The sequence below is a fragment of the Chelonia mydas genome, chromosome 10 (assembly GCF_015237465.2).
Source record: "Chelonia mydas isolate rCheMyd1 chromosome 10, rCheMyd1.pri.v2, whole genome shotgun sequence".
In the NCBI taxonomy this organism is placed as follows: Eukaryota; Metazoa; Chordata; order Testudines; family Cheloniidae; genus Chelonia; species Chelonia mydas.
In genome coordinates this window covers 66,826,259-67,114,616 of record NC_051250.2, presented here as the reverse complement: position 1 = coordinate 67,114,616, position 288,358 = coordinate 66,826,259, and the positions used below count along the sequence as shown (strand labels likewise).

Here is a 288,358-nt window from a genome sequence, read left to right as displayed (position 1 = left end):
CAAGATTGAGGGGAAGAGGAGTGAAAAGCTAAGGGCAACAGCAGATATACCAGAGAGAATGTGTGAATTAAGAATCAGACAAACTAAGCTCCAGAGATGAAATTATTTCAATCTAGATTCCTAAAACACAGAGTAGAATGAATTACAGGTAGAACAACAGTGGTTCTTAACGGTATTGTGGACAGGAAAGAGGTACCAAGGAGGAGGGAAGCAAACATAGCTCTAATTACTGAGAAAAAGAATCTAGGAAATTGCAGACTAGTAAATCTGACCTTGGTGATAGGCAAGGTCATAGACATATTAATAAGGGATGAGCTCACAAACCATCTGGAGAAATATGAGCTGATAAAATTAGCTTCAAGCTGTTTAAGAAAAAAAATCTTCCCACAAATGTGATGGAATTTTTAACGAGATAACTCAGAAGAGGCATGAGTAAAGCAGTGAGAACATAATCTTCTTGGATTACAAAACGGCATTTGAAACATTACTGTAAAGAGATTAATACAGTTCAGAATGCTAGGAAGACATGGAAGATGCCATCCTTGAATGGCTAACGCTCAAGCTGGAAGACAGAAAGCAGTTTGCAATTAGGGAGGAAAATGAAACATAAGAATACATCAGTGAGAGGAGAATCTTCAGGACACCAGGCTTCATGCCATCCTACAAGCACCACAACGGACACCACACAGAGCAAGAGTCCCCCTTTTGGGGGATAAAGCCAGCACACAGGCTTCCCCCCACACTTAAGACACCAGCAGGAAAGCTACTGAGGGCACCAGGCTCCAGACCTCCCCCACCCCCAACTCCCTAGATATCACATGGAGAAAGAGTTCACCTCTCCACGGGCAGAGCCAGACCCAGGAAGAGAAAGACTGGACATGTGGCTATTGGAGTAGCAGGCAACCCTGAGAGTGTTTCTGGGGTCAGGAATGACACGGGTGAGCTTGCTTGTTGAAGGAAGAGTAACTGGTCTGGGCAGGGAGGTGTTTAGCGGAAGAGAGGTTTAGGGTGGCAAATGGCATGGAGATGAATCAGTTTGACTAAGATTTGTGGGTTAAAACTTGAGAGAAAAATGTACACATAGATAGTTAAAACGTGTGTGTACATTTAATAGATGTGTGGTGTAAAATACCATACATATATTGCTAAAACATCAAGACAGGCACATAAAGCTGAGTAACTACATTACCTTATTATTGTAACCTATGTCCTCCCTTCCAGCCTTTCCCTCTCATTGCTTGTTGCTCCCCATTATTTATATAACAGTAGTACCTATGGGTGCCAACTGAGATTGAAGGAATCATTGGGTATGTCTACACAGTAAATAAAAACCCACAGCTGGCCCATGCCAGCCAGCTCAGGCTGCGGTGTGGTTTCATTGCTCCGTAGACTTCCAGGTGGAGTGGGAGGGTCCCAGAGCTCTGCTCCAGCCTGAGCCTGGAAGTCTACAGAGCAATGAAACAGTCCCACAACCAGAGCCCCACGAGCCTCAGTCAGCTGGCGTGGATCAGCTACAGGCTCTTCTTTGCTGTGTAGACATACCCATTCTGTTCTTACAAATACATAGTAAGGCCCTGCCCCAAACCGCTAAATAGACCAGACATTCAAAAGATAGGAAGGAAAACAGACACAAAGAAGAAAAGTTACTACCCAAGGGCACACAACAGGTCAGTGGTAGAGCTAGGAACAGAAGTCAGGTCACCGAAATCTCAATCCAGTGCCCTATCTATTAGATAGCGCTGCCTCTCCTCTACCTTCCCATACATCATGTCACAATTAGATTAGAAGCTCTTCAAGGCAAGGACATATCTATGTTATGTTTCTGTGACCTGCCTAGCTAAGTTAGGATACTGAATAAATACTGCTACTCTTCAGCGTGTACATAATTAAACACTGGTTTCAGAGTAACAGCCGTGTTAGTCTGTATTCGCAAAAAGAAAAGGAGTACTTGTGGCACCTTAGAGACTAACCAATTTATTTGAGCATAAGCTTTCGTGAGTTACAGCTCACTTCATCATTAAACACTGGTATGCAAGTTTGTAGAGGGTGCTAAACTGGGTGGAACACCAAATTATGTGGAGAAAAAAAGGATCAATTTCAAATGTACCTGTCGGGTTAAGACTGGAAGATAGATTCATGTATTTGAACAGACATGAGTGTAAACAGTTTTTGTAAAACGTAATGGGCCCAACTCACTTGTGTGATGCATCTTCTTTGCACTGCTCCAGTAGAGCAAAGCGATCTCAAAATCAGCTTTACTGTTCCGAGAATTCCCCATGTGCAGGGGAATCAGAGTGGCATGTGGCTGCATTAGAGCTCCTACACTAGCCTCCACCTGGCTACTGGCACAGGGAACATGACTGGGTGAAGAGAGGTGTGGCAGGGCACTCCAGTCCCCAGCTGATCCCCAGGTGCTGGAAGCAACCCAAGTAGCAGACATATGCTGGAGCAACTTTTAGGCTTCTCTATCTTATACTGCAGACTGGACTGGCCCTGGGTTTGAAGGAGCATAAAACTGGTTTAAAGTCAGTTTTTCGCTCTGCCCTCATTTGAGAAGAGAATCTGGACTATGGAGAGAGAAAGTATACTAAACAGGCAGAGTATGGTACAGAGCTTCATAAAACCGTCTGGTTGCCATCAAGAACTGCAAATAGAATGTTGGCAAGTGCTTCAACTTATGGACACACAACACAAATGAGGCAATAATACTTTATTACTCTCCAAGGGATTTATCATCATAGGTCAACTTCAGACTAATACACCCAGTTACACAGAGGAGAAAAGATGCAGCAAGGATAACAATAATAATGAAAGGGCAAAGAATATTAACTCTTGTGGAAAGAGGAGTTTTACTGCACGTGGAAAAGAAGTTTAGCCATCTCCCAGGTGTTAATTCAAAACTTCTGGAGACAAAGAAAATGATCTGAACCAATGACAAGTTCCAGGACTTGTAATTGTGGAGTAAAAATAAGGAAATATTTTCTACAGAGGTGAAACATCCTCAAGATTACTAAAAAAGGCTCCAGAGGTGATCCTATCAATTACAGGCCAGTAAGTCTAACTTCAGTACCAGGCAAATGGGTTGAAACTATAATAAAGAAGAGAATTATCAGACACCTAGATGAACATGATTTATTGGGGAAGAGTCAACATGATTTTTGTAAAGGAAAATCATGCCTCACCAATCTACTAGAATTCCTCCCACCGCAAAAGAAAAGAATTGTTCACACTGCTTGTGTCTTGTACCCCTCTCTCCCACCCTGTGGGTGTCTTGTCTATTTAACTAGAAGGCTCTTCAGAGCAGGGACTGCCTGCTTTCTGTACGGCGCCTACCACAGTGGGGCCCCATTCTTGGTTGGTCTTTAGGCACCTCATAATAAATAGTAATAATACTGGGACAGTAATTCTAACCCAGATTAAACCAGCTAATACCTGGTGACAGCCTGATCTGGCAAGATTTTAGCTTACATACCATACTAGATAACTATAGATAAGCTTCTGAACAGAGACTCCGGAGATTTTGCTCATCACTAATGAAGAGTGCTTACCTTTTCCTTGTTGCAGATTGAAGAGTACCATATAGGATTTGAATTTTATGAAACTCTGGTTCCCTGTGGTGAGTATTTAGTTTTACCAAAGATTAATTTGGCATCTAGAATTTAACAATATGGATTTAATCACCTGGAAAAGAGCCAGAGGCTTTTTTGAGGTCCCCAAACTCCCTCGTTTCCAATAAACAGAGATTGGATTTAATAGCTCCCCTTTCAGTCAGGCAACATGTTTAGCACTTAGGGATACTCTGATTGTGCTTAGCACAGCAAAAGATGGAGTACATCTTCACAACGTGTACCGCATTTAGGAAAAGACTTATCCACAGTAGCAACATCAAGGGAGAGAAAACTCCATGACTGCAGTGAGTTTCCAGCTTGTATGAAGCAGGATATTTCATAAAGAGAAAGAAATTCTGCAAAGTAAAAAACAACAAAACCAGACAAGGAAATGGCCCACCTTGATTATCACTACAAAAGGTTCCTCCCCCCTCCGCCCCGCTCTCCTGCTGGTAATAGCTCACCTTACCTGATCACTGTCGTTATAGTGTGTATGGTAACACCCATTGTTTCATGTTCTCTGTGTATATAGATCTCCCCATTGTATTTTCCACTGAATGCATCCGATGAAGTGAGCTGTAGCTCACGAAAGCTTATGCTCAAATAAATTTGTTAGTCTCTAAGGTGCCCCAAGTCCTCCTTTTCTTAAAACCAGACTAGCTGCACCAGGAGTAAAGATGCAGTCATTTGCGTACTATAATAAGCTTAACAGCAGCCGTCCAGGCATCCTTTTAGAATATGGAGGAACAGCCTTTGATATTTGCTATATCACACATCTCAATTGAAGCAGGAATAAAATAAGTGATCCCATTTTAGGGCTATATGGCAATAAAATGTGATAAACATTTTCATAGTGCCCTCCCACCCCAACACACCTTTTTTTAAGCAGAACCAAGAAAAACATCAACAGGAGTTGAAATTAAAAATCAAATTATTTTGGATCAAGAATTCTGATGTTATGGAATTAAATTAAATTCTGTTTCCTTGCACTGCTTGCATGCACAGACTGTACTTCTAATGCTGACATGTCCACCAATCTCTGTTTAATCGTTGACATTACAAGCACTTCTGCTTTTTTAATTACAAGGCATTTGAAAACTGGTGGCAGGGACCCTGACACTTTCATTTACCCATGAATTTGTCTACAATGCAAAGTAATTTATTTCCAGATCATTCCTGGAAATAAAAAAAGAGAGAAGACAAAACAGAAGTCCTGATTACTGAGCTGGTGAACTAGCACCACACTTTAATTACAGTTTGAAACTAAGTCTGTAAAAGACCTTAACTACAGACAAGCTTCTGTCAGGCATTAGGAGTTTTAAAAAAATGTTCAAGATGTAAGTTAAATTATCTGTGATAAGCTATAAAAAGCCTGTCAGAAGAAACCTTGTGGTAGAAAAGAAAAAAAATTGGGTACAATAGGAGAAATTACTTTGTCAGTCTTGGCTGAACCTCCCTTCATTTTCTGCATTACCTAAGATTAAAACAATTTATTCTAATTTTTGCATTAATACATTCACACCAGTCTTCTGAACATTAGTTTCCCGGGCTACAAAGCACAGATACATAAAAGATTTCTTATCAGTATCCGTGGTTTCTTATTTTGAGAGAGAGAGAGACAGAGACAGAGACAGAGAGAGACACTTTCACACTGTATAAAATATTCAAATGTGTCTTAACTTGAACAATAACAAGTAGATATTTCCTGGTATTGATCAGAGCAAGGAGTTATATTCAACGTATACAACACCTTTTAACAGAGGATCTCAAAGCAGGTAAAAAATCTCAAACCTTTCCACCCCTTTCTGGGGCAGGGAAGCACTACCCCTATTTCATAAATTGGGAACTAGGTCAAAGTGGAATTGATTTGCCTCATATTACACGGTTAATCAGTGACAGGACTGGGAATAAATCTCAGAATTGCTGGGCCCATGCTGTTATCAACAGATGACACTGCCTCCTTGAGTTCAGTGCCAAATTAACTCACTTAAGAATCAAATGTTCAAAGATTGCCACTGATTTCTGGATGCCTTAATTATGAAGGTGTTCAACTTGAGATACACAGTCCTGATATTTTTTTCAGAGTAGCAGCCGTGTTAGCCTGTATTCGCAAAAAGAAAAGGAGTACTTGTGGCACCTTAGAGACTAACCAATTTATTTGAGCATAAGCTTTCGTCAGCTACAGCTCACTTCAGAGGTGCTGAGCACCCACAGCTCCTTCGACCCTCAAGTGAAGTTCTGGGCATTCAGGACCTCAGAAAAACCAGGTTCCATGTATCTCGAGTTGAGCACCCAAAATCAGTAGCCACTTCTGAAAATTTTGGTTCAAAGCCATATTGACACAAGGATTTAATTCACTGTCGTAGCTGAATCAGTGCAAGCCCCTAGCACAGAAATTATTTGTATCAGTGCAGTTTACTAGAGTTTTGAATCTCAAAATGAAGGCATCCAAAAACAGCAGCAGTGCTTGAAAGTTGTGGGACATCTGCTGGGTTTGAAAACAGTGTAAATGGCACTGGTATGAAATGTTCTGCATTAGCATAAACTGTGTCGACAGTAGCGGTTTGCATGGGTGTAGCTACACTGGAGGCTGAAACCCCAATGGAAACAAAGCTCACAGGACATGAAAGGGCCCACTTGATTATTTTTTCTTGATAAACTGAAAATATAAAAACAAAGGCAAAACTACCATTTCGCTAATTACATGTTATGGAGTTAAAAATTAACTCCATGTTGCCTCAGATATAGTGCTATGATCACATTTAAAGATCATTATAGCAGATCTGGACAGAGCACGGTTTTCCCATCCCATAGAAATTTGAGATTTTGAAATATTTTCCCATCCCTAATCAGGGCAAAAAGCCAAAAATCTTAAAAATTTCTGACAACCAAAAATCTGAAAAAAATTGCTTGAGTCAATGGAAACTTTTGTTTGAAGCCTTTTGTTTTGATTTTGACAATTTTTTTTAAATAAAATATAATTAGCTTAGATATTTGAACAAAAAGTTGTTTTGAGGTGGAAATCTGAAAATATGAAACTTTTTTTCCAATTTTTAGTTGAATAATTTGTTGAAAAAACAGACCCTGAACTGCAAAAAGTTTTGGTTTAAGTGAATCAGCATTTTCTGGCACAAAATATTTTGTCAAAAACTTTCTGACTAGTTCTACATTACAGTGATCAGCTCTATATTACAGGAAAGCAAGACAACTTTCTTTGCAAATTTGTGTGTTTAGAACCTGCTGGAATTAGTGGCAAAGAATTAAAAGATCAATACTCAGGAATACATGGTAGCCTTGTTCTGCATGTAGGATTTAGAGATTAATCTAATCCACATCTGGGGTTGTCCAGGTCCTGTTGTTTGTGATTTGTTGTTGTATTGGGCTTGCTTTGTTTTTGGCAGACTAGAGAAATACAGTCAACATTTGAAATGGAATCCAGACTGTTCCAGAATTTGGGGGCAGGACTCAGGTCTAGGGTTTGGTTCCCATCTATATCGAGTAGCTCCCTTGTTTAAATAAAAGTGCAACATTAATTAAAATAAAAAAAAAAAGATAATTTACCAATATGCAGTGTAACAATGTCAATCACTCCTGTTACTTTGCTACCACTGGCTAAACTATGTTGGACTGTACATCTCAGGTTTGTTTTTGTTTGTTTGTTTAGTGTTGGTTTTTTTTAAATACAGGTTTCTCTTTAAAATGTAATCTGACTAGGACAGTTCAAGAGTGCTAGAAAGGTACAGTAAAAGATAGAACAAACTGTTAATCATGCAGCGTTACAGTAGTTTAATCACATTGCAAGATGCAGACAACGAATGTCATAACAATCCTCGAAGTCAGTTTATCAAAATACCATTCCATTTCGCATACATTAAACATCAGCCACGGAGCATAAGTTCATGCTAATTTCAGTTTAATTGGAATCACAAAGCAAATGCCAGCTCCTCTAGCTTGCTATAGCCTTTTAAGCTCTGGAATGAAAACTGCAGATAAGTATTTGTTTGATTAAATAAATGTGAAAAAATACTATAGGAGATGAACAAATATGTATAGGGCACAATCTGCCCAGAGCGATGCATGGGTCTGCTGAGGACAAAAAAAGAGCGTAATCACCTGGCAGATGACAGATTTTGGCTAAAATGATTTGTATTCTAGGATTTCATATATATATATATTATATATATATGAATAGACATCTTTTCCTAAACACATAGCCAGAGAATTGGGGTTGATACAAACTGGGACATCCTGATTTGAGACAAAGTGTCCCATTTACTTAGTTTTGATATGCATATGCAGAAATAGGCTGTTTCTCATTCAAAAGCCTTAAGCATCATCTCTGTAGTTATTAAATTCAATGTGTGTGCAAGCAAGACGTCTGAAGTCAAAGGGAAGCACAGAAATCTATGACGGAAATATAGAAACAGTGAACGTGCAAGTAAAGAAAGATGCATGCCCCTGTGAGGAATCAATGTTAAATTTTCTTAATACCGGAATTTCTCACCAATGATTAGATCTGAACCAATACATCCTGAAGAGGATGTGCTCATCAAGAGGCTTGATTCAAATATGCACAGGGTATTACTGCAGGCTATGCAGTCTCAGTGTATTTAGGAGGCACGGTGAACTGGATTAGTAGCCAGACATAGCCATGCTGTATTTATCACATACAGGGAACTTCTTGTTTAATTAAATAAATTCCCTTGCTTCACCCTGACACTTTTTTCATGACTGGCACATGATTTCTTTTAGCCATCTCCCCATTTTGGCTGACCTTTGGTTGCCCACTATGGCTGTTTCACTGGAGAAAGACAGCCCTGTGTCTACGTACAGTTGCAAAAAACACAGCCCAGGCTGACCCCCTAAACCAGTTTTCAACAAAAATTGGCCACCAGTATGGACAATGTTCCAAACTGTTTTTGAAAACCGTGGTCAGGCTGGTAAAATGACGACACTGACATCAAGAGAAAAGAAATATAGTGAAATACTTGTTCAATATATATCATGGGTTTATAAAGAGAAGTTGTGTCATTCATATCCCTTTGATCCAATTACAGCATTAACGAATGGAGTAGCCACAATAGGTATATCTAGGTTTTAATAATACATTTGCTGGAGTCTCTAAAAATCTCCCTCCAAGAAACAATTGAGAATATTTTAGATAAAGGCATGAACAAATGGATTAAAAAGTGACTGAAGGACTGTAGTAAACAAATGTTATTGAAGTATCAGATATAGTGGTATACAGAAGGGGTAAACAATACATTAAATCACCATATATTATGACGTTGGGATACATCGTACACACCAGCAAGGACAAAAAAAATCATCCAAAAAGACCTATAGAGATCAAAAATATGTACAGGAAGTAAATTGAGATTCACCCTGGAAAAATGTCACCCAGGGAAAAGTAATCCAAAACAGCCTATCATTAATACCTCAGGTCATAGCAACTTATGAATTCTCTGAGCAGTTTCATATACAAAGTGAACCACAACAATGATAGAACTGACCTCGTGCAAGAATTTCTGACAGGGCCCTGTTCTGATGAATAATTACCCAGCATGGCTGCCTAGTACCTACCCAAAAAGAATAAACAAACATTCCAAAGTATTTCCATCCACTTTAGTTAGCTTATGAAGTCACACATGCTTAGACTTTTGTTTTTTTAATGACAGACACCAATTTAAATTGTGAATTTTGCAAATTAGCAAAAAATGGACCTGATCAATTCCCATTAGAGTCCATTGACTTCCATGGGACCTGGTTCAGCTCCTAAGCGAAGAGCAAGAATGTGAAGAGAATGCATCATAAAATGTACTTTTTGTGTTTTAATAATGGTAGCTCAGTCTTCATTATTTATAATACTGTAAATCATATACTTGTAATCACATTGTTGTATATTTTGCAACAGAAATGGAGCCTTAATAATCGGAGATCTCACTACAGCGTCTGTCATTCAATTATTCCTGGGAAGCAGGGAGAAGCCTCATTTTTTTAATTATTGAAATGCCAAGTAGTGAGGTTCTACTCGGCTTAGCTTACATACATTTAAATCCTATTTTATTCAGTCTTAATTAAATGCATATTAGGAGCCTCAGTCTGAAGAAGTACCATGTTCTCCTAATCCCTTCATTCATTTTCTTCTTATGATTTTTTTTCTGACCCCTCATTTCCCATTGTCTCTTTTCTTTGCATTTTAAAACCCTGGTTTCTTTTCTATTTCTACTTAGCCCATGTATAGGGTTTTTCCCCTGTAAATTCTTTCAAAACATGAATTTATCCTCACAACCTCCCTGCTAGATAAGTATTATTTTCAAATATAGGGAAACTAAGGTTAAATGACTCAGGTCACTAGCCAATGAATAAACCAATGCTCAGAACAGAAGAAAAATCATATAACCTTCTACTGCAACGTGATCTCTTCTTCACAGCTTAGTCTGGAAGGTCATATGGTCTAATGTTTTTTATATAGTATACTTTTTCACAAGACTGGTTTTGAAGCAGGACAAACTATAGCAGTAACTTATTTGATAAATGCAGCTCTTCTTTCTGTTCCTAAGTTATCCACAAACAGACTAATTTTTACAATGCATGTATTATTCAGAATTGTTTGCAAAATGCTTTATTCAAACATATTTCATCCTATTGCCTGTTTGCTTTCTATTTACTTGAATTATGTCAACTATTTGTGCAATGTGTAAGTCACCTGGTATTGTCTGTGCTCCCTGGATGGATGAATGAAACTTTTATGAAAAAGGAAAATTAGAGTTTCCAAGAACACAACGTGAACACTTCCCAGCATAAATCTTCAGGCTAATAAATATTCACTCAAGACCTCACAAGACTTTTGCTTTCTATGAACAGTCTTGGAATTATAAATATCACTCATGAATGTTCTTGCAAAAGGACTAACAGTCATGAGTTCCATCAAAGTGATTTGGGGGTTTATGAGTACTTCTGAAATATTCACCTACCTCTATTTTGTTCCTTTCTACCAGGGAACACATTTACTGTAGAAAGGAGATTAAAACTTTATTCCCAGGATCTGGAATTTAAATCCCTTATAAGCAAAAACAAAACAAAGGAGACAGAAATGGCAAAACTGCAATCTGCTCCTGGTTTGCAGAAGCCTCTGTTCAATTCATTTACTGAACGGTACATCTTCTCCATTACAGTATTAATGAGAATGGATGAAAAGCTTTTAAACATAAACAAAGAAGAGGCTGCTACTTTAGGGTATTTTCAAGCATTTTCCAGAGATTAATATATTAATGAAGCAGAGGCTGGGAATGAGAATGCAAGCACATAGTACTTAAACCTGGTTCAGCATCTCTGCAGGCTGTAGCTTCTCTGTTATAGCTGGTTCCCAAATTACTGCAGAATAATTATTTCAGAGAAGTTTTAGATTGAAATCCAGAAAATAAACTGTTAGATTTCACACAACCCAGTGTTTTGTAAGAACCGTACAGCAGATTTGGGCTTTACTTTCATTTATAAACAAATGTTGTTAATTATTATACAACAATACTATTTTTAAAGGATACCTTTGAAAGGATTAGAAAGCAATTCAATTAACTATAAAATGGGGACACATACTTAGGGAAGAATATCAGTAATTCCATTGTTAAGATTGTTTACTCAGTGTGAAGTAATTAATTTCGGCAGTTAAAATAATTAATAATAAATTCAGAACCATTAAATAATCAAGAAAAACTCTCTCCACTTCAAAAACAGACTTGCCAGCAAGGAGAGGGGGGAGCGGGTATTGAGAAAATTATAAAACTAGAATATGTATAAATATTAAATAATTTGTGGACAATGGATATTTTATATAAGGTAGGTAGAATAAGACATGCTTGAGCAACAATTTGCCCAGATCCACAAGGTTTACTCTGATTCCAAACTTTACAGAAATTGGAGGCTGGCTGGATTCAGAGTCTGTTTCAGCCCATCTCATTCTGGACAGAAAAAGATCCACAGTTAGTTTTATATGGGCATGGGTTCTAGACATTGTGCATTTACACAGCCAAAGGGGGGATGTTCGCAGACAGTGAATGAAAAATAAAACTTAGTGCTGCATTATTAAATACTGCGTTTAACATGGGGAGCATCACCCTGTGATGCCATTAATACTAATGCAGCATATATTTGTAACAAACCTAACCTGCACTTATATGGGTCAAACCCAGGACCTTCAATTCAAAGCCACAAGCACACCTTACTTCAGCTAAAGAAGTAACACTATTAGCTTTAAGTAGCAGGTTCTTCGTCTCACTGGGGCCAGCCATTAGAACAAGACATGATCCCTTGCATTCGGCTTGTGTACTACATACTATTTAATATTTCACCTTTTGAGTGGACTTGGCTGTCAATTAGACCTGGTCTGAACATTTTCAATGGAAAGTGAAGCTGAAAAGTTTCATGGAGTCATTAACTTCAGGAATTTTTTGGTCAAAAATGTCGCTGAGGTCCCAGGTGGACTATTTGGTCAATTTGAGAGAGAAAGAGACTTTTACTCCAAAAAACAGATGTTTCAACGAAAGTCCATTTAGCAAAAACTTTCAAAAGGGTTGTTTTTCATTCCGCATCAGACTGAAAACAAATTTTGAAACCTTGAAAGACGCTGCAAAACGGAATTTCAGTCTCCAACCAGCACTACTGTCAGTGCTGTTGCCTGGAGTTCACTTGTTCACCTTAAACAACTCCCTGAGCTAAATCAGATAAACAGAACTGGGGACCTCAGAGTACCTAATTACTTCTAACCATAGATATTCTACCCAATATGTAAGAAATTAACATTTGTAACTCATTGGACAATTGACCTTTTGGCAACCTGATGGAGTGGTCTGGATTCCACTATGGGATTTTTCTGTACCTACAATCCATAGTAAACAAACATAGGTTTTAGCTCACATGAGAACATGGAAATGAGTTCTCTCTACGCTGTAATGGAAAAGGACTATAATCTTGTATTTATTCTGCTTGTCCCCTCCCCTCTCAGAACTGCCATAAGACATGGATCCCCTCTCCTCTCTCTGTGTTGGCTCTTCTCCCTAAATACCCAGTCTGTTCTCACTCAGAATCAAATGGTAAACCTCTTCTTCCTCCTCTGAGATTCTCTCCAAAATGCCCATGCATATCTTTCTTCCTACTCTGGCTGTTATCTTGGATCCAATCTTCAGTAAGAACAGCAGGAAAGTCATCTCACTCTTTAAATAAATAAAACTGGAACTGAGTTGATTCATCACCTCCCTCTGACTGGATAAAATTAAGAATGGACTATTGCTCTTGGCCATTTTTGAGCATTTTGCTAGCTTCTGCAGTCTCAGCTCCTCTTCATTGAACTCTGCTATTCATATTTCTTTGCTGTGCTGTGGTTCTCGTCTCTCCCCAGGTTATTTTCATATTTCCCATATAAAGTACTAAATCTTTTCTGGTTGCCTTTGTCAGGTCTTGCAGTCATTCCTCTTTGCTCTCTCTCATCCCCTCCAAAGCCACATTCATTGGTTATTTTGAGTTGTTATAGTCTCTCTTCTATTCTTAATATCTGGTCTATAACCATACCACCTTGAGCTGTGATCTAGTCAGATCTCACAAGCAAAGTAGTACTTCATTGTACTCAGATGGGGTATCTCTAGAGAAAGTCAGGTGATGCAGGAACTGATGTTAGTTGCCTACTGAATCAATCACTTCCTTTTAATTCATTGAAGAACCAATGTCCCAGCAAGATGTTAGAAGACACCATACTGCCAGGACAGTCATTTAGATTAGATTTAAAATGGAGATCCTGGCTTCTCGTGGTTATTTTAAAATCCAGAGGTCCTCTGTTTGTTAATAAGTTTCTTGGCCTTTCACCCTGCTGCAGAATTGCCACAGAATTCAGCCCCAGTGTGCTGCACAAAATTCTGAGGTGCTGTTTCATAGTGCAGACAAGGTCTAAAAGTCCCCAGCTAAACTAGGACTGGACACAAACGACAAATGGTTCTGCAGGAGCCATGATGCACCCCAATGGTCCGTTGTGTTGATGATAAAACAGTTTAAAGAATTTCCGAAATAACTGTAAAAAGAAAAGGAGGACTTGTGGCACCTTAGAGACTAACCAATTTATTTGAGCATAAGCTGAAGTGAGCTGTAGCTCACGAAAGCTTATGCTCAAATAAATTGGCTAGTCTCTAAGGTTCCACAAGTCTTCCTTTTCTTTTTGCGAATACAGACTAACACGGCTGTTACTCTGAAACCTGAAATAACTGTAGAATTCATGTTTAAACAACAGAATGGCAGCTCCCGAAGTGTCATCAAGGCCTTTTACAACATTGAGGACTCCGGTGCTGCTCCATTGAGCGCGTGTGTGACGGGTTCCCCTTGGGGTGCCACCTGGAACTGGGGTACTGCTGAGCCCTCTGACTCACCAGCCTGGGCTCCCTCTCACACTGTGCTTCTGCAACAAGCTGCAGACCCGCTTCCGGTCCTACACTTCCACTGGCATTCACATAAGTACAGACACACCCAGCTGCAGTTACATGCAGGCTCTCTGACCAGCCACTGCATGAGCCAAGCATAGAGTGGCTCCAGCCAAGATAACCACTAGCTCCCCAGGCACTCACTCCCCGTCCCCCTCCCCACTGGAGTATAAACCCAAAATTATACCACCTTGAGCTGCACAGGGAAATGTACAACGTAAGCTCATAGAGTTCGCCCCCTCCCGCAATGTGGAGAGGAAATGCAACAGCCCGTTGAGCTAAGATTCCAAAGCTCTTCACTCCAAATTTACTGGTTTAGATTAAAACATAAAATAAGTTTTTTAACTACAAAAGATCAATTTTAAGTGATAAGTGATAGCAAGCAGATCAAAGCAGATTACCTAGTAAATAAACAAAAACACAAATTAAGCCTAAGATACTAGAAAGATAGGATATGAATTAGCAAATTCTCACTTTGGCTGATGATACAGACAGGCTGGCAGATTCTCAAGGGACGAGCTGCACTTGCTTTGCAGCTTGGAATCCCCAGGTTTTTCATACACAGACTAGAAATCCCTTTAGCCTGGGTCCAGCACTTCCCCCAGTTCAGTCTTTATTCCTTAATCCCTCAGGTGTTTTCAGGAGTCCTCTTGTGTGGGGAGTGAAGAACAACCAATGATGTTACTCCCTGCCTTATATAGCTTCCTCAAATGGAGGGAAACCTTTGTTTACAAACTTGGTTCCCAGACCAATGTGTGGAAAAATACAAGAGTCCCAAGATGGAGTCCAGAGTCATGTGGCCTGGTCACATGCTCTTGCCAAGTCATAGCAGCCATAACTTACAGGCTGTCTGGAGTGTTCTCAGGAAGGCTCACCCAGTGTGCAATAAACTTCTCCTAAGGCCTATTGTTCTTCCTAATGGCCCGTTACCTTGAATATGCCCTTCACAACTAGCTACTCAGACTGGAAGCATTTTGCCTAGTGGGTGTTACCCAGGTGTAACTACACTTGAAATACAGATGTATAGTCAATATTTATAACTTTAGATACAAAAATGATAAATGCATACAGATAGGATAATCATATTCAACAAATCATAACTTTTCTAATGACACCTTACATGACCCATCTGGTACAAAATGCATCATAATTATGCCATAATCATATCATATAATGTCACTATGAAGAATATAGGGTGCAGTGTCACAGTGTGTATGGCTCCAAATTCTCTTTTAGATTAAAGCCCTGATATCGCAATACTATTGACTAAGGCAACCCCCCCACCCCCCAATGAAATCAATGGTGATCTGCCTGAGCAGAGGGCTCTGTACTGGCAGATCCCAATGCAAGTTTGGAGCCTAAGCTTGTACTGATCTCCTTGCAGAAACTTAGACTCACACTCCACCCACAAAACATGAACATGATTAGCTCAGCTCCTTAGTTTAGGGTCTGTACTAAAGACGACCAAAAAAAATAAAAATAAAACCCAAACCTAAATACAACACCTTATGGATTGGAAATGGAGGTGAGGAGACTTACAACAGCATATAGAATTTGGTCCCTATTTACTTCAGCAAGCAGAGAGCTACAGCATAGAATCATAGAATCACAGAATATCAGGGTTGGAAGGGACCTCAGGAAGTCATCTAGTCCAACCCCCTGCTCAAAGCAGGACCAATCCCCAACTAAAGCATCCAGCCAGCTGGGACTTCTGCCACCACAGGGGAATCCCTGGGTGGTTTGGAGAAGATGTAGCCACCCTTATACCCTCCCCCTCCATTCCCAGCCAATAAGGTAGGGGGCATGGCTGGAATGCTGTTGTGCTCCAGCAATCCCCAACAGATAGAATATATCCAGGGGGGCTTTTGCAGCCATGTGCAGTTTAAAGCAGTCCTGAGATTGCTCTAAGTTTTTCTGGAGCCTGAACTGGACCAGTGACACCGAGAGGGGAGTCATGGAGTGTGGAAAAGTGGCTATGTGCTCTCCCCCAAACTGGGCCAAAGCGTTACAGAGGTTCTACACTTACCATCTCCGTCAGTGTGGATGAGCTATTGCCAGCAGGAGAGTGAGTTTGTGTGTGTGGTTTTTGGAGGGGGGGTGTGGGGGGGGGGTGAGAAAACCTGGATTAGTGCTGGAAATGACCCACCTTGATTATCATGCACATTATAAAGAGAGGTTTCAAAGAGGGATGGGCTATTACCAGCAGGAGAGTGAGTTTGTATGTGTGTGTGTGTGGGGGGGGGGGGGGGAAGGGTGAGAAAACCTGGATTTGTGCTGGAAATGGCCCTACTTGATGATCACTTTAGATAAGCTGTTACCAGCAGGAGAGTGGGGTGGGAGGAAGTTTTGTTTCATGGTCTCTGTGTGTATATAATGTCTTCTGCAGTTTCCACGATATGCTATGCATCCGATGAAGTGAGCTGTAGCTCACGAAAGCTCATGCTCAAATAAACTGGTTAGTCTCTAAGGTGCCACAAGTACTCCTTTTCTTTTTACGAATACAGACTAACACGGCTGTTACTCTGAAACCTGTTTAATTCAGAGACTTTCTTTGCTTTGGAGGCTTAGCCAAGCCCTTTAATATTTCTTTGATTTGGGGTTTTAAGTCAATCCCTTAACATTTCTTTCCATCTCTACCAGATTTGGGGGATTCACATCATTTATCTTTCCCATGAGATCACCCAGGTGAAAATACATGGCAGTGTATTGTGCTTTATCAAAGACTCAGAGGTATCCCTACTTGTGTTCAACACTATTTTAGGAAGTAAACTGAAATGAGAGTCTATGCAAGTACTTTGGCAATCAGCCATCACTCTCTTCCCCCTTTTTAAAAAAAAATACAATACAGGAATCCTTTTGCAGCTCTGTATGAGGAAAAGTGATATAGAACAGCTTTGGTCCATTTTATATATTTTTCTGTTAAGTGAGTTAGTGCTATGGAAAAAAATGGTCAGTAGGATTGAATGTTTATGCAGGACGTCATGCAGCTTCAGCGTGCCAACTCTCCATGAGTCTACAAGGAAGCGAGCCAGACGAGTTCTGAAGCCTGCACCCTGACCCCAGTGACCTTTCAATTTTTCAAAGTTTATCTAGCACCATCCTAGCCGCATTTGCATGGAAATTGATCTCCCTGCTCCTGGATTTTGGCAGAAGGGGACTTCCTTCATATGGAAAAGTGTTTAGTACCAATTTAATGGCCTGTCTAGCCACTGTATGCTCCCAAACCCCCCCCCAAGTCACCCACTTGCAAGAAGCACTGAAACAATACTCTTGAAATAGCCCTAATTCTTCTCAGTGATAGTTACTTTTGTAATAAGGGCTTGTTTTGTTTTAAACAAAAAAAAATCCTGTAATAAAAAACGTAGTAATTATAAACAGAAATGATGTCTTTAATCAGTCAGCATTTTCTCTTCCAATCTTATGTCCTCATCACACCAAGTATGCATTTGTGGTGGTTGTGGATACGCACTAGAGGAACCCAAAATGGTTCCATTTGAAGTCTTCACGCTCGACACCCAAAGAACAATTCACAATTGGGTGGAAAGAGCCAGACTAAAGCATGAGCTAATCCTTGGTTGTTGGGAGACAGGGCATCTTGGCATGATACCCACAAAAGTCACTGGTGCAAAGGCGCTAACAAGGAGGAAATTGACAGCTGCCACCACAGCTCACTCAGAGCAGTAGTTTTGCATGCTGGCATAGGAATGGTCCAGGTTCAAGGCTAGCTGCAGCTCTCTTCTGAGACTAGCAGAAGGTGTGCATAGTGCACCAGGAAGGCTCTCAGTCGCTTGAGGCACAGAGCAGCAGTCTCATGCATCCCTTAGTAGCAGGATGTGCAGAATTACAGCAGCTCCAAAGGAACGGAACATGATGAAGAAATAAAATGATATGTCAGAATAAAGCAATAGGTGAAATCCAAACAAGCTGGCTCAGCACACTGGAAGTCATTGACTGAGCGAGGGCAAGAGCTGGCAGATACCTGTGATCAAGACTTAGGGAGACTACCTTCATATGCTCTGCGGCTGCAGTTACAAAAAATAATTATCTTTAGTTATAAATAATGTTTGGTTTGCTTTTCATTTTTAACAGTCCCTGTAGCCAAATTCTATACCTCTCTCCAAATGGGAAAGCTGTACATTTCTCGGGATCTAAGCCAAATCTTCCAGAGAGGATACAATATACATTATAGTCTGGAGCTATTTAAATGAATACCTATCCCCATCTGGGCCCAACCCAGTTAATTTTCTAGGGAGAGAGATGCATATTTAGATAGGACCATTGAACCAAAAACTGTAGCTTAATGACAACAAGATGCACTATGTTGTGATCAAATGCCACAAGATAAAATTTTGCACAGAGCCAAAAGAGGCTCAGTCTCTTTCACAACTTTGATATGCAGTCTTCTCTTACTCCACAGCATTATACAGTGTGAAGAAGGGAATAGAAGAGGAGCGAGAATGTTCATATGCCCTCTGTTGAAAGCACTCTAAGATCTTAATAGACATTTAAGTAATTGAAAATATTTTCTGAGCAAATTAGAAAAATAATAACAGCAAAGTCTAATCCAGAGGGTCATTATTGATTTTTTTCTTAGTGTTTTGAATACATTCTTACTAATCTAGAAAGTAAGAGAGATTGGTACTGCCAAACAAACAGTAGTGAGTGAAGCAAGCATGCACCCAAGTTACGGTAGCACATTTGGGGCTTTAAGGAATTTAGGAAACTTGTAGCAAAAAACAAACATTGTACTATTGCTACTCACGCCTGACCTCTCTTTCACACTCAACTCCTATCCTCTTCCTTTTACCATTTTTCTCTTTACCTAATTTAACCATTTATATTTTTAAAAAGAGCCTTTTAACTGGAATAAATGTTGTTCCACTGTAACACTTTTTACCCTTTAAAAAGTGCAAAGTTCATATAGTGCCAGTATATCAATAAGTATAGGTTTCAGGAAGGAACCCAAAATTACTTTGACAATGAACAGTAAGTTTCCCCCCATTTCCTCTGCAACATACCACATGGTGGCATGTTCCCTTGTATTATGTTGGTCTGTCACACCAACTACTAGGCCATTATACAGGATATGGGTTGGGTGACACAATCTATTGTTGCAAAGGATCTAAAAGCATAAAAGAAATGGAGGTTTTCTGAAAAATGTGTTGAAATTACTCCAAATGCTTTGGCAGAGGGTGGGCTGTATCTTTTAATGAGGGGATTATGTAGGGCAGTGAAAATTCACCTTAATAACCAAGCTTGGTAGTGTAACTGATTTTTTTTTTTAAGCTCTCCAAATTCATCACACTTAAGGTAACTAATGAAAGTGGAGAGGAGAAATACGACTGACAAGTGCTCCTTTGGAGGCTTATAAAACAAAGTGTGGTAAGTCAATAGTAAAAATAATTTATATTTGCACAACACTTGGAAAATGTATGTTCCTAGGTAACCATAACCACTACGTTTGAAAGAGTTGGTTATTTGGGATTATAAGATTTAGCAGTTGTTCTCCCCACCTTGCACTCTCATGATAAGTGCTCTTTCCCCACCCCTCCAGATCAAAGGGATTTTTTCAGTGGTTTGATGTTCAGTGCATGTTCCTTCCCCCCACCCACCCTTCCTCAGTCTCCCCTCAGTGAAGCATGTCATCCAGCCAGCCCCAGGCTTGAATCACACACACACAAAACCCAAAGTTATGTTTAGGATGAGATCATGAAGCTAGGCTCCTGTTTTGAACACTACCTTTCATTCCAGCAGCTCCCTGGCTCTCACGCTGGGTGCACTTTAAATTTACTACTAACGTGGCAGTGTGTGCTTTTGGGGTGTTTTCATATTATTTAATTTTAACGCTTACTTTTAACTCTGAGCCAAACAAGCACATCCAAGTATTGGATAAAGAATGAGCCTAGCAGGCAAATGGCAATCAGTATACAGAAACATAGAATTCCCCACTCTTTTTGCTTACTGGACTCTGTAGGCACCTCAGTTCCATGTTGCCTGTTCTGATTTAGAGCAGAGACTTGAAACCAAGTCTTCCATATCCCAAGTGAGTGCCTTAACCCTCAGGGCAGATCTCTCTCTCTCTCTCAACCCCCACCTCCCAAATCCTGGACATGAGGAAAGTTTAGTTAAAACTGGACTCAGACTTTCCCAACAAAAAAATGTTTCATTGAAAAATTCATGACCAGCTCTAATCCTAAGTGAGTCAGGACTGCAGCAATCATGGACTGGAGCGGGGGAGAAGAGAAGAGTGGGTTTATGTGTCACCAGTTCCATTTTCCAAAACAGGGAATTCTGGGACAGCTTAGTCCAAAACATAAGGGAACAGCAGGCCAGAGTCTTCCTTTTAGCAGATATGAGTCAACAGGAGAAATGCAAGTAGTTTTCCAGAAAATATATTCTTTGCCCTACGGTAAATTGGAAGGAGTTATATACTTTGTTATGAACGCAATGAGATCTGGGGCTTTTGCCTGTCCTTTTACCAGATAAGATCAGAATGTCCCCAAAGTTGGAGCTGTGTGTTTGAGTCCAGGTTGTTGGTTCAAGACTACATATAGCAGTTTGTGACAGTTCCCAACTTCCATCTCATCATATAAAATTCCATACAAGATTCCTTCCACCTCACCATACAAAATATGCCCATGAATTTTGAGGCATCTGTTCACAAGTGTTTGTAACCATTTCCAGTAACTAGCTCACGTAGACCTCTCCCGTTATCTGCAAGTGCAGAGCTTCTATGCGTATTGTGAAAGCTAAACAAAAGTTACACATATTTCTACGGTGAAACGAAAATGTGATGAGTTTTCCTCTCTCTGTTCAGAGAATTTGCTAAGAGGTTGGATTGGTTCTCAAAATGTAGTACTCAAAATTAGTTGCTGAACCATTCCGCAAATAAGTCTTGATCTGCATCTTTGCAGATAGTTCACTGCAAGTATTCAATATTCAAAACTGAGCTGCTCTGATTGGACTCAAAGGTCACATGGTGCGTTTCTGGTCCATGCATGGATGAGTATAACTTTAGTTTTCCACTATGAATACTCACCATTACACATCTGAAATTCACTTTCAATGAATATTCTCCAGTGTGTATTTTAAACTTGCCGTTTCTGTGAACATTCCTATCAATATATTCTTTCGCTAAAATATTCATGGAAAATAAACTCCAAAAGGAGTGGGAACAGGAACAAAGGAACAGAGTTTGAAAATTCAAACAAATATTCAATTTTTTAAAACCCCTTTTCTCCAGATCTACTGTAAACACATCTTTAGGGCAAATGCTGCAAAATTATATCCTACATGAAGATTAGGAACAAAATGACTGTGACTCGTATGGACTGAGATGATAAATGTTGCCAGTTGAGCACTCAAATACAGAAATTCCCATCCTAGGTACACAATCTCATGTACATACCTGATGTGTAGAGGTAGACTGGAAACATATCAATATTCTCAAGGGAAATTCTCTAAAATTCCCCAATTGGTAGCCCATATTTTTTCATTCTACAACATATGTAGATGGCCCAATCACACGCTTTAACCTCTTTGCAACTGTTTGCAGTACTTCATTATTATATTGCTGACAAAGTACATAGAGCAAGAGCGCTGCCAAAACAATATTTTTGGTGGAGAGTAACAGGCCTGGGCTGCAAACACGTGAGCGAAAAATTCTTGGATAAGGAAAAGCAAAAACATTGTCAAGAAACGGGTCATTTTGGATAGCTGGGGGCAAGTTTTTTCTTGCCTGTTTTCTCAAACGCACATCTGTTAATGCACCTTATGAAAATAAATATGTTAAATTATACTCCCAATATAGAATCTGCCTTCCACCACTGCTCAATAAGTATCTACTGTCCCTAGAAAACCACTTTAAAATCGCCAGCAACCCATAGGCTTGAATGGAATAATTTCCTCTGCACACAGTGCAGCTTTTTACAACTCCAGCCATTTGGCACTGAGCGAGCAAAGCCACAAAAGGAAGGGAATTAGCCATGTCAGCATCTTCCCTGGCTGCACAGTGTAACACAGTCCCTCAACCTGCCAGAAATCAGTTGTAAAAGCCTACATGACAGCCTGAAGGAAGGTAATCCTCGCCAGCTGTTTCCGTCTGAAGCCAGCCACATCAGTATCTCAGCAAGCAATAACATGTAGCAACTGAGAAGCTACCTGAGAAGCTGTAAAGATGAATTCTGATTCTAAGGTTAGCAAAGCACCTACAGGATACTGAGAATATTTAGTTAATTGTGGCGAGTGGATTCAAAAGCAATTTTGCAACGTGCTGCTCACAGACAACAGGATAGTGATTTATTGCGGGCTTAAATATCTGGAATAGTCAGTCACACAGAGAATGACGTTCATTTTAGTGTCTGAATTCTAATCAATGAAATACCTTTTTGTGATTAAATAAAAATCTGGATTTTTCTGATAAAACACTGTCACTTATACGGCAGTGTAGTTCAAAAATATTTAAAAACTTAATCAATAGCCAGATTTGGTTGCTAACTAAAGCAAGGAAGATACGTTTTCTACCTCCTAATCGTACCTCAGATGATTCCTTCCCCCCCGACCCACGCAGTTAGTTCCGCTTTAGAGAAATGAATGCTGACTGAGGTGCAGTGAAGTTCTAATTCACATTTCATAGTTAAATTTAAAAGAAAAAAAAAGTGTCCTGTATTTCAAGAGCTTTTGCTGATAGAAACTTTAAAAGATTTCAGATCTGTTCTTACTTGTTCATCTTAACTTTTTCCTTCATACATACTGAAACAACAAAAGAATTCTGTAACATATTATGCATAGAAATGATGAATGCTTACAGCTGTCATCTAAATATTTTTATTGAACCTATAATTAACTATTTCTAAGAGCTTGGCTTTACTACAAAGATAGTGAGCCAAAAACTGGGAATATTAAATTTCCTCTGTTATCAATCAGCAATTTTTGTTCAAACTATACAAAATGTACTTCTGAGACACTCTCTCTTTTTGTTGCTGTTTTGCTCGGGGGAGGAGAGAGGGGTTCTTTATGCTATACTCCTTTGCACAGCATAGGCCAAATGACACATTTATGCTGGGCTAACTACACCATTTTGCTAATCCACTGAGTTTAATTACATTAAGTGTTGTGGTTTAGTATGGTGCCAAGATTTACCTCTTAGTTTGCTAGAAAAACAATTTAATTCATAGCAGTGAAGACAATTTTAAAATGAGAGATATTGTCTAAACAAACATTTCAGATTTTTTGATTTCTGTACCACCTAAACAAATTGTGCTACGCTACTTTTGCTGCACCTGTGAGAAACACACAATATGGATTATTGAGACAGGAAGCCCAAAGTCTCTGAAAACATCCCCATTGCAATGACTGCTGCCAGCTACAGCAATATCTAATCTCAATAACTATCTACAGTCAAGACCGTTGGGAGAGATTTTATTTTACTTGCTTTGAACTGGCTCTGTACGCTTGTTCGAATTTCTTGTTAATCTTTCTTCTAGATATGTACCCAATCCAGAACCTTCTATCTAACAACTCCCACCTCAGACTTTGTGACTGGAATACAATACAATTTACATCTGGGCCATCTCTACATTTTATTTTCCACATAAATGAAGCCTTGTCTCCTCTGGGCTAAACGACATTTTCCTTGTAATTTAGAAACAGATTACAACACGTGTAACCAGCACAGTTTCATCTGAGGTAGCCCCAATCCAAGCGTTTTGGGAAGATAACCTCCATCCATTCACTTATGTTTATTTTCTTTAGTTGGATTTCATAAAATGACATCTCCCAGCCAGAAAATGAACTGAAATTTCCTTATGCTTGTCTTAAAGGGACACCAACAAAGTAGTTTTTGCCCAAGATTTGAACTGGTTGTAACCTGGAGGAAAATGTCCTCCAGATTAAAAATCTCTTCAAAATATCTATCACCTCTACACTACTTACATGCCACTTTAAATATTTTGTGCGTTGCTGCTACTGCATCAGTAAAAGGATCCCTCTGTCAGTTAATGAACTCTGTTTCCCAGAGGAGAGCTCAGAACAATATCCATGGATCAAAGACATGAGAGTAAACAAAAATGAGCCATGTTTGTTGATACCACAGTATTTATGAAATGTGTGCTTGTGTAGTGAGTGCAATAAATGTTTACTAAATGGAAGAGGCAAAATTGGTATGGAAAGAGTTGTGTTTTCTGTGTTCAAGTGTGTTTAAACATACAAATGCTAGGAAAAAACAACAACCCTACTTTGAAACCCTGCTTTTTTACTGTTACCTGATGTTTAAATTATAGATACCTGAATCATATCACTAATGTCTTCCCTGTATATGTGCTTGTTTTATTCCTGGGTAAGTTCTTACTGTTTCTTAAACTCAGACTTAATAAAGAAATATGATGAAGCATGAAAAGTGTTTTTTGCAAGCAGAATATTTGCTAAGTCTAACAACTCTAAGATCATATTAGCGAATATTACTCCAAGTGGCCTTTTATTCTTCAGTAAAAATTTAAAAAGAAACAAAACACCACACACACAGTCACGTGGCATATAGCCTTCTACCAAAGCCAAAAGGAACATGTTCTCCAAATTAATATTTTGCTCCACATTGTCTGTAAGTGAAACTTACTTTCTGGGGTTATTTTAAATGCACAGAAACCAGTTACATTGCGATGGGGTACGGCAGCTATTACTCTTTTACATCATGTCCGACTAGTGCCAGCCTAACAAAACAATCTGGAGAGTTTAATAAAACACAATTAAAATGATATGCAACATCTGGAAGACTGCAAGCTGGCAGAGAGTTGACCTAATTTACATGTAAACATTAAGACCTGCAATTTTATGTACTCTCTTGTGACCATTACCTAATTACTAAATACAGACCGAGAAAACATGCCTTCACCCAGCATGTCTCTTCAAATGCGATTACAAGGAAAACTCGTTAAGATTTTTACAACCAAGATCATAATTTACTTGGCGAATAATTACAAGAAAAAATGCCTCAGCATATTCACATTTTAATTGAATATGTTCTGTGTAATTGAACATATATGTTATATGCAATGGCCAGTACTTTCAAACATGACAAGTACTTTCGGGTGCCTTGCCAAACTCAAAAGGAGCTCGATTTACAGAAGATGAATGCTCAATATTTTCTGAAATCAGGCTCCTTTCAGGCATCTCAATCTGTGCACCCACAGCCACCAGGTGCTTTCAAAAAATCTCTCTCCAATATTATAATCTCATTGCTGTTCTGCACAGTAAATCATGTCCAACAATTTGTAAACAAAATATGTTCCCTATTAAGTGCCTAAAAATCCCTTCTGTTTAGGCCAAAATAGGCCAAATTCATCTCTGGTGATGAATTTGTCGCTGTTTCACACACAATTGTGGCATTGCAATTGGTGGCCAACCTGAATAAACCTGGGGCAGTTTATAATTTTGCATCAAATCATGTAAAATTTTATGATTTTGAACAAAGCCAGGTGAAATTTGGCAGGTCTGACCAACTTTCCATTTTGGATGTTGGAATTTCTTTGAATCTGATGCTCAAAGTAAAACTTGAAGGAATGAGAGTCCACAAAGATCACAACCACAAGAAAAGATCCACACAAGCCTTTGAAAAGCAAAATGGCTGAGTTTAACGTAGGGCAATGTAGTTTAGATTCATGCATTTTTCAGTTTAGTATAATGAATCACTTCCCCACTGAAGGCAGGGCAAGAGGTATTGGACGAATCATTAAATTTAACTTCAACATAAATTCAGTAAACATTGTCCACTGCTGACAATGTTGTTGAAAAGGAAGGCAGGCAGTCTGATGAGGATATTCATCATCATACAATATCTCATGGGCTTACTCTGGGATGCAGGCTCTGAGCGGATCATGCTTGCCACAGAATGAACAGTATCTAAGGGTACCCAGCACATATCTGGCAGGTTTCCAACCTGTGTGTACAAGCCATGACAACTGATGAGCTCTAACCAAACTCTGATTTGAACACCATCAAGTCTTGTGGGATACAGAAAATTCAAACCAAGCGGTGTATTTGATTCTCACAATGGCTTCTCTCTTTCTGGTGAACTGAATCAAAACCCATATTTGAACATTCCTTAATCCAGGTCCAAATTTTCCACCTCTCTCTAGCCTCAATTCTATTTGCCTATGAACTGAACAATACATAGATTTCTCCCAGGTTCTTATATCAGTGAACAGCTTTAACCTCTTAAATACCATGGGACAACATACTAAATTCAGTAATGGTTAAGCAGATGCAACTCATTTCACTGAATGGGAGTTTCATCTGCTTATGCTAAATTTGGTCATTTAAGTGAGTTAAGGTGCTACCATCACTCAGAAAGGTGTATTGTTTGTGTAGATTTTCAGGTTAGGCAGATCCTACAAGTGCCTATTTAAATAACAGGCCTGCATTATTTCTGCCTTATCTAGATTGAAAGTAAAGCAACAAAAAAGTTAACTAGTGAGTATCATCATCTACTGTAACCCTGATCTGTTGATTTTAGCAGATGCTAGGATTTTCTGTTATCTATATAACACTAACTTGCAGCAAATACTGTACATACAGGTAACACATACCAGACAGTATCCAAGCATTATTACGGGACAGAAAATTGATATTCATATGTTTCTCAAGGCAGAATAAAGATTTTTCAACTGCATGCTGTTTAATTAGAAGTGGCTCTCCCAAGAGAGAGCACAATCACTGGCATTTCACCTGAAGGCAAATTCCAGGATTCTGTACAGCAAAGCTTATCAAGGGGAAATGAGGCACATCCTGTTGACTTTTCTGCTCACTTAGATCATTAACAGCCACACACAGTCACATCACTATGTTTTGTGTGTGTGTGTGTGTCTTTACAAAAGATTTTTGTGATCATATTAATTAAAATCAAAAATTTGCAATTTGACTGCCTGTGTCTTTCAAATAAGCCATCTTGTGAGTTTCCTGTCAAGTGGATTTTTTTTTTTGTTGTTAAAAAAGTTTAAAGACAAAAGATGAAATCAAGAGCTTAAAGGAGTAATCTTGATGTGGTTATGACAGTCCTCCTTCTACTGACCTTCCTAGATACTTAAGGACAATGAATGCCTTTTTTGTAGCAAGGATTCAAGCTTTGTTTTTTAAAAGGACCATTCATATCTTTGACAACATTTTTGTAACTGAACCTAGCAAAGCTCAAACTAGATTGCAACACCCAGTCCTCCTTTCCCTAATTTTGCAGCTCTGTTGATTCAGGTCCAAGGTCGCGTCACTTCGCCAAGGTCTTACACAGAACCCACCAGGACAGTTGCTTCTTATCCCTTTGTTCCGAACAACAGAGGATGCAGTCTTATTTTTCAGGGCATGACCTTCCCAGTCCACACACATTCTCTTTCTGAGCCTAATGTTGGATTATTTAACCCAGGCCTGTTGCCCCATTAAAGGGAAATCAGAACATCTTTAACAAGAGGAAATCTATCTAGAGATGCCAAATTCAGATCCAGATTATAGTACCACAAATTCTGAGGGGGCTCATTCGTAGACTTTGATTCAGGCCCATCTCTATTTCTAACTAACTTCACAGAGCCCTTCCTATCATCTTCTCGCAGCCCTAAAGCTCTGGTGAAACATATACAATTACAGCAACAAGTGTGTTCACTGGTTTTGTCTGACAAATATGAAATATGATACTGGAATCAGTGCTCCTACTTCATCAGTACACGTGATATATGCCATTGCATTAAAACCAGATAAGGTATTAGGGCACTGGGGTATGTGCTGTCGGCATACAGGTCAAAGGAGACTACAGACAATGATGTGCAATGCAGTGTTATTCCTGGGGGAATTCTGCACCACTGCGTGCACGCAGAATTCACATCCCCTGCAGATTTCTTTGCTGCCCCACAGAAAAATGACTTCTGACAGGGAAGCAAAGGGAAGCCGCAAGAGCAGTCATGGCCTCCCCCCCCCGCCCAGAAGCGTCAGTGTGTTGTGTCGGGTGCCCAGAGCAACTGGCAGAGAGGTAAATCACCCAGGGGCTGAAACCCCATGCTGAGTTAGGGCGGACAGTGGCTCCTACCCTGCTCCAGGCTCAGCTGCTAGCCCCATCTGAGCTGTGGAGGAACAGACTGTCTTCCCCTGCAAGGAGTGGCCAGGGCCAGATCAGACGCACCCCCAGAAACTTCCCCTGGCTGCGAACCCCTCACCTGGCTTCCTGGGCCACAGAGGGAGAGGTCACTGTGTGGAAAGCTGCTCCCCAGCCACCCAACCCCCCTGCATCTGGAGCCCCCATTACCCAGATTTCCCTGCTGAGCCTCACCCCCCTGCACCCAGAAACTCCCCCTCCCTGCACCAAATGTCCCACACTCAAATCCCCACCCTGCCAAGCCTCATCCCCTGTGTCCGAAACCCCTTCCACACCCAGACCCTCCTACCGAGGCCCAACACCCCCATGCCTGCACTCAGACTACCCTCCACTGAGCCCCCTGCACTTGAACCCTCACAATGATGAGCCCCACCCATCTGCACCTGGACTTCCACCCCACTGAGCACCAATCAGCTACACCCGGACCCCGCATTGAGCCCTCCTTCCACACCCAGATCCTCCCTGCCGGGGCCCATCCACCCGCACCCAGATCCCCTCTGCAGTGTCCCATTTCTCCCCCCCCCACACACACACACTTGGAACCCCCCCATACAACGAGCCCCTATACATCCAGATCCTCTCCCCCCCCCCTCCCCAGTTGGGTTGCCAATTTTGGTTGTATGTATTCCTGGAGATTGAATCACATGACAATCTTTAATTAAAGATTAATCTTTAATTCTTGGAGACTCTAGGCCAATCCTGGAGGGTTGGCAACCCTATGCCCAAGACCCTGTGCATCCAGATCCTTCTGCACCCAGAACCCCCCCAAATAAGCCTCAGTGCATCCAGAATCCACACATACACAGACACACCCCTGAGCTGCCTACACCCAGATTGCCCCATGCAGAACCCTCTCACCCCACACCTGGATCCCCCCACAATAAGCCCCTCCACACTTGGATCCTGCCAGGCTGGAGCCTGCCTGCCACTACCTGGATTGGAGGCCAGGGCAGGGTGTGCATGCGAGATTCTGTCCCTCTTGCTCACTATCTTGGTGCACCTGGCGCTGAGGGGCAGGGCCCCGGGGTGTTTCTGGGGCAGACCTGGCCCTTGCGCTGTGTCAGGATCAGATGCAGCCTCACCACTGAGTCCATGTCTGGGGGGAGGGGCCTGCAGAGTGAGCTCCCACCTCCATGCAGCCAGTGGCCTGTGCTCCCCAATGCCATGCTGGAGCCTCCACATTTATTTATTGACAAATAAAATATGCAGAATTTTAAAATATTGTGCGCAGAAATTTTTTTTTGGCGCAGAATTCCAAAGAAACATGTTATGAACAGGAGGCTTTATAAAATCATAAATAAATCCATTCCTTATCTGTGACAATGTACATGTCTCTCAGTGTTGAATTAAGGGATGTTTTACTTTCTTTTCCATCAGGTTTTGTTTTCCTGAGTCCCACACCATGGTCACTGGAATTGCACGACCATATGTTTTTCTTTTAAGGTTGCACCATTGCCTTAAGTACTGAGTTTTTGTTGTTACTATGTCAAACAGATGTGGTAAAGTTACGATAGTTGAAAAACTGGTCCACCTAGCAAAAGCTGATTTCAGGTAGGCTTTTCCTCAGTCACAGAAATGTACATTGTATTTATATCCATCCTGGATCATTCAAGGAGAGTTGTCAGACAAACCACTTTCATTTTAATTTGAGTTTTTCTGATAACTGGGAACTCCCAGCAAGTAGCTCATAGTGAGACTGAAACAAGCAGTTCCACTTCTAACCTTCAGAACACTATTTGAAAAGCTATCAGCAATATCTAGACTACGCTACAGTAGCACGAGCAAAGAATAACTGCTAAAAATTAAACTCATTCCCATTTTGTTTAGAAACTTCTCAACTGGGAATTCATGAAGCTCAACTGGTGAGAAAGTCAGGACGCAACCATGGGACCAGATGCATTACACAGCTTGTTCTCATTTGCAGACAACCAGTTAAGAAAACATCTAGGATTTGAAGCCTGGTGGGCAAGTTGGATCAGGAATGCAGGCTGAGCACCATGTTAGTGAGTATTTCTGATCTTCTCTCCGCAGACACAAGTGGCATTTGACACAAATTTTTGGGGTCTGGAAGTCTTGACCAACAGCATTCTTAAAACAAAGTATTTTTATTTGGCAGCTGAATAAAACACTAGAGAAAAAGAATTTTAAAATGACAAAGAGCCTACACGCATAGTCAGGGCCGGCTCCAGGCACCATCGTTCCAAGCAGGTGCTTGGGGCGGCAGTAAGAAAGGGGTGGCAGCGGCAATTCGGCGGGAGCTCCTTTGTCCCGCTGGCCGTGGTGGCAATTTGGTGGCACCCTCTCTGTTCTGCGGCAAATCGTCGGCAGCTTCTCCCTTTTGCCGTCCACGGCGGCAGTTTTTTTCACTGCTTGGGGCAGCAAAAACTGTAGAGCCAGCCCTGCGCATAGGTAGTCTCCCCTAATCTTAGGACTTGTCCACACAGACTTAGTGCAGAGCAAGCTAGGGTGTGAATCGAGAGCACACTAGTCTTCTACTCAGTAAATGGCCATGTGGACCCTGCTACTGCGCACTAGAAGTTCCATAGTGCACTTGGATGTGGTTCTGTAGATCAAAGTGCACTATGGAACTTTTAGTGCGCAGTAGCAGAGTCCATGGAACAAGCTAGTGCACTGTAAATTGACCCCCTGACATGCTGTGAACTAATTGAGTGAAATGTAATGGCTCCTCTGCACAATAACAGCTAAATTAGACAAGTTTTCCTCTTCGGTTACAGGAACAGAACTGAACAAAGGGAAAGCAGAGATCCTTCTGTGACCCACTGTTCTTTTAGCCCACCTGCCTTCCTTCTGTGAGTTTATGTCTGAGTTTCTGTAAGTAGAAGAGAAGCCCTGCTGTTCCAGAATACATCCATTACCATACTGCTCAGCAGTTCATTTTGTATCAGGGTCCAGGTCCTGGTGTGTGATTTTCCTGGGATTTACTAGAGAATCCACAGGGCCTATTCCAAAAGGAAGCCCCCAGGATGGATACAACACATTGTGAACACTGGTCAAAATATGCAGTTAATACAGGCATACTTATGGTCATATGTTATGACAGCATCCTTGGAAATACACAGGTAGATGAGATCAAATGGTACACAAGGATTTGCAACAGTTGAGGAAGAACCAAATGAGCTATAGCACGTGCGCCCCAGTACACGGTGGTCATCGCTAGATATCAATTTTAGAGCTAAGTAATTATGAAGTAATTATGGTTAAAATGTCCTAATTTCTCTGAAATAAGCTACTACAGTAAGAAGTCCCAAGTACGATAAAGACCAATTCCTCTGACATTAAAATCCTAGTCAAATTAGTGCAGACAGACTTCCTCGATTAACACATTTGGATCAAGCTAGTTTTTTCAAGAGTAAACACTTTGAAAGTGGATCACACGTTATCTGTCTCTAGAGTATGATAGGGGATACCTCATTATTGAGAGATGTGCCATGGTAGGTCTCTTTCCATGCCAAGAAAGCACTGGAATGTAGTTTTTATATACACAGTACTGGGGGGAAAAAGCAGATTTTCAGAGACATTCCTTATCTTGCTCATGATTCATATTCCCGCCCTGGTTCTCCAGTCACTTTACCTGGATACTGAATATCGTTCTATTATGAAGAATGATATGGGATGTGTTACTAATATTTACCCTGAAATAGTGAAACATACAAAGCAATTTTTAAAATACTGCCATGAATAATAAAGGAAATAAAGCATATAAAGCAAAACAGTTATTATAACCACGTTCATACATTCCAAAACAATTACCATAATAAATGTTTCAGAAGAAACATTGAAAATATCCAGCAATCTATTTTGGACATTGCAAGGCTGAGTTTGCCCCTGAAATAAATTACAATACGCCAGAGGTTCTCAAACTGTGGTTCGTGGACCACCAGTGGTCTGCGAGCTCTATTCAGGTGATCCACAGATAGTTTCCTCTAAGGTTCATGCGTGGGCGGCTGCACACAAAAGAATGAAGGGCCACCCACCTAATTAGTGGAGCCACGCAGGTGTGGCTCCACTAATTAGGTGCCTGGATCCTGGAGAAGATGCACATGTAAGGTGAGGTGATGGCCTTGGGGGGAATACGGGGTAGCTGAGAGGGGGCAGTATCAACATCCAGTATAACAAGTGAATCTAGCTGGTATAGTAATCAGTGCAGTCGTCCTTAATAGCTGTAAGTTTCTCCATTTCTAACATATTTTATATCTGTGCAGACCACTTCTATAGAGATCAAGCACAATATTTTCTCCACTAAGCAGATAAATTGATTCTCAGTGCCAGAAAAAAAAATATCCTGCCAGTTTCTCTCCTCCTCTCCCTCCCAGAAAGCAAGCTACAACAGACACATCCACAGGGACAACTTCCTTAGCCATTTTATAAATTATTTCCTTAACACAGTTTAATGTTTGGCCAGTTTCACTAGCTGTGAGTCGAATCTGTTACTCCTCTGGAGGTTTAAGATCGACAACTATTACATGTGCAACTTGTTTCAAACAGTGCAGAATAAGACTTACACCAAGTTTTTATATAGCGCCTCCATATGTTAGGTCGTGGATTCAATTCTCAGGGGCCTGCCAATTAGAAGTTGAGATTAAAACAAGTTTGGAGTTCATTTTCAGGGCGGCTACAGAAATCCTTATGTCAGCATTTGTAGGGAGCCCGATGCAGACTTTAAGATGGTCCTGCCCAACCTTCCCTTTTCTACTGATGATGCTAATTCATCCCTGACATCGCACCAGTAACTTGAATGTCAACAATGTTATATTGGGCTAAATGAATCCCTAGTGTAACTAAACCAGAAGATTCACAATTATATCAATTTAGTTTTTTAAATAAGAAGTGAAAGTTAAAATCAAAGGCCCCAGATCCTCCAATGAGCTCCATGCACTCAGACCTTCATGCCTGAATTGAGACCCTTTCACTTTAATGAGGCTCAGCATCGCTCCTGGAGTGAGCCTGTACAGAGCTGATTGTAGGATTGGGGGCCTAAGACAAGCTGTTGGAACCAGCAGTTTGCTCAGGCTTGCAGTGGTTTCCGCTTTCACTTTTTTTAAATTGCGAAAATCAAAAGCAATTGTTAAAAATCTTTTTGCTTTTAAATTTTGTGGATGAATTTAATCTTCATGAATATGAGAGTCTAAGAGGAGTGACGGGAGCCAGCCATAGCATGGGAAGATGCTGAGCAAACTTCCACTACATACAGTTCTGCCAATGTATCTGGCCTGAGGTACCCTTGCTATTACAGTCCTGGCTATCTCTTGAGCAGAGACTGCCAAATGCACTATACTATGCCAATTTTTGTGCTGGTTTGGTGGTGTGAACAAATGAGTTCTTGAATGGGTCCCAACTCATTGTCACTTGGGACTTTAGCCTGGCTTTAAATTCTGGGGTCTGAAGGTGAAAGGGTTGAGCATATGTAACTCTGCCAGCTGGCCCCGAGTGTGGATTCATTCCCTGGTTTTTAAAATAAAAGGTAAAATTTAAAGTGATAGAGCAGTGGCTGATATTGCTGATATTAATTGCTGTTGAAGGTCATAACAGTGCTTTGGAGAGGGACTTGGGGGCAGGCAGAGAGTTCATTAATAGTCATCTAGACACACAGGGCACATTGAAAAGTACACTGAATTGCATCATAATCATTTTCGTAACATCTTTAATGCCAACGTCCTAGTAGCCGTGGGTCTTACCAAGGACTGATAAAAACAGAGCTGGAACAAAGCTGAAAAATTCAGATCTGGGTCCCAAACACCCTAAGTTTATAACTGCACAGCCCCAGGGTCCTGGTTCAGTAAAATGGTCCTACCTCTAGATAATAATCAATACCTTACACTTATGTGTTGGACTCTTACCTCCTAAATCATCTCTTAAAACCTTTTTCTTCTGTTTGTCTATTAATGACTGGTTACAAATCTGCCTATTTTCACTCTTTGGCTGCAGCTAGCTTCCACTTTCTGTATTTCCTTTCATTCAATTTTTTATTCATCTAAATTAGATTATAAAACTCCTCAATGCGGGGATTATGTCGGAGTATGTATTTGCAAAGATCCATGCACCCCTGTGGCACTTCTTACAAAATCCACACACAACCATTCATCTCAGACCTCACATCCATCCTTAAACATTAACTAACTCCCAACTTCTCTATCAGGCGGATGATATAACAATTTGAGAGAGACTGGTAATAGAGGGTGTAAAGCGCCAGCCAGCCAGATTGTCACCTTCCACTCCCAGGAGCTTTGACATGTACAATGCATGTGAGAATGAGTATCAGCTGTCTGAATATCATTTTGCAAGTGTAATTGGTTTAAAATTGGAAGTGCTGACTTTCAAATGTATCTGAAGAATCTAAAGAATAAAGAAATCTGTTCCTAAAGAATCTGTTCCTCCAGAACTTGCTGCATGATATAAAAAGATGGTCACATACGTACATGCATCCTTTTGTGCTTATTTAAACAAAGACTCAAAACTCAGTTGAAAGGGAAACAATCTGATCATAGGACTTGGAGCCAGAAATTCCAGATATCTGCCTCTGATATCAAAACATCCTGTAAATTGGAGCGGATCATAACCATAGCCTACACTTTGAGCTGGGGGTGTATCTCCCAGCTTAACACTAGGGCCTCAGATGGGATTGCACTCAGGGCAGCTAGCCCCTCCCATCATTCATGCCGCCACAGACCAAGCTAGTGCGGGTATGTCTCTGTGGGCTGGGAATTATACTCCCAGCTGGAAGAAAGAACATAAGAACCTCCATACCAGGTCAGACCAATGGTCCATGTAGTCCAGTATCCTGTCTTCTGACAGTGGCCAGTGCCAAATGTTTCAGAGGGAATGAACAAAACAGGGCAATTATCGAGTGATCCGTCCCTTCCCCCAATCCAAGCTTCTGGCAGTCAGAAGGTTAGAGACACCCAGAGCAAGTGCAGACATACTTTTAGTTTCTGTATCTGTAACTAGATAATTATACATTTTTACCAACCTTACGGGTTATCTCTTAGTTATCTCTGTAAAGTGATTTGGATTTAAGAGCTAAGGATTACAGTAAAAATCTTTAAACTCAAAGACAAAATAAACAGCATTACTCAGCAGATCTCTCTCTGCATTCTTGTTTATCCATCTTCAGAAGTACAGGTGCTTAACTCCAATATTAACTCTCAAGATAGTGGGAAGAAGAAGCAGTCCTCCTTCACTACAGCTCTTAATTCCCCTTCTGGTCTTCCTTCCCCTGTTTGGGGTGGGTGGGTTCAAGAGGAGAGGTGCTGCACTTCTTCTATTCATAGAAGCCACTAGGTAATTAATAACTTCCCCCAAAACAAATACCAGTGCTTCTTTGGGAATTGTCCAGGATCATTATATGACTAAGAAGATCGGCACCCACCTGAATTAGGCCATGTCTACACTAGAGAACTTACAGCAGCACAGCTGTACCAATGCAGCTGCACCACTGTAAGGTCTCTCGTGTAGCCACTCTATGCCGACAGGAGAGAGCTCTCCCATCGACATAATTAAACCACCCCCAATGAGTGGCAGTAGTGATGACAGTGAGGGTGAGTAGTGATCTCCTGTGCACGCTACCACTTATGCCAGTGTAACTTATGTCACTTATGTTTTTTCACACTCCTGAGCAACATAAGTTTTGCAGACATAAGTGGTAGTGTAGAAATGGCCTTACTTCTCCTGAACCCTAACTATCCGAGTATTATGCACTGTCCAGTGCTACCTACCAATCCAGGCTGATTTAAAGAATAACAACACAAGTCAGTAGAAGTAGAAATATCATTATCAAAGTGCAACAGTGTCAAAACAGTTATCGAGAAATCCTATCAGTTTCCACAGAACCTCCGAAGTCATCACAGATTTCCAGACGACAATCTCATACAGTTTAACTGATAGTACAATAATTGATTAGGGATAAAATTTTCAAAGCCTAAGTGACTTAAGAGCCGCATGTTCAAAAATGACTTAGGAGACATGGAACTTAGGCAATTGTAAATCTATGAATCTCTGAATTTCAATTGTATCATTAACTGTTTTGTTAAGCATTTTAGCAGAAACATCCAGCTAATATGCCCCAAACTTTCCCTAACCAGCTGCCCAAATGTCCTGCTTACTCCCCAACATCTTGTACAATGCAGTTATATGCTGTATTTCTGTACACTTTTCAAAACATCAAAGTCCACATCACAGCAATCTCACAGCCTAAATGCACTATAACAGATACAGTATAGTATTCAAGCACAGTAGAAGTAGAGGACAGTGGAGTTGCATGTGGTTTTAGCACATACAGGCCTGAAAGAACAAGCAGGCTTTAGGAGTGGTTTGGAGGAAGAATGGGAAAGATCTTCCATTGGAGACAGAATGGGAAAGATTCTACTATTACTATATTTAGATTGTTGTCCTTTGTCTTAAGTGGCAATGGTAGCTTGCTTGTGTTTTCAGAGAAGAGGTCTTGGTTACTGCATGTGTGAGCAGTTTAGTATTCATGAATACAGCCATAGATTTGTTTCGTTGTGAAAAAAAAAAAGATTGCAAAAGCTATGCTATTAAATATAGAATGGGAGGGAGCACTTAATTCATTCAAAATGTTAACATGATCTTACTTACATAATCCCTCTCACAAGACATTTGGAAGGCTGTCTGCACAGCATCTATGTGTCTATGATCAAGGCGTTAGAAAGCTGTTGTCAGAGATATATATATATATATATATATCTCACACGCGCGTGCACATACACACACACACAGAGCACACTATTAAAATTTCACTGAAAAATAAACCTGATAAATCTAACTGGTCATTTAAATATGAGTATAGAAAGTTAGCAAAGATTTTCCTTCATTACACATATCCACTGGTAAAGTTATAAGAGCAAGTTCTCCTGGATCTAGCAGAAATGTGTAACAAATAGATTTTAAGAGGGTTTTGCAGCCAGAGAACTCTCACGTGCTCACCGTGTCAGAATGCAGTTACAGATCATTCAAATGTTAACATGTTGGAGGACTGACACTTCTGTACATGTACTGACTATTAAGAACCACTTAATTTTGTCAGCATTAGAACTGAACATGTCACAAAGGTAGCAAGATAAGAAAAGGCTATGAATTGGTCAGTATTATTTCCACTTCGGCACCAATAAATATGGTGATCTTCAAGGACATTTACTCTGAAATACTCATTGCATACACCTTCCTGATGTTCCATTGTAACATTCTCTGCTAAAAGCATTGAAAAGCTAAATATAATTCAGTCTTTGTAAAATATTATTCATAGAGTATGCAGCAGACTTGCAGCTAGGTTAGCTTGTCTGTAAACACAAGAAACTTATCAGGTTAAAAAGAAGTCCTTGCTATTCTATCTCCTATAGATGTGGGAGAGGAGTGGGGGAATTAGGGGCAGAATGACAATGAGTCTGGTAGAATATTGACCATAAGGAAACTGAAATTAGAATACACAAGGCAGGCAGAAATGGGAGATCTAGGCCAAGGAGAAGAGATGGGACCTAAAGAGCGCGTAGGAGATAAGCAGGATGAGAAACAGTTCAAGATATTGATAGGAAAGATATTTTTACATAAGGTAGAGTTCTTGGTCCAAATTGTCCTCAGTGCAGTTAAGCCTAGGCCTGGTGCAAACAGCCACACTTCAAAGCCATACTCAAGTTAGTGTCCTCACTGATGCTGCACTCACCCATGTGTGTCATTAGGACTTCTAGGAGTTTATCACAGGGTTCTTTGCTACTGCAGTAAGTTGAGCTGCTGTATGATTCTTTCCAGTGAACTGTGGGAGAACTTGTCTGTCCTTCTTTAGGGGGAACATTGGAGGACTGCCTATACCCAAGTGATTTTGCAGTGAGCACACAGGTTAAGTGGGTAGGTTACCAGCCCAAGATAAGCAAAACCCAGGCTCAGTCCACACCCCCTGAAAGGCCAGCTAGCATGGGTTGAAAAGTGCCATTAAAGTTGGATGAGAATTTTGTATGTGTGCCTGTGGGGGGAGAGGGGTTTGGGGCAATGCCTAAGTAACAGACCAGGCTAGCTCCACAATGAAGACCCAGTCAGTGCAGACTAGCTTGGCTGGTGCTCATGCACAGAAATTCTAGCCATAAGTTGGCTGTATATTTTAATGATTTACAGTTACATATATTATATTTGACTAAGGCCTGAATTTTCTCAGTATGCCAGCACAAAAACTCCGACTTAGCTTATTACCTTTCACTCCATAAATACAAGCCTGGACTTGCTGAATTAGAGGAGTACCTTCACTAGTTCAATCAAGAAAAGGAACAGACACTATCCAGAGTTGGCCAGAGCTATCAGCAAATTAGTGCTGTCCAGAATATATCCTAAGAGACGGTGGTATTTCTCAACCACTTTGCTGAAATATACTCCCACCTCTATTGCACATGTGTCAGCAAACACCATTCTCCCCAATTTCCTTTTTGTGAAACATTACCCTTCATTCTTTGCTACTATAAATGATCATGACGACAAAAATAATTCAGTCTGATATGGTCGAATCTCAGCTAAGCGCAGTGCCCTCACTTTAGAAGAGCACACAATAAAATTCTGATGTAATGAATACAAGAATTGCAGAAGAGATGTCGCAAAAAGAAAAGGAGTACTTGTGGCATCTTAGAGACTAAAACTTATTTGAGCATAAGCTTTCATGAGCATCCGATGAAGTGAGCTGTAGCTCACGAAAGCTTATGCTCAAATAAATTTGTTAGTCTCTAAGGTGCCACAAGTACTCCTTTTCTTTTTGCGAATACAGACTAACACGGCTGCTACTCTGAAACCTGTCATTAGCAAAGATGTCAAATATCCTAGGACTAAAATATGTATATCCTTGAAAATCTAATTGCTTTTCTTGTGGCTCTGCGACCTAGACAAGTCAGGACCTGCTTTGTAGCCCTGATCAGTGAGTTGACAGCAGGAAGAGTGATGAATCAGAAAGTCTCCCACTTGCTCTGGCTGAGCAGGTTCTACTGTCCCATCCATCCACCAATGTGACAGCTCCAGAAATTCTGTACACATTTATCTACAGGGCACTAAACAGGCAGAAGGCAAAGCATATATCCCACAAGCTGAAGGGGAAGATAACCATAGAAGAACATTAGGCCATTTACTTTTCCAGAGGTAAATCAGTAAATCCCATTTGGCTCAACTGGCTATGCAAGTGAGCAAATATATTCAAAATAAAAAGCAATAGAATTACAACTGGGAAAATGACAGCAATTTAATAATGTTCCCAGAACAATTCTTTCTTTATTTTATTTTTGGGGAGGAACCATAAGGCAAGGAATAAGGAAAGAATGTTTTGTTTGTTTAAAAAGTGTCTAGGCATTGTGTGAATATAAAGAGGAAAAGGATAAAAAGTCTTAATACAAGTTGGCTCCAGAATACTGAAGGCTGAAGCTTTTAAATTAGCTTGATTAACAATAAGATTTAACTGTCTCCTCCAATTTTTCAACCCCATAAATAAAAAGATACGCTTCATTTATCATACATAGAATCATAGACGTGTAGGACTGGAAGGGACCTCAATAGATCATCTAGTCCAGTCTCCTGCACTCAAGGAGGACTAAGTAATAACTAGACCATCCCTGATAGGTGTTTGTCTAACCTGTTCTTAAAACCCTCCAATGACGGAGATTGCACAGTGTTCCCTAGGCAATTTGTTCCAGTGCTTAACTACCTTTATAGTTATGAAGTTTTTCCTTATGTCCAATCTAAACCTCCCTTGCTGCAATTTAATCCCATTGCTTCTTGTCCTATCATTAGAGGTTAACGAGAACAATTTTTCACCCTCCTCCTTGTAACAAACTTTTATGGAATTGAAAACTGTTACCCCCCCCCCAATCTTCTAAAATAAACAAACCATTTTTTAAAATCTTTCCTCATAGGACATGTCTTTATGGACCTTTAATACACTCAGCGTACATCTACACAACCACGCAGCTGTGGGCCTGAGAGGCCAGTCAACAGACTTGGGCTGGTGGTGCTTGGACTACCGTGCTGATAACAGCCATGTAGTTGTTGCGGCTGGGGCTGGAGCTCAGGCTCTGAAAGCCACCTGTTCCCTAGTCTTCAGAGCATGTACTCCTATTCTAAATGAAACCCTCCCTCTACATATCATACATTTTAAGCACAGACAGGATCATTTCAACTGAACACCTTAGGGTGAACAAACAGGAGTCAACTTTATGTTTTGTTTTCTCCCATACTTTCAAGAGTTTTCTTACTCTAGAGAGATCAAGAATGCAACTGCTGAAATTGCTTTATTAACTTTGCTTTATAACTGAACATCTTGCTTTCCTTAAAATCAACATCCTTTAATTAATAGAATTTTAATCTAAGCAAAATCTCTCATATCATTTTAATAACTCACCTGTAGGGTTTGGTAGCATATTCACATGCTTTGTTATGGAAACACCATAAAAATATCACCAGAAATGTCAGATCAACATTGACTTCCTGAATTAGCCTCTCTGGAAATAAATATTACAATTAATTTTTAAGTGTCTTGCTTCCAATTTAACTCTTCACAAAAAATCTTCTGTTGCTCTATTTTCTTGTTTCTCTCTGGTTTTGCTTCACAGAGACACCAGGCATCTGAACACAGATTTTCCTTCACTCTTTTGTCCAACCAAGGATGCAGACCAAGATATCCTTCATCTCCCTTAGACAATGAATCATGCCTCTAGCTGCAAAACTCCCATTGACTTCAATGGTAGCAGTACCAGGCCCTGAGACACTGGTCATTCCATCATTTTCCATCAGTACAATAAGTGTAATGACTTTATGAACACTTAAAAATCAAGTGACCAGTGTCATGTGGTTGGCCTGGATAGGGAGGAGAACCATGAATAGCCCAGGAACTTTAGGGGCGGGGCGGGGGGGGGGAATCAGTGACAAATTTGAATCCTAGTGGTTGGTTTACATTTCCCTGGATATCTTTGTAAAGAAAATTTTTAAAAAATAAGTGAGGGCATAGTTTCACCTACACAGATGAGGAAGTAGAGCTGTAGAGAATATAAGAATATAATATTGCCTTCTTCAGAAAGGCTATTATTGCCCTCCATGCCCGAATCCCTCTAAAATACCCAAACGTTGCTGACCTCATTTACCTTCGTAAATTGCTCTGAAAAAGGGAAGTTGTAAATCAGAATGTTGTGAAGGTAACCCATTAAAATGTCCTAAGCTTTTCTGGGTCAAACTTCGGTGAATTAAACTGACTAATTTCCATCCCCAGCATTACTACTGAAAATAAGGGTTACTATGCATTAGGAATTGATAATAAAATATTTATTAAGGCGAAGAACTAATGCCATGTAAAAACATTCGGGTTAAGGAAAGGGTTTGACCAGGAAGAAGGGTAATCAAAAAGTGCAATGGCATTTGATAGACAATGTAAAGAATAGACATCTCTTTAATACTGCTTAAACTGTCTATTCCAGGGCACAATGCTGGCGTTGTTCTTGCTTGGCTGACCATATGGAAATTAAGCTTTCCCCTGCTCTTCGCGGCTGTTTTCCTAATGTTGCCTTCTGAGCCATTTAATTACATTCTGTCATAAACCTTGGGGCTCAGCCTGACAGGAACAATGATCACCTAACTGCTATTGTGATCACCACTGCACTTGTATAGGCAATGGAGGTGAAAACCTTTAGACTTCAGAAAGAGAAGAAGAAATGCATTTCATCTGTCACATTACAGTGCCTCTTCTAAGCCCAAACAATTACAAATTTACAGGCCCTCTGATGCTGCCATATTCACAATAAGGCCCATTCATGCAAACTTTGCTGAGGCAAGTAAGGGCAAAAGGGTTAGAGGGCTATGAACTTTGATCTATGGTTTCAAATTTGGCAGGCCTTAAAAAACCTCCTGCTTCAGTAAGTTTCTTGATTAACCTAATAAGAATTACACAAGAAGTGCTGTGATCTTAGCACTGCATCGGATTAGCTGCCTAGACGGCGTTCTGTGAAGCCTAAAAATCTCATCAAGTAGTATAATGAGAAATAGACAATGGAAGTGTTGAAGAAAAAGGTCTCAAGTCTGTGTTTTAATTATGCAGGGAAGGATTTGAAATTAAAGTTACCTGGGAAGCTGCCTCTTTTACACAATCAGACCATTGTCTGTGGAAACATTTATAACTTTGAGGAAAGGAAAGTAAAAACTCAAAAGTGTTTTTATTATTAATCCACAGTAATCCAGAAAGAATTCCCCCTTCTGCCATCTCTCAGCCAAAGCAGATACTAATACTGTGACGCTGCACCCCATAGTCTTCATGGAAATATGGTTATGCTATGGATATGACATAACTGAAATGTCCTTTATGCAAGATGGCTCATGAAAGGTATCCTTGGAAAGGTTATAACTTACTGAATGTGTTTATCCAAATTGTATGCATGTATCATTTTTGTATCTGAAGCTGGGAATATTGACCATGTCTCTGTATTTCAAATGTGCTATGCTGGATGAGGCCAAACAGTGTTAGTGGCTTGTTGAAGAAATGCACAAAAGCATAAGTATTACCCCAGGAACTGTGCGCAATAGAAACCTCTCATAGATAGCTCTATACAATGGGAACTGTTTGACCCAGATCACAGCAAAAAAAGCTTTCCAACGAGTGTGGGGGAAGATATAAAAGAGGGACAATGACAGCATGAGGGATCCTCACTATCCCTACAACAACACACCTGAAAACACAGGAGAAACAAAGACTGAACTGTGAGACGTGATGGTCCCAGGCTAAGATCTTTAGCATGCGTAAGAAAACCTGGGAAAACCAAGGCAACTTGTGCTGTCAGAATCTGCCAGCCTGTTTATCACTCAGGGTGAGAATTTGTTAATTTGTATCCTACCCATCTAGTCTGTTAAGCTCAGTCTGCGGCTTTTGTTTATTTACTAAGGTAATCTGCTTTGTTCCGTTTGCTACTCCTTTTACCATTTAAAATCTGCCTTTTATTGTTAATACATAGAATCATAGAATATCAGTGTTGGAAGGGACCTCAGGAGGTCATCTAGTCCAACCCCCTGCTCAAAGCAGGACCAATCCCCAATTAAATCATCCCAGCCAGGGCTTTGTCAAGCCTGACCTTAAAAACTTCTAAGGAAGGAGATTCTACCACCTCCCTAGGTAACGCATTCCAGTGTTTCACCACCCTCCTAGTGAAAAAGTTTTTCCTAATATCCAACCTAAACCTCCCCCACTGCAACTTGAGACCATTACTCCTTGTTCTGTCATCTTCTACCACTGAGAACAGTCTAGAACCATCCTCTTTGGAACAACCTCTCAGGTAGTTGAAATCAGCTATCAAATCCCTCCTCATTCTTCTCTTCTGCAGACTAAACAATCCCAGTTCCCTCAGCCTCTCCTCATAAGTCATGTGTTCCAGACCCCTAATCATTTTTGTTGCCCTTCGCTGGACTCTCTCCAATTTTTCCACATCCTTCTTGTAGTGTGGGGCCCAAAACTGGACACAGTACTCCAGATGAGGCCTCACCAATGTCGAATAGAGGGGAACAATCACGTCCCTCGATCCGCTGGCTATGCCCCTACTTATACATCCCAAAATGCCATTGGCCTTCGTGGCAACAACGGCACACTGTTGACTCATATCCAGCTTCTCGTCTACTGTAACCCCTAGGTCCTTTTCCGCAGAACTGCTGCCTAGCCATTCGGTCCCTAGTCTGTAGCGGTGCATAGGATTCTTCCGTCCTAAGTGCAGGACCCTGCACTTATCCTTGTTGAACCTCATCAGATTTCTTTTGGCCCAATCCTCCAATTTGTCTAGGTCCCTCTGTATCCTATCCCTACCTGCCACCCTATCTACCACTCCTCCTAGTTTAGTATCATCCGCAAATTTGCTGAGAGTGCAATCCGCACCATCCTCCAGATCATTTATGAAGATATTGAACAAAACCGGCCCCAGGACCGACCCTTGGGGCACTCCACTTGATACCGGCTGCCATCTAGACATGGAGCCATTGATCACTACCCGTTGAGCCCGACAATCTAGCCAACTTTCTACCCACCTTATAGTGCATTCATCCAGCCCATACTTCTTTAACTTGCTGACAAGAATACTGTGGGAGACCGTGTCAAAAGCTTTGCTAAAGTCAAGAAACAATACATCCACTGCTTTCCCTTCATCCACAGAACCAGTAATCTCATCATAGAAGGCGATTAGATTAGTCAGGCATGACCTTCCCTTGGTGAATCCATGCTGACTGTTCCTGATCACTTTCCTCTCGTGTAAGTGCTTCAGGATTGATTCCTTGAGGACCTGCTCCATGATTTTTCCGGGGACTGAGGTGAGGCTGACTGGCCTGTAGTTCCCAGGATCTTCCTTCTTCCCTTTCTTAAAGATGGGCAGTACATTAGCCCTTTTCCAGTCGTCCGGGACTTCCCCGGATCGCCATGAGTTTTCAAAGATAATGGCCAATGGCTCTGCAATCACAGCCACCAACTCCTTTAGCACTCTCGGATGCAACGCATCCAGCCCCATGGACTTGTGCACGTCCAGCTTTTCTAAATAGTCCCTAACCACTTCTTTCTCCACAGAGGGCTGGCCACCTACCTCCCATGCTGTGGGTTTAATAATAAACAAAACAATACAATTTGTGGGGTGAGGGGCGGGGGGAAGAGAAGTTGTGCATATTTTCCTCCACATTGAGGGAGGAGGCAGATTTCATAATATATCTTTGGGTCTGCACTCCAAGGAAAGTGGACACCTCTGTGCTGGACCAAGTCCCTTAAGCTGTGTCTTCCCAGAGCTGAACTGCAGCTGTGTGCGGCCCTGCCTGTGCGTGTGCTGGAGAAGGCTTTAATAGCCCGGCTCAGCAAGACAGATTAAAGGGGACCCATGCTGGCAGAACAGGTAGACTCAGTGGTATCTCAGCACATCAGGTGGCATCCCAAGGGGTCCAACCCGTCACAAATACTGATATTCATATTCATCACAAATGACATGAAGTTTTTGCTCAACATGAAATGCACCATAAAATTGACTAGACATGAAAAAAATATCTGAAACTATGTTGTTAAAAATGGGTAACGGGGGGTAGGGTGGGAATTATCTGAAATGTTTTAAATGCAAAGACTTACTGTATTAATTACCATTTGGGGCCATTAGCTTATCAAGAACACTTGCCATTTTATTAAAAGGTTAGTGTGTTACAGTATTAGTGTATCACATCACAAGATAGGGTTCATTTACAAGACTAATCAAAGATAGTTCTTCGGATTATCAGGATTATTCTTTTAACAGGGATGTGTTTTGAAGGGCTTCACTATTTATATAACCAGAGAACTGAGGAGCCATAGCAAATCCATTCTTTGAAAAGGTTTATTACAGCAGGTATTCATTTCAATAAACTAGACTTTTCTATAATGAAATGATTCATACAAACACGAAGTGTTGTTGTTTTCCTCTTCTGTAGCAGATTTTCAGACTAAGAATGGGACAAGTGATCAGTTTGGGTCTCTTGCATAGCAATCTACACTATTCACCCAACAAGCCATGCTGATGAAAGGCAAAAGAGTCTCATACAACTCATCACCTGCAACGTGGATCTTGGAATGAGGGGGCACTAAATGGAAGTCCACTGAAAACAGCGTGAATTCTCCTGCCTACTTAGGCCCCAGTAAAGCACTAATGAAGTTGAAAGGTACAATGCCAAAAAAGGCAATGGGAACAGAAGCAGGCCTCACTACATGCACCGGGTATGTCTACACTTAAAACACTACAGCTGAGCAGATGTGCTGCTGAAGCACTTCAGTGTAGACACCACCTATGCCAATGGAAGAGTTTCTCCATTGGCATAAGTAATCCACCTCCTCGAGGGGTGGTAGCTAAGTAAACAGGAGCATTCCTCTGTTGACCGAGTACTGTCTGCACTGGAGGTTAGGTCATTGTAACTATGTCCCTGAGGGGTGTGGACTTGTCAAACCCCTGAGAGACTTAGTAATTCCAATATAAATTCCTAGGGTAGACCAGGCCTTAGTGGGGAAAAACCCCACATATGAATGTAAACCTTTACAATAGTCAAGTCTACGGCCCCAAATCTGCAAGGTGCTGTGCTTCTTCAGTGGGAGGCAAGGATACGCAGCACCTTCCAGGAGACACTCTGCAGCTTATAGGATCAGGCCCAATGACTGCATACAAGCTAGTGCTAGTAAAATCTCTGAGCACTGCACAGGTGCAGTCATAGACAGAGGGTGTTTGTGTAAAGTCTGCATGATACACGCATTGCAAAATCACGGCACAGCCAGGACCACGGCAGCCATGTTAATCATTATGCTAACCCCTAGCTACAAGTGATGATAGACCTTTAATATATTGCATTTAATTTTATAGCATCAATGGCAAAATACTTCCCAGGATATAGTCCAAATTTTTTTGTTTGAAAAGCAAAGGTCATTCATAGGTGAACGGCATAGCTATGGCTCGTGCTACTCCCACCGGACAGAGAGCTTCGCTCCAGCAACACTGAGCATTACACATTTTAACTCCACTCCTTCCTATGAACCTGTAGCTATCAAATCTTCCTGTGCTACATGAAAAAAGGGCTTGGCCTTTTTTTATATTAACAGAAATTCAGTATTATTTATTAGGATTCATGCTGAAAGGTATAAATATCCCCCGTAAGAAAAGTGGAATTTTAAGGTTCCAGCACTGTAGCTCTCACTATCTTTATTATTTGTATTGCCATAGCACAGAGAAGCCCTAGTCATGGACCAAAACCCCGTTGTGCTAGGTGTGGTACAAACAGAACAAAAAGACAATCCCTGGCTGAAAGAGTTTACAGTCTAGACATAAGACAACAAATGGATACAGACCGACAGGATTATGATGTTTTGGGGTATCTGATGAATTCTGGTTAATACTACAAAGATGCTGTATTATGAATACCCCTTTGTGTACATGGATTTCACTTTTGCAGGCAAGGCTGTGTCACATCTTACTCAGACAGAGAATAATGGGGAGTACTTAATGACGGTGTCTTGACCGTACTGTAGTTATACTAAGGAGGGTTGGGAAACCAGTTTGCCCGAGCTGGTTTGCAGGGAGTGCATATGAAAAGTGGGGAAATCCCCAAAATGCAGAACAAAGACACCACAGTGTCAATACTAATCTTTCGAAAACACAAAGGCTGGAGGGGTCAGGGAATAGTCCCAGAGAAACATACAGGAAGTTCTGGGCAGGAGAGAGGAAGGAAATGGACAGGCCAGGATCAGAAGCCGCAACCTGACCTAGGGATTTGGAAGAGGAGTCATGCAGCAGTAGGGGCAGGATCCTGGATTTCACAGAGGAACCTGACTCCCAGCCCAAAGAATGTTCTGGAGTGGTGAGGAAACAGGGAAGGAAGTGTGTAGTGGTTTATTAGTTTTGTACAGATCTGTGTATTCATGATGAATGATGAAGTAAAGGGTAATGATGTGTTAGAATTCTGTGTGAAGTGTCTGTGTGTTATTTGCTACCCTTACTGCATGGCCCCTTAAAGGGGTAAACCAGAAGGCTCACACCTTTGGGTGCACTTCTGGGAGAGGGTGTGTTAAGCTACCAGGGTATCTTGGGGGTCAGCACTGGCTCCAGGGGCCCAAGGCAATTGGGCTGCGGGGCTCCATTTCCATGAAGGGGCAACAGACTGAGGGTCAGTACCTAGGTCTCTCAGTACCTAGTTTTTTAGGTACTGTGCCAGGGAAGTCAAGGGACGAAACAGTGTTGCAGCCTGTTGAGACCCAAGAGAAACTTAAAATACACCAGGGATTCAGCTCTGGATCCCCCTTGTGGCAACCTGGTGAGCTGCCATTAGGGGGAGCCCTAACAGATCGGTGACAGAGGAGTCCCAGGAGTCAATATTTAGCAGCATGGTAGGTAGTGGTCCTAACACAATAGCAGCCTAGCGATTGCCAGGTTTTTTGTAGACATCATGAAAAAGGAGTGTTTTGAAGGAGGATAATGAGATCACGTTGCAGATGTTTACAGGGAGCTCCTCCCAAGCACGAGGTGCAGCATGGGAGAAACCACAAAAGTGCTTGTTCAAAAATGTAATAAGTGAGTAATAGAGGCTGGCACCACTGGCCAATCAGAAGTGGGAAATGACCTCTCAGTAGTGTATGAAAGATGATAGATAGGGTGGGGATAGGCTGGGAAGGTGAAGACAAGTAGGTTATGTTTAATGCGATCCAGAAAGGGAGTTAGTGAAGGGAAGCAGAGTGGGGTGACATGGCCAAAGCGGCAGGCTAGGAAAAATGATCTTTTCAGCAGCATTCGGAATGGATATGAGCGGAGCAAGGTGACCTTTGTCAAGGCCAGAGGGAAGGATGTTGTCGTAATTGAGATGTGAGATTATGGGAGCCTGGATGCGAGTTTTAGCTGTGTGGAGGGATAGGAAAGGCTTTATCTTATGCAAAAGGGATCTGCAAGACTTAGACATCTGCAAGATTTAGGCTGATATTCTGTGGTGTATTAACAGGAGTGTCATATGTAAGACACAGCAGGTAATTTCCCCCCACTTGGCAGTGGTGAGGCTTCGGCTGGAGTAGTGTGTCCAGTTCTGGATCCCACACTCTACGAAAGATGTATGCAAATTGGAGAGATTTCTGAGGAGAGCTATAAAAGTGATTAAAGGTTTAGAAAACTTGAGCTCTGAGGAAAGGCTAAAAAACTGGACATGTTTACTCTGGAGAAAAGACGACTGAGTGGGGACCCGATAACAGCCTTCAAATATGTTAATGGCTGTTATAAAGAAGATAGTGATCAATTGTTCTCCATGTCCACTGGTGATGAGACAAATAGTAATAAGATTTAGGTTAGATATCAGAAAACATCTCTTACTACAAAGATAGTTAAGTCCTGGAATAGGCTTCCAAGGGAGGCTGTGGAATCCCTGTCACTGGATTTTTAAAGAACAGGTAACACAAACACCTTTCAGGGATGTTCTAGGTATAATTAGTCCCACCATAGCACAGGGGGCTCAACTAGATGACCCCTCAAGGTCCATTCCAGCCCTACATTTCTATGATTCTACGACACAGGCTGCATGTGAGGAGCTAGAGAGAAATCAGATTTGAAGAGGACAACCAGATTTAGGCAGACTGATGGCATTATCCGAAGTGATTGATGAAAGTAGGCAGCAGGGAGGGCCTGGGTGGGGAAGGAGGGGAGAAAGACCATGAGCTCTGGTTTAGCTATGTTGAGCTGATGGCTAGACATCCATGAGGAGATATCAGACAGACAGGCTAAGATTTCAATTTGGACAGAAGGAGACAGGTCTGGAGCAGAGAGGTAGGTGACTCCCTCAAAACAGGAGTCACCCCCAATGTTCCCTCTAGTTTTTTACATCCATGTACGGAATGAATTTTGTTATGTGCATCAATATGGAGGTGATGTGTGGTGGGGGTGGGGCTCAGGGTTGGGGAGCAGAGGGTGAGGGCTCTGGCTGGGTGGGCAGGCTCTGGGGTGGGGCCGGGAATGAGGGGTTTGGGGTGCAGGCTGCCCCGGGGCTGCAGCAGGGAGAGAAAACTCCCCCCAGCCCTCTCTCGCAGCAGCAGTCCGGGGCTGGGGGAGAGGTGCCTCTCCCCACTGCGTGCCTGCGCGGCCGTGCAGCTTAGAGGGAACTTAAGTCACCCCTCAGTTCTCCTCTTTGAAACCAGATCATGAGTTAACCAGTTCCCATCTATCCTTATGGCAGAAACCCCAGCCCTCCTCCTGGAGCTGGGTATACATCAATGAAACAGACACTCTGTCTCTTTATGGCAGGCGCTCCCAGCTGTCTTCCCTGGGACTGGGCTATAATTTAGCCAGTTGTAAATCCTTAGCCACTTCTCCCTCAGGTGGCCCCTTTGCCCTCAATTAATCCTCAGGCTAGGAGGATCCAACAGGCAACCTTTTACTGGTGGTGTTTGCCCTGTATGAGGGAGGGAGCAGCATTTATGTTAATCTTCTCTCAGGTCAGTTGGCTGGGGGAGAGGGGAGCCTTGCCCTGCCCTCTCTGAAATGCTCCCAGCCCAGGGCTCTTAAAGATACATGGTCAGGCTTTTCCCTCAAGCACCACTTATTCCAAGGACCACATTGTCCCTATCAATAACCCGTAGTGTACACGCACGCACACATACACACACACACACACACACACAGAACTTCTTTCAAACCTTAAAGGGCCAAGCCCCATGATGGGGTGGGCTGACCACAAGGCGCCACTGCCCTTCAGAGGGCAGACTACCCTGTCACATCACAAACCTCCAGAGAAAGTTGGAAGAAGGATGGAGAGGCATACTAAGGAGTGATTAGAGGATTAAGGAGACACAGGAGATGAGAGTCATGGGAGCCATGGGAGGAAAAGTTTTCAAAAAGAGGAGAAAGATCAGTGGTGTTGAAGGTGACCAACAGGTCAAGAAGGATGAGGATGGAGTACTGGTTCTGAGGTTTGGCTAAGAAGAGATCATTAGAGATTCTGGCAAGAGTGGTTTCATGGAGGCCAAGGAGTGGAAGCTGGATTGGAAAGGGTCTTGGATGGAACTGGAGGAAAACAACTTCAGAACATTATTTTAACGGTGTTCAACAAGCTAAGCCATGAAAGGAAGAAGAGATATGGTGGTTGGATAGGCAAGTGAGGCAAGGGTGGGGTTTTTTTCAGGTGGGAGAGACTGAAATATGCTTGTAGTGTGAGGGGAAGAGCCAGATGATATTGAAAGTTTGGGAAGAGTAATGGAGGTGGAGAGAGTTGGCTCATGGGAAATCTGGAGGTAGGATGGGATGGGGTCACTGGGGCAAGTAGAAGGGGGAGAGAAGAGCAGAGCAGATGACCTACTTCTGCATCTGCAACCAGGAACAAGGAAGACAGAGTTGTAGGAGGGGAAAGGGGAGCCAAGAGAGATGGAGAAGGTCACATCAAATTTTATCAGTTTCTCTAGGAAGAAACTGTTGATACGATATATGTAGACAAAGATTTTCCAACTTCAGTGTTTGAAGTTAGGCTGCTAAGGTAAATAAGTGGCCTAATTTTCAGAGGCGTAGAGTCAGTTGGAACTGCAGGTACTCAGCACCTTTCAAAATCAGGTCATATATTAAGATGCTTCATTATAGATTTAGATACACTTTTAGGTACCAATATCTGAAAATTCTGCTGTGACCTTTATCTGATTACAATATGACCATTGTTGCAACCACTGTTATATATATGCAGCAAATATTGTACAAAGGGTTGTCAAGTGAGGTGTCTATGAAAATGTTACGATTTGCTGGTTATGATTATGCTATCTGTATGCATATATCATTTTTGTATTTGAAGTATTGGCTCTATACTTGGATTTCAAAGGTTGGCATCTGGGGTACCACCCACAAGGTAGCTAGCCAGCACATCTTGGAGGGACTATTCAAATTAAGTGGCTCATCAAAAAACACTTGGTTGACAATGGACCATGGGAGATGCCCATCTATACTGAGTGGACTGTCATGTAAACATGCTGTCTGGAGTGTAGGTAATGGCTTCCTGCAATGACTGAGTGAAATTGGACATGAACTTGTGACTTGCCCATGTGACTCCAAACACCATCTTGTTGCGGTAATTTTCCACAGTAAGAACAATGGGATGCCCTCCATATGGCAAAAGCTATAAAGGGCCCTGGAAATACCTCCATTTTGTCTTCAATCCTGCTTCTTACCTCTGGAGGAACTTTGCTACGAACTGAAGCTCTGATCAAATGACTGAATGACCCATCCAAGCAATAGATGTACTCCAGAGACTTGACTTAAGCCAGCAGTTTATTCCATCACTGCTACAAGCCTGAACAAAGAACTTTGCCATTACTATATGTAATTGATTCCTTTAACCAATTTTAACTCTCACCTTTTTTTCTTTTTTATGAATAAGCCTTTAGCTTTTAGATAAGGGATTGGCATCAGTGTGATTTTTCAGTAAGATCTAAGTTATATATTGACCTGGGTGTGTGGCTCGTCTTTTGGGATCAGAAGAACCTTTTATTTGATGAGACTGGTTGTAAAGAACCACGCATCTCTGAATCCAATGTTTTTGGTGGGAATATAAAAACTGGAATGCCTGAGGAAACTGCCTTTATGTCTTCTTGTTATCTAGTGTGGTGAAACAGGAGCTTACTTTTGTTGCTGGTTTGGTATATCCTATGGGGGATTAGCCACCAGTCTTGGGGTGTATCTGCCCTATTTCTCAGCAGTTCATCCTGAATTTGGCATCCTCAGTTGCGACCCACTGAGGCATAGTTACATCTGCCCATATGTTTTTCTCCATTATTCTGTCATATCCCCTAATGGTTTAAAGCAGGGGGAGAAAAGCACCGTCAAGAGATATTTAAAGTAGAGTAAATTGAAACATATCAAGGGAAGCAGATTGACTCAACTTGATGAACTTGCTAGGAATCTATTTAAATATACAAGTTGCACTAATTGCAAGATAATAAATTTGTTTATCTTCAGTTAACCAAATATGGAATAAGCTTACCCGTCATTAGTGCTCTTTATCTTACACGTTTTTATTACTGTTACAAGAACATTTTCCAATCAAACATGTTAACTGCAAAATTAAAATGTAACATGAGCAAACTATACTTTGGAGTCACTAGAGGAGAAAGCCCTAGGAGAAAGTGAGTGCTAATGAAACCAAAAAGGCACTTGGAAAGGAAATGAGATATCTGGGCAATGTAATAGATGCAGTTGTGATTCCAGCCCTCCCCTTGCTGTGTATGGTAATAGAAAGCAGAGGGTTGAGCTAACAGAGTTACAAACAAGATAGTCTGAGTCAGGGCCTGGATGACAGTAATAGAATATATGTCTAGTCATTTGTGACAAGGAACAAGACCTAAGCCATTTAAAGGAGGAGCGCAGGCGGACTCAGATGTTCAGCTGCCAATGCTAGGATCACAAAAGCTTTAAAAAATTCTAAAAATGTTGCCATTGCCGTGAAAGAAATGAAAAGTAGCTCTTTAAAAAGCTTCCCCCTCTCTTTGCCTTTTTGGAACGCTAGTGCTTCTATTCCCCTCAGAGAAGTAAACTGTGATTACTTCTCTCTGGCCATGGAAGGCTTAGACACAGCGAGGGCTATGCAACTCCACTACTCGGACTTGGGGAACTGACAGGACTTGGAAGTCATGCAGGTAGTGTACACAGCTGCATGTTGCAGAGAATTGCTGCCTACTAGCATATAAGAGCCAAGCAGAGGTAAAGAAAAAGGGATTTTGCTTTTAGTGCTAAAGGTCCAGAGTTAAATTCTTGCGGATGGCCATGATCCTACAATGAGAATTGCACGGGTGCAGCCTGCGAGAGTAGGTAGGCATGTTTCATGACAAAATGTCACCTTAGATGGGATCTGAACTTGTGCCGACCTCATACACATGGGACACACTCGTCTAATGGGGTAGTATGTAATAAAACTGACTGACTGTGTTTGATCATGACTCCCTCTAGTGGTTGGTGCTACACAGCCTATTTTCTCTGCGCTAAGGGACTAGGTAGGGACATGTACTTCTGGAGCCAAATGGTCCATAGTTTGAGCCTCACTGATTATCATGATGTCAGTATGCTCTGTAGCTAGTGTGTGTTACTTTTGTGCAGCCAGTTTGAGGAATTCAAGCATTTGCTAAGAGTTTGGCAGCCTAGAGGTGCTACCCACTACTTGAGTATTCTCCCTACTCAAGCTGCACATACATAAGCTGCTGCTTTCCCTTATAGCAAAGGAAGGTCAGGGGCTCTAGCTCTCAGATTGTTTTTGGGACAATTAACATGAGGGAAATTGTTTCAATATGATATTTACACACCCAGCAGAATCATCTTTCCCCAAACCCCCAGTGTAGACTTAACACTAGAGAGAACAGGAAAATTATGAGTGCAGTAAAACTGCACTGAGTCAGCTCTTTACTGCAGTTTTGCCAAATCCTACAATAATCTGCAAATGTTATGATCTCAACCTTTTAAAAGAATTAAAGTTCTTTTTCCAACGCAAAGATACAGTCACAGTGTAAACTGACTGACCACTATCTCCACCCAAACAGGAACAGAACAAAATGTGTAAACTTAACCCATAGCCTAACTGGGAACATTTAAATGCTAGCAATAAAGCACAGGATTTTTTAAAAAATCTTTTGTTTTTACATAAACAAGGACATTAAATATAAAAAACTAAGGCCCCAATTCCCACATGGCTCTTATTGAAGGATCGGGTCCTATGACAACTTGATTTTAAAGTAGCATAGAGCTGTGCAAAACTTTTAATGAAACTGGAAAGACAGACAAGAAGGTGAGGGAGCCCTGCCACAACCGGGAATGGTCTAAAACAGTGGTTCCTAAACTTGTTCCACCACTTGTGCAGGGAAAGCCCCTGGCGGGCCAGGCCGGTTTGTTTACCTGCCGCGTCCACAGGTTCGGCCGATCACGGCTCCCAGTGGCCGCGGTTCGCTGCTCCAGGCCAATGGGAGCTGCTGGAAGAGGCGCGGGCCAAAGGACGTACTGGCCGCCACTTCCAGCAGCTCCCATTGGTCTGCTTTCCCTGTACAAGCAGCGGAACAAGTTTGGGAACCACTCGTCTAAAAGTTGGCAACAGTTGGGGATGAGAGAGACAGAGAGGCACTTTGACGTCACAAAAACCTAGTCTCCAGGCTTTGCTAGCTTCTTTTGGCAATGATTAAATAATCATCTGGTGGGTGATGATTGTTTTGCATGATGACTACATGATACACTAAATTTTGCATGGGCTCAAGAAATTTTTCTAAGAGAAGGCTATGCTCAGACACCTTTATCATGCAATATTCAACTTCCAGGAAGGAGCATATATATCTATCAAGCACTCAGTTTCATTAGAACATATTCCCCTTCAGGAAAAGAATATTTCTCTGTCATTTGCTCACACAACCTATTTTTGACCACATCAAGATTTTACTCTGTCCATTATTATTTATTTGAATTCCTGTAGTACCTAAGAGCCTTAATCATGGACCAGGCCTCCATTGTGCTATACACCATACACAGTATGAAGACATGGTTACTGTCCCAAAGAGATGACAATTAAAGTATAAGAAAAGAAACAGATGTATGGACAGACAGATGGGGGCATCCAAGGAAACAATATCGGTTAGCATGACAGACAGTGGTCTCAGCACAGCAATAGCCTAGCCATTGTCAGGTTTTTTGTAGGCAACACGGAAAAGAAGAAGTCTTTCAAGTAGAGCTGGGCAAAAAAAATTGGACAAATAAACTATTTGCCAAAAATGCATTTGGGGATAGATTCGCAAGGGGACTTAAGCACCATTCACAAAAATGGAGGTGGTGGCGGCGCCCTTCTGCCTGCTTTACATCCAATAACCCAGTGGTTGGGGCACTCACCTGGACTGGGGGAGACTGAAGAGCACATCCTCACTCTGGAACAGGGACTTGAACCCAGGACTTCTCCCTCTTATTTGAAGATTTACTATTGGACTGCTTTGTTTGATTTTGCTAAAGGTTGGGAGATGTAACTCAAAGATTTTAACTGCTCCACTATGGAGGAAGATCAACATACAAGGAATCAGTGCATATGTTTTAAGATAAATGTGCCAACAACTTACTTGGATTTATAATTATAAAACAACTATTACTGAGCTCAGTAAACTATTAGCTTCCAAGGCAACTATTGAAATACAGAGCAAGCTGTTAAAAAAAAAAAGACAAGAATCTGAAAGAGACAAAGGAAAAAACAATTTATTCACTGGAGAATATGTGCATTCTCTGCCTTGTCATGCTGTGATACACCACTTTGAGAAGACCCTTAGGGAAGAGCTGTAATGGGCCTGGACCTGAGCAGTTAGCCAATTTTCGGGGTCTCGTGGGTTGTTTCCATTAGGAGAAATTGATGATAGCATAGAGATATTTCTTTGATGCAATTCTGTTTACAAAGAATGTACAAAATCCAGTATCCCTGAACACTGGAGGAATCAAAACAACAGGAAGTAATTTCTTTGCTCACAGTTCCTAGCCTCGTTCAGCCAGCACTTTACCCAAAAACTCTCTCTCAGCCTTTTTTTAAAATCAGGGTCACACTACTTCTCTGGATGTGTCTTTCTTTGCTCCTTCTGTGCGTTTCTGTTGCTTCCCTCAAACAAACAGCTCCACCAATCAATGCCTCAGCCCCTGTGTTTGCTATACAAGTCTCCAGGGAAACCCCTTTGGGACACATGGTTCAGCTTCTACTCAAGCCTTGCCACATACCTGTGTTTTGGATGGCTCCTATTGTTTCAGCTATCTGATTCCATTATTTCTTACATTTATCCTAAATGAACGGCATTGTTTATGCCCCTCAGCTTCAGTGAGGTTTCTCCCAAACACCCAACATAATGGGCCACTGCTTTATTACTCCCATGATATTTGCAGACACAACCATATGCATATGGAAAATTACACAGCTTGTATGAACAGGGTCACACTGGAAGGAAGGATGAAACAAAGTAGGGGCAAGAGATAACAGTGGAGCAGAAGGGAACCTATGGAGATTACTGGATGAATATAGGAACAGCACAGTGAGGCAGGCCTCTTGAACCAAATCCCTTAATAAAAGGTTAGGCTTAGGTTCAGTTCAAAGGAAGAGGTTGAGGTTCAAGTTAGTTATCTTAAGACAAGTAGTTCCTCCATCAAAATAGTAACATTTTGTAACATGAATCCAGGATTCTCTCTCTGCGTGTCATTCTAAAACACAGGCAGTCTGTTGAGTCAATATGAAGTGACAAAAGCCGCTACAAACTTTGTTGAGAGCTCTTTTTGTTTAGAATATCAGCAGGTTCAATCACCACTGGGATTCGCGTGGTCTGTTACCATCCAGGTTTTTAGTTCTCAGCCATTTTGACTTTACAAATTACATCCATGCAGTGTACAGCTGCAATTAGGCAAGTATCTATGCCATGCCAAGAGTCCTAGATCATTGTGATAATCAGAGGTAACCCAGTCAATCACTACTCTTACTCTACAGTTATTTATAATGCAGCAATTTAATTGGCTGTTTGAGGGAGGCTGTACAGATGGTGGATTTCTTGGCCCAACTGCCACACCTGTGCAACAGCATGGGTTGTCAGCTACTAGTTATAACATAAAAGGGCTGTTACCAGAGATTCCTGAAAGCAGCTACAGCATAGACTAGCCTCAATCCCAGCTCCATGACTGGTAGAAAGTTACATGTTGTAACATATTTAGGCATAAATACCACACTGAGAAATACAGTGGCAGACCCCTACACCCATTCAGTGAGCCTCTGATTTCAGTGGGGTCCCACAGAATCCAAATGCAAGACTGGGACCATAGTTAGCAATGGCTAGTGATGTGCCTGGACCTGAATGCTCATGGGTTGCAAAATGTGGGGCCAGTCACAACATGCCTCAACAGCACGGAGAACAATTCCTCTCTGAACACAACCCCTCACTGCCCCCCAACACTCTCCACTATTCCAGGATATAAACAAGTCCAAATAAAAAGTCCTTCTATACAGGCCCTCTCAGAGGTCCAGAGAGGCCCGGGCCACTTCCAGCTTTTGAGCCCTTAGCCGTAATAAAAATTTTAAATGATGACAGGTGAAAACAAAATAAGGCACCAAAAAAAAAAAAAAGAGTAAGACAATTTGAATATTTCTCTTATTTGCTTAAATCTGAAGCTCTAAGCTGCGAGTGTGTGTCACATTTTGGTCCGATAGGCAGACATATAAAAACAAGTTGTGAAACTTATCAAATGCCAAAAAATTAACAAGTGTCTAAATCTGAGTCCCCCTTTGAGCTTGAGGCCCAGGCCAAATGGCCCTCCTGGCCTCTCCTCTGATTGGCCCTGCTTCCATATCTGGACACAGTCTCATTTCAGCTTCAACCACTGCTTTCCTCCACTCTACCTATTCCTTTCCTTTCCTTTCCCTCCTTTTATGCCGGTTGATTAGATTGGTAGGTACACAAGCCACAGCTGCATCTGATCCCCCATCCACTTAACTCCTCTCTGCCTGGTATCCTACTCCTAACAGGGAAAACAGGGCTTATGGCCTTGGTTCTATCTCTGGGGTTTTCTGCGTCTGAGACAAGTAATATCCCTCTTCACAGAAATATCCCCCAGAATAGCTGCTGTTTCAAAATAGTGTGGGAATTTTGGAAAAGGGAGCCCCTCTCTAGTACCACCCCACCCCACCAAGTAATTAGCTAGCAAATAATGGAGTAATATACAGTAAGGGCCAGCAAGGGGACTGCTGGAGTTTTATCCACTGTAACTGAGGGCCCACATCTCACATTGTGGTCACTATGGAGAAACTCTTTCAGAGTATGATTTTACAGCCTTGTTAACAGGTGACTGGTAATCAGATCATCAACACCACACACTTCACTATTCTTCTTAATAGGATTGCTAATCCATTGACACACATTCACTGGAATGCTATTGGCTGTTACTCATGTTTAAATGCACCTCACTACCCTTATCATGACATCACATAGCCTCCTTTAAACTATTGCCTGTTTGAGATGTTACAGTATGGAGCCCCCAAATGTTCAACCTAGGGATAGGATACCTAAGTCACCATGTCACAAACCTACATTTCCCATCACTTCCTGTATGGAAGGAATTGGGGTGGATGGAGTGGGGAAAGAGCAGAAAAGAGGGGGTAGTGTGGTGTTTAGCATGCTGGACACCTTCTGTCTCAAAAACAGTTCCATTAGTTTGCAGATATGAGGTTTGGGGGCTCAAGACCCAATTAGTTCAGTGGATTACTTAACTGTTGTCAATACTGACTTCTCCAAAGCCTTATGTACAGCTATTTATTTATTCACCTTTTCTTAACAAGAATTTAAAAAGTTTCCACTCAAAATTATGAGTCACTGTTAAACAGACATATCAAGCTTGAGTTAACCTTGCAGTGCAGGGGATGTATACACTCCTGTGCCAATGGGAGCAGCTGCTCTGAGGAGACATTCATTCCCAAGGCAAGTATGTAGGTAATGCAGAAGTTCTAAGTTCTAGTTAGGGCATCATCATATGAGACTGGCCAGCAGAAGCTGCCTGGGGGAGATGCTGAATCAGTACATATTCTGAGTTCCCTGGCTGGCTTCCCCACTTCCTGCTATGCCTCATCCACCTTCAAGCCTCATCCAGATAGTGGGGTCTACGGGTGATTTGCACTACCTAACCCAAGTACCTAACCTACTATGGGCCCCACAGTCTGTATTCCACCAATGGCGCAAAGTCTATCATATTTAGCATATATACATTTTAGGTCATAAGTCATGTATAAATATATTTCAGAATGGAAGAAAAGAAGAAACCAAAGGAGGAAACCATACTTTGAGGTTTATCTTTTAAGGAGTTTGTTTTTCCTGATTAAGTAAAATTTGACCACATTTTAAATTATTTTCTATTATCTTTCACGGTCTTTATATATTTTTCCCCATAGCCATATTACATAAAACCACTCATTATTCTTCCCTAATTTTAACCTCAAGATTTCCCAGACTTGGCTAAGAGCTGAAATCTATAAATCATCAGAGGTTCCCTGGCTAATTTTGTAACAGAAATATCATTTATAATATAGTATATAGGAAACAGTAACTTGTCACAAACTCTTCAACACTGAATGACTCTAATGGTTAAGGGGGAGTCAGGGATCTGGGTTCTCTGCTACTAATTTGCTGTGTGAATCTGTGCTTCAATTTCTCAAAAGGGAAAAGAGATATTTACCTACCTCAGAGGGGTATCATGAAGCTTAATTCATTAATGTATGTAAACTACTTTGAGATACTCAGATGAAAGGTATTATTGAAGAGTGTGGGTGTATGTTATATATATCTCCTACTGTATGGAAGCTGTATATATATTGATAGATACACTTTGAAGGGAATAAGGCGTAGCTTTAAATGAAGATTCAAATATTTGTTGGTCAGCAGATCATACAGCTCACACAGACCTTGGAGATAATAATAATAAAAAGACTAAAATTAAAAGGCAGCCCCAACAGCTCAGACCCATGGGCTACTTCATTAAGTCTTTATACCAAACTCAGTTTTGGATTACTCAAAACAACTTCTCATTGAGGGCCGAATCTAGTAAAGGTCTGAGGATCAGATCACCCATTGATAACAGTGATACAGGATCAGGCCTTGAGTGTCTTCTGACTCACTGACAAAGTGAACAAAGGAGGTGTAGGTGCAGAGCACCTTGCTAGAGTGGGACATTAGGAGCATTTCTGCCTGGAATACAGGTCTCCTCAGACAATTTAATCCTCCTTGTCTGAAAGAAAAAATAAAACACACACATTTCTTAGCTGTATATGTTCTAGAAGGAATGGCTTTCCAGATGGTAAATTAACTAGCGCTTTGGGTTAGGGATGTGGTGATTGGGGCACTTCTGAATATAGACTATCCAGGAGACAGAGCTAGTAGAGACAAATGAATTGGCCATCTAATTATTTAAATCCTTCCCATTACTACGTGGCCCCCAACAAAACAATCCCTTTTCAGCGGCAGCCAGTATTCTGATTTGAATTATTGCCTGTTTTCTTAGCAGAACAGTTTTTTAAAAATAAAATTTTTACAACACTATATATTGTCGATTAAGATTAATGTTTGTAAAGCATGTCTAAAACAAAATATGCTAAGTATTATGATGCATACTCCCATCCCACCACAGGAGTGACATATCATTGAGTTGATGTATCATACCCAGTAACATTTCATTTTATTACACATTGTAATGTGCCAATATACTTGGTTCTAACAGGCCAAGAAAATTCAAAATGATGCTACGTACAAATATTGTGCCATAAAAAACACTTCAGAAGCACTAAAATGTAAAGGAATACACTTGGGTGGGTGTTCAGATCTTTAACATCTTTAAAGTGGTTTGCAAAATCCTTTTGCAAATACTTCAGTGAAGCTGCAAAGGTTCTTCAAACGTCTTTGCCTTTGAAGAAGCAGCTGCAGAAGGGATTACATATATGTTGCAGCAGTGAAGGGCTCATGTTTAGTCCATCCACCTGGAAACAGTCAGGGCACACCCTGACCGTTGTGTAGGAGCAACACATTGCTCCGTCCAAGGACGAGGACCAGATATGAACCCTGGGAAGTTAATTAAAGGACAGTAATCGTGGGAAGCTTCCTTGGCCTGGCCTCAAGGCCTGAGAATTAGGATTGTAGTAGATAGAGGCTGAAAAATAAGAATATTAATCAAAGTCATGCATTCCTTTGTTGTGTCTCTTTGCGGTGGAAGTAGGTAATGCGCAGGGGGGAGAAATATAATAAAAGGGAAGGTGGAAAGCTGACAGGCAGCAGCCCATTTCAGCTGACCAGCTTGCTTGCTTGAATAAATCTGTGTTCTGTCTCATCATTGAACCGCCACAACTGGCGCCCAACGTGGGGCCCTCAGCACTCACCTCGCCCGGCAAGGGTTTCAGACGCGTCACTCATCCGCTTCGTGGATCCCGGTGAGTATTTTTCATTGTGGTAAGTATGGGAAGCTCCCTCTCTGCTTTGCAAGTGCAACATCGCAATGAGCTACAGTATTTGCTGCGTAAGGCTCAGCATGACTGCCCCACTCGAGAACTCACTCTCCTGTTACAGGAGGTGAGTGCCCAGTGCCCGTGGTACCCTGAAGCCGGAACCCTTAAGCTAGCGGACTGGGAGCGGTTGGGCCAGACATTGCATGAAGAGCCTCGGGCGCCCGTGCAGGCTTTACATGCCTGGCACCTCTGCCGCGATGCGATACAGCGTGTCGCCTCGGACAGGCCCTCCCTCGCGAGGCTGGTGATCTCACCACGCCCGTCGGCTCCTGCAGCCACCCCCCCTCCTACCGATGCAACACAGTGTGTCGCCTCGGAAGAACCTTCTCCCGCGCCAATAGAGGGGCTGCCAATTCCGCCACCGCCGTCGGCTCCTGCAGCCATCCCTCTCCCTGCTTCGCCCCCAGTGCCTTTATTACCACCGCCTCCCTTACCTTCTCCGCCGGAGCCGGTGTGTGATTACCATCCCCCCCTAGGACCCCATGCTTCGGGGCCCCCCAGGGGGTCGTCTGCATCTGCTCAGAGGCTTTCGCTGGTGCAACAAATGGTTCACGCAGCGAAGACTCGCTCAGATCTTACAGCAGAGGAGCTGGCTGAGCTGGTCTCAGTTTGTCCGGTGACCTGGCAGGATGACGACCAGGGCAACCCGGTTGGAACCTGGGTTTCATTGCCTTACTCGGTGGTTAGAGAGGTAAAGAAGGCGATTCGCGAGTTCGGTCTGACTAGCACATTTGTGCGTGGTCTCATTGAAGGGCTAGGTACTGGGTACTCCTTGATCCCTGAGGATTGGAAGGCGCTGTTGCGCATGATGCTGTCACCCAGTCAGTATGTTATTTGGCTTAGTGAGTATCGGCAGGAGGCGGAACGCCAGGCCCAGATTCATAGAGCAGAAGGTGTTACTTATGAGCACTTGGCAGGGGAGGGACAGTTTGTTACCGTTGAGATGCAGACTCAACTCCCTCAGGCCCTCTTCCCCCTCATTTCCACCTGCGCCCAGCATGCTTTCCGGAAGGTCCCGGATTCAGGCAAGCCCACAAAAAGCTTTGTCAGTATCCGTCAGGGTGCATCAGAGTCCTTTCTGGATTTTACCAACAGATTGCAGGAGGCTATCCTCCGACAGGTGGATAACGCTGCGGCAGCTCAGGAGATCCTGTTAAAAATGGCGGTTGAGAATGCGAACGAGGATTGCCGCCGTGCTCTCCAGACGGCGCAAGCCACTGGCATTTTAGAGCTCTCGGACATGCTACGGGCGTGCCAGAACATCGGCACACAAGCCCATAAGGCTGGAGTTCTGGCTGCCGCCCTGAGAAAAACCGGGAGGGAGGGGAAGCGTTGTTACCGCTGTGGTAAGGAGGGTCACTTTCAGCGGGAGTGCCGCTCATCAAAGGCACCCGCTCGACCCTCAAAGAAGTGCCCCAAGTGTCAGAAGGGCTATCACTGGGCTAATCAGTGTCGTAGCGGGTCGGGAAACCGCGTGACGGGTTCCCCCCGAACCCAGGGCCAAACGGGGGTGTTTCCCACTCAGACAACCGTTCCTCTGCCTTAAAATCCATAGACTCTATGAGGGCGGCGACTGCTGGAAGTGCAGGGCTTGATTTGATCATGCAGGAGGACACTGATTTTCGGCTGCCAGGGGAGGTCTGCGCCATACCTACCCAGGTGACGGGACCTCTCCCTGCCGGCTTTGTGGGTCTCGTTCTCCCTCGCTCCCATGCTGGGAAACAGGGCTTTTTTGTCATCCCCGGGGTCATTGATGCCGATTACACCGGCATTATTAAGGTTCAGGTGTGGACTCATCTTCCACAGTCGCTCCCGCGTGGACGATCAATTGCACAATTGATTTTAGTCCCCTATCAGGTGCCAGCTGCCGAGGATCGAACTCGGGGCGGAGGCGGCTTTGGATCAACGTTGTCTCACTCGCCGTCTCACAGCACGTCCTCTCCACTTGTTGCTCTGACAATGTCAGTCCGCCCCTCGAAACCTCAGTTAACACTTCTCTTAAATGATGTTCCTTTCACAGGGCTGGTGGACACTGGAGCTGACGTTACGGTGATTCGTGATCCGGAGTGGCCGGTTAGTTGGCCTACGGTTCCTTCTAAAGAGTTGTGGGGGATCGGGGGTAGTAAACCCGGGCGACAGAGTTTGTCTTGGGTCACAGTCTCTAAACCGGGAGGCCGTACCCTTGCTACTATCCGCCCTTTTGTGCTCCCTGTCCACCTCAATATTTGGGGCCGTGATTTACTTACAAAGCTGGACACCACCCTCGATATTAATATCTGATGGCTCAAAACCCTCCCTCACCCACATTGCCCTCCGCATTACCCTTGGTATGGCAATCCTTAGAGCCCGTCTGGATTGACCAGTGGCCCCTCCCTCTAGAAAAACTGAAAGCACTTCATTCGCTTGTGCAGCAGCATTTGCAGGCACAGCGCTTGGAGAGCTCTACTAGTCCCTGGAACACCCCGGTGTTCGTTATTAAGAAAAAATCTGGTGCTTGGCGGCTGTTACATGATTTAAGGGAAATAAATAAACGCATCCAACCTATGGGCCCCTTGCAGTTTGGCTTACCAAATCCAAATTTAATTCCTCAAACCGATCAGCTCTGTGTGTTAGATTTAAAAGATTGTTTTTTCACCATCCCCCTTTGCCCACAAGATCGCGAAAAATTCGCGTTTACGGTGCCACAATATAATAATCAGCAACCCTTTCAAAGGTATCAGTGGAAGGTCTTACCCCAGGGAATGCAAAATAGTCCAACCTTGTGTCAGCTTTTTGTGGATCGGGCCCTCACCCCTTTTCGTGCCCGGTACCCTACGCTAAAGGTCTACCATTATATGGATGACATTTTGCTTAGTGGTCCCCAGGTCACGGAACAACAGATTGAATCCTTGTCTCAGATTCTCGGCCAAAATGGCCTGTTGGTGGCACCAGAAAAAATCCAACGCTCTTATCCCTACCACTACCTCGGCCATAAGGTTTTACAAACCTATGCTGCTCCGGTTCGTCCGGCACTAACTCTACCTCAACCCCTAACCCTTGTTAAATTACAACAGATTTTGGGTCATTTAAATTGGATTCGGCCCTATTTTCATCTCCCCACCTCAATGCTGCAGCCGTTGTTCGAGCTCCTACGTGGAGCCCGGGCACCGGGTGCAGTTATTGCCATCACTGAGGAGCACATTGCCTGCATTCGACAAATCAATGCAGCATTGAGTCAGCAGTTTGTGGACAGACCCCCTGAGGTCCGTCCCCTACGGTTGATTCTTCTTGCCACCCCTCATACGCCCACTGCGGCTCTGTTTTTACCCCGTACGAATACAGCCGTCTCTATCATAGAGTGGCTGTACCTCTCCTCCACTCCTCCTCGGAATATTTACCCATATCTAGATGCCCTGTCTGATCTTGTTCGTAAAGCCCGCCACCGTGCAGTGCAACTCACTGGCACTGATTTAGTTGATATTGTGTTCCCCTTGTCCCGTAGTGAATTTGATTCCTTGTGCCACACCTCTTTGGCTTGGCAGGTTGCTCTTTGTGATTATGTGGGAGAAATTTCTTATAATCCCCCAAAAGATCCTCGGTTGGTAATTACCCAAAAGGTGCCTCTAATTGTTCATCGTCTTAGCCACTCTCAACCCATTGTTTCTGCTGTTACTCTTTTTACTGATGGCTCTCCACATCGAGGTGTAGTCACCTATCAATCCGGTGACCCCCCTCGCTGGCATTCTCGTTTTACACTGCCTCAGCGTTCCGCGCAGCGCTCGGAACTGGCTGCTGTTATTTTGGCCTTTCAACTTTTTGCTGATTGTCCCTTTAATTTAATTGTGGACACCCATTATGTTTATCAAGTGATTGATCATTTACCCCTTGCCCCCATTACCCCTCAGGTCGATGCGGACCTCCTTCGCCTATTTTTGTCTTTGCAATATCTTATCTCCACTCGTAATTTTTCTTATTTTGTTGCTCACATTCGCAGTCATACCCCTTTGCCTGGGTCACTCACTGAGGGCAATGCGCGCGCCGATCGCGCGCTACGTGGTCAGGTAAATTCCCTTTTTTCTGACCCCATTGAAAGCCATGCCTTTTTTCATCAGTCTGCCTCTGTTTTGGCCCGGCAGTTTCACATTCCTACTGATCATGCACGTTCCATTGTTCGTTCCTGCCCCCACTGTGCCGCTGCTGCTCCTACTTTCTCTTATGCCGTTAACCCCAGAGGTACCGCAGCGAATCAGCTGTGGCAAATGGATGTCACTCACGTGCCACAATTCCGCCCCTATTCCTTTTTACATGTTTCTGTTGATACTTATTCGGGATTTCTCTGGGCAACCCCACAGCGTGGGGAAGCCACTGCCAAAGTGATTCACCATTTGCTAGCCTGTTTTTCTGTTATGGGTCGCCCAAGCCAGATTAAAACGGATAACGCCCCAGCCTACTGCTCCACAGCCCTCTCCACCTTTTGTGCCCGATGGGACGTCCGTCTTAAACACGGGATCCCTTATAATTCCACGGGCCAAGCCATTGTTGAATGTGCCAATCGCACGCTCAAAACCTTGCTTGATAAACAATTAAAACAAGGGGAGCTGCGTCTCCGAACCTTAGGAGATATTCAACAACAAATGCATATCCTTTTGTTTACTTTAAATAATTTAACGCTGAACGCAGATCAGCAGACCCCCGCGGATCGGCATTTTCACAAATCTGAGGTACTGGAAAGACCGCGTGTCTTTTACCGTCAGCTGCCTGATCCGCAGTGGCTGGGCCCAGTACCTCTAATCACTTGGGGTCGGGGATATGCTGCGGTGTCTCTCCCTGCAGGACCGTTGTGGGTTCCAGCCCGGTGTGTGCGACCGGCACTGAAACAGCATGGCATGGCGCCAGGGGCTGCCGAACCCCATACCGGAGTTTCAGCTGACCTTGGAGGAGAACGCGGTGCCTCCCGGGTCAACAACAGCGGGACGGAAACGGAAGAGGCGTAGCGTCCCAAGCCAGCCCGTGACATGGGGAGCAGTAAAAGCATTGGTCGCGACGGCTCAACGAAGACTGGCGGCAAATCAACAGCCAGAGACTCCTGAGACTTTGTTTGTGGCGATTCTCGCCCAAATCACTGCTAACTCTGTACTGATTGTATGTCTTTTGTGCCTGCTATTTCCTGTAGGGGTTGGCTCGGAAGCGCTTCCCCCGTTACGGGCCCGAATGACATATAACATATGGGAAAGATTGGCTTCAATAGCAAATGTTACCCACTTTTGTTTGTCTGATTCTGTAGCAGCCGGAGAATTGTTAGGTACATGCCTTATTCCAGTATGTCATCACCCTGAGGAGATAGGGAATGAGACGATGCTCGCTGCTTACACGAATCTCTCTTCCCAGTACTCTGGCATGGCTAATTGGGGCCCGGCCAACTATACCTTGCCTCACACGGCTATATCCCTCCACACACCGTACCCGGCCGGGGCCAACGATGTCACCTGTGCGCGTGTGGTTAACTGCACTAGTACAAGCCATCTCTAGGCTGGCTGCGACAACTTTTTGGTTATGCTGTGTTTATAATCATTGGGCTTATTTTTTGCTGCTGCTGTGTACAATGTATTCCCTCTTTGCTAAGGCTTTGTAGAGATTCGCCCTGGCAAGCTCCCCGAGTTATGTCCTTGTCTGTTTGGGAGTTAAATTGCTTGCAAAAGCAAATTGACGGCTACCATGAGATGGCCGAGTATAATTAAACAAAAAACGGGGAGATGAAGGGCTCATGTTTAGTCCATCCACCTGGAAACAGTCAGGGCACACCCTGACCGTTGTGTAGGAGCAACACATTGCTCCGTCCAAGGACGAGGACCAGATATGAACCCTGGGAAGTTAATTAAAGGACAGTAATCGTGGGAAGCTTCCTTGGCCTGGCCTCAAGGCCTGAGAATTAGGATTGTAGTAGATAGAGGCTGAAAAATAAGAATATTAATCAAAGTCATGCATTCCTTTGTTGTGTCTCTTTGCGGTGGAAGTAGGTAATGCGCAGGGGGGAGAAATATAATAAAAGGGAAGGTGGAAAGCTGACAGGCAGCAGCCCATTTCAGCTGACCAGCTTGCTTGCTTGAATAAATCTGTGTTCTGTCTCATCATTGAACCGCCACACAGCAGTCTATGGCAGAGATCAGCAACCTTTGGCACATGGCCCACCAGGGTAAGCCCCGTGGTGGGCCAAGCCAGTTTGTTTACCTCCGCGTCTGCAGGTTCGGCCAATTTCAGCTCCCACTGGCCGTGGTTCATCGCTTCAAGCCAATGGGGGCTGCGGGAAGTGGCATGGGCAGAGGGATGTGCCGGCCACTGCTTCCCACAGCCCCATTGGCCTGGAGCAGCCGCGGCCAGTGGGAGCTGCAATCGGCCAAACCTGCGGACGCTGCAGGTAAACAAACCGTCCCGGCCCGCCAGTGGGCTTACCCTGGCGGGCCTCGTGCCAAAGATTGCCGATCCCTGGTCTGTGGTTACAAAAAACATCCTAAATGCTACCAAATATGTATCCTAACATCTCCAAACTAAGCCTCCAAATAATCATGAGCCAAACTGAGGCTGCTGCTTCTTATGCGTACATGCAAGGGGAAAACTAGACAAAGTACAACCAGAACCCTACATCTCCAAAGCCAGTGTCCATCCTCTACTGGTCTTCCATGGCTCAGGAATGTTCCAGCACCAGATCTGTTAGCTCAAAGTCTTCTGATGAACCTACACACCTTTCCCAGCTGGGATTTACTTACGCTTCTGGCATGAGTAATTTCCAGGGCAACCGTGTGAGAGTTATGTGCCCACTCCTGCACCAGTCAAAATACAGGCCCATATTAATGTGTCTTTGGCCACTTTAACATATTTTTGTATTCATTTAGGGTCTAAACTTGGCTTTAAGAGCACAGAATTTATTACTTAAGAAACATTAGCATTCAAATGTCCATATAAAAGGCCCAGCATAGCAGCCATTGCATGGCAGAGTCTATTTTGGCTGCCAGCCTTAGAGCCCGCCCCCCATCCTTCAGTGCACATCTTTGAAAATGCTAATTATTCCTCTGGCATCCACCTATTTGATACGGTCAATTCAATATCTCTAATAATGAAACTGGCCCACTCCGCTACTTCTGGGGAACTTTTCTAGAATCTCCCCTGATTACAGATACAAACCACAGGGGCAATAACAGCATGACACATAAACGAGCCTCTTGAAAGACTCCAGGCACTGTGGTCAGAAGCTACTACTGAACAAGGCCCACTTTCCAAAATGTGAGAGATGTACAATTGAGGCCCTTACCACTTGTGATCGGTAAAACTCCACTGGATTTTTACAAGGCTAGAGGTGTAAAATCCAGTGTCCTGACTACATTCCACGTTTACGGAATTGTATTCTGCCCTCCTAAAAACATTCCCTTCAAATTTTACTAGAATAATGTCTTTTTCACTGTAATATATACTAGACAATATATCCCAGTTGCTGTAGTATTGATGTATGTTCTTAAACAGCTGCTGTGCTTCACTCCAGAGGTAGCTGTAATTAAGTGTTATTTACAAAGGTCTGAATCTTGGATTGTGCGTAAGTGAATTTCACAGTGTTTTGCTGGGTGGGAAGAAATGGAATCATCCCACTCTAGTTTATAAAGCCTTGGAAGATATGACATCCTGTCCTTCAAAAATGGAGTCAGCTGGTATAATCACTGATCCACTGGCAACCTATTTGTCCCAAAGATTCCCACATACTAAATGTAAAGAGCCCCTATAAGGAAAGAACAGTAAGTGACGGGGATATCTGGGCTTCATACAACTGCTATCCCCCAGCCTTCTATCTTCCCCCCAGTACAGAGATGTAGCAAACAGGTTCTCATGCTTGGCAGGCCTAACATGGTTACAGATAAGAAAGAGGAAGGATTTACCCATGATGCTTGCACGGTAATGTGGGATTCTTGAGATTATCAAGCCACAATAGTTAAGCTAATGCCCAGGAGCTGTTTGATTCTTTTTAAATTATGCATAAATCTTATTTCATTATTTTACTGTAATACAGTTTAGATTTACCATCTGCCTTTGATTGTAATGCAACTACCAAACAAAATATTTAAGAGGTACAATATGTGGGGACAAAAGCACATATTTTGGACATGCAAAAGATATGTGTACACACCACTTAAAGCAGGTCTAAGAGACGTGTTCCTAAAAAAATTTCCCCCCATTATTCCATTGAGCCTCGCTGTCCTTGTTTATCTCTCTCCATATACTATTCACTTGTGATTAACATACTGAAAGGAGAAGGTTCAGGTAAATGCAAAAAATTCATCCTTTATTTAAACCATATTGCATTTAAGATATAGCAACTATCTATGCACCAGTCAAATAAAAAAAGAACATGTGTCACCTCACAGTAGGTGATGGTCCGTATGAAAGCAGACTCGGTTCCAAGGAACTGACCCAAAGCCCACTGAAGGCAACGGGAGACTAACTGCCATAGAAAAACAAACACTCCGTTATTGCAATTATAAAAAGAAGATGTCATACTAAAAAATAAAAGGGGGACAACTGGGACAAAGATGTGTGTTCAGGAACAGAAAACTTAAGCTGAAAATTCTGGGGTCTGACTTTCTCCAATAAGGAGCACTCTTCATATTGTGAGCCTGCTAAATGTGTGAGCTTGCATAGGAAGTAAGGTGTGTTTTCAAAACCACTTGGGACCTTCCAACCTGCTGGGCTTCATTCCATAATGTATTGTTTTAAAAACAGTTTGCTTCTTCATCTGTGTACCATACTGTACTACCATAATATCAATATTTGCCTCCTTCGGGAAACGAATCCAGAACACCACTGTCTCACTTATGAACGGTCTGAAAACCATTTCTGAGGCCCCTTCTTACACCCTGCTAAGAGGGTTTTGTTTTGGGCAGGGACACACACAGTGAGAACTAGGATGAGACGAAAGTTATCAGAGTCAAGTACCAAAGTTGGGATATTGGCCCATCATCCAGTGAAGAAACTTCTGACATTTGGTGATTCCACGTGCTTTCCCCTTACAAATAGGACAATTTGCATTTCAATTTCAGTTCTTGTAGGTAATCATGAATGGGATTTTGAAATTTGCTTTCCATTAACATTCATGCCAGTTCATATGGCCCAAGTTCATTCATTTAAAAATGCAAGCATATAATCAGCCCATTTTTAAAAATTCTCACCCACCTCTACCTTTCAGCCCACAAAAGTGTACAGTTTAAAGTGTATACTTTTGTTCTTCTTAAACATTACTACAGGTTTGAAAGTTTGTACTGGCTTTACTGGTATTACCCTTTCTGCTAAGAAATTGAGATTTATGTTGCAATAATGAAATCTTGAACATATTCAGGTATAGCTGGGAAGCTCCCAGAAGACCAAAACCAGTACAGCAGACTCTACAGTAGAACCTCAGAGTTAGGAACACCAGAGTTACAAACTGACCAGTCAGCCACACACCTCATTTGGAACCAGAAGTATGCAATCAGTCAGCAACAGAGACAAAAAACCCACAGTACAGTACTGTGTTAAGTGTAAAATACTAAAAAAAGGGAAAGTTTAAAAAAGATTTGACAAGATAAGGAAATCGTTTCTGTGCTTGTTTCATTTAAATGAAGATAGTTAAAAGCAGCATTTTTCTTCTTCATAGTAAAATTTCAAAAAGTTGTATTAAGTCAATGTTCAGTTGCAAACTTTTGAAAGAACAACCATAATAATTTTGTTCAGTTACGAACCACCTCCATTTCCAAGGTGTTCGTATCTCTGAGATTCTATTGTATAATCATAGCCAAATAAGCTTTAAACAGTTTGAAAAATAGATGCCTGGAGATTCAAAACTAGTTTAATGACAAAAGAAATGGGAGGAGAAAATCTTATCTGACTTGACAATACAAAGTTAGACATCGTATAAAGAAACAGGTTACTACCTAAGATTTCAAGTAGCCTTTTATTTTTACAATCTATTCTCACTCTCTCCAAACTCTAGTAGCTCAATACATTTCTGTCACATTCTATCTCAATGCCTGTCTGCCTAACTGGGACATTAGATGGAGTGGACAAAAGTAAGGAGCACAGATGTGTCCGTTCTAAGCAGTATGCATTGTATTGTAAACTAGGGAATCTATACTCCCAAAGAGTCTTTTGAACTAACTTTTCTAAACGTACTTTTGAGAAAAGCTCATCTGGAAATGAGCTTGACATAATAGATTCGTCAGCAATTAATGTAACAAAGAGCCCTTGAAAAACATTCCTGTAAGAGACATATACACCAAATGTTATTGTCTGTCAGCTGTTTGATTTAAACAAAAGCCTGTTTAACTCAACAATTTCCTTCCCCTTGAAGTAAGGAATATTCACAACTAGCTTGATTTTAAATCATCTTGGAACAGATGAGTCCCATGTTTAGAATAGAAGTAGCTATTGAAAATGCAACCTCTGTGGCTGTCTCTACACTAGCGCGTAGAGCCTGGCTCTCCCATTCTAGAGAGAGCAGTTATAAACCCTGCCCGCCATAGGCCCCGAGTTTTTCTTTTCCCCCGGAGGTGCGCCATCCCCCACTTTGCCCTGAGGCCCACCTACCCCAGGCCCCACCACCACCCGTCCCCTCCCTGAGGCCCTGCCCACTCACTGTTCTCCACCCTCCCCCAGCCACCAAACAGCGGATGGGGGGGCACCACCACCAAACAGCTGCAGCTGGTTGGTGCAGAGCACACACTATTTTTTTCCTGTGGGTGCTCCAGCTCCGGAGCATAGTCAGCATCTGTGCTGCCCACTCCCTGATGTCATCTCCTGGTGAGGTCCTTGGCTTGGTTCTAACTCCCGCACCTATTCTGTGACATCATCTGAAGAAGCAAGGGGTGTGACAGAGTCCCTCCCAAGCAGCAAGTGGTCCCCACTGGGTACAGAAAGGATATCAATTCCCCACTGTTCCTGATGTTTGCCTGCTCAGTAGCTATGAGGACCTGTGAAGAGAGGTAGCTGGTCTGGTGTTGCGGAGGGGAAGGCTACAACCCCAACCCACTCCTTAATCTAATTTCTTGGGGCTCATGCAGGGGCCCCTGCTGACCTTTGTGTAATGGGTGCAAACATAACAACTATGCCACCATAAATTGTGTTAGTCTGGTTTTAATTGTTTGGCGTTGCGTGAATTTTAGTGCTCGTGAAAGATGTCACACCGACAGCCTGGAAACGGAAGTCTTCTATCTTTCCTCATGCAACAAACCCAGCAAAGCTAAAAGCAATGCAAACTTCCACAGAAGATGGCCCACCTCTAGGGGACAAAGAGGGTATCATATTCCACAAGCCCATTTAAGTCCTTGTCCTCCCTGCTTATTAGCAGGCTTGCCAATCAGTTCCAGCCACAATGGTTTTTGTTATGGCAATATCTGCCCACCAGAACCTAAGTCTTAGGCCACCAGAAAGTGATCAAAAGATAATCAGCACGTCCACTTATCACTTTCAAACTAGTGACCTATTAGTATAAAGGGTTATGTTTCTACAGGAAGTTTAAAGTTGCTACTAACAATGACTGAGAACAAAATATAATGTCAGTAGATTTTTTTGCCAAAAAATGTTGGGGGGGGGGGAATTTCAGTCAAAATTTGAAATTTCTATTAAAAAAGTCATTAAAATTTTACATTTAAAAGTTTTCTACCACCTGTAGTTGCCGCATATTTTGCGGTGCCATGGTTTCTATGGACTCTCAGAGATTCTCTTACACAGAGGTAAAAACTAGCTTCAGAGATTGAGGATAGATGTAGGCTAAATTATAGCAGCACCAATAGACTTACACTTTATACACTGGTTCTGGTTATTAGTCAAATTATCCTAAAATCTGGCAGTCATTCCTGAAATACTATTTCCTAGATGTAAAAATCTTTGCATCAAAATCATCCCTGGCGTAACTCCAATGAAATGCCTAAAAGGAATTCGGCCTTCTGTATCAATTACCAATCAAGAGCCATCCAGTCCCCATTCACTATGTTATTTTCTTAAGGCAACCAAGAATCATTTAAAGAACCACATTCATATATTCATACTAATCTGTCATGCAAACTTTCAGACTTTATTTTACAATCTTTAGAAAGGAATGTGTATCGTAACAGCTTATTTCCTGGTCTCAGATTTCATCTCCCCCCCGCCTTAACTAATGTTTTTCTTGTCGTTCAATTTATTTTACAGTTTTTAATATATTCTAGGAAGTTTTTTAAAAAATACAAAGACTCTACATGTTGGAGGGATAAAGAGCTGGATGCAAGAAAGAGAAAGTGTGGAAAGAGAGGCAGAGAAAGATAAGGTGACTTGTCCAAGGTCACACTGCAGGTCAGGGACAGAGACGGGAATAAAGAAGCCCACCTGTGAAATCTTGGCTCCACTAAAGTCAATGGGAGGTCTGACATTTACTTCAATGGAGCAGCATTTCACTCCTGTCTGTAGTCACTAGATCATGCTGTTTCTCAAGGAGGTAGAGTGTTTGGAGGAGGTAGAGGGCCTAGTAGGTCCACAAGATCAAAGCCTCGTATTTCTTTTCAAATTCTGATTTGCATTCAGATTTCCATGTGTGTCTGGATCCAATGTACGATACAAGCAAGTGGAGAGCTCTCTACAGTCAGGATTTCATAACTAAAAGAATCTCTTCTCTCAAACACTCAAAAAACCAATAAGTCATAACAGGCACATTTTAAAAGAGTTCCTTAGAATTTTAGCTGATACAAAGCATAAACCAGGTTCACTTGGAATATTCAATCAGGTTGGTGAACCTTTTGACTAACTTTCTCTGAGTTTTGAAATTGTAATGAAATCCAAACCCAGATGATTTGTGTGTGGTTAGAGATTTTCAATTCTTAATACACTACATACAGTTTATTAAAACAAAGAATGCTCCATAGATCACCTTCAGTAAGGGAAGTTCCCTTTGTATCCCCTCATAAAGGCCTGTATTGAACGAGACTACAGAAATCAGAATATATAGATGAGGGTATAAAGGACAAAACCCAAGATGTACAAAGCTTGTTTGAAAATTTTCACACATTGTAGATGAAAATAGTCTGCTTGCACATGGAAATTAGGAGAGAGATGTGTTTACTTGATCTATGTCAGAGACACCTTTAGCTGATACATGAAACTTTGATCAGAAGACACCCACCAAGTGTCTGAAAGATCCTTGAAGTCTGATCTTTGCATTTATGAGAAAAGGAGTTAGTGGATGACAACATGCCCCTACCCTAATAAATGTTTTGTTAGTCTTTATATAGACTGTACTTTCATAGCTTGATGACAAAGATAGTAATGTCAACAAGCATCGGTTTCTCATAATGGACCCACTCCTGCTCCCTCTGAAGTCTGTGTGAATTTTTGTACTGACTTCAATGGGATTAGCAATTGGCCAAATAACTGGGAGATAGTCAAACTAGTAAAATAAATTAAAAGACAGTGGTCACATAAAAGGTTATTTTAACATCCTAACCAAAATTACAATGGCTTAACTCTATACCTTGTAAAATAAACCTGCATATATCTTTTCTAATTTATTACATTCATGATATCAGGCAACTGTTTTCATACAGTTAGTAGTAGTTAGTAGTTCTGCAATTTCATATTTGAGAACTCGTGGGTGAATACCATCTGGTATTCCAAAACCACCGCTAGTGACACCTCGGTCTGGGACAATTCCTTAGATTTGTCACCTAAAAAGAATAACTCAGGAATCTCTTTCACATCGTCTGCAACGAACACTGATTCAAAGAATTCATTTAGCTTCTCCACAACAGCCTTTACTCCCTTGAGTGCTCCTTTAGCACCTTGATTGTCCAGTGGCCCTACTGATTCTGATTTACTTACTTTTTTTGCTATTAGTTTGTGTCTTTTTCTAGTTGCTCTTCAATTTCTTTTTTGGCCTGCCCAATTCTGCTTTTACACTTGACTTGCCAGAGTTTATGTCCCTTTTATTGTCCTCAGTAGGATTTGACTTCCCATTTTAAAGGATGCCTTTTTGCCTCTAACCACCTCTCTTACTCTATTTAGTCTTGGTGACACTATTTTGGTCCTCTGTGTTTTTTAATTTGAGCTTCTATTATGGTGTTTTTAAAAAGTTTCCATGCAGCTTGTAAGCACTTCACTCTTGTGACTGTACCTTTTAATTTCCATTTAACCAGCTCTCTCATTTTGTATAGTTCCCCTTTCTGAAAGCTAAATGCTTTTGTGGTGGGCTTCTTTGGTATTTCCCCCCACACACACAAAAATGTTAAATTAATTACATTATAGTCGCTATTACCAAGCAGTTCAGCTATATTCACCTCTTGGACCAGATCCTGTGCTCCATTTTGGACTAAATCAAGAATTGCCTCTCTTAATGACTTCAAGAAGCAGTCACTAATGCAGTCTTAAAACTTTATCTCAGCATCCCATCCTGAAGTGACATGTACCCAGTTAATATGGGGACAGTTGAAAACCCCCATTATTACTGAGTTTTCTATTCTGATAGCCTCTCTAATCTCCTGGAGCATTTCACAATCATGATCACCATCTTGGTCAGGTGGGTCAGTCATATACTCCTACTATTATACTCATGGGCAGCAGGTTTAATTTGCTTTTTATTATGGCCCATGCAGGTTCCGGGGCAGCTGAGGAGATGGTATGTGCTATTAAGCTTCCTGCATTCACCAGTAATCTCCCTGGACTCCAGGGAGATTACTGATGAACCTGGAATGCTGAGTAACACATATCAGCTCCTCAGCCGTCCCAGAACCTGCATGGGGCATAGCAAGAGCTCAGGTTCTTCTTTCAGATGAGAGACAAAGAAAAGAGCTTTGGAATTTTTGCGGGGCGGCTGGGTGTCTGTGGAGGGGAGGTGTGGCTGTGGGGTCTCTGGCCAGCCTGGGGCCCCTCCAATCAGGTTAGGGGGAGGGGGACTCAGGCCATGTGGGGAGGGAAGGGAGTGTCAGGGCTCCAGCTGCAGGTGGAAGGGGCAGAGCCAAGGGCTAGCTTCCCCGAAGCAGGGCTCCTCCCACGATTATACTCTTATTATTCAAGCATGGAATTTTTATCCATAGAGATTCTATGATACAGTTTGATTCATTTAAGATTTTACTGTATTTGATTCTATGCTTTCTTTCACATACAGTGCCACTCCCTCCACCATTTATTTAAAGAGCTAATTTACATTTTGGAAAATAAATTTGCGTGTAGCCATAAATTTCAGCTTCTGGCCAACACTCCCTGCACCCACCATGGGAAAGGGTAGAGCACAGAACTGCATAAATCTTGGCAGCTGCAGCTGAGAGGGTGTGGGATGGAAAATGTCTGGGGTACTAGGTAGATGGGAAGATGCTGGAGCGTATTTGGAAGGTGCTGTGGACTGTTAAGGGGGAACCCAGAGACCCCCAACCTCAGCTTCTGTCCATACTACCTCAGCTTGCTGCTGTCACCACTTGTTCTTCCTCCCGTTTGGATCCAGCAGGAGGCACAGCAAGACAGGAGTCAGAAGGGCCATCATCCTTCCAGGTCAGCTGACTCCACAGTGGCCCCTGATGGCCAGAAACAGCAACTGCAGGCCATTCCTGCAGGATCCATTTCTTATGTGGGCTGCTGGAACACGCGTCACATGAGATGTTTGACACTTGACAGCTCTGAGCTTGCCTCCTGCTCCTGCATATATGTGCTGAGAGAAAGGCACTTCCTTCTCTCTCTGCTTCTTTTAGGGAACCCGTATTTATCTGGTATAATTTGACCCCAGGAGTTCACATTGCACTTGGATCAGACAAAAAGACTGGCAAATTATTATGGGCTTAATATTGGGAGTTCTGCCATTGATTTCAGTGTTAGGAGGGTCAGGCCCTATATCAGTTATAATTCTGGCAGCCATCAGAAAATCCAAAATAATACATTTCTTCCAATCTCCCATCAATTGCCCTACAGCACAATGACTACCATCCTGTCGTCTATATTGCATTATTCTTTTTTATTTTTGTAAAGCAGTTAGAAACATTAGAAATAAATTTCTGAGCCCTCTAGAAAAGACACGAAGTAGAAAAGTGCATTTAGTTGGAGCACTTTCACAGGCTGTATATGACAAATAAGTCATGTTTCAAGCTCAAGCACAAAGACTGATTTAAAGTAATTTTTCCTTTGATATCAAACTGGAATAGGAAAATGGTTATATAGGAAAGAGACTGACTCACTTAAATCTTCTTGTGACAATTCGTAAGAGTGAAACTTCATGAGCTCCTTTTCCACAAAATGACCATGGCATTATTTAAAAAAAGTTATATGGGCAAGATTAGCAAATGGAAAATTTAAATCTGCCACAAATATTCCAAAATTAAATGACGACGTTAAACCACTATAGTTTGGGTTACATAGATTCATAGATTCCAAGGCCAGAAGGTTCCATTGTGATCATCTAGTCTGACCTCCTGTACAACGCAGGCCACAGAACGTCCCCAAAATAATTCCTAGAGCAGATCTTTTAGAAAAATATCCCCCCTTGATTTAAAAATAGTCAGTGATGGAGAATCCACCATGACCCTTGGTAAATTGTTCTAATGGTTAATTATCCTCACTGTTAAAAAATTTATACCTTATTTCCATTCTGAATTTGTCTAGCTTTAACTTCCAACCATGGGAGCTTATATGACACTGAGCAAAATTTTAGTGGACTTAATTATAAATTGCTGCCAATTAATACGGACATTAACATGGGTGATTTTTAGTCATTTAAAAATTAATTTCACTAGGTCTTTCAAAAAAGTGGGAAGTAGTGTGTCCTCCATAATAGCACGTGACAGTCAAAATATTTTTAAATGTTCATTCAGTGCCAAATCTGGGGAAATACGTGGGCTGACATAGGGAAGACTCCAACAGTGCAGGATTGAGGAATGGAATTCTGAATCCCAACTTGTAATAGCAGCTTCCACCTCAGAGCAACTACTACATCATAGGAGTTCATTCTAGTCAGATAAAACACTGCAGTACCATTGCCTGGTTTATCAGTAACCTGCTGAGCGATTGAAGACTGAAAGCAGGTCTCATTTGTTTATGCTTAATGGGGCATTCCATAGGTCTCCATAACCCACTTACTTTGATAACTAAAGTAGGTTTTGACACATTCGTCACTGGGATTTCTAGAATAAGCCTACAGAGGAGCGATATGCAAAGAGGCTGAAGTTTCTTCACGATCTGATGAGGTCTAGCAAGCTGGCCTTCCATGGTAGATGCTTGCTTTCCAATTGGTTACAGGATTTCTTTCAGCAAGTAAAGCTTTAGGATCCCCTTGTGACAGAGTACAGCCATTGGAAAGACAGAGAGCAGACCCTAGCCAGTAGCCTAGCTAAATTCCTTTGTCACCACCTGGCATTTGTTATGGATTTCCGCCTTAGAGCTGATGCATCTACACTGAATTCCAGAAAATTTAAACTGGAAGACGAAATTAGAAAGGATTTACCAAAAAAATCCTCAGGCCTTTAACAGATGAACTATGGCAGAGATATACAGCCTTCAATGCCTTTCTGGCTTTGCTGCAATATACCATCTAAGGAAAAGATTTCTTACTCCCTTCCTTACGTCAGGAAATGAATGGCAGGACTCATGAATATGGCAACGGCCCAAAACCTGCGATAGGGGAACAGCTTTGCCATGTCCAGCAATGCTCAGTCCACCCTGACACCAGTGATCCAGCAAAGCATTTGACTCATCACCAGGGGAGAGATTCTTGCACCCTTTGCAATATCCTGCCTTGAAGCAGGGTTCAGTAAGGGTATCTCTCAGTCATACATATTCTGTTCAAGCAACAAGCAATTCAACAAAAGCAGGTGGTGCCCTGTGATGCCAACCACCTTTCACTGGACTATGAAAAATATCCAGTCCTTGGCAGTCCCAAGTCTCTCATTTCTGTCACCTTTCTCATCACTAGATACAGGACAAATGCCTATGTTGAGCTGAGGATATCAATGCATTACAAATTTGGGGTTGTCATTATACCAACCTACCACCTCCGCCCCAGTTTCCTGTGATGCTCAAGCAAAAGGTTGTGGTCAGAAAACTGAAAACTGGTTTATTGGCTCTCCACCATCATGTGAGAGTGCCACATGTTTAGATAGCAGAGACAGAGGTCACCCTCAAAAGGGGTAAATGCTAAGAACCAGTTTTTCACCTCTTGTAAAACAGGCTCAAAAATACTGTAGTTTGTAACCATATTATAGTGGCAGTTGTGAGGCACCACAAAGTCAGAGCCATGATTAGCAGGTAAGATAGAGGGCTTTAAGTCAAGGTGCTTCTCAAAGAATGATCGAAAGCATGAGACTCTGGAATCACCAACACCCCTCAATTGTTTTTCCAGTATGAGTTTCCAAATCCAGAGTACTGATGCAATTTTGTAGCGCGACTTCCTCCTGCTTTCCAATTAACTCAATGCTATTTTTCCATGCTGCCTTTCCATCCCTGTTCACCAAGATATTGCCTCTGTCTCTGTAGTCAATATGCACTTTTTCCATAAGGCCCAAGAGGTGAGTTTATAGCTTGTAAAAACTAATATATGTGTGGCCTCCCCACCTCTGGATTTCCCAGCACATCTTGTCTTCAATGCGCTTATCTTTTGGGCCACAATCCTTCAAGCTGCTCTGTACAGGCAAAGCCCTGCACCTGTGCAGCACCCAATTAAGATGTTAAATTGAAATATCCTCAGAGTGGGGACAGCCTTATTTGTGTATTATACAGCATTAACTACATTGCCAGTGATAAATGAAGGAATCAAAATTCATATGACTAATAATAACCACATAAGATTTCTAATACCTCACTCCACTTTTAGAAGTAAAGGATTTCTAAAACACCACTTCAACCTTCTTTTCTTATTAAGTGTCATATTAAAATAATTAACATGTTTCTCTAAGCACTGCTGTAAAATCACAATAATTCATTGTTATATAATGCCCAGGGGACACACCACCCAACAGAGGAATAAGAATGTTTACAAAGTATTGTAAAAAACCAGTTTCACAAGTAAACATCTGAAAGCTATTGAATTGTGCGCCTCACAAAAATGACTGATGCTGTGATCCCAACAGAACCCATGGCCTAAGTTAGAACTCGGCTGGGAAACCCCCAAAGGAGTAACTACATAATTCATGTGTTCATAATTTTGGGTCCAATTCTGCAAACCTCAACAGTGTTTACTACTCACATACCTGAGTACTACTCAACATAAGTGATGTAGAATCAGGCCCTCAGCAGTTATGAACTGATATCTAAGGATGGTGTTATGGAATAATATTTGGACTTCATCCAAAAGATGATAAAGCATTTGATAGGACAGTCCTTGGCTACTAGTTCATTACTGACTCAGAGGCAAGATGGTCATTACCTGATTCCCGAACTTCCCTTTGGAGACTTCATTTAGAGCTTCCTGTCAATCTGTCCTGTAGCATTACTGAGTTCTGCACTTCACCCCAGAAATTGTTCCATTTCAGAGGTGGGTGAAATGATCCCTCTTGTTTGGGGACTTAATGTATTGCAAGATCTTTGCGTTATAGCAGACATGGGCAAACTTTTTGGCCCGAGGGCCACATCTGGGTATGGAAATTGTATGGCGGGCCATGAATGCTCACGAAATTGGGGGTTGGGGTGCCGGAGGGTGTGAGGGCACTCACTGGGGGTGCTGGCTCTAGAGTGGGGCTGGGGATGAGGGGTTGGGGGGGGGTGCAGGAGGGAGCTCCGGGATGGGACTGAGGGGTTCTCAGGGTGGGAGGGAGATCAGGCTGGGGCAGGGGGTTGGGGCACAGAAGAGGGTCGGGGGGGCAGGCTCCAGGTGGTGCTTACCTCAAGCAGCTCCCAGAAACAGCAGCATGTCCCATCTCTGGCTCCTACGTGGAGGCACAGCCAGGCGGCTCTGCATGCTGCCCAGTCCACAGGCGCCGCCCCTGCACCTCCCATTGGCTGTGGTTCCTGGCCAATGGGAGCTGCAGGGGTGGCTCTTGGGGTGGGGACAGCATGCAGAGCCCCCTGGTTACCCCTACGTGTAGGAGCCGCATGGGGGACTTGCCGCTGCTTCTGGGAGCCCTGCAGAGTGGGGCAAGACCCTGACCCCATTGCCCAGCTGGAGAGCCAGAGCTGGGCAAGACCCAGACTCCACTTCCTGGCGGGAGCTCAAGGGTCAGATTAAAATGTCTGGAAGGCCGGATGGAGCCGTAGTTTGCCCGCTTCTGCTTTATAGCAAAGCGCTATTACTACTTTGAATTGTCCCTTTCAGCATAGTACAGTAAGAATCATAAGAACAAAAGTAGCAGTCACCAAAGAGATGACATGGTTTACTCACTGACCCCCAGCAATTTGCAGAACTACTTCTTTACACCACTCCCACTTGTGTCTTATCTAACCTGTTCTTTAATAACTGAATTGATAATACCTCAGCCATCTCTCTTGATAAGCTCTTCAACTCCTTGTAAGCCAGAAGGACTCTCTAATGAAGGACACTTAACAGTTTAATTAAAGAAAACTGGAATTTTTCTAAGTTCAAATTTCTTCATGTACTTAAATTGCTGATTGACACTATGTATATTTAAGCTATCTTGACATTTTTCAAGATAAAAATTGCAACTAAAGACACAAGACTTCGGCTGCATGTCAACTGTCTGAGTTCTGAGGGCAAGGTAACTCAGTTACACTATATTGTATTATCTCTTTCAACATAATTAAATGTGAACTGCCCATATCTTTCTACTGTGATGAAGCAGATCTACAAATCTGACTCTAGGCCGATTGTTGATTGGGAAACTGCAGTGGCATAGATAGCACCTTTGAAATGAAAGACAACATGGAGGACTGAAAGCTGCTATAAATAAATTAATTTCAGGTTACTGAGCAATCCTGGAGCCCTGTTGGTTTTAAAGCCATTAATTGCTCATTAGACTCCCTTAAGTCACTGTGAAAAGCATGTCTAAAGTAAAAAAAAATGCAGGAAACAAAAAGGTAGCTCTTTGCTTTGACTATGACTTTTACACAGGAAAGAAAAATGCCTCGAATAAAAGAAAAAGATGGGACTCAATTCAATTGATGCATGTGCATAGGAATCCCAAACTAATGCCTTGTACTCCAGTGAACTGAAATCTAAATTATGTGACTGGATTTTGCTATGGTCCCCTTTATTTTGCTATTACTACAGTGTCTATTCATGTCCCCGACTTCAAAGCCATTAATTTTAAGACACAAGAGCAAAAGAAAACATTTTATACCATGTACATACTACGTCAGGAAATACTTATAACAAACCTTAGCTTGATATTTCAAAATAATAAAGTAGACAGCAGGTTTTCTTCTGACAAATTTACTGCACTACAACTTGCAGTGATAGAAGCCTAATGCATTTCCTAGAAATGGACCATTAATGTTTTGATAGTAATTAAATATTTATAGATACTGAAAACGTGATACCTCTAGTGTTTATAGAATTGAAGAAAGATTTCAAAAGGCCTATACATAAAATTGTCCAGACTCTCAATTTTCATACTCTTGCCTTTTATTTGTCCCCTTGCTCCTCACTGGTAGATATCTGATCTCCATTTTCTAAGCTGCTATTTAACAGTACACTACTTATGTCTGATGGCATCAAGTAATAAAAGTAACCTGCAAAGGGAGAAAAACTTAGGGCTGTGCTTCACTTTTCTTTTCTTTTTTTTTTCTTTTTTTTTTTAATACATATTAGAAATTCAGGACTTGTCTTTCTGCAATACTCCACGACGACTGGTGAACTACTAAAACTCTGACATCACAAAAGTCAAGATGCTGAACAGCAAACAACCGAGAGGAGAGTTGCACTCAGATAGTTTCAAACCCTGATTATTTTTTGTTAATGCCTATGCAACTCCAATGGATAATCAACATTTCAGAGAATGGATGTCGTTTCATCCCGTTTCGTCAGTTAAGACAGGAGAGCTTATCATATTGTGCCAGGCACTGTACAGGCATTGAAACAAAAGACACAGACTCTGTCCCAAAGAGCTTACAATCTAAATATAAGACAAGACACAACGGGTGGATACAGAATGGGTTGGGCACAAAGTAATGAGACAATATTGGACATGATACAACTGTGGTCTGAGCACACCCATAGCTTAAACATTATCAGTTTTTTGTAGACATCATTGCCTTCTCTCCCCACAAAGTGTCATCAACAAGCTCAGGAAAGATCAAACTTCATATTCTTGATTTTTCAAAGGTAAAATAGGCTTTTCTTTTCTTTCAAACCTTCTTTATACATGATAAGGACACACAAAAAGACTTAGATTGCTAAACTCTCAGCACTATGACCCATAGTAGAACTAACCTACATGTGGATACAAAATATTTATTGTAACAATTTGCAGCTGACACTGGCCTATGTAATAAAGCAGCATTCTGACATGCAGAGGTATAGGCGAGTCCAAAAAAACCATCTGATGACTAAAAGTCTAATCTATACATTAGCTTATTATTATTTATTGAGGGCTATCTGGGATTCATGATCCTGTTTTTTTATTATTAACATGTCAGTTTTAAACAAATGCTACTGAGCTTGATGCAATAATGTACAGGAATGTAAAGGTAGTATTATAAATAAAATGACAGAGGATATTTTTCTAAGGCCAGGTCTACACTAGCAAACTTACAGCAGCACTGCTGTAAGATCACTTGCATACCCACTCTTGGCCAACGGGAGAGAGCTTTCCCAACAACATAATGAAACCACCTCCAAGAGTGGCAGTAGCTATGTCGGTGGGAGAAGCTCTCCTGCCAACATAGCACTGTGCACACTATCACTTATGCCAACCAAACTTATGTCACTCATAGGGGGTGGTTTTTTTCACACCCCCGAGCGACATAAATTTTGCTGACATAAGTGGTAGTGTAGACATGGCCTTAATGGTTTGAATTTCTAAACTGACACCAGTACAGTTACTCTACACAGTGTTTTTCTGTAGTGTACATTCAGTGAAGATATTTTAAATATGCTTAGTGCTTTCCACAGCACAAGTCATTCCCCTGTCTTTGTCGCTGACAAGAGTAAGAGTACAGTCAAATGGCCCAAATCTGTGGAAATTATCACTATCATTCATTGGACAGAGGGCCATGTTGCTACAAATTATGAGGTTAATTTCTCTGAATTTCTTTCGAGTTCATTTTAAGTTAAAACAAGAAAAAGATGCAGAAAACTGCTTAGAATAAAGATTTACTGAAGTGTAGGGTGCTGGCTGTCCTACAGTAACTGAGCCGATGGACACATCTCCTCTTTTAAATATCATTAACATGGAACAAAAGGAAAGTCTTTACTAGATCCTGAACTATTTAATCTGTTCTTTAATGTGAAGCAACCATGAATTTATGTTAATGTTTTTATACCTGATGAACAAAAATCTCTAGTCAGGTTCAGAATTTCTCTTGCATTAGCAGACAAAAGAGATGCTTTTCTTCTCTTGAAGACATATGCTGCTCCCTTCCCCCACTCCCATGCAAACAGCTGACCTCATGGATGTAACTCTTGTAAAATATCAGACACAACTGCCAACCAAAACTAATTGGCCCCGAATGGAAAAAAAGCCTTAAAAATCACTGCCCAGGGTGAATACAGAGACCAGGCATATAACTGTTTTAGGAGAGAAATAGACAACCAAAGGAATTTAAATGTTCAGTACCCTCTTTATGAGCCTGATCCAAAGCCCACTGAAGTCAGTGAGAGCCTAGATCAGGCCCTAATACAAAGCTTCAAGATCTAAATTAAAAGTATAAAGTCTGCCAGTTTCTTTTGGTCATAGACTGATGTAAAATTAAAGACAATAAGAAAATAGCAATAAATAATTTCTATTTGGGGTTCAAAAACCTGACCAAGTCTAACAATTATTATTTGTTCCTGTTACAGGATCTGTGCCAATTTTTAAACAGTCCCGTGGATGAGCCCTTTCTGTGTGGCAGACCCCCAAGGGTTCCCACTCTTTCTTCAGGCCACACAGCCTCACCACTTCCAAGACTGAGCCTCTGAGATCCAGCACTTCTGCTTCAGACCATGAGGTCTAGCTGAGACACTCCGGGTTAGAAACTTTCACACTTTTCAGGGATCAATGCACCTCAGCCAGGATTTGCTGTGACACCTTGCAGCCTTTTCAAAACAGAATAGGGTTTATTAGTCAAGTGGAACGCAACATCAGGAAGTCCTTAGGTTAGCATAGAGAAAGAAAGGTTAAGACAGTTCATTCTGGCCAGCCCATCATTCCTGCTATGGACTCCTTTTCTGGATCTGGCTCTTTGTAAGTCCAGGGTGAGAGCCTCTCTCCCCCCAAAGGCCAGCACTTAACTCCATCACCTGACACCTCCCCCCCTTTGTTCTGAGCTAGGGATTCTCCTCTGCATCCCTGATGAGAGGTGGGGGAAATCTCTAACTTGGATGTTGCTTTCTAGGTGTAAATGTCCTGGACATTGGGGTTCCCATTGTCTTTCTGGGTCTTCTGTTTACACGAGTCAGTTTTAATTAGCTCTTTAGCAATGCATTCATTCTACCCTAGACAGCTAGGTGACACACCCCTCGTCTCCTGGGCTGCCCCAAGAGCACTGTAGCCCTTAGTCCCCTACTACTTAGGAAAGTACAGAGAGACACCAAGGCACACATTGGAATAAAAAATATTACAGATGATTCCCACTTCATCACAGTTCCTGCTTAGTTTCCTGAATATATTATTGGTAAAGGAAGTTATCTTATGCATAATGAAGAACTGATGACCACAAGAGGCCAACTCATAATTTTTGAAGGCAACCACATGCCTGAGGGTTAAAACTGACACAGGCAAAATCTTTGAATAGTTATAGTATATTATTTGCCTCTTTTGCTACCCACACACCAATCCCTAAAATTATATTGAACAACAGTTCAGCTACTTTCTGACCCCAGAAATTACACATGGCAAAGACTTGTTAGGACATATCATTTATCTTCTTAACAATGCTGGATTGTTGCCTCCAATACATTTTCTAGTATTTTCTCATGTCTACTTTTAACTGTCTCACCACTTCCCTTGTCAAGAAGCTTTTCCTGCTATTCAGTATAAATCTTCCCTTTAAATTTAAATCCTATTGCTCTTAATTATACCCCAATGTACCACTTTAAATAATTCCTCTCTGTAGCAGACATAGCTATGAATTGATCATGATTTTTAATGTTTGTGTAGCTGCATCTATGCCATGTGTCTACCCTCCTGGGCACAGGGGACACACCAGAGACGTGCATTCCACCAGATTCTCAGCCACTGGCTACAGGCAACATAACTCTAAATTATGGTAGGAACAGTTTTGGTCTCCAGTTGATTCAGGACTAGGGGAGTGGAAAGGAGACATTTTGACCCTTCCCCTCACCATCTGAACTGAGCGCAGCTAAAGACAGATCGGCTCCGAGTGCCTAAATCTTGTTTCAGAAAAATCAAATACACTGTAGTCCTGAAGTAACTGCACTCTACATTTGTGCTCTTAGACAACATTTTAGAAGGCAGAGCTCAGCTTAGTGGAGACCATTTGCATTGACTCTAGGGCAGATCTTAATAGTATTGAAATTGTTGGGGAAATGATTGTAGGGAAAAAGAATGTTACCTCAGCAGTGGAGAGGAGAGTCAATAGATTCTAATAATGTTCCGTGTTTCCAACTGCTAGATAAATTTTGCAGCTGAAAGTGATTGCATCGAGACTGACGATAGACCATATAAATGGACGCTTTTATCAGCTGGGTAGCATAATTACTGTAACTGTCTGCACTGTGTGTGCATCTGCTGGTTGAGTCTAGTAAGGAGCAGAGTGCAAGGAAATAGGCTGGTTTATTGACAGTTCATATGGATTCTTTTTCATATGCTGCAAACAAAGTGATAAGTGTTGCTGGACTGTTACTTATATTTAAGTGCTCAGATATTAAATATAAGTTATAAACCAAATAATAGTGTAAAAGTAGGATAAAATATTTCCATCACAGGAACTCTTAGAAAGAGGAAATAAATTTGAGTAGCACACTAAATTTATGGTCCAACTGGACTACCTGCAGGTACATGCAGAGACAATATTTGCATGCACTCTTTATGGTATATGTGGTCTTCTTTTGTTCATCTCTTTCTCTTCTTTTAAACCTTTGGGGCTGGATGTAGTTCAAAATACCCACTTTTCATCTAAGCTGCTCAAGTTGCAAAAAGGCTAAGAATGCTGACTGCACCAGAGCAGCCACATCCAAGGTATGTTTGACCTGCTTCAGGTGCCCCAAAGAAAATAAAACAGATCTCGTCTTTACCAAAGGCTTGTGGCAATGCCTGGCAGGAGGAGAACTCCTGCAAATGAGATATTTAGTTCCCAAGCAGTTCAAGTCTCCTTGTAATTTTACATATACTCACACCAGCGCTGGGAGTTACTACAGTCATGGTGTTGGGCTAACAATCATATTTATATAACACCAACAGCACCCTATTTGCTTAGTAATTCCATGATGTGACTAGGAATTTAGGAAATAATTTGCCCATAACCTTGCCTAAAAAAATGGTGCTTGTTGCTTATTTTAAAACTCTCCCCCTTCATCACTGAAGACTTGAGAGCAGGTTAGAGAGTGTGATCACTCTTTCCTCCTCTTACCTGCACTGCTTGCTTATACATTAATTAGCCTGTCTTCATTTTTTTTTCAAATCTTCAAATTACATGCTGCTTTCTTCCTCTGGCCTAACTCTAGCATGGCTCTGTCAGCCAAGAAAGAGCTCAATACCTATAGGTTCCTTTACAATTCTCTCTGGTCTGACTGATATTCAAGCAGCTGTTGAAGAATCTGTCCCTGCATTCATCTGCCTCTGCCCCCTCCCCCCCACAAAGCATTACCAAGAGCATGACTGCTATATATGCCCTCTGGGTTGGGTGGAGTGATTTGGCCAGGAGTAGCCATATAATAGTTCTTCTAACATTCCATCAGTGGAGTCCCAAAGGGCCAGGGAACTAAAAGTCCTTATCTTGAAAGCTCATTTTTGTTGGATTGGGCCCTTGCCTTTTTAACTGTTAGATACTTTTTTATTCTTACACTTTAAAAACAGTGTGGCATTTTAAGGTGAATTTATTGCTCAGGGAAATGCAGATTTTCCCTTCACCACTCTGTCATGGCCTCAGCTGGAGCTCTATGGCCCATTCAGTTGTTGGCCTCGTGAGACTGCTATCAAGGGTGACTGGAGGAGCACTCCAAACTGTGACCCTGACACAAGTGATGGGAGGATTTCATTATGGGCCCTGCTGGATGGATGGCATTAGGGGGCAGTTGCACCTGATTTTTAGGGGAGCTTCTTTGTGGGGCTGAGGGGCTGTCCCACACACCAGCAGTCATGGGGGATGAAAGGTTGCAACACTGACAGTTTCAGATCAGTCTGTCCAGGCTCTCCCTCCCCATTCTTCTCCTGCCAGCTGGGATATTGCCGACTCTCAGTTGATCAACGAGCAGCAGTGACCATGTCCTATATGGTTTGGGACCTGTCTTACAGATATGTCTCTCTTCTCATGTGATTCTGCCTCAATTACAATCAGCAAAGGCACTCAAGCTGTCAACAACCTGGCCTAAAAGGGAAAGAACAATTTACAGGGCATTTCCCAAAAGGGGTCCTGAAACTCACTTTCTCACATGGTCCAAAATAGGCATGTGTGTTGACCTTTAGGGCACGGTGCATTGTTCCTCTATGTTGAGTTTGTGTGGTGTGGAGGAAATAGAAGTTTGTACTCCAGATGGTTCTTTAATTTATACTTTGTGGGCTGGAGTCAGTTTGGACAGATCAATAATGATTTTAATATTTGCATTGAGGACCCACAAAAGGTATATTTTTGCCTTAAATGTGAATGGGTCCTAATGCCTGAGTTATCCAGCCTTCCCAAGCTTTTATCTAATTTTAAATATAATTAAGGCCTTGATTTTGAAATGACTTATATGCTTAACTTTAAGCATGTAAGTAAAATTAACCACATGAGAAAGTGTTTGAAGGCTGGGGTCATAAATTTGGATTAGAATTGTAGTCTTTATTATAGGTCAAAAGATTTTCTTTAAGCATTTGTCTAAAAACATTCCACTTACTGTTGTCTTCCAACTAAATAAATGCTGTTACAGTTTTGAACTTATATTCTCATATGCCTCCAACCTTTATGGTATACCTAATTCCTGAAAAAAATGGCCTTGCTTTTACGCTGACAACTTCTGAAGACTCAAAAATATTACAAGTGTTCTGGATAATTTGATGAAGCAGTACACTGGTAATAATAATTTACGGCATCAATCCTGCAAAAACTTGCACACAACTTCACATGTGTGAATAGTTCAATTAACCTCACATGCATTACATTTAGTTGTGTGTCAAAGTGTTTGCAAAACTGAGGTCAAGTTAGTTTCTCAACTAATAAAAATATTTGTTCCCATCCTCACTGACTAATAGGTACAGTAGGCTATACAACTGAATACCTTTACTGACAAACATACAAAAAGTTACCCTAATTTAGGCCTGATTCTGGTTTCACACTAGGGTATATGCACTGATTTCAGTGAATTTACTCCAGTGTACATTTGCTCAGAATCAGGCCTTCATTTAGTCAATTACCTAATGTTTTACACTTCCAAAATACATTTCTCAAGTTCTACAAAAATTAAAGTCCTCTTTGAAAGACACTAAAATGGGAGTCAGATGTGTCAAGCTTCAAAAAACAGAGGAGAGAAAAAGGAATTTTTTAAAATCTATTTTGCATAAGTGGATCCATGATATATAGTCTACTGAAGTTGATTATATAATAGGTCCCTACAAGTGACACTAAAAAAACCGCACAGTTCCTTTTCCTAAGCAATTTAAAACAATATATAATCTTTCAAGAATGCTGAGATGGATTTCTAAATTCCCAGAGTGAAAATTTGATTGATGTACTAACGGAGCTGCAAGTTGAATTTCACACCAGACTTTAAACAGGTGAAGTCTGCTTTTTTGCCTGATGTTCTTTACAGCTTTCATATGTGGTGAAAATAAATTTTCATTAGGAAGGGGGGAAACCCATTTGTGATCAAATAAGGAAGTCTTCCCTCCCTCATCCTACAAATACAGCCCTCGCCATCTTTAGAACCAAGCTTAGAAGGAACATTTAGAGTTGTGAAGGGTCCACATAAGTAGCCTTCTGGTGTCCATGTTTTCACCTCCAGTTTCTGATTAGGACCAAGAGCAGAAGCTATGGAAATACCCCAAGGAAAGTCTGTTCTAAATGAGATTTCTAACCCAATTTTGCAAACCTAAGAGGGTCAAATAACTCAGACTTCCACTGAACCTTCCACTGACTATTGGAAAAAGGCAAATATAGAGCCCATCTTTAAAAAAGGGAAGAAGGACAACCTGGGGAACTACAGACCAGTCAGCCTCACCTCAGTCCCCGGAAAAATCATGGAGCAGGTCCTCAAGGAATTCATTTTGAAGCACTTGGAGGAGAGGAAGGTGATTAGGAACAGTCAGCATGAGTTTACCAAGGGCAAGTCATGTCTGAACAACCTGATTGCCTTCTATGAGGAGATAATTTGCTCTGTGGATATGGGGAAAGAGGTGGATGTGATATACTTTTACTTTAGTAAAACTTTTGATACAGTCTCCCACAGTATTCTTGCCAGCAAGTATGGACTGGGTGAATGGACTGTAAGGTGGATAGAAAGCTGGCTAGATCATCAGGCTTAATGGGTAGTGATCAATGCCGCGATGTCTAGTTGGCAGCCGGTATCAAGCGGAGTGCCCCAGGGGCTGGTCCTGGAGCTGGTTTTGTTCAACATCTTCATTAAAGATCTGGATGATGAGATGGATTGCACCCTCAGCAAGTTCACAAATGACACTAAGCTAGGGGGAGAGGTAGATAAACTGCAGGGTAGAGTAGGGTCCAAAATGACCTAGACAAATTGGAAGATTGGGCCAAAAGAAATCTGATGAAGATTAACAAGGACAAGTGCAGAGTCCTGCACTTAGGACGGAAGAATCCCATGCACTGCTACAGGCTGGGGACCGACTGGCTAAGCAGCAGTTCTACAGAAAAGGACCTGGGCATTAGAGTGGACAAGAAGCTGGATATGAGTCAACAGTATGCCCTTGTTGCCAAGAAGGCTAACAGCATATTGGGCTGCATTAGTAGGAGCATTGCTAGCAGACCAAGGGAAGTTATTATTCCCCTCTATTTGGCACTGGTGAGGCCACAGCTGGAGTAGTGCGTCCAGTTTTGGGCCCCCCACTACAGAAGGGATGTGGACATATTGGAGAGAGCCCACTGGAGGGCAACAAAAATTATTAGGGGGCTGGAGCTTATTGACTTATGAGGAGAGGCTGAGGGAACTGGTCTTATTTAGTCTGCAGAAGAGAAGAGTGGGGTTGGGGGGATTTGATTGCAGCTTTCAACTGCCTGAAGGGGGGTTCCAAAGAGGAGGGAGCTTGGCCTTTCTCTGGTGGCAGATGACAGAACAAGGAGCAATGGTCTCAAGTTGCAGTGTGGAAGGTCTAGGATGGATGTTAGGAAACACTATTTCACTAGGAGGGTTGTGAAGCACTGGAATGGGTTATCTAGGGAGGTGGTGGAATCTCCACCCTTAGAGGTTTTTAAGGCCCAGCTTGACAAAGCCCTGGCTGGGATGATTTAGTTGGGGTCGGTCCTGCTTTCAGCAGGGGGTTGGACTAGATGACCTCCTGAGGTCTCCTCCAACCCTAATCTTCTATGATTCTGAGGTTTGCTCAGCCATAGTTGTCACTTGCAAAAGCTCTCTTAACTTGGGCCCAAATTCTGAGCCAGTTTCTGACCCAACAATCTGGACTGGTGGCTGGGCTAATGAATGGGCAGGGGTGGGAATCCCACTGCCTAGACCTCAGAGCAGCTTACCCTCTTCCAGGAGTCTCCACAGACTCTTTCCTGGTTTCCCCTGTGTGTGAGAGAGAGTGGAAAGAAGACTCTACATATCAACAAGTTCTCCAGCCCCACACCTTCCTGCACAGATTAGGAATCCCCGCCACACAGCATTCCCCTCAACATCTACCACCATCCCACTGCAGAACAGGAGCTCCATTCCTAGGGAACTAGCCAGATCTACAGATAAGGCAGCTCTGTGGCTAAAGAGAGAGAATCATCCTTTTAGCTCCTCCATGCATCTACTCAGCGATAAGAATTTCAGCCTTACTTGTGTATGTAGATTTGGTCCGTAAGCTGGTACAAACCATGCATGCATGTACATGTACACAAAACTCTAAACCTCAATATACAACAAGCAGAAAGTTTTAAACTGCAACAAGGAGGAACAGGCAATGAACAAGGCATGATCTTGGACATGGCAATAACTTCATGTAGAAATGCATATAGTAATAGGAACTAGCTGCTGGTGTACAAAAAACCAGGGTATGTCACATTATTGGATTTTAAAATAATTCTGAATTATTCCCTGATTCTCAATTACTCTGTTCCAGCATGTGGGGGACCCATCTTTCAGCCATCTTTGTACTTCCTATATTTTGGGGCCATTTGGGGATCTGTCCGGGCTCTGTTGTAAATTAGAGCAGCTTTGAGGCTGCTCTAATGTAAAGTATTCTTCCTACAGCCCCCTATGGGTCAGAAGAAGCAGCAAATAGCATAGTTCAGTGCACAGCAATCCCACTCATCTCATCTTTGGCCCACCCATACATCCCCAGCTTGACAGTCCAGGGTGCAATCCAGACCAATGAAGGGCCGTCTCGCCACCTGCCCTGCAATCTTGAGTACTTCACAATGCTTTGCTGCTGTAACTCTCAATTTGGGACCCTCAAACAGCATGCAGGTCACGTCTTGCCAGCCCACACTGGCTTCCACCAGCCTTGGTTACCACTTGCAGGGTGACCCCAACAAACTCCCAGTCCCAAGTCCCCACCCCCCCAAATATATGTTTTCTACACTGTCCAGCCCTCTCCTGGACCGTTTAGCTATCCGGAGGTCTGTGGACCCCATAGGGGTCAAGGTAAAGAGTCTTCTATGTTAAATGGAGTTACTCACACTGTTCAGTTTAAAGACACACTGGATTAGTTTTGATTAAATAATAAAACAAGATTATTTAACTACAAAGAAATAGATTTTAAGTAAATACAAGGAATTAAAATTAGAAATATTTACAAGAGAAATAACAGTGCAAAGAGCCCTTACTGTAACTGAGAAGCAAGCCCAGTTCAGTTTTAAAGCTCACCTTGGAAAATGAAAACAAACAAACAATACCAAAGCAAAAATACCAAGACTCTGATTATATTGTGAGATGGGAATGTTTTTCTTTGTCATTTTATGAGATTTTCCCCAATTTGTGGCAATTCACTGAAGTCATAAAATGGCTGTAAATCAAGAATATGTTAAGAGCGCCGAAGAATGCTAAAGTCAACATTATGAAAAACTAGATGCCCAGCAGTCACTTGTAAACTGGAAAGAGATGCAGACATTTAAAGTGTCTAATGTGAAATTGAGAGAGAGCCAAACATGGAAGACCCCCTGCAGTCAATGGGATTTGGCAGACTTACTGTATAAACTGTATTGTTTAAGATTCTACCATGTTTTATAGCAGCACCGCCATGCTATTATACTTAAGGTAGCATTAGTGTTTCCATTCCATACCCATATTTTCCAGACTTTATAACTACCATAAAATAATTCAGGCTGGAACTTGGCTCAAAGTTTTTATGGTTTTTATTTTTAAAACACTTAATTAACATTGGTTTGGCTAGCTTTACGTTGGAGCAGTGTAAAAGGAACCCATTTAAACTTTGGGTTTTTTTGTTTCTTTTAACTCTCAAATACAGTGTTTTCAGAAGTGACATTTGAGAATTGATTGGATCATATTATGGTTCAGCCTATTTTTCTATTTTAACAAAATGGAGTCCCCGTAAGTAAATTGGGCCAAATGGTTTTGGCTTTTTACATAACTCATTGTTGATATTCTCCAATAAGCAAGCCCTCTTGTTTTCATCTCATATTTATAGACTTACATTTTCTAACATTTGTTCCCCCAATTGCTCAGATCTCTGCAAATCAGGCCATTTTCACTGAGGTATCTAAATATAGATTTAGTGACCTAACTTTAGGCCTCTAAGTGAGACCAGAATTAATAAAATAGGTCTAATTTAATTTATATGACATGTAGAATTAAATATAAAGAAAACAGTTGGTTAAAACTATGTTCGGCTCCCTACTAATAAAATTCAGCATTTGATTATTTTAATTTCTCTCACAGATCACTGTTTTGTTTGCACAACCTGAACAGATTGTCCTGCATTAGGTTGTTTGTCCTTTTCCCTGTCACCCCAAGAACTAAAACCAAAAGCATATCTTCCAACCGAAGCCTCAGTTTATTCCCGATCCCAGCAATACAAAAGATACTATACCATAGTTTGAGAGTCGAATGGCAAAACAGCTGGAGATTCATGACTGTAGAGTTTACAGAATGTACGAAAGAAAACTGCAGCGATTCCAAGTCCTTTGAATCCCATAGCAATTTCTGTCCCACCCCTTCACCCCCAATCACCACACCCATTATTAGCATGATCCCACAGAAGGACCACTGTATCTGAAAATTCAGTGGGTACAGAAAGCAGTTCAAAAGTCCCATAGAGTTATCTGTAAAATGGGACACTTACAGCACAAGGGAAAATTTGCATTTCCCCCCTTTATTTTGGACCTAACTGTGGTCAGTCTGAAAGACTCAACCAATTGTTTCTGACATTACTCTGCAATTAAGTGTTTGTATTAATAGTTTTTATCTTTTAGATCTTCAGCCATACATTTTGGTCATGTCTGTGGAATGTGTGATGTAATCTCACTAGATGTGTGTAATTAGAGAGACATAATCAAAAACCATAACCCAGAGGAGGATCCTTTTTCCAGATTTTTAACTTCATAAACAAATGTTGAATATAGTTTTGTAATATGATCTCTCCCTCTCTCTCCAGAAGCTCACTGAAATGCACAATGCATCAACAGAACGGTCCAGTGACTATATGTTTGCTGGAGACTAATACTAAAAGGCAAGCAAAAAAGACTTCTATAGTGCCACATGGTAGAGAATAATTATACATGAACAGCTCCTATAGATTGCTGTTGCCCTTAGGCACTTGCAGGACCTGCAGGAATGGACGTTCACGGCTGCCACTCAAGTCCAAAATGTTCAAATCCACTTAGTTTTATATTATTGTGTTCAGCTGGAAAAGTAAACACAAAAGTACTTTCTCACTTTAATAACAAAATGGAAAAGATCATTAAAATATACAGCCATCTTAGTGCAACTGCTATAACTATTAATAAAGAGATTAAATTAAACAAAAGACAAAAAAAGAAAGACGTCCTAAGGGTGAGATCTGTGGTGTCCACCTTCACAGCACTGTCACACCTTGTCAGGAGCTGTAACTACTTTGCATATACTTTTATATGGGGCTTTCATCCGAGATAAATGTGCAGAACTTTTTATTTAGAATGCTTTAAAAAATACGCAGGAAATCAAAATATGCCTTAAGAGTTACAAGGGAAGGCTCATCAATGGGAAAACTGGTACTACTTCTCTGAAACCAGCTTCTTAATGTCCAGCTTTATCTTTGAGGCCACATAGATGATGCAGGTTGGAATATTCTGTGAGTTCAATATTTTGCCCTAATGCAAATTCATAAGTATTTCTAAGGAGGCACGCACAAATAGCAGCCTTGTGTAAGAGGCTCGGATGGATCTGATCATGATTCAACCTCTGCCTCTTCAAATGTTTTGTTTAAAATTTCTTTTAAAAAATGAAAAATAGCTTTTTTCCCCCAGAGTGAATGTTTTCATATAAATTATTCATCTCCTTCAATATTTTCTGTTTCAGCAAAAACATTTAAACAAACATTTGCAGCCTTTGGAAACTGAACATGAAAAGAATGAAAAGGTTTCATTTCTTTCAAAAATGTTCACGGAAAATACTTGCCATTTCTGACCACCTCTGCTGATGAGAAAAAAAAAAGTTGCCAATCTGAAGAAGCGCTATAAGATGTGATGCAGATATGTATTTCAGGTAAACGTACACATCGCATACACCCGAGCTGAAGAACTTTGCCTAGCAGTACCCATAGGAGTGATGCTGAAGCCCAGTGACCATAGCCCCTCCCCTGGCTGTGTGAGGGTGGCACTGCCCCGACCAGTTCAGTTCCTTTGCACCAAACAGCAGAAATACAGACTGATGCACAGGGGATGGAGAGCAGGTATGGAATACACAACTGCATCACCTCTTGACAAACAACAGTTACACGTAGGTAACCCTTTTTTCCCCTCCTTTGAGAAGATGCAGCCATGTATTCCATGTGGGTGACTCGCAAGCAGTACTCGCAGGAGATGGGGTTCGGAGTCTATTTAAAGAAGAACTGCTGGATTGCCTTCCTGAAATTTGCATCCAATCTGGATGCAGTGTAATGGCACAGTGATTTGAAAAGGTACGCACAATGTGGCAGCCCTGCAAATGTGAAAGACCAGAAGACTGATGGTGTAACAGGTACTCCAAGATGTCCTTGATACAAGCTAGTTGAACTCCCTGGGCTAACAACTATACCAAGAATCACTTCCCCTTGGCCAAATAGGCCAGCCTGGTGGAGGGCTTCCTACTATTGAGCAAGACTTGCTGGACCACCACTGATCATCATTCTTCCACCTCATCTAACCATGGCAGCTCCACACTGTGAGATGCAGAAAACTGAGTGTTGGATGCAAAACCTAATTGTGATGTGAAGTCAGGAGTTCAGGATGAAGAGGAAGGGATATGAGAGACCAATCTAATAATCTGAGGAGGTCAGAGAACCAACCTTGCTCCAGAGTGTCTGGGACAATAATAATGAGCTTGATGCAGTCCAGTTTCAGCTTTAGAATGACCTGAAGGATGATCGGAATTTGGACAAAAGGCATACAGGAGTGCCAATTCCCAGCTAAGGTGAAAAACATCAGCCAAGGAACCTGGCCTGAAACCCCCTGCCTCTGCCCCACCCTTGGGAGCAGAACAGCTGGGATGTCTTGTTTTATTTCATGGGAAACAGTTCAATCATTGGGATGTCCCAAATTGCAACGATGGCTCACAGAATGTTGGGCTTCAGAAACCACTCATGATTGAGGGAGAAATTCCTGCAGAGGTCATCTTCCAGGTGTTTGTGGATCCAAAGTAAGTGATCAGCCACGGGGTAACGGTTGCCCTGATGTAAAACTGCTGGAGCCTGATTGCCTCCTGACAAAGCACGTCACAGCATGCTCCCCCATTACCGTTCACATAATACATCATGGTGGTATTGTTGGCAAGTATGAGATCTGCTGAGCCCCTGATGTGATCCTGAAAGGTGTGACAGGCACTGTAGGTGGCCCAAAGCTCCTGGACATCAATATGCAGAGAAACTTCTCATTCAAACCACAGACCTGGACTTTTCAGTTAGTCCAGATGTGCTCCCCAACCTATGAAGGAGTCATTGGCAACTATAGGTTGGTCAGCGGAGGCTGCATGAAAGGAATGCCTTGGCACACATTGTCCATCACTGTAAGGAGCCCAGGGTTGGGGAAGTCTTATCAACATTTCCAAGGTATAGTGATTTAGATGATAGACCAACTTCAGCCACAGCCTGGCATATTGGATGTGCAGCCACATGGCCCAGCAACCTTGGACTGTGGTTGAGGGTTGAGACTGCAGTTCTCGACACAGGTGGCAGATCACCTGGAATCACTTGGTCAGTACAAGTGCTCTTAAATTCAGAGTCTACCAAGGCCCCAGTGAACTCTATTCTTTGAGCTGGAATCAACACTGACTTCCAGTTGCTTAGGATGAGACTTAGACAATTGAATAGGAATAGTGTGAAGTGAACATGAGAGGACACTCTCTGGGCTTTCCCCTCAGTAACCAGTCATTCAGGTACAGGAAGATATGAATTCCCTTCTTTCTGAGATACATTGTTACGACACACACACTTAGTGAAAATCCAGGGACTGGAAGATAGGCCAAAAGGCAGCACTGTGTACTGGTGGTGCCTGCCAGCCATGACAACTCTGAGGAACCTCCTGTGGCTCGGGAGGATTGCTATGTAGAAATAAGGATCCTGCAGGTCGAGGGCAGCAAACCAGTTGTTGTGATTCAAGGTAGGGAGAATAGTTGCCAGGGTAACCATATGGAATCTCACATATCTGATGTATTTGTTGAAATCATGGAGGCCAACGATAGGTCTCATCCCTCCCTTAGGTTTGGGGACCAGGAAATATTGCAAATAGAACCCATGCCACCAGTGCTGCGGAGGGACCTCTCTGGCCCCCAAAGCCAGTGAAGACTGAACTTGTTCAAGGAGCAGTGTCTCAAGAGAGGGACTCCTGAAAAGGGATGGGGTAAGAGCATTGGCACCAAGGCTGTGACTGAACTTGATGATGGATCTGCCACCAAGATAATGATGGTGGCAAAGGATGCCGAGGGGTCCTTTGGTGCTGGGCCTAGCCTTGACGTCAGTCTGCAGCCCAGGCAGCATAAACTGAGGTGTTGATGGACCAAGTGGCTCTGTAACATGGCTAGAAGGTGCCAATGACACAACAGAGGACAAGTCAATAGAAGCTATAGCGCTGGAGAACCAACAGAGAATCTGGGATTGAGAGGCAAACCAGGTCTAATGACGCCTAGTATGCCGTTGGTATGAAAGACTGTCAGCACTGGTGCTGATGTCATTGGTACCTGATTCAACAGATGCCCCACGGCTGGAACGAGAGTTGACAGTATGGGCCCTTGCTGCTCTTGGTGCAGTATCGGACTTGCTCTATCCCATGTGCCAGAGGGAGTATGGTGCCAGTCAGCACTCCTCCTAGAATAGGAGTCATCTCCCTGAGCCCTGGAATAGTCCTGACTCCTTTTATTGGACCTCCTCCTCATTGCACCAGAGGAGGGTGAATGCCTCCTTTTCCTCTTGGGGGAAATGACAGAGCCCAAGCACAGAGCAGCATCATTTTCCAGATCTAAAGGAGACTGATGATCAGACGAAGGGCTCAATGCCGAAGCAGGCCCCATGGCCTGCTCAAGACACCCAGCACCAGAGTCCTCTTTGTGAATGATTTGCAGATGGCACACCTCTCATTCATGTGTTCTTCGCACAGACGCAATGAGCACCTTTGTGTGTGGGTAGCTTTTGGGGATGGCCCCTCCATGACAATGCTTAACTATAGTGAGGGCATCACACATGGTAGCTAACCACTCTGCCAACAGTAAACTAACCCTAATGGTAATACTACTATTACAAGTTCTCAGAAAATAGAGTGAAAGTATGAGGTGATGACCCCATAAAGAGCTCTGACTCTCGCCATGGGCAGTGAGAAGGAACTGAGACAATACGAGCAGCGCCACTTTCATACAGCTAGGGACGGGGCTATGGCCTCAGGGCATAAGCGCCACTCCTATGGGTACTGCTAGGCCAAGTTCTTTGGCTCCAGCATACAGGACATACACACCCACCCACATGGAGTATACAGTTGCATCTACTCTAAGAAGGAAGCAAATGAAGGATAATCTCTATATGAATTATAGATTAATAGATATATAAACACATCATAGTCTGAACATAAACAAACCTTACCCATCAGAGCTTCACAGAACACTTGCATTTAACACGTGCAGATACACAGCAAAATCCTCAGCTGATGGAAACTGGTGTAGCTTCATTGACTCCAATGGAGCTATGCCAGTTTCTACAATCTATAGACCTAGCCCACAGTGGCTTCTGAAATGTGCTTAGGGAGTTTCTGCCAGTTCTTTCACAATCTAGCACTATCACAAAAAGTTGCACTTTTAGCTGTACACCACATTGTACCAAATCTTTTTACCAATCTTTAAGCAGTGATGTATATCCACATCCTGTGTGACACAAGGAAAAAGGCAAATTCATTTTTGAGATATTTGAAAGTCTGCCATATATAACACCATGTGGTTCTTTATTTTTAAAACACCTGAAGGAGGAAAATGCAAGTCCATTTTCTAATGAGCTGACTTCACAAACTTCATTTTGATAGTGGCAGGTGGTATATAGGAAAGCCTTCCATTGTCACAAAGGGAAGAGATAGTCTTTTTATGATTGACATAGTTACTTATTAAAAATAAGTCAGACAACAGTGCTTCATAATACATTAATATCTGCTCCCTGAACCATCTGTCTTACTATTTAAATTCTCAGTACATTCTCAATTTGGACTCACCCAAACACCACATTCAGCAATATTAACAGTGATCAAGATACTATTAGATATCATGTCATATCTAATTAACAATGATCTCAATGGGGCAAGGCAAAAGCAGAAGAGCACGACTGAAAAAAGTCACGACGTTATTCACATTATTGCAAAATATAAATACCAGAAGCAGTAATCATTAAAATTAAAAGTAGGAGATGATTCAAATTTGCTAAAATCTGACACAGAAGTAATGGCATTGAAAGAGTTTTAAAATGAGCAGAAAGCCTGTAGTCCATTTCTTTTTTTCCCCTATGCTGTTAAATATTTCTATTTATGGGTATGTATACACTATGAAATTAGGTCGAATTTATAGAAGTCGGTTTTTTAGAAATCGGTTTTATATATTCAAGTGTGTGTGTCCCCACAGAAAATGCTCTAAGTGCATTAAGTGCATTAACTCGGTGGAGTGCTTCCACAGTACCGAGGCAAGCGTCGACTTCCGGAGTGTTGCACTGTGGGTAGCTATCCCACAGTTCCCGCAGTCTCCGCTGCCCGTTGGAATTCTGGGTTGAGATCCCAACGCCTGATGGGGCTAAAACATTGTCGCGGGTGGTTCTGGGTACATATTGTCAGGCCCCCGTTCCCTCCCTCCTTCCGTGAAAGCAGCAGCAGAGAATCGTTTCGCGCCTTTTTTTCTTGAGTTACCTGTGCAGACACCATACCATGGCAAGCATGGAGCCCGCTCAGGTAACCGTCACTGTATGTCTCCTGGGTGCTAGCAGACGTGGTACTGCATTGCTACACAGCAGCATCAACCCATTGCCTTGTGGCAGCAGACGGTACAGTAGGACTGGTAGCTGTCATCATCATGTCCGAGGTGCTCCTGGTCGCCTCTTTGAGGTCGATCAGGAGGGCCTGGGCAGACATGGGCGCAGGGACTAAATTTGGAGTGACTTGACCAGGTCATTCTCTTTAGTCCTGCAGTCAGTCCTATTGAACCATCTTATGGTGAGCAGGCAGGCGATACGGATTGCTAGCAGTCCTACTGTGCCATCTTCTGCCAGGCAGGCAAGAGATGAGGATGGCTAGCAGTCCTACGGCACCGTCTTCTGCTGAGCAGCTATGAGATGTGGATGGCTTGCAGTCCTTCTGCACCGTCTGCTGCCAGCCAAAGATGTAAAAGATAGATGGAGTGGATCAAAACAAGAAATAGACCAGATTTGTTTTGTACTCATTTGCTTCCCCCCCGCCCCCGTCTAGGGGACTCATTCTTCTAGGTCACACTGCAGTCACTCACAGAGAAGGTGCAGCGAGGTAAATCTAGCTATGTATCAATCAGAGGCCAGACCAACCTGCTTGTTCCAATAAGGACAATTACTTAGGTGCACCATTTCTTATTGGAACCCTCCGTGAAGTCCTAACTGAAATACTCATTGATGTAAAGCCACACCCGTTGCTGATTTTAATTCCCTGTAAGCCAACCCTGTAAGCCATGTTGTCAGTTGCCCCTCCCTCCGTCAGACCAACAGCAGACAATCATTCCGCGCCTTTTTTCTGTGCGGGCGCCATACCAACGCAAGCATGGAGGCCGCTCAGCTCACTTTGGCAATTAGGAGCACATTAAACACCACACGCATTATCCAGCAGTATATGCAGCACCAGAACCTGGCAGAGCGATACCGGGCGAGGAGGCGATGTCAGCGCGGTCACGTGAGTGATCAGGACATGGACACAGATTTCTCTCAAAGCATGGGCCCTGCCAATGCATGCATCATGGTACTAATGGGGCAGGTTCATGCTGTGGAACGCCGATTCTGGGCTCGGGAAACAAGCACAGACTGGTGGGACCGCATAGTGTTGCAGGTCTGGGACGATTCCCAGTGGCTGCGAAACTTTCGCATGCGTAAGGGCACTTTCATGGAACTTTGTGACTTGCTTTCCCCTGCCCTGAAGCGCATGAATACCAAGATGAGAGCAGCCCTCACAATTGAGAAGCGAGTGGCGATAGCCCTGTGGAAGCTTGCAACGCCAGACAGCTACCGGTCAGTTGGGAATCAATTTGGAGTGGGCAAATCTACTGTGGGGGCTGCTGTGATGCAAGTAGCCCACGCAATCAAAGATCTGCTGATATCAAGGGCAGTGACCCTGGGAAATGTGCAGGTCATAGTGGATGGCTTTGCTGCAATGGGATTCCCTAACTGTGGTGGGGCCAAAGACGGAACCCATATCCCCATCTTGGCACCGGAGCACCAAGCCGGTGAGTACATAAACTGCAAGGGGTACTTTTCAATAGTGCTGCAAGCTCTGGTGGATCACAAGGGACGTTTCACTAACATCAACGTGGGATGGCCGGGAAAGGTACATGACGCTCGCATCTTCAGGAACTCTGGTCTGTTTCAAAAGCTGCAGGAAGGGACTTTATTCCCAGACCAGAAAATAACTGTTGGAGATGTTGAAATGCCTATAGTTATCCTTGGGGACCCAGCCTACCCCTTAATGCCATGGCTCATGAAGCCGAACACAGGCAGCCTGGACAGTAGTCAGGAGCTGTTCAACTACAGGCTGAGCAAGTGCAGAATGGTGGTAGAATGTGCATTTGGAAGTTTAAAGGCGTGCTGGCGCAGTTTACTGACTTGCTTAGACCTCAGCGAAACCAATATTCCCATTGTTATTACTGCTTGCTGTGCGCTCCACAATATCTGTGAGAGTAAGGGGGAGACGTTTATGGCGGGGTGGGAGGTTGAGGCAAGTCGCCTGGCTGCTGGTTACGCGCAGCCAGACACCAGGGCGGTTAGAAGAGCACAGGAGGGCGTGGTACGCATCAGAGAAGCTTTGAAAACTAGTTTCATGACTGGCCAGGCTACGGTGTGAAAGTTCTCTTTGTTTTTCCTTGATGAAACCCCCCACCCCTTGGTTCACTCTACTTCCCTATAAGCTAACCACCCTTCCCTCCTCCCTTCGATCACCGCTTGCAGAGGCAATAAAGTCATTGTTGCTTCACATTCATGCATTCTTTATTCATTCATCACACAAATAGGGGGATGACTACCAAGGTAGCCCAGGAGGGGTGGTGGAGGAGGGAAGGAAAATGCCACACAGCACTTTAAAAGTTTACAACTTTAAAATTTATTGAATGCCAGTCTTCTGTTGCTTGGGCAATCCTCTGTGGTGGAGCGGCTGGTTGGCCGGAGGCCCCCCCCACCGCGTTCTTGGGCGTCTAGGTGTGGAGGCTATGGAACTTGGGGAGGAGGGCGGTTGGTTACACACGGGCTGTAATGGCAGTCTGTGCTCCAGCTGCCTTTGCTGCAGCTCAACCATACACTGGAGCATACTGGTTTGATCCTCCAGCAGCCTCAGCATTGAATCCTGCCTCCTCTCATCATGCTGCCGCCACATTTGAGCTTCAGCCCTGTCTTCAGCCCGCCACTTACTCTCTTCAGCCCGCCACCTCTCCTCCCGGTCATTTTGTGCTTTCCTGCACTCTGAAATTATTTGCCTCCATACATTCGTCTGTGCTCTGTCAGTGTGGGAGGACAGCATGAGCTCAGAGAACATTTCATCTCGAGTGCGTTTTTTTTTCTTTCTAATCTTCACTAGCCTCTGGGAAGGAGAAGATCCTGTGATCATTGAAACACATGCAGCTGGTGGAGAAAAAAAAAGGGACAGCGGTATTTAAAAAGACACATTTTATAAAACAGTGGCTACACTCTTTCAGGGTGAATCTTGCTGTTAACATTACATACATAGCACATGTGCTTTCGTTACAAGGTCGCATTTTGCCTCCCTCCACCGCTTGGCTACCCCCTCAACCCTCCCCGTGGCTAACAGCGGGGAACATTTCTGTTCAGCCACAGGCAAACAGCCCAGCAGGAACGGGCACCTCTGAGTGTTCCCTGAAGAAAAGCACTCTATTTCAACCAGGTGACCATGAATGATATCTCACTCTCCTATGGATAACACAGAGAGATAAAGAACGGATGTTGTTTGAATGCCAGCAAACATACACTGCAATGCTTTGTTGTACAATGATTCCCGAGTACGTGTTACTGGCCTGGAGTGGTAAAGTGTCCTACCATGGAGGACGCAATAAGGCTGCCCTCCCCAGAAACCTTTTGCAGAGGCTTTGGGAGTACATCCAGGAGAGCCGCGAATGCCAGGGCAAATTAATCCTTTCACATGCTTGCTTTTAAACCATGTATAGTATTTTAAAAAGGTACACTCACCAAAGGTCCCTTCTCCGCCTGCCGGGTCCAGGAGGCAGCCTTGGGTGGGTTCGGGGGGTACTGGCTCCAGGTCCAGGGTGAGAAACAGTTCCTGGCTGTCGGGAAAACCGGTTTCTCCGCTTGCTTGCTGTGAGCTATCTACAACCTCACCATCATCATCATCATCATCTTCTTTGTCCCCCAAACCTGCTTCCGTGTTGCCTCCATCTCCATTGAAGGAGTCAAACAACATGGCTGGGGTAGTGGTGGCTGAACCCCCTAAAATGGCATGCAGCTCATCATAGAAGCGGCATGTTTGGGGCTCTGACCCGGAGTGGCCGTTCGCCTCTCTGGTTTTCTGGTAGGCTTGCCTCAGCTCCTTAAGTTTCATGCGGCACTGCTTCGGGTCCCTGTTATGGCCTCTGTCCTTCATGCCCTGGGAGATTTTGACAAAGGTTTTGGCATTTCGAAAACTGGAATGGAGTTTGATAGCACGGATTCCTCTCCCCATACAGCGATCAGATCCCATACCTCCTGTTCAGTCCATGCTGGAGCTCTTTTGCGATTCTGGGACTCCATCATGGTCACCTCTGCTGATGAGCTCTGCATGGTCACCTGCAGCTTGCCACGCTGGCCAAACAGGAAATGAGATTCAGAAGTTCGCGGTTCTTTTCCTGTCTACCTGGCCAGTGCATCTGAGTTGAGAGTGCTGTCCAGAGCGGTCACAATGGAGCACTCTGGGATAGCTCCCGGAGGCCAATACCGTCGAATTGTGTCCACAGTACCCCAAATTCGACCCAGCAAGGCCGATTTAAGCGCTAATCCACTTGTCAGGGGTGGAGTAAGGAAATCGATTTTAAGAGCCCTTTAAGTCGGAAAAAAGGGCTTCATCATGTGGACAGGTGCAGGTTTACATCGATTTAACGCTGCTAAATTCGACCTAAAGTCCTAGTGTAGACCAGGGCTATGTGTATATTTTTAAGTTCACTAATACTACACAGATTCCAGTAGAATCAACATCCTTTCCTCTCAGAGGGGCAGACCCAAGACCCTAGGTTCAGGACTGCAAGACAGGCACTCCTGAGTTCTAACACTAGATCTTACACAGACTCCCCACCAGGCATTAGGTCAATTGCTACCTCTCTACCGTATTTTCCCCATCAATGGGGATAAAACCTACCTACCTGCCATGGCTGTTTGTTTGAAAAGTATGGAGTATTATTATTAAGAACCAACAGCATTAAGTTCTAGGACTGGCAGATGCACTTAATATGACAAGATTTTCAGAAAAAACTTTGGTGCATAATCCAAAATGGAGTCAAAAGAACCCATTCTGTTAAATTATACCTCTATTTTAATATTCTGTTCCTTTCAATTCCAAAACAATGCTCTTATTCTAACCCTGCAATACAAGATAGTTTGTTTCTCAGTTTCCTATAAACTACCTCAGAGGTACTTTCTGTAAACTCCGTCACTTGTTTCTCCTCTGATTTGCGTAATATTTACAATGGCACAGAGGACTGTTTTCTGCATTACTGACCCCCGCATCCCCCAATGGCTCACAAAAGTTTCCCCAGTTGTATGTGCTGACTTGCTTTCACTAAGCTTTCCTGTAGCTAGAGTACATTTGAGCTCTCAAATTAGATTATGATTGAATTATCATGGATACAAATTATTTTGCTCTGTTCTAAACAAGATGAGAATTTTTTTCTTTCAAGGACCTAGTTTCTTCTGAGCTTGTGACCCATTTTAGGTTATGATGTCCCACTTTCATGCAACGTTCAGCTCTAATGTTCCTATTTAATGAATGATCCAGCTATCTTGTACATTTTTTTCTCCTGCCTATGTTATTTTTATTAGTTTAGCATCTTCTCATGAAGCAAGTCCCTTTACAGTTTGCATCAAGATAATGCGTTAGCCATATGTGTATTAAAGTCTTCACCCTCAGCGACCCAGTCAATCCAAACACAAAGAACTGTTCCCAGGAAGCCAGTAGTAATAACAGTTTTTTTAAAATTCATCTTCCTGAACAGGGTATTGAAAGGTTTCTGAACTCTGTGCAAGGTCAGTTACATTAACAGACAATGAATTCTTCCTTTGGCCTCGTTAAGACATTTTCTTGCTTTTCACAAGTTCAAACAGTTTAAATTCTGTAGTTAATTAAGAGCTGAGACCTTTTCCCCAGAATATTCTTTCCAGTTTCTTTATAAATCTACATTTCCAAGCTGCCACTTGTAAAGAATGTGTCTGGAAACACACCATTATTGGTTCCATTATCCTTCACTACTTTTAACACCTGTTTATTTCTTGATTCCTCAGAGTCCCCTACTTTATCCCAGTTTTCTCTCTCAACCCACACAGCTACACCGCTGCACTGTGCAGAGGCAAAATTCACACAGTGCTGTCTGGTCAAGTCAATCATACACCATTAAATATGGCACTACCAGTACCAGTTAGAAATTCATCTTCCTTGTTCATTCAGTGTACACCCCACCAAAGGCTTTTATAAAGAATGTCTATTTATTAAGGTGTCATATTAAAAAGAAAATATGAAGGTATAAACATTTTAAATGATTTCTTATGCACTGTTTATAACTTTTCCTTAGAAGTTTGAAATCTGATTTTCCTCCCTGATATGTGCACACTTGTTGGTTTGTTATTGTAGGGCTTTTCATAAGAGCCTGGGTTGCCAGTGTATAAGGTTGAGTGTTTTCAGACGGCATCTCCTCACTCACTGCCTCACACCTCCAAACACATGGTAGAATAATGTGCGCGCGTATGCACACACAATTTTCTTAAAAACAACGAGGAGTCCTTGTGGCACCTTAGAGACGAACAAATGTATTTGGGCATGAGCTTTCATGGGCTATAACCCACTTCATCAGATGCATGGAGTGAAAAAAAAGTAGGCAGGTGTAAATATACAGCACATAAAAAGATGGGAGTTGCCTTACCAAGTGGTGGGGGTCAGTGCTAACGAGGCCAATTCAATTAGGGTGGATGCGGCCCATTCCCAGCAGTTGACAAGAAAGTGTGGGAATCAATAACAATTTTCTTACGTGACTGGTGATTTTGGGTGCCTAGCTTAATACATCTTAAAAAGGTTCTGGTTTTCAGACGATGAGTACTTAACACTTTCTGAAAAATCAGACCCTTTTTAAGGCATCTCAGACACCCAAAAAATCTTTAGTCACCTCTGAAAATTTAGACCATTTAAGAATTCAATTCAACGTCCTTGAAGATTAAAGAGAAAGATTTTTTCAGACAATGCAGTAACTATGAAACCTTCTAATCAAGCAGAATTAGTGTTTATTTGAAAAGGTTGTGGGGGGATTAGGGTACGATGAAAAAATCATGATGACTTCTGCCATGTCACACCACTAACATGGTGAAATCCTGGGATATAAATTGAGATCAGGTTAGAGGGATTTTTTAAACCAGATTGTTCAGCTCACCTCTCCCCAAGATGTAATAACTGGGCACAAAAGACCTTTTGTGAACCATGCATGAGTAACTGTGCCATCTAGAAGAGTATCCATACCGTTTCAACAATACTGGATTTTAATGATTACTTAATTCAGGGATGAGATCCTCACCCCTCTACGCCAGGTAAAAGGGTCCCAGCCCCAAAAGGGGGCTCTAAAAGTCCTTGATCTGACCACAAGACCACAGTACAATGTGCTGCAGAGATTCCAGGCAGCATGGCTACCCATAGAGCAGCTTAGAGAGGCTGCCATAACTTAGACATATCCCCAGGGCTGTCAAAATTACATGAGGAGCCATGTGTCCAGGGTTGGGAGGGCACAAAGGGGTTATAAGCCACTTTAGGGCTGTGCCTTAGGTGTCTGCCCACCCAGAGGAAACTGACCGGCATAGCTATTCTAGAATAGCTACTCTGGGGCAATTGTCATGTGTGGACACACTATTCCAGAATAAAAGTGATTTATTCCAGAATACAGCGTCTACCTGGGTAGCTATTCCATAACAGCAATTTCCCTGTGTCAGCAAGGCCTTTGAAGTGCAGCACAGAAACTCATCTAAAAGGTAATCCACCTCTCTGAGCAGCTGTAGCCAAGTCAATGGAAGAACTCTGCCATTGACCTAGCCACAGATACACCTGGGTTTCAAATGATATATCTAGAATGCTTGGGCACCACTGGACTTAAGTGTAGACCAGGCCTAACATTTCAAGACCACTGTGCAAGACAAATCTTAAAAAATAATCTGCGCTGCCAAACAGATTTTTTGTTGTTTATTTTATCAAGCATATGGGGGTTGATTGTCCCTGCTTCGCATCTAGTGTAATTTTTGACTTGTACAAAGTGGGTATAAAATGTTGCCATATCAGAGCAGTAGCACCTTACCTAACACTGTGCTGATGTAAAAGCTGCAAAAGTACGGAATAATCAGGTCCCTTATTTGCTAGAACAAGGCATTTGCCTGCATCTCTTACCCCAGCACTGATAGCAATGGCGACATCTATATTTTTGTATGAATTAAGTAGTAATGAATTAATTATGATTTTTAATAAAATCCTATCTACAGATTATTGTGGGCATAAATCATTAAATGTTTCATTTTATGTCTAAACCAAGCTTCCTTTCTTTAAAAAATGCTTTACAAGAAAAGTGATCGTTATTTAGAATTCTTCCTGGCACAGTTTAATGTATTCCAACTACAACAGAAGAAAGGATACAAACATCGAAAATTTATTTGGAGAAAAAACCTTGCTTAATTAAATTTATTCACAAAAGTATGTCAGTGTTTTTGCCTCCTCTTTAATATCCTCGGTTATGGAAAAATTCAGCCAAAAGTGATCTAAGATATATTCAGGAGAGATATTTTTCTAACACTCCAGCAATGCCTGAGACTTGAGAAAGCCACAATAAACAGTGGCACTGGATCCCAAATGCTGCCCTCGCTGAAGCCTTTTTAATAGCGTGAATGCCACAAATGAGAGTTGGAGGATGGAGCGTGCTGGTGTTTGTCACACATTAATTGAGAGGCTGTTACGAGAACAAGGGTGGAGTGTCAAGCAGCGCAAAAAATGGGCGTGGGAAGGGATCAGTAGGATGAAGCAGTAAAGAGAGAATTTTGGGTGGACTATTCAGGAAATGTCCCTTTTAAAGTGATATCTAATCTCTCCAACTACCTCTAAAAACACAAATTATGCCCAAGTAATATATTATCTCTCTGTCTGGCTAATATCACATGCTACTACTACTAAATTAAACTTCCAGCATTCCTCAAATAAAATGAGAGCTAGGATCATCAATTTCCATCTCATAATCCCTTATGACATTCATAATAATGAGCCTTCATGATCCAGCCATGTAAAAATGTGTTCAGTCTTGTTTCAGCATCGTATAATATAATCCCAAGTATCACATTGGGATTTTCTAAAACGTCAAACCTAAAGCAACATTTGTTCTTCTTTGCCAACTGCCCCTTTTTAAAGCAACACAAATCTGGTTAGAAGTGCATATCTAAATTTAAATCTCTCTTCTGTCAATTTACAAAGAATACAGAAGCCTACTTCCTTATACAGCTGTGGCCCATCTTCCACCATTGTTTGTAACTCAGCTGTTTGACTGTAGTGTTATTTCAGACACAGGGATGGAGATTGGCAGGGGGCACATGGTGGGGCATTTCTCCCCTAAACCAGAGGCAACGCAGGGCGACGGGCCATGGCAGTCATATCTCCCCCTCCCGCCCCCCCCCCCCCCCCCCCCGCCCCCGGATTTCTGCCTTCCATTTAGCACGGGAGGGGACGGTGTTCAAACCTCATGCTAAATGGAAGGCAGAAATCTGGGGAGGTACGTGATCCCACGTGCTTCCCCACACACATCACCTCTGTGAGGCACGTGACCCCACATTGCCTCTGGGGGCACATGACCTCATGTGTCACCCCCCCACACGTCACCTCCCTCTGTCCCCCCAAATATAGAAGTCAAACTATGTCTATGTTCAGACCTCATGGTCCAACCACATCTGCATAATTGCTCTAGTAGTGTCCAATGGTAGGCTCATAGCTAAATTGTTATAAAGCTAAGGTGGGAAAGGAGACACAAAAGGAGTCAGGAAACACAGAGGAATGCGGCTACAGGAACTGAACACTGCACGTATAAACGTTCTGTACATATTGCTAGTAACACGGTTCTTGTATTATGCAGAACGAAGTGCACTCCCCCCCCCGTACCTAGCACCTCTAACTTACTAACTCAAATGCAAAAAACGCCCTCCTCCCCACTCTTTAGTACCGCTGAATACTACTCAAAAATGGCTCAGGCACAGGGCTGTTAATAAAATGAAATCACAGTAAATGAATGAGAACTCATTTCTGAATTGAGATGCTGAGAATATAAATTCTGGTTCATAAAACCATCAAATACATAATTAATCTAGATATGTGCTGCTCACGTGTATTAGACAACATTTTAAAAGCTGCAGTCTTGTGTAGTGGAGATCATTTTAACTGACTCTAGGGTATATCTCAATGGTCCCAAAATTGTTAGGAAAATGCATTGCAGGGGAAGAATGTTTCCTCAGCAGTAAGGAGTACAGTCAATGGATTCTAAGAATGCTTTGGGTTTTCAATTGCTACATGTATTTTGCGGCTGGACATGATTGCATCAAGGCTGTAGATAGACCACGTAAATGGAAGCTTTTATTGGCTGGTTAGCATAATTACTGCAACCCTCTGAACTGTGGTTGCATCTGCTGGAAGTTGTCTAAGGTTTCTGAGAGTTACATAATGGGAGGACAGTTACTTTTCACGGGTAATTTACATGAAATGCTAAATTTCACCTTTTTTTAAGCAGACAGAATAAAAATCGTGAGGTGCGTAACATCTCTTTAACATGTGAACAGTACCAAATAGTCATTGTAAATCACTCATGGAACAGAGAGTTAAACAACACTTGTACAGTATTCCAGGATATCTCCCAGATCATGGTCTGGGATTCTAGTTAAATACCAAAAGTAACATTTTAACATGTATATATATTTTCTCTCTGTTCCTTACTGACTACTGGTTTTTCTTTTGTTATGTTTAGGTTAAGATTTTCAAAGGTGCTTATGATTTCAGGTGTCTCACTTGTAGGTGCTCAGCACTTCTGACTTTAAGATGTCTCAAGTTGGGAACCCAAAATTGGAAGCACACACAAATCACTAGCCATTTTTCAAAAAGTTGATCTAAAATTTTAATCAATTATTACCCTTTTGCTTTGTTTATTTTGGCCTTCAGAGGAACCTGGATTTTAAATAAATCTGTGTTGGTGCTCTACTCTTCTTTACCTTTCCTATTAATTTTATTGGTAGTAAAGGAATTTTCTTCAAGAATTTCCTTACAAGTGATTTGGAATAGATACTGTCTGGCCATCGTATACCCTTGATCCATTCCTATGTTACTCCATATACCCCACTGATTGGGTAGAGAGGCTCTGGGTCCCTAACATTCTGTGGCTGAACCATTTTGGCTGCCCATGGTGTTTAAAGGGAACACTTTAAAGGTTATGACAGAGGAATGGTTCTTCAAAAAATTACCTGTTTTGTCTACTCATAGTTATGTGGGAGCAGGTCCCGGTGAAGAAAAGGGGACCAAGACAGAGCTAGACTTCGGGGTAGAAGACTTGCTCCTAGTGATCTTAGTTAAGACCAGGATTGATCACAAGTCTTCTCTTATGAATCACCTCCAGGTTTTTGAAACCCTTGTTAAGAAAAACAAATGTTAATAAAAATGATAGTAAAAGTATGGGGAGAGGGAAGCACCCAACTGTGGAATGGAGGTAGGTGAAAACGGAAGAGGCCATGAAAAAGTAGGGATCCAGACTTGCCAACAGTGTTCAGCAGCAGGAGTGGGTGGGCAGCAGGGCTAAGGAGCCAAAGGGAGTGGGAATCGGCCCCTCCCAGTCCTGCTCACCCGCCCTCCCTACCATAGACCCTGTCTCTGTCTCCCTTATCTATTCCTCCCATCACACCAACCTAGTCAGGAATTATGGTCTTGTGGTTAAGGGACTTGAGATCTGGGTTTTGTTCCCAGCTCTGCCACAGACTTCCTGTGTAACCTTGGAGAAGTCACATTATCCCTCTGTGCTTCATCAGTAATAACACTTCCCTGCTTTCTGGAGTGTTGTGACATGAAATCCAAAGATGCCTGGGAAGTGTACAAATACTGTGATGATGGGGAACTTATGTGAAGAGAAGCCCTGACTTGCCAAGGCTTTGCCTGGTAGCTGAAGTCTCAGTCCAACTGACTGGGATTCTCTTCTGGTGAACTGCAGGTGGTCTGCCAGAGGGACAAGCTACTTCCCTATCAGAGTTGCTTGCTCTACTCCTGAGGCAGTTTCAGCTGTAACTGTGCCCCTCCCACTATCTGAGCCTTTGTCAGCATTGAGTGGGATGGGAGACTTGAAGCCCAACTTGCTGGAGACCTAGATTCTGCATTTCAGCTGTGGTGGCAGCTGCTCTTTGCAGAATAAGAAAAGGGAAGTAGTTGATGCATCTGAGCATCTCCCTTGACTTTTTTTTGAAGGAGGTAAATGGGAAATAGTATGGAAATAAATTTTGTATTTAATTGTAAAATTGAAAGTATGCCTGCCCCGAGGTAGCATAAAAATGTATCTGTGTATGAACTGTGGGGCTTGCAGTGGCTGCATTTTTCTATCTAGAGGGGAGACAAAAGAACATGAGATGTATCAGGGACAAAATGTTATAAAAAAGGAGCTCTGGGGGGAAAAAAACACTCAAGTGCATCTGGGACCATGCTAACAGATTTTTAACCCCTCCTCTGAAGCGGGAAACCTGCCACCCACTATCAACACAAAATAGGCTGACTAATACTTTAAAAAAACCACTGGTCAACGCAGTCAACTCCCTTCCTGTGTTTCTCCTCAGTCTGAGCCCAAAAGCTCCTGATGAGCAACTGTTTATCTGCCCCCAGCCCCTCACGTGGGGAGTTCCATAAGGCTTAGTCCTCTCCAACACCTATATGAAGCCACTACAGGGATTATGAGAAAACAGCAGCTCTACGCCTCAAAACAAATGCAACAGCACCATCTTTGTTACCTCCGTGCTCAGCAATATGAGTGTTTGATTGAAGAGCAGTTGGCTGAAACTGAACGCAGGGATGTTAGAAATGATGCTGGCATGAAAAGAGAACTCCACCACCATAACATCAGCATCTTTCCTGAGGTCTGCTCTTTGATTCTCAAAATGCCTCAGGGTTCTTAGAGATTCCTTACCGCTATTAGATAACCACATAGCTGTAGCTCTCAAAGATGCCTTCGTCCAACTATGACAGGCCAGGAAACTAAGCTCCATCCTATCAGATTTGGACTCTGCCACAGTGACCAGGCATGCGTGGCCTCTAGGCTTGATTATTGCAACACATTCTACCTAGAAATTAACACACCAACTCTGACAAAGCTCCAGTTGGTTCTGAATGACGTAGTCTGCCTACTTAGCAAACAGGTAACCATGCATGGCACTGAAATCTTTCCACGGAAGATTAGAACTGAAACTCTGAATTCGATTCAATCTTCAAAGCCTTCCATAGGCTTGTCCTAAACCACCTGAAATATTGCCCCTCTCCCTGCAACAATGGCCTCCCCCGATAGCTACATTCCTCAGGAACAATCAAGCAGTCAATCACAAGGCTGATATTCGTGAGCATGGTAAACACTGCTTTTCTCAGCAGCTGGACTACAACTGTGGCATTCACGTCTGCAAGGGATTAGATTGGACCATGAATTTCATCACCTTCAGAACAAACAATAAAACTAATTTCTTCATTTTAGCTTTCCTTGTTTTTTTTTTTAAATATTCTTATAAATAAGGGGTAGGAGAGAAAGAACAAGAAGCTGGAATCCTTAACTGAGAATTTGCGAGGTATATACATACCACAGTAATGCGTGCTAAAGAGAGCTCTATCTCAGCATATACGACACTTTCCTGTTGGGAGAGGAATATTGGAGTCTATCCTGCTAGTTTTGTGTCTGCCAAACAGAGTGAACTTAAACAATTATTAGAAACAGACCCTAACCAGACATCATCATTCACAGCTGAGATCTTTATAATCCTTAAGAGGCAGCTTTACCAGTTGATCCAAATGGGAATTTCCTTTCAGCCAAGTCAGTACTGGAACAGGAACTAAGCTAAGCTTATTTAAGGCTACACATCCAATTCACTTCTACAGTACCACGCAAGGAAAGATTTTTAGTTTAACCATCCCACCATTACTGCAGCTAATGATTTAATCTATCTGGAAATAGCAAATCTATCACAAGCCAGAATGCAGCAATTCCATATTAGCCTCAGGGAACACAACTACTACGTGTGCAACAGCAAGTGAAGCAAGTTGTGAGCCTTTGATTACATTTGTGTGGAAAGTCTTCTCAAGTGAAACAAATATTCCAGTAACCCTGAAGGTTTGGACACAGGTATACTAGAGCCAGTGCAGTGTGCCATCTTCTTTGGTACAAACCAGTGACCCATATATTTTTTATTCACCCTAACAGATATGTATCTCTTTTTAAAAAAATGTTTAAATTGGATTTTTAAACATAAATTCAATATATTTTTCTTTAAGAAAATAAACCTAATTAAAATTACATTAAGTTATGACAATTTATGTTCGGTCTAATCTAAAGGCATGTCTACACTTACCTCCGGAGAGATCGATCCAGCAAGGGTCGATTTATCGTGTCTAGTGAAGATGTGATAAATCAACCACCAAGTGCTCTCCCATCGACTCCGGTACTCTACTGGAGCGAGAAGTGTAGGTGGAGTCAATGGGGGAGCATCAGCAGTTGACCTACTGCAGTGAAGACACCGCAGTAAATAGAACTAAGTAAGTTTACTTCAGCTACGTTATTCACGTAGCTGAAGTTGTGTAACTTAGATCGATTTGCCCCCATCCCCCAGTGTAGATCAGGCCTAATACTACATTAAATAAAAATAGTAATTTTAAGCAGTACATTTGCTCCCAAAGTTTCAATGAAAGTCAAACCACTGAACGGGTAGAAGTGACTGGCTAAGTTCCTGAAACCCAAGTTTGAAGTGCTAAACCAGCTTTTGACAGTGGTTGTCTCTTCTGAAGGTACGTATAGAATTTTTTCTTCATTTCCTTTTATTTAACTAGTTCAGTTCAATGACTAGTTCATTCAAAGCAGAAAAACCAATTGGGAATAGAAAAAACAGGAAAGCTTATTTCCCACTTCCAATTTAAGAATAAAAACTTCATGGGAACGAACGAGATCTACTAGTTCTAAAAATCTTGAAGATCAAGGGAACCAGAAACAAGCTACAGATAATAATACTTCCTTTGTTTAATAAAATCAGTTTTAAATGCAAAAACATGTTTTAATAAACTGTCTTTCCTTATGCATCCAGAACATTTAAGGTAGTTTTTGTTAACTGTAGTAAAGTCTATTTTGTGCATTTTAATTGAATTCCAATTTCCATCCAAATATAGCTCAATACAAGTCATGGATAAAAATTAGTCATTGTCAAGTTGCAAAAAAGATATGCATCATTCACCATTTTCTAACAAAATAAAATAACAAAATATAAAAATTAAAAATATGAATAAATTTATGTTAAGCTCTTTTAATTGTTTTAGTACATGTACAGCTATAGTATAATCCCCTGATTAGCAAAAAAGTCAAATATTGTATAAAGACTATATTTTTATTGTAAACCAACATGTTTTAATGGTACCTACCATTGAGAATCAACTCTTCTTTAGAAAACAAAAACAAACAAACAAAACATAAACATTACAAATGCAAAACAAAATTAAAATCAATTATTTAAAACCATTCCGTTCTGATATCTGTTTTTTGGGCCAACGGATCTACTACATAAAAGAAATGTTTTTGTATGACAACCACTGCAGTAGAGATTCATTCAGAATCAAACCAATTCTCCTCACTCATGATGCAACCCCAGGCTCTTTCCTGGAGTTTAGTTCTCCTGAAGTAACCTCTGCTTCATTATTATTCCTGCCTAAAAACAGATCAAATTCTACACTCAGAGACATGTACTCAACTCTTGATTTCAATTCACTAATGAGCATATCTGAAAGAAGTATATGGCTGAAGAATCTGACCTCTAATTTGGAGGTGGGGGGGAACACAACACAGAAATGTATCTTGGAGTTACAATGAACATAGGCACAGACAAAGGAAACTGCTTCCCAACACAGGAGAGCAATGAGAGTTTGTTCCTAGTCCTAAAATGACCAGACCAACAGCATGCTGGGAAACAGGACAAACAGTTCCACATAAATGAGCATAATAGGGATAATCTGGGGTTTTAATCTCCATTACCTGAAAACCTTGAGAGATGTGACATTGGTAGCCTAAGAATAGGCTTACAAACTAGGATCTTTGAATTTAACCCCACTTTCTCCTTGAGTTTCTCTGCATGCACCACTTAGAACAAGATTTTCAAGCTTTATTATATAATGTTAAGCACCTAAATTCATAACAAGGCACTGTAAGACGGAAGAGTTGTCACCCTGCTCTGAACAAAGTATACACACTCTGTAAAGTCCAAACTTGCTCCCTTTTTAGGGTTTAGTTTTATGGGTAATTTACAGAACAATAAAAGAAACTTTAGCCAAAGCTTCTTTTCCCCTAAGCTTGTCCATTCCTAGAATTTCCCTGTAGGATTTTTTTTTGGTCCCTTCCCCCGAGTTCCCTCTACTTTGAGATACAATCCAGTTCCCTTCTAAAACTCCTAGATTGGAGCCAACTAGACAGACTTGGCTGAATATCAGTCATGCAGCAAAAAAAATACCTCAGCATCTGTATGTCGGGTTCAAGCACTAAATGTCAGACTGACTCAACTGAAGAACCTTACATCCTCCAGCAGGGTCCTAGAATCTGACACCCCGGTATAGCATTGAAGCGATGGAGGGAGGGGAACTGGAGTGAGCTGGGGTGGGTCCTCAAGGATTGCATTAGAGGATCAAGTCTGATGCATTCTTGTTTTTCTGTCCAAGTAGCCAATGTATAACATCCTTAAACCTGATGTTGGAGGTGCAGGGTGCGGCCAGTGCTTCATGATATACAGGCCAAAACAAGAAGGAACGATTTTGTCTAAAAATGCGTAGCAAACCTCAGCCCTTAACTGACCACAGGAAAATAGGTCCTGAAAGACTATAAACTGGAAGAAAAACAAATTCTATAATGTACTGATTTCTCATATGAAATGAAGAGTTGGGAGGTAAAGTAAAAAATAAACAGACACCACACTGTACCTGGAACCATAATATTTCAATAAGACATGGACTGTTGTACACAGTCACATTAGAGCAATTTCCATACTTGCCAGACACAAAGGGTGTGATTCTGAAAAGTTCCAAAAGGCGTAGGAGCCTGAGAATTAATTCTATCTACGCCTTGATCTTAGGTCCCTGTATGAAGCACAGTATGAAGAGAGACACTGCAGTTAAAGAGTTATTAGGATATACATGTAGCATGAATAATAAAAATGAACTTCAATCAAACTCTTCTTCCATCACTATAGTATTTCCAAATCTTTATTCAGGCCACCAGTAGCAAAAGGGCATGGCGGGATCTATCAGTTCAAATCCATTTCTAATAGCTTCTTCATCCTTGGATATTTTGTTATTATTAAATACATCTCTGAATGGAATACAAGATCAGTTTCACAAAATGTAACAAGATCCAACTCATGTAGCTTGGTAAATCTGTCAACATTATTACACTCTACTTTCCCCCTGCAGATGCAACTCTACAATGGTGGCTGCCATAAAATTAATTGTTCCTTTAATGAAGACCAATTTAATGCAATAAAACATGAAAAAGGTCTCAATTGATTTTTTTCTCCTAGCAACCTGGACCATAATCCCTGTCACTTGATGAAAGTGCAGACTCTTCAAAAATAATTGTTCCATGCCCAATTTAAAAGCTTCTGCACGACCCTAATTTGATCTTCTTTCTCCCAATTAGAAGAAACTCATACTAAAGCAAATGACTATTTCAAGACAACCTTGACAGCAGTGACATTAAAACATCTTTTAAAGCAATAAAAAAATGTCTTGGATACTCATAGCAACGTTTTAAAATCAAAGAACAAAATGTTTGAATTTCAGGCTTTATGCAGAAAACTGGCCTCAGAACAACTGCTAAATGAATTGATATTATCCTGCATTGCTCTGCATAATTATATGTTAACATTTATTTCATACACTGGAAGCATTTAGTACAAAGTAATCACCTTTATGGTAACAAATCTATAATCTCTAATTATTTTCCCTTTTTTAATTTGGTTAAATTAAATATCCAAGACTACCTAATTATTTGTAGTTTTGCAGTGTTGAATCTTAAGTGATCATTATAGACCTGCAACAATATTAACCACACACATGCACTCACACACAGGACCTACAGGTACAGATGTATGTGATCACATTCTAACAATTAGTCCAAGGGTTGAATGGCATACAGCCTTATTGTTAAATAGAACCTCCCCACCCCTTTTTTTTTCTTTTGGTTTAAGATAAATCTTTGCATTATAGGAATTATTTATGAAAAAAGTAAAGCAATTGATGTTAAAAAAATCAATGTTTCATTTATGATGCATGTAATACTTCGGTAGATAATGACTTAATGGAAGGAAATGGATCACACCAGGATAGTCTAAAGTCAAATGATGTAATAAATAATAGATTTTTTTTGTAAGTTAATCATAGAATATACGTGGGTGACTCTTTAGGTCATATTGTGCATCTACATTTAAGACAAGATTGTGCCCAGTCACTTCATGGGAGCACAAAATAGTAAAGATTCACTTTCTTGCACTCCCAGGTTGGGAGCAGCCCTTGGATTCAGGGTCCACTAGGGAATTTTACAAAAAAAAGTTTCCCACTGGCGACTGGTGCACCAGTTATAGACCTGTGTAAAATTTTGTAGAATTGACAAGACTTTTGAGTGCAGAGACCATTGGAGATTAGTGTTGTAGTTGGTACTAACCCCTGGGTGGGGTGCCTAGCACGCTCTACCTCTTCACACTGTATCCCTCACTTAGCCAAGCACAAAGGTGTTTAGACTCTGCACCCTTGGTAAAAGTGACATTAGCTACCTTCATCCTATACTCACCAAGGCTCCTGTAGCGGCAACATGCCCCCACACAGCACTCCTTGATGGGGCTGTGCAGCAGAATAGCTTGCACATGAGGGCACATTCAGTGCTGTCATATTTCTGAAATATTTTTTTAAATTTAAGTAGAGATAGACGGGTTTTTGTCCATATTGTTAATGGCGTACTACTTTATCAAAACGCTGTGTGGGTGCATCAGAGGCAGCATGCACCCTATGATCAGTTATACTGAGATTCTATTGTGTGTTTTGAGATTGCCAGATTTTACATCTCTAGGTTGCGGCTTTTGGGCTCTACTCTTTGCCTCTAAAAGGGATTGTTTGGAAGTTGCTGCCTCTCTTTTTGCCATAAGTTGACACACTTCCAGTTACCTACTCTTTTCACACGGTTTTGATCCAGCTACAGTTTGCTGAGAACATTTTCTATGTTTAAGTGTTTTTATTTACCATCAGGGTTTTTACGGCTTTAGGGCACAAGCTAGCACCCATTGAAATCAATGGAAAGACTCCCACTGGGTTCAATGGCTAGTGAGTGTGAGCTGGCGTGCGGTTGGCCATGGTGGATTCACCAATGTGTGTAATATTTACCAAGGGTATCTGCTGATGCAGGGAAGGTTCTATCCAATTTGGGAGTTTCACAGCTCATGATAGGGAGGTCCAGCTGTCCTACTGGACAGCCTGCCAAGAAGCAGGTTGGTTGGTTTCCAAAACAGACTGCCAGGTCAGGAATGTGAACTCTCCTATTTGCACTTGTTAAGGGTAGCTAATGATTCCTTTGGCTACACAGACTTCTCAGTGTGCTAAAGCTCTAACAGAATTTTGGTACTGTTTCATGTCAATTTGTGGCGTGCATTGAAAAAAACAATTGAAAAATCAATAACATTTCCCAAACGGGAAATTTTGTTTGCCAAATAGCTTCCGTTTACAAATCTAGAAGATCAAGTTCAAACACATTAGCTATTAGCACTGAATGACAAAACTTATAATCAAATCCTTAGTTTGTTTTCATAGTTTCCTTTTCCTTCTTACTACTTAGAAAGCCACCAATTATTTCCTGTTACGTTGTGTTCGTGTTTTCGTTTATAGTCTTTCAAGCTGTTGTCAGTGTGATCGTAGCATAGCTTGTAACTTTTTAAGTGAAGATTTACAGTAATTCCCCTTGGCTTAAATAAAAGTACTTAAAATTATCCAGGAGTTAAAAGGTCTGTCAGACAAAATTGCCCTGACATGTTTATACTACAATCCACTGTAGCATATTTTGACATTAGAATGAGATATAGCGTTATCTGCAGCTGATGTTCCTTCAGTAGTATCAATCTTACCACAGAAAACACAAGTGAAAGGACTTTGACAGTACACTGACTCAGCTCTTTTGAAATTGGCTATCTAAAGAGTTTGGCTGGCGATGACCATTATTCGTTCACATGACATCAACAGGTTGCCTGCAATGTTCAGACAAACCTAAAGCTTTGTTTGTTGATGACATTGTATTTTTATATTTAAAGAAATCTTCAGAACACTCCAAGAAGTGTCAGGTAATATAAGGGGGGAAAAAAGGTAAGTGATTTCTTTTATATTATCCATACTAAATTAGTCACAATTTGCATTTATCATATGGGGATGTCATTATTATTCCTCAAACAAAACCATACACGTTGTGCTCATTTGGACTTTGGGGGAACATTATAAAGGATCACAGTTGGAACAGCTGGATAATGAAAAACTAGACTTTCCTAACAGTGCAGTTTAACTGAGAAACTAAACTATAAATTGGCTAAATATTATTAAAAGGAATAAAAGACCATTTGCAATACTGATTTTTCCAACAAAAAGTTTTGCTAGGAATTCAATACATCCACATCGACACAGGAGATAGCAAAAGGAAATCTGCATGTTCACAAAACCTTCACTCTATGACAGATTTTTTTTTCTAGCAATGAAGTCGAGTGACACAATTCAAAGTCTTCAGCCATATATTTGTGATTCCATGGTATGCTGGAGGGGCCTGTGGGGAAAGTATTTGATGGCTAGTATTTCTCTAAACAAACTGCAGCACATCAGAAACAAACTTACTTTCCCCTCCCCCGGAATGTACTATTATAGTCTGGGAGGAGTGCTCCAGTTAAATTCAGACATGGAATATTTTCATAAATATTGCATTTCCATTAACTTCAAATCACTGCAGCCAAAGGGGGAAACCAATCCAAACCAAAAAAGCCAGCTAGATGATACAATAGGGAACACTTTAGAATGTTTCCTGAAAGCAGTTATAAAAATGAATACATTGGTCCACAGTCCTCAAGCACGGATATTTGTCAGTTTTGACTTTATTATGATGATTTCAAAAAAGACAAACTACTTTACAAACCATCGTTATGGTATGACAATAGCTTCTCACAGAAACCGTTCAGCCTGTATTTCTTGCAGGCTGTCTAGTTCAAGTGTTTTGAAACACACTACTCCCCTCTTGCCTCCAGAACTGTACATTCAACTTTAGCTTAGGTCAAAAGTGAGAGAGGCTTAGTGGTTTCAATGTAGTTCCCAAAGGACATTTGAATACAATCTAGTCCAGTTTGGCTGTCTTTTCTCAAGAGAGGACCATGATTGGAGTAATGTGCCTGCAGCTAAGGACAGTCTAATTTGCATGAGATTAGTTTAAAAATCATGGGATTTTGAAAATAAATTGGGGTTCTTATATTGCCTTCTGTTTTTTGAACACTTGGGGTTCACATTTTCAGCCTTTTCCTGATAAGCATAAGGCCTAAAAAAACAAAAAAAACAAACCAAAACAAAAAAACTTACTTTTAACAAAATGAAAACCAAGATTCTGACAATCTCATGACTCCAGGATCTGGATCCTTAAGGAAAACACCAAATATCATGAGACTCGCAATACAACTGCAAGATTCAGCAACTCTGGAGAAGACCTGTATGAACATCTTTGTGAAAGAGATGATGTTCTTGTTTCCTTCGTTTTCTTTAATCTAAAATTAAGTCATTTCAGATAAAGTACATGGGTGCTCTTTGTGATGGGAAAATGTAGCAAGCCCCTTTCAAAAACTATATAATCTTGGAACTCAGTTTAAATTAGAATTCAAGATCCATTCATACCAAAGTAGTGACAACTTAGAAAACTCTTCATATAAGAGGGCCAGCTCTCCAAGATCGCTCATCAATCTAGAGACCATGTTGCTGAACTCATTTGCAAAAGAATACAGCTCAGTAATTGTGAAACACTCCCAAGACACACTGAATACTGCATTCTTAAAACTTTACATCTCATAAAGAAAAGCCAATAGTCCAAATATTGATTCTACAACTTAAGTTTGGAAAACTCTGCTTTATTAATAGTATGCATCACAACTTTATATTAAACTTGTCTCACAGACACACACACACTCCCTTTTGTTATTCCATAACATTCCTGAGCAATGACCACAGCAATTGCTTACATGGAAAAGTAATACATTGCATTACAGAAATAACTGTGTGTGTTTTTAAATTGCCTTTAAAGCAATGTACCTTCTGAACAAACAGTGGGCAAGCAACCAAGTCTCCACCAGCCTGTGCTCTATGGACCTCTAATAATCCATGCACCTCTGTCTTAAAACATTCCAGAAAGTAAATAAGGATAGGGTTTGTTCCACTAAGATCTCCGAGTAGTACCTTCTGCACCCAACTCTCCATGTTCCTGTGTTGAAGGGGGGTGTCAAACATGGTTACCCAGCATGTTCCCAAGCTTTTCCAGGTGAACCAAAACCTGATGGCTTGTCGAGAGCTTGATTTCCCAATGAACCAGAGTCCTGAGTAAAACAAGATTAAAACAAAGATGTTTTGGTCCTGTACAGTGGCAACTGAAAAAGTAAGTTGAGAGGAAGGAGACAGAGGGCTCAGATTTGTGCTTTAACACAGCTCTCTTATTGCTTCCCCAGGGAAAGAGTTTGAGAGACTCTAAAGGTCAAAGCCACCATGGTCTTCATTTTGGCAGAATAAGGCTAGCATGGTCCTGTTTAGTGGGTGTAGCTACACAATGCAAAATGACACACAAGTGAAAGGGAAGGGAAAAGGAAAGAATTTTAGGTCAAACAGCATCCCATTTACTTGATGTAATATACTTTTAAAAGGGTGTGGGCGGGTTGCATGAAGTTCTATACAAATAACAGCCTTTAAGCACAAAGTTCTCACTGCTTGACCATAAAACAAATTCCCGGGGGGCGGGGGAGGGGGGACACAAAAACCAGCACAGCAGCAAATGAGGTTTCCCAGTTTGTGTTAGAAAACCTTTGCACCATCAAGTCAAGTCTCACTCATCGGATGTGAGACTCACTCATTAGCATGCTACCTCACTCACACATATTCCTAAATTTATCTCACTCATTTTGAGTAAATATATAAAGGTTTAAAATATTTTTACTCAGGCACTGAAAGGTGACCAAACCTACAAATACTGTTTGCCCAAAACAGGTTGTATAGAAATTGGAAGAGCAAGGGGATGTTAATCCTGTTGCAAAAGGGAAGTTCCTTTGTGCCGCCAGAGTATTCTACATTAGCGTAGCCAAGTATGCATGTCCGAGACAACCTCTGAACGATGAAATGTTAAAGATGGCAGCATTGTGAACTTTGATATTAGGGAAAACGGCACGATTGAACAGGTTGAGCACTTTGTTGACAAATACCAGCACGTGTTCAGTCTCTACCTAAGATAGAGAAGCTGCAAGAGGAGTTGATTACCAGTTGATGTAGAAATCAGACATCCCACAGTGTGTATGGGATGAGATAGCAATACAAACTGACACAGGTAACACTACTGTGCAATACAGGATGGACACTGTGTGGGCATATCTTAGCAATGTCAAAAGCCCTAGTGGTCTTCTCAAGTTCCAGTCAGGGTTGCCAGTCTTGTCTTAGTTTTACCCCACTCACATGCAGAAGAAGAGAGAGAGAGTGTTCAGTCTTGTTCAAAAGACTAAGACACCATTCAGACCAAAACCTGGACTAGATGGGACAGTCTTCTATTACTCAAGGAAAGCTGGCAAATCCTCAGCTATGTTTCAAGTTTGAGCCACCAAAAGAAGTAAAAAAAAAAAAAAAAAAGCAGGGAAGGGGGCCACATGGCAATATAATAAAGCGTATGAATAAAACATGAAACCAAATTAGATATTAAATGAAATGTGGAATCTGACTTCTTTATCTATGGATTAAGAAAAGGAGTACTTGTGGTATCTATGGATTGTTAGCTTTAAATTAAATTCAATTTTAATTACTTTATTTTTACATCCATTTAATGTATTGTTTGGTTGTGTTTTATTTTTTAATTTAAATTATTTTATTTTGCATTTATTTTGGAATCTAATTACTTTATTTTGGTTTGCTGTAAATGTAATATGAACAATAATATGTAAACCAAATAATTTGTCCTGTAAATTGTTTTTCAGATTGATCACTATGGCAATATGATATGCAAAATAAACATGGTTGTATTGATAAAACAGTTTTCTTTTTTATTAGGTTTACATAAACAGTTTATTTTTGAACATTTGTTTTGTTCCATCCACTGATTGTGTGTCTACACCAGGAGTAAACAACTCTGGTCCTCAGGGATCTCCAACCATCCAGGTTTTTGATCCCACCAGCAAATAATTGTTTTTATTAAAATCCACTGGTTTGCATTGCATATAGAATTATCACGTGCCCTAGACTTTAGTACAAATTAGGACATTAAGTGTTTCATATGCAATATTAAGCACTGGACATTTTAAAACAAACTATTCAGTGCTGATTGGATTAAAAACTTGGACTAAAGGACCAAAGATGAGAGCCCCTGACTTAATCAGAGACACCTCAGGAGGTCATCTCATCCAATCCCCTGTTCACAGCAGGACCAACACCAACTAAATCATCCTTAAGCAATGACCTAACCCACCACTTAGAAAGTCTTTGGCCTTGAATCTCACTTGTTGGGGCTGTAAATTTCATGGTTAAGGACAGCCAACCCTTGGCGTCTCTGCATCACTTACAAACCTTGTAGGACATCATTCTAAAGTCCAAGGACCAGCTAACCGTCAACTCCAAGTACATCAGTTCCATTCAAAGTGGGACAATGAACACGAAGAAATCTAGTTAAGATGCTCATGAAGACCATAAGCCAAATTATAGTCCCAAGTACACCAGTGAAAGTCTACTAGAGTTACTTCAAATTTATATTAAGAGCAGAATCTGGCCCCTATAGCTGCATAATCACAGCTAAGAATATGCTAGAACTAACAAGCAGATAAGTGGTTTGTTTCAATAGTTTCAGTAGGAGTTGGCACTGATGGTCTTTTCAGCATTAGGAGTTGATAATGGTTGCAGTTCTTTTCATTGCTGCTGCCAGTCAGCCAAAGCAGTAAGGTGATCTCAGCTCATTGATTTTTCATGCCTACAGCAAAAAAGCTCTTAATAGAGGTAGCCAAGTTGTCAGACTGTATGATATTTCCCTTACAGACCCTTGTATGCAGTGGAACACTAGAAGCATACATTGGCTTGAGCAAAAAGTTACATAAGAAGAAATAATATCGCATATTTTACCTTTCGGAACTCTCATGAAGCAAAAAAAAAAGTTAACCCCTTAGTGCTGTTAGTCCTTGCTACCATTTAATGTAAGTCCTGATATTTTTAAGCAGCTGAATGACCTACAGGAGTACTCATAGTCCTCAAAACTAAACTCCAATGTGAAATTATCCACTAATATGTGAAAGAGAAGAAACATTTTAATTCTAGAACAGCCACTGAAAAAATATTTCACCAAATGAACTCCACGTATGTGTTTCTAAATTGCTTCAGTAAAGAACTGGAAGAATATATCCCGCACTGTTCCAGGTTTCTCAGTGCTTGTCTATACAGTATCTGGAACCAAAATAAGTTACTTTTTTTAAAATCAACTTAAATTATATCAAAGTAGGGCGCACTTTTTCTTGTTAAAAAAAAAGTGTCCATGCACAGATTTGCACCGTAATACCAAGTGTGAATTGCAACCAATTTACTTATTTCCATTCCAGTTACCATGTAGACAAGTCCTTAGAGATGAATAAGAATGAATGCCCCTTTCAACATGGATGCAGGTGAATAGTGAGGTGCCCCAATATTATGTACTGGGGCAAGTGTTTAATTATATTTATTAGTAATGTAAACAGTGATATTAGCAAAGTATGTGGATTATACAACATTTAAATTAGTCAGAACTACAGTAGATTGAGAAAATTCAGGAGAACCTAAATATGCTAGGTGACTGGGCAGCACAACAGATAAAATTCAGTGTAGACAAGTGAAAGGAACAATTTAAATTACTCACTAGCATTGCTGGGTTCTAAGTTAACCAGAGCTACTCAGGATAAAGACCTTAGCATCAGTGTGGACACATCATTGAAAACATCTGCTCAGTGCACAGCAGTGGTCAAAAAAGAGGACAAATTTCTTCCTCTACCCAAATGATCATTTTTTCCCCTGGAGCATGGAAACTTACTGTGATCGCAGGGCCAGATTTTAATATTCATGTCTGGGTATAGCTCAGACAACCAGTTCAATGTCTTTGATGTTCCTCAATATCCAGCCTTTCCTCCTGCAGACACTACGTATATTGCAAAACTAGCACATAATATTATACAATTGGTACAGGAGAAGGTCCAAGGTAGAAATGAGAGCTGTAACCTGTGGTGTACATAGTTTAAAAGAGCAATAACTTGATATTTTTAAATTCCTACTTCGTGCCTGATTTAGAAACAGCTGCTATTTTGTTCTCAGATTGCAACTGCTTACACAGAGGAGAGACACACACGATGTTCCTCAATTTCCCTATTTGTAAAGTAGAAGTCATGAAACTTACTCTGCTTTGATCTGTGGATGAACTAGCCAAGCATAAAAGAGCTATGTGTTATCATTGAAATCTCTCTTGAAGCCTTTACTTTTTTTCCCTTCGTTGTTTTTTTCCTTACACTGAATGTACTTACCATAGTGATACCTACTCAGTCCCCTTTGCACCAAGTCAGCATCTGGGCGTAGTCCTAACATAGATACCACCCCAGGGGGAAACCAACCAGTATAGCCACTTCCTACACCACCTTTACTTATATTCTGGTGGCCACAGGGACTGGATGGAATGGAGAGGAATGTGGCCAGAACATGGTGTGCTGTGGCTATCCTCAACTGGCATTCAGCCCTTGGGGAACCACTGCCAGATGGAGCAGATTAGCTTTTCTAACCTGTGCCAGGGATGGATAGAGAGTGTAGCAGCTTTATCAGCTCCCTTTCACCCCTCTCTCCCGACTGTGCTGAGCAGAGATCACAGCCTAAGATATTAACATAAAACAAAAGTAATTCAGACTGAAAGCAGATAGTTGAGTATGGAAAAATGACAGTCTAGAAGGGGGCGCACGGATACAGCTATGCCCTGGGAAGCTTTGTTCACTGTGCCCGCCTGTACTATGCCTGGCTATAGCCCATGCAATAAAGGTCCTCAGCTGCATAAACAAAAACATTTTTTAAAAGGCTGAATCTCGTTACTGATTTCAAGGTTCATTGACCATTGCAATGTGTACCATGCAAATAGAAGGTGTGGATAACTGAGGATCAGAACACAGGAGACTAAGTTTTAAATGGAACCATTAAAACAGATTGCAGTTTAAATGGCTTGTCAACATATTTTAAGTCAATTTGAAATTCCCACACACAAAAAATATCTGAAGAAGAAAGACATATTTTAGACCAACAATAGGACAAACCACCTCAAGTAATTGCTGTGGGTGGTTCAAAAGTAATGTAATGTAGACATTTTGGCACTCACCCCACTCCTCCAATCTTGTTTCTAGCTTATTAAAAAGTCTGGGTGCCAGATGCTAACTGCCTCCAGAAATACTTAACCCTGTTGGTATTAGGAATAGAAAGGACAAAGGAAAGTGTCCACGTTCCTTAAGATACCAACTGGAGATTCAGCCCCCAGACACCTATACATAATAAGCTTCGTTTTTCACTAGACTGCTTTTTATGAAATATCTCATAAAGGGAATAACATTTTCCAGTTTTATTACATGACAAGGTTGTCTTTGATGGCAGAAGACTGGACTCAGTGACCCAGGAGATCTCTTCCAAATCCAGGTCCCAAAGTAGTTAAAAAAAACAACAAACACACACACCACTCAATACTCAGACATTAGAAAAGGAGATCTCACCAATCAATCCCCTGATTATTTGTAACCCTTCTTGAGTCAAGGAAGGAGGGTACGGTTACCAACTTTACCAACTGGTTACCAAAATCGCACAAACCCGAACACACTTGCCCCGTCCCGTACCCCACTTCCCAGAAGCCATGCCTCTGCTCTGACCCTTCTCCAAGGCCCCACCCCCTGCTCACTCCATCCCCCCTCCATCCATCACTCGCTCTCCCCCACACTCACTCACTGGGGCAGGGGGTTAGGGTGCAGGAGGTGGTGAGGGCTTGGGGTGCAGGCTCCAGGGTGGGGCCAAAATTGAGGGGTTCAAGGTGTGGGAGGGGGTTCTAGGCTGGGGCAGGGGACTGGGGTGTGGGAGGAGGTGAGGGCTCCAGCTGGGGGCCTGGGCTCTGGGGTGGGGCTGGGGCCGAGGGGTTCGGCATGCAGGAGGGGGCTCAGGGTGCCAGCTCTGGGAGGGCGTTTGGGTGCTGAAGGGGGATCAGGGCTGGGGCAGTGGGTTGGGGTGCGGGAGGGGGGTTCAGGGGCTGGGAGGAAGTTTGGGTGTGGGAGTGGGCTCAGGGCTGGGGCAGGGGGTTGGGGTGAGGGATGTGGGCTCCGGCCAGGTGGTGCTTACCTCAAGCAGCTCCCGGAAGCGACCAGCATGTCCCTCTGGCTCCTAGGCTCAGGGGTGGCCAGATGGCTTTGCGTGCTGCCCCTGCCTGCAAGCACTGCCCTGGGTTCCTGGCCAATGGGAGCTGCGGAGTCAGCACTCGGGGCAGGGGCAGCACGCAGAGACTCCCTGGCCACCCCTAAGCCTAGGAGCCAGACATGCCGGCCGCTTTCGGGAGCCACGCAGAGCCAGGGCGGGTAGGGAGCCTGACTTAGCCCTGCTGCGCTGCCAACCAGACTTTTAATGGCCTATTAAAATCTCCCAGATTACTTTCAATAGCCACCGGGAGATCAATGCTGATTCCGGTAGACCCACAGCCAATCCGGGAGGGTTGGCAACCCTAAGAGGGAGCTGTGTTGAAGAGTTAACTGTGATATAATTTTAAACAACAACTGAGGTAGTCAAATGATATAAATTGTTCACTTTGGGTTAGTACTGTCTAACCCACCAAAATCAAACCCATAGCTTTAGCCCCCTTCCAGCCTGGTTTTTTAAGTCCCTGATTTCAGACACTAGACAAGGTACTAAACACATTTCAGTTGGAATGATTAATGTGGAAAATTTACACCTCACCTAGTGAGACAGAGAACTTTACAGGCTGCTTTGCATTAGAGCTGTGTGGACAGGTTGGCATTTTCTGCTCTTGGATTTGCTCAGCATCAGTGCATGGAAAATCTACCTTGTCTTTCAAAAATCCACCTTGTCTTTCAAAATCTGAAACCCTCCTGTTAATACCACTTAATATTAAGCAATGAGAGGTTGGAGAAAGGAGGAAGTGCTATATTCTTCAACCTTTTGATAAGAATCACAGAAAAGTGATGTAATATTTTGATGGTTTGGTGGGTCCTTGACATTTGGAAAAAGACAAGCAACGTTATTTCCAGAGAGTCCATCTGCTCTTTAAATATCAGGCGGCTTCCTTCCTCATAAATACAGTGAATAGAAGCACAAGACATTTTGTTCTTTATCTAAATAGCCTCATGCTGGATGTTCAATCCAAGGGAACATGTAGTGCTACAGGTCCATTGTCACTCAGCTTCATTGCCTCACTCTCCTAATAAAGACGCAGTCCAATGCATTGAGCAGTGTACTAGCATCATTGAGTTCTAAACCTGCCACTTGGGCAAGTCACTTAGCTTGGAGGTTGTTGAGACACCAGTTATCACAGACTTGATTAGGAAATGCATGTGGATTTGGGTGTGTCATTATCTAGTCACCTCTTCCACAGCTGCACCTCTTTGTGCAAAGTGTTCGAGATCAGATTTTGGCTGCACAAGTCAGCAGTGCACGACTACTGTGCTTTGTTTTTCAGGATGTACCCCATCATCCACAACAGCAATTGAGAGGCTTCAGGAGGCCAGCACGAGAAAAACACAGAAATGGTGTGAAGATGTGTCAGAAGCCAAAGCCAAAGCTAAAGCACCCTCTGGAAATTCATATTTGGTGCAATTCTGAAAGGATGTGGTTGTAACGTTTAATTTTGATAGCACTCAGTCTGCTTTAGGTACAAGAAAAGCAAGCAGCTAATTTGAGCCCTATTCTTCTGGGGGCTTTGCATTTCACACATGCTTTGCAATTCAGAAATCTGACCTAACCTCCTCTCCAGCAGAAGGATCAGAGAGGAGGAAAACAAGTCCCCTCCATGCCCACTCCACTAAATGCAGTAATGGAAGAGAAAGCAACTCATACTCTGATGATCTCTCCAAGGGATTGGAGCACTGTAAATTTTGTAAGACTGTTTCTAAATAGCACTGTAAAGTAGAAATGGAAGCACTTGTATCTACAATTAGAGTCCTCTGGAATACCTGAAGCTCTTCTCTTCCTTGAAATGCATACAGTACATATCTTGTGTAATGATTTTCTCACCTATGTTAATCTATTATAGCACAGAAATCATGATCTGTGCCTTCATTCAGGCGCATGAGCCCCTCCTTTGCAATATCTCTTCTTTCTGTTCCCTTCAGATTCTTATTCTACATCCACCACTGTGGTATCTGAGTACAAATTCTTCAAAATAGATGCAAGTTTTAAAAATACTGTAAGCACAAATGTGTTACCAGAATGCCACAGTATTTCACTATTAACAATTGTAGTCTATATATAATTCCCCCACCACCCTTTTTTTGCTTACATAGTAGTGACCCAAACCAAACTGCTATTGGGTTCAAAGCTGAAGAAATAAACTGGATAAAAAACTCTGAACAAACAAACAATGTCCTCTAGCCTTAAGTAGGAAGCATTTTTATTCAGTAAAATGTATTATATAAGTACGTACTGTCCATATGGCTCAGGTATTTCCTTATAGTTCTGCTTGATAAGATGATGTGTTTTCTTGTTACAGACCTCTGGATTTGGACCCAATGGAAATGGTTTGGCACGCCACTGAAACCCTGGAATACAGATACAGCAGGGGCTGTGCTGGGTCAAATTTTGGAACTGTGTCACCACACACACTCAACATACTCTTAAACTGGTCACAATTTGCATATAAACTCAATGACACTTCAGATAGCATGTTTTTGAGCTTGAATTATAGATAGACTGGGAAAAACTTTAATCACTAATCGACTTCTCACTCCACCCAAAAACAGATGGTAGAAAATTCTATTGACAAAAATGTGTGAAGGAAAAGCTGTAGAAAAAGTGGTGTTTGAGAGTAATAAGAGTCCTAAACAATGGCCAAACCGTGAGCTCACTAGCAGTGCAAAAATGCCATTGATTTCAGTGGGACCAGGATTTGGCCCAAAAGTCACTGGAGTCAAATGTAAGGACTATAGGCCCATACTTTGATTATGCTAGGGCTGGGGCAGTGGTGCACACATGGGTGTTGGCTTTCTTTCAGTGCATGAATCAAGATGATTTAATACAAAATATTAAGAAATATGAAATGTTTCTCTGAATCCCTTTCATTAAACCGATAATAAAGAATTAACACCCAAGGTTATTTTTCTACTAAAAGTTGAAAATAGTCATGATCTGTAGAAATACATTAAAAATAAAATCTTTCCAAGCCTAATAAAAATGAAATTCTGATAAAACCTACAGGTCCTATGAAAATCAAGTACAGGGTGCAGTACTGCTATACATAATCCATTTAAATGCTGTGGGCTGTAAAATGGAAGCTATATAATCACCCACAACTCTTCCCCAGGGCCCAGTTGAGTGAAGACAATAGTAAAAATAATAAATAATTTATACATCACCATCCTTCTGAGGATCTTTAAGCACATTACTAACATTCATTAATTTAGCCATGGGAGGCAGGAAAATCTCATCCCCCTTTTTTACAGGGTTTGATTTTCAGAGATGTTGAGGGCTTGCAGCTTCCATTGATGTTAGTGGGAATACTCAGCCCTCAAAACTACTAACCATCATGCCATCAGTTTGTGACTGCCAAGCTTGAGATCTCTTTCAGGTTTCAAGCGTGACACCTAAAGATTGAGCCATCCAAAATTACTTTGGAAAATTTTGGGCTAAGTGACTGGCACAAGGCCTTCCAGGAAGGCAGGAAGGAATAGTACCCCAGACTCCTGATCCTCGATCCTGTGCTTCAGCCACAAGATCATCATTCCCCCTTGCGCTTCTGAGTATCACGTGCACATTTGGTAAAGTGCAGATTCTGTATTGTAATTGCAGTTTGTGGCAAAGTTGATCAAAAACATCTGAATAATAAAACTCTATTATGTGCTTACTGACATATCCACAACAGGACTGCAATCTTAAAAGGGCATTTTTCATTCACTAACAGAGGTGGCCTCCCGATGATACGACAGTTCTCATATGAACTAGTCATGTTCCTGATACTATGCGTACTGTGCAGGGTATCACTCACACAAACACATTAAAAGAACATTAAGGTTGAAAAGTCAAACACTCAAAACAAAACAAAAAAAAGTGAGGAAATGCCTAAATTAAGAGGGTCTGTGCAACCCTAATTTGGTCCCCTTGTGCACATGTATTATGATACAAACTTAAATTACATGACCACAGAATCACAAGACTGGAAGAGACCTCGAGAGGTCATCTAGTTCAGTCCCCCGCACTCATGGCAGGACTAAGTATTATCTAGACCACATACTGTTTTTTCCCACAGGACACTTGCCTCATCCAGTGCACAAGATGGATGCTGCTCACTCAGTGAACACTATTCAACAGTGTTTTCTCTCCTCATTGTTCAGAAGGTAATGCCCATCCCTTATTTAGCAGTCAAAGAAATCAGCTGCTAAAATCTAAGGTCTCTACTGAGCATGTGCAAAATGCAATTTTTCAAAGGCTAAAATAGCTTGGCCAAATTTGGGCAGATTTTCACAGGGTCAACAAAAGGCACATTCCTGCCACAAAGGCCACCCGCCCTGCCAAATTTCAAGCCCCTGCTCCAAAGCATGGGGCTGTGAGAGCTTTTCAAAGAAAACATCACCAGAATGTTTTAACATGGGCAAAACAATATATTTTCCCTAGCCTCTTTCTTGGAAACGGCTGAACCGTTTTAGCTGAAATTTTCCAAACTCATTCATTGATCACAGGAGGGCATGACATTTCCATGAAGGTGGCACTATGGAACAAAGCCAATGCTTTGGGGCCACACAAAGACGACCCTGTTTCCCAGGGTCAGGGTCAGAGTTAGGTCAGTAGCTGTATTATGAATCTACAAAAGGACCTTTTGCCAAATGCTTTTAGTTTCTCTTAAGATGTTTTCAAGAGATTGGAGGTTTCACTCCAAGTTTTATTTGCCTTTTATTCAGTATTTATGGCATTAAAAATGAACTACTGTGTGAAGCACTGAAAGTCCACAGCTTTACCAAAATTACTGTATTGTGTGGTCTAGTTCAGTGGTTCTCAACAAGGGGTACACATACCCCTGGGGGTACACAGGTCTTCAACTCGTCTAGATATTTGCCTAGTTTTACAACAAGCTACATAAAAAGCACTAGCAAAGTCAGTACAAGCAAATTTCTTATGGATAATGACCTTTTTATATTGCTCTATATACTATACATTTCAGTGAAAATACAATATTTATATTCCAGTTGATTTATTTTATAATTGTATGGTAAAAATGAGAAAGTAAGCAATTTTTCAGTAATAGTGAGCTGTGACACTTTTGTCTTTTTATGTCTGATTTTGTAAGCAAGTAGTTTAAGTGAGGTGAAACTTGGGGTACGCCAGACAAATCAGTTCCTGAAAGGGGCACAATAGTTTGGAAAAGTTGAGAGCCACTGGTCTAGTTCATGCAGTTACTATATCCCACTACTCAGCAGGAATGCTGCCTATGACAAGAATAGACTGAAATTAGACCTTCTACTACCTTATGCCTTCGGCTCTGAACTTCCAAACTATGTCACATGGGTGGAGCCTTGCACCTGTAGGACACAGTTGGAAAGTTAGAATTAATTCTGTCTGTAGCTATTTCCTTGTATCATATTGTGCACATGAATTGATTTTCCATCTAGAAAATAATTGTGTGTGATGGCCAAAAAAAATAATTCAAATGTGTTGTTACAAAAGGACAGCTCTGGATTTTTGAATCAACCCTGCATAATCTGGGCAATCTGAATGTATTTTGACGGTCAGAGATGGAGAGACAGATTGTCTAGAGCACTGAGAGCACAGAAGCTAAAGAAAGGGACACATATGCTGGGGTCTAAAACTAGATTTCCTTGTGCTATAGGTCAAGTAAGTTAGGCCAGAATTTCCAAAATTGGCCATTGAGATACCCTCAACTCTGTACCCTCAGCTCTGAAGAGAGTCAATAAAAGCTGCCGGTGATCAGATCTGAAAATAGGCCCCATTTCAATATTTCAAGTTTGGCACCCACAAATTGATACACCCAAAGTAAAATTGCTACTTCTGAAAAATCAGGCCAGTAAGGTCCAAACTGTCAAAGACGCTGAGCGACCAAAACTCCAGTTCAGGTCAGTGGGAGCAGCAGATGCTTTGCACCTCTGAGAAGCAGGTCATTGGTTGTTTTTCACTCTCAGAGCATTTCAGAAGCATTCATTGATGAATACACATGGCATCCCACTGAAATAGATTATATGAATGTGTACACATGGGGAAACGAAGTCAGATTTGAATTTCTCATGAATTCCTACCAGTTAAGGTCACAACATATGTGATTTAATAAGCAATTTTCCTTAGATCTGAACTATAATCTTGACACTGAGGCATGGTACTAATAATCTCTACACAAGTAATGTGCTGGCAAACAAAATTACACCTATTTTGTAGAACTAGAGTATTAATTTATAGGAGTAAATTCAATAGAAAAAAAACTCATTAATTTTTGACATTTCACAATCCCATCGACAGTACTGACTACGTGGCCGGCTAATACTATTAGTATTCTAATGTTTCATTTAAATGCCTATTTTCCAACCCTTTGGGGAACCTTTATCCCTGTGCTAATAATAGCCCATATGGCAAGAGTGCTTCCCTACAGGGAGGGTTGAGTGTATGTTAAAAACAACAGAGCTGGAGGTTGTGTCTACTCCAATATGTGACCCTTCGCATTCTGAAACTGCTTCACATATGACTTTGTGCACATGCAGCATGTGTTTGTAGCCATTTTACTAGAAAAATCCATTATTTAACGCACAGAGCATTGTTTCCAAACCACAACTATGGCATATAATCACTTCTCTCTTTTTATGAGCAGTTGCTCAGCAGGTAAATATTAGAAGGAAAGTCAGGAACAGAAAATTACATTGGAACGGAGAAATATATTAGTAGGAAAAGAAATGGTACCGTTAAAACACAGCTTTATTATCCAAAGGCCAGATGAGAGGGATGCTGGTATAGTACGGTTACCTAGTGCAAAACACTTTGCAAGTATATCAAAAAAAAGACTGAAATAAGAAACATAATTCATTATTTTCCTAAGCCTTATTCCTCTTCATCTTTTCTATTTTAATGTATTCCTGCTCCTGTTAAAGTCAACTGCAAATCACTGGGAGTAGAATCAGCCCCCGTCCCTTTTCTTTTTAATCCATAGACTAAAATCCAGCAGGGCTCACAGTTTGCTGATTATCATGGAGAAGAACGACATTTGTTTCTGTCACAGCTGTAGGCAATGATAGGGGCCAGGGGCCACTGCTCCTACCTGAGAACCAGACACCACACTGGACTGAATAGGACCCTCAGTTCCTTGCTGTATGACTGTACAAGGGACTCAAAAGCCCTCATAATGAATGGCATGACAAACTGGTAGGAGCTCTACTAGAGTTACCATGAACGTTTTACTCTGGCTCCTCAGAGGAGATCAGACCCCATCATCAATGCATTCTCAGTTGCAAACCCAAGGACTGACAAAGATCAAAGAAATCTAAGTGTAGCTAGAGATGGCCTATGCATCCTTTAAATAACCTTCCCCAAAGAAGGGAGGCTTGAGGTAGAAGTATTTGCACACACAGTCAATCCCCAAAAATGGGTTTTTGTGTCTAATCACCACTCCTTTATCCATAGTCCATATCTTGCCTTCATAAAGACAAGCACGAAACATTTCTTATCAATAATGGGACTAATATATTTTTGCTGGTCTTGTCATCTATGAGGGGCATTGCTTTTACCCTAGCCAGTCAGTCTGTGTGTGCATGGCAGGATATCACAATTTGCTAACTCATTTAATTTAATCCAATAGGATTACTGTATGTAAATAATGTAAGCAGGTTGATGGGGGCGTATAGGGGAAAGAAAAACAGAGGGTGAAAGGTTATTGGCCACTGTCTGAAGACAGGATAGTTGGCTAGGTGGACCTTTGGTCTGACCCAGCCTGGCCATTCTTATGTCACCTCTGATGTGCTAGTCCCACTACCTAAAAGCGAGATTTTCACCGAGAGTAGCAGAGAGATGGAAGGTGGCTGCCAGGATGGAATGGAGTGGGGGGGGAAGGGCTAACTTCAGTGAAGTGACACGGTGAGCTCAGTGCATGGAGAGTCCAAGAGGCATGGAATGCCTCTGGGGATAACATGGTGACCTGTGTATTTTTCATGGACAGAACTATTCTTAACAGAAATGGGTATAACAACAACATTTGAATAAAAGTCTTAGTTCAATATGTTTAAGATACTGGTTCCAATGGTTTTCATCTGAACTTTAGTCCACTGGAAGAGGGTAAACACAATTCAACCATGTTCAATTTCTGAGACTGTCACTCCACCCCCCGCCTTCATCTCCCACCCTCTCCACAAAGCTCATCTTTCCATCATCTATCCTCACTCCTTCAATATCCCTTTCTTAGCCACTGGTACCTTTGTCTGCTGTCCAAGCTTGCCTCTCTCCCCCCACCCTCCAGCCCTTCCTCTCATCCTCGGTTTCAGAATCCAGGTCAGACCTCTCTCCACAATTAAAGTATCCTTTCCATTCTTAACATCTGCTCCATGCTCCCTTGTTTTGCTTTGTGTACCCCCAGCTCCTGACAGTCATTTCCCTCTCCTTCTCCTCCTGTCACTCTCACAGCTGCCTTCTGAGTGCTCTAGTGTGACTGGTGCTAAACTCACTTGCCCTTAACTTCCCGCTCTTCTTCTGGCATGGTTCAGCTCATCTGACTGCTTAGCTTGGGTAGTAACTGCCATTCATATGCTCTTAGATCCCCCAAAGATAATGTCAGCCATTAAAGAACAGTTTTAAATACGATAAAATGTTTGATCCTGTCCAGGAATATTTCAAACCTACAAGATTTAAAATGTCCTGAAGCCCACTGCTAGCAGAGTCAGTCACATTACATGTAAATTACCAAATATTCCACTTGAGCGCAGCTCCTAGACTTCTCATTTCTTTTCATTGAGCAGCGAGTGTGCCTCTCGTGCATGGACAACAAAGCGTACACATGTTTAATGATTCATATTATACATGAAGATAACATACAGTTTTAGCTATCAAATCATTAAATAGGTCTTTGCAGCCTGATCTGCAGAATGTGAGGGGGAGAATTCTTCCCAGTTCCATCTTAAAATCATTATTTCCAGAAGGATCTGCTACACTGTATGCTCTGAAAGGTGCGCTTGAATAAAACAGCCTTTAATAAGCCATGCAGAAGGATCATTTATTGCAAGTGTGACTGTTATCAGGAATTGCTGTGCGCTTCAGAGTGGGCAGACATCTGTTACATCTGTGTTTCAGTGAACACCCCCAAGGAATATTCTGTAGTTTGGCACTGTATTTGCGTGTTATAATGTCAAATATGGAGAACATAACACAGCAGGGTGTCCAGGGACATGGAAAGGCAATCTAAAGGACTGCCCTAGTTTCTGTTAAAAATAGGTCAAAGAGCCGGTGTAATCAAAGTCTGGCAATGCATACTAATTAATGACAATGTCTTACACTTACATTGACTGGAAGAAATTCATACACTACCTTATTAATGCTATACACAAGAAACCTTTTTAGATACTTGATATTTAAAATGAAAATGTAGATCTCTTACCACAGTAAAATAAGTCTCATTTTGAATGAACAATCAGATGATTTTTGTAGTTAAATCAATAACTAATGGAGAAATACGTTCAAGTTAACATTCATTACTGCATGGTATTTGCTGAACTAATATGCAAATATTACATTATGAATCTAAATGGCTTTTAGATGCAGTTGATTACAGGACACATCTTTTGATATGGTACCAAACCAACCAAGATATTCCAGAAACAGACAAATTGTAAATGGACTGAAGATCGCAACAGGGTAGCTTACATTTCTACAGGCAAATTTCTGCCATTTTAAGTGAGGGGGTTCCTCCTACCTACAGTATGAATACATGGCCTTGACATCAACTTTCTCTAGAAATTGAGAAAGGTTATAGGGTAGTAAAGAAGCAGAAAACTACTATTCTATCAATGAGATAAAACTAGTTGGGCTTTAGAATACCTGTGTGTTTTTAAATTGAGAAGGTTATCAGAAAAGGCAAAAACATGGGGAGAATTGAATACAAGCTGTGAAATGAAAATGCTAAAAGAACTAACCTGTTAAATACATTCTGCATAGATATTCAAATCAAACAGTCACACAAAATCCTTTTAAACAAATAAAAGTAATAAGTGAATATATAGTTTGCATCCCAAACGGTCTAATATATATAGACCATTTAATCTGTTAAATGAATAACTTCTGGCTATCAGCAAGGGTACAGTCTTAGTGGTATGACCTCTCCAGAGGTGAAAGTAAGCCGGACCGAAAGTAAGCAGTTCCCCAGGCTGGCGATTTAAAGGCCCCAGGGCTCCCTGCAGAGGCCAGAGCCTCGGGCCCTTTAAATTGCCTCCCAAGCCCCGCTGCTGGAGCCCTGGGGCTCCCAGCCGCCTCTGCAGCTGGGAGCTCCAGGGGTGATTTAAAGGTCCCGCCTCTTCTGGTTGAGGCCACACGCCCGCTCAGGACTCCAGCATGCCGGTAAGTCCTTTAAGTTATTATCACCCCTGGACCTCTCTCCCTCCTTTAACAAATGTTCACCCAAGTAGCAAATCTGCAATGGGAATTCTGTATTTACTATGCAGTAAGACTATGGGTTTACTAGGCCCCTGATGCATTGGTAAGGATTGCAGAGAGAATCACTTATGTTAACTTATTTTCTGCATGGACTCATGCTCGATTTTCTAGTGCAAGCATTTCCCATTGATAGAATTTGCAAAAATGTTGCTAATAACAATTTTGTAACTTATACAATACAGTAAATGTAAAAGATACGAAGTGAGTTCTACAAATTGTTTTCCCAAGTATGACAAAAATTGCACACAGCAATACAAACAGAAGAGATCTACTAATATTGTCAAATTCTGGGGCGGGGAGGGGTGTTTAAAATGAAGAGAAAAAATAAAACATTTAAAATCTTTTATAGTTTTTCCCAACTGAATAGCTTTATCACTTAAAATGAAACAAACTCCTGTCTCAGCAAAGTTCCTGTGGTGAACACAACTGTTGATTGTATTCTATAATTAGAAATGAAGAGGTGGTGCTATATGTAATACCAATTGCTTAAAGGTATATGTCTTGGTGTCAGATTTACTAATGTTAATGCAGTTAATTCAGATTCCACTAAAATCATAGCATTATTCTTATGGTGATAAATGTTCGCTAGTTGGATATTAAAATATTCTGTCATTTCCAAAATTTACAATGACATCCAACAAGAAATTTTGTAAATCTATCAGTTTAAGTAAGCAAACCCACAAGAAAATTCTGTGGACTTTGATGTAGTGTATATAGGCAGGCAAAGTGATAGGAAATCCATGATAGTGTGGGATATAAAGGGGCTTTTTTAAATCAGCGGGTGTTTGGAATTATTTTATTGTACTGTATTATAAGACAAGTATCAGGGGGTAACCATGTTAGTCTGCATCATAAGACAGTTATACAAGTTACCAAAAGGAGTGTTGAAAAACGGTGTAATTTTGATGAGAAAATTCTACATTTGAGAAGGAGACAGGAAACATTTTAAGCCAGGTGATTTTGTGGTGTTAATAATGGTAGCTTTTTAAATTTCCTCACACATCTAATCCTGCTGCCCCAGCATTTATTTGTAGGAGAGAAAGACAGTGCGGTGTATGATAAATATGCATTTCACATAGCTTTGCAATTTGTCACTGATATAGATACATGTATAATCCATAATATGTATCTACCTACCTAGCTCCACGTTAAGATATGAATTAATAGCATATGCTGCCCTTACTGAAATGTATCTACTTCATTACTACATATTCTCATTTTTTAAAAAAAAAAGTTAATCAGAATATATTTACATTCCTGGCAGCAGAATCAAAACCAGATTATTTTGTTCCCTGGGGTACCACAGTAGGAGAGTAAACACTGAAGTCACAAGCACAATGTGGAGGTGTATTTATACGCACATGTACTCCATACCCACTCATTGTAGTGCTCTGCCCCTTGTAATGGTGGCCGGGGCCCATATAGAGGTTGCTGAGCCTACTGCAGCGATGACCTAGAGACCTAGGTCTTTTAACTCTGGTAATAAAATCTCATGCTTTAAGATTCAGATGTTCAGTCCCTTCTGCTGACAACTCACCCAGAGGCATTGTGCTGCACCCAAATCTATTTATCGACAAAATCACTTGGCTGATTTTACTTAGCTCTCTCTTTTCAAAATAAAGGCATTAGGCTGCACTCAAGCCTAGTTGCTGATGAGCAAGTGCAATACAGAAGAGTAACTAAAAAACCCACAATAATTCTGTGGGTGCTTTTTCCATTTTCACACCTTGGCCATGCAAAAACAGAAACTGTGCCCCAGGCTAAGCTTATGGAAGGAGAGTTTCTGCTCTGTTGAACACATGTAACATATATTTAATCCTAATGGCAGTTTTACACACACACACACACACACACACACAGAAAGAATATATTACACCCCTTACGTGAAAAGCTTCTGTGCAAAGCAGATTACAGTCAAGTTCTAAACTAAGACTGGGGTTTACACAAATGCGGACACCTACACATAGAGCCTCTGTAACAAACCATGCTGAACTTGAAACAAAATACCTCTTAAATAGTAAACATGGGTAACAGTTTAATAAACATTCACAGATTCAAATCCAAGCCAGGTCAGTAGAGATTGAAAGTTATTCTTTTACCATGGCTGTTCAGTGGCTTGTGTACCACGAGGAGGTCTACATTCAGCATCGCTTCACACAGCTGCAAAATCTGCAGTGGCAAGGGCATCCAGATTGGCAAGGACTCCCCCTGTATCTGGGCCCCAGCCACCATTAGAAGGGACAGGCAGGAAGGCTGGGAACAAGTGAAGTAACAGGAAGAGACAGGAGAGGGAGCAGAGCAGCTCAAGCACCATTAGGAGACGTGGCAAGTTCAAGAGCAAAGGGCTCAGACATAACCAGTTTTTCATGAGAGGTGGGGACTGGAGAGTGATGGAGCAGAATGGCTGGAGCCACTGCTGTTTTCACAGGAGCAGAATAAGGAGTAGCGTGAAGCAGGGCCCAGATACAGGAATAGGTGCTGGAACTAGGGGTGCGGGGTGCACCCCCTGGCTTGAAATGGTTTCCATTATATGCAGGGTTTACAGATTGGTTCAATGGCTCCCACATTCCAAACCCCTCAGCCCCTCCTGCATCCCAAACCGCCCGGCCCCACCCTGGAGCTCGCACCCCCAGCCAGAGCCCTCACCTCCTTCCATACCCCAACCCCAGCCCAGTGAAAGCGAGGGTGGGTGGGGGAGAGCAAGTGACCGAGGGAGGCGGGATAGAGTGAGTGGGAGGCCAGGCCTCGGAGAAGGGGCATAGCAAGGTGAAGGGGAGAATCTTATTATTACTACTAATTATTCTTTAGAAGACAGGATTGGCTTGTTAGAGGGCAGAAATGATTGGGGGCATGGGGCAGGCATAAGCTTTATTCAGCAGCATGGGTATTTTTCACCCTGACTAGTAGGGTTAGCTCTTGGGAGAAAGAGGTGCTGCTGAAAACTTTCAAAAGCTCATAATTCTTCCTTCAAACCTCTGAAGAGAGCGTGAGCTAACTGTGCCACATGAACAGTGGAGACCCGAGCAACATACACACCTACCTCACTCCCTGGCCTAGTGTGTACTTTCTGTAGTGTTCTGCTGAGACAAAGGAAGGGGAAGTAGTGATATCTGACGCAAAGGCTGGGGGATCAAGGTTTGTACCTAGCCATTTAGGTTCTGGAACCGAGACACCAAAAAACACTTGTCACTTTCAATATCATAGACATAAAATCTTATATTTTTTTAATTTGACTTTAAAAAAAATGTAACATACAGATTTTGAACCCTCTTAAAAGTTTGGGGATATTCAAATCAGGGAGCAGGGGCAAATAATTGGAACGGAGTTCAACTCAATGTTTTAAATGTATTTTCACAACTCTCAAATACATCTTTATATTTCCTGTGCTTCAGTATACTGGTTTATTTTGCACCCTCTTATATTAGTATTTGGATTCTGTTTGGATTTTGTTACATTTGTTTTACGTGGCGCAGTTTCTCGTTTGAAGAACATTTTCTTTGAATAATAAATGCATAAGTGAGGCTTCAGTACAACATTTGTGAAAATTCAAACCTGGTCTTCAAGGAGAATAGGGTAAAATAATAAGCAACTAGGGCATGGCCTTAAGAAAACAGTGAAATTTCCATATAAAATATTGAAATTATGAGAACTCAAGTTTTAAAATAAAACTCCCATGTCTTATGATTAAACCATGAGCTTTCACCAGCTTGCTAGTACAATAGTCTAGATGCCTTCCCCTAAAAGCCAGGCAGTCTCAGGGGAGCTGTCTTGCTAATATGTCTCAGTAGAATGTAGTCTGTTCACAATTGCCACTAATTTTACTTACCTCATTTTCTTGGTATCTCAAGGAGTTTTATAATGGCTGGCATTTTGATGCATTTTAACACTGTTTAAAAAGGCATCCGCCTGAACGAAGAGAAGAAAAAACTGCTATTGTGTCTTTCTCTGCATGTCTGAAGTCTACTTATGAGCACCTCGCCATTTTGCTGGCAGAGCTACACCTGCTTCTCACATAGGCTAAATTTCTAAAGCCTCATATGGCAATTGGGTATAAAACATTAAGCTGTTTCAGTAATGCAAGGATTACAGGGGATGGTGTCAATGAACAATAAAAAATGATAAAGGCTATAAGCTGGGGATTTATCAGTTGGAAGTGACAGAGAAGGAGAAAGACGGGTGTATTGTTTGATCACAGGAGGACTATGAACTGCCAATGTGATGTGAAAATGGCTAATGCAAACCTAGGATCAGGTAAGGTATTTCCAGTAGAGATAGGGGAGTGTGAGTACCGTTATATAAGGCACTAGTGAGACCTCATCTAGAATGCTGTGTGCACTTCTGGTCTTCCATGATTAAAAAAGAGAAATTCACACTGAAACTGGTGCAGATGTAATACCAACAGACCCGCATCGTCAACGGGCAGGATTGAACCAGGGACCTCGGGAGCTTAGTGCATGAGCCTCTACCGCATGAGCTAAAAGCCAACTACTTCTTATGTAGTGCTGTAGAGCAGACTCATTTAACTCTCTAAGTGGTCTCAGTGCTACTAGATGGGACAGAACACCACACCCAGGAGGTGTGTGGGTTACACAGAGAAGGGCTACTAGGATGATCAGAAGAATGGAAAACCTACCTCATGAGAGGCGACAAAGAGCTTGGCTTGTTTAGCCCAACCAAATGAAAGCTGAGCAGAGATATGACTGCTCTCTCTATACTTACACCAGAGGGATAAATACCAGGGAGGGAAAGGAATTATTTATGTTAAGTGCCATAAGTGCCATGGGCATGGCAAATCGCGGCCACTGGGAGCTGGGGGGGGCCGTGCCTGAGGACAGTGAACGTAAACAAAATGTCTTGTGGCCCGCCAGCGGATTACCCTGACGGGCTGCATGCTGAAGGTTGCCAACCCCAGACTAGATGATCATGATAGTCCCTTCTGGCCTTAAAGTCTATATAGTTGATATTGGGCAGGAGCAGCTTCAGATAAACTGACCTTCACAGCAGGTTACCTCAGATGTGACAGAGAATGAAGTGGGTTGTCATGCATGTGAAATATAAAATTAAAGTAAGAAGAACCAAAAGGCTACTCCCACCAACCAATGCAAGAAAAATTTTTATGTATAATGCAGAATTAGAAATTAACTGTCATTCCCACTATTTGAGACACAAGGCGGGTGAGGTAATCCCCTGAGACTGACATGGCTACAACTACACTATTCCAGCTCCTTGAAAGCTAGAAATGAAAAGCAGAAAGGTGGTTTTGGTTTTAGATTCATTGCCTCCAGAAATATGGAGTATTTCACACTTTCTAAATTTACCTTGTTTAACCTTGATTCCCAAACTGAATACTCTCCTTTTTCCCTTTAAATAATTATTCGCTTACTTCTAGGGCTACAAGGACAATTTTAAAAATGCAAACCTCAGCAACCCCAAAGCAATACTATATAGCTGTAAAAAAACCCAAACCACCTAATAAAACAGCCTCAACACTGCAAAAATATAGGACAGAGTAAAGCATGGAGTAAACCAGCCTCAGCACTGGAAAAATACATATGAAAGTAGCGAACAACTCCTATGTTTCAGAGCTCATTTTATATAAGCATCCAAAAGCCTAAATGTTTAACCAACCTAACCAAATGAGCAGGTCTGCAGCAAGTTCCATGGATTTCTATCCCAACACAATCATTTCCACCAACTGGCCTCGCAGGAGACCCTTCCTCTGACAATCTCCATCCCATTCTGTCTAGTTTCACCATCTTTTGTCAGGGTATGGGAAAGATCGCTGGACTATTAAACCACATCAATGTCTTTGATGGGTAGGTCTGCTCCCCACTGGTATTGTCTGGGAGAATACCTCCTCTTCCTTTCCCACACAGGCCTGAGAGGAAAAATCAAAATGGCTTCTGTTAACTCTCCTGAGAGTATTGTAGGCACAGCAAATCAGGGAACCTAAAGGAAACAACACGCGATTTCAACATGAGACAAAACCTAACCTGAATAACCCAGCTTTGAAACAGAAAAATGCATGAAACATGAAGGCTGCATTAGAATGTTTGTTGGCCCAGTGAAGAAGAAAAATGCAACTGCCATGAAAACTTTCATTGAGGCAATTAAAAAACAAACACAAAAAGATGGCCCCACAATCACCAATCTCGAGTGTTTTCAGTTTTGGAATGAATAATTTACAAAGGTAAAGTAGCTGGTTTACAAAGATGACGTAAGTTCTAATACTACTGATATCTGATGGATAGAGCTATATAGCTTTTGTAGAAAATAATAAACTCCGCTCTCCAAGCTTGATCTAGACAATGTGTATGGTTTCCATATGCATACAGCCAAGGATCATTACTAATTATAATAATGCCTGTATGTTTTTAGATGACCACAGTGCCACCATTTTGAATGCAGGCTCTTTGACATCTCTGTAGGAGAGCGGAAAATCCATCTCTATGCCTCACGTAATGGGACTGTCTCACTCTTAAGGTGACAATACACAGACATCTACTCACTGGGGAGTAGGCCAATCTCATTTTGCTGCTAATTTACCTGGTACATCTGAGCAGCACAATTTCTATCCGCTAGACATCTAAGTCGTCCTTTTTCAGTACTACTTTGAATTAAGTAAAATCACAACAGCAGCACTCCAGCAATCCTGGGAATAGTGAATCAGCACTTTGCCAATCTCATTTTACTCCAAACATATTCATAGCACTGCCAGGTCTGTTTCTAAAGCAGTTGTGCAATACCACTGAAGAACAAAGAAGTTTTGTTTCAATTCCTTAGCTGATTCTTCCACAGGACTCCACTCAGAAGGGCAATTTTGTAGATAAAGTGCTGGTGTGGGGAGAGAAATAAGGTGATGAAAATGGTGTGTCCACCTTTTTTTAAGAAAACTCCTACCATGATCTTTTCTCTAGGCATGCTCTGTACTGGTAAGAAATGGAAGATAACACCTTCTTTGTATTTGGAAATAGTATGTCGTCAAGACAGCCACACTAGATGCCTGCGTGAATGCTGCAGTCCTTCGTACACCCTGATTTTTGTTGCAAATTCACATTCAAAACCGTGTCTATATAGCCTGTCAAAACATGCAGCCTTCTTTCCTTCAGCATATGTACAAAGATAAGCCATTTATTTGAGAACGAGGTCCTTCGTATGTATGTAATTAAGAAAATGCCTATTTTACAGCAGGACTGCGCCCTGCAGGTTGTACATTTAAATGCCTGCACTGCACAGCTGGTAGCTGAGTAGGCTTCTTTTAATGAAACTAACTTAGCTTTTAGCCTTCCTGTAACTGTAGTATTTACCTTATGTTAACCATCTCCCAGCAATGATGATAAATGCCCTGCATACAAAAACAAATACAATTCTATACAATTGTGTATCCCTACAAGTAAAAGAACTACAGTCTTCTGTGCTGTGCGGCAGCATCTGCCAAGCCTGATAGCAACTGCAAGAAAATGTACATTTTTTTTTGTAATGTAAAAATAATGATCAGCGTAAATGTAAGAGACCATTCAAATGCGCCTGGACAAAAGCCTGAATGAGGAAATGTTCTAGAATTAAATCCTTGGATGTTATTTACTTATCTGTCTTGCAGTAGGCATGGTATCTCTCAGAATGCAGAGTGTCTGGCTCTTTGAAAAATCAAACACAGAAAATGCTTCCTAAATCTAAAACTGAACAGCCTTCCATTTGAGAAAATAAATTGCTATTCATCAGCAACACATTTGTATGTAAATATTTTCCATACAGGAGATGGTCATGTACTGTATTTTGCTATTAACATTAAAAATCTACAGCCTATAATCAGTCGTGTAGTTAGAGTGGCAGTGAGAGTTCCATTGTGGACAATAGGAAACACCCTTTTTGTCCACAAAACAACTCTGATTAAATCCTCCAAAGTGGATTATGTAAAGAGTCTTAATCATTAAGAAGGAAATATATGCCATTGTACCACACTTGCCATCAGTGGAGAGGCACTTGTTTAGACAGGAAGATGAAAACATTCACACACTGTAGGAAAAATGTATTCTTGCCTCTTTGCCAACTGGTAGCAGGTTTGGGTTCTTGCAGGTCAGTTTCACATTGGAGGGGACCTTGGTGAGGCAAAGTCTGGTCTTTACCAGTGTAATTTACAAAATAAACACAAGTTCGGTTTCCTTGAACAGAAATGGCTACAAATTGCACACCCACAACGATCTCTTGCAGAAACCTCAACAATGGCACCGCTACCCTGGCACCAAAAAGTGGCTGTCTTGGGGCTCTGTCTCTTTGATATCTCCTGAAGTTTCACTGCTTAAAAACACACTGTTCCTTGTTCCAGCTCAGCCCCGGGGCTTTTCACCTAGGAAATCCTTACGTTGAAAACTGTACATCCCAGAACCACATGGCCTTGAAAGGTGTGCCTAGGAATGAGCCCTCCTTTTGTTGCTGCTTTGCAATACAAAGGAACCTCAGAAAAGGTTTCACTGCCCAGACAAAGAGTGCTTTACCCCCCTGCTATCCCCTTACCAACTATCTATCTGCAATGAGTTTCATCCTCAATCTTTATAAAGCAACAACTTATAACATGCATGACATTAACACCTTAACCGTATTAATCACAGGGCTCAACCTTAATACACTCACTGCCAAAGTGTACTTGGACTACTCACAGCAGCGAGCACTACAACCAGTAGTGACTGCAGCAATATTGCCGGGGGGGGGGGGAGGGAGGGGAGAGGGGTTCCACTTAAGAGTCTCATGAATTTTTCATTTTTGCATTCCAACTCAGGTTTGCCCTTTTTCCAAAATGGCCACCATCCTCAGCAAGATGGCCACTATATCCAGTTTGCCTTTGTTGGTGAAAAGCAGGCTGCCCCAGCAAAGATGGATGCCATTTCCCGTTGTTTTCAGTGGGGCTGACACCATGCTGCCTTCAGACAAGATGGTAGCTCCTCAGTAGGCTGGTGAGACCAGGCATAGGATAGGAGAACATGGAGGTACAGTAAATGGGACCATGAGTCAGCAGGGAGGGAGGATGTATTGGGGAACAAAACTGGAAACTATGAGGTGCTAAGGGAATACAGGGAACAAGCGGTAGACTGGGGGCAGTACAGGGAGTAAGAGGCAGAGAAGAGAATGTGATGGCTAGGAGACTGAGGGGAAAGAGGGAAATATGGGGAGCAATTCTGTGAGAATGTGAGTGGGCCAGTTATCTATTGTATTGGTAGGGAGGGGGAAAGAGGTTAGACTGGCAGGTCCACACCCCAGGGGATAGGGGAGAGTAAGTGGAGTCCTCTCCAGTTAGTGAGCAGGGAGGCTACATTTTAATGCATGTAATTAAGGTGGAATTTTGACTCAGATGATTACACACAAATGCACATTGATGGTGGGCAGCTTTCACTAAAGGTGAAAAAAAAAAAAGACGGGGAAAATAAACATTTGGGGTTGGCAAGACTTATCTTTATTCCTAAACCACATCTATCATTGTAGTAGCTAATCACCTCCTGCATCCTGTGTGCTAATTATGGGCTCAATCTTGCCTTTTGCAATTTAATTTCACTGTGATTGCAGAGTATTGGTATAATACCACCTTTCGTTACTAATGTAAAATACAGACTGAATATTTTAAAATAAACAATGGGGACTCATTTTTCAAAGTCTGGTGTACACAACTGCTGATACTTTGTGTATTGCGAAAGGATATGCATAAACATCCAATGTGTACATGCATATTGGTTACTTACACAGGCAAACAGCCAGCTAGGCTCCTAGTTGGCTATGTGCACTTAGATACCTGGTTTGCAAACATTCATAGGCTACTTGCACACAAACTGGGGAAACAGAAGCATGCATGCAATTGCATATGCCCAGCTTTGAATATCTGACCTTGGATCTAGAAGCAAAGAATATTTGTTTTAAAATTACGGTAGAGAGATATCTTTTCACAAATATTTAAAATGAGTTATGATTTGGGGGATATATTTATGAAAATATTACACTAGAAAGATCTTAATAAAATACACAAACTATTATGATTGCACATTTACTGTACATGTTTAACAGGTAAGTGAACAAGGCTACTAATTTTACATTTTTAAAAATGTGAGTTGACACAAACAGTTCCTCTATGCTGTGTAGGAGTCAATTATTGTCAAACAACCTGTTCTACACAAAAAAACATCAAAGCTGGTAGAATTGTTGAATTTAAACTAAACCAAAAGCATTCAAGTGAATGTTCAACTTTGGTGAGGTTAACTCTACTCTCTAGGGTATTACCTTTGAAAGGCCTACACGTGTTTTCCACTCATTCATCTTTTGCAGTCCATGTTCAAGCCTTTCAGAAGTTCCCATTTTAATATGTAGGACATAAACACAAGAGGCTTCAGATGAGCTAGCCATTTTTAGATTTTTCTTTTTGCACATCAAAAAGCACGTCACCAGTTGCCAGCACGTCACTGGTAATACTGCTACTGCTTCCTTATCCACCTCATCATTAGGTGGCCGTGCAGCAGTACATATCATTTATGCATGATTGGTGTACAGTCCCATATCATGGCGGACAATTTGTTGCCTATCAGATGACTGAATTTATATGAGCTCTGCATTTTAAAAAATCATCTGTATGAGAAATCCCATCCTTGTTGGTTTGGTTTTGTGTTCTTAATACAATGATTTAAAAAAATCCATTTTACTGTCATTCCCAATCTGGAAATCAGTGTTCTAGAATTATTCCCTCATAAAGGGCATTCTACCAGAGAGACATTTTTAATGTATTTTTATTTTGAGCAGAAGGAAAAACCTGATGCTAAGTTGTTTGTAGTAGTGGATAGCAAGTGTAAGGGGACTGTTGCCCCCTTATTAACATTCAGTGGAGGTGTTTTGGTTGGCTAGCTCCCAGTACTAAAAGGGGAAGGGTCTATGGGAAACCAGGACCCTGAGAGTGACAGTCCCCAGGAACAATGGGAAGAGGCCAATGTTCCAGGTCAGCCTGAATGACAGGGCGGACAGGCTAATCAGAGAGTCAGGAGGCCGGGGAGGTCCCGTCCTCGGTGTGAGCTGGATTTGCCTGGGTCAGACAGAGTGGGGCTGAGCTAAGGAGAAGGCAGGGGCCCAGGCTAAGCTGGGGAGCGGAGCTGGGCCAGATCCAGAGGGGCAAGAAAAGCAGCCCAGGGAGAGCAGACCCTGTCCTGGGAGCAGAGCTGCAGCAACCAGAGCCAGAGGGACCAGAAAAGCAGCCCAGGAAGCAGGTCAGTGCTGGGAGCAGAGTCACAGAAGCAGCCTGCAGAGCAGACCTGTCCTGGGAGCAGAGCTGTAGCAACCAGAGCCAGAGGGGCCAAAGAAGCAGCCCAGGGAGCTGGAGGCAGAGCAGCAGCATCAGTGCAGACAGAGTGGTGGAGCTGGGGCTGGAGCAGTCCAGAGCTGGGTGCGGCGAGCAGCTGGGAAGAGCGAGGGGGACCAGCACAGGGAGACACCTCAGCCAAGAGGCTCTGCAGGCCAGGCTTGGATCATAACCCCGACAGGGTGGGGGCGACACTGGGAAGAAGGGTCCTACCACTTAGAGCCTGAGAGCGTGTGGCCACCACCAGAGCAAGTGTCCAACCCACAGCATCCCTGCAGCACAGCCCAAGCCTGAGAAGAAGGCCTGGGACTTACAAGGAACAGACTGTGAACTGCCCTGACATTCCAGAGACACTGTTTGTGATGTTCCCTGCCACAGAGCGGGTTGATGCGTTTCCTTTAAACTTTCCCATTTTTCCTTATTCTTTTTAAAATTAATTGTTGATTAAATAACTTGCATTTATTTAACTTGTATGTAATGGTCAGTGGGTCATAGAATCATAGAATGTCAGGGTTGGAAGGGACCTCAGGAGGTCATCTAGTCCAACCCCCTGCTCAAAGCAGGACCGATCCCCAATTAAATCATCCCAGCCAGGGCTTTGTCAAGCCTGACCTTAAAAACTTCTAAGGAAGGAGAGTCCACCACCTCCCTAGGTAACGCATTCCAGTGTTTTACCACCTTCCTAGTCAAAACGTTTTTCCTAATATCCAACCTAAATCTCCCCCACTGCAACTTGAGACCATTACTCCTTGTTCTGTCATCTGCTACCACTGAGAACAGTCTAGAGCCATCCTCTTTGGAACCCCCTTTCAGGTAGTTTAAAGCAGCTATCAAATCCCCCCTCATTCTTCTCTTCCGTAGACTAAACTTCCCTAGTTCCCTCAGGCTCTCCTCATAACTCATGTGTTCCAGTCCCCTAATCATTTTTGTTGCCCTCTGCTGGACTCTCTCCAATTTTTCCACATCCTTCTTGTAGTGTGGGGCCCAAAACTGGACACAGTACTCCAGATGAGGTCTCACCAATGTCAAATAGAGGGGAACGATCACGTCCCTCGATCTGCTGGCAATGCCCCTACTTATACATCCCAAAATGCCATTGGCCTTTTTGGCAACAAGGGCACACTGTTGACTCATATCCAGCTTCTCGTCTACTGTAACCCCTAGGTCCTTTTCTGCAGAACTACTGCCGAGCCATTCGGTCCCTAGTCTGTAGCGGTGCATGGGATTCTTCCATCCTAAGTGCAGGACTCTGCACTTGTCCTTGTTGAACCTCATCAGATTTCTTTTGGCCCAATCCTCCAATTTGTCTAGGTCCTTCTGTATCCTATCCCTACCCTCCAACGTACCTACCTCTCCTCCCAGTTTAGTGTCATCTGTAAACTTGCTGAGGGTGCAATCCACACCATCCTCCAGATCATTTAGGAAGATATTGAACAAAACCGGCCCCAGGATCGACCCTTGGGGCGCTCCACTTGATACCGGCTGCCAACTAGACACGGAGCCATTGATCACTACCCGTTGAGCCCGACAATCTAGCCAGCTTTCTACCCACCTTATAGTTCATTCATCCAGCCCATACTACTTTAACTTGCTGGCAAGAATACTGTGGGAGACAGTGTCAAAAGCTTTGCTAAAGTCAAGGAACAACACATCCACTGCTTTCCCTTCATCCACAAAGCCGGTTATCTCATCATAGAAGGCTATTAGATTAGTCAGGCATGACTTGCCCTTGGTGAATCCATGCTGACTCTTCCTGATCACTTTCCTCTCCTCTAAGTGCTTCAGAATTGATTCCTTGAGGACCTGCTCCATGATTTTTCCAGGGACTGAGGTGAGGCTGACTGGCCTGTAGTTCCCAGGATCCCCCTTCTTCCCTTTTTTAAAGATGGGCACTACATTAGCCTTTTTCCAGTCGTCCGGGACTTCCCCCGATGGCCATGGGTTTTCAAAGATAATGGTCAGTGGCTCTGCAATCACATCCACCAACTCCTTTAGCACTCTCGGATGCAACGCATCTGGCCCCATGGACTTGTGCACGTCCAGCTTTTCTAAATAGTCCCGAACCCCTTCTTTCTCCACAGAGGGCTGTTCACCTCCTCCCCATGCTGTGCTGCCCAGTGCAGTAGCCTGGGAGCTGACCTTGTTCGTGAAGACAGAGGCAAAAAAAGCATTGAGTACATTACATTAGGTCAGAGAAGTGCCCAGCGCAGAGAGAGTACTCTGAAGTGGAGACACCCTAGCCCCTGTCCTAGGTGACCACAGCAGGGTCGGGGGTCGAACCCCCAGGAATCCTGGGCCCAGCCTTGTTGGGGTTACGAGGACTCTGGCAGACAGGAGAGTGGAAGGGGAGTCCTCAAGGGCAGGGAGGCCACTGGGTAAAGGAAGTGGGAGCGAGGACTCAGATCCTTTCGCTAGCCCACTTCACCGGGGTAGTGCAGAAGCCCTATCACCCAACTACTCTACTCAGCCCAGCAATTTGATCTCCCAAGGCTCAGATTCAGTAAAATAGATTGCAGAGCTGGCATTTAAATTGTCACAAAATTAGCATCCCATGGAGAAGTGGGGAAATGGTTGTTCACCAGCCTTAGACCTACTGGGCCCAATTTGCTTCCCATCTACCCTGATGTAATTCACTGAAGTCAGTGGAGTTGCAGCAGTGTAAAACTGGTGTAAAATGATACGATAATCAACGCTATTGTCTCTCTTCACAATCCATAAGAAAGTCCTGCATCATACACATGGAAAGGGATTTTCTGAAACTAACTAAAGTATGCCAGAGCCTCAGCTGGTATACGTTGGCCTAGCTCCATTGCTGGCCCACTGTACTTATCTGAAGAAACTGATGGTGCCATCATACGAGGATCAGTCCAGTGCACCACCAGTCTTCGGTTAGACAGGAGCAGCAGCTCAGGTTGGTAGTTTTGTTCACTTCAAATCCACTTAAAATTGATGTTCAGGGTAAAATATAAGGCTCAGATGTTCAGGGTTGTTCGGAGCGTATTTTGCACCAACCTTGAAATAAGGTCTTTCTAAAGAAAGATTAGAGATTCCCTTTAGCTCAGGTCTGCTGTGGTTTAGCAGAACAGAAGTGGATGCCATTTGTTAGATACTTTGTGAATAAAAAGTTTGTACAAGTGAAGGAACATGCCCTTCTGTTCTGCCCTGCCACTGCAGACCTGAGCTAAAGTCAAGCACTATGCTTTCTTTAAAGTCCTTTATTTTAATATGTCTGAAAAACACCCCCCTCAACAACGCCAAACTTTTTAAGCTTTAAAAACAATGGATGCAAGTTATGGTGTCTGTCCTGCAGTCCTCCTCAAGCAAAACTCCGATTGATTTCAATAGAAGCATATATTCTGACTGAGGGGAGTGTATTCAAGCCCCGAATTTTTCAGGCTGAGTTTGGAAGGCTTAATCTCAGTTCCTACAGAAAGTGTTCTGATGTGTTCGCACTGAAGCTTTTATAAAAAAGCACATTGGGAAATATTGTATTTCAGTTTGCAGATTTACTAAAAAATTATCTTTCAACTGAAATTAACTACAATAGTGTTTTTTTTATTTTTTTGACTTATGGATTTCTTGCCTTTTTTTTTTTAAACAAGTGTTTCCAGTACCAGAAAAGTAGCTTTCAACTAAGCAACAGCTGGATTGAAACTCTGGGAATTCTTTGTGTTTTTGTCTCTGTTTGGTCTGACTGCTAGCCAGACCATTTCCTGTAGAGGGAAGTCTTATGTCACAAGGTCACCAGCTACTATATATAAAGTGCTCTGCAGGCATTTATTTTTCCAAAAATTTTTAGAAACTAAAAGTGTGAAATAAAAGTTCTCAGCTTAGGCTGATTGAATAAATCTTTAAAATTCTTGCACACAAATTATATGGTCCAGTTCTTTATCTATGGACATATTCCTTCAAATTCAAATTCTGTTTTAATCTTCACTAGCATGGTGGACATGAGGGTGACCCTGAAGAGGCAGTGAAGCAAATACACCCTCAGTGAAAAGGTTTACCTCATTCCCCCTTCAGCAACATTCTACAGAAAAAATGGAATAAAAACAACCCGAAGTAGCAGAAACTGAAAACATTGGCACTTTTGGTAATTAGATTTTAATGAAAGAGCACCAGGAAAACCTAGGGTTTCCAGCTTCTACAAAGGTCCTCCCATGCTCTAGACTATAATAAAAATATCCAACAACTTGTCTTTGTAAAGAATTCATGGCTACATACATGTAGACAACTGGTTCATACGTGACACTGGAGAATACAGTCTATAACCTTCAGTTCCTAAAGCACCTCCATCATTTGAACAATAGGTAAGTGCCTTTGAGCTCTCAAATAGGTCTTATCACCTGTAGGCCTCCAGAAGGAAGTGGAGCTAGGTATTATCATACCCCAAACCCTATTTCAAGTATGACATGTTAGGAAACTGCGACAAAGAAGAATGATGTTTTGATTCACTCCCCATCCCACTGACCTAGATGTAAATTACAATTTGCATTCACACTCATCAGGAAGGGGTGGGGCAGCTACACTTCAAGAGGAATTCACTTTGGAGAAGGGTCGGTGATATTTGTACTTCTTTATCCATGGGTATTCTGCAAGGGAAAAGCCCTGTTAACTTATAGCTGGGTCTCCACTGGAGAGGTTTCCAGGAGGATATACTGAATCCGTGCATTTTCCAGACTTGTTCAATGGTCTTTCTCTCAGATCCACTATAAAAATTGTTCCAATGCCGCTGCCTAAGCTGGCATGGTATGGCAGAATTCGAAAATAATAATTGGGGAAAGCAAAGTTAAAAATGTGACATGAGAGAGTTATTAATTGTCTGCGTAAGGAACAAAGTTCTCAACATGAAGTTGAAAATTAGAAAATAATAAATACCTTCCACAGAAGTTTTCAATTATACTTTAAAGTGGCTAAATTTTACAAGCATTATTTTTTAAAAAAAGTAATACTTCTGCTGAAAGCAATGTCGTAGGTTAATTCTCTTGCCGGTAACTTTCTTTTGCTTAGCACAAGTTTGTGTGTTATTGATATATTTTTTATCCTTCCTACTTTTTACTTGAGTTAAAAGATTTAGGAGCCAATATGAAGCACTTGAAAGCTAGGAGATGCCAAATTTAAGGTTGCTTGTGCAACCGTTCTTCTGCCCCCTTGTGCATCTCCCCCTCCCCCCCCTCCATACTGAATGAGGCAAGGATCCTGTGGAAAAAACTGTACATCATGTAATTAAAGACTGCCACAGTGCATACACAATGGGGCTGAAGAATCCAATCTTACAGCCTAGCATTTCCTAATTGTCAAGTGCTTGACTTTGCAACTGAAATATTCTTGTATCAGGCTTTTTGTATTTAACATCTAGATTTTTTTTAAAGGAAAAAAATTTTAATTATATGCAACTGTACCAACCCTTACATCATACACAGTCATCAACCCTGAACCCTCAGCACTGCAATACAGACCTCTGCCCTTTGAGCTACAGGACTAACTCTACAGTAAAGCCTCGGAGTTACGAACTTCAGAGTTACAAGCTCACCAGTCAACCACACCCCTCATTTGGAACTGGAAATACACAATCAGGCACCAGCAGAGACCAGAAAAAAAAAAAAGCAAATGCAGTATCGTGTTAAACAAACTACTAAAAATAAAATAAAGGGAAAGCACTATTTTTCTTCTGCATAGTAAAGTTTCAAAGCTGTATTTAGTCAATGTTTAGTTGTAAACTTTCGAAAGAACAGCCATAACGTTTTGTTCAAAGTTACGAACAAACCTCCATTCCCAAGGTGTTCATAACCCGGGTTCTACTGGATTAGCGGGCAGCAGAAGCAAGCTGTTATTCCAGAGTAGGGGATAGGCCACTAGGGGCAGGTGCTGGATTTGAGGGATGGTTGAGCAGATGCCCCAGGAGGGTGATTGGGGGTACTACTGCTTTCCCCTCAACTACTCTGCTACTGCTAGCAGTTCCCAGGCATGCTACGCTGTCGCAGCTGCTTTGACCATGCCATGGGCCTGGCCTTTTCACAATTTCGTGCTCATTTATATTGGCATACTGCCACCATCCTCTTGTGCAACAGAAATGACAGAAGGGAAATTGTGGTTTTCAACAGCTAATATCTCAGCCAAACTTGTACAGAAGTTCAATGGCCAAAGAAATAGGCACTTCCCTAGCCTGAGGGCTTTTGCCCATGCTGAATTTCAAAGGCCAGCTGCACACAACAAAGGTGGAATGGAAAGTGTTAGGAAACCTAAAAAAAGGGGTTACCATCTGCTCCTCCTGTAATTGGATTAGCCCATAAAAAGATCCAGTGCTTCCTCATCCTCTTGTGTAAAAATAGAGGGCACCGAGACAGCAGTTAAGGACAGAGGGAACTTCAGTTTCTTTGTTTAAGCCTGATTTTTATCATAAAAAGATGGACAGATAAGATACCCCATAGGAAGTATAACAATGGCAGACTTATTTCCCTCCAGGCTTCTCAGTGGAGCAGTGTCTGATTTATTCATTTACATAGTGCAATCCATTTATTTAACAGCAAGGTAAGTAGGTGGAACGGGGGAAAGGCACTTCCATCAAACGGAGAAATAACCAGAGGTGCTGCAGCTATCTTGTACCTGCATAATGATGCGGATGCCAATCTCTAGGTAACTCTGCAATTAGCTGTTGGCACCACTGATATGTGGCCTTGTTATCACAAACAGAATGCTAACACACACAAAAAGCAAATCAACTAACTGCAGACAAGTTACACCATTTTATTTTTCACATTTATAAAAGGTCATTCCCAAACAGAGAGCTGATATTTGTGAAGAATTAGACAGCCATTTGGGTACATGTTGAGGATGGCACAGAATTTCACCACCTCAGGTTGCGAGCAGGGTAGCATGCCCTATGCATCACCCTTCCAGATGGTGCTGTCCTCTCCATATAGAACACTCACCCATCCCTGCAGGCCAGTGCAAGGTGGAATGGGAAAGAGGAGACATGATCCCATTGCTTTTCCATTCATTTTGATGTGGTATACATCTGGGGATGCTAGGAAACAGTCTCTGCACTTCTACCCATTGTACAAGAGATTCAAGAGAGCAGACATTTCCTTAAACTTTCTTCTTCAGACCCCATACACCCACAATGGGGCCAGGCAAAATCTGGCCCCTACACACCTCTCTCTCTCTTGCTCTTTTACCCTTCTCACCAATTGGTTTCAAATACAGCTTTCAACTTCACCTTTAGAATCTGATCTGCAAGGTAATAGGTCAGCCTTGTGCCTCAGGCCTGGGTGCAGAATAGGCACAGTGTCCTCAAAATGGTACTCAAATGCAGTGGGCACTTTTTTTTTTTAATTTAGTTCCTGTGAGAGTCCTTTTATCAAGGCTAACATGCTATCCACCAAATGAGCTGTAAGGACCATGCTGATCATTATACAGCTGGCAAAATGATCATCATCATTGCTCATCCCCAGCAGGTGAACTGGGTTTCCTTTGAGATTCTGAATAGGTGTTGGATATAGCATGCTGCCCCTCATACAGTAATTCTGCAGCATTGAAAAGCAATGAACAACAAACTAGTTTTAGCATAGAAAGGGAGGCATACTACTTGGTCCACCCCTCCTGGTTCTGTTAACACAGGAGCAAGCTGCTGTGCATCTTGAAAGGTGTGGCAAATAAAAAGTGATACCGGAAGCGACAAGCAGCATCTGCATGTTCCTAGGTTTTCAGCCATCCTGGAGAGTAACAGTAAGGCAATGTGCAAAATACTGCACACAAACAACTTCCCACGCCTATTGGCCCAACTGTTCCTCCTCATTAAAGCCTATAAAGCCCATGAGAGAGAGAGACAGACAGACAGACTCCTGGTAACTGTGTACATACACCTTTTCTAACACATTTATTCAATGCGGGCTTCTTCAAAGTTTCTTTAAAAAAAAAAAAGAGTTCATTTGACTATGAACACTGGTTAATTCATGAAGAATTTGGGCACTTCTAATGAGGTAAGTTGGAAACATCACAAGATATCACCCAAACCAATGCACAGCTCTGAGCTGCTGCTGACTAGAAATCTTTGTACAGCTTTGGGATAGTTTGCCCTCTCTGGTGGAAGAGTAGGTTCTTTTAGGTGTCTACTCTCCTTCACTGTTAAATCCCACAAAACCATCAGCCCTCAGGAAACCCCAACTAGAATAGAATCCTGCAGCACGCCTCTTCAGTAAGGTTGCCAGTGCTCCAAGATTGGCCTGGGGAGTCTCCAGGAAGTAAAGATTAATCTTTAATTAGAGATTACATCATGATGAAATCTCCAGGAACACATCCAACCAAAATTAGCAACCCTACTCTTCAGCCACACAGTCTGCCATGCACACACATATCAAAGCTGTCCTTCGCTAGCATCCCCTAGAATATCAAGTCAAGCTCAAGGTGCTCAGTTGTCTGGGGCCAGCATACCTAGAAGACCACCTAAAGCTCTGGGATGAAGACAGTGGTCAGCGCCACTCATCTGGTACAATGGAACTCTCTTCCCACAAAGGTCATGCCCATCTGTACAGGAGACAGCTCCCTCTCTCTCTCTCTCTCTCACTCTCTCAGGGGCTCATCTTAGAGTGGGGAACAAACTCCCATAGAAACTGAGGACCTCACCACCGACTGCTCAAAGTGAGGTACGTTTATTTGACCTGCCTTCTCTAATACCTGCACATCACAACACGAACATTCAAAATAAATTTAAAAATTTAAAAAAAAAAAAAAAACCAACTGTACCAGGGCCTCTTGGCACCTGCTTCTGTCGTGGTCTACAAACTACTCAGAGACCCTTATGCTGGTCCAACACCTTGTGCAGTTTATTTTACAAATGGAATCCTACAACCTTCATAACATATACAGCTCCTGTAACAAGCAGGAGAGAGCAATCTCTCCCCCCATGCTGCCTGCTTCCCCCTTTTCCACTTCCTTCCTGTGCCTATTGGTGGGCTCTGGCTAATGGCTTAATTCGCTTTTCTGCCCTGCCCCACCGACAAATCAGGCACAACTCTGCTTAGTCAGCTTCATTCTGCCTTGTTTGATTGGAGCTGCTGTGAACAGAGTGCTGACTCAGCCTTCCTTGCCTAGCACTCTGTCACACCAACCAAAACAAAAATATTATACTGCACAGAAGTTTCCCCAAGGAGAGGATGAGCAAAAGAATGAATCACACACAACACGTTAGTCATTTCACTTAATGCACTGCTGAAAGGCTCTAGAAACGACAGCAATAAGAGGGGTATAAGGCCTAAATGGAATATATCACGGATAAACAAGGTTCAAAGTTTTGGCCTCAAAAAATACGTGTCTACCAGAATCTCCAAACCTATTGTGGCTCTTCCCACCCACCAGTTCTATTCACTAAAATTCCCCCCCACCCTGCCTTCAGCCCTAGGTCTGCACCACCTTTCCCATCTCTGAAAATCTATTAGTTGGCACACCATTGCTGGACCCCAACTGTGGCTCCTACATACCCTGGATCCTCCCACCCCATTCTCTTATTATGACCCTCTTTCTGAGCTCCATATCTCATTCAGGAGCCAAGGCATGTGCTATCTCAGGATTCCCACTTTCAGTCACTTCAATGCATATTGTAACATGGGGTGCACCAAATACCAGAGCACATCAGATTTCAAAGCATGGGCACCATGCCCTAACAGATTCAGCTTGGTCCAGCATCTCTTCTTTAAAGACAAAAGCTCTAATCATGGATAAGAGTAGGAGGGGAAGTTGTGGAAACACTAGTGGGAGCTCAGGAGAAAAGACAGGCTGGCAACAGAAGTGGCAAAAAGGTTAATTTCACCAGATTTTTTGGGTAGGTGCAAATTTTTATGCTCCATTGTTTTCTCTAAGTTTTATCAGGGCAAAACAGTATTTGTGATTCAAACTTTTAATTTTATTTTGCAACAGCAAAAAACAAACAAAACTGACACCCCTTCCTCTCAGAATCGAAGGTGACGGTCTGCAGAAATAATAAATCGTCACTTTTTTGGCCGTCTCTCTCAAGTTAAAGTTCATTGCAGATTTTTTGCAGCTGTGTTTTAAATCCTCAAAACATCAAAGTTCATATTGCAAATTAACAGACCTTTAAGTACTACATAGTGGTGTAAAGAGCAGAGACCAATCTATGTTTGCAGCAAACAATAGATATTTTGGCAAAAGACAATCTTCCATGGAATGCTTTTGCTGTATAATTCAACACTGTGGGCTCTAGTTTCCCTGCTGGCAAATGAATTCTTCATTTCACCTATATTTTCTCAACTACTTGCTAAAGCGATGAACCAGATTAAACTGGTTTGCACTGCCTATGACAGGATATTAGCTATTGAGAGGCTGCATATATTAACTGCCAGAACAGATGAGTGCTTTAACACTTACAAATCACAGAAAGAGAAGAATAGAGCTGGAGGAGTTCATTCATGTGTTCCTCGTTTAGATATGCTGATACCTTATCAGCTCACTACAGAGGACAACAGATGTGTAGGTGAGCAGAATTTGTCTACATTACAACTGTGGGCAGAAAATACTGTTGGAGTATTAAACAGGGCTTTCAGAAGTGCTTAAGGAGAGGACTACAGAAATTCCAACTGACAAAAACCTCTCTCACATACAGAAACTCAAATCTAATGCCTTAATTAAAAAACAACAACACACATACACCACACAGACGGGTCAAAGCAGGCAGACCCCACTCAATTCAGTGTAGGAAGAGAGGTATCGTTGTCTCAGGGTATATTGTATGCATTATTTACAGGAAAGCCTATCACTGGGAAGATGACATGACAAACACTGCTTAATCCACATTTTGCTGCATGTCAAACATATTACAGAGACAAGGTGGGTGAGGTAATATCTTTTATTGGCCCAACTTTGTTGTGAGACAAGCTTTCAAGCATACACAGAGCTCTTCTTCTGCATAAAACATATTAAAGTTCAGTTCATATAGGCAATTTCCATTCGTTTCAGCATTCCACAAGATTAGTGTTTTGTCCTGCCCCTTGAATAAAGAACATAAGAACATAAAAATGGCCATACTGGGTCAGACCAAAGGTCCATTCAGCCCAGTATCCTGTCTGCCGACAGTGGCCAATACCAGGTGCCCCAGAGGGAGTGAACCTAACAGGTAATGATCAAGTGATCTCTCTCCTGCCATCCATCTCCACCCTCTGACAGACAGAGGCTAGGGACACCATTCCTTACCCATCCTGGCTAATACCCATTAATGGACTTAACCTCCATGAATTTATCCAGTTCTCTTTTAAACCCTGTTATAGTCCTAGCCTTCACAACCTCCTCAGGCAAGGAGTTCCACAGGTTGAGTGTGTGCTGAGAGAAGAACTTCCTTTTATTTGTTTTAAACCTGCTGCCCATTAATTTCATTTGGTGGCCCCTAGTTCTTATATTATGGGAACAAGTAAATAACTTTTCCTTATTCACTTTCTCCACACCACTCATGATTTTATATACCTCTATCATATCCCCCTTTAGTCTCCTCTTTTCCAAGCTGAAAAGTCCTAGTCTCTTTAATCTCTCCTCATATGGGACCCGTTCCAAACCCCTAATCATTTTAGTTACCCTTTTCTGAACCTCTTCTAATGCCAGTATATCTTTTTTGAGATAAGGGTACCACATCTGTATGCAGTATTCAAGATGTGGGCGTACCATGGATTTATGTAAGGGCAATAAGATATTCTCCGTCCCTTTTTTAATTATTCCTAACATCCAGTTTGCTTTTTTGACTGCCGCTGCACAGTGTGTGGACGTCTTCAGAGAACTATCCACGATGACTCCAAGATCTTTCTCCTGATTAGTTGTAGCTAAATTAGCCCCCATCATATTGCATGTATAGTTGGGGTTATTTTTTCCAAATGTGCATTACTTTACATTTATCCACATTAAATTTCACTTGCCATTTTGTTGCCCAATCACTTAGTTTTGTGAGATCTTTTTGAAGTTCTTCACAGTCTGCTTTGGTCTTCACTATCTTGAGCAGTTTAGTGTCAAAGAAGGGTGAAGAATTTTTTTCCAGAAGCTCAAGTGAGCTAAGAAAATAAAATGCTTGGCTCCTTTCAGGATAATACTCCAGGAAACAGGAGGCTGAGGTACTGTACAATAAGCAAAGTTTGCTTTAGCAGGTCCAGTAACAGAATCTGAGCAAACTCATTCATCAAACTCATTCATCATATAAACAGAAGTATGAACAATTAAGGACAGAGGCTTGTCTGTTTATCCACAATATATACACTATTATCTGATGGCTGAGGGGAAAAAACCAGACATTTTAATCTCAATCAGCATCAGATGTACTGTGCCTTTCATGCTCAAATGTTTCCTTTTTACTGTTAACAGACTTTAGAAATCTTATAATGAGTGACCATGCTACTGGCAGAAATCGGATTGCATGCATGTTACAGATGTGCATCCATTGAAAAGGCACCTGGTGTACCCCCTTATATTCCCAAATCAGCCTTTCTATACCTGTCTGTTCCTTCTGCTGGGCAAGGTGAGAGTTTTTGATAAGGACCTCACAGAGCTGCAAATTCTAAGAACAGAGAAAAACCCCTTGGAAAGCTAACAAAAGGAGGCAACGATTGGGAGTTTGCTAGGAGCAGGGTGACCCCGCACTGGTATGATCTCATTCTCGTTTAAAAAGTCATCCTTGATTTTGGGGCAGAGTGTTTTTTGTTTGGGGCCAGAGTCTGATACCTTTACTCACAATGAATAGTACATTATTCATAGTACATAAAACAACCTTTTGTGGGGAGGGGCGACAATGGGGCAGTAGGAAGGGACGCACCCAGAAAGAGCAGGCGGCCAGGGACCCCTGCCTCCCCTTCTGACACCTTGTGATGATCCCCAGGGTTAAAACTACCTGCCCTTAGCATGAAAGAATCTGGTCTGTGCCTGCTCTGGATCAGCTCCCTGAAGCCAACAGCCTCTGGCAGCACAAGCACTGCCTTCCCCGGTGTCCGCAGACCTTGCTTTCTCAGTACAGGAAGCAACAGGTACACATCAACCCCCAAATACTCAGCGCGTTCTCTGCAGTGTCTACCCCATTATCCACTGAGCACTCTCAGAATTAACAGGTCTGAGAGTCCTTTAGCAACAGGACACCAGCTTGTCATAACCAGCCCTTTGCTTAACACCCCTGCACTGAGATATTTATATTGAAAACAGAAATAAGGTTATCAGACTAGAGATTCAGGAGATTGTGAGTAAAGATATTGGAAACAAATGGTTACATATCACACAATCATAAATTTAGTCTCTAAAAAGCATATTAACAGGTTAAACCCGTCGAAAGAAAGTCCTCTTCTGCATTTTCAGCCAAGACGGGTTGATATCCTGCTTTCGTGGGTGCAAATGCACTGTCTCTGCTTACTTCCTCTGTGCAGAACGATAGGGTGTCTTCTTTGCCTTCTAGAAATACCCCCAAAATTCATGGTCTTTGCTCATAATCCTTTGTGGATTGTTTTTTCCCCCTGCATGCTCCTTTTCTTTTGATTTCACCATCTTTGCATTAACATTTGACTTAGTATGTAAACAGACATCAATTGCATTAGCTTACAATGCTTAGTTTATGTCCCAACAGAGAGATACATGTTTCTTACCTCCTGTCTGGAGGAACTGGTCTAAGGCAGGTTGCCCTTTCAGTGACCTGCTTTTAATTTATATGCTTAAAAACACAATTTTCTGCTATAGATACACAACTCCTTGCCCAATACATGTACACTAATACCGATGACCAATGTGACAATGGTTTTCATTTGAGACCTCGCATGATGTTCTTTCGTGAACCAGGGTGTACACATCAGAATCAGGAGACTCCTGTACCCCCACAGCACCCCTTGTCAATTGACATTAAGAGGTTCTTGGGTCACACACCTTCATAATCCCTGGCTGCCAGTGATGTCAGCAGACTGCTTTTTGCAGTTTAATCCCAGAATTTTTTTTTCTGTCTGCTAATTGGTGATTTGCCCCAGAGTTCTCCCACCCTACCCTGCCCCGCCCCACCCCCCTGCAATCATAGTCCCTCTTACATCCACTGTTCCCTCCCTCTCCTCCAATGCCCCTCTTTCCCTTTCCTGCTCCCTAGCTGCAGAATACAGACCCCCTCCTACCATTCCTGCTTACTCAAACCTTCCCCATAAAAATAAAGAAATGAATAAAAGAAGTGAAACTAACACAATATGCCCATCATCACCCTGATCACTTTGCTCCCGTCAGTTGTGCCTTTTCCTCCATCCTTTGTCAGGTTTGGGGCTTTGGGTGGTGGGGGGGAAGAAGTGTCTTTTAAATTGTACGTACTTTGTGGCAAAGGGTTACATCTTGTGTGTGTACAGCACCTAACATAATGAGGCCCCAACCCTGATTGGGGCTTTGGGTGCTACAGCAACATAATTAATCCCATTATGAAGTTGAACTAGAAACCAGTATATGTTGCCTTTGACTGAGCCAAAAATCTAACTGAGACTTATACCACTTTAATAAAAAGGATCAAAATCAAACAATGGTTTTGCCAGGTAGATTTAGCCTTCTCTTGCTTCACCACCTGACTGTCTTCCTTTCGGGGAGATATGACCATGCAGACCTAGGCTCGGTTTTCAACTTGGCTTGGTTTATTAACAGCTCCAGCTAGGTAGCACTATTACAGGTGTTAAGCTCTGTCACTGAGGTCTTGCACAATTGAGAGCCCTGCCCAATTATTAATTCATAAAACCCTTCAGACGTGGGAAATAATTGGAATCAATGATACAGACAACCTCCAAATACAGTTGCACCATTATAATAGTGTATAGAGAGTGTCGCACCATTAATTTTATCCACCTATCTTCTGGATAACTTTACACTTCTTTAACAATTAATAGTAATACTGGCAATTAAACATATTAAGTCATACTTCTCTAAAAGCATAACTGCATCTTCTGCACTTGGTTTATGCAAGTTAACAAGCATTTGTGCAGTGAACCCTAGTATTCAACGTTGTAATTACTGAACCCTGAGTTAAAATATAGATAAGATAAACAAACAGTCCAGGTAAATATTTGAGCAATGGAGTTTATCACTGTATCATAAAGTTATTTTCTTCCTCTGCCTGGGAACGTACCATTGTTTAGTATTCATATGACAGCACAGTCCCATCCCATGTGATTTAAAACCTTCATTATAATTGCTAATGATTACTCATAAAAGAGAGACTATTATATGTAAAAACTGCAATCAGGGCTAATCTATTCACCTATCCATTTTCTACTGATACATTTTCTAAACAAAGCTCTGTCTGAATTGTTCATAATTAGCTTCTATTCTTACATTTTTAATTACTGCCCTCCCCCACCACTACTATCCTCAAACACAGCATTCTAGATATCGTCAGACTTCTTTTTTCCAAGGCTTGGATTGAATTTTTATGTTATGAGTGAGTGAAAACCTGACACTGTACAATTCAGTGTTTAAAAGAAAATGTACATATTGTCAAATGCTAAATGCCAAAGCAGAAAATCAAAAAGTAAATAGCTTAAAATAAGACTAAGTCTTCTAAGTACATCAATGGTCTATATTCGGAGCACAATCCTAAGTAGTAGGAGTTTGCTTTAAAAAAAAATTTAAGTGAAAGCAAAGCAGAGTGCCTACATACCCAGGCAAGAGAGGGCTTGGTAACTGTGATTCTTAGGGACCCCCAGTGCTAGTTGGCACACTGTTGTCATATTTACCCAAAAAGGTGGCATGTAATATATCATTGGAAAACTAATGACTCCCTGATTGTGAATATTCCTGTGTGATGTATGTATGATAAACCCACAAAGGACCGTATAGATATATTTGGAAATATAGCTGTACAATGTATTTAAACCAGGCATATCAGCGGGAATTCATGAACAGGTTTTCTCCAGTCAAAGCGAAGAGGCCAGCACCTCAAACTAGCTGTGGCGAAATTCAGTGGGCTATTCATTTGTAATGGAGGTTGCAGGAAGAGAGCATTTGCATTGTGAAAATCACCAGCAGGGGAGAAGACAGCATGGAGTCTACATCAGACAACATGGCATCTACGCCCAGCAGGGAAAAGAAACTTTATCTGGGGATACATTTCAGAAGAATACATTTCAAAGGTTGACTGGACTGTAAAGAGGGGGCACGAACCCCTGAGTTATCCTCCACCTGAGGCGTCAAAGAAGCCCTGTGCTTTCAGCTCCATAAGTTGGGTCCTGGCCTGGTCAGCCATGCTGAAAAGATAATGTGAGAAACACTTCTTTGAACAAGACACTAATTTGTTAAAGCAGCTTTTAGTCTTAGAAGAACATTTTTACTTTGGTTGCCTTGCAATCCTTTCTATCTTTACTCCTTATACTTGGTATCACTTAAACCTATGACTTGTTTAGCAAACTTGTTTTTCTTTTACTATAAACCAATTCACTGCAGTGATTGAAATAAGAGTGTTTGTCAAACCCCAATTAAATGAATGAGCTGCAGTGTATTGTCTCTTTAAAGGAGCAATGAACTTAACTGCTATAAGTGTTGAGTTGGGGGGCTGGACACGGCAGGGATACAGTTTTGGAGAAATTCAGGAGCGGGAGGGTGTTGGGGGTCACTTTGCAAAACAAACCCACACACACTGCGTGGTGGAAGCCAGAGTTACCTGTATGCTTGTATGCGGTCTGTTGGCGTCAGGGCCGTGAGCCACCGCAAAACAGCATTTAGGACACCCAGAGTTGCAGGGCAGGTAGTGACACAACCCTTTACTGGTCTGAGCTGAACCCCAAAGAGTCAGATTAACTGAAAGGCATTTGGCACTTATTTGTAGAAACCACCACATTTAGGGCTCTCTCTTCAGAGCCTTTGGTGCGACTGTAGAGATGCCCACCTCTGGGATATGTTAGACTCTGCCCACGCTGGTGTCCTTTTGGTACCTGAGCTGCCATTCCATGTTATCCATTTTAAAGACTGCACTTGTATAACATCCAAATCTCGCATCTCAGAATAATTTTTTTTTTTTTAAATTACACCATTTTACTCTCAAACCCCTCCCCCCCCCCAACCAAATCCATCCCATATGGTGGATACTTTAACTTCACATAGATATTTGATTGTGTACGTTGCTTAGAAATATCTCCCGAGCAAAAAACCACATTTTTGTAAAATGCAATTCAGGCAGTAATCACCACTCCAGCACCTTCCCTTCCACTCCCAATCTTTCTATGAGAACTGACTCTCCCCATCCCCAGGAATATTATCTTCTCTTGTCTTCAGAGTAAGAATGAGTAAATTTAGCTTCAGCCTTAGGCAAAGAGTTCGAGATTAATTCTGGCAGTTCTATGCCAAACTTCTCACACAAAAAGTTACATAACGACCGACAAAAATGGTCCCGTTTTTACCCGCTGTTGGATTGATTTATGGATGAGCTAGACCTTAATGAGTCACTATCTAAAATCACAAAGCTTATAAATGGCACCAGCAAACTGGTAGAGCCAATATGAGTCTTTCCATTGCATTCAGTGGGCTTCATATCAGACCCATGATCTCCAGGATGGTTTACAGCATTTACAAATTCTTTTAGTCATTAGTAGGTGCTTTAATCTCCATCAATGTAAGCAAAAGCACTCACACACCAAAGTGATGGACACTGTAGAAACTCATGCCATAATAATTCATTCATTTCAGAAGCTCTGACTTTTCAGCCTGAAGCAAGAAGATAGCAGAGTTCATAATTCATAGGAGTCTGATACATGAAGGACTCGGAGCTAGAAACAGCTACAGTTCATGGCAGTGGCCACATCCACTGGCACAGCTAATGTGTGACTTAACTTACACGCTCTTAGGTCACAAGCACCTCTGGCTTCCCAGCAAGTCTTGTAAATTGTGAGCCCTGAAATAAAAGCTGCATGAAGATAAAACCTGCTCAGTGGTGTAGTATTAGCCCAGCTGGTAAGCGCTGTGAGCCACCTCTCTCTCATACTCCAGACTTACAAGTGGTCACAAATTGTGCCAGAGGTGCTTGTAGGTAAGTATCATGAACCATGGCTATTTCTTTTACAGGACACAACTGTACATTATTTTTCCAAATGGTTATACATACATACATACATACATACGTACACACACCTCATTTCAGATTACAGTATTCATCAGAATACCTAAATAGAGGGCTAGATCCTCAGCCTTCACCAGTCCTGTGCTTAGTACACCCGAGGGGGTGATCAAAAGTGGCATTAGGGCCACCTTTGCAGCTCCCTGATCCTGGAGTCAGTCAGCTTAAGCCCAAAGCACAACTTCAGCAGCCTCAGGGCTGCTCTAATTCGTGTTCCCCTGCAACAGACCCGCAAGCATCTAGCTGAAGTGAAGGGGCATTCTGGTTTCTGAATACACCCCTTTGCCTTGGTTATACCCCCACCACTCCCACTCTGCCTACAGATGAGGAAGATGACATACTAGGAGAATCCACAGATAGCTGGTAATTCTAGTTTTCCAACTGCTTTGAAAAGCAGCTGGAGGCTAAGGACGAGGAGGATCTATATCTATTTAGCAGGATATGTCAGACATTCTATTTTACATATTTTCTTTGGTTATAACATCATGTCTGCAACTATCCTTGATCGTGCAAAGACCTATATTATTTCACACTTCTAAATAATGTTTATATTTTACTTTTGAATTTAGTCAGCTTTGTATTCAAGATGCATTATACTTATGTATCAGAAAGTTAATGTTAACATACTTACAGTCACTGCATTTATAATCCGGTAGTTCAGTACATGATATAAAGTTTTCATTTTTAATCTTATGATCCAGGTATTTAGAATGTGTCCAGTAATTCAAGTATGATAGAAGTCTGAACAATCCAGGTATGTAGAACTACCACATCATATATTTGCTGACATACAAACCCCTCAACTACTGGAACTTCACTCTAAGGATTTAAATGCCCCTATAGAGATAACACAAAGACTAGAGAGCTCATCTGTATTTCCAGCCACCTGGGCAGTGACCTTCTCCAGTTAAAGCCTTTCTCCTCCCTCAGTCCCCCTATCCAACCCAGGTGTTTTCCTCAGCTTCTGGAAGGGAGGGAGAGGTTTGTAACTGCCTCATATCCCAAGTAGGGCTGTCAAGCAATTAAAAAAAAATTAGTCACGATTAATCACACTGTTAAACAAACAAGAGCAACAGAATAGCATTAACAACAGAATAGCATTTAAATATTTTGGATGTTTTCTACATTTTCAAATATATTGATTCCAATTATAACAGAATACAAAGTGTACAATGCTCACTTTATTTTTTATTACAAATATTTGCACTGTAAAAAACAAAAGAAATAGTATTTTTCAATTCACTTAATAAAAGTACTGTAGTGCAATCTCTTTATCATGGGAGTTGAACTTACAAATGCAGAATTATGTACAAAAAATAACTGCTCTCAAAAACAAAACAATGCAAAACTTTAGAGCCTACCAGTCCACTCAGTCCTATTTCTTGTTCAGCCAATCGCTCAGACAAACAAGTTTGTTTATATTTGCAGGAGAAAATACTGCCCGCTTCTTGTTCACATCACCTGAAAGTGAAAACAGGCATTCACATGGCACTGTTGTAGCCGGCATCGCAAGATATTTACATGCCAGATGCGTTAAAGATTCAGATGTCCCTTCATGCTTCAACCACCATTCCGGAGGACAATGCTGTTGACAGGTTCTGCTCAATAACAATCCAAAGTTGTGCGGGCTGACGCATGTTCATTTTCATCATCTGAGTCAGATGCCACCAGCAGAAAGGTTGAATTTCTTTTTTGGTGGTTCGGGTTCTGTAGTTTCTGCATCAGAGTGTTGCTCTTTTTAAAATTCTGAAAGCATGCTCCATACCTGAACCCTCTCAGACTTTGGAAGGCACTTCAGATTCTGTCGAGTGCTGTAGCTATCTTTAGAAATCTCACATTAGCACGTTCTTTGCGTTTTATCAAATCTGCAGCGAAAGTGTTCTTAAAACGAACAACGTGCTGGGTCATCATCCGAGGTTGCTATAACATGAAATATATGGCAGAATGTGAGTAAAACAGAGCCGGAGACATACAGTTGTCCCCCAAGAAGTTCAGTCACAAATTTAATTCACACATTTTTTTAATGAGTGTCATCAGCATGGAAGCATGTCCTCTGGAATGGTGGCCAAAGCATGAAGGAGCATACGAATATTTAGCATATCTGGCATGTAAATACCTTGCAATGCTGGCTACAAAAGTGCCATTGTAAATAAGAAAGAGGCCAGCATTATGTCCCATAAATGCAAACAAACTTGTTTGTCTTAGCGACTGGCTGAAGAAGAAGTAGGACTCAGTGGACTTGTAGGCTCTAAAGTTTTGCATTGTTTTGTTTTTGAGTGCAGTTATGTAACAAAAAAAAAATCAATCTACATTTGTAAGTTGCCCTTTTCATGATAAAGAGATTGCACTACAGTACTTGTGTAAGGTGAATTGAAAAATACTATTTCTTTTGTTTATCATTTTTACAGTGCAAATATTTGTAATAAAAAATATAAAGTGAGCAGTGTACACTTTGTATTCTGTGTTGTAATTGAAATCAATATATTTGAAAATGTAGAAAAACATACAAAAATATTTAATAAATGTCAGTTGGCATTCTATTGTTTAACAGTCCAATTAAATTTTTTTAATCATGATTAATTGTGATTCTTTTTTTTTTTTTAGCTAATCACGTGAGTTAACTGCAATTAATCGACAGCCCTAATCCCAAGCAAAAAATTTCATGCTGTTGTCTTTTATTCCTGTGCTGAGAACATGACCTGCCTTTTGCCAGACTTAAATATGATTGACAACTCTGGTAAAAACTTAGCTGTCTTATAATTAAATTAATACTCATACAAGCCTCTTCTGAGAGCTCTCGTGAAAAAAAAGAAAATCAATAGTAATATAGATCCTTTGTGGGCTCCACGTGAGTTACACAGAGTAGAAACTTTCCTTACAAACATGCCCCAAAGGTGAAAATATAACAATGTCTTCTTGGGAGCTAAGAGAGCAAAGTTGTTATTGATACTGTGATATTGCCTTAACATAGGATACATCTCCAGTACTAGGGATGAGCAAACCCCTTAAAGGTTCAGAGGTTTGGATAAGTCTCCATACAAAACTTCAGAAGTCTTCTCCAAATCCAATCCTCCTGCTTTCCAAACTGAGGAAATGAGGTTAATTTATCCCATACTTACACATTTTGGAAGGTGGAGGGGAGATCCTCTTCTGTGCATAGATATATCATGCATGAGGGGACAGAGTGGGGAGTATCAGACATGCACATGCTCTGTGGCTATAGGGAGGGCCTGGGGAAGCACATTATCCCCACTGGACCCAGTAAGAACTTGGCAAAAAGGTAACAGACCTTTGCTGTGTTACCTCTTCAGTGCCCCCCTCTGCACCATGCTACCCTCATTTCTATGGGTCCTGAAAGCAGCCAGAAGTGCAAGGCTCCCACAGAGCTATACTACCAAGGGACAGAAAACAGCCACAAGAAATCTTGGAGCCAGCACAAAGGCACAGGGCATCAGCCTGGATGGCCCTAGCTTCGCAGTATCTCGAAATATGCATGAGGTCTGGGGGCCAGAGTCGCTGTTTCTTACTTGGGAGGAAGAGTGGGTAAGACCCTCCACATTTGCAGGAAACTCCAGAAGGTTTCCCTATCTATTGCAGAATTTTCCTCCTTCCACAAGCTTTACCACATTCTTCCCCTAACCTCACTCTTTCGTGTCCCAACTTCCATGAACTAATCCTCTGCTTCCTCCGTGACTGATCCCCGTCTTAGATCCAGTTGCTTTCATCCCACTTTCATTTTTCCCCTCCTGATCCCCAAAACACCCCCCTCTTTAATCTTCAGAAAAGCCCCTTTTCTCTGCTTTTGTTGATATTACAAAGGGTGCATTGCAGACTTGCAGCAGGTCTGGCAGTCTCTGCTAGGCCAGCCGCTGTCTATATACTCATGTTCCAGGGTTTCCCTGACTCTAATAGCAGAGAAGCTCTTGCATCTAAAAGATCTAAAGGCAGCAGTGAGTGAAAGTCTGCTAGACCTGGTCAGACCTTACAGTGGATTTTACAGACACATCTGTCTCAGGTTCTCAGGGACATGTCTGCATGGGGAAGTTTACCTGCAAATTATGCCAATCAGTATACCACTGTAGTTATACCAGTGTAACTCCCTGTGTAGACACATTTATTTGGAATTGCAGTGGCCTTTATTCATTTTAGTTTATGCCCCTTTGAAGTTTCAAGCTGGTGTTTAGGCTTTTAGTTAGGCTGGGTCCTTTTCCCCCCCCAGATAGTTAACCCTTATTAGCTGGATTGGGTATAAAATTATTTGGTCGTTGCTGATATGTTCATCTGTAATCCCTGGAAAGGGCTAATGCCAGCATTGCCTGCCTTATAGATGTAGAGCTAAAACGTATAAGCATACTGTGCTTCTTCCCATTATTTCCCACATGCATTTTCATTTTTGGTTGAGAAAGACTATCAAATGACCCGTTTCTGCTGCAGTTGGGGCATCAGTGTAGAACAAAGCAATCCCCAGGAGGATGGGAATTTGAACTAGAAGATAATTGTTAATTGGCATTAGATGGGTCATTTGATAACCACCAACATTAATAAAAGCCATCCAAACTTGCCAATTGTGCCTTTCAGTATGCCCTTGCCAGAATATTGTGCAATACCCACTGTTAATTATTGGTTTGGATATGTTTCCCTAAAGCCTTTTTGAGGCTATTGATTGACTATCGTGTTATTTTTATTTGCTAACAATAAATAAAGCAGCATATATTTTGCCTTTCAGAGATTTTATACATGCCTGCTATGAAGAATAAGGATGTTACGGTTACATGAAATACCTGCAAAAAAATTTTACAATGCCTGCATAAATTAAGCCTATAGTACATCTGCTAAATACTGATTATGACATGATCTTCAGTGTACTGACACGTCTGGGTGGGAAAACAAGTTGGCACAAATACAAGCGTCTCTGCTGTTGGTGCCTGCCTATGCCAAAACCTGCTTCTAAATCAAGCAGTGAGCTGGGAATCTTAAATAAATAAGAGATACCAAGGCTCCTACTTCTCTTACAGTACATGGGACAGTTGCAAAGTTTCATTACAAACATAAAAAGTTCTGTCTTGCAAACACAGGAACATAACAAGAAGTTAAGCGGTATTTGATCAACTTATTTGCTACCTTTGTTCGAGTGATTTGTCAGATAAGAAGGCTCCCTTTCCTGTCTGATGCTAAAGCATTTGTTAACAAAAGCCATTCATCTGTGGGAAAAATAAGTCGCTCTGGGCTGCATTTGTTACCATTATATCAGGTGGGTGTTCCTATGATTTTGAATCACCACAACTTTTTATACCAATATAAACAAAAATCTCTGGTTTCATTTTTGTGAATTTCATAAAAAATTTTACTGAGTAAAAGTACGTTCTGTTGATTAAATGTAAAGCATACACAAATATCCCCAGCGTTACCTTTATTTTTTTCACATGGTGACTGTAGCATAAACATTATGTATTCAGTGTACTAGCTGCACAATCTTAAAACCAAGAGTAAACTGAATTGTGAGTGATGAGGTGTAAAATAGTTCTTACCTAAATTTGTATAACCACATGCCCTTTGCATCTTCAGATTTTATCCATTATAAACCTGGTAAGAGAGAATATAAATGAAGTCATCATATAAATAGTTACCATCTCCATTGTGTCTTGTATCAATCTCTGTAAATAAGAGACAGAATTTCAGGCTGCAAACAACTGAAAATTTTTAGATGACTCACTCAAGTACCTATTTGCTATGCATAATGTGAACTAGACAGTACTTTTAAAGCACAGTTGATAAACTATTTGCCATAATTTCATAATCTCACTGATGTGCCACTTGCATACTAAATCATTTTATAGAAGTCAAAGCATAAGTGCCAACCAACATGATAAATGATTTGGCTGAAAGAGAAAAGGACTAAACCCCACACAGTAAGCATACATGTAAAAATAACTTTTCATCCTTCAAAGTACAATATAAAATACAAACCTCTGAAAGCAAAATTGTATCTACAGTATGTACACATGGAAGTGGCCTGGCTAGTTGTATGTGTGCCACTCCCTCTACTGGATAGAATTAGAATTGCATGAATGTGTGTCATAGGCCCTATACTACGAAGGCCTATGAATTTGGAGCAGGAAAATATGAGTTCTGTTTCCCACCATTGCCAAGTGATACTTAATGGCAATGGCATGCAACATTTTAGCTATATACTACTAAATATTTGTTAAGATTGTTACAATATTTATTCAGGGCATATAGGCAACAAATTGCTATTTGTGAAGAAAATTTATCAGCTTTTGGTGGAAGATTTTTTAAATACCTTTTAAGCTACTTTGAATTTACATGGAGGTTAGATGGAAAGTTTAAACCCACTCCTGCCAGAAACTCTTGTAGTGATTTATCACAACTGACTTATACACCTTTTTTCTGTTTTCCAGCCCTTGTTCAATCTTATATTGAATGCTGTATATCTAATCATAATCCTGCTGTTATCACAGCTGTTATATGCATTATTTTTGATGACTCAGACAGATGTCCCAAAATTGCCCTAGATCCCTGCCAGCCTTTTCAATTGCATTATACAATCAATTAAACTTTCCCGACCCTATTTCTCTCTAGATAAAATTCAGACGTTGACACTTCAAGAAGCAAATCATGTGTGTAAATTGGTTCTAATGACAGCTATAGTCATATGCAAATGGAACATTATCAGACATTAAAATGTCCAGGAGCACTAGCTTGATGGATGCAGTCAAGAAAGATTAACTAGAGAACGCATACTCCAGATACTTCACATAGTATGTAATGCAATTAGAAGAAGGCAAAGCGAAACTCACACTAGAAACTGACTCTCTCCTGCCGTGCCTATTTATTTCCCATCATCTGTTATTGTTGAGAATCTTCACATTGTATTGCAATTAAGCAAATCTCTCAGAATTAATAAGGGTTCGCCTTCTTTATCATCACATCTTTAATGTTTGGAATTGAAAACATTGGCACCTCATGCTGTACACGAGTGAGAGTCGTTAGCGTCATAATAATAAAATGTGCTTGCCAAAAATTGACGACAAGTGAAGCTTTATTGCGAGGGTGTCTCGTTTAGAAGATTTAGCCCAATTCGATGCAATGACAACAGTTGTCAGCCACTGATACTGAACATAATCTATTAAAATGACAACATACTGACTTTTCAGAGCACTTAGCCATTATTTGGGCATGTTTGGAATACAGATGATTTTGCCACTGTTTGCTGGTCTCAAAAAATGAACGTTTAAAAATGCTCATTTTCTTTGATGTTCTTGACCAAGTAATTTGCATCAATTTTCAGTCCATTGGCAACAGGGCGAATGTTTAAATTTTCATAAATCTCCATGACCAAACTACCAAATTCCAAGTCCTTGTAGACCGACTCCTAAGTCACTTGGGGAGAAAGCGCAAACATTCCATGATTCAGTATGTTCTAGTTCTGGAAGTCTTAACATAAGTTCACCATTAAACCACATGTTTTCAGGACATCTAATAGCCACATGCTCTTCTGCTTCATAACAGACACAGAGAGACTAATTTATCTGGGAAAAATCTTATTTGTGTTTCCTGGCCCACAGACCAGCTGGGTAAAGGAGCAGGGGAACTTGACTTAATAATCATGACTGAAAATCTACAGCAAAGAGTAATGGACACAACCTGGATCTCAGGTTAAACATGGGGATCCCCTCTGCCTCCACAAACCACCCAGGATACCAGACTTCCATGGCTCTCCCACCAACAACTATATGCATATCCCCCTTTCAGAGGGCATCATCAAGCATGCTGGAGAATTCGTGGCTTTTGCAGCCATCACTGATAAATCAGAAAGAGTACATGCCACATAGGGAATCTCTCACACTCCACAATTTTAGCATCATAGAATTTACAGTGGGCTACATGTCCTCCCTCCCATGGTAAAAGCTTTGGGGGCATTTAGGGTGAATTTTTTTTTTGTTTAGGAATTACTGTGGTCATGTGCATCTGTTCCAGCTTTGTCTCCACCTTGCCCACTCTCCGGCCATCCCCTTTCCTACCCCTGCAAACATGGATCCCTGGACCAGCAGAGAAGTCTCCACAGGGTCTAGGGAAAGGGAGGACAACAGCCTAGAGATGGCCGACCCCATTCCACTTGAGGTGGAATCTGTGAATTTATTTGAAGGCCACTCACAGTGTAATAATAACAATTTATCTGGGATCAAAGATGTGGAGTAGATGAAAAAAGTCCATCATCTCTTTCCTTTTACCCCCTTTAGTATAGAACACCACTTGCACATGCTTACTGCAGAGAAGATGGTGGCACCTATGAGTCTGTGAGGAAACATACTGCTTATCTGCTGCAGGCAGCATCTCGTCAGATTGGTTCCCCTATAGAAGGAGAGGAGCAAGAGACTCCATATACCATTAACTCCTGCAGGTCATTCTTACTCCCACTTTTCAATTTATGAGGGGGATTTTAGCATTTAAAGCTAGTTTTCTCTTTTCTGTATTGGGTCTGACAAACGTTAACTTGTGTCTTAGTCAAGCGAAGCACAGAAAAGGAGTTTGGCCTCTTTTGGGGACAGACACACACTTAAGAAGAATCCCTGCCATTTTGTTATTTACATCACCACCCTGTTGGCAATATTACAATTGAACTGGAAGTTGCACAAATATTTCTTCAGGCTTTCCCCCATTTCCTGAGAAATTGATCTTGTATAATACAGACAGAGGCCATTTTAATTTCAGGCCAGTTCCTTGTGTTCAGTGAAGAAGTTCCAATGACTGGACCCATTACAAAGTTATCCCAGAAGCCTTAGTAAGCTCTTGAAGTTGAATGAATGTTCAATCAAAAAATAAGACTTCAGTACCTTCTTGTAAACAACTAAAATTGAAAGGCAATGGCAGACATGAACTATATTATAGTTTCAGCGAATGCCGTGTGTTCTCTGGTTGACTGTACTGTATTTTTTGGTGTAGCTGTATGAAACACACACACACTGCTTATTTGATAGATAAATTGTTTCTGTAGACGACTTGAAACTGTAACTTTGGTTAAACTGAAAAAAAAAATAAAGAGACCTTTCTCAGTAACCTCCATCTGTATAAAATACAGCATTGTTAATTGACCCAAAATTCTCTGTGCCAAGACAGGATTATAATAATAAAGAACACAACCAAACAGAATAAGATGTATGGGAAAAATCTTTCCTAGTACACCAGTATCAAACATATACAACATGTGCAATTATGGCATGAGTTTAGCTAAACTAAAAACATAAAGAAGTGTCCCTTTCCCACCAACAAACAGCGGTTTTGGTGTGTATTCAGTCAAATAGTAATCCTGTCCCTATTTGCTATGTTTATTGTACTTGGCAACAACAACATGGTGTCCTAGATGAAGACAGACATAACCAAACAAGCACTGGCAACTTGCGCTCACTTTCATTTTTTAAATGAGTAAAAATGGTTTAGAGAGAGTTCAGCAATAATTCAAAAATGATGCCAGTTATGGCTTGTCTTCACTACTGGATAAATTGGCGCCACTGCAGTTGATGCAGCCGCATTGATTTAGTGGGTCTGGTGAAGACTTGATAAGTCAACGTCAACATAGCATGCTGTAGACAAGGTGCATCAACTTAAATTACGTAACATAACGAGTGTAACTTAGATCGACTTATGAATTAGCGTAGACCCGGCCTTAGATTCCCTTGTGCTCACTTCAACCTCAATCTACCCAGTGCTTGAGCATGTGCTCAACATCTTAGTCCCCTCAACACATGGGCAGGACAGATGAAGGTAGGGTCTAAATAAATTTAAGAAGATTTGTCTACATTAGCCCAAGTGGAGTTTAACTTAAGCTACTTTATGCATTACTTATGAATTTGGTCATTACTATTAATATAATTGATTCTAAATGTGAACTAGAAACAGAAATCCTATTTGTTTATTTCACTGAAATAATTGTAAATTTAACACTCTCTTTTTCATTTTGGTAACCCATCAGAGGCTCCACATTGGGCCAAAATGTCCTCCACAAAGATCTGCTCTCTAGGAGCAAGGACTAGCTAAAAAACCCCTTGTGATTGCAGGTAGCTGTGGGTAAAATGGAGCTGCTTTTGGGCTGCTCTAACTTATGATTGGTACCAGACTGGACCAGTCCCCAGTCAGTCTCAGAGTCTGGGGGCCACAAAATTGGCATCCAGCCACTTTTACCATTATCACTTTTGTCACGCACACAGATCAGAATCTGGGTCATTGGCCTATTGGATGCCAGTGGATGTCTTTTCTTTGAATTCAGCAAGCTTTAGTTTCGACCCTTGGTAAACATATAGAAAAGTATTTTCTGCTGAAATTCAGCACACTCAGTCACCCCCTATCTGCTAATGGCAGCACTGTATTTGACCAGAGCTGGATTAATAATTTATATAAATTGTTGCACAATTTACTCAAAAATATCACAAAATTAAGCAAATAAATTATCCAATGAAGGTTATTCAACCAGCTTTACCTTTGCCCTATGATTACTATTACTTAAATATGTGATTAGGCAGCGGAAGAATATTTTTGCCAGCACATACATACTTTGTTACACATCAACCACAAGAGAGGGATCACCAGAATGTGTAGGTTGCAATGAATCTTAGAATCGGTACATTGTAGTGAAGGAGAATATTTAAGACATAAACACGTTTAAAGTTTATAAATAAAATAACCAAACATGGTTGTCATTTGGCTACATTAAATCTTTTCATTTTTAAACTAAAATATCTTTACTATCAGTGTCACATGTTGCATGCATGAAGAATGAGTAAAAGGTCGTTAATTACTAAAATTAGAACAGTTTATTACATAAGAGTATTTACCTTCAACTCTACCTGTTTGAGACTTATCTCCGTTCCCTGTAATTTGCATAGATAAAAGCAACACTAAAAATGGCAACAGCAACACAGGAAAATAAGGGAGGTTGAGTCTTCATTTGACAAGTATATGAAAATCTCAGCCAGATTCAAAATTACAAGTAAATAATTTCTACAATTTATAAGTGGGCAAAATAAGTTTCTTTTTTCCCCGATTCATGCACACTTCCTTACATGAGCACAACCTGCAATCTAAATATTATATTGTAAGAATTCAAGACAAAAGGTAACTATTTCTGTGTTTAATGTCATATGTAAATTTATCTTTATGTGTTTATTGCATCATTCACTAGGTATATTACTCTAAATAAGAATCTCATCTAAATCAGACAGGCATTTGCAAACACTTAACACTGTACATTGAGATCATTCAAAAGCTCTTTCAATGAGCAATCACATCTGCTCTACTGTTCCTTTAGGACAGGCTTTATCCCACTTCTGTTTGATCACAATTCTTTTAGAGAGTCCAAAAAGGTAGCATGCCTTGCTGAATGTAAAAAAAAATCATCTCATTAAAATGTGAACTTCAGGCACACTTCTCTCTCAAAAGGGCTTTAATTTCTCCCTGCATGACCACTGCTCCACATGTCATCTCATTCCAAATCAAAACCTTTCCTAATTTTTTTTTTTTTTTTTTTTTTTTTTTTTTTTGTCGTCAGTTAGGGGATGAAAATCCTCCAGACAGTGCTTTTCCCTGGAGATTTTTTTTTCTGCCAGGGAGACTTTGCTAACGTGTAGTCTGATTTTACCTTACCTTTTAGTCCGAGAGTCTAATCCCATTCTCATGCCACAAACAGGCAGACTGAATGGTTGAAAAAATAAAGAATGGACATTCTTTTTAGATATTTACATTTTAGTTTTCACTATATGTTTTTCTTATATTACTGCCCTCCACCTTTAACAGGAGTGCCCAAACTTATATTTGTGCATGTCAAACACATGGTGTAGTTGCTACTATCTGTTTCACTATCTTGAGCAGGGAAATGATACAGCATAAAAACATAAGACAAGAATATTAAGTATACTCAAGTTATTAGAGATAATGATGCATCAGTAAACTTAATACTCCATGTAGCTTTACCTTGTTTGTCAGTAATCAAAATCGGGACAAATGGATGATTGAGCCAATGAAAATTAAATTCCGTCTTCCCTCTTTGTTCTTCTACCTTAATTTCCATAATTTAAGTTTTCTTCAGCAATCTGGTCAAATGATGACAGTTTAAGTGCCAAGGAATAAGAGATAGTCTCCCGTCTCTCAGCGTTCTCTGAAATTGCTTTTTTAGTTGTTACCAAAGCAAGGATAACACTAAAAATAGGGGAGGGAATTTCAACAGCACTCAGCATTGGCTCATCTCTGCTCTCATGGAAGCATCAATGAAAAAAATGTCAGGCCAATGTTGAGTGCTTTCTAAACACTCCACTTTGCGTCCAGGGTCATTAGTGAAATTTCTTGGTCCGGCCACTGACACTGTCCACATAACAATTATGTTTTATATTAAAACAAATGCTACTCAATGGAATAGAGTCACTCATAGATCCTTACAGATGATGTAGGTTGTTGACTTTTGCCAGGATTAACAGTTGCCCTCAGTACCCATCCCTACATTCCAGTGCTATTTTTGCCCTCATTTGTAAATGGCTTGCCTTTGTTGGAAGAAACTTCAGAGCTAAACCCTTCTTGGGCCTTCCTTACCTGCCTTCAGTCATTGACCTGCTTGTTGACTGTGCCCTGGTTTAGGCTACCTTAGTTCTCTTCTATGTCCGATTTCTACTAAACAAGTCTAAGAGGAATGTCAGTTATGAGACAATACTGCATTATTGCCCTGCTCTGATGGCTTTTTCTGGAGCAATGAAGCATCACAATGCACTGCTTCCAGCACTAGCCATAAACTACTTGTGCTCAAAGTGATGCTGCATTCCCATTCCTCCTCTTTCACGAGACATCCATGAGCAGGTGCTTTTCCCAATTTGCTGTCAAAACAATCCATGCACTATGCAGAAACCAAAACCAAACTCAATGCATTCCTGGAGTTTGGTTTCAGGCTAAGTATGTCCAGAGAGATGTATATTATATCTGATCAAACTCTATAGTGCTGTAGTGGACCTGTTGTCTTCATACTGCCAAATGATTCAGCAAAAACTTTTTTTTTAAAAAAAGTAAATGAGAATGAAGAACAGTTGGTTTTTAAATCATAGATCCTTCCCACTCAGCTATCAGATAAAACCCAGCCCCTCCAGTCACAATCACAGACTGACAACAAGGCGCTAACCAAAGTGACATACTAAAACACACAAAACTGAAGAAACCTAAAATATAAACTTCACTGAATCGGCAACATTTTTTTTTGATCTCTCCTGCAATTGGCAGCACACCACAGGGTTTAATACAGGGAAAATGTACTACACTCAGTTTAGCATATTGCAATTCATCTGTAATATTGTAGGTATGTCTCCAATTCTCAGAGTTACTACTGTAACCATCTGTGAGCTCATTAATACTGTATTTCAGGTGGCTGTACCTTCAGTCTCTTCCCTCCCCTGCCACTCCCCTCGCAAGATTGACTGGAATAATATGGTCCCAGTTTCTCCTGAACATACGAGAGTACATATAGTATAATTTGGTGTGGGTAGCAAGAAATTAGTCCAGAGGGGTTTTTTTTAATGCAATATTTGCACATGGTCTTCATTTTTATTCACTGAATTCTGCAAAACCTTCTTTCACTAAAACTTTATGAATAGTGATGCAACCCAAACCAGAAAAGCTCAAAGTCCTCCCGCTCTTGCTATATTGAAAATAAAGCTATACATTTCTTGTCTCTATATAGCAAAAAATGCAAAACTCTTTTCTGATAAAGATGTACCTCCAAATCTGTGTTTCAAGTTATATAAATTGCTGGCTTTTCTTCCATTTTCTATTCCTTCTGTTCTAAAATTTTATTTGAGCTGCTCATTGGATAGTCTTATTCCTGGATTTCCCAAAGGCCTTCATGGAATTTGGCTGCTAAAGACTAAAGCTTGTAAAAGAAATTGGCAGGGTTTGGATGAAAAAGACAGAACTAAATTTTCACGCAGTTTTTTTGCAAAAATTCTGTTCACTATCTGACCAGCTCTCCTGAAAACTTTGTCTCCCACTTTGACTTGCTCCAAACAATGATCCCCCTCAACAGCATTAAAAAGAAAAAGAAAAAAAAAAAACTCCTCCCACAATTCGTTCTCTTGTTGGAATTCTTAGTAAAGAGGCAAAGGATTGAGTGAACATAGAAACTGAACTACCCTCTAATCCCTGGAGATGGCTATTCCGGGTCAGGGATAAATTGCATCAGTGGGGCAGTGTGGAGAATCTTGCCTTGCCACTGACTTTGCTGTATCTGTTTCCATGAAGAAAGGCCTTCAGTCTCCAGGGCTGCCAGTCCAACAGCAGCCTGTTCTGCAGTAGCGGGCGGGGAGTGACTAGTACATGCCTGCCTATAGAGTGGCAGGCTGTAGTATCTCTCTATGAAAACCTATTTTGGTTCTGGCTTCACTTCTCCTTGCTTCGGTTTGTCTCTACATTTCCCTTCCAGGTCCTTACAAAGTCCCAAGACCTTTGCATCAACATCTTCATGGCACTGGCCAGTCATCAGACCAGGAAAAGAAAGCTGGACAAGGGATACTCTGTAATTGTGGGGTCTCGTCCGTTCACACATACATGCAAAGTTCCTCTGGGCAGCAGCCACTGACTCAGACTCCTCAGAGCAGTGGACATTGTCCCAGGCGTCTCTGCTTGTGCCTTTCTGGATCCCCCCATTTCACCCATCCCTCTCTCTTTGTGTGTGTCCTGTAAACTGTTCATTCCTGGGCTCTGTGGCCCCTCCTTTAGCTGAGAAGAGGGCCTTCCATTGCTCTAGTGGGCTCTTCCCACCAATCCCAGTCATCAAATAAGCTGAAACCTCCCTTTCCTTGCAACTAGTTTTATAACTTTATAACTTTCATGCATAAATTAATTTTAAAAGTCAGCCTAACACCACAATAGAATTTTTTCTATCAGGCTGACCTGGCTAAGGTTCAGCTTATTCATTCTGTGCCTTGAATACCACAGAGTCTGATTTAGATCATGTCTACTAAACTTGATCTTCCAGTCTGGAGAAGAGAAAAAAAAAAAAAAAAAAAAACTACTGTCTAATCCAATTTTAGACTTGAGAATGACGGTCCAAAACAAAAACAAAAAAACCCAGTTCTCCTGCTACTTTCATTCTAGGGAGTGCTGTGTGTTCGACAGAAACTAGAAAAAAAATTCAGGATCTTTCATTTGATTCAGACAATTTCAAGGTGAACATGTAACACCTGTCTTTAAAACTATAAACTACCTCTGTTTATTCAGCAATAATCAGTATGGAACGCCACATATCTTCTAGTTGACGTTAAACTGGAAGAGGTGATGAATTAGCTTTGTGGGCTGCCATAAAGGAGTTACACCCAGGAGCACTGGTGAAAGACTGCTCTTATTTCCTGGCCTCCATCAGATGGCTTGGCTGGAGGTTTACAAAAGGTTAAAACCAATCACACGGTGAGGTCAGTGTCCACCAGGTCTCGCAGCTAATATTACAGGGGCCACAACAATTATACCATAAGAGTCAGATGTAATGTAATAGTTCTGTTAGTCAGGCAACTCATTTTACATGGCTGGATGTTTTTAAAAGATTCCACGAGGATTCCAAATGTAACATCTTAATGAAAATGGAAACGATAGAAGTACCTCAAAGATTTATTTTTACTTTACACTCAGCACAGTAAGCACAAGTTAGAACAAGTCCATTCATTCATTGTTGCAGATGTTTTACACATCTTGTGCAAATGTGCGTATTAATATGGGATGTGGGTTTTGCTTTTGCTTTTGAAAAGTGTCAGGATAATTCTTCTCTGATTTGGGTATTTGAAATAGATACATATGACTTTTTCAAGTTCTGATCATGGTTATCACTCTGTCTTCAGCTGTGTCATACTCAAATTGAGTGGTGTCAGCCATTGAAAAGGCTGAGATACTGTACGGTTCACAGTTATACATTTCCCTGCACACAGATTGTATAGGCACCCAGAGCCAGGGTTGCCAACTTTCTACTCGCACAAAACCAAACACCCTTGCCCCACCCCCTGCCCCGCCCCTCCTCCGAGGCCCCAACTCCTGCTCACTCCATCCCTCCCGCCACCCCCCACTGGCTCATTTTAACCGGGCTGGCTGGCTCAGGGGGTTGGAATGCGGGAGGGGGTGAGGGCTCCGTGATGGGGCCAGAAATGAGGAGTTCATGGTACAGGAGGGGGCTCCAGGCTGAGGCAGTGGGTTGGGATGCGAGGGGGGGGTGAGGGCTCCGGCTGGGGGTATGGACTCTGGGGTAGGCCCGGGCATAAGGGGCTTTGGGTGCAGCAGGGGGCTCTGGGCTAGGGGGTGGAGCTGAGAGGTTTGAAGTGGGAAGGGGCTCTGAGCTGAGGCAGGGGGTTGGGGTATGGGGTGGTGCGGGCTCTGGGGTGAGGCCAGGGATGAGGAATTTGGGGTGCAGGAGGGTGCTCTGGGCTGGGGCCGAGGGGTTCAGAGGGCAGGAAGGGGATCAGGGCTGGGTCAGGCGGTTGGAGCATGGAGGGGAGTGAGGGCTCCGCCTGGAGGTGCAGGTTCTGAGATGGGGCTGGAGTATAGGAGGGTGCTCTGGGGTGGGACTGAGGGGTTTGGAGGGTGGGAGGGGGAATCAGGATTGGGGCAGGGGGTTGGGGTGCGGGAGCAGGTCAGGGATGCAGGCTCCAGGCGGTGCTTACCTCAGGCAGCTCCTGGAAGCAATAGCATGTCCCCCCTCCAGCTCTTACAGGAGGTGCAGCCAGGAAGCTCTGCGCGCTGTCCTGTCCACAGGTGCTTCCCCCACAGCTCCCATTGGCTGCAGTGCCTGGCCAATAGGAGCTGCGGAGCTAGCATTTAGAGCGGGGGCAGCACACGGAGCCCCCTGGCTGCCCCTATGCGTCAGAGCCTCAGGGGGGACATGCTGCTGCTTCCGGGAGCTGTGTGGAGCCATGGTAGGCAGGGAGCCTGCCTTAGCCTCACTGTGCCGCCAACCGGACTTTTAACAGCCCAGTCAGCAGTGCTGACTGGAACCACCAGGGTCCCTTTTTGACCGGGGATTCCAGTTGAAAACCAGACACATAACAACCCTAGTGCCTAATTTACAGAAATACTCCTTAGTTATTTTTTTTTTAATAAACTACAACATGAATCCCTGTACTCAGATTAGCTAATAATGGCTTTCATTCAGATTACGTATATTTGTATTAGCTCTGTATGGTTATTTCAGAATCAATCAATTTGCAAATATCCATACTCTGACTCCTGAACAAAGAATTTTCAGGTTGCTCAAAGCCATTCAAAAAATGTAATCTCAGCATCTTCCTCCCTTCAGCCCAAGCAGGAAAATACACCAAAACACAAAGGACTGGGACTTTGAAACAGATAAAAGGAAAATTGTGAAGAACAAAAAATAATCCAACATTGAAACCCTTGTACTCATTTTCCTCCATCCCACACATTGCTTCTCCCGTTTCCGCCCGTCCTTCTCTTTCCCTCCCTTCAAGTCATCAAGGCTTTTGTCTGTAGAAGAAAATATGTTATACCTGTTTTATAATCAGCCCTCTATGGCCCACAAAATACTTCCAAAGTATCCGTTCTGCCTATTACCGCATTCTCCCGAGAGCCTTCTTTACACATTGCACTGAGCTCTGCTGACTTTTCTGAAACTCCCAATACCTGTCCTCAGGCTCAAGTTTCCTAACTAAAGTCGATTTACTGATGTGCTGCTTTTTTCAGAGCAACAATAGTTATACATTTCAGATTGCCCTAATCCCTTGGAATTGCTTAGACTAATCAGAGCAAAAACTCAGGCCAAATATTTTATACTAGTGTGCCTAAGGTTAGACCCTTAAATTCACATTTAGGCATCTGAGTGAGTGGCCTCTTTGTCAGAGGTGCTGCACACCTGCAGCCTCTGTTTACTTTGGGGGGGGGGGGGTATTTTGCATGCTCAGCAGCTTTGAAAACAGAACCTTCTATTTAGGGTACAAATAGGGATTTAAGCTTTTACTTTTAGAGATTCACGGTTGAAAAATCTGGCCTTAGCTCTTAAGGCTTGGCTACACAGTTTAAGTACTACTTAACTCTATTGGTTTGAAACCAATGTTGTTAAAAGCTATGCAATTCCCTAGCATGGACACCGTTACATCAGTACAGAAGTGCTTATACCTACAGACCTTATTCTCATACATTTACATTGTAGCGGTATAACCGCCCCCTCACTAGGGGTTGTACAGCTTTAACTTTGGTACAATAATCATGCCTCTAACTGAAGTAGTTAAACTGGTACAAAAAGTGTACGTAGAACAGGCCTGAATGTAGAAGAGCTCAACATACAGGTAAACCCTTTGTTAGCCAAATAAAGGCTCCAAATCCTCAAAGAAGCTCCATGAGGGGAGACACCTGCACCCACACAGAGTTCCATGCACAGGTCAAGGCCTAAACACTTTCTCCTCTCACCATTGTAACTACGGGAGCTAAGCTATCAGTCACCATAATGTGAAGTTCAGGACTATTTTATTTGATGGGCATGTTAGTTCAGCTGTCAGCTGACTAGAAGCCCTCCTCTAAGGGCACGACATCACCATTTTTTCCTGTTATGTAGCATCGTAACCGTATAATAAAAAAAGTTTGGCACATGAAAGCACAAGCAGGCTGGTAGTTTGGGAAGTTTGCCATAAACTCACTTTAGAAATGAATAGTGCAACATATTCCATCCACTTTAATCACATTAGAGCACCATAATTAGCACTACCACAAAAAACTGCCCAGAACTGCAAAACCTTACTCAGGCAAAATGTCCATCGTGAAGTATCAGAACCAGACACAGCCTGACATCATCAACATGTATCACACAACGGCACGAAGAATATGGTTTTATTCCTGAACCTGATTTAATGAAAGCGGACTGTAGTGTGAAGTATTTTTGGATCAATATTTCACGCATTTCCCAGGAGAAGCTCCACCTAGATTTTGGGTTTCACAATCTCCAAACAAAATCAGCTTCCTTCTCTTCAGCCCACACCTCCAATCTGAGTGAAAATTAGTTATAATATATTGCCAGTGCCTACCTACAAGCCCCAGCGCTGCATTTGAGTCCCCTGTGCACCTGCATTTCCACAGCTAGGTGGTGAATGTGTGTGTACACAGAATGGAACATGTCCGTTCTCCTTACAATGCTTGCAGGTCTAATGATTAATTCCCATGAATTCTGATGGAAGTGATTGTATTTGTGCAGCTTACCTTCAGTTCAGCGGGAGGGCAGACATGAAAGTGTGCATTGAAATATGACAGAGTTCTTATATGTTACTAAAGTGTTCGTAATGTCAGAACAGAGAAAATACAAAGGTGTGCTATCAAAGGTTTTGTTGCATGAATTGCAGCTAACGTCACTTTTTTCAGGGATAATGGAACATTTCTTTCTGCTTCCTGTACATTCAATTTCCACATGATAAAACAGCTTTTGGACTATACTACATTTATATGCTGCTATGAATAGGACCAGATCTTCACATTCTCTCTTTGCTATATTTTATATATATATACACACACACATATATATATACACACACACACACACACACATATATGTACACACACACACACACAGGCAAACCAAACCTCATATACTGTGTCTGGAAACCCTGAATAAACTGGACTCTTGATTCTTATCGTTTTAAACTCTAGGCTGATCTCGGAAATCAATTAAAAAGTTATAGTTCTACTCATGTCATCTATGGTACTAAATGTTCAGAAGACAGACAGCACTCAAATCAAACATTACCTATAAGAGGACAGAAAATACATGTTTCAAATTAGTACTAAAAGGTACAAAAAGAAAATCAATTCGTACTCTGCGGTCTCAAAATAAAGATAAAAAGTAACTTCTCAATCCTCTAGTCTACTTTTATGCCTAGATATATAGACCAGACTGATGCTGAAGCATAGCATAGCTCTTCTGAGCTTTAAGTATTTCTTGAGGGCAGTATATTCCTATCTGCAGTTTGGCACTATATAAAAACCACACATTAAAACACTTCCCATATTAAACACAGAAGAGGATACTTATTTAACGTTGGGTATTGGCTGTAATTCTCAGTCGTGGATGTGACATTTTTATTTGCTAGAACAGAGGCTAAATTTTATTTTTAACATAAATTTTCTACCTAGTCAGAATGAGTTAGACACTCTCTCAACTAAGCAAAATTTTGATGCTTACCTGAACCCTTATACAAACTACATGAATCATAAGATCTGGGCTGGAAGTATCAAAAGATCACGCTTTCTTGCAAGATTTCTAGCACATCCTGCTTCTATTAAAGCTGGAAATATCAGGAGGGGAAAAAAGTTATTCTCTTGGGAGTTTGGCAGGTCAGCTCTCAGTCATTTCTGAAATTAAAAGTGCAGAGTAATGCACAAATGGAAAGTGATGACATTTTGGAATGTCAAAAAAATTCTGGGGCAAATTCTCTACTGAAGTCAATTCCAATGACTTCAGTTGAGTTAGGCCAACAGGGAATTTGGAACTCTGTTCAATTTTGGGTAAGAAGATAGGTGGAGAAACCAATTTACATTAAACAAGAACCAACACACGAGAGAGAGAGAGAGAAAGAGAGAGAGACTGACTATTTTTCTTCATCCACGTGCACATCTTCTTGATGGGACTTCCATCACGGAACAAAGGCCATATACAGCCCCTTACAGTAGGGCTCATTATTTAGACACTATTACCAAACTCGTAAAGCAATGAACTGCAAGTTCTAGACTTTCTAGATGATTGTAGCTACTCATATGGCTAGAGCTGAGAAAAAATACCAGTTGAAGCAATGAAAAAATAAATTCACAGGTTTATGAAAAAAGCAGAAAATGTTCTTTTTTCATCTTGAATTTTGCATGACTAAAGGTTGTCATTTTTGCAGAAGGAAAACAAACGCACCATGAAAAGCTGCTTTTTCCTGTGAAAGTGCCAAATTTTCTTAATATGGCAATTTAACAAAAACAAAAAACTATTTTTCCTAGAGGGCACAATTCCTTCATTTCGTCATGAAATCAGTGTCTTTTAGGGTAAAGGATAATTTTCCTTAGATACTACCTGGAAAAATGTTAATGCTAAAAATAAATAAATATATATTATACACACACACACGTACACACACATTCACCGAACAATGACAACATGAAAACTGGTAGCTTTGCACAGCTCTGTATCCATTACTTTGTGCAATTTATATTGTTTAATAAATTTAAAATATCAGTCCATCTAAAATGCAAACCATTTTGAACGCTGCATTGCATCAGTCAGGCTTTGAATGATGTTTGCCATGAATACTGAAAGCTTTCATGTTGTGGACACTAATGTAATGAAACAAAAATCTCCAGAAGAAAATGGAATTATATAGCCTTAAGCATTATAATATGGGGAGTCTGCATGCTGCTCCTTGTTAAACAAGCATCATGCCCCCTTTCTGTCTGCTAGAGCTCCCACTTCCAGCAACAGTTCAGCAGTACCTCCCTAAATGATACACAAAGGAAAATAAGGATTTCAATGAAGCCATACACAATTAAACTGGTTAATATTTCACATGCTATTCTAGTGCCTGCAGGAGACCAAGCTTCCTACGGTGCTAACTTACCCTGCATAACCAAGGGAAATGAAGCAGTTTCAGTCTTCAGATGGCATACTTAAATATGGGTTCCAAAAACATTTCAAGCGTTTAAAAAAAAAAAAAAAAAAAAAAAAAAAAAAAAAAAAGCCAAGTTAGAAAAAGAACCGTTCAGCCTTGTAATAGATGTAATATCTATGGCCCATATTGTGCCATCAATTTTTCAACAGAACTCCTCATTGCTTTCCATAGGGATTTCTGCTTAAAAATTGATGAGACAATATGACCTATGAAAGTGTTACCTGTCTAAGGGCTCAGTTCTGCTCCCATTGATTTCAATGGCAAAACTCCCATTGATATCAAATAGCACAGGATTGCACCTTAGGGCCCCAAGTCAGCAAAGCTTTTAGGCATGTACTTAACTTCAAGCATGAGAATAAATGGGACTATTCATGATTGAAGTTAAACATGTGCTTAGGCACTTTGCTGGATAAGGGCCTGAATTATTAAGCAGGGCTAATTTGCTGTACCTTGATTCCAATTTAGCACTGCCACCAATGGGTTTATTGAAACAAAAAAGAGAGGGAATGAATCAATGAAGTGTTAATTTTGTCTTGTTTAACAAACCTTTCCCTAATGTTTAATACTTTGGATTAAAGATCTGTTATCTGTGTAAAAGTGTTAAGTGTATTTTTTCCTATTTACCTTAATGGAAAAATATTTGAGATTTAAAAGATATTTTCTGAAAACTACTAGGATTTGAACTCGCAACCTTTGAAAAATCCTGCAGAGGTTTGGCCTACTAAGCAAATACAAAGTCATACCTCTGTGGGAACGTGCAGGTGTCAAAGTGGCCACAAGAGGGCTCCATTTTCCCTGAATGCCATAAAACACATGAAAATTCCATCAAGAAAAAGTAGTTAATTAAAATAAACAAATAGCGCAGCCTCTGTAATAGGGTTGATCTTAAAAATACGCCTCTCCATTACACAAGGGTGAAGGAGTTCAAAGAGAGTCTGTCATTAGTTAATACAGAGAACTACTTACTGTACATGAATTTCAAATCTTAAGTGCAGTGTCTTTTGCTTCTTTAACAAAAAAGAGAAACAAGAGAAGATGAAGCACAGTAATTTTCTTACAATTGTCCTACAAAAGTCTCCAAAAATAAGAGTCATTCACATTTTGTATGTGACCAGAGAGATTTGGTCTGTTCAGCACAAAGACTAATGTTGCTGAAGGCAAGTGGATTTTGCACAGTTATTAGAATACCTACTTGTATCACAGCCTGGAGCCCCTGTCAGGATACGAGCCCCGTGGGAGGTCTACAGTGGAGTCATGAGTGAGCCTTCCAGCTCAGGCAGGCAGACTCAGGCTAGGGGGGTTTGAGCTAACATGCTAAAAATAGCAGCATGGACATGAAAAATGTCAGCCTAAACGGTGAAACTTTCATAAAGTTTGAGTAACTAAAAAGGGCGTTCTCATGGAAGTGGCTTGCAACCTTAAGTACAGATAACAAGCACAGTACTAATTTAAAACAGTGGCTCAGATGATTGAGCCCGCTGGTTTCTGCAAGGCTGGCACTGTTGGTAAGACTTCAGCTAAAGGGCAGGAGAACTTCAACCCCCATCACCTATGGAATGCAGGGAAGGGTAGTGATCAAGCCTGAATATTAGCTGACAGTTGTACGTATTAGATAGGTCTGTAAAGTGCTTTGAATATAAAAAAAGCCCATCATCATCATCATCATCATCATCGCAACCTAATCCAACCTACCAATACGAAGCTTCTCAGGAACCTCTGGTGTTCTACTGACCTATCATAATGCAGACCAGCTATAACCAGGTTCCTTGTAGATCACATGCATAGCTTTTGTTTGAAGAAGTAAATTTATCACTTGAATATTTAGCTATACTATTTTCTTTATTCCATAAGGAAATCTCTTTAGTTATTTTCAAACAACTGATCTGTGGAGACAGATTGCTGAATTAATCTACTATTCATTCAGATCAGTAAAACAGTGTAATTCCTAATCCTTAGTAGCTGAACAATTCACTGGTACCATGTGGGAAAAACAAGCAGTGGCAGTGATTTTAATAAGCAAACAATTAACATATTCCTTCAACGTTATAACATTTTGTATACAAATATTGTAAACCCCAAAATGTTCCAAGGAGATGAGCAGATATTGTGGTTTAAAAAGAGACTTTTCAACCCCACTATTTAGAGGGCTCTGTTTTCCATAAAAGACAAAAGCAGGAGAGAGAGAGCGAGAGAGACACACCCCTTTTACTCCTCCATTGTTGTTCAGACAACAGCACCGCAGCAATGGAGTCCTCAGACTTCAATTAACTCTTGATAAAGGAGCTTTCACTTGAAGGGGTGAGAGGCGCAGGACATAACATGTCTGCACATGCAGAGACAATGAAAAGGAGCGGTCAAAATCCATTGTGTAGAAAATGAATGCATGTTCTCCCCTCATCAAAAAGGGAGAGGGTATCGTCTTCAGCTTCCATGCTTCTCCTAACTGGGTTTCCAAGAGACCACGGGCATAAGAGGCTAGATAAATGCATAAACCCAGCTCAGAAACAAAAAAGTCTCAGTCTACAGACAAATACAGTAACAGAAATATTAACAGAGGGTATATGTCCTTACTTAATATTCTGAGGGACTGATGAAGTTCTCATACTTGTAAGGTCTGTATTCACTCCATATTCTGCTGAGAAATCGGGCTGCATTCTGAAGCCCGTGAAAGCTTCTACCAAAACATTTAGTCTCTTCTTAATCCTTGTTTTATTAGAGTCCATAAGATTAAATGCTAAAATCCTGGATAAGTATATCTTTGAGGACATTTTGATACTTAGTTATTTGTTAGCCCTTTATATCTATTTATCTCCATCTGAACTTGTTCTATTCATAAAGCATCTGGGGAAGATATATACGAATTAATGGTTCTGTGAAAATCCAGCCTAGTTAATGAACTTGCCAGAAAGCTCCTTTAATAGCCTAAAAGGTTCTCCAGATTACATTGGTTACAGGTGATCAAACAATACTATTGTCCAGCCACAGTCTTTTCTTTCAAGATCTACTGAACTGAAATACCTTTTAAAATATAGTACTTCCAGGACAAAACTACAAGTGTGAATTCTGCCCCCACATGTACCTGTGAAACCCCAAAGTCTTCAATAGTCAAAAACACAGGGCAAAATTTATACTTGTCTCCTTTGACCATATACAACTTAGTATATTTGCTAGGTCTATCTACAGTGTTACACACCACGTGTGATAGCAAGTACAGTAGATGGCTTTTTAGTATGGTTTAGCGTTTTCTACAGCATGGAAAACTTCCCCCGAAAAACTTGTAGCAGCAAATATTGTTGTCTCGATACAGCACAACAGCCTCCGTAAAAACAACAATGAAGAGAGAACACTGGACAGTCTGGTACAGAAAGATTAATTCCAGATTAATTTATTTATATATTGGAGCAGTAGTGTCCACCTTTCTCCCCTCAAAGCCCAGACTGTCTAAAAGCAGAGGTACTTTTTGACCCCAGAATGGGATGGTGGTTTGGAATAACTGTACTGAGTTACACCGGTGTAAAACTACAGTGAGACCTAAATCAGGTCTTTCATGCTAAACTAACATCTCAGGATGGCCACAATAAAAAATGACTCATTGAGCCTTCCCCCACAAAAAACTGATCGAGCTCAAACACTTAGTGACATCCTACCTTCTCACCCCTCCTCGCTACAGTTTCCCTTTCTCCAGTTTAACTATTTTATTTATTCAGCCCTCAGAATAACAGACATGAAAAGCAAAATAAATCAGCAACACCATCACCCCAATCCTCCCTCATTAAAAAAAGAGAAAGGCATGCATTTTATGAAAGAATAGGAAACAAAAGTAGGAATGCATTAGGACACTGAGAAAGTCTAAAAAGAGGCACCACAATTAAATACACTACATCTATGCAGCCCTTCTTTTGATTAAAGCTTTAAATCAAGACCCTCTTATCTTGTCTTCCTCTGGAGAAAATTGCCTACAAGTATCCAGAGCCACCTTCATTCCTCCATCACAAGGAGAGAATATTACCACCAGTGTCTCATAACACAAATCCTAACAGCGGACACCCTAGGATTTCATTTTGCATCTACCCAGAGATTTCTCAGACGAACCGTGAGGCAAATGGATTTGAGGATGTTTTAAATTATGACTCTCCAAGATACCTTCAAGAAATTCTTCAGCCAATGAACTTTGTGACAATCCCACAAGATGTGCCAGAGATTCCTTGCTGAAGTCTCATTGATGCTGCCTTTTCTAAAGGCGCTTCACCCTGTTGTTTCACTCACATTTGAGTTGAGGGAACATTTGAGCAAAATGGCAGTTTCCTTTAATTCCATTTCTGTGAGGGTAGGAAGGTCAGTGCAGTGCCGGCCTCAAAGTATACTGACTGATTAAGTTTTCAAATATCAGAAAGTCTCAGAGTGAAATGATTCTGACTGGCAAAAGCTTGAATCTTCTGCTAAACCTGGTGGGTCTTGTTTCAGAATTCAGGAGGAGCTGTTCACTGGAACATTAGCGGTTTGGTTGTTTTGCTGTTTAGAGTAAATTACTTTCTTGCAGTCCCACACCACCACTGTTCAGTGCAGTTCTCTGTATGTAAAAGAACAATATGATCTCACTCCACACAGAAAGAGAACGTGCATTTCAATAAAAACTTGTGTGATCTCTTTAGTCTTTAAGACACTGATGGATTTACATAAACACCCTCTGTGCCAGAAAGCAAGCAAAACACAAACTACAGCTTTAAAGGTACTGTGAGCTGCAGAGAGAAAGAAATGTAGAGAGGAGATGGAGAAAATAAAGCAGATCATCCAAAGGTGTAATTAGACACAGATACTGTCTAGCTTGGCAAACTGAACATTTCTAGGATGTTCTAATATGCACCTCTACTGCTGAAAAAAAATGTACAGTCTGTGTAGGAGGCAGTCAGTTATAGTTCTCTTACAACTTACAATGCTTGTTCAAGACGATATTGTAATGCCTGTTGGTTATAGAGTTTCTGCATATAAATTTTGCCAGGGAGACAGACTAAACGTTTTTTTCCCCATCTCTAATTTCAATGAAAAAGCTGAGTGATTAGAAAGTAATGGCTCTTTGCTTGTCCAGTCGGCATTTATACTCCTATTCCCTGTCAAACTAGCAGCACTGGTGCCAGCACTGTATGAAGACTCTCCATAATTCCAGGTTTATTTGGGAAACTCCCTTCCCTCCCTCTTGGTTAGATTGAAACGGTCATGTGAAAACCTAAAATATGCTCTGGCTATGGGGAGTAAGGAGACACCCTAGTTAATGGAGGCAGCTAACCAAATGGCAAAAAAAGATTGGTTTTGCATCACAGAACCATTGAGCCTACCAATATTATTGGAGTTGCATCCGTGAGCAGGGCTCTGCTTTGAGTTCACAAGTGTTGCTAAGCAATGGAAAGAGAGGGAGGAGGAGGAGAGTGCAAGAGAGAGAGTCTGACTTTAGGAGTACAAGAATAAATGGAAGATAATACTAATGCTCCTACATAGCCTCATTTACAGTGAATGTTAAAAGTACAAAATATTTCCTGTCTACCTTGTAAACTACTCGCAGCCTGTGCAAAGACCGCTAAAACGTGGTTCTATGTCTAAATCAATGCACATCCTGCAAGTACAAAGTAGTGTTGCATCCTGGAGCACTGACAAAAGCAGTGAGGCACCAGAACTGTTCACATCTGCCTCTTGACTAAAAAGGTAAGGACAAGAGAAACTATTATAACAATCTCTCTACATAGTTTATGAGGATCTAGAAAACAGTCACTTTTAAGTAGCTTGTTGTTTAACTTTTGCACTGTAAAGAGATCAGATGCTTGTCATAGCCACACTATTTCTTTTTTTTAATTCTAACGTTATACCGGTAGTTAAAATGTTTTTGATTATAGCAGACAATGTAGATAAATGTGGTACCTTTAATTGGCTTAACAATGTCTCATCTGTCTGCTTTTCATCAACATAATTTTTTGTTCTGGTGTTATTAGAATCACCACCTGTCATGAATGTACTTACACATTTTTATGGCTATAAACAAATACATTGCTTTTATGGTTTAATTTCAAGGCTTACACAAAATGTTTGTTGCCTTGTTCTGTCAGACATCTCAGTAAACTCTAGCGTGCACATTTGCAAAGCATGTATTGCTAGGACTGTAAATTGAATTTCATGTTTCATTTTTTACACAGAGTTTGGATTTTTTTTTTTAATAATCAAATTCTCTGCAGTGCTTATCTTTTTATTACTCTGAATTATAAACCATATGTTGGGGCATTTGGAGCCTTCCAGGTCATTTCATAGGCATTACTCTTTTACTGTGTAGCTATCTTTTTAACATTTGCTAATAGCTCATCTGGAAAGAGAATGACATTTGTGGCTAAGTAGCAGATGTGTTCATACACAGTATGAACTGCTAGCATTCCCTAGCCTGAAATCACATCTGCTGATGAACCAGATTTTCACATTTATAAATAGGTGAGATTTTGAAGGCCCTCCCTCCTGCCCCCCCCATACAAGACTATATATAATCCCTTCTTTAGCATCTTAATACTGTTTTCTGCCAGCATGACAGGCATTTCCCTGACAGATAAATGACATATGATAGTGAGTTAGTCTCATCTGTTTCTGCCTAAGATTTTGTCCTATATGCTTTATATTTTTTGTATTTTCAATCCTTATTTAAAAATAATTCTTACAAAAAATAACCCACACATATTATAATGCCTCTCTGAGCCACATATTAAAGGGAACATACTACAAACTAGTCACTGAAACATGACGAAATAAAATTATGAGAGCTAAAAGTTCCCCTAGCCTATTACATAAAGCAAGTCACCTGTTGTACTATATTTCTCAGCATCACATCACCAGGCACTTTCTTCTCGTGGCTGAACAGACACATGGTCAAAGCATCCAAGAAATTATGCCGGAGTACACCATCATGTGGAAATATAAAATAAGATGGAAAAAATGTCCATAAAAACCTCCCATAAAATAACCATTATCAATGTTGTATAACAAATCTCTTGAAATGGAAAGCAAATGTAGAATGTTTTGTCTAAAGATATATGTTATACATTGGTTTGCTTAACTGACCTATTTTTGCTTTTCTTTTGTATTAAATACAAAAAATTCTTTCCTATCAGCAGTAACAGCGGTTACTGCAGGAGGATAACTCCCTCCTGTTACTCCGCTGACAGCCAACAGAGCTAGACAGGAGGAGCAAATCAGAAGCCACTACATTTTAATCACAGAATTGAAAAACATGGTTCGCTGAAGCTTCCTCTCACCTAGAATGATTTACATGGGTGTAGAATGAACTGGCCTATTCTGGGATTATGTTACCCAGTAGAGATAATATGGGGGAAAAAAACCACTGTCATTTCTAGCTTGTTTGATAAGCTGTGTGTGTTTGAACCATTTCAAAGTGCTGTGGGGAAGCAATTACTACAATATATCTAAACACACAGCAATTCACATAGTCTAGCATTCTGAATTTTAAGTTGTCTGCATACATTAAAATATTTTAATTAAATTTGGTTCAATATTGCTATTTTTGTCTAATTGGATCAGATCTTAAATTTTTCCAAAGTCCATTGAAGTCAATGGAAAGACCCTCACTAATGCCAATGGGTGTTGGGTCAGGACTTTCTGCCAGTTTATAGTTACAATAGAATACCCCCTAAAACAGACAACAAATGAGATCTGAAAGGAGAGCATATATCCCCCACCCCAAAAAAATTAACAATTCGAGCACACGTTGGTTTACAGACAGCAGCTTTGGGCATGTGGCACAACATCTGTTACAGAAACACAAGAAAGCAGACCTAAGGCAAGCTGGGCTACTGCCAACTGACTCAAGATTCCCCGCCCCCCCTCTGACAAGGCTGTCAATAAATGGACAGATGGCATCCGATGTGCTGGCAGGATAGTTCAGTTAACAATCAAGTAAGTTAAATGATTTCAAATTCATTGTATGCCAGGCATTGTATTCTGTATTGTATCATATCATGCTGTTTCCCAAGAGAAATACAACCTGCTGTTCGGTAGATACTCTATTTTACAATAGGGGTAGCTGGAACAATTTTTCAGGGACTACTGGGTGAATACAATCTGAATCTGGTAAATTTACCAGACTGGCTCATTCTTAATTTTAATTCCATGCCACTTCGAGTAGGGGAGTAGAAATGAATACTAAACTGTAGGTCAGTTGACAGTACGAGCAGCTCCGACATGTACCCTCAGCCTCAAGAATATATTTAGACGTAAACAACACGTATGCACGATTATGGTAGCTGATCGTCCCTGTCCTCCACATTTGCATGCCTATTTTTGCACAACATTGACTGCCCCTGAAGATGTCCCCCTCATCCCATTTAGCTCATGCAAACAACCATTTGGGTGACCAGCGGCTCAGAGAGTTCAAAGGTGGGTTGTGTCTGAAAAATAGGTGTACATCTGGTATACGCAGTTGTATAGATATAGCTGCATGTGCAAATATTGAGACCAGCTTGAGGCTAGCTGAAAATCTGGCCAAGGAGGCCCATGTGCAAATACTAAACTTGAATATTGGCCAGTTTTAGGAATTAAAAAAAATACATAGTGTACCCCTGGAATGCACCATAAATAAGAAATATCAAATATTTAATTTAAATATGAGAATTCTTCTTCCTCCCAAACTTAGCTAACTCCCGACGACAAATCAAACTGCTGTGAAAACAGAGAACCGGTCTTAGAAGATGAGGTGAGTTAGTGAGTCCCAGAGTTAACCAGCTCACGTTATATAAAGGTAGGGAATTCTTCTACTGCAGGAGAAGTGGAATTGATTGGCTCATGCTAGGGATCTAGATACTGGGCCAGATTTTCAAGCGTGCTCAGCACACGCCAGTGGAGTCCAGAATTTCAAACACCTCAGTATGTGAGGTCTCAGTTGGCACAATAGGAGCAGTTGGAAGCTAAGCACTTTTTAAAATCCGGCCGTTAGGTGTTTCAATAGAAGCAGAGCTCTTTTGACACTCTGACCGTTAGTATGAGTGCTGAATACTTGAAATTCCGGCCCTGAGCGCTTTTGAAAATCTGGCCCATTGATGCCAACATATAAGAAACAACTTGCAACCCTATTGTGCTCAGTTTTATTTTCCAACATGGTTGTTACTTTGCACGTCCACAAAGCTGGCCCAGATGCCAAGACTCATTTCGTCCCTTTTAAATGGTCTATTTTTAAAGTATATGTAACAACTGATTGCATTTGTATAAGCCTACGCTTACGGGGCTTGTGTCCACTCTAAAAAGCCACTGAAAATGGTGTACTTTTTTTGTACAAGTAACATCTATTTCTATTGTAACTGCAAGATTCGAGAAAAATAATATTTTCCTCTCTTTTTTCCATTTTACTTAGCATTTGACAGCACATTGTGTGTAGTCAGCTTCACCTTCTCCTTTGTTGTTTGTATGGGACTTCCACACAGAGGTGAGGAAGTTTTTGAAAAGTAAGAAGATGTCATAGCAAAGCCTCAGAAATTGGCGGGGGCAAGTTCAATACCTCCAATTATTTTTTACCCTAAATTTGATTGGTTTGTAAGTTATCAGTTTCTCTTTGAAATTAGAGACGGGTCAGGTGTGAAATATCTGCCTCACCTTCCCAAAAACTTTAGTAGTAAATAATTAGTATGGTAATTTACTAGAATCCACACAGTTAAGAATCAAATGTTTGGTTCCCAATCACATGGTTTTCCACTACTACACACAGTGACAACAGGATGTATTAATTTATCTAAAGTCATTTAGCAAGAGGCCCAGGAAAGAAAAAAATGCACGAGGCAGAGGAGGAAAAAAAAATAAAAGGAAAAGAAAATCATATTAGGTGAAATCTTGGCTCCCTTAAAGTCAGTCAATGGGAGTTTTGCCATTGTCTCAAGTCTAAGCCAGGATTTCACACCCCTGATTTCTTAACTTAGCTGTAAAGAGCAATATTGAGAACTGGGACTTGGCCTGTTTCTCTTTAGGTATCTGAACATTCTCCTTGGGATCTCTGCCTTTTGGGAAGTATTCTAATAAGTGTTCAGCATTCCATTATTATGCAAGACATTTCTGATGGGAAATCTACTAACTGATTATGTGTGTGTCTAGATTACTTGTTAATGTACATTGTCCGACACAAGGTCTTCAATTATATCATGAACTTACCACGGAGAACTTCCCCTTCCAGCTCACTACCAGAGCTCCACAACAAAATATTTCATTAAGTGTTGGAACAAGAACCAGGGAGAGTTGACACGCTCCATATTGTGATAATCTGAAAAAAACTTCTCACATTCAGATGGCAATAATAATTCTGCCTATAATCAGGTAAATATATCAAATAAAACCTTTTTCTGCTCTCACTTGTAGTGGATGTTATTCTTCAGGAGGTGTTAATAGACATCATCATAGTTACACTAGAACGACCAGCAGTAGCAGCAGGAGCTGGTAGCATGCTCCTCTAATTGAAATGTAAAAGGTGCATGGCAAGGACTTGCGAGAGTGAGTTTTGGAACGTTGGCTGAGGTCATTAACCAGCCTCTCTGGTGGCTCTCCTTCGTTCATTCTGTTTGAAAAGGAATGTTTCAATTATTAGGCTACGATTGTCAGAGTGGGGATATCAGGCTTCAGAGACACAACGAAGAACACGGATTACGTGAAAAATGGAAATGGCGAGGCTATCCATGTCTCGGTGAAGTCAGCGAAGTAGCGGTTCATGACATAGTGAAATTAAATCCCTGCCTTGTGTATGTAGTGAATGCAGGCCGGATCCTCAGCTGCTCTACACCAGTAGAGCAACTGGCCGTGAAGGACAAGATTGATATACTTGGCAGGCAACCCCTTGTTAAGCCCCCAAAAGGGACCTGTCAAAAAAAGTGAAATGGATGCCAAACGTGCATAGAGGAGGAGTCGTACACAACCTTTTGCAGTCCAAGAATCAAAGATGGAGTCAAAAAATGAAAAAAAGACATGCAACAAATTAGTTACAAGGTCAGAGGGCAATCATGGGAACAGCTAATGTGTTACCTCAAACACAGAAGATTTGGCTCCCAGTTCTCATAGCATTAACGGTTCACCCATTTGTCTTCATCTTTTTAGCTCCTACTAATGATCAAAGATGCTGGAACAATTTTTATGGTGGGGGGTGCTGAGAGCCATTGAATCAAACTGTAAACCCTGCATATGATGGAAACCACTTCAAGCCAGGGGATGTGACAGCACCCCCCAGTTCCAGGCTAATGACTGGAACAAAGATAGACACTACAGCACAAACCACAAACAGATGTGGTGTCAGAACTTCACCAATATAGCTGTGCTGAAAACCTCCAAAACTCCAGCCTTCCAGTCTTGTGCTTCAGCCACAGTTTATCCTTCCCTCTTACCAATGTTCAAATGTTATGTCTCTCCCAGTTTCTCCCTGTGATCACACTCACACGCTATTTTGCTTTCTTAAAAATAAAAAATAAAAAGCTTTCCAGGCAGGTAAACATAAGATGTAGTATGTCAGTCCAACAGAGTTAGTAACTAAAGAATAAAATACTAATAACAATTAGTAAATAAAAAATGAAAATACCTCTTTCTATTACCATTAGCCATTCTTGGCTATAGAGGAGTTCTAATTTTGAATACTTTCACTTTTTAAAAAATAAATAGTAAATATTTTATATTAATATAGGTTTTGATAATGTATAAACACATGCCCGTATCTCTTTGACCACTGCAATACTCTAACAACCAGCTAATCTTATATAGTTTGCCGCTTTGGGGAAAGAAGGCAAGGTTCGCCAATTAAAAATAAAAAATTAAAAATGGGAAAAAAGAAAAGATAACTCAAAAAAGTGTGCAGGCAGTAAAACTAATGCTTTTCTGTGGTCATCTGACCTACTGTGCCAGACTAATACCTCCTTTACCACATACAGTACAGGACAATATGAAAAAGTATTTAGCAAACAAAGAAAGCACACTTTTTTGGCTATAGTTCTAATTATGTATGTATAGTTTTATGTAATAACTGCATATGGCATTGAGATTTTAAATAAACTCAATTACATAATTAAACACATCAATATGTGCTTGATTTAATTTTGAGCTACACCTTTTTTCATATTTTTAAATGAACTTTTTGTGCATAACCTTCTGTATGATCATAGAATAAAAATGCCATTGTAATGCAAGATGGTAGGACTAAGTTTGTGATATTAATCATAATTTTCACATTTCTGTGTCATTAAGAACTCAACAGGAATATTGCATTAACAGGATACTTTGCATACATCTGCCATTGTATACACGTGTGTGTATAAATATACATTTGTATCTATCTATGTATAACAACATACAAAGCAAAAAGAAAGTTGGAGTTGACATAGCTTGAACTTCTGTTGCATGCGTGTGTGATTAAATTTAATCTGTACCTGTCTAGACAGGTAAGGTGGTGTCCTATTCAACAGCATTAAGAGCAAGGAGGAGATGTGTTTCTTGTGAATGATGTCATGTCTAATAATACACATTAATTAACTGATGTCAGTATTGACTAGGCAGCGTCCTGGTTCTTAGGCTCTGGTTGTACACTAATTACTTATCTCTTACATTAAGGTAGTGGTAAATTGCCTGAGGATTTAAGAATCTCTGTAGAGAAGGATGATGTAGTTTAATTTAATAAAATATTGCACAATATACAAGCCTCTTCTCTATTTTCATTTCCTGAAAACCAGTTAACTATACATGGTTAAAGAGGAACAGTAGACCCTGAATAGATTATATTTTGTGACACCACCTGTAACACAGTAGAACAGAACAATTATTATAAAGGCCTGAATAGCAGCTACCTGTTCTCAAGCATATTGCCTGAAGGAAATGCCTCCATGTCTCTGATTTGACACCAAAAGAGCTTTGCATTAAACATGCAAAATTCAAAAGGGTCTTAGCTTTGAGTGTCCTTTGATCTATGGTAAGAAAAAAGAAGCGTAAACCAAGACCAGGTCTATCATCTACAGATCAAAGTACAGCCTCACTTCTTCTTCCAACAGCAATTAAAGATTAGGAGTTATATTTTTGGTGAGAACTATTTTGACATTTGCAGATCTTTCACAAACTAAAATCATATAGTGCAGTGGTTAGGCAGCATGAGAGATATACAAAAAACAATTATGGTGGCAGAAAAGCTTCTCTGTGGAGACAATCTGAGTTATGTTACTTGTAACCAGTTGATGTAAGTGTTTCCCTACCTGGGTATAAAATGATGGTTATAGTTGAAGTATGGACAGGCCCCACTGGGGGAAAAAGAGAAAAAAAAAAAGGAAAGAAGACCCGAGTTTGTTGTATCCGAAACCTCAGGATGCTGGGGAGCAAAGAGTTGTTCTGTTATTCAGTAAACAGTGGGGAGTGGTTCCTGGCAAAAGTCTTAAACATCAATGGAGGCCCTATTTATGTTGATTTCTTGTGTGAAATCCTCTCCAGGGCTGGACAGGCATAGACTGACATAGGTGGAACACTGATTGCAGCACTCTTGGATTGCAGACAGCGTATTCTTAAATCTGGCCCAGAAGTGAGTTATCTGAAAACAAGATCATAGATATTTGTTCTGACCTGAATCTGCTGCTTAAGACCAGGAGGAGAGTGTTAACTTGTTTAAAAAGAATTTTCAAGAAGTTGAGAAGTTATTTTTTCCCTTCACTTCCTCCCCACCAAACTGCAGGTCATATATGCAGAAACCCGTACATTTTCTGGAACAACAACTTTGCACAGCAGCTACTAGGGGAAAAGCCTGGATTCATTCCCGTAAGTGCATATGAGAGCAAGCTGCAGCACTTTGTACCCTGAGAGCAGCTCTGATCCAAGGGTGATTCATCAGAGGGGAGAACAGGTGACAGTACCACACAGTCCCCGCCTACAGACTCTATGTAATCTTTTGGACAGCTTTAAATTCCAGCCAGAGCTCCCTGGGAGCCACCTGGCAGAAACTGCCTGGTAGAGATGCTGCATAAAGACTTCTGAGGCTGCTCTGGTCCTAACTGGCTGAAATGGCAACGGGGGAAGGATTGCATGCAGCTTGTACAGCTGGGCTTCCCTGCTAGTGGAACTTCCACTGGGGTGTCTCAGCCTAGGTTCTGCCAATAAAACTTCAGCACTGAATCAGGCACTGCGTGTAGGAGCTTGAACGACAATTTTGGTGTTGATAACTTCAACATGCTTCCTGCTAAACTCTGGAATCTGTAATGGAGCTGGAAGATTAATATTCTATGCAAAGACTGATTCTGGACTAAAATAGGGTCTAAACATATTTCCCTTTTTTGTACTTAATGTACAACTCTTTCTACAGTCATAATGGATGCATGGGCCTGTGCTAGTAGGGACCTCGGATGCATGTTAAAGCTTAATCCTAGCTAGTTGTTTCTCACATTTCACATTAACGAGCATGACTCTAGCTGTACTTAGAGAGTTGTAAGAGGAGACACTGGCATTATTATATACTATAATCATATGTTTCTTCTCCCAAAGTAAATAGGGGACAGACTTGTCTTGTAGTAAGTCAGGTGGACAATCATCATTTTAACTGTATTGTAAACTCTGGGTTACTGAGAATATGTATTCTTAAAGTAGTGAAAAAGAAAAGTAGAATTCAATAGTCAGAATGTATGTTCACTTGTTAGGGTCTGTCTATTTTTGATACCACTGTACTGGTGTATGTTAAAAATGCCAATTAATTAAAAAATCCTAAGTCTGCTGTAAAAGCATGAGGATTTTTTTTAAACTTTGAATATGCAAGTCGAATGACCTCATTAGCCCCCACTGGAAATATAAGACAATGACAAAAAACTAAACACTGATGCTCATCTAGATTGCAACACTTCTCATTTGACGGTGTGTTACCGTTTTCTCATTTTATATGAGACCTATCCAGCCCAATGCACAGGCAAGTAATCTCATTAGCATCACTATTTGTCATTAGTAAAAACGGGTCACATCTGGAAGAGTCGATACACAGAATACATATAACCTATGTCCTTCCATAACAGATACTATTTGTGCACACCTGTTATTTTCATGTCGCCTTGGAGCGCTCATGGTGACTTCTGCAGAGCATGTAGCACCAGTACTCTAAGTGAAGACTATGCATTAGACCTTTGAGGCATTTAAAAATATTTATCCCAGTTTTAGCATTTTCTTGATTTTGCAGTGGTTCTACATTGTGGAAAGTAGACAAATGCAAGCACCATTCCTTTGTCCGTGAGCTTCTCTCCCCAAAGACTAGCCTCAGGATACTGAATTGAAAAACTATCACCAAAAAAGAGGGTGTTTCAACCATTTAGTCTAGAAAGCTGAAGGATAGTGTATGGAGGCAGTGGGAGCATGTCCATGGACAGTTTGTGGGCTCAGTACATAATGTAAGTGGGTATGTGTTATGTGTACTAGGCCCAAAAGGAGCAGCTGAGATTTGCAACCACAAAAAAAATCATCCCAGCTTCACTGAACTGTCGTGAATCTGGGCTGCTAACTGTAGGTTCGGCTAAAACCCAGACTCAGCCTGGCTTTAGATGGGTGCTTGACTGAGCCAAATATTTTGCACTGCCCTAAGGAGCAAATATATAAAACACATGGGCCATGATAGGTCGCCTTTTACCTATAAATAGGTACATGATAATGATCATAAAAGGTAAAAAGAAATCAATAAGAGCCATTAATTCATTCAAAATAAGACTATGTTAAGGCTCATACGATTACTATCCAACTGTGGGAGAAAAAAAAACAGTGACATTTTTCCAGTACAGTTCTCTCCAATTCCAAACAAAAACGAAATAAAACTAGGAAAGAAGTGAAACGTACTTGGTCTTTTTTCCATATATTTGCATGTACAGGTGAAAATTTTAGGGCTTAAGCTGATTTACCCTCATGTAAGTGAGAAGTAAATCCACTGAAGCCAGTGGAGTTATATCAGTGTAAACACAGATATGAAATCAGCTAATTGGTCACATTCAAAAGGTGACGAGTGATTTTGGAAGCCTCAATCTTGGGGTCTTCACCTTATGACATTTTAAAGGGCCCTGAATTTTGGAAATCAGATCCCTTGAAGGCATCTCAAGTTGGGATCCCAAAAATCACTAGCCACTCTAAATTCTGATTCTAGTTTTCAGAGATTCCAGAAGAGGAGAAATGTTTCTCAAAGAAAAAATGAGCCAGCAGAAGATGGATACTTCTCATTTAAGACTTTCCATGTGAAAGTTGCTTACACAATAGGGGTCTTGTAATAATATTGCCTTCTAGTTCTTATAGATCTTATGCTAAATAAATAGATCACAATATGCTGTTATTTGTGGGTAAGATCTTGCACACTTTACTTGTGCAATACTCCCTAGAATAGTTTTGTAAAGCTAAGGGCTCTGTGCATGTGTGTCCATGTGTATTTATAGGATTTAGTTGGAGGCAACATAGGCAGCTCTGTATTGGTACAAAATCTAAGGGGAGAGAGGTGTTTTGGAGAAAAGCTTCCCCTGACAAAGTTCTTTTAATGCAAAATTAAAACATCAAGTAGAGTCTTGCTCTTGTTAGTGAACTCTGCATCTCTTCCTATGAGCTCTAGGATCCTTTAATCTTCTGCTTCCGCTGCCGTTGCTCCTACTTCAAAGCGCTGCTGCAGGCAGTGGAAAGGATTCTGGCACTCATTTGGGAAAAGTCTGGGACATTAAATCACCTTGGGCATCCATCTATGTAGGGACAGCCCTGTATGTTCACTTCAGCCACCAGGGAAGATGCAGCCACTTCTAGAGCAGAATGAGGTGCATCTTTATGCAGGACAGCAACACTGCATAACTGTTCAGGACCAGCAGTGAAATGTGTATCCATTTGTCGTCTTTCAAAATGTGTAAACCGTGTTTCTACAAAGATCCACTTGAAAAAGAATCTAAAGAAAATAGCAAAATATGCAAGCATGATAGCTGGGTGCATGCCTGAATGTCATACTCCTGTGGATTTGGAGAGCCAACAAGTCTGACATTGTACAGGGTTCCATCAACGTGTACAGCTTTTTTGCAAGTCTGGTTGTATTGGAATGTAGCGGAGGACCTTGGAACTGTGCACAACAGAAAAAAGCTGGAGGAGAGAGAAGGGAGAGTCTGGAGACAGAGATGGTTCAGGAAGCCTAAATAAAGAGGATAGCATTTTTTAACCAGCATCTCAAATGCCTCATCCAATTTGCTTTTTGGGGAAAAAGCAATCTATTCTAGCATAAGATCCCATGTAAAATTTCAGCTGAAATTGTTTAGTTTGGTCAAAACTGGGAAGGGTATTGAATTGGCTTTATAAAGACCTCAATGAAAGCAAAACTTCCTATTGACTTCAGTGAAAGTGATCAGACTCAATTAAAATCTAATCTCACTCTTCTATCAAGTCCTGTATAATAAATCAGGAAATTGACAAAGCCTTTGTATCAATTTTTTATATTCGCTCCTATGATGAAGAAAGGCCTAGCTCCTTGGATGGTGTCCACTTACAGTATTTTGGTTTGGTTTTTTAAAGTATGAAGCCACTTGTTTGACTCCCAAAATTATGCATGCTTTACTGTATCTTGTGAAAATAATTTGTGAATGAAGCTTCAAGAGTTTATGGTACTTAGATTATGTTAATCTTATCATCCTATATTTTAATGACGATGTTAGGAACATTGTACAATTAAGCCTCCTAAGAATTAGACATTTTATGTATTCAAGAATTACAATCACTAGAGTATTAAAAATAGCTAAACTGCTCTTAAAAGCATTACGTAAAATTCAAATATACCATGGTTGTTCTACATCAGGATGTGCTTAGATTGCAAATGCACATGGTGCTTGGGGCTGAAACAAGACATGAACACTTCTGAACTGGGTAGAAGTTTTGTCCTGGATTCACTTTTAAACTAAACCATTCCACCCACCTCTACATCTAACGGTACCAGGAGAGGCTGGATCAATTGCAGGCATGTGTTATATGGATCTACAAAATATACTTTTGAATAATGCTCAGTTTTGAAAGTTTTGCCATGTTAACACAAACTTAATCTCCTTGTCTCCTCTCTCCCCACTACCAACCTTACAGGTCCACACTCAGATTTCACTATATAGTGTGGACCATTTCCATTTCACCAAAATGGAAAGTAAAGTGCTATTTCTAAGCTCTGGTCCATACAGAGATATGGAGTTTCCTAACCACGATTTGTATCAAGTATTCTGGAAAATCTGCAGTTACCCCATAGTGCAGGGGACAAAATCCTGGGAAGATGCACACAGAGAACAGTGCCAGAAGTACTGTGCTACCACACAGAGAACTGGCTAAGTTGACACACTAACTGTAGCTGCCACTGTTACTGAGTTTTAACCATATGGTGTGGCACAAACCATATTTAAATTTGACTATACCAGTAACTCAGTTAAAAATTATAGTGTGAAGAGGAATTTGGTGTAACAGTTCCCATATCTGTAAATCTACATACCCCACTCTCTCTCTCTCACACACACACACACACACACATTATCACACCCTCACCCTTATCTAAATCCACATTCACCCAAATAATTTATGTCTCCCATTCCATGTAGATGAGCAAAGTAATTAAGATGTTTGCATTAAAACTAGCAAACGCACAACGCTCAATACACAGTTTCATTATAAAATGCAGAGCACGTTCACTGAAGGTTTGTTTAGTTTTATGTATCCTTCACCCACACATATAAAACTTACATAAAAATCTGATGAAAAGCACAGTTTTGAAGTTACAATGTGAAACAAAATGAAATTCTAGGTTCAGTTGTGTTTCAGTTTGAATTTTGGAACTCAACTCAAAACTCAGATGCAAAATTCCAGAGTGCAATACCCACCTGACTAGAAGCAAAAAAAGAAATTGCATTAACTCCTGGGGAGAGAAAACAGGTTAGCACAGTTTCATGGATTAACTGGCTTCTCCTGTATTGTCTGACTTCCTACGACTGCCCCTACAGCATGTTTTATTTAATCTCAAACTGTTACTCAGCAAATTTGACTATTTTTTCATTCCCATTCTTAGGGCTTCTCTGTACATGAAAATTATTCCAGAATAGGACAGCTTATGAATTTAAAGTGGAACAACTATTCCAGAAAAACCTCCATGTGTAGGCTAGCTCTCACTCTTCAGAGCAGTGATAAGAGAATTTCTTCCAGCAATTTTTTGGTGGGATCCTTTTTGACTGCTGTGAACCACAACTTTTCTGAGGTCCCTGTATCAAAAGAAATTATGGATCTTCCAGCCAAAACAAGTCCAGTCACTATAGACATGACCATCCTAAATGAAGGACAATACATACACCTCAAAAGATGACCCATTATTAACTAGAATATATTTCTCCTCTTCGGCAATAGATGTGAAAGACATTTGACCATGCTAGTTCATTGGATAGTGAAAAAAGCTCTGGGGCTTAAAGAAGGGAAAAGCAACACACTAGAGCACACAGCTCAAAGGAAAACAGAGTGAGTACTTCAAGTATTCATAACTAACCTTTGAACTTGAATGCCTGAGCCAAATTCTGAGCTGTGCTTCTCAGGAGATGTAACTTGGAGTAGCTGTAAGCATTTTTGCATATCCAAAATTCTGGGCTATGTTCAGTGGTCTGTCCAACTCCTACGATAAATTAGAGCAGCCTCAGGGACTGCTCTAACTTATGCTGAGGGTTAGCAGGTCTTCTGCCCTAAGGCAGCTTTGACTTCTAGTGGCTTTTCACAACCACTTATGGGCCTGTCCATTCTGCACTTGTTCCCTTAAAGAAACTATTGTCTCACCCTGACTGACAATGGGCTGTGAAGGTTTTCATGAGCTACGTTTGTTTTTTTTTTAAATAAAACTACCTTATTCTTTTTGTGGGTGGCAGAAGCAGGAATAACTAAGATGTCTCCTGCATGCCTTCCTATCTGGCAGGCCCCAAATTGGAGAGCTCAGGTAGAGACCGTGTTTGTCATATGTTTATCTTTCAGCAGCATCCCACCCCATTAAATTATTCTGTAGAAGTCCAGTATTTGAACAAGAGGAAGCATCACATCAGGAATTTTTATACCACTCACCCCTGCTTGAATGTTGCTTAATTATAAACTATAGTCTGAAAATCCCTTGTATGTCTGCCTGCACTGCAGAGTAAAGATATTAAACAGCTATATGGTATAATCTTTAGAAATATATCCAGCTAGGACAGCTATTACACTGCAGGAAAAAACTTCTGTTGTCATTTTCAGTGGAAACTGGAACAGGATGATTCTGTACAGCCTCAAAAATGCTTATTATCCCCAAAAGATACGGAAACATGTTTGGGGGAAGTGAAATCCAAAGTACAAACTCATGTCACTGAATACAGCTGTGCAAAATAAAATTAGTAATGCTTTCATTGGTCAGCGCACATGCTGAAATAGCTAAAGAATCCAGCCAGAAATAAATTATGCTTTTGTTGTAAGACCTCATCAGACTTCACTTAGCTGGAGAGAGCTCTACAGTTCAGTCCTTCACTTGGCTCCTATAACCAAGTGTCGCTTAGTCACATTTATCCCTTCAAGCATGGCATTTAAGAAGGTATCATTGCATTCAGGACATAACAGTCTTTGTTTTCTAAAAAGTGTCCATCTAATTGTACAATTGAGTCTATACAGTAACTAAGGCATCTCACTATCAATTCATTGATTTAATCAACCAGACACTGTCTGTGTTTAGAAACAATAATGAAATCACCACACGGACAAGGAAGAAAAAAATATTAATTTAGCATATTTGCCACTTTAATGGGCCAGCTTTCTAGCATATTTTGTCTTGCTTATGTCCTGGAAACATATTCCTTACTGGGTTTGGTCTTTCTATGCGATATTAATTTTAAATTGATTTTTTTAAACGTATTTTGCTTGGGTACACACAAACAGTATTTTAAGCAAGTCTGTTCCCTCAACAGATTGTCTTAAATTGGCTCTGCTGTGTAGCACTATTACTTTTTATCATCCACAGCTGCCTCCCAATGGATTTCACACAGGGGATGTAACAGCCGTCTCTTGAGTCCAGCAGACCTGACAAGCTACCTATTTAGTTTACGGAGGCTCCATGCAGAGTGGCTCCCAGAACCTCCTAATCTTTACAACCAGCATCTCTTTTGAAAAGGTGCAGAGTTTGTTTCCATATGCTCATGATTCCTGGATACTGCTGTTCTTACCAACTAGTAAATGAATGCCTCCAGCTAGCAGTAACATTTCTATCAATGTAACAGCCCAGCCCACAGGGATCTAATTTACTGAAACTGGTTAAGTGCTACACAAACATCATCTAGAGAGATTAATTGGCTGTTAAAGTTTGATTGCTTTGCAATCCCTTGGTGACAGTTTGAAAATGAAAAAAAGTGATCTTTTGTCATTACGTAAATACCTTAAGGTATAGCATATGCATGGGCTTTGTGTACATTTTCTAAACACAGCAAGCCTTCTGTGGGGAGGAAGCCATGACCTATTTATTTAGACTGAAATTTAGTTAGTTATATTCATTATGGATTACATTTTCCTGCAGTTTATTTAGGAGTAAAGTCTTCCCAGGCTGCAATTAATCCAAATTAAAATACATTTATGCTGATCATTAAAACAATTTGTTGCAGACAAGTTTCCATTTGATCACTTCCCAACATCGGCAGTCAAGATAACTGCCAATTATCCCTCCTAATAAATACTTTAAAACAGGTACACCAACTCTTGGAAGCTTTCCACTCCATGCAGGCTCCTTGACATTATTTGTGGTAATCCAAGTGCTCGGGAGGAGAGGGAGGATTTGTAGCTTCTTATAGGCCTATTCTGCCCTTCCTTTCCACCCTGAAATCCATCTCAAGTCTGTAGAGAGGTGGTATGTTCTGGCCTTTGCCACTCTGCACCCTGAAACCTACACTAGGCTCTCCTCGTATGAGGTCTCTAGGACTATTCCCTTCCTGATCTGAAGGTAGACCTGGGAAGAATAGCTTCTCATACAATACTATATTATCTCCCACTTGAGCAGAAAGCTTAAGCATCTCACTACCTAGCTCTACAAAAAGAGAGGCCTTCCCCTCACCCCTTTAACTGAAGTAAAATCAGCATCAATCTGACACTTATTTTATATTGATTATATTTCAGTATGGTGGAATTGAAAGGTATTAAACAACTTTCACTTATATAGTTTCTTTTTTTAAGATTGACAAAAGAACAGCAAATTAGAATTCTTCAATATGTACCCAGCCCTCTCTGCCTGCTACAACAACCAGAGTCAATAATATGCCAGGCTCGGCTGGGACCACAGGATCCATGGGATTAAGGAGTGAAAATATTGGAAGAAAAAGTAATATAGGGCATGAAGAGATCTATTTAGAAGAAAAATATTCATAGGCTTTTGTGATGTGTGTTCTTAAAAAAAAAAAATTTCCCCTCAAGAGATTAAACATTTGTTCCTCACTGTAATGGCAAAAATCCAGTCTGATTTCCATTCAGCTAGCACAAATACAAATTAATGATTTCAGTGAATTGAGAGAGACTAAGGGAGTCCTCCATGTGCCTGACCACAGGGATAATTTTCTCTTACCTCTTTGGGTTTAAATCCCAAAGTGAAGTATACTCTTCTCCCTCCACGCCCCCCTGCTTGGGCAGGTCTCCACCCTAGTCAGGAAAGGGTTTGACCTTCTCCAGGTGCAATCAACCTCAACTCAGCGCACCTGCATGGTTTGTCAAGCCTGAAGATGGGTGGGTCCTTAAAAGGGAGGATCCTTGCTCAGAGCAGAGTAGTGCTCTGAAGGAGCAGGACTGCATCTTAGAGCTCCCTGGCTTCTGGAAGCTGGGGTTGCTGACCAGGGGCATCACTTGAGAGCCTTGGCCTCCCACACCCTCTGAGAAAGGAGAAGGCTAGTACTTTTCCTTCCTCTCCTGCCTTTGGTTCCCCAAAGGCATAGGACTCTGCTTTTCGTGGGCTATAGAAGCATACTGACTTTTTGTTGGACTACTTTAAACTTCCCCCTGCGAGACTACTGATACCCTGAACAGCACAGCTGCTTGGCTGTGCCCTAGGCTCAGATAGAAGCCGCACCCACCCTCTCTCTAAGGGGGCATTCGAGAGCTACAGCCTAGTATACTTCCTTCCAGTTGACTCTAGCAACTCCTTTGATGGGATACCAGGGACTGAGAAACAAGAATAAGGGACACACACTCTTTCCAAAGAACTTGCTGGTACAGCAACTATATATTAAAGGTGGAAATTTCTTCCAATAATCCATCAATTTTATCTTCCAGAACAGCAAATGAGGAACTCGCATATAACAGAAATAGTTATAAAAATATGGCCAGCATGACACATCCCCCAATGTTACAAGAAGAAATGGGGATAGAAGGCTTTTTGAAGCTTTAATCAGACTCTTAAAAAAATAAATGTTTATATATATAAACAAACACACACACAGAGATTCCTGAGGTCTAGGACGTGACTAACATAACACCTTCATTTAAAAGTGTCAAGTAACATCCTGGAAAACTTTAGACTACACTGTTTGATGTCATTCCTCTGGAAAGTCTTAGAAGCTGTTTTAAAGTTTAAGTGAATTTTAATGGACCAAACGAGGAAACATTTGGAAAAATAGTTTGATTAACTCTTTACCTGCTGCAGTCTCAGTAATTCCCATTGGCAGGCTTCAAAGGAAAGCCAGCATGGTTCCCCAAGTTTATTGAAACTTCTAACATTAAAACTTTTGAAAAGGTAAACTGAGATGAAGAGATGGTATTACAGAGTATTATGTAGGGCGTTTGCAGTGCAAGTCCCATGGCTTTTAATAGAAGCTAAACAAGCAAAATCTGGGAGTACTCCCTTGAAAATGCTTAACTTTTGTAAAGCAGTTAACCAAATGCTGTATTACTTTCATTTTGAACATGCAAACTGTTATGGAAAACTTGGCCCAGGGTTTAGATTCAGGAAACAAATCAGAGCCCTAAATGAGCCTTACAAGTTGGAAAGAGGAATTAGTTAGAGCTCCTGGGATCACTGTTAGAACCATAGCATTTATTTATGTACTGTAATTGTCTTTGACAACACTATAGAATGCAAGGGTTTCAATGCTGGAGATCAATGAAAAGGCACAGCAAATAATGAGGCCTCCCCCATTGCAATTAGATACAGGAGATTCAGATCATTTAAATTCCGGCTTGTAAATTGCAAGATGCAGTTCACTTAAGGTGCTATAAATAGGAAGAAAGGCTTAACAGGAGATAGGCAACATATAAAAAGGGAAAGATCCTAGAGCATGCTGTCCAGGAAAGATATTTTCAAATGAACATAAAAACGTTCCCAAAATGCTGAACCCAACATGCATAGTTGCAGTAGAGGCAGCAGACAGCTACAGTTCTCGAGACCTATAGAATAAAAAAGTATTGGCACTCTCAGATCTGCTGGTTAGATTACAAAGCACAGTTTGGCCCTGATCAAATATCTTGACAGGAAATAGCCGCTATTAAAGGGGTACAGGGGAGATCCATCCAACTGATACCCAAGCCTTTTAAGATTTAGAATAAAACTGAGGAAATTGGGATCCTTTTCACCAGAGGAAGGAAACACTTCTATTGCTCCCTTTAAATTTTTTAAAATTAAAACTACTCCAGTTAGGCACAGGAGAGACTGAAAGAGTGTAACCTGAATGTGAAAGAATTTGACCATGCTGAGAAAGGTGAGCAAACATAGCTATACTAGTTTTTAAATAATCCAGTAGGCACTGGCTGTATTTACCTGTGGTTGTGCTCTCCAGCTAGCGTCTTCTTAACTCAAGATTTTTCTGAAATTGTAAGCTCCATGTATAGCTGTGTGGCATAGTCATTGGCTGCAATACTATCTGGCCACCACATGGCACAGTACCCATTCTGTAGAAGAATACAGCAAATGCCACCTATCTTCTTTTTCTTTATCCACAACACCGAAGGCACTAACTTTTACCTGCGGGGACCCCAAAACACCATATTCCAAGAATCCTTTGTTCACCATATTCCCTACAGGGGCAGGTTGTTGAGCCGACCTGCTGCTGCATTGAGGACTGCCACACTAACATCAAAGCAGGATGGGCAATGATATTTGTGTGGAGGGTGCAAGCTCATTTGGACCATTTTAAGGTAAAATGTTAGATGCGTCTTGGGCAGTTATGAGTTCTCTCCCCCCACCCCCAATTTCTATATGCAAACCAAAGGAGGGGCCAATTTCATAATGAGTACTGTTCATAACATGCAGCTCAGCAAATCTGGGTGGGGAATCACTGCTACATGAGATGTCCTCCTGTTTCTTTGGAATGGGAGTCTGTCCTCCCCTGTCCATTGATGGCAAGTCCTTAAGGAGATTTCACTTGTGTGTGAGCACACTTGCCCTCTCTTGGTTTTTTATGTCATGCTCATAACAACCATGGTATCCAACTACTTTATGTTGCAGTGGTAACTCTGGAAAACATACCAAACAATGGTTGACGTTCCAGGACCCTTCACAATAGGCCACCTCATTACAGATGCAGAGGCAGGGGAGTAGTTTTCTTCAACAGATGCGTATGGCTGCATGATGAATGGACTGGTCGTGGTGTAATGAGAGTGCAAAACTATTGTTCTTGCATGCGGGAAAACAAACTCCTCACCTCCCATAAATTAACATCTTTTGAAAGCATATTGTACAAATGGTTTTTATATGAAATTTGCAGTGTTGGTTAGTGTGCCCCACCTTTGCCTTGGAACACAAATGCCAAACTGTGCTGCCAAAATATCCATAAATCAGCCTTTAAAGCCACTCTCTCACTACAAAGAGTTTGTAATGTGGCATTCTGAGCATTTTGTATTTAATGTGTTTCAGTGATTCCTGATCAATTTTTCTCCCTTTATGAGTTGATACTGCACCCCATATTCTTCATAGTGATATTAGGATATGATTATGGCATAATTATGGTGCATATATACAAGACAGGTCATGTAGGATGTCATTGGAAAAGTTATGATGTGCTGATTATCCTATTTGCATGCATGTATAATTTTTGTATCTGAAGTTATAAATACGACTATGTATCTGTACTTCAAATGTAGTTACACCTTGGTAATGCCCACTAGACAAGATGCTTTCAGTCTAGATAGTGGGTGGGGAAGGGCCTATTCAGGGTAATGGGCCATTAGGAAAAACAATAGGCCTTAGGAGAAGTTTATCCCGCACTTGGTGAGCCTTCCTGAGAATGCTACAGATAGCCTGTAAGTAATGGCTTCTATGACTCTACAAGGACACGTGACCAGGTCACATGATGCTGGACTCCATCTTGGGACGTCAGTATTTTTCCACAAACTGGTCTGGGAAACAAGCTTTGAAACAAAGACTTCCCGTCCTATGCTAAAGCTATATAAGGCAGGGCGTGACATCATCTGAGGTTCTTCACGCCCCACACAAGACAACTCCTAGAAACATCTGAGGAGCAAAGGCTGAACTGGGGGAAGTGCTAGACCCAGGCTAAAGGGAATCCAAGCTGAAAAGCAAGTGTAGCTTGTGCCTTAAGAATCTACAAGTCTGCCTGTACCCTCAATTAGGGTGAGAATCTGCTATTCATATCCAAATTTAGTATATTAAGCTTAGGTTGTTGTTTTATTTGCTAGGTAATCTAGTTTGATATCACTAATAAATCACTTCAAATCTATCTTTTGGAGTTAATACATTTATTTTAATGTTTGAACCCAAACCCATGAGTTTTCACTGGAGTGCTTTGGGGTGTGGGGGGGAGAATAATCGCTGTTTGATTACCACAAGTGTGCATTGTTGTCTTCACTTTGAGGGAGAGTTGGACCAGGTATTAAATCTATATACTGGCCGGATTCGATCAGGGCAGGATGGTACTGCTCTGTGGTCCTAGGCTGGGAATCTGGTGGTTAGAGAGCCTGTGTGTAACTGCAGTTGGACATGTCCTTACCTCTGTGAATGCTAGTGAAAGTGCAGGCCAGCGGGCTTTGCAGCTTGTCACAGCAGTACAGTGTAGGTGGGAGCCTAGGTTGGTAGGTCAGAGGGCTCAGTGGTACCCCAGTTCCAGATGGCACCCCTGTGGGGAACCAGTCACACAAGTAAAAATGTTTTTCTAAGTGCCAATGCTACAAACTACATTAATCTGAAAGTCAAGGTGAAGTCTTTTCTCCTGCTTCATCAGCAATCAAGTTTCTGTAAATTTAGTTTTGCCCTCACTAACACATGTATCACTCCATTATCTTCAGATGTTGCCAATCCTGACTGGGGCATTTAAGTGCTGCAATACAATTAATAATATTAATAATGCCCCCGCTTATGCATCCCCATTCAGTGGGGGCACTGTGTAAATAATTTGTCAGTGAGTTTGCATATTTGCTAACGAGGACAGAAACTGCATTTTCTTGACCATCTACCCCATGTCTGTGTGATTGCAGTTGTATAAAATCATAGATTTGTATTTTATGGTGTATTATGAAAGGAGCATATTGACAAGTTACTAGGAGGGGTCTCCAACGCTAATTTTGAACACTTTTTCAGAGCAGGATCACTCAGTAGGGTGTTGGGTTCTGAGCAATTCTACAAGCCAATTCCACCTCCCATGTTTGACTTCAAGAGAAAATTAGGTTTATAAAACCTCTGAGGAAAAATAATTAAGTATTAAAGAAAATTTCCCCTGGATTTCCACTGCAGGATCCAGATGACTTTGGGTTTGCTTGTTTTATGTTCCCATACCAAAGAAAACAAGGGGTAGCATTCAGCATTTATCCAGAGACTATTCTGTGCAGCATTTTGCAGGACACATACTCGGTCTTAAAGTACTTCAGGAATTAAGGGGAAAAGAATGAGTTTTTCCAAATTAAAACTCAAATAAATATATATGGAAATTTCCACTCATTTCCCACCAGGATTTTTAATATAAAAAAAGAGCACTGATCTCATTCACACACCTGAGGACAAGCACAGAAAGTCTTAGAACCACCAGTTTCATTCAACACTGTCAATAGTATGGACACTGAAGGAATGAGCTCTGCTCTGTTCGTGCCAACTCTAAGTCTAGGCAATTCTTGTTTTATCTGGACTATCTCACCCATTCTGAAGTGAGTATTCAAGGAACCTGGCATTTGTTATGAAAATGGATTCAAGCCCTTCTAGGAAGATTTCAGAAGAAGCTTTCCAGAAATAACCCTGAGAGCATTAGGGTTATATTTCTACTGACCACTTCTAGATGTAAGAGATTGGTCCTTGTAGCACCAACAGAGCAGGTGAAATATTTCATGCCAGACAGCAAGGTATTCATCTCTTACCACATCTAGCATTTATTGTAGTTAAAGGAACAGCTGTAATACATTCAACACTATTTATGCAGCATGTTTGGAAGTACAGAGAGCAATAATGCAGGCTTCCGGGTAATTGATCTTTGCTTTTATTATCTTGTTTTCTCTAGACAGCTGTAAAAGACTGACTGATATTGTACTTAGCATAGTGTCTAATTTATTCACATTGATTCTACTGAATATTGCAACACTTCTAATATGTCTCACTGAAGATTTCAAGGGCCTAATATTCTTTATCCCTGGGTACATTTCAACTGTCTACTTACATTTTCACGGTTTAAAAAAAAAAAAAACTAAAAAAAACAGGAACTCTCGGGAAGTTGGTTAATGAGATCATAAGGTCTACAATTGCTGTTAAATTCAATATAGGCACCTCAAGTGATTGCTGTGATTTCTTCAAGGACATGAATAGTATTTAAATCTACTTAACATAAGATATATTTCATCAGAATGTTTGATTAAAACCAGGGCCTTGCCATGCCCTTTCCCTTAACTACTAAAAAGTTTTAAAAGGAACCAACAGTTCTGAAGAACAATACAGGACATTCACTCAGATGACTCAGTTCATGAAAAAAATTATTCAGTATCTCTTGGACCATCATTATACAATTTAAGGAAGTATTAGTGTTCCCATTATAAATCTGAATATTCAAAGTTTAATATTGCAGCCAAATTATATCCAAGTACAATTTGGCACAAAAACAACATGAATACAAGCTAGATCTTTTTACACAACCATTTGAAAACATTTCAAACAGTTTTTTCTTTAGTTGCCATACACAAAAAACTAAGGCATTGCAGTCAAGCTTTTTAAAAATCTATTTGCCTAATAAGTAGTTAACATTTTGAGAGACAAGGTGGGTGAGGTAAAATCTTTTGTTCGACCAGCTTCTGTTGAGAGACAAGCTTTCACGCTTACAAAGAGAACTTTTCTTTGGGTCTGGGAAAAACTTAACACTTTGAAGGAATTTAAACTGCACTCTATGTGAGTACCATTATTAGACAAGCTTGTCTTGACTACAGTGATTCTGCATAGCTCAAAAGCTTGTCTCTTTCATAAGACGTTGGTCCAATAAAAGATATTACCTCATCCACCTTGTTTTCTAGAGTATACGGTCCCAAATATCATGGTCTTGATTCACCACTGCATTAGTCCAGTTTTACACCAGATGTAATGCTCAGAGTATAAGTCTTACCACTTTTTTTTGTTGATCTCCTGAAGGGTTGCTTCAGGTAGGTACAACTGTATCCTAGCCAACTGTAAACAGAACTCATTCATTTCCCATAGATGACATTAACAGAAAATTCTCAAACATGTTTTATACTGTATATTTGATTCCAGTTCCAAATGTCTGAAATCATAATATTTTATGGCAGGTTTCAGAGTAGCAGCCATGTTAGTCTGTATCCGCAAAAAGAAAAGAAGGACTTGTGGCACCTTAGAGACTAACAAATTTATTTGGGCATAAGCTTTCGTGAGCTACAGCTGACTTCATCGGATGCATTCAGTGGAAAATACAGTGGGGAGATTTATATACACAGAACATGAAACAATGGGTGTTACCATACACACTGTAAGGAGAGTGATCAGGTAAGGTGAGCTATCCTTGATTATCAATACAAAAGGTTTCCCCCCCCCCCCCCCGCCCGCTTTCCTGCTGGTAATAGCTCACCTTACCTGATCACTAGAATTAGAATTTTTTAAATGGATTTGTCATGACAAAAAAAACCCCACCACACGGATTAGTGAGCTTTTTTCCAGCTTGAAGAAATTTTATTAATTAAAATAGGCAGAGTCACCCAATCAGTGACATATGTCTGGAAGTTTATGTACTGTTGCAAATAGCCCTGTGTGCAATTTAGGGGAAGGAGAAAAACGGATAGACAGGTCTCCAAAGCGTAGCCAGTTTGAAAACTGAGTAACATTTAGTCTGTTTAGTTTTAACAAGGGATATGAAGGTTTTTAAATCAGTATTTCTCTTCCTGGGTTTAGGAATAGGGGTCAAAAGCAAAAAAAATGATGTGCCTATTCTGAGTAATAATAGTATATGATTGCTCAGATCTTTCCTGGGAAATACTGTATCTCCATGGCCTGTCCAATTTTTTCTGTTTACCATTTTTAGTTTTTAATATTTGTACAAAACCAAAAATAAGTTTCTTAGGTGTTTGCCTGATGGTGCTGCTTCATCTCCATCTGAACTCAATCGTTTCCAGAGCAGTTTGTTCTGATATCACAAAGAGGGTTGGTGGCAGCACAGCTCACGCAGAAGAGTTAGCAGTGAAAGAGTTAATTTATACAGGTTAAATGCCTGCCATCGGCATTTGCCACAGAACTTCAGTGGTTTACTTTTGTTTGCATTATTACTTGTATTTTTACTATGTGGCAGAAGGTGCCCAGAGGCCCGGATTGGAGGGTTTCTTTTAATATATGTTTTGTGTAACTGCAAAAACAAAACAAAAATCAATTAGAGTGATGAGAAAAAAAGAGGAAGAGTTACTTATGTTGGCTGGAAGTGAATGAGTAATATATCCTTTCATTGGAGAGGAAAAAAAAAGGTACTGTGGTTTCTTGTAGCAACATCAGGCTTCAAAAAGGTTTGGAGATTTGGTTCAGGAGAGGAACCCAGAAGTTCAGCTGATTATTCAGTCTTCTGCAAAACAGGGTTGGGAAATCTCATGAGAAGAGGCTTGATAGATTTCTGATATTTCCTGTTTCTACTCAGGCCTGAACATTTCATATTTAAAAAAGCAACCTCTTTGCTTTTCAGGAAACTGGCTATTTTCTGGTGCCAGCCAGACCCCATAAAATGATGAAAAGAAGAGAGAGTTAGCCAAACTCAAAGGTAAAAGAGAGTTGAATCCAAGTGTAACCCACACACCTTTCTGGTTGTGGTGCTTGGTCCCCTGTAGTGGCACTGAGCCCTCTTAGAGATTAATGAGTCTGCTCTACAGTCTTAGCTAAGGGCCATGTGGCTTTTAGGCTCATGCACTAAACTCCAGAGATCCCAAGTTTGATCCCACACCACAACGGCCTGCATCTGTCGGTGTTACACAAGCTTTGGTGGAAAAAAAAAAAAAAAAAAAATCTAGCTTTAGAACCAAAAGAATATTTTAAATATCTTTCCATTAATATTGGCTTCAATTAAAAAAAAATGAATTCACTTACCTTCTTGTCAAACTGTGTTCCCTTTCCAGGACTACTCTAGTGAACGAGTTTATTGGCAGGCATATTAGCACGAACAATAGATTTTAGCCAAAAATTAGAAGACATGTGACCTTTGTGTTTAATCAAAATTAAACAAGTGTTCTGTTTCAAATGTAGGTAGTGGGCTGCTTGCAAAAGATACAGCTCAAGATTTATCTGTAGACATTTGGAAAATAATTTCAAATGACAAATAAGTTGAAAGAAAATTGTACGTTGTTTGAAAACAATCTAATCCCAAAAAGAGGCTAAGTAATAAATAATTTAGCGATTATTCCTCAGCTCTTGTAATTTTATCCTAACTATTTTTCCGTCATTTATCTGTGGCATTACATTTTTCATAGCAGCAAAGTTAAAAAAAAAGGCAATTTGTGCAGATCTGAGAGCAATATTTCTTTCTCCAAGATTCCAGCTTGTGTGACTCTGGCAATCAAAGCAAGTCAAACCAGTATGCCAACATGAATGTTCCTCCCCAGCCATCTGCTAAGCAGTCAGTAATAATATCGGACCATCTTTGCAGAGTAAACTAATACTGGAGATTATGATAAAAAAAATCAAATGATAAATCTCTGATGCTAGAGACCAACATGGCCTCTAAGGCCCCGACCAGTAATTCCATTGAAATCAATGAAACGACAGGGAGCTCCTAGATAAGCGTGCGAGCAGGCACAGGTCAGGGCCTAATTCTTGTGCATGTTGTGTGTGGTTGCAATGGACAAAACTCCCAGAACTCAAGTTGTGGGAAGGAGCTCTCAAGTCCCTTCCTTTCCCACCTCAGCCAGCGGCCCAGAAAGTAGTCAGGAAAAGTGAGTCCCTGAGCTCTGTGGCCAGATCCCCCCTACATATCTATCCATATTATGTAACTGCCAAAAGGGACTGTGGTCTCACATGTTCCTGACTTATGGGGGACTCTAGCTGACAGTTTTCTGGGGGGTTTTTTGTTTTTAAAAGAGAAAAGTACAGAATAAAGTTAAACACCAGTTTACAACAGCTTCCTCAGCATTTGTATATAACACACTCCTCATAGTCTGCTTGCAGTGCTATTTGCCTGCCATAATTTAAAGGCAGATAACAGAGATAGGATGGGTAGTGGATTTTAGTTGTATTGCCCAAAATATAGCTATCATCTCTAGGAAATCAGACAAGTCATATGGGCCTAACTGTTCATGCAACCCAGAGCAGCCTTAGAATGAGGCTAATCGAAGTGTTCTTGGTCTTGTAAAAATTAAAGATACTTTATTTGCATTTACCAATAAGAGACATTCTCTCATACAGACAAGACCAGGCTAGGCTGTCCCTGACCTTGATTAAGCTTTTCCTGATCTGATTTGTTTAAATCCCTTGTGCGGTGCTAGTAAAATCAAGTGCCAGCACTAGCCAAGGCCATAGGCGTTGGCTAACAAAATGAAACTCATAGCTGGAAACCCAACCAGCTCACCTATGTTAGTTTTGTTCAAAATAGGTATTAGTCTTATAAGAATGTGTTTAGACTACGAAATACTTCTTATTTGCTGCATGCCTTACTGTCACTTGTAATGCCTATATTCCACGCTATAAAGGAAATATGTAAGTTTTGCTTTACAACTTTGAAAATGTTTGATCTGAACTTGTGAACTCAGGTACGGGAATTATCCCCGTCCCCAGTCCATTCAGGAGGCCTATCAAGTTTAAGTGAGCCATTAAGGAACATCACAATACAAAGGACTGGTGAATGCCCCTATGGCACCATGGAAATGCTACATGTGAGGGACTCATGGATTGGAAGGCACAATATAAAAGAAAAGCCTTCATCGCTTTGCTGTTTGAAAGCTCAGGGACAGAGATACTAAACTAAAGCAGAGATCCCCAGGGTCAACCTGGGTCTGCCCTGAAAGACATTTTGAATAGGCAGATTACTACATTGGTTGCCTGTAGGACCCATTGATGGTAACTCATTTGTGTGAGTATGTTTGCTTGCTTTAACCTGTAAACAACACATTTTTCCCAGTTAAAAAAAAAATCTTTAGCTAGTTTATTACAGTATTGGCTACAGGTGTTGCCCTTAGTATAAGATATAGGGTACCAACTGATCTGAGGCAAGTGACTGGTCTCTTGGGATTTGAAGCAAACTGAATATTGTGTGTTTTTTGGTGTAAGTGAACATTTATCACTAAGTCCAGCTTGCCTGGGTGGCAAGATAGACTGGAGAGCCTAAGGGGACTGTCTGATGTCATAGTAAGACTGTTACAGTGATCCAGGAGTTCACATTTGTTACTGGCTTGGTGAAATCTAATTACAGATCATACTGCCCTATTTTTGACAGCTTGCCTTGAGGTTGACACTCACAGTCATGAGCCACTCCAGACGGCAGGACACCCTGTCCCAAGACTTAGAGCTGAGCAAAGTCAAACCATTTAATAATTTATACATTTCTGATTTTACGTTTTAACCGATAAACACAAAAAAATAAAATCAGCGTTTATTCAATACACTCCTGAAAAATACTGGAAATAGTTATTTGTATTTAAGGGCTCGTCTACACAGAGCAGTTATGCAGTCTGCGGCGGGGGCGATTTCTAAAGTGCACTAACGTGTTGCGCATTAATTGGTCTGCGTAGACCCTGCTGGTGTGCTCTAAAGTATCCCTAATGTGCTTTTACTGTAGTGCTGTTTGAAACAGAACGACATTAAAATCACACTAGAAAACATTAAAAAGATTACTTGTTACAGTATATGCTACTGTAGTGAGTAATATAGAATATAAATTACAGTATATGCAAAGAGAAAGCCTGAAGCCCCCTGATTTTTGGGCAACTACCTAAGTGTTAGCAATAAAGCTCAAAAATTGCTACAAATAAACCCCCAAAATGAAATTAATAAACCCCGAAAAACAGAAGTCTGTTTACAGATCACCTTTAATTCTGAAGGAACCCAAAGCACGCTACAGGCTGCATATACTTATATATGGCATATATTGCATACACACTAGTAAAGTGTAGTCAACACTGCAGTAGAAAGCAATACCTAATCTGCACCAACTGGTGAGGATTTGCAGCAATTTTTTTTAAAAGTAGGTTCCTTCTTCCAGCCAGAGAGCCATCAGAAGCCAAATGATACGAGTTTCCCCATTTGGGGATCAGCTCATTATTATTTCATTTTGCCAGTTCATGTGAATCAAAGGGAAAAGAATGAAGTAAAGCAGGTAAGTATCAGTTCCTTGTCTTGTACCCAGTAATCAAATACAGTGACTTAAATGACTCATTTAATTCATTAAAAAAAGTGATTGATTAGTTTTATTTTCAGCAATTAGCATGGAAGTGCCAGTAATATTTGTAATTATGCCTCATCTACTATCAAAATGCTGACTCCCGACTCCAACCGGCCAATGATGCCAGGTTCTATCACCCCCTTGTTACATTGTCAAATATGCACTTTTTGTAAGGGGCAGTATTGGAGAAGCACATTTGGGAGGGGCTCCCTGTAAATATCCACAAAGCTACGCTGACAGATGTTGGAAACAAATTCGGTACCTTCAGGAACACAGTATTAGCTTTGTGAATGTTTTCTGTATCTTTGTGATCCTATTGTATCACTGTCTGCAAGAATGAGTAATTAAAATCAGTTGGAAATTACTATGAATAGTGGGGTGAGTAAACTCCTCCAGAGAATTACTATCCCTAGAAAGAATTGGTTCAGAATCTGGTTCAGACTGGGTTGCAGACAAAGAAAGGGCTTTTGGTCTAAGACGCTGAGTTTACACTGACCGAGGGGCCTTCATTCTGGTCCAAGAAATGGACATTACCCTTTGACCAAGGGGATGAGAGGCACACCTTATTGAAGGGTTGGAAGGATGGGACCTGCCACCCCCCATGTGGAAGTACAGTGACTTTTTGTCTTTCATGTGAGTTTAGACCTGTTATTTTAGGTCTTCTCTGCAAGGCTTTTATTCTTTAGTAGCTGAAAGCTCGTGCTATCACATGGCTGATGTCTAAAGCCATGTGTGTAAGAATGCTGAAAATAGCTGAGAATTTGAAAAAAAATGGATGGTGACAGACTGCAAGTCTCAGCAACGCTTGAATAGGGTGATATTCTCAACAAAAAGGAGCTCTCCACCATTTTGTAGCAGTTTCTGTCACTCCACACCGATTCAGACATTCTAGGCTTCAGAGTGACATTCAGGGTTACTGTGCATGCTGGTTGTGTTGTATGGCCAGTTGTGCTGCAGTGGGAGAGTTATGTAGATTTGTGCGTGCAGTGAAAGAGGGGTGTGTCCTGCAATAATGGGCTATGCATAGGGTAACTGTACTTGTGCTGGGGGCTGGGGGAGGGGGAGGAGTTGCACTGGAAGATGTGTTGATTTGTGCAGGTGGCAATTGGAGGCATGCTGTAGTAGTTAGGCCAAGTAATATACAATCTGTGCAGTCTCATACAATCAAATTGTTGCACTACAGCTAGTTTGCATGCAAGGGTGGTGGATTGGTTGATTAACCTCTAATTATCACACAGTGGGCTAGGACTCTTGGCATGGCCTAGGGACATTCCATATTTTAGTTGTATACACAGGTATCATTTATAAAGTCAAGATGGCTGTTAACTGAAAAAGTGGACGATAAACTGCAAAGTCCACTGATGATTGAACCTGGTGATACTCTGAACAAAAGTTTTTAAAAAAAGCTCTCAGTCATGCTTTATAGCTCTTTTCCTTGCTTCACACTGACTCAGACATTCTATACTTCAGATTATAAAATTCAAGGACTATACAGATTAATGTACTTGACTTTGACAGACTTGTTTGGCTACTTGCAACCAGTAGCCTACACTGTTCACAGCCTTTTCAGAGAAAGCTAAATGCAGGTCTTCAGTCAGACAAGCAGAGATAATCACAGAGAATTGCAAGTCTGCAGCCTAAAACCCCAGCCAGGAGGGAGAGAGATGTGGGTCCCTGCCCAGAAAGAGATGGCTATAGGCTTAAGACCCAAGAGGGAATTCCATTAGCAGACTACAGAAGGGATCAGAAGTGCAGCGACCCTGAAAGCTACCTCATTATCCTCCTAAAAATTCTTTGCTATGATGCCTACACAAAAAAGTTGACTATTGTTAGACTGCTGGTGCTCAGATACCGGTGTCTTAAGTTGACTAATACTGTCCCATTGTTTCCTTCTACTTCTGCATCCATCTGGTGTCTTATATTTATAAGCTTTTTGGAGTAGGAACTTTTATGTAGTGCTTGTACAGCACCTAGCACAATGGAGTCCTGGTCCAGGAGCAGGGCTCCTAGGCACTATGATGATGCTAGGATGAATTGTTTGTAACATGTAATTCTGGGGGCAACTAACTACTTCTGGACTTGTCTACACAGGGCTTTAATCCATACCAGATGGGTATAAATTTTGTCTGCACTAGCATGTTGCACATTAAGTGGTCTCTGTAGGTTCTGCTGGCCCACACTAAAAGTTCCCTAGTGCATGTTAATTTAGTACTATTTGAAACTAGATTACATTAACTGGCCCATGTGTACCCCTATGGCATGCCCTAATAGTTCCAATTAATGTGCAACATTTGAGTGCAGACTCAAGCACCATGTAGACAAGACCTCTGATGGGTGTTGGTGGAGTTAGTATACACAAAAGTGTTTCATTGTGACAAGCAGAATAGTAATACATGTCGGCATTTAAAGTGCACATTTATTTTAATCATCCATATACAGAATACAAATTATAGAATAAAGAGCTTTTGAAAAAGTGGGAAATGTATTGAGAAGGACTAAGGCAAAGCTGAGCCCCACCCCATTGTCAGGTTCTGGGGTGCAATCCACACCAGTGAGGGTTGTATCACTGTCCTGTAACCCTGAGGACCTCAAAGCATTCTGCTGTTGTAGCTGCTTTGTCTGGATGCTTCCAGCCTGCATATGAGCAGGCACTGAGTGTCCATGTGTTAAACTGCTCTGATTCACCATCCTGCTCATCAAACCACTGCCATACTCTGGCCTGCCCCAACTTTGGTTAAACCTGGCAAGATGAACCCTTCCCCCAACATCCTCCAGTCCTGAATTTTCCGCAGACTAAGTGCTCTGCAATGCCCAGCCCTCTTTTGGGCCATTCAGAGATATTAAGGTTTGTTTGTTCCTTTAAAGGTACAGTACCCTGCAGCTTGCACATTTACTGGAGTTAACATTCACTTAAAACAGCACTGTTTAAAAATAAAACCAGTTTATCAACAAAACTGCTTTTAATCTAATCTAAAGGAGAAACTATCAAATGATGACAAGCAAAGAAAAGCAAAAAAAAAAAGCTTTTTTAGAGGCTATGATCTAACAAAACAAGCTACAGGGTAGTTTCCTTACCAATCTACCTTCCAGCAAGATGGCGGACCACCCCCATGATCAGGATCCCCCCCAAAGTGCTCAGGTCCCTTGTCTTCTTAGGGGAAAGAACATTTGGGGTTCTTTGCCCTTGTCTTTTAAATGGATTCTTTTGAAGATTACCCCCCAAAGTAAAGTTCATTCAAGCTTGAGGAAAGCAGCTAAGAGTCTGTTAGTGAAGGAAGTTTAATGCTGGTTTCTTCCTCCACTGGTGTTTGCTAAAATACAAAATTGATCTGTTTTCTGCCATCCCCTCCCCCTGCTGGCTTGACAGTCCTGTTTACCTGCTGTGGAAATTGTATTCCTGTTGTCTCTTAGCATACCTTGGAAATAGCTTCCAGGTACCACACATTTCTTCGTCTAGAGTGGGCTAACTGTAGAGCTCCACGGCAGACATATTTTGATAGCAATTTCCAATATGTTTGTAATTTTGAGTTTGTCCTCTGTATGTACACCACACAGTATTAATGATCTGTATATTAGCTTTCTGTTAATACTTTACATGACACCTTTTGGATACAGATTAGGACATTAGTGAGTTGGGGTACAGTAAACTGGTCAAGTCAGCTGAAACTCACTACCAGATACCATCGAGCCCCTTGCTCTCTTACATTGGGATGTTGTCAGGGTCACATCCGTGTATTGATTTTCATGAGCTCTCATACAAACTTGTTTCCAAAGACAGACCAGACAGCCACAAGTGGAGTATTAGCATTGAGATAAGAGTATTACAGAGAAAAACAGATGCAAACCACTGCTGCTTGTGGATCTAGTAAGTGACCTCTGTCTTAGCCCATTAGTTGAACAAAGCTTTTTGAACCAGTGTGGCCAACATAGCAGGACTCATTTCCTAGATGTATTTCCCCAGAAACAGATCCTAAATTAATTTTCTATGAGAACCTCAGTATCTAGAACAAATAACCCTGTGCTTTATCCTATCGGTACTCCTTTCATCCCAAGGGATACTGCACATATAACTTAAATCAAAAGTCTGATCTTTTTAACCCTCTGTGACTCCTGTCTCTGCAAATATTTTGAGTCAGATAACTCGGCAGTATTCTATTTTGAGCAGTACATTGACATAGGAGCAGGATGGATAACATGGATATGGGTGGGTCCCACTTCAGGAGATCTGTGCTTTAAATCCATCAACATTCAAGTGGTTGAAGTATGTGTCATAATGCCTGTTTAATCAGAGAAAAACAGCACATTCCAGTACTGTAGGAAGAATATTCCAAGCCACATACAAGCATTTCACTTGTGGAAATTTGTGTGTGGTTAAGCTTAAACTCTGCTAGCTTTGCAAATTATACACGTGCAATAACAAACATGCAAAAGTTTCTTTACATTGCATCTTAAAGCCTAAAATTCTAACTGTTTGATTTCTCTAGTTATTCTGGATACTGAAACTGAAAGTAATGCCTGGCTGGAATGGTCCTCCATCAACTCTATTTAAAAACGAAATAAGTGCAATTCCTGGACAATTCTAAACTTGAAAAAAAAAAATCTCAAGTCCCAAGCAGCATGACCTTTAGAAAATGCCGTTCTGTGTCCAAACGAAAGCAAAGGAGAAGAGTCCACACAAAAGAACACTGACAGTATTTGCCTTTCTTGAAGTGTTGGAATTGTGTCTAAAGTATTTTGCTGTAATTTTAACATCAGCCAAACTGAAAAGTTGAGAATCACAGAAGGGAGCAGGAAGCTGAAGGTCAAAGTTCAAATTTGCCTTGCTGAGTCTGTGGTCTCACTCAATAATAAAATACCTGGGCTCTCTTCATCATGAAGAGCCCCCAAAGTGCTTTACTACTTTTATATAAAACTTAATTCCTCCATTGCTAAAAAGCAACCATCTCTAGGATGGAATATGGTAGCTGTTTAACAGCATATACCAATACTTCATAAGTTAGGGCAAGATGTGAATACCATATGCAGCTGAACCCACAAGGGGATTTTAGTAGAAAGGATGTAGCTGCCCAAATTAGAATCTGGGCAAAACACTTGGGCTAATTTTATGCCATTACTCTAGAAGAAAACGCCATGAGATTTTGAATGAGCAGAATTGAGAGTACTTCAGTTTCATCTGTAAGATGCCGATAAGATACAGTCCTCACTAACAATGCTGAGACATGGGTCCACTAATGATTCAGAGACCACCACCACCACCTTCTGAAAATCACCAGTACCTGTGTTTCCCTTAGCAGTGTGTCCTGAGCTGGGGGAGGTGTGTGCCTAAAGAAAGTCTGGTGGTGACAATTTTATTAAGAGTAAGGTGCAGGCAGTTCAACTGAGCTCAACGAAGATTGCACATACAAGCTGGAGAGGAACCATTCCAGTTCTGCCTGGTTCCATGGAAACTCTGGCTCCAAAGATGTGAAGCAGGATATTGCATTACAAACAAACATGATACATCATCAGGTTGATCATACCTTGAGAGTCTGACAGGTAACTTACAGTGTTGCAAGCTGTTAGTGGATGGAGTAGCCTTACACATGACCCTATTCTACACTGCCTTACACCTTGTGTAGTTATTTTCACCTGTGCAAAGGGAGCACATTATGCTAACAAAGTCACAATGGTAGCCTTTTACACAATCACTATAAAGGTGTTGAGGACTACACAAAATGTAAAGTAGTAGAAAATTAGGGCCATAAGTATATAGTCACAAGAATCACATACATCAGCCTCCCACCAAAATACTGACCTTCCACAAACCCGCTTAGGTTATGGGATCAGAGCAGATCACAACACCAAAAGCAGGAGGGCTCCATGACCAACAACAACCTCCAACAAAATGTAGTGGTGAATTTACTGAGAAAGGGATGTAAATATCCCAGCATTTATATTCCACATGCAGAACCAGCAGAAGCTTTTCTACTTTTAATCACTTCTGCTAGGTTTTAAAATTCAATATTTCAAGGGCAACACAAAGTGTCGGTCCAAATTTCAAATGCTACACAGTTTTGGGATGTGAGATGGGTGGTCCATTCACCACTAAGATTGTGCCTCCTCCTGGTCACTCTGGGGAATAGCTCACAAGGGCTACATACTTTCTTGTGGTTGCATGCCAGCCTCCACCTTTCTCTGGGCCTGCAGCTTCTCTCTCTCTCTCCACACAAGGTCACCAAATAGTTCCTCTTTCTAGGGTTGGACATCTCTTCTCCACAAACAGGCTCAGTGCCACTTCTCCAGTAGCTGGTTGGGGAATCCAAGACCACCCTCCACTCCAGGTTCTAGCTCAAGAACCCTCTAGTCAGCTGTCAAGGTCTGTTCAATCCCATAGCTTTCTGCCTTTTCCTGAGCCCTTTCCTAACCTTCTCGCGCTCTCCCCCCCTTCCTTCTCTAGCTGTACCAGCTCCACCACTCCCTCCTTCCAGGGAGCAACTGCAGGCTACAGGTCTGCAACCTCCAAGTACTCCTTCCAGGGAGTGACTGTAGCCTTTCCCAGCAGCCCCACCTTCTGCTGCCTATTTCCTGTCTGTATAAACCCAACCCAGCTCATTCCTCCCCAGCTGGGCTCCTTCACTCAGTCTGGGGATTACTTAGCCACCTAATTCCTCTCAGCTGTAGCCTGTTGGGTTAATTAACCCGCTTCATCTTCATTAACCCTTTCAGGGCAAGCATGGGCTGAACACCCCATCACAGGGTATACAAAATCAGTTCAGCCTTGCCTCCAAACAAGTTTACCTTTTAGAATTTACTAGGAACATGCACTCAGATTTTCAGAAGAGTTCAGGCTCCCATCCTGACACTTCTGGCAGATTTTCAAAAGTGCTCAGCCAACAACATGCTGCACTCTTTTAAAAATCTGGCCACTTATCTTGGTGCCTCAAGGGGAACTAAACAGTTATGAAATTATGGCCTGATTGTGGGTGCTGAGCGCTTAGAAAATTCTGCCCATATTGCCTTATCTTCCAAATAAAAAGGAAATTTAAAACCGATGAATGCTTGCACAGATGAATGGTGAAACAAGTTAAGAAGGGCTATGCACTGTTCTGGACATTTTTACTAATTTTGCTTTGCACTTGGCTCAACTTGGGGATGTGTTTTGATTTGTTTCATAGGACCAAACATCAAAAAAGTGGCTCTACAGGTAAATAAATATGAATAAAGTCTGAGGAAAGAGGGTTGGGTTTTTTGGGTTGTTTGTGTTTTGCTTCTTCCTTGTCCCAACTGTATATCCTCCTCAAGTTTAAACAAAAGACTAAGTTTTACAGCAAGAGCAGGAGAAAGGTAGAGGAAAACAATACAATAGACTTAAACATCTGAAATCTTTGCTTCCTTTGCTAAAGGTAAGAGTGGCCCCAGAAGTAGAGTTTCTCCTTCGCAAACACTTTGCAGTAGTAACAAAAAGCAGATAAGTAACGGAGATAGCTAGTGGCAAGCATATTTCCTCCATAGCCTCAAACCTCACTTCTTAATTACCAACCAATTAGTGAAAATAGAGAAGAGTGAGAGGCAGGAATTAGACACCCTCCCCCCCCCAATATAGATTTAAGAGCAACCTACCTAAATAAATGTTACTTCACTTGGGAAACAATTAGAGTCCTGCCAGTCACTCTCGTCTATTCCCACTGCAATGACTACTTTCAGCAACAATCGTTTTAAAACTGTTCAGCAGGTACTCCCCCTCGTTGACCTCTCAAATTCTCCACATAAGGGATTTACTTCTTCCTGCCCAGCACTGTATTCCCAAACTTCCTTAAATAGTCTCCCCAAGCTTTCATTCCTGTCCCCACTTACACTAAATATAAAGAGCTGCCAAAACGTTACTCAGAGGAAATGATGCACTCTCTCCATTGTTCCATATGCATCCCAAAATTTAAGCACCTATGAATTAAAATGAATGGATGGATCATATTTGAAGCCAGATGGAAGGAGGCAGCTCAGGCAGAGTGTGGTGGGGGAAAACTCTTCAACGATCCCCCTGCAGAGGATTCCCCTCACATCAGTTTGTCAGGAGTGGGGGGAAAGTAGTTGGGATTTGACCACTGCCAAGAACAGAATGCATGAGCCCCCCCAGAAATCCTAGGGAATCAGCAGGAAGCCACCTGAAAATGGCTGGCATACCATAGCATTCCAAAGACCTGATGGCAGGGGAATAACACCACTAGTGTGATGGTGGGACCCTGTTTTCCCAGTGGAGTGGAGGAGACCACAACTGGCAATGTTTTCTGACAGAAGTAGGGGTGCAGAAACGAGAAAGGTGGCAGAAGTTTAGTTGATGAAGTTTTCCTCTGCAGAACCTTAAGTTTCCAATAGTAATTCCTAACTTGAGAGGTCAGTGCTGCGTCAATACAGGTTCCCTATGGCTCATCTTTTGCAAAATAAATAGTTTACTCAATACCAACATCCTTTGCCATGTCAGTATGAGTTCAGCCTTTCCTCTTGGTTCATAACCCCAACTCTGATTAAAGGGTATCCAATGGATTGTTCCGTTTTTAGGCTACCAGATGTGTAATTTTGTACCATTTTGCTCATTCAGTTCCAAACCAAAGCCACATCAGCTGTTGTCCAAAGGTCAAATCAACCCCTCAAGTATGCCTTTTAAAAGGCATTAAGTAGGAATCAATACTAGTTGGAAGAACATTACTCTAAACATGAAAAACAGTGAAAACAGAGTCCATTTACTTTGTTTCATTATAAAGTAAGTAATTAAAATTAATGCTCTTCTGGACCATTTGCCTCAGGATGCTATCAAATTCCTCTTCCAGTGTAATTCTATAGAATGAGCAGAGTTCTTAGATGGACTACAACTCCAGGGTTTGCACCTCGAAGAACACAACAACTGGGCAGGATACCCATAAAAAAATGCTGCCAGAAAGTACAGGCACTTATCAAAACTGTTTGATCTTGAGTAGGAACTGCCATGACACTTCAAGAAAAGTGATTTAGTGATCTTCAGACATGGAATTTGCAACTCCGTACATGTTCCAGTCTCAGAAACCCACAGATGCTATCATATATAATAATTTTCTAACAGGTCACAGAATAGGGCCCTGACAAACTGTGACAGGAGTAATGATCTTCAGTCATCTGGGAATCCTGGAAGCCCCATCACCTCAGGCATTGGCACCCTGACAGCAGGATTGTCTGGCTATGTGGACTCTCTCCTCAGGCCCTACACTACCAGCTACTTTCGAGACACCACTGACTTCCTGAGGAAACTACAATCCATCGGTGATCTTCCAGAAAACACCATCCTGGCCACTATGGATGTAGAAGCCCTCTACACCAACATTCCACACAAAGATGGACTACAAGCCATCAGGAACATGATCCCTGATGTCACAGCAAGCCTGGTGGCTGAACTTTGACTTTGTCCTCACCCACAACTATTTCACATTTGGAGACAATATATACCTTCAAGTCAGCGGCACTGCTATGGGTACCCGCATGGCCCCACAGTATGCCAACGTTTTTATGGCTGACTTAGAACGCTTCCTTAGCTCTCGTCCCCTAACGCCCCTACTCTACTTGTGCTACATTGAGGACATCATCATCTAGACCCATGGAAAAGCCACCCTTGAGGAATTCCACCAGGATTTCAACAATTTCCATCCCACCATCAACCTCAGCCTAGACCAGTCCACAAAAGCGGTCCATTTCCTGGACACTACTGTGCTAATAAGCGATGGTCACAACCACCACCCTATACTGGAAACCTACTGACCGCTATAATTACCTACATGCCTCCAGCTTCCATCCAGGATACATGACACGATCCATTGTCTACAGCCAAGCTCTAAAATACAACCGCATTTGCTCCAATCCCTCAGACAGAGACAAACACCTACAAGATTCTATCAAGCATTCTTAAATCTACAATACCCACCTGCTGAAGTGAAAAAACAGATTGACAGAGCCAGCAGAGTACCCAGAAGGCACCTACGACAGGACAGGCCCAACAAAACAGAACGCCACTAGCTGTCACCCTCAGCCCCCAAATAAAACCTCTCCAGCGCATCAAAGATTTACAAACTATCCTGAAAAATGATCCCTTACTCTCACAGATCTTGGGAGACAGACCAGTCCTTGCTTACAGACAGTCCCCCAACCTGAAGCAAATTCTCTCCAGCAACCACACACCACCCAACAAAAACACTAACCCAGGAACCTATCCTTGCAACAAAGCCCGATGCCAACTCTGTCCACATATTTATTCAAGTGACATCATAGGACCTAATCACATTAGCCATGCCATCAGGGGCTCGTTCACCTGCACATCTACCAATGTGATATATGCCATCATGTGCCAGCAATGCCCCTCTGCCATATACATTGGCCAAACCGGACAGTCTCTACGCAAAAGAATAAATGGACACAAATCTGACATCAGGAATCATAACATTCAAAAACCGGTAGGAGAACACTTCAACCTCTCTGGCCACTCAGTAAAAGATTTAAGGGTGGCAATTTTGCAACAGAAAAGCTTCAAAAACAGACTCCAACGAGAAACTGCTGAGCTTGAATTAATATGCAAACTAGATACCATTAACTTGGGTTTGACTAGAGACTGGGAGTGGCTGGGTCATTACACATATTGAATCTATTTCCTTAACTTAAGTATCCTCACATCTTCTCGTCAACTGTCTAAATGGGCCATCTTGATTATCACTGCAAAAGATTTTCTCTCCCGCTGATAATAGCCCATCTTAACTAATTAGCCTCTCAGTTTGTATGGTAACTGCCAACTGATCCGTATGTGTATGTATATATCTTACTATATGTTCCATTCTATGCATCCAATGAAGTGGGCTGTAGCCCACAGAAGCTTATTGTCTAATAAATTTGTTAGTCTCTAAGGTGCCACAAGTACTCCTGTTCTTTTTTCAGTCTATAGAGTATCTGCTTCACTATTTTCAATGTCTTCTTTGCTCCAAAATACTCAAATTCAATTACAGTCCAATACAAATATATTGGGCCTGACTACCAGAGCACCTACATCTCCCATTGACATGTCTCTGAAAACAAAAGCTGCTAAAAATCAGAATCCTGGTTATCTGTGTCATTAAAATAAAGGGAAGGGTAACCACCTTTCTGTATATAGTGCTATAAAATCTCTCCTGGCCAGAGATAAAACCCTTTCACCTGTAAAGGGTTAAGAAGCTAAGAGAACCTCACTGGCACCTGACCAAGATGACCAATGAGGAGACAAGATACTTTCAAATCAGGAGCGGGCCGGGGGGAAACAAAGGAACTGTCTGATGCTTTTGCCGGGAACAGATCAGGAATGCAGTCTCAGAAACTCTGTTAATTTAGTAAGTAATCTAGCTAGAAATGCGTTATTTTACCAGCCATTTAACAAATGGAAATCTAAGCTGTGCTGAATGGAATGTATATTCCTGTTTTTGTGTCTTTTTGTAACTTAAGGTTTTGCCTAGAGAGATTCTCTAGGTTTTGAATCGGATTACCCTGTAAGGTATTTACCATCCTGATTTTACAGAGGTGATTCTTTTACTTTTTCTTTAATTAAAATTCTTCTTCTAAGAACCTGATTGCTTTTTCATTGTTCTTAAGATCCAAGGGTTTGGATCTGTGTTCACCTGTACAAATTGGTGAGGATTTTTATCAAGCCTTCCTCAGGAAAGGGGGTATAGGCCTTGGGGGGATATTTTGGGGGAAGACGTCTCCAAGTGAGCTCTTTCCCTGTTTTGTTTAACACGCTTGGTGGTGGCAGCATAGAGTTCAAGGACAAGGCAAAGTTTGTACCTTGGGGAAGTTTTTAACCTAAGCTGGTAAGAAAAAGCTTTGGGGGTCTTTCATGCAGGTCTCCACATCTGTACCCTAAAGTTCAGAGTGGGGAAGGAACCGTGACAATCTGTAATAGGTATTTCAGTTCAAGTAGAATTTCCTCATCTCCTGTAGTTCAACTGTACTCCACAATATGGTCACCTGCTTTCAGACATCTGCCCTCCTAGCCTAAATCTGCTCCCTTTGGCCAGCCATATCTTCCTCCCTAGCTAAAATCCTCATGTTAAACCAATCTCTCATCTCAGATCCATGATATTTCTGAAACAGCCTAGATAAGGCTTTGGCACTTTGGTTTCTTAGAATCCTAGAATATCAGGGTTGGAAGGGACCTCAGGAGGTCATCTAGTCCAACCCCCTGCTCAAAGCAGGGCCAATCCCTCAACTAAATCAAAGGTTTGCATCCTTCTTTCCCCACAATTTTTTAAAATGATATCCTACCAGTAGTATATCAGTATTTCTGTTTCAACCCCCTGCACAAGGCTGATCAAATACAAAAAACAATTAGCAAATATTTTCAGAAATAAATGGGGTGAGAGTTGGGTTGGCTGCTATTTGTTGCTCATTATTTGGCTGGTAGATAGCTATGCATGAAAAATGTTTGGAAACCCTAAAAGCTTCATAAATTTCAGCATTTTGCAAAATTCAACATTTATTTGGCATTTGCACCAGAAATGCTTTACTACCTCTTTGATTAGCAGCTTAGAATTTGCTATTTTGCTGTTTTAAAAGGGTTCAGGCATCCATTCAGAGAACAGAACCTATGCCCTGTGAATTGAGACTCAGAACTGCAAGGCCTAACCAATTTAGGTGGCCTAGGTCTCTACTCAAAATGGATTTAGGCACTTAGGAGCCAAAAACCAAATTGACACTCAATGGGATTTAGGCACTTAAGTGTTTATATTCTTTTTGAAAGTGAGACTTTGGCTAGTCACTTAAGCCCAGATTTTTAAAAATTTATTTAAACACTGTAGTAATCAGCTTGCAATGCCGATTGCTACAATGCTTAAATAAATTTTAAAAATCTGGGTTTAAGTGACTAGCCATACACGGCAAGTGATGAACAGTTGAAATGAACAGTTCACAAAACACGCCTTGATAAAAATCTGGATAAAATGCGTTTCCAGGAACTATTCAGGAAATATCAAACATATTAGCAGAATTCAGGATCTGTTTCCAAACAGAAAACGCAGTGAAGAATTCACCCAGATCTAGCCCTGGGCATTGTATCATCTTTGATTGGAAGCTGACCAAAGTGGGATCCAAGTCTCCTTGAATCCAAGTGCGCCAGTGCATCATCTCTAACAAAACAGCATCCCAACAGTCACAACTGGCCCACTTCAAAGCCAAGGATTTTCATTTAAGAGAACTATAATTGGCACAAAATTTTCCTGCTGGGCATAAATTTTAGCATCAAAAGCTCAAATACTCTTTTAGCTTGTATAGACGCAAGGCCAGTGCTGCTCCCAATTAGGCCAGGACAGAAGCTTGTAATAACTCAGTCTTTCACTGGATTTAGGCTATTTCCTGCGACTCTATCCAAGAGCAAGGAGGCAGGCCTGTGTTTGAATGTAACAGAGCAGTCACCTTGGCAAATCCTCGAGTGAATCAGCAGCAGAAGCCCATCATCCCAAGTAAATGTCTTAACTGCTAGACATTGATTAATGCCTCCCTCTCATCCACAGGCCCAATTTTTCCAAGATATAGTCCAATATCTCTTTCCAAGATCACTTGAGTTTTCCAAGGCAATCACATTTCATTCCAAAATAAGACACTGAGCTTCAAGCCATGCCTCTGACTGGCTGAAAGCAGTCAAGACGCTGATTGTGGGCATAAAAATCAGGAGGTAAAAATATCATCTCCAAAGCAGAACAGCAATAGCTCAATTACAGCTCCCAGATGTTGTCAACAAGGGACTGAAAAGAATGGAGGCATTAGACAGTTCAAAGGGTGTCGGTTAACTCCTATAGCCTAGCTGAGCACATTATGCTTCGCCACTGTGCCCAGTTAATCAGACAATCAAAAATATTGTTAACTTTTTTTATTTTCACTATGGGCTTTCCCCCATAAATATATCAATCAGTATTACATAAAAAAGTGGTTCTCTTTTCCCATCAGCACCAAAACTACAAACCTTACTCTCTTTTTAAGACAGCAGTCCAACATGTTAGTGCAGTAGAAAGCAGTGGAGGGAGGACAGGCAAGACAGAAGATTTGCACTGCAGGCAAAAACCAGTGAACGGCAGCACACTTGCCAGCTTTGCAATGAAAGTTACACCTTGAATTCACCACATTCCCATAACACCATCCATTTTGTTACCAAAATGGGCAACATCTTTCTATGAAAATGGTGAATTTGCACTTTGGAGCAAAACATGTAATCGTCATAATTTATTCAAGAATAGCATATTTTGCCTTTTTTCAAACATACAGTCCAGTTGCTGCTGGTGAAATTTCATCCATGATCAAAGTAGGAAATTTGTTAGGTGACAAACAAACAGATAGACTTGCACAACTCCTATTACAGCCAACTGGACACCTGCCTTTTAAACAAGAGTTCTCAGAATAGAGGTGGGAAGATTCGAGGACATTTTTGATAGCAGCATCAAGAGGCACATAACCACAGCTTTGAGCACTCAGTCTCTCAGATCCCATGTGTAGCTTTACAATTTAAACCAAATTGGTACAAACTGGGAAGCAAATAGAGTTCTTGTACAGAACTTAAATCTGCACTGCTTGACTTCAGTCAATATAATACTTTCGCTATTTGTTCCTGTCTGTTCCCGTACCAGATGATTATTAATAACCATCACCATTCTGCTCTTACTAAGCACCCTTACCTGAAGATCAAATTGTTTTCAAACACTGAGAAAAGCCACCCAGCCCCCTTGGGATGTATGTAAATGTTACACTTCTGTGTAAAGTAGAGGTAAGCCAGAAATAAGTTAAGTTGAAACCCATTTCTGTGCAGAGGGGCTCAGTGGAATTTAAATGGGGCATAGGCCTGGAGCTGACCTTCTTCAGAGTTGAATTGCACATAGTCATACAGCCAAGTGTGCTTTAACACAGGTATTGAAGTACTGTCTGCATGCTCAATACTATTATGAATAAAGTATACATTACACAGGTACAGAAGTATTGGCAGCTTTTATTACATCAGTGTACAAAATCTGCTGTACACATATAAAAAGAAAACAAATCTGGAAATACTATTTTATATTGATGTAGCAAATTTCAGTCCAAAGCACCTCACAAACTATAGGTCCCATCCTGTGATATGCTGAGCCCCTTCCATCCTCCATTGAGGCCATAAAAGGAGTTCGGGGGGGGGGGGGGGGGAGAAGAGAGAACTTCCTCTCAGGATTGATTTTACACACACACACACACACACACACACACACACACACACGTAGCCACCTTTGGGGTGCAGAGCAGCAGTAAGATGTATAGTAAATTACATACTAGGAAGGAATACAACTAGTAGAGCTGAATGAAATTTTTTATTTGAAAACTTTTTTCCACTGAAGATACAGATGCAAAACAATTTATGAATTTGCGTTGATTTTGCAAAATTGTTGGGGGGGGGGGGGGGGGAACCACACATAAATTGGAAGTGTCAAAACTGTTTGGCATTTCCAAAAAGAAAGGTGGCAACATAGAATTTTGGAAAGTCTTGTCTTTGTGGAATTTCCTTCAATTTTACTGTAAAACCCCAAGTTTTTAAAACCCTCAAATTGAAATCGAATATTTTGTTTCAGGTCAAATGAAATGTTTTGGTCCACACAGGACAAAAACTTTTGATTTTTTCTTTCACCAAAAAAAAAAAAAAAAAGGGGGAAATATTTTCCTTTCTAATCAAACCGAAAGTATTTCCCCCCCAGTTCAGCCACTGAACCAAATAATGAATAAATTAGTTAATCACACAGCTCTAATAACTATTGCAGATTGCATTGCATAACAGTGGGTGGCAAGTAGTACATTTGGTTAAAGATCCTTACAAAAAGTTTTATCAAGGGAGCTTTAAGTTCACAGAGAACAGAAAGGAGTCCTCATTATTCACTCGGCCAAGGCAGTGTTATGCTGGTGTAACTCCACACAACTTCAGTCAGTGAGAAGAAATGTTCTTTGTTTTCAGAGAGCTTATATTTACCAGACACCAAGGCCTGGTTAAACTTAAAAACATCTCAAATGCAATTGACAGCCCAGTTGGTGTAATATAGAGTACTCTATCATATTTGATATAATTTCAGTGCAATTGCCTCATGAAAAACAAAAACTAAAATATTGAAAAGCATAAAAATGCTTTAAAAGAAATGAATGCATCCTAAATCTTCAGTAAAAGTGTCTTAAAGGTCAAAATGAACATTTAAAAGATTGAATTATGCTACAGCCCTCAGCCAAATAGAAGAATTACACTCAAGTCAGTTGCGGAATTATTACTATTAAACAGGAAAAAACAGGTTTGTCTCATTTGCTAAGCACTCAATCTTGCTAGAAAGGTAGAAAACTCAGCTTGGGTAAAACATTAGATCGTGTATTCAGAATGCAGATCACCATCTACTTAGGACATGGAGTTTATAGTCACAGTAACCACATCATACTGTCTGCCAAAGCTAAATTGAAGCTCAAGTTTCAGAAGGAAAATGCACAGTAGAGAACACATTTAAACTTGAAAAGATGAAAAATGTTTTAATACTAGAAATTGAATTGTATGTGATGTGATAACAGGTCTTCATGAACAGACTAAAAGTAAATAAAAAAAATCAACTGACTGTAGATGGTTGATGAAGTGTGGCATAGACCATTTGTGAAACTCAGTCATGTCATATTGATACTTCACATATTTGACAGGATATCAAGTTAGTACACTCTGCCACCTTCATGTAAATAACCTACTGCTGCAATTTGTCCCTATTAGATCAACAGGCAACTTGATGCCTGACAGCTATACAAAGCAAAGCAGAGTGTCAAAAACTAACACGGCTGCTACTCTGAAACCTGTCAAAAATGGTAGTCTAACAATATGAAAGGGAGGTAAATATTTATTGTTTTACTACCATAGCATCTAGAAACCTTAGTCAAGGTCCAGGACCTCATTGTTCTAGGTGGAAATATAACCAACATTTATGTACCAGATATGTTATTCCTTGAAGAAAGTGCGTGCTGTCATGTAATTGCAGCACTAAAGCAGCAGTATTTTAGACGGTGAAAAATGTGCAAGTTTTCTATGCTTCTTTTGTTATTAAAAGAAGCACGGTTATCTTGGCAACTGCTGTATCACATGAGATTTGTTAAAGAAACCAAAACGTTACTTAGACTTGCACATTTGCAATCAATTTAGAGCAACCCATTGTATGTTTTTAAAAAAAAAAATCAGACTTCTCCCCTATGACTATAAGCCTACAACTTTCAACCAACCATTTTTCTAAACGGTTGTTTAGGATCGTATTTTTAAATGCAGGTGGCGTCTGACTCATGCCCATAAAAATCTGCACATTCAGCCACTGTGCACCCAGATCTTGTGTTTAAATGCACGATTTAAGCACCCACCTTCGAAAACTTTGGCATCACTCTTCTTCTTCTATCCTTTAAAAAACAAAAAAGTGTTAAACTTGTTTTAAGGGAAAGAATTGGATGTGGAAGGATAAGGAAGAGCCAGCGGATGAGCCAATGGGAAGCAGATTGTGTGGTATGTTTGTTTTCTTTCTATTTTTCAATCAACATTTTGCCTCTGCTCATGGAGTGATGCTGGCAGCGTCAACTAACCAAACTACCTGACAAATCTCAGTACTTGTGTTGCAAAATCCTGGTGAAACTCAGTTAGGCATTATGAAGAAGAGGGATAATTGTGAATGTATTCAATTTTTAAAGTTCAGAAGCAGCCCATGTAGGGGATGTTCTCTGTGTATAAGAGACAGTCTGGATTGTGTGGGGGTTGTGGTTGTTTAGCTTTAGGAACACTAAGCAATGTATTGAAAAAACAGCGCAACATTTCAAAAAGGGACTATTTTAAAAAATTGTTTCCCAGAGCAGAAGTTAAATCTTTTTCTAAAGAAAAAATTAAGTTTCCTCCAAGGGGTATATTGTGCTACATTTGGAGACTTGGTCCAATAATTTAAATGTAAAGCAGGACTAAAATCCTTCTGGTTCAAGTGCCAATCTCAACAAAACCCTAACTATGGAGTTACCACTGATGCTGCCATCATGAAAGAAGAGTTGAGATGCGTATGGCAAAAAGGAAGGTCGCCATTTGGGGGGTCTACGCTAAAGAGATATTGTTTTACTTGTATTTAAATACTGGAAATAAAACACTAAACATTAATTTGAACTAGCTGAAAAATCCTTACGATAGCTGTTACATTAACAAAATTAAGAAAGGATAAGCAAATTTAACTATATAATTGAGAGCTGTATGCATTTCCATCCTAGGTCCCCATTATTAGAGTTTAGCTAAACTCATGGCCTAATATTTATTTCCAGGAATGCCAGCAATTTACTAGAGTGGACAGATAAAGAGCTAGATTGAACAAGGCCTGGAGTATGCCTTTTTAAAATATGTCATCCTTATTTCATTAGGTACATTCATGAAGAATAGGTCCATCAATGGCTATTAGCCAAGATATTCAAGGATGCAACCCCATGCCCCGGGAGTCCCTGAACCTCCAATTGCCAGAAGCTGGGACTGGATAGCAGGGGATGCATCACTCAAAACTAAGCTGTTCTGTTATTTCCCTCTGAAGTATCTCGCATTGGCCACTGCTAGAAGACGGGATACTGGCCTAGATGGATGCTTGGTCTGACTCAGGATGGATGTTCTTATCCTTAACTCATTACTGCCTATTTGTTTGTTTACAGACGCACAGGTGAAGGACTATGAGTCAGCTGAAACTTGCACCCTGAACTCGGAATTTCTTTCCTTTTATATTTGTAGCTCAAGCCCTCTAATGATGCTGTAAAATGGATGTTATTGTGCAGTATTTTACACATTGGCGTTAGATTTTAATCATAGCAATTGAAAGCCTTTTCCCTGTATTTGTTTCTTTAGGGCTGTTTGTGGTCGTACAAGTTTCTCGGTGGTATGTTGTAACAACTGAAAAACTCCAGGGCAGGATTCATCTCCTAGATGAGAAATAGTTTCAGGTGGGGATGCCTGGATGTTTAAATCCTTTCTAAACTGATCATATTAACAAGAAATAGCATAGAGCAAACTAATTTGATCAACATGCTCACATTTCTAATATGTTAGAGATGTCTTTCTCTGTATGTAAGCTCAGCTCCGACAGCAGCCTGGTTCCAGGGTGCTATGCAGGGGTCAGCACATTCAGACCCTTACATCTGTATAATACCTAGCCCAACAGGATCCTCATCTGTACGGGGCCTCTGGGTGCTACCAGATCATCAATAGATAATATTAATAGTGAGGAAGGTTTTCAAATTGATTTTCCTATCTGAACTACAGATTACAGAAGGAAGAGTGGCAAGTTCATGGCAGTGTGAAGAAGTGCCTTTTTTTAAAAAAAAAAAAATTGTCCTCTGTCAGAGCGAGAGAGACTGGCAAGGTGAAAGAGAAGAGGGCATGGAGACAATTGCACCACAGTTTACATGGGAGTAGAGAAGACGACGACAGAAACAGCAGCCAAGCCCCCACCAATTAAAATTCACCTCAGAGGCCCCTTCAAGCCAAAAAGTTGCAAGGAACAGCTCAAGACAAAAGCAGAATTCTGTACGCCTAAGACACTGGTAACATCCACAAAACAGGAAGAAAGGACAGCAAGTGCTGCTCTTAACACTTATGTTTTAAGAGTGTTTGCACTAGTAACAACCCCCTAAAACCCTTGTCCACCTAAGGATCCCAAACTGGCTCTCTCCAGACAGGAGTCTGTGTTAAGAAAGAAAGGGGAGGCTTGAAACAGATTTGATAAGTCTAAAGCATGTCACTGCCTAAGGAGCAGCATCCTCAGCTCTGTCTATTTGGAGACTTGGCATATACAATAAGAAGAGCTTGTCACTGGCTATTTGAAAGACAGAATCATGCTTATTAAATTCTCTACTGGAAGAAATCATATTCCAGCTATAGCATCAGAGTAACTCCAATTATGCGGATGTTTTGGGTCTAGATGGTGTGGCTAAGAGGGCTGTCATTTTACCTTTATAATACACTGTACAGTGAATGACAGTGTAGATTGCTAAGACAAAATGACTCATCTACACAATCCCAAGAGGCCACCTATTACGAAACAGTGGCAAGTATAAAGAGAAAGAAAGACTGAGCCCATGTATTAGAAATCTGTCATGGCTTTTCTTGCTTGTGTATTAATTTTTCATGTTAACCTCAAGTTCTGTTAAGCTAGTTATGTTTACACTCATTTCACACGGTACCAAAATAACCTAAGGCAATTACCTTTGTTTCCAGGAGCTAATGAAAAAAAGTTTTCAATGTCCGTTTTGCCTGGCCTCAAAGCTTCTTTGCACTTGAACACCACCTCCAACAACTGCCAAGTTGTGCTTTTTAGTTTGGTTTACATTACACAGGGATGAATCTATTGTCTCCATCACATGGGATTAAAAGAGTTTAATCTTTACCCAAGAGATAAAAGAGCATTTTATTCTTAGTCTATCACTGTTGACTCTCTCCCCCTATTTTTTTTTTTTTTTAATATATATAAAGAGAAGGGCCCAACATGAACTGAGAGCCACTAGTGGTCCATGACCTCATGAAACTACTGTGCAATATGTAATGTACTGCATTTCCTCTTGTAAAATTGTTACTATATCTCCATCTCTTTTCTGTGCAATATTACCAAGGGGCTACAGAGTAGCATCTCAGTTTCCTTCTTCAGGTGCGATGGGTCTCCCTGTTTTTTTGAGTTTGGGATTTGGAAGATACCACTGCATACTGTCTTGCTTCCCCTTTCATTATAAGCACCCCATAGAAAAGCTTGTCATCCAGCAGTCTCAGACAGATATCCCAAGTAACAAAAATCCATTTAAACACACCACTGTTGTACATTTACTGAAGAATTTCTATTAGTATTGATACAATCATTTGTAAACCAAATCACAAGATGAAAGCAGAATTCATCCGGCAGAACAGAAGCTTCTTCATCAGGAAGCAGAACAAAATTTCACCTTGTGCTTTAAACACATGCAAAGTCTGTAAAGCGTTCTACATACCTTTGCTATTTTACAATACTGAGCTGAGGTTGTCTATTGCCTAACTGTCTCTCTAGCTCTACTTCAGATGAAGCCAGAAGAATACCAGAACAACATTACCAACTAGGAACAAAAAGAAAAGCACATTCAGAGAACATTTTAGATCTTTTTAAAATGGTTTCTGCAGCCAATAAAAACAGACCAATTTTTGAATAGTTTTGATAAGATTTGGACATCATGAGAGAATGATTCATCATAGCAAGAGTCCTTTCATCTTTCTTTTGCAGAGAAGATCTACCAGTAAATATGAATAGATCTTCTGGGATTAGTTGAGAACAGAGTGTAAGCAGTTCACCCTTCTCCTCCATGTACCTGAGTCTCTTCTGAACTGTGACTGTCATCCTCCTTCACAAAAAAAAGCCAGTAGTTCTTTGGCAACATCTGCATTTAGAAAAGGGGAATTTTAAGCACAGTCACTGTCTAAACAGTTCAAAGAGGCAGATCACAGGAACTGGATGGCTCAAGACTGTCATTCAAAATAGAAGTAAGGTGCCACAAGTACTCCTTTTGAGACCAACACATTTATTTGAGCATAAGCTTTCGTGAGCTACAGCTCACTTTAGCTCACGAAAGCTTATGCTCAAATAAATGTGTTAGTCTCTAAGGTGCCACAAGTCCTCCTTTTCTTTTTGTGGATACAGACTAACACAGCTGCTACTCTGAAACCATTCAAAATATAGACATTTTCACTTTTAGCTAACCTGTATAAACTTGCCTCCATCAGAAGTGACCAAAAGTTGATCACAGCTGATTGATATTCAGTAACTTACATGAAATGCTTTGGTAGTCTCAGTCCAGTTTCTAAATTCACAGATATCCATATCACAAACATGCTAGTCTCAGCAGGCATCCTTGTTGGCTGTCTCAGCAGTGAAGTCAAGGACAGAATGGATATGGAGACTGAACTTCTCAGACATAGAACGGATTTCTCCCAGATCAAGGCTGAGATGCAGCATGGAGCAATTTGCCACTTGCACTGTCATACCTGTTTTGTGGATAGATCAGCCTCCAGGGCTGTCAGTCTTCCACTTTTCAGGAGCACTAAAATATACTTTAAAGGAAAAAGAGGACAGGAAAGAGACAGGTCCTTTTGCTCCCAGGTATAGAATATTAATAGCAAGTCTTCCCTCCATGTATTGAAAAATCACCTCATTCTAGCACTTACTTTGAACTCTGCTAAGCAAGTAAAAATATGTATCACACATACTGTTACCGTTTTAATCCTCTTTTTGAAAATTTGCCAGACATATAGCCTGTTTCTTTCAGCATATGCAGTCATTGGGTTACTAACTGGAGTCTAGGAATACGCAAAGAGGTCACCTGGTGACATGTGGTGTGATTGTTTAGAGCCAGTTGTCCGGGTCTTTGAAAATGCACTCAGCCAAACAGAGTTGAGAGCTTCGGAGCCTGTGGAACTGTAAAGGAATTAAAATGGCAAGAGATGATGCTTATTCTCAAGGTTCAGAAAGGTGGAGCATTTATTTAAATTCAGATTGTGAAATCATGTATGGAGATTGAGTTTTGCCTCTTTCCATGTTCAAGAATGTGCCAAACATGCCATAGGATCACAATGCTTTACAGCTATCTCTGCACTCTTGCAGTGTTGCATGCTTCAGACACCTGTTCAGTCCCTTTACGATGCGCTTTAGTCCATTTGTATGATCAATAGGGTTCTCTTAAAAGATTTAAGACCTTTGGATTCAGTCACATTTAATAGAGGGTGTTTAAGGGTCAAGCTGATTCACACTAGTCTACATTGGGAATAGGGAGATAAGCACTCTGTTTAAGATACTCTGCTTAGTTTCTCAATTACTTCTGATGTAATTCACACTAAAATGATTATATACTAGTTTTCTAAATGAGGGACTTGATCTGTCCGATTTTCCCAGAAGCCTAGGCTGGGCAATCAACACTACAGACCTACTAGTAGAATTTGTAATAATAATCCCACCAAGCAAAGGTTATATGAACCACTTCTTCCTTAAACATATCCTACTTTTAAACCAGTGGTTCTCTGTGGTTGTGTTTTCCCTTTGTAAGAGAAATACAATCATGAATCACCTCCCAGTCCCCTGCTTTCCTAGGTCTCAGAGACAATAAAAAGGTGCTTTACAGACTGTAGTATAGAAAGTGTCTAAACAATGGTAGTAAAAGTAAAAGTTTTAAAGTTATAATGGTAGTTCACCAGAAGCTTAGTCTGCAACCATATCAGAATATATGGTCTGTGGTGTGGTAGGGAAAGCTATCAGGAAAGGAGAAATCAGATTTTTAAACATTTCTGGTCAACCATTGCCTTGTGTCGTGCTTAAATGATGTTGGATTTTTTAATCTCTTATAAAATATTTTTCTAATCCACCACCAGGTATGGTCATTTTTCGTTATAAAGCTGCACACATTCCAGTTTTGCCATCAGGAAGACCCTCATATCTTTAGGTCAGGTGAATATTCAGGTTATTTTTTAAATACTCCTTGATGCACAGGGGTCATTGCTTCCGTGTAGCACAGCAGACAACATCTCTTTAAGTCTCTGCTGTTGTCAGTTCCTCTCTGCCATATGTTATGCTGTTTTTAACTTGGTTGGTCTTCCATTTTTACCTGTCCATAGAATCTTAGAAGCATAGGACTGGAAGGGACCTGGAGAGGTCTTCTAGTCTGGTCCCCTGCACTCAAGGCAGGACTAAGTATTATCCAGTCCAGGAGTAGCTATTTCTAACCATAAAATATTGAGGTGCTGTGAGTCCACCTCTGCCCTGCCTCAATGATCCAATTCAACCCATTTGACAGAATCTTAATCTGCACACTAATTATATTTCTGTTGTCCTCTGGTTTGATAGTTATAAGCTACGGGACCATGGGTCTGTGGGGGAAAAAAAGCTACTTGAAAAGAGTGCAAGCTTTGCTCATGCTACTGTTTTTTCCCCCATTCTCTCCACAACATCCCCAAAACTAAAGATAAACCCAACTATAATAACTTCTCCCCCATTTTTCGTCCAAGTTATTGAAATTTTCTGACCAACTTCACTTTAAAGTCCCGCTCCCTCACCAAGTGAGCAATGAGAACTTTGCAAACAAAATATCCCAAATACTAGATAGTTAAATTAGAACAGAATCACTCTATTCTGATTGACTGACAACTAAGACAAAAGCCAATGCCCCATGTCTATTATTTAAAACCAGTAGTATACATTACAAAGACAAAACATGAGAGAATGAAAAAACATGGTCACAGAAAACTGCTCTGGCCAATACTACTATGGACACAGAACAATAGATCATAGGAAAGGGGCGGGGTGGGGGGGAAGCTTTCAGAGTTTTGGTGCTAGGGTGAAAATGGGTTGCATTTATTTTTATATCTGGCTGTAATAGATCAACAAAAAAATTGTACACAAACACTTCAAGTAGAAAAAGGAGTACTTGTGGTACCTTAGAGACTAACCAATTTGAGCATAAGCTTTCGTGAGCTACAGCTCAATGCATCCGTTGAAGTGAGCTGTAGCTCAAGAAAGCTTATGCTCAAATAAATTGGTTAGTCTCTAAGGTGCCACAAGTACTCCTTTTCTTTTTGCGAATTCAGACCAACAGAGCTGCTACTCTGAAACTTCTCAAGTAAAACGCCAAGGAGAATAGTTGTAAAAATAATGTAAATAGATCATATCTAGAAAAAAAATCACTTAGTAATATTAAAAAAAGCTTTGACACAGAGTGAAAAATAAAACTCATTTTTCTTTTACTTCTTCCAAGTTTCAGATCTATAAAACAGTGTAATGGATGACCAACGTAATACATAAACCCAAAACATTTACATGGCTATCAATAAATAATTTTCTGCATTTGTACTTGAATAGTGGAAACATAAAATTGCAGTTCTCTTACAAGAATGTTATTCCAAGGAAAAACTATTCAGTTCTTCTAAAGTTTTCTTAACAATACCCTATCTCAAGTTTCAAGCTCAAAAAAAAGTTACAAAACATTACCTGAACTCTCAAAGTGCCAAACAAAGCATGGGCCTACAATTTTTTAAAATATGGTGCAATTTAGAAATGTGCTTTTGGGGCAAATGCATCTTGTCATTTATCGTAGTTTCTTGTATTTCTGCCTTTTAATAGTTAATAGGTTCTGGACATATAGTCCAGCTTTCACAGGGGCCCATTAGAAATTTTCATCACTGTTTTCAGACATTTTCACTGAACCATCATCACACTGGTTCGTGATAGATCTTTAAAAGCAGGATTACAAAAGTGCTTTCCCAGAATCTGCGCTAAAAGCCACAGTAGCACCAAACCTACAGAATAACTTAAAAGGGGCCTCTTATGGAGGTGAATTCTCCCATGCAGTCTGTTGAAATAGGCTGTCTGGTCGAGTCAGGGCCTCCTATACAATGAGCTACTACTGCAGCTTATCCTCTGAATTCTCCTGTCAACCCATCACAGCAGCGATTAGGCAAAAGTCTTACTGCTTGTCCTAGTATTCGCAATGGATGCGCTAGCAGGGTCTACTTTTGTTCAAAACAAATGGAAACCGTTTTTGCTTTCTAAGTGCTTACATCTTCACTGCATGTAGGGTTTTGAAGATGCATGTGTTTGTTACTTTATCTCCTGGCTTAAAAGGTTCTCTCTAATATTAAGACTTTATAGCTTGCCATTTCCTTTGTGATCCTGCTTTGATGTTTGTGGGGTTTAAGAATTCCTATTTGCCAACAATATATTTATGTGCATGTAAGACACAAAGAACCTGCCATATGTACTATTTGAGCTCTGGCTACTATTGGATATCTTGTTAATTCATGTGATTTCAAAATAACTAACTTTAAAGAGTGTTTGAGAAGGGAGTGAAGTGGGACTGATCTATTTGCAATCTAGGTAATCAAAAGGAACTTCTAATCCAACCAACACTTTATTCTGACAACTCTTTACACTCCCTCATCCCAATCATTTACTCCTCCTGGAGAGCCCTTATTTTACGGCAGGGTCATGCTCTCATTCTTGGAGGGATTTTATGCCAAATCTGTATCAAGTATCTGTCTTCAAATATCAACTGTAGGCACCTCTCCATACAACAAATAATGCCTAAGCACTGATTCTGCTCCCATTTACAAGGGTATACGTGAGGAGTAAATCAAAGTCAGTGGAATGAAACCAGTGAGATAGCAGGATTTGGGTTTATTACACTGAAATTCAAGGTATGCTGTAATTCACCCCCAACCACTGGCATAGTCCTCCAGAATAAAAGGCTTGAGTAGCACACTGCATGTGAAAAGTAGAACTGGAAAATGCAAGAGGATGAAGAAATGCCAAGAGAAAACAGTGGAATTTACCCTTCACATTTGCACATCAAAATTTACAGCAATCCTCTTCTGCAATATACATTCAAACAAGGCATTTGAAAGCCAAAAAAATCTGACACCTTTCCCTTTCTTTTTCCAGAGGGAGTCTCTCTCTCTCTCACACACACACTCCCCCCCCACACTGAGGTGATTTGGTCCATTCCCCTGGTGCCTAGAATCAGCTGTTTTGAGAAGAATGGATTTCTCTCTCTCTCGGTCTTACTACAGCTCCTCCTCAGTTTTCTGTTATTCTCTCAATTGTGTTTTTTGCCAGGGTTGCAACTTTTCCTTAGTGAATTTAGCAGTCCTGAAAGGTTTTGTTATTCAGGCAGCCCTGGAGAAAGAAAAGCTTTATTTGACCAAAGAACTAGGACAGCCCTGCAAGTTTCCCCATATTAATCCACCTACAGGGCTCACTTCTTACTTAAAAGGGGAGGGAGTGGGAGAGTGTTCCTTTCTGATGATCCTGGTCAGGGAGGACAGCTCCCTCTGTCTCTGTGTTGGTCTCTCTACTGAGAGTATTAAATAGTGCCAGTTATGATGGGGGTTGTGAAGCAAACACCCATTCATCAGAAACTGGGTTGAGATGCAACAGAGACTTATTTCATGTAAGCTCCAAACTACTATCAAGTTGTTAGTTACCACTGCCCAATTCCAAACCAGTGATCTAGATATCTAGTCCGGTTTCTTTCTTAGCAGTTTAACAGCCAGGCCTTCTTTAAAAGAATTAAGTTCTAATCTCAACCTATGCAGACAAAACAGTTATAAGAAACACCATTCCCCTGTCAAAGGAATCCTGGCATCCCCACTCTCAGCTATGCACCATATAGAAAGGCTCTTGGGCATCATGATTATTATGGGACATGCTGCTCTGATGCCATTGATGCAGGCTACCAGATCATGGACTTGGCTTGATCTCAGGGGTCTGTCTAACCTTGCTGTGGGCCGACTAATTAGCCAAAAGAACCAGAAAGGTGAGCATAAGCAGCTCCTTCCCTCCCTATGTCCCCATAAAGGGCTTGTTTCCAAGCAGGAAACTAAGCCAGAACCTTTAAAACAATGACTAAGTCAGATCCTACACCCATTGAGGTCAATTTGAACTGAACTGCAGAATCAAGTACTAGATCACAATAATGCAAACAAAAATAAAAATCCAATAAATATGCATTACACCTGAGTTTTATACTAATACGTAGTGGTTATCTTGGCACTGCCTAACTAAATTTTAGATTTTCAGTGCGGCTGGGAAAGGAATGATTGTGCAGCTTTATCTTCCATCTTCTGAACTTGAACAGGACTAATAGCGATACAGTAGTCCAAGCATTTGGTGAACTCATTTAATTAGTGCTCAGTTAAATTAGATCACGTTTGAGCACTGACTAGTTAGATGGTAACTTCACTCAGCACTGAAAATTTGTTTACCCGACTTGTTTTACTGAACAACATTGGATTTAGCATACAGACACTTGTGAAATCATAGGACAATTAGACCTCAGAATGTTAGGATCTGACAGACTGTTGCTGAAGAATAAAAATTTCCATATCCACAGCAGAGTTTTGAACTGTCTTTCCTATGCTCAAGTCCCTGTTTTGCAGAGAGAATCAAAGGCATGAACCCTCCAGTTTTTCTTTGAGAACTGGATAGAGGCCTGAAAGTTGATGTTCTTTCTTGCATGAAACTGGTGTAGAGAAATCCTGACCTGGATCTATAGTTATTGCCTAGGTTTCTGACGGGGGGACTGGAATAGGGTCCTTCTAATTTAGTAGTTAGGAAGGTCGTGTATGATGTCCAGTGGGGTTTTCCCCCCTTCCTCCCATTCTTTCCACCAAATACAGGTGAAGTGCAAGACTTATTATTTGGTAATGAAAGATCAAGATGACTATAGCTCTGCTCATCCAAGCTTCACATCAGCTGAACTCCATATGTTATTCATTCTGAAATGTGCTATTTGAGCAGAGAAACTTAGTGCATGAACTCTGAAATTTCTTTCATTTGGATTTGGGTTCTTCAGCTGGAGCTGAAGAATATGCAAGTGGAATACAACTCACTTGGTTGATCTTTATTTTTGATTTGCTTTCATTTCTTGACTAATCAGAAATTGATTTATTCTTGTAGTTAATGATTCTTACACAATCCAACGTACAGCCCGGCTCCTTTGCTCACAGCGTTAAATCTATATCACTTCATTTAATCAGACATGCTGGAAATTGCAAAGTGGAATTTAAGGAAGTTTTTCATAGCAATGGAGTTTGAAGTGTTTTCCTTTGGATTTAATGTCTCCCCATGGTCTATGGAGTAACAGAGGACAGACAAAAGCCCAAACTACTATAATATTTTGTGTTGATTAAATGCTGTCAATTTTTTTAAGAAAAGAATCATACCTTGTCCCTTAGGGGCATAAAAGTTGTTCGGAACATTTAAGATTTCTCTCATCCAGCCACCTTCACCAGCTAAAAACAAAAATCCCAACCTTGGGAAAGATTGGGCTGCAACATAATTATCTTGTCCTCAATCTGTTCCCCATCAGGAAAGCATAAAAATTATAGTGAGCTTACACTGATATCGCTCACCACTTACTTTTGCAGCCTCCCTACCTCTAAAGAGTTCCATTACCCCCCGATTTTTAAAACACTGAGGTCCTGAGATAAGCATAACAGCGCAGAAATGTATTATACATATTATATTCATCTCTAGGGACCCTGTAATATGTTCAGCAGTAATCAGTACACTACATAAAGGACAGGAAATGAAGAATATTGTATCCAATGAAAATTACAAGGGGGAGGGAAGGGGATTTATTTAGGCAGACAGTCCTGTAATTGTCTACACTAGAATTTATGCCAGGATATGAAGAATTAGCACCACTACTCCTGGAAAAAAAAAATGGAATCTTTAATAATCACCAGGAGCCAGGTATTTCATCTCCTATGAAAGCAGCACTTGCTGCATCATTGTCCCTTAACATGCTGTTTCAGGCCTGAATCAGAGAGAAGCACTATTTAAGTTATTGGCACTACTTCCTGAAGCAACTGGGTTTATCCTTGGAGATTTCCTATCCAAGAATTGAGTTAACCTGAGCCTCCCACTATTTAGCTTGCAATCATAGCTTGAAATGATATGACTGGGCTATTGTCAGTGGCTTCTCGGTCCATTACTGTAAAAACAAGAAGTGGGTTTTCATCCATTTTCCCAAAAAGGACCTCTTTTCCTTTTCTGCCCTCCTGAGCTGCATTTATCAGGTAATTACTTAAGGCCATTTTCATTTCCTCCTTCGCAGCCTTTCACCAGTCCTATGCATATACACAGACATTTGGTAGCATGCTGTGCCTCATTCCCATACAGCATCAAGGGGTACATGATCAGTGGGAGGAAATAATGTGCCTAATCTTCCTGCTGCTGAGGCTTGCCTTCACAATTTGTATTTTGTGTGGGTGTGCGTCTCTCTCTGTGGCTGCCCTGTATGTTTTTATATTGAACAACAGGCAGCTGGGCAACTGGATTCTGGGTGCTGTGTCACCGCTTTTGTTCGAGATTTATTTCACTTGCCTTCTTTTATTCTTGTGCATCAGTGTTCGAGGCAGGACACCCAAATTCCAGCCACTCCCAATCTTAAGATATTCCTCCAGATACCCTTTTAAAAATGTTTACTTTGGAGAAGCAGCACCTATGTCTCACCCTTGACTACGAACCTCAAATGACTGGGTCTTTGACACAGGCGCTACTGCTGCCCTTCCTCTCTGCTGCCTACACTACAGTGAAGAATGCTTTTCCCCGCCCCCCTTTTGTTAATTTAAGTGAATTCATTCAGGCCAGTTTTACAGACTCAGTCAGTTCACTGTGCTGAAATTCCCACAGAATTCTGTGGGGGGTTAGTTTTCTGTAAAAGTTTCCAGATTAACTGCAAGAATTAAGTGAAAAGGAAATTGTCATTTTTACACAGCAGCATGTACAGTTAGTATGAACAGGATTCGTTTCAGCCCAAACAGAGAGCACAAATTATACTTTCTTCCTTTCGAGAAGGCCCAAACATGGTTTCACACCAACTGACAGTGGTAGTCATTAATGTAAAGGTTCCCTGGGGTCTTTTAACATCCTTTCTTAGCTTTTGATGGCTTAGACAGCCACAACCTGTGTTCCCTTTGACTATCGATGAAACTAAGTGTGTGTGGGGGGGGGGAAGAGCATTTAAACACAGCATTGGGTTTTCTTTAAACTCTCTAATGAGCTCTAGATAAAGCAGAGAAGCTTTTACGGAGGATTTTAAGAAGCACTCCCCCCCACCCCCAATTGTTTTCCCAAGGGCAAAGTATTTCTGTCTCTTCATAGACATATGAATTCTAAGAACAGCTTTAACAAAGCCCAAGAGCACTGTTTGTGTCAAAATGGGATCACAGATGTGTGATGGACCATTTTTACCCCTATCAACAGCTTGGTGCAGTTTGCTCCATTTCTATTCACAAGTAAAATTAAAAAAAGGATTTTTTCCTAGTTTATTTTATTTAAAATATTGATTTATTTTAATCACAGATGACATGTCAACTGCTCAATAATAAGTCAGAATTACTAGCCCATGCAAATAGTGCACCCATATGCCATTTCACTCCTGGGAGGGAGGAGGGATAACTTGATCTATTGATTAGAGCAGGGGACTGGAAAATGGTTTGCCACTGATTTGTTTTGTGATATTGGACAAGTCACTTAACCTCTCTGTGGCTCAGTTTCTACTTATGCTAAATTGGGAAATAGTCACACACCTTGGCTAGGCATTTTAAGACTCCCCGACGAATGGTGCTGTGTAAGTATATCATATTGTTGAAGAACGTGGCTGAATGTGCTTCCAGCTTCAATTTGATGTCGTTAGCATAGGAGTGTCAAACGCCCAGTATGGAAGCAAGATCCATCCTAACTGATTTGTATAGATATAATCCCATTTAAAAACCCTATGTTTAAAAAGCATCATTAAGATTGCAAAGTTAAGTACTCAAGAGTTAGGAGATGTCACAGTTAAGATTGCCTGTGCATCCTTAACTTGTCCTCCTTGTGCCTTTGCATTAGGATACATTTTAATTACACAGTCACAGGATTTCCCCCCCACACACACACACAAACCCTACCTCAGTTGTTAACTGCAACACTATTTTTGTAAACCAAGACCCGGATTCTGCAGTGAATGGCACATAGGTGTGTTCAACTATCCCATAACGAGCAATGGCAGGACTGGGGCCTAAAAGTTTAGCTACTAAGATTGAGAGTAGGTTATGGCCTTTGTGCAAACCTCTCATTGTTATAAGTGGAATACCCTGCTGATGCATTGTGGGTGATCATGTCCCTGACTTTGTAGCCCTGTCTGGCCCATGGATTGCAATTAAAACAAAAAACCCCAAACAAACGTAACTTTGCCCTCTCTGCAGGGGTTTGACAGCCTAGCTCTTTCGAATTAAGACTGCATTGCATTATATTCGACTGTCATTCTGTATAAAAATGTAATGCAGTGTAACAGCTTACATTCCAAGGCCACCAGTCATATTTCTGATCGGATTCTGAATGCTCAGTTTAGAAGAGTTATCCAAAAGGCAAGGAAAATATGTATACCAGATTATCTCATTGCCAGTAGGGAAAAGTGAACTGGTTCAGATAAAGCAAGAACGGACTCCAAACTTGAAATCAGATCTTTGAGGTTTGATTTTCAGAAAACTTCTCCTTTGTTCTATATCTGAACTTCTTGGTTTGGGCTGGGACCAAAAGCAGAGCACTGAAATATGAAAATATAGTACAGTATATGGACCAAATTCTGTTCTCATAACTACAGATGTAAATGGAATTTCTACATATTATTTATAAAGTGCCATAAGTGTACCAGGTGCCTCACCTAAATATTAAAGACAGGGTCTCCCACCAGAAAAGGCCACAGTCATGCAACCAATAAATATACCCATGAATTGTCTGACTGACAACACCACGACTACTCAAGTTATTCATGTGTTTCATGGTTGCAGGATCTGGGCCTATCATTCAGATACTATAAAGTGTAGGCCATAAAGTGACTGGTGGTTTTGGGTGCCAACTTGAGACACCTTAAAAAAGGCCTGATTTTCAGAAAGGGAGTACCTGTCCTCTGAAAATCAGGCCCCTTAAAAATGTCTCAAGTTGGGTATCCTAACATTCAGGTACCTAATACCACTAGCCACTTTTGAAAACAGAAGCCAATAAAACAAATGAGAGCAAGCAACAACGTGAATTAAGGGAAAAGGAAGGATGAGGGTTAAAACACTAAGATCATAAGGTTGTTTAGATTATGTTGCCCTCAGTGGTTTTCTTGGTCGGAGTTTAGATGTTCCATCTAAAAAAAGAAGAATTTGGCATCATGTTTATATACACATGCGCACAGGCAGACACAATATCAAATGGACTTCAAAACACTCAGTTCAGCTGGATTCTGCAGGTTTCACAGAAAAATAAACCACCAAACTTCAGTAGGAGTTTTGCTTGCACAGACGGGGAAGATCCAACACTACATAGGCAGCCAGCATTTCAATGGTAAAATACCAAAGTATGTTCTAATTCATTTTCCATATATTCTATCCTATAAAACACTAACTGTAAATTCAACTTAGTATTTTTTAAATATGACTTCACATTATAGTGGGTTGGCTTGGAAAAGATTGTGACATCATACCTAAAACTATTCATTCTACGTCTGCTAATTGAAAGAAGTTTCCAAAATCTTTCAGAGCCATATTATAGCAATATCAATATTTCTCTAACCAATTAAGGATAAAGATGAAAGTTGCCACCATTTTCAACAGGGTTTCACTATACATCCAAACATTAATATAAAAAAGCCTCCCTGAGACACCACTGAAATTGTAGAAGGCAGAAAAGCTGGCTGATAACGTATGCAGAATTGTTGTAGCCACATTGGTCCTCAGCATGAGAAAGACAAGGTGGGTGAGGTAATATCTTTTATTGGACCAACTTTTGTTGGTGAGACACAAACTTTCAAGCTTACACAGAGACCAGAAGAAGAGCTCTGGAAGCATGAAAGCTTGCTTGTCTCTCTCACCAACCAAAGTTGGTCCGATAAAAGATGTTCCCTGAGAACATGGTAACTTAGCTGTGAGATCATATGAAGTAAGTGATATCACAGAAGTCTCTGCTGCATCCAAATTTTGGATGCAGATGGGGGGAGGGAGGGGAAGGACACAAAGGCAGGTTTTGCCATACTGTAACTGCATGAAGTCTGGGCCACAGTCCTGCACCGTGATCTATGCATACAGATTACTGCACCCACATGGACACCTATTGACGTCAATGGGGTTCTGCACAAGGCACAGCAGTCAGCCCATATGGAGCACTCATTTCCAAATTCATCCAAGAAGCATGGTTAGGGTACACAATACAAACCCTGAAGAGCCTGATGCTGATAAAATGGATTTCTAAAACAGTTGTTTATGCAACAACTAAAAACTCATAAGAAGGGAGAAGGCACAACAAAGTTACAATTTGAAAGTGTTTTGCTGTACTTTTTCCAGCAAATAAAAGTTAAACACAGACATTAAAGCCATGCTGCAACAGAAGGTCTATAGCAATTCATCTGCTTTGCTTTTAATATTCTGACCTTCTCTTTGGTGGTGGTCACAGCCACAAACTTCAGCACTGCTGCTAGAGATTGCCTCCAATTTTCAGTTTTGCTTTTGCAGGATTAAATGAGGAGCGTTTCATTCTCACAAACCAAGTTGTGTGTGTGAGCACGCGAGTGAGAGAGAGAGAGAGAGAAGTAAAAGAAGTCAGATATATTGCCTTGCTACTGCTGGAGCCCCAGTGAACAAACAGCATCCACTTTGGCATTCGTTTTTGTTTCTAAACCTGAATGGAGCTTGGTCTACCAGGAGACACCCAGATGTTTGTAGATGGGCCAGCATTTCAACTTTTTTCCTAATTAAAAAGTTAAATTGAGAATACTTAAAGTATGTTACAATCTTCTTGCAGCTCTTTTCAGCAGAACCTTAGTGTTTTTTATTAGAAAGCTGATGAATGTTGCTGTACAGTGAGATCCAGAGCTGTTCAAATGCGAAAGGAATGATCTGAGGGGAGATGTTAGGTAGGGAAAAACCAAGCACCTGATGCCATAGGGTGAAATTCACCCAGTACAGAGGATAGTATAAGGCCCGGCCACCACTTATGACCTATTTTGAGGTCTTCACTGCTGGTCTTCTGCACAGCTAAGTTTTCCCCAGTACCTTTAAGCTCTTTCAGACTCCAAATCCTAGAGCAGGTTAGGTTCTTGGGGTCATTTTTAAGTGAAAAATATTTACTATTCATGTTTTGTCTGCTTTTACTCACTACAGGGCAGTGAGGCCTATTGTAAAAATGGCATAATGAGGATTGTAAGCTGATGGAGAAAAATACCATTGATGCATGTCAGCAAGATCTTTTCCTCAAGAGATGTTTATAAAGCAAAATAAGTCAACATACGCAGAAAAGATAACAGAAACCTCCCCAACTTGGTGTTCAATTCAGTCCTGAACATGAAGCCCAACTCTCCTGCACTCAGACTCAAAAAGCAGTCAATCAATAGCCTTTCCCCAGCCCCTTCTTCACTAGAGACCAGAAAGCACTCCCTGACCCGGCAACACAGGCCTGTGCCATGCCCATACAATTGCTTGACCATAATCAAATCATATCATTTGTACATTGACTTTTATAGTTTCTTTATGCTGTTTTAAGTAGTGATAGTGTTTCTTCCTGACATGCCTTATAAAACATGAAAAAATTCAACTGTCTCTACCCAGCCAGCCAAATAGGTCTACAGAAATAGTAAATGAAAACAGATATCCCAGCAGGAATAAGAAAAAAGGTAAATCTAATGACTTTTTCAGTCCTGGGATTGCAGGGCCAGAATATTTTATGGTTTCCTGGGGAGTGTCATGTCACATTCCAAAATCCCATAATTCTCTCAGTGCACACTGGAAGAAAATTTTGTCTGGTCCAGCCAGAAATGAACATTTTACTTAGCACTTATACTAGTTTCGGGTAAGTTTTTATGAAAACATGAGCAAGTGTTCAAGACTATTCCGAGCTCAAGTTTGTTTATTTTGCTGGTTAGAATTAAAATGTGCAGAGAACGGATCTTGAATGATTTGGGTGAGGGTATAGCCTTTATAAAAACAGAACTGCTTTTTAGAGAGTTTCCAGATCAAATAAGGGCTGAATCCATAACAAGCCACTCTAGATTCCAAAGAACGGAATTTGTTGGATCTCCACACATCAAATCTTCAACTCACTTTAAACCAATTGATTAATAACCAATGAAATTTTGGATTATAAAAATAGGCTTCATTCTTGACAAAGTGTAATAGATTATTCAAGGATTAAAGGCTTTTCCTACTATAAAAGAGTATAGTAAATTGCTGAGATTTCAGGGCTTAGTCCCATAGCTATATATCAAGAGGCAAACCAGATTTTGCGGCTGAGCTATGTAGTCAGTTATACCTCTGCTGGGTGCTCTTTTTTGTAGGCATCTGAACACTTAGCACATTTTATGGGACTGTATAAATAGTTACTGGTAATATATAGATGAGAGATGGAGCTAAGAAGTGACTAGTAGATAAGAGAAACTCTTTGTTCAGGAAGACCTTGCATGACTTAATACGAAGTTTAAAACAAAAAATAAAAAATACAGAAGCTGATGAAACCTCCAAGGACTTAAAACAGACCTTTAATTATTAGACAAAGCAAGAAGCATGGACTAAAAGTTTGACCATAGAGCTGAGATTCAGGAATTTGAGTTTTAATCCCCATTTGCAGCCTTGGGAAAACTACTTATCTTCCTTGGTTTTCCTCATGCTCAGAATGGCAACGACATTCCCAAAACCATCTTTCATGAGAATTAATGAGATTGTAACATACTTTAATACCAATAATATGTAATTGCTTATAGTTCTATTCATATTTAGAGTGCTAATTATAGGCTGTACATAGCCGAAACGTACATATGCATCACTTGAGCTATTTCTACTGCAGTTCATTAAAACTATAAGTGCTGCTAATGAACAGCTGAAAGCTCTGAGTAGAGGAACCTGATTGGTTCAAATACAGTAATCTACTATGTGGGTTGGTTGTGTGGTGTTTACCTCTGGGAAAAAAAGGAGACAATTTTGTTGCAGGAGTCTACTAGAAAAGTTGTGTGCCTCACTAAAGAGAGGATCAAGAGAGCATTCTGAGCTTAATATAAAGCCAGAAAAAAATCTGACCCTGAAACCATGGAGCTTTTCAGATCAAGTGCACCTGAGGAGTGTCTTCTCTTATGATACTCCATGCCCAGAACATTAAGAACAGCATAGTAGGGTTCATCAGTAGCTATTAGCCAGGATGGTCAGGGATGGTGTCCATAGCCTCCGTTTGCCAGAAGCTGGGAAATGGGCGACAGGGGATGGATCACTTGAGGATGACCTGTTCTGTTTGTTCCCTCTGGGTCACCTGGCATTGGCTACTGTCAAGACAGGATACTGGGCTAGATGGACCTTTGGTCTGACCCAGTATGGCAACTCTTATGTTTAGGGATCATACATTCTTGATTCAGGAATAAGTGTGCTAGAAGACCGTTAGAATTGGGAGGAAGGGCATAATATTTGATTAACTTTTGTTTGGGGATGCTGGAAATTGATAGAGTCACAGCTCTGGAAAAACTGAACAGTTGTATTTATCATTAAGTACAGCAATAACAATGGAAGTTTAGCCATGCTGCTCTCTGCTCTGCCCTCAAGGGACCACCTGTAGGGGTAGGCGAGTTTGAACAGATGCATAAGTGACTAACAGTTGAGAGCTGGATTGTCAGAAGTACTGAGCACATTCAACTCCCATTGCCTTCAACTGGGGTTGTGGGTGTCCAGCATTTCTGAAAGTCATGCCCTTGGTCTGCATGACCTTTCATATTTGAATTATAGATTTTAAGTTGTCTTTATGAATTTTTACAGAGGACAAGGAATAAGGAAAAAACAGAACCAAATAAATTGTGCTACAGATATCAAATATTTGACAACCTAGGGGAAAATACACCATTTTCCTGTATTGGGATGACTGCCTTACAAATTTGGAAAAATACAAATTTCACACAATGCATCAGTCAGTTACTTTAGGAAGGCGCTTTGTGTTCCAGAGGTAGCATGAATAAATTATTACGTGCAGTTGCTATGGTAGCTACTAATTTGTTGTTGAATAATAGAGTTGTGTTTAAATAGCTATAAAACTTGCCCTGGGAGCAGTGTTAGAAACACACTATTGTCATTCCCTTTTTACTTTTTAAAATTAATATATATTTTGACTAAGAATAGCACTTTCCATCTTGTGTCCACCTTTCTTGCAGTTACATGTCCTCGGGCTGTCATCAAGCAAAGCATCTTCTCTACGCAAAAGAGGAGGCTTATTTAAAAAAAATATATATATACACACAAACACACCCACACACACCACTCCATGCTGTCCCTCAGCAGAGTACCAGCACAAATCTTTTAGTATTGCAAGTATCCATTTTGATGATCAACATTTTACCACAAAGGATTTTAAAACAAATTTTCACTGGTCTAAAATAAACCATTACGAAGAAAATAGCAGCCAAATATGGAATTCCTGCCAAAACTGTATCCCAATTCTAATTAAAAAGCCCAAACAATTCAACATATGAAAGAAAGGTCTCCGAGTTACCATTCACTAAAACTTAATAAAAAATTTTTGGAACTTTTGCTCCATGGTTTAACAAAACAGTTGTAGATTAATCTTATTTCAAACCACACACAAACTCTTTAAAGTTGTTTCGTTCAATGCTCAACAGAAAAACCTCAACTGAAAAAAGGTTTTCATCAAATTTAATAAAAAAAGAACCTAGTTCTAAACCAGTGACAATCCTAGAGTTTAACAATGAAGTAAAGTATCTATAATTCTCTTTAACTTGGCTTGATGTGAAGGCTTTATTTTGTGATTGTTTTATTGCATAAACCGGGATGAATAATGGAATTTTAGAAAGAGAACCCCTATTGAGTCAGGCTTCATTGACATCTGACTGGTAGTCTAAAAGCCTGCCGAGAGGGTCCAAAGCAATGCATCACAGCCTCCCAGCAGGTCATTAAGGCATTAGCCAATTAGAAAGCAGGGCTACTGAGTGACATTGTTCACAGCAGAGCAAACATAATTGATTTTTATTTCAACAGGAGAGAGAACCTCCTTACTAAAGAGCTTTAGCATAATTTCTTCTTTAGGAGAGGTTTAAAGAGATTTGTATTGGAGCATTTAATTCCAAACCCTGAGACAGTCTCTGGCAATGTGTATAAATTAAGGGACAGTTGACTTCACTCATTGATATTCAAAATAGAGACTCACTGTTGCTCAAAAGTAGCATGAAGTTTTCTGAGTGATGGCATCCAACACCAGCTGTGCGGAGGCACAGATCTTGTACTCTCACAACCTTTAAATAGTTTATGTAGCTATTAGCAAGCTGGATTCCAGTTTAAGGGTTACTTTCCTGTGCATTTTAACATACTATACTCTGTATAAACAACCACTCCTTAAAAGCACCATGAAGATGGTATCGCCCCCTTTCTGATTTCATTGTCTATCAATTGGTTATTTTCAGTCTTACTGTATATTAGCACCACTTGGTGGGAATACTTTTCAGTGACAGCAAGCCTGCAGCAATAAACTCTAAGAATGAATAGTAGCTTCAGTTGTCCTAATTATCAGTATGTTAAGAGCATCTGCCACCAAGTCATTAGACTACACTTTTTAAGGAAGCCTCATTTCCCTTTACATAAGATGTGAACACTTTTTATTGCAGCCTGAAAAAGGTTGAAGGACTTTGAAGAGATATGTAATAACACTAGTGTCTTTACAAGCACAACACCCAAGTTGCACACAAGTAAAAATAAGGATTCTTAATATAATTTACAAAACCATAAAATGTTGGATTGTAACAGGCTACTTTTTCAGACAAGGCCTTTTCCGTACTGTTTGCATTTATGGTCTGCAGGAGAAAAAAAAACTGGAAAATGCTATAAAATCCTAACTTCTCGTGACCCAAAGCAACACAACAAAAAAAATTTATTGGAAATATTTGCAGATTACTATTCACAGAGTACATATACTGTAGACTTGGAAAATACATGTATTCCACACACAGTTCAGCCAGCCAACTGAATCACTCCTTAAAAAAGAAAAAAATTCTCAGCTGCAAAGGCTGCAATCCAAGGATTGAACATTATGTATTGGGACGATATCTAAGTCATCTGTCTCTAATTTTCAGACTTTTCCATCAGGTTTCAAAAATATTTTCATTATTTTCAGCTTGGTTTTGTGCTTCACCAAAAACTCAGGGCATGTCTACACTACAGCCCTAAGTTGACTTATGTTAGGTTAACTTGACTTAAGTTAGGTTGACTTAAGTTGACTTACAACCACCACCAGAATTACTGCAGTGGCTGAGGACCACACGACCCTCATTATGTCAGTGGTGCACATCCTCACTGAAGATAGTGCAAGTGGCTGAGAGCCGGGGCACTCAGGTCCATGCAGCTCCCACCAGGAGCCCAGCTGCACCCCTGGGCTCTTGGCTCCCAGCGGGGGAGGGAGGCAGCCACCCGGGCTTCTCGGCTCCCTGAGCAGGGAGACTCCAGGCAGCAGCCCAGCTAGGAGTGGGGAGCTGGGGGCAGCTGGGCTCTAGATGCCCAGCTTTCTTGTCAATTTCACAGCTCTTGTGAAATTGACAAGACAGGACAGCCAACAGCCAAAGTAAGGCAGAGTCTACACAGACACTGCATCACCCTAATTACACTATCAGCCCTATGCCTCTCGTGAAGGTGGAGTTATGTTTGTGTAATAGGACACTTACATTAGCAGGAGCAAGGCTGTAGAGAAAGTGTATGCGGACATAATTAGGTTGACGTAAGCTGTTTTATGTCAACCTAACTGTAGTGTAGGCCAGGCCTCAGACTTTAACTACTAAAGTATGGGGGAGGGGGATTGTAAAGAAACAGAACTTTCTTTCTAAAGCCTTTGCCAGCTATACATTAAAGCCAGATTATTTTCCCTCTTTGGGGAGTGTGTTTCCAGGCCTAGCCCTCTGCCTTGAAGGCTGTGTCTACACTATGGGGGTACGTTGACCTGAGTTATGCTACTCCACTTACATGAATAATGTAGCTGCAGTCGATGTAGTTTAGGTTGACTTACCCGGGGTCTTCATGGCACTGAGTCAACAGGAGATTCCCTTACTCTTCCTGGAGAGCTGGAGTACCGGGGGTGGGGAGGGGGTCGACTGGAGAGCGCTCTGCTGTTGATTTAGTCGGTCTTCATTAGACCCACTAAAAATCAACGTCGCTGAAATCGATGCAGCAGAGGTAGATCTCCCTGGTACTGGAGACCAGCCTTATGGAGGCATAGCTCAGAGTAGCTATGCTAATATAACCCCGTAGCATATACACGGCCTGCACCAACAAAAGAAGTATTGCAGTTCCTCAGGAGAGGTGTTCGCCCTGTTGATGGAAGCACTCTGTCACCATAGCTGCATCTATGCTGGGGGTGAGGTAGGCATACCCATGTCCATCTGGGATGTGGGTTCCCCCCGCCCCCCAACACCCTTGAATGATATAGCTCTGTCAACTAACTTTTAAGAGTAGGCCAAGCCTAAGTGGTGTCCCTGATTTCTTTGTGTTCAAAAGTGTTTGTTTTTAAAAAACACTGACATCCTCAGTCAAGCTGTAATACTAGCAGTAGACCTGACAGCTGTAACTAGTAGAAGATGTGCCTAATTCTTGCTACCAATGATTTATGTTCATATGATCTTAATAGAATTTAAGAGATTATACAAAATCAGGAACAATGTTAACATCAATTTTGATATTTGTTGTATAGATGAATAGAAGAAATTCCACATAAAGAGCTGCATATTGTGTTGCTATCGCCAAGTCAATTTACAATGCCCCTTTATAAAGTGATCTTTTGACTAATAAATGCAGAGCAGAGGTTCAATATCTACAAAGGTTAGCCATCTCTCTGTTGAAGCAAGCACATTTAGGACTGGATTCTACAAATGCTTTAGCACATGCATAGCTTGACCTTCAACTGAAGTCAACAGGATTACTCACATGAGGAAAGCATCACATATGCTTGAGTGTTGACAGGATTAGGCCCTTTAGGCATGTCCACATTCACAAACTAAACCATTTTTTAAACCAAAAACAGTTTAAGCATCAATGGTTCATGTCCAGCCACATCAGCCATTGCAAGTTCACAAAGCATCTACATTATCAGTTCTAAACCGATTCAGTTGCAGTGGCTTGAGTACCTATCTCAGTTCCCAACCACAGTGCATTCTAGGAGATTCTGCAAACCCGGTCATGCACAATGTAACAATACTGAGAATATTTGAACCCTTTCAGCTTGTTGATGTCCACAGGGATGCTAAAGTCATTCAGGCTTAAACTGGCATTTAGCCTTAAAAAAGAAGATAGTCTAGGTAGCACAGCTGGTAGCATGCCTATAAGCTGCCTGGAGTACAAGTATACGAGGAGAAAGTGTGTTGCAAACAGCATAGGAGGTTAAATTTCTCAGCCTGGTGAATTTCTTGCATAGACATCTTCAGCCTGCATACAACTACATAAGAACAGCAGCAGTACTGCATGGATGCACTAAAGTGGGTGCAGTGAAAGTGGGGGGAGGAGGGGCGGCAAGAAGAGTGATTATATATTAAATCAGATCCAGGCACAGGAAAACACTTTCTTGTTTCTAGACGAGTTAATTGCATGGTTTACATCTGGAATTAATAGGGATTTCGCTTAATAAAAATAGCCACTACTTTGTGTTGTGCTCGAGGCGACTGTGTGGGGATTTGGAATGTGGAGTGAAAGGGCCAGATGTGAGCATCTCCCAGCATAGGTAATTGTGTTAGTTGAAGAAAATATTTAGGTGAATAGGCTAATTTTAGCTCATGAAATAACCTTCATATAGTTATGGTGAGCAATATTAAAGGTTTCTGGCACTTGATTTCTTAGTATAATAGAAGACACATTGGTGAAGAAATGTTTAAGTACTGTAACACCAATAAAAAACAGAAGATGGTTTTAGAATTTATCAAATGCTTCAGTGAGGGAGTACAAAGTTTTGCTATACCCCCAATTATCTTTAAAACATTTGCTTTACTAAAGAACGTACGACATAGCTGTATGTTTCTCTTGGAAGGAATAATCAAATGCCTTGATTGATTGTTATACTTAATAGTAAATCCATACTTTGGCACCAAATTGAAAAAGAGTAACACTATTACTACACAATAATTTCTAATGCTCTCCTGGGAGGCCACAACCATACTATACACTCATATACTGCCAGTAGTGCTCTGCAAATACTCAGCAAGGCTTCACAACAACCCTTTGAAATACACAAAGATCACTGCTCCAATTCACAGGTGTGGAAATGGAGGTTCAGAGAAGTTCATTGACTTGCCTAAGAGGCATAGAGATCTGCTAGAACAAACAATGACCTAGTAGTCAGAAGACCTGAATTCCAGCCCTAGTTCTGATGATGCCTGAATATTTATATTGCCATTGTGCATAGGAGCCCAAGTCACAGACCAGGACCCCATTGAGCTGGGCACTGTACAAACATAATAAGATGGTCCCTACCCAAGAGAGCTTATAATCAACATAATGAGAGTGTGGCCAAATCCCTTAATTGGAGCCCATTTCCCCACCTGTTAGGTAGACCTAATTGTGAAATGCTGGCCAGTCAGTGTCAGAGCTGCGACTAGAACTGAAGCACTCCTGGCTCAAAGCCACATGCTTAAACTACTAGACCATGTGGTTTTTGAGGAGGTTCTGTCACTTCCTCTTCCAGTATTTCCTCCCCAAAATACTATAAAAAAAAAAAGTGTATTTTTTGGATAAATTTGCCCTTTTGAGTTTTTGCAGCCATTTTAAAAGCAAAAAACAGCTGCATGAAAGCTTTGGTTTATTTGATTATTTCAAAACTCCATAAAATTGCCTTAAGTAAATGAAATCAGAAGCAGGCAAATTTTACTGGGGAAAAACACATTACTTGTTAACCCACCTCTGTAGCTCACTGTGCCCTTTTCAGATACCTAGTTTAGAAACTTTCATATAAAGAAGATGAGTTTAATGAAATGTAACTAAAAAGCCACATTAGATGGAGGAAAAAAATATACACATTCTGCTCCTGAAGTGAAATAGGATAAAAACTGGGAGAACTAAGCCACATTTTCCTAATCCCACTCCATTAGTGAAGGTAAACCCAATATCTTGATTGCGATAATTCACAGGTGAAAGAGAGAGAGAATGAATGAATCCACATACAAAGACACGCAATACAATACAATACAATACAGCAGAGTCTTCAACACATATAGTAGCTTTGGTAAGCAACCAATTTATCCCTAGAATAAGCTTTCCACCACCACCACTCTTCCCCCTTTTTTTGGCCTGGCGAGTATTTAAGGAGGTTTCTGAAGCATTGCTAGCAGTGATAAAAATTGGTCCACAGCAGATTCATTCATTATAACAGGTCAAAAGTATATTTTCACTATATTTTTCCAACTATGCCTTTGTATTTTGTTATTCTTTTATCAAATATTCATACAAGCTCATTTCTCTGCTTTTGTGGTGCGTATAAAGATGGATGCAAATAAAAATATTCTTTTAACGGGTTAATTCATCTGTGCAATGTGTATTTAAGTATACTTTATTTTATGGCTAGAACCTCTGTGTTGTAAGCTTCTTAAACAGTACCGTTTTAGCAGATAACCATTGTCAAATAGCTTTATGCCGGACAAAAATACACAAATTATGTTGGCCTATCTAACTCTACATGAAGAGAGGCTACCAAGACAGCAGGTCTGGAAACAAGTACTAACAGCAACAATCTGAAATAATGTGCATTATAGCTTTTTCTTCAACTTTAGTGTAATACTTTAAGAAATATTTCTTCTTGATTTCATTTCATGTACAAAACAGAGCTCAGGATAGCTCCCTTTGAAGTTAATGGGAGTCTTCCCCGTAACTTCACAGAGCCCAATCATACACACACTTGCATATGGAGCCTGGTTCAAAGCCTATTGATGGCAATGGTAGTCTCTCTTGTCTTCAGTGGATTTTGGATTAGGCCCATAAGTACCTCTATTCATGCAAGTACTCAAAAAAAAGGATTAGATTGGGCTACTCATATGAGAAAGAGTATTTGTGTGTGTCCAGTGCTTGCAAGGTCAAGCCCAAATAATTTCAGGCAAACCCACCCAAGGTTTTTACAGAACATAAATGTTGCACAATAAACCTTAGCCTATATGCAGTGCATTCACTAAATAATGGACTTTTGGAACAGCCGGATTATGCCAATATTTCTCTAAAATGTGAGGAGGAAAAAGTGGGTGGGGGGGATTAAATTCAATGTCACTGTTGCCAAGAAATGGACCCCTAAAGGTTTCCAAGTCTTGCCTCATTATTTTGTAATTGTAAACTGTAAGCCTAAAGCTCTTACATGAATGGTTAGAAAAATTTAATCTTTATCACCACTAGGACCAGGTGACAACATCAGAGAGGATTCCCCTTCCACATGAATATTCATCCTTTCTAGACTGTTCGTGCCCCTGGTGCTTCCTCTCCCACAAACAGTCTCATGAACAACTGGAAGGAATGTTTTGTGGAAGCAATGAGATTTAAACAAGCCAAGAAGAGTTTTTTTGAACACAAGTATCCACATCATTATTTTCATCAATTGTTTGTATTAGCATGGCAACTAGGAGTCATCCTGGACCATGACCCCATTGTACTATGGGCTGTACCAACAGAACAAAAAACACAGTCCCTGCCCCAAAGAGCTTACAATCAGATGCCTGATTCTAAGGGCCATGCTCATCCAATCAGAATCATACCTTGTAACTAGCACATCCATTAATTTACAGACCAAGAATTACAGTATTCGGCAAATACTTTCAAACAATGAATACATTCATGAAAATTCTTACGGGCTCCCAGACAATTTGTGATCAGAAAAGAGGTACAATGCTGATGGATTATTCATTATGATTTATTTTATCGTCTCTAATTATCACACATGAATTACAGATAATTGCCAGTAAAATCTGACAGCTGAAAACAGATCTGTCCTCCCATGCTTATACATCTTAATTTTGCCTCCTTCAGCAACTATTTCTCAAAATTATTAACTCTGCCAAATGGTTTAAGATACAGCCTTTATGAAAGATGCTATTCAAAATAAATTTGCAGTGTATAATGCAGTACTTTAAGAGCTCACCTTTACAAATTATATAAAAATATAGTCCCCACACCTCAAACTCCCTCCGTAAGAGCACGAGCTCTTTATGTCTAGGACTAATCAATCTTTTCAGCTAGGGGTTCCCTAATTAAAACCATGTTTCTATATAAGCATCTAACAAGAACATCTGAAGGCCTTATTTAAAATTGGAAGAGAACAGTATAAACCTGTATGGCTTTTAAAGCTAACTACTTCCAGGTGCAAAGAGAATAGAACTTTAATGCTGGACAGCACTGCTTCCAACTTAACGCTTGGATGCCTTTGTTCCTGAAAGCGTAAGGTTCCCCCAGTTTTATGACTGCAGGTTTGTGTGTTGCATCACACCCTATAACAGATCACCAATGGGCTTAGTTTTATTGTTTTGTTTTATTTTATTGACTGCATGTTTTATTCAAGCTAATATACACCATGGTGGTAGGCAATAACATCTCAATTACAACCCCAGTACTCTTCCTTTCCTGTAAGTTGCCAGCTCTGATCTTCACTTTATTATATCCACATGCTAATTTTGTAAAGGAAGAAGGGAGAGGGAAAAAAAGTCAAATCAAATCCTTTTAAAGTGTTAAACTGGAAAGATTCCTTTCCCAGGTAATCCTCAAAGCTAAATAGAAGCTTTCCCATACACCATACTTATTTATAGCATGGGCAAACAACCAAGTCACCAGATAACTATTGTGTAGAAATGGGTGAGAGCCACAAAGTTCAAATCTAGATACAAACTTCACCAAAGGTTGATGGCAGTTGGATCTGGTACTCTACTCCTCAACAGGAGGACACAATATAGAAATGGGTCAGAAGCAAATAGGTGTTAGTAATGAGACAACTGTGCAAGCAAATAACTGGAAACCATGGTGGATTCTGCTATAGCTCATTCAGTTCCTTGGACATTAGAGCTTATTTTACTGAGAGAGGGAATGTTGGACAGGACACAGTTGGAATTTTTAACCTCTTAAAAAAATGCCATTGATCTTTAGTTTCCACCAGGACAGCCACAAGAAACAGGAAGATCGGTTGAAGTTTAACATCTCCTCTGAAGGATGGCAACTCTAATAATACGGCACTGCAGCATCAATATTGGGTGCGAGCTCAAGTCCTGCTAAAGGACTTGACAGTGAAATATGACTTCTTGGCCCAGTGACAAGAATGCCACTAACTGAAACCTACTGATATTACAGACAGACTCCAACTAGCAGACACACTTGGTTATTATAAATCAAATTCTTCCTGGGCAGGTTAATTTACCTGGTTTTTATAGCACTTGCCAGCATAGTATGCAAGATCCTCCAATACATTTATGGTTTGATCCTCACAACAACCCTGTGAGGTACGGAAGGGTTATTATTCCACAGATACCAGGATTATGCCGTAGTTCCCTATCTGTAACACTTTAAAGTGAAATTTTTATTTATTTATTTTTTAATATGGACAAATCATTTATACTCTATAGTACAACTCTTTAAAATGTATTTTGGGTATACAGTGGGAAATTCAAGAACATGATCATTCTGTTGCTTATAAATAAGAAGTCAAACAGCCATTATTTTTCTTACTAGAAGGTAATTGAATTTATGAAGTTTGCTAGGTGTATTCACAGTTATCTGAATATGGCAATAGAAAGAAAGCAGAACTCTTATAAAAAAGACAAATATATTAACAGGAATATCCCAGACCTTCAAAGGGCAACAAAAAAACCCCATAAACTGTTTTCAAATTCCTCACAATGCTGTCACCAGTATAGGTCATTTCCATCCACATTTGGACATTATCCAACCCTTGTTTTCTTGGCATTTGTTAAGACTATTGAAAGTCTAACTGGCTTTCTCTAGACCATAGTTATGTGGAAGTCAGTCTTAAATGTAACAGCTCTGCATATTTAAAAAAAAATCAATTTTTATCCACCCTGGCTTATACATAAGAAGCCATTTTATCTGGCACTCCTGAAACATGTCTCCCAATTACAAGGTACTTAGGACCTGATACTCCTCATATATTCCAGCCAATGGAGTTACATTGATGTGAGAGGAGAAAGAGACCTTAGAGCCCAATTCTGCAAGATATAGGAGTCTTCTGCAAGGTGCTATATGCCCTCAGCTCCCATTGATAACAGGAATCAGCATGACTGCTTGCACATTGCCAAATAAGTGTATTTCATGATCTTCTGTTAGCCTGGCAATATGAGGGTTGAGGTTGGGAAACTCCTGAAACTTGGTAGTAGTTCAATTGTGTGATATTTGGCTTGAAGACTTTTTCGCATGACCTTCAAATACCTCTGTAGTCACTTATATAACGTATATCGACAACTGCTTGTGACAGCCGTGCTCGTCAAGTACAATCTTCTGTGCTACTTAAGTCATCCGTTAAGACCAAAAAGCATTCTGTTCCATAGGCCTGTGGGACATGAGTGGGGGAGGGTAGGAATATTCCTGACCTAGGATATTCCTACCCTCCCCGCTCAACACCCAATGGCTCAGAACATACATTTTTACACCTTGAGTTTAATCGTAGGCAGCAACTTTAGCCTAGAAGAGATTATTAATTTAATATTTGTTTTGGTGTAATGGAATGCCTAAACTGTATTACTCTATTCAGCCACTAGGTGGCATAGTGTATAACAATTTAAATGCACCTCAGCCATACCTGGCAGAGGATTAAAGGATCTTATGATGACCACATCTGGTGTATAAGCAAACTCTGTAGCCAGTCTACATCTGATAGAGAAGAACATGCCATGGTATCAGGAGTAAAACGAAGACCAGAAACAGAAGGAAAAAAAAAATATTGCAGGATCCCCTCAACATGTCACTCTTCAAAGCCCCAGAGGGCTTCAGCTTTGGCAAACCTTCAGAATCAGACTGGAAGCAGTATTTTTCAAGATTTTGAATTGCAAACAAACTCCACAAAGGAACTGGAGATATACAGGCATCTTCATATATAGTATGGGGAAGCAAGCAGAACACATCTTTAAATCCTTTGACATTGCTGAAGAAGTCACAAAGAGGACAAAGGGTTCTGGCTTTAGACTTTATACAGTTTATGAAATAGCATGTTTTCACCAAAAAATTAAAGAACTAGGGCAAAATGTTGAATGTTTTGTAAGAGCTCTGCATACACCTGAATTCCCAAAATCATTTTTTGAGCCAAACATGAACATATCAGAAACAGGCTGGTTACTAGGTTAACCTTCCACAGTTTTTTTCCCAATCCTACAATTGACAGGATATTTAACCCTAGCGACAGCTACTGAAATAGCAAAACATGCTGAACTACTGAAATAGCAAAGTCTAGAGAAACATGAAAAACCTGAAATTAGCTTAGAAAAACTGTAAACAGACACTTGAGCATTAAAAATCATAAAACCCCTGAGGCAAGGAGAGAAAACTCTCAGGCTAAGAGGGACAAATTTCAGCCTACATGCACAATGTATGGAAAAGTCATACCCCAAGAGATGATACATGTCCAGTTGGGGTGCACAGTGTAACAAATGCATGAAATATGGACATTTTACAGCTGTTTGCAGCACTAAAGCAGTCAGGTAGTTGACTTGTATTACAGATAATCACGAATCATTGTTTCTAGGATCTGTCACTTGTGATGATAGAGCCCTCAGAGTATGAAAAGGAACATTCATGGCAAGACTATTGACTTTAAAATTGACTCAGGCGCTGATATCAATCACCTTTAACCCCCGCAAAGATGAATTCACCCTGACAACTCTGACTAGCCCTGGCGGTATTTTGAACTGCATGGGTCCTGTTCGCCACAGAAAAACTTACAAAGCCAAAAGCCATGCATTCAGAGTGCATGTGATCAAAGGACCACAGACTAAAAGTCTTCTCAGCTGCATTGACAGCCACGATGAGCCTACTGAGAACTGTGGAAGAACGGGATGGAATATTTGGTGGTATTGTACTAGATCTGCTTTCAAAAAATCCAAGTAACCTGAAGAGACAATGCTGAACAATACAGTGTACATACACCTCACAGGATTCCTGTCCCATTACTACATAATGTGGAAACTGAGTTAAAGAGGATGGAGTTGATTGGCATAATTAGGAAAATCTGAGCCAACAGCATGGTGTGCCCCACTGGTATCAGTTATATAGAAAATGGAATACAAATGTGAGAATTTTTAAAAGACTTAATGAAACAGTTGTGTGGGGGGGGGGGGGGGAGAATATATCACCCCAATAGGACTTTCTGCCCAAAGTGAAAAGAGTATTCCCTAAGATGGATGCCTCAAGTGGCTTCTGGCAAATTCTTTTAGCCAAAGAAAGTGCTAAACTGACTACATTTATTATACCCTTTGGAAGATTTTGCTTTTGAAGATTACCTGTGCACCTAAAATTTTGCAAAGAAAGATGGCAGAATTGTTTATCAACACAAATGGAGTTGTTGTTTTCATGGATGATATCCTGATATATGGATCTTCAACAGAAGAACAATCAGAGCAAAAACCTCTACAAATGGCAGATAAAGAAAGAGAGAGAACTCAAAGATTCCAAACGAACCACAGCCCAGAGTTGCAACTAATAGACAGCCAGATGACCAAGCTATTACATGTTTAGGTCATGTAATTAGAAATCCAGTATGTTCCAGAGACACTTAACAGATTGATATATACTGAACTTCAAAGACAGCATGGTAGTGTAAATATTGTAGGAATGTAGAACTTAAAAGGGAGAGATGTAACAGAATGCTAAACTATTATCGTTTTCACCCATTAAGTGGCACAGTGTGTAAAATATCTTATTTAAACTAAACTCAGCCATACCTGGCAAAGCATTAAAGGATCTTACAATTAATACATCTGGTGTATAAGCAAGCTCTGTAGTCAGTCCACATCTGGTATAGAAGAACATGACATTTGGTAGCAGGAAAAAGTGGTGTTGACATCATTCCAACGAACAGGTAATAGGAAGTTTTGAAATTGAAAGATTAGAGACTAGAATTTAAGAAGGTGTTTGAATTAAATTGTCAAGAAAATTCGAAAAGATTTAAGTTATGAAATAAAAGCTGTAAATATTTTAGCACAGGGAGAAAGTGGAGTTCACATAGAGCTGGTAGAATAAAATAATCTCAGCCCTACTTGAAATTTCACTAGATTCAATAATCACACACGTAACTACTGCTTTTGAGTCAGTTAAAAAAATACCCAGATTTATCATGACAATAGCATAATTTGTTTTAATGAGAAGATATGCAGAAAGGTGATTAAAACATAAGTCCTCTGATATAAGTTAAGAAAATTGAACCCTAACATGGAAAATGAGCTGAAACCAGCAAGACATGGCACACAAGTCTAGCTTCTGCAACACATTGACCTCGAGATCAGGTTTACCACTGGCATTCCCTCAACTCACGTTTTATTAGTTACTACCTCTATCCATTAACAAAAGGAATTTTATGAATGCTTGGGGGTGGGGAAATAAGTCTAGTGGTCTGTTCCAGTTACCAATGGGCAGGTGTCCACATGACAAAAACCACCAAAATTGGGACTAATATTGGCAAACTGTCTCCAGGGACTGACCTCATCCAGGGAGGCGAACCCTCCCTGCCAGCATTCAGGCAAATTGGCAGGGCAGAGCAGGACAAGGAAGCTCCATATGAATGTTCCATACATTACTGGCAAAATTCACCCCTTTGTGAAGGGTCCAGGTAAATCTTTCAGCACCACAGAAGCCCCATAATAGCTCTAGGCAGAAGGAGGCACAAGCAAAGCAGCTGTGTAAGGGAGCCCCTGCATCCACTTATATGCATGGGAAGTGGCTTCTGAACTGACTCCAATAGGCTAGCACAGAGGTGAGAACTGGGTCAGGTCAGGCACCCCTAAATTAGTGCAAAAGGACAGCAACTGCTACGGTCTTCCACAGGTTGGTGCAGCAGGCATGGACAAGGGGGCTGTGCTTGGGGAACCAAGCCCTAGGAGGTGTATTTCATACTCTCAACCCCATGCAAGAGAACTTCATAAAGTCAGGTTATTCTTACTTTATTTATAATAGTTTGTTAAGCTCTGCCAACATGCACAGCACTGTGCAAGAGACAGTAGAAAGTCACTTCCAAACAAAACAAAATCAGCCTTTGTGCAGGAAACCTGAAATTGACCCAAATAAAGGGCTTCTGTCTCCAGGACCTTTAATACAGCATTCATCGTGAAGACAGTCACTCACAAGAAGTTTTAGAGCCAAAAAAATAAACTGATCTATATCAGAAGTCTGGGACTGCAAATTAACAAAGATTTTCCTCTAAACCACTGATAGCTTCTTTTTAAATTTAAGTCTTTTAAATTAAAAAAATGCTTCCATTAAAATATGATTCATACTTTTAATAGTGCAATACCACAATATGTACAATTCCTCACTTAGGCCATACAAAAATGTTATCTTAGAGAGTTATGTGCCAGATTCTCAGCTGCTCTAGACTGATGTATCTCTACTCAAACCAATAAATCTATACCGATTTATGTCAGCTGAGGACATGGGGTGTATATATATAATACACACACACCTTTACGAGTCACAAACAAAGTCACAAATTTAAGATCCAAATTTATTCCCGGTTGATAGAAAGAAAAAACTATAATTCTTAATGGTTCATAGTACGTATTAAATTATTGTTTTTAAATTCTAAACGTTAAATCCCAAGTAAATTTGATTTCTGCCCTATGGAGAATATTGTACGGTACTGCTACAGAGGATATCATAAACACAATATTAAACTAGTTAAAGTTATCCTCTTATGAGATGGCAAATATAAAATATGAATAAAGACTGAAAAAAGTCTTGTTCCATACCAAGTCTTGTTGTGTGAACATTTTTTCAAACAGTTTGACTTTTTAATCTGTTTGTAAAAATGTCACTGATCCTTTATTTCTGAGCTCAGTGCACTCAAATTGTGTACTTTAGCACTATACTAATTGAAAATCCTTACTGTAAATCCTACCTTTTGTACATGAGAAATTCCATGAACAGCTTCAGTACTCACTTTAAAGTAATCTTCTACCTATGGTATAATTTGCGCACAAAGATGCCTTTGTTAAAGCAGTCACTGTTTCAAGAGTAATATGTGAGTTTCAGGATACAAATCTACCATTAAACAATAAAGGCAACAGCGCAAGTTCAGGACTCTATTGGCATAGATTCTTTGTGCGTCCAACAGTTACAAAAGCCACACATCCAAGTCCCTCACATGATCGAGGCCCACACAGGGCTGGGTGTAAGGGGGTATAAAACCAATATTCCTCTAACTGTTTCTCTCAAGAAGTCAATGAAAAAGCTCCCATTGGACTTCATTTTACAGGATCAGTCCCTATGTGCACAATGGGCCTCACTCTCCTCTCCACATGGTAACTCGACTGATTTCATTAAGACTCCCGATTTACACTGGTGTGAGATGAGAATTGGGTCCAAAGTTTCCAGGCTACATGGGGTCAAATTCTGACCTGGTGTAAATGGGATGCTGTTGATTTCATTGAATCAGTGGAATTGCATCCATTTATAACAGGGCTAAATTTGGCCCATTGCCTGTCCTATTTAAATAGTCAAGGAGGGCGATGTTACCAGAGGACTTTGAAGTTTAGGACATTAAATTGAAACAGAAGGGCAGGGATGGGGACATACAATCGTAAGAAGTTCTAAAAGAAACCAAAAGCTAAAGTGTTACCTGCTTAAGATTGTTATTTAAAATCCTCTTTGCTAGGAGAATATTGGCTGATGTACATAGGTCAGCAGTTAACAGATATACACATCCAACTACAAGAGTGTTTGGCTTATTTAGCTAGATCAAGCAGAAGCTGCCTTTTTTCTTCTGTTAGAAGTGAAGCACTACTGAGGATGATTATTCTTTATAAACAAACTACGTGTGAGAGCTGCATCCATAATGCCCTTCTAGAGAAATCTGGGTAAGCATCCTCAGTACACTTAATATCTTTCTAGTAGCCGAGATTGTGGAGGGATAGGGATTATTTTACATTTTTGTGGATGAAGTTGATGTTGTGCTCCATCTTACTGCTTTGTGCAGGGGGTGTTGTCATTCCTCTTTGATGATACACTGCTATCCCTGTCTTGCACCAAACCACATCTTTAGAGAAGGACCAGCAAAACACCCATTCCTTCCAGAGTTTTGGGAACACATAGCTGATCTGCTCCTCCCATGTGACTATTTTCAGAGCTGGTCGACAGATATTCTCCCACAAATCTTGATGAAGTCTTATTGCCATCATCCTGAGATCTGGAGCCAATAGCAATGGAGAGGGACGTGAGTAGTGGAAAGAGGGAGGAGCAGGTGTTGCAGCCCCTTTCAGCCCCAGTGGCAGATAAGGAGGCCAAAGTTTAATAGAGTTTTCAGCTCTTCGGTAGCAGTTTGTTTCACATCCCGGTTTTAGCTAAACTGATCCACTTATCCCCATTCCAGGTTGGGATCTTGCCCCTCATTTCTTCCTTCCCTACCTTTTTTGAGAAAGACTGTTTTATTTCAGTGCTGGCCCTCTGCTTTTGAAGACCATTGTCCCTTTTGGACTGGTTTTCCTAGAGCCTTGACAAAAAAAAGGGGGGGGGGGCTGAAGGAGCCTTTGATTGGATAGGACCATTTCTGATAAATTGATATGACAATAGTTGGTAGGCTATGAGGGATGTAATGTGGTCCAGTGTTTAGAGTTCTGGACAGGGAGTCAGGAGACATGGTGTTTAGTCCCAACTCTGTTTGTATGGCCAAGTCATAGCAAATCAAAATGTAAGATAGTCAAAGGAAAAGTGACTAAGAGTGATGTAATCAAATGCCAAACTAACAAGAGGTACAGGGAGGACAAGTCTTAGACCTGAAGGGAGAGGGTGAAAAGAGTAGGAAGAGTTTATTCTCTTTTAGTGACCTCCTCCCAAAGGACAATTCAAAATTCATTTGCTAGTGTTCATTTGTTGTTCATCCACCACACTCTTACCTTGCTCAATCATTCACTGCTTACTCCAGTCTTGACTTGCCTATGTCTCTCCATTGCCCCAACCACAATTAGCCCAATCAAAGTTTCAAATTTAGGCACCTAAATAGCAGTCCAATTTTCAGGATGTGCTGAGCATTGTCAATAGGACATTGGGAGCTCTCAGATCAATGGGAACTACCGATCTTTAGTGGCCTAGCTTTAGGCTTTTTCCGTGTTTTCTCCACTCAGTGGCCACTAACAAGAATAATTCTCTGTATTCAAAACAGATTACACTTGTCCAAAATACCTCTAGTACTATTGTAATCTGTAGTTTTCTGGACCCCAACTGCAGAATGCCACATACGTTTAATAAGACATCAAGTCTACGGACAGTTGAGACGTATTGCAAAGCAGACAGAAGAGTGTGTGTGTGTGTGTGAGAAAGAAAGAATGAGGTGGCCCAAATGAAACTGCGGTGCCTGTGATGTGAACTTACACGTGGTTTGTACATTAGCGACAAGGAACAAAAGGCACTAGAAATACAACTTGAGTTGACAGAGGGATTTGGTAGCAGCAGCAGAAAATAGAATATGTTGAGAGATATTGCCAGAATTCAAAGCATAGAAATCTACTTCAGAGCCTCATCATTTCACGTGAATTAACAGACTGATGGAGTCTCCTGACCTATTTCAAACCTGTACGGTAAGATCTAAGATTTCATGTCAGGTTGAAGTTTTATAGCCACTTGAACTGATGTGATGGCTTAAGAAACTACAGCTTATTGTGACACTCTTGTAGGATGTTTAAAAGGAGTAGCCCTCTTCTCTGGCCCAACCATAGACTAGAAGTAATGAAACCATACTGCATTTATAATTTAATTTTGGGCTTTATTATTCAACCATGGATTTGAAAAATGTTCTGCTTCTCTAGATGATGAAAGAGTGCTACAGTAGCCAGCTGGCAGAATTAGAAAGTTACATTTATGTTTCATTACCAATAGCTATTGAATTAACTCTGATTCTATAAGAATGCTCGCAAGATTTATTCAGTCTGGTATATTTCTAAAAGTAGTTTTAGTACGAGTCTACAAGGTGTGAGTGTGTATGTATGTAAATTGGACATACATCAAAAGAAAAAAAATCTGAGGGATATATGCACTTTCCTCCTATTCAGAATTCAGTCCTTCATCTGACACATAACTAAGGGCACTCCTACATGTAATTCATTTCCTATATGAATCTGCTTTTAAAAAAACTAGGCATACAGTTACAGTGATGATAGCCACAAATGATCCCCAATCTACTTTGGTCCACAAAGTGTGGGTACTGAAGCCTCCCTTAACTGCTTCTTTCTACCCATTTCTAGGAAAGGCAGCCCAAATTTCTTGTCAAATGCCAACATAAAATTCTACACGCCAAATATTAATCAAAGTACAGTGGGCATCCAGCATAATTGTTCACACTGTACCAATCTCTTTTCCCCTCAATAGTAGCTTGGAGCTGGAAGCTATTCTAAATGGGAGTTAAGTGATAAGACTGGCTGGATGGTAGCATCAGGAAATAGGAAACATCTGGGACGTCCAAAATACCTTTCAAATGATTGGACTCATGTTAAATCTTGAGGGTAAAATATTGGTCCATCACAGGGTGCTTCACTCACCGTTGGAGCGCCTCCTTCCGGCCACATCTGAGGATTAGCTCTGCCAGGTCAATGCGCCTTCCTGAGGTTGCATTCCATCACTCTTGCTCTCTCAGTACTCAACCACACCTGCTTTGTACCTTGACCCTCTGGCCAGGTCACTGTGGTTTTCCCTTTGGAGGTAGGGGTTGTATACCCCCGAAGTCTTTTGGGACCCACTTCCCCTTAAGAATAGTGCAACCCAGTGACTGGTAGGGGAACCCAGGCCTGCCCTCTTCACTGAGTTCCAGCCCAGAGACCCTACAGCAAGTAGTCATGGTCTGCACAGTCCCAAACCTTGCTACTATATCCCTAGGCTACTTCCTACCTTGCCTTTTTTCACCCTGATAGTGACTGCAGTTTCTCTACCTACAGCCCCCTCCTGCTCTCAGCCACAGGAGGTTATACAAACCTCTCCTGTTCCTGTCCAGCTGAGACTCATCTCTAATTAGTCCTTGCTCCCTGGCTCCTCCTCCAGGTACAGCCTAGAAGGTTAATTGCCTCACCTGGACACCTTCACCTCCCCAGGCTGTGTGTGTGGTGGTCACCCATTACAACCCCATTAAAGTCAATGTCAAAACTCCTACTGACCTCAGTGGATCCATGATTTCACCCCTAGGGTTTGGACAGGGACCTAGCGAATGTGTCGAGGATTATTTAAGTCTCTCTGAAAAGGTAGGGGTTGGACATCCTTATAGAAATAGGCTAGGGAGACCTTAGAGACTGCATTTGTTTATATATTATGTTTATCTTTTTTTAAAAAGACTATACATTTTAGTAAATATGTATATTATTCAAAGTTATTCAGTGAATTGCTTACATGAACATATTTCACTCTAAGGAAAGTCCACAGATTCTCACTGTGACTATTACTTCAATTTGTCACTAATCATAGTTCACTATTCATATGTTTTCATTGATCACCTGGCATTCTTCTTTTCCTTAACTGAATGACTCCCAAACCTACAGAGAGCTTTGACAAAAGACTGGTATATAGTTGTACAAGTACTGTGTGAAAACATATTTGCACAAATATTCATACCTGCCCTTCCTGCCAAGATCCTTACAAACACAGTTTGCTCAAAATCTAGCCCTGTTAGGGGTTTCTAGAAACCTCTGTTACTATAGAATTTCAATTTGAAAAGCAAATAAGGACTGGAAATACCATCCAGACAGACCTACCTTTTCTATTTGAAGGCCTGACTGATAATACTTATTTCCAGTATTTGCTCAGCTTTACCCCAAAAGATTTTAGCTTATTACACACACACACACACACACACCCCTTGAGTCTATGGTTTATGATAATAAGAAACAATAATTAAGGAAAGAGGGAAGTCAACTAATATGATTGTCCTCAAAGTGCTGTAATATTACATTATAAAAGGATCAGTGACACAACCCTTAGCTAAAAGGCCTGAACGCAAACAAAAGAGATTATTTGAGGACTGTATAATACACAACATTTTCCCTTTAAAAGTACACCATATTTCTTTGTGACAGGCAGCAGGGGCCAGCTGAGAGAGGCCTCTGGATAACTGAATACTGCCACTGGTTTCTGCAGCTCTGAATCTGACCTAGCGTTCATACATTGGCCTGTGGAGCTGCAGCCCTGCCACAAAGCTTCATGAGTTATGTTGACTGACCAATTTTCAGGGTATTTTTGGCTGCCAACAGCAGCGGTGCTCTGCCTACCAACTGTTGGCCAGACAAAGCAGTTTTAGAGTGCCCCATCTACATGCAATATGCATATTACCATGGCCAAGGCTCAAACTGGGACCTTTGTGATGCATTGGCAGTATTGCTACCAGCTAAGTCAAAAATGAGCCAAACCAAAAATGAGCTAGTGCAGTGCCAAACCTGTCTCCCCACGAAGCGACTGCACGTGAGGGTAGCACTAACAGTGGCAAGAATATAGATCTAAAAGAAGTAGATATCCATGGCCTCTTTGAAAAACTAGCCCTGAAAAGCTACCCAGACACAGGAAACCCACAGACTTGGCAACACTTCTGGTACTTTTTTGCACTTAATACTGAGTGCTAGAACTAAAAACTTGCTTGAAATACAAGGTTATTTTAATAAGCACCGATTGACAGTTTGTTACAAAACGCTGGTAATAACCAGTCATTACAGTATATTTAAATGATCCACTAAGCCTAAGAAGAATAGCAAGCGGCTTCCACATCTCCGCTGCTGGTTTGAATCCAGCCCAAGTCCATAATGACCCAAAGGAGCTACCCCTGGAAGGCTGTTCATTGACCTATATGAAGTCAGTTCACAGTTCCTGTTAAAAATGAACAACTTGCCACAAGACAAATGATAGTGCCTCCTGCCTTGCAGGCTGTCATTCCTACAACCACACCATTCCTCTGCACCAGTCCTTGCATTAGGCCCAAACTTGCCTCCGTTGCACATTTGTTATTGTGATATCACTCTCATTACTGTAAACTGACGCCTGAAATGGTGGATCAGGAAGCTGGAGTTACAGCTGCTTTTATGCTAAAGAAATGGATTCCACATTTTTTAAAGCTTCATATTATATTATTATTTTCCATTTCTCCTCTTTTGCAACCTTGTTTCACATGCATTTGGGCCAATGCAAGCCGAGAGGTACCAGCACTTAATTCAAACAAAAATACCCCGTGGCTTTGCAGTATTCCTGGGGCCAATTTCCACATATTCTTATGGCCTGGACTACATGCTTCCCTGGTAGGAAATTGAAATTGCTTTTAAATCCAAATTTGTACCATTACCTCCACTAAAATTATTACATGAACCACAGTGCAGTACCTGCATTATCTCTGAAAATCCTAGCTCCCCGCCCCCAAATCTCATTTCCTTTGTTTTGTATCAATTCTTGCATTTTGGTTTTGATCTTTGCAACAAATTGAAAATCCATATAATGCTTTTTTAGCATGAACATTGCAATGCTAGTTTCCTAGTCCTTGACAGGTGGCCCAAGCACCTACTGATATGCTTTACCCTTGGCATGTATTTTAACCTCAGCTGTAGTTTCTGATAATTGGTACTGCTTCTCTGGTTTATGTCAGACAGCAAGATGCAGAGATTTCTTATCTGAGCAACATCTTTTCCCAATAGCTTATTATCCTTACATTCAGAGCTCGTTAGAAATTATATGTAAATTGTTCACACATGCGCGCACACACAAGCCTGGTTTAGAAGAAAAGAATTATAGATCTTCTGATTTCATTCCCTTGAATTCCAGATCTTTAAGTCAATGAATACATTATTTTCTTTACGCAATTTATTATGGATACATTCCACCTGGATACAAAATCAGCGTAGGTATAATTACACAAAATCCCTCCATCCTCACTAATCAGGATAATGATGTGCACAGACATGGTCACATACTATTGGAAGACAATGTTGAAAGCTTCAGCTGCATACAATAGCAGTCTCTGACACTACTGTACGCTGAAACCCTCTTTGATCTTCAGGGTCTCCTTCAGAGCAGATGACAGCCTGAGGTCTAAACACATCCGCAGAGACAAGTCATTAGCAGCTTCGGTGTCTGAAGGACTCGATTACCACAATCCAGCAGCTCAGTTACATGTCAAAAAGCTCAATGGATACATTTAACCCTTTCCCACCCTGCACTCTTTTAAAAAGTTATCCTTTAAAAGATAACTGATATTTGCTAATTAAAATAAAATCTTACAGGTCCTGTTTTTCTAGTACAGGGAATCAGTTTCCCTACTAAACAAAAGGCAGGTTGATCAGGCCAGTGTTTGCACAATCACTAGCTTAACTTCAAGTGAGGTTCTCCCACTGTGAGACAGCAGACCTGCAGTATCTTTGCGCTCTCCCAATTCCTAACACCGCTGGGAGCGCGTTGTCATTAGCACAGCCAGCAGCTATTGTGCCAAGTACTAAAATCTTTTGTACAATTTTATTCTATCTGCTGTAGCTGTGTCATAAAACCAAGCCCAACAAACCTTCAGGAGCAGGAGTGTTATCACTAAAATTGGTACTTGTTCTAATCCTAATTAACCACAGGATGATGGGTGTCCAATCTCTAATGATTCTCCTCATTAATATCTCCAGGTCTTAGCAGACTTTGTATGTCTGCCATGCCTGTACAGTTTCAGACTCAACAACAAATTCCAGGTATAAAAAAAGATGGTGCAGATTTCATAATAATAAGAGTGGAAAAATAAAGTGGCTAATATTCTATTTATAGAGTCAGCACTTGTTTCTTCATATTAAATCATTAAATATTTAAAATATGCAAGCACACACAGGCTTTGTATACACACACACACACACGTATTATTTAGACCATCTGAATTCTCAAGATCCACAAATACTCTTTGAATTATTCTGTTGTTATTTACATTTCCCATTTGCGACTATGCCTCTACTACAAGATTTGACTTTCAATTAAAATTCATTATTATCTTAGTAGGCCAAACAGATTGATGAAATAATGGATTCTTTTCATTCACCTCTGATGTGACCCTAAGCAAGTGTATTTGCATAATAACCCACCATGGAGCTATGATTTTAGCTATGAAATACCTACTGTACATAAAACTTCCAGGGTTGCTTAGCTATGGCAGCCAGACAGGAATGGTTCTTTTATTAACATGGCTATGTATCTGTTGCATCATATGCAGCATTGCACAGTTTGGTGGCAGTAGGCTGTGAAGCCATGGAGTTATAAGCACTATGAATATTTAAACAACCAGTAGATGTGTCACTTTATTCCTAATTCAGAGGTGCTAGATCCTTCCTTAAACAGGACTAGTGAAAGAAAAAAAATTATGAAGTAAAAGATTACCAGACAAGTTGCCCAAAAAATTAGAATAGAAATTGAGATAAAATAAAAATCTGCATTTTTTATATTAGACATTCACGTCTCATCTACATGGGAGACTGTGGTGACTGGAGAATTACTGAAATTATGACACCACAAGAAAGTGAAAATTGAGCAATTGTGAAGGGAAGCCTGTTTGTTTCAAATTTTTGTATCTGATTTGCTTTGTTAACACCTGTTTAGTTCCAATGCCCAGCAAACTCTTAGGAGAAAGGGTATGGGGTGTTGAAACTTTGCAACAAAGACAACCTATCAAACATGCCTTGTTTTCACATCTCTGAAATCCCTAGGTGTTATCCAACATAAACAGGGAAGACCATTGACATTCCTATTATTTCTAAGGTTAAAAAGCAAACAGAAAAACATTGTTAAAAAGCCTTTCAGACAGTTGTACATTATTTTAAAAAAGTAGAGGGCAGAAGCCAAATTTTAAATTTCCTTTGCAGGTCACATTCTAGCTATTTTTGTGCAATTCAGTTAAGGATTTCCTCCAATAATAAGGCCTGGAAACATGCTGCTATGATGATGTTTATTATTGCTGAATCAAAATAGCAATGCTGATATTTGAACTGTATGGCTCTAGTCCTCAGCCTAACTGTGATGAAGAAGAACTCAGTCTGAAATCTTATTTTCTTGTAAAAAAAAAAATGTATATATATGACTAGAATAAAAATCTCTATATTGGATATAAATACAGCTAGCAGTTTTCCATGCTAGAATGTCAGTAAATCCCTGAATTTATGCTTTATTGAATGCATCCACTTTGAGACCC

The 288,358-nt window shown here is 41.0% G+C and overlaps 2 long non-coding RNA genes across 4 annotated transcripts; one reads left to right on the top strand and one right to left on the bottom strand.

Moving 5' to 3' along the window:
• Window positions 1–167,837: 167,837 nt before the first annotated feature.
• Window positions 167,838–283,105, bottom strand: LOC119567277. The gene is made up of 5 exons (XR_006284364.1): window positions 282,729–283,105; window positions 198,494–198,545; window positions 195,808–196,234; window positions 175,522–175,576; window positions 167,838–168,131 (listed from the first exon to the last, which is right to left on the bottom strand). It is a non-coding gene; the product is annotated as an uncharacterized LOC119567277 (long non-coding RNA).
• LOC119567261 lies at window positions 197,022–247,575 on the top strand. Of its 3 annotated transcripts, none has more exons than XR_006284362.1 (4): window positions 197,022–197,361; window positions 243,915–243,981; window positions 245,338–245,432; window positions 245,752–247,575. It is a non-coding gene; the product is annotated as an uncharacterized LOC119567261 (long non-coding RNA). The 3 variants fall into 3 exon arrangements; XR_005227202.2 differs by lacking the exon at window positions 243,915–243,981 and adding an exon at window positions 199,467–199,605; XR_005227201.2 differs by lacking the exon at window positions 243,915–243,981 and having other exon boundaries at window positions 197,025–197,361.
• Window positions 283,106–288,358: the final 5,253 nt, after the last annotated feature.